Source organism: Melopsittacus undulatus, chromosome 3 (assembly GCF_012275295.1).
Source record: "Melopsittacus undulatus isolate bMelUnd1 chromosome 3, bMelUnd1.mat.Z, whole genome shotgun sequence".
Taxonomy (NCBI): domain Eukaryota; kingdom Metazoa; phylum Chordata; class Aves; order Psittaciformes; family Psittaculidae; genus Melopsittacus; species Melopsittacus undulatus.
In genome coordinates, this window is record NC_047529.1 from 116583707 (window position 1) to 116791370 (window position 207664).

The following is a 207664-nucleotide window of genomic DNA, read 5'->3' on the forward strand; positions in this document are numbered from 1 at the left end:
GGGAAGGTGCAGCCAGGCAAGCAAAAGGTGAAAGGGCTCAAGAAGTGCAACAATGAGAGCTTCCCATTTTCCCTTCTAAACCTGAAGGGTGTTCAAAGCGCTCCAAGCCTCAGTGTGCTCCCGGAGCACACACACACAGAGGGGAAATCCCCTCTCCCCCAGGCAGCAGACCCCGCCTGGCACCACCGGGGTACCTGTGCCATTCCCTGCCGTTCAGAGCGCTCCGAGCCGCTGCAGAGGCGTTCACTGCCCGCTCCTTTGTTCCCTTCTCCGCCTCCCAGACCCCAGCCCCGGCCGCCCCCGAGCCGCGCACCGGGCCTACCTTTCCCCGCAGCACCGGTGCGGGGCCGTGCGAGGAGCGAGGGGCTCCCGGGGCCAGCCCGCACCGGAGCCCGCAGGCACGGGCACGGCTCCGCCGGTAGGAGCGGGGCTGCTCCGGGGCCGCTAACTTCAGGCTCCCCCTTCACCCCGGCTGCGGAGCGGGGACCCCTCCGCTCCCCTCCGCACCTGCACCGGAGCTCGGTGCCCGCGGCCGGGGCGGGGCCGTGCGCGGCGGCAGCGGAGGGAGGGGACGCGGCGGAGGCAGCCGCGGTACGGGGGAAGCGGCGGTTCCGCCCCCCGGCAGCAGCCGCCGCCCGCTCGGGGTCCCCGCAGGGCGCTGCAAGGCTCCCCCCGCTGGAAGTTGTTCTGGTGCCTTCACACCGACGGTACTGAAGCAGCGGACGAGCCCCGGCGGATAACAGCGGCTGAACACACAGCGGTATTACCGGTAACGGAGGTACCGAAGGGGTGTTTGCCAACGCAGCCGTCCTCCAGCCGACAGCACGATGCGGTTGTCACTGCTCGCTGCCCATCGGCTACCGCTGCGCTTTGTCCTGTCTTCCACATTAAACTCCTTCTAGGAAAACCAGGCTGTAAGGAAAACAGCCTGCGCGAAAAGCCCTAAGGCGGATGGAAAAGAAACAACGGAGCTGTGTTACCTGGGATGTCTTAAGTACTAATAGAATGGTCTCAGAAAGATGATGCTTCTGCTAAAATGACTCAGAGCTGCCACCACTAAGGATGTCAGACCATACCCTCCGTTGATCCACGCAGTCCAGCAAAGGTGTAAAGGCTGCTCCCGCAACAGAGAGATTCCAAAACACTCCCTCGTGCAAAGCTTTCAGGAATATCCTGTCTAGCCTGGGTACTACCTGGTCAGGAAGCTCACAAGAGCATCCATCAGGACAGCATTGTTTCCCGACGTAAATATTTATAAGTGTAAGTGAATAGTTTGGAGATGGGATCTGGTTCCCAAGTTGCTGTGCTCATGATCCTCCTGCAGAACATCACAATTCCCCAGGATGGAGCTCTGTGGTGACAGAGCTGCCAAAAGGATCATCACACACTGGGGTGCAGGCATGACCTTTAAAATCACTGTTTTAAGATCCAGGGAGCACTAGAGGAGTCCTGGTTTGCATCCTGACAAAGTCCCATCCCTGGGGCAGCAGCAGGGATCACCATTCCTGAAGCCCCGTGCTCCCTTTTGTGCCAGTCCAAGGGCGAGCTTCCAAGTCAGTAACAACGTGGATTTATTATGGTTATTTCAGTGTACAAACCTATGCTGAGAACACTCTGAAGAGTAACTGGGAATTGCAAAGCAGCAGCCTTCACTAGTGCTGAACATGGAGCACATTACGTGTGTGCTTCAGGATCAATGTTAAGGATGTCACAAAAATGTGCTTATTGAATAGTGAGGATGCTGTTGCCTGTGTCTTGCCTCTCCTCCCTCCCTGACTATAGCTTCTTGATGCCAAATTTGTCAGTAACAGACTGCAAGTGGTGTTACAGAGTTCATATTTGCCTGTGCGTCTCACACACAACTTCCTGTGACCTCAAAGCAGATGCCTATCGCATTGGTGCTTGCTTTCAGCTTGCTGGGGGAAAGGCAGACTCTGAGGTTTAGCTATTTCAACCTCAGGAACAGCTGGAGGTCCGTCACTCATATTAACACTGGCAGGCTGTACTCAGTGCAGCTCCCAGTGCATGGTTCTGCACTGGAGCTGTGACAGAGCTGCCTCCTCTACAGCTTCCTTTGCATTTGGAAGCACAGCTCTGAACCAGCACCTGCAATCTGTTTGTCCTTGCCCTGACACCCTGGCTTTGCTTTGCTCCCTGCTTCTGCCTAGCATCAGATGCAACTTTTAGCCTCCTCCTTTCTGGTGCTAGCAAGAAGCACAGCATAACTGTGGTAACCTTCACCCTCACAGCTGCAGCTCTCTTCTGTTCATACACAAACTCCCATGTCTATAAGCTACTGGCTTGGGTTCTGTTTTCTGTTCAGCTGCCAGAATAATCCCAACCCTATAAAAGATGAACTACGGACAGAGGGAACTGTAATTCCTTTTGCTCACCATCAACAGTAAAACAAACTAAGCTGATTTACTAGGACGGGTGATGTTTTATTAACGCAGAAATACTTGCTTAACTTCATATCCATTCCGAGTTAAAGGGCAACAATTCAACCTGATAGCTCTTGTACATCCATATGGTGCAAGTGTCGCTCCTAGAAGACGTCATTCAGATTATGGCTTGAGTTTGTAAGATCTGGCAGCTGTTTTAGTACCGTTTTGCTTTATTAACTAAAATAAACTGTACAAAAAGCTGTAGAGTTACATTAGCTTTGAACAATGTAGGATACACGTTCTCGGCCAAACTTTAGTGTGCAAACATTGTACATTATTCTTCTTTAAAGTGACAAAATTAAGCCAACCTTGAAGTCGAGAGTTCATGACTACATTACAAACCAGGCGACTGGAGATGGCAAAAGAAATGCCCCACTGAAATCAACACCATTGTATCATTTTATTTCTAATTCTTAAAAAAATAGAAATGAATTTAGAAGAGAATCACAGTATAAGGGCCCTAACATATCAGACCGTTACAAGGTACATAAAAATAGAAGACACAGATTTCTTTGAAACTTTAATCCTTTGATTAAGCAGCAAGCATATCACTCTCCAGGCAAACACTGCTTAAAACAAACCTACCCCCCGAAAACAGGACGTGCAAACTGTATGCACATATCTGCAAAGCACACAATAAAGACATTTTGCTATGTACATACTTACTTGGTACTACAAATGCTAGTTCCCTACTGTGTGCTACAGTGTATGGAAATTAAGAAATACTACCTATCTCTGACCCTCCCTCCCCCCGTCAAATACAGCACCTTTGCCCAGTCATTGAATAAACAAGATTAAACGGAATTACAAGGTACTGAACAGTTCTGGAACTGCTCCTGCAACACCCAACGTTCTGCATACTGAAGGCTATCGACAAGAGACAAGACAAAAATCAGCAAAGGTACAATACACACACCTGGGAGACTCAATGCTAAAAAGAAAGGCAGACAAAAGAAAACCTGAAGATGGATCTTGTCACTCTTAACACTTCAACTGAGATACTAAGGATGTCAAAATGAAGTAGATTGGGTTGGAAGAGCAGCCAGCTTTGTGTAGCTAACACGGGGACACTTGTGACTCCCAGAACACAAGCTGCAGTGACCCCGAATTCCTCAGTGCTTGTACAGTGCTGCTTCTCTTGGCCACCTGATGCTCATGTAGTGGCTTAGCTTCTGCTGTGATGCAAAAGAAAACGTCTAAGGACCTTTTGTACCAGACCTCAGCACAGCAGGGAAAGCTGTTCAGAAAGAAACATCTCTCCAGTTTCATCTGAAAACATTTTCAACTGAAGAACTAGACTATAAGGGTCAACACCTTCACTGCAATTCAGGGACAGCTATCAAACCTTAATACTCCATTTACAAATGAAATAGGATCTGATGCTCTAAGAACTTCCCTTCATACATAAAAAAGACCTCAGCCTGGCTGCTAAACTCATCATTAAACGATCCAATTTATCTGTGAAAAAGCCTAGTGAGAGCAAATTCCATTTTCAAATAAAGCCTCATTTCAGTCAAGGCAAATCTAGTTAATAACCGAATGGATTTCAAAAGGGTTTTCAAACACCATTTCAGCTATAAGCAAAACTCATTTTCCAAGCAGTGTGGCAGTCAACATGAATGTTATTACATACTCCAGAATGAGATGTTTTTCAGTAGCTTGGTTCAGATCAGTTTCCAAACTCAAGATCTGCAGCCTGGTTTACTCAGAGGGCAGAGGCACCTACTTAAAAGAAGAAACAGGCTGAACAAAGAACTGAAAAACCCCATTCCCAAAACACCGCTGGGCATAACTCGAGGGTTTAGACAAGAATGCGGTGGGAAGGAAACCTTTCCATCTCCTGGAATTTGGAAGCAATAATACCCAAATGCAGGTTTTAGTCAATATCATAAAGCAAAGAACCCCACAGTAACTTCAACCTGACTAATCAGCTCTGCCAGAAGCAGCAGAAATCAGAGACAATGATTTAACAGCATGACCGAGCTGGCAGCAGGTCACTGCTGCCCCAATGCTCAGCTACCAGCACCAGCCTCCCTACTTCCCTCATGAATTCTTGGGCAGGCAGCAAGGATCTAGCATACACCAACTACAGGCAGCCATTCTCAGATGAGTTACATTCTACTGTCCTTAAATTAGAAGAATTAGTGGCATAAATTAATGCTTCTTGTTATATGGCTCCTCTCCTGTCACCCCCCTGGGTGGTGGAAGTTGCTGCCTCTCTCTCCACCCCAGCCCACAGGAGATACTGCAGCAGGGAACTGGATTGCTGTTTTCAGTTAACTTCCATGAGTAAAACACATGTGAGATATAGCAAGTTTGGTACAATAGCTCACTGAGGTTTCAGAATACTCTTTCAGAGGAGTGTTTAACAAGACAGTACCTTTTTAAACAAGAAAAAGTGTTCTGGGGAAACACAAAGAGAAGAAACATCTACATTATACAAGTGCGCAAAATGCTTCTACCGTTACCTAAACAGGGCCAAAACTCCTGAACCTAAGGCCATTCTTGTTTTTTTGCACTAAAAGGTAAAAAATGAAACCAAAGAATTCACACACACGCACACACACACACACAAACCAACCCTCCAAAGCTACATTTAAGTCTCCTACGATATTATCTATCCCTAGGTTTGCCAGGCTACTTTCCTGTAGTTAGATGCTCGACTACAAAGACCTGTAATAAAATAAATAGAGTAAAAATCAGTTAAACAAAATCTTGGTGTGTTGAACATTTATTCACTGAAGAAGTCAGCTTCCTTCAACAGGTATTCATAGAGGAGGCTGTATTGGAGGCATTGTTCTGCTGTACAAGTCTGACATAAAAATACTTTGATACAGGTGGTCATTCCCGTGTAGGTATTAGCTTGCTCCTCTGTAGGACTGCTCAGGTAGCTGTGAAGGCTTGCTCTTTTCTCCCCTTCATTGGTTGGAAACAGGAAAATAAAAGGAAACAAAAAGTACACGGATCTGATTTCCCAATGTAGGAGTTAGCATAATCCTGCTCTATTTCTTCAGTGCAGAGTGGACTGAGATTCTGTCTGAATTCCAATGAGCGAGGGTGGCTGCTGGCCGCTGACCGTGGTTAACACGGGCCGGGGGTTGAGACGAGGAGGCATGGAGTTAGCTGGGCGGATGAGCGGCGGAGGAGGCTGGTTTAGGGTCGGCCTGGGCTGGATGAAGCGTGCCTGCTGCTGGAGCGGAGGAGGCTGCCGGTGCAGGGCAGGAGCAGCAGGGAGCGCCGGACGGAGTAACGGGGGAGGCTGATTTAGAGTTGCCATGGGAGCGGTAGGTGCTGGAGCAGATGCCTGTGCTGGAGGTGAAGGGCCTAAACACTGAGTGGCCGGAGTGCTTTGTGCCTGCACAAAGGACAAAGACAAGAGTGCGTGAACTGCTGTCCCAGCCAGAACCGATGCAGTTGGGCTGCCACTGTCCACTACACAGGAAACAGCATTTAAAAGAAACAGAACCAAAGAACTGAGAAGTTACTGAACAGAAATCACCAACCAAAACATTACAGACAGAACTAAACGTTTTTACCAAGCAGGAGTCTTCTTCTAGAACAAGAAGTGTATTTTAACAGTAAAACAGTAACGTGATCGTCACTATGAAAGGTGCAGTCCTGCTCCCAGCTGGTTAACGACACTGGCTGAAGTTCTATGCAAGCTCATCATCATTCTTTAGAATGCGGTTTGCCACTCCACACCAGTTAACCTTACATTATATCACTAAAACAAATGCTGTTCCTCAACCCATGCTTACTTATTTCTGGTACACAAAACACACCTCATCTTCTTCATCAGTGCTCTTTCCTGATGGCACATTAGAAGTATTTTTTGTGTCCTCCCCTAAAGCAGAAGCATCACCATTAGAAGCCAGGGTTCCTTGTTCCGCTTCCCATTCCTGCAATACCTCCTCTAAGTTAAACCGACGCCTGTAGTTTACAAAGAAGTTCTTCACTTGGCCAACAGTCTTGTTGCCAATTACATCTGCAATAGCTTGAAAATCTTTACCATATTTTCGGACACCTGGAAGGCAAAGTAAATAACATAGCTGTGAAGAATCAGTCAGACACAGCTACGTGTGATGTATTCATAGAGAGAACCTATGGGACCTGCAAACCAAGGACTCGCTAATTAGGAGGACTTCTCAGTTAGGAGAAGGCCTCAATTTCCATTAAAACAAAGTCAGTTTTAATTGCACAGCTATCAACATACAAATCAAGAGCTTTATTAAAACATTATTACCCACTCTACTTAAGGATCCTGCCTTACTCACCAAGGCTCCCAACCTGAAACCACAGAGATGTGGCCTCTGACAAACAAAGATATCCTTCAGTATGCTTGCAGTGAGGGCAGAAGCCCAAGACAAGTTCAAGATGGAGAGGGAGGGTGACCGAGCATGTACGTGTTGCTGTGCACAGGGTATAACACTACAAACGTAAAGGGACAAATACCAACAGCTTTTACAGGTTCCCTCAATGCCAGCTGCACACAGATGTTTCTGTGCCCACAGTCTGTGCAGCAGGAGCTACTGGAGCAAGCACAGGGCAGAACAGGGGGCACAGTTCCATATGCCATGATATACTGCTCATTCCCCAACTTGTGATATGCTCTGCTGAGGCTATGAAGAGCAACTGGCCAGAATTCACCTGGCAAAGGCTTTGTAAAGCTTCCATTCACCATCTGAGCTGGGCAGAAGAATCTGGGGTTTTGGGACAACCGCCTTGAGGAATATAAGTGAATATATAAGCTATTGATGTGTATTTATAAGACAGCCCAGCACAAGCCTCCAGGACAAAGATCTTTACATCATTCTTACTTCATGTTGACATCAGTAGGTCACTTTTGTTCACAAGCACTTCACAAGAAAATCCCAACATATAAAGTTCTAAAACTACGTTTGCACATAACACACAAGTACCACATTCCATAGCTTTTAACCTAAAGTTGGAATTGTATCAATGTTTATTGATTTTCTCAGTTCTATTTAGGGTATGTATCTAGGTCCTCCTCTTCCTGCTTAAGAAAAAAGCTCTCCACCATCCCAGAACACAGCTTTTAGTTGCACAAAGTCTAATTTTAATCACGAGCATCCAAAAATTTGAGGACTAATAAAAGAAATCTCAGATTGAGTAAACAGAAGACTCATTTTCTGCTCTCAGCTATGCATGAGTGACAATCTGACTTCTTCTGTGAAAGCTCTTGATAACTAAGCTCATTCATATTACAGCGCTCAGAGGATGGGCACTCTGTCTCATTACAGGAAAAGAAATTCATGCCTAATTTCATGCCTCACTTCAGAAAGTGAAGCACAGGATTCAGAAAGTGAGAGCTGCTTCGAATCGAAAAGCCATGCTCCTTTTCACCTTAATGGTGAAAGTCTGGCCTTCAGCTTGTTCTGCTCTTTGCTACTTTCTTCATTGACGGGCACTTCTGATGTGGTCATGTACACACACTGCAATTTAAGGGAAAAGATCAGCTCCAGGATAGAACTATTTCTGTAGCTGGAGCTGCTGTTTCAGCTGTCAAGAGCACAGCTACATCACTTAAGGTCTTTTCTGGGGCATACAGAAGAATCCAACCATCCTGACTGCAAGAACCTTGGCAAGAAAACAAAGGGACCTAGCAGAGCCATGAGGGAGGGCACGTATCGAGGCAAAGCAGATAGGGATTTGGCTCTGTGCTTCATCAGTTGTACAAGCTATCAGCTATACTCCTCAAAGGCTGTGTGCGCCCACGGAGCACTCCCTCCAGTGTTTGAATATCCTTCATACCATTACCACCCTTACCAACTTACTCATTAAATAGCCAGTGCAACGTATCTAACATCCTATACAATTTACCAAGTGAACAAAGCTCCCAGCAAAATGAAATACAGTTGTTTGAAACCTCCTTCGATTTTAATGTTTTCAGCACCTTATTACTATGCTGTCTATACTTCTTCTTTCCCCCCAAACTGCAAACTGACTGCGCCTGTTTTCAACTAAACTTGTCAAAAACAAGGTCTCAAAGCCTATTTCCAAGCAAACAGCTTGAGAACAGTGTATCTTGCCTTCACTATGAGAAATACCTAAAGAAAACAGTATTTCCTTGGTTTAGCTACACACAGCACTGCTCACTGTGGATTCTTTCCCAAGTGCTATTTAGTACTGCTCTAGCATCACCAGTGACTACATCACCAGTGATGGAGCAAAAGCCTTCTAAGCTGCATCAGGAACAGAGAAAGTTTAATACATGTTTAAGAAAGTTTGATGCATAAGGTGCTGGCATATGTATAAGAGTTGATCCCAACCCACCATCCCTTTCAAATGGGTGCACGTTACTTAAATATCCTGATATAAATTCTGTGCTAAGCACCATGCAAAGGTACTTCTAAGGTGCTTAATCTGCTACCCACAAAGAATAGTTTTATTAGGTTGCTGAATGTGAAGCTCAAAACAAGACAACTGTATAGCATCGCTTCACATGTATGAATATCTTTCTCCCAGCTCATGTGAAAGTAGCCCTAATCATGGGAACCCTTCAAGGCTTCATCCAGTTGCAAAAGGTGTATCTGATCATGTGCATGCTCCCTATTCCAGTGTTTCACCTTGTGTGCCTACCTTGGAGGAACTCATATATCCAACCTGTCTACACTCCTTAATGTTGTGCAGCACAGCAAACACAGAGAGGCACAGAAAACCTCAGCCTGGGCCCAAAGCAATACAATACTACACTGCAACATGGCTTAGGAGAGATGCAGTTTCACTGTGATGGGATTACAGTGCTCCTGGCAACTCCGAGCTAGAATTAGATCCTGGTTGTCCCAACTGTTTTCCACTGCAGTGCTCTTCAGTTTAAATTTTGTTGTTTTCACTGAATCTTAAAGCATTTTTCCAATTGCAATTTTCATATGGCCAAGGTCTTACTTTGAAAAGATTGTACTTACACATTTCTGTATGTGAATTAAGTTTGCAACTGAAGAAACCTCAAGTGATGAACTGGCCTGTTACATTCAATAACTATTGAGGCAAAGTTGAACAGTAACTGATAAATTATACTGCAGGAGATGAGCTCAGAGATCCTAAGTCTGAGCCCACAACCCAACTGCAGGCAGCCACACTGCTTTTAAGCTTAGACACTCAGCTCTATTTTAAGGTGGGTTTTCCCATTCCCTCCTCTTTGGTTACTGCCAATCTCTTGAGATCAGCCCACAGATGACAGGAGTTTTTTCACATTTAGGAAGAACAGCACCAAAACTGTATTACTGCAAATCATGGCTATGATTTCCACGCTTGGATTCAAGTGAACAAATCACAGAAATGCCACCTACCTGCTTAATACTTATGATTTCTTAAACACACATGCCAAAATGTATCAATACTTTGATGAAATGAATCTGGTTTGAATGTACAAACTGAATGTCCCAATGCTCAAGTCAAAACTAACCTAACTTAAGGTTCAGTCATCTGGCTAATAACTAGCAGTTATGGTACACCTGACAACTTTACACTGATATCCTGATCCAACTGAAGGTTTTGTACTAAAATTCAGCCCTTCCACTTGAAAGGTGTAAAATACAGAAAGAAAGGAGATGTTTATAACTGAGCTCATTATATTGTCTTAAAAAGATGATCCATAGGAGTCAATGTGTAGTGCCTTGAAGACAGTGTTAAGCTCTCCATATATCTCCCTTGCACGTTAGGCAGAGCATGTTAAAGCAAGACAAGAGTCAGTTTTCCTTCACATAAATGAAATAACTGCAAGTTAGTGGTTTCAGTAGCCTACAAGGAAACATTTTTTTCTCCAGTATAACTGTTAGCCAAGTATCCATATCCAGCTTTAGACTCTTAAAAGCCCTCCACTGGGTACAGATCTGCTTTTTTATTCCCTCATGAACAGAGAAAATCAGCTGTAAAGCAGTTTTACGTTTGCTTTTTTCTGCCTTAAGAATACAGAGAGATGTCTTAAGTGTTTGCTTCAAGTTCTATTACTTGAACTATTACTTCAGTCTTCCGCTTTAGAGCAATTAATGTGAGGTGATTTAGAAGATGATTGAAGGGATGTTTTTGGTACTACTACAGTTGTTAAACTCAGCTTTGCTTTTCTATTCAAGATTTAATATGGGTAAAAGACTGAAAGTATCGTGTTGCTTGAATGAATGCCCTAAGTATTCTCCCTAGTTTTGCTGTTTCTCCAGTGACCGATGTGTAAGACCAGATAAAGTTCAGCTTTTCATTATAGGGAAATACAAGCATAAGCCCGAGTACCTCTTCAAACCCTTTGCATGAGATTTCAGACTACTACTGCTGTTAACATACCTTGTACTGCAAGAAGCTGCTCTTCTGTGGTCCAACGGGCATTGATTTTCTGATTAGACTATTAAAATCAGAAAAATGGCAGAAAGATCATTAAAACGTATCAACAGCTGCATAATATCTGAGCATCAGAAGGTGTTTTACTCGCACTACACTTGGTAACATAGGTAAAACACTCTTAAGATTACTTAAGAGAAGAACCTGAACTTATAGTTGCCTTTCTCTAAACTATTAGGACTTGGTGTCTGGAGTGTTTTGCATTCATGTTACGTTTCATAGCCAAGCCTTTAAAACAAGCAAAAAGAGAACTTCAGTAGTAATAAGTCATTCACTTCGGATGCCCAAATATATGTACAGTCACACAGAACACAGAATTTACTGCTAGCAATCTACATAATCTACTTTTAATCAGGAAAAAAACCCCAATGCAACCCATACATGAGGGCTCAACTTTAGCTCCCTGTTCTCCTCAACACCCATGGCATCCCATTCTTTTCTGGTTCTCTATTCAGCCAGTTGCATAAGAAAAGCCTACCGCTAATTCCTTGTAAAGAAGCCAGACTCACCCCTGCATGTAACTCAATGGATCCCGTTTAAGCTGCTGCTGAAATGCAAACACTGTGCTGCAGCAAATACACTCCTGCAGCTTCCTACCAATGCAAGTGCAAGGCCACAAGGTCTGGTAGTTATTGTGATTTACCTCAGGAGGTTTGAATTCTTCAATCCCGCCTTCCATTTTCTGTTTAAGTGCACTGTTTACTTGCTTAGCATTTTGAACCTTGGTCAAAAACAACAAAGTTAATCAGCTCCACAAAGAAAGTTGGTCACTTTACACATATATCTTCACTAGGATTGCCACAAGTGTACCTCCTAAGTTAGAAAGAGAAATATTATGGTTTAAGGCTTCACTACTTTTAACTGGTTACAAAAATACACTTCAAAAAACACAGCACAGTTTACTATGGAGAGAAAAATATTTAAGCCAGTCTTTCCAAAGCACCGTTTGTCTGCAGGAGTATCCAAAGTAGGCCATGACAAGCAAGGTTTGATAACTGCGTGTGTGTCCTTGAAGAAGAATGCGGAGTATTCTAGACATAAAATGTGTTTCTTGGGAACCTAAGTGAGATGTCCTGTATACAGGAACTGCCTTCTCCAAAAAACACTGAAGGGAGAGGGGAAAAAAGAGTTCCAAGATGTTTCCAGTTGGCTCCTTCTCACAAGACTGCTTTTTATTGACCCTAGATCAACGTGATTTCCTTTCAGGGTGAAATGAGCCGAAGTATTCACATAACTTGGTCTATAAAAAGGAGAGTGTTTCCAAATCATTCATATATGTATATGATGCGTATAAGGTAACATAGGTAAGGAAAAGAAGTCTGCATACTATGGTGCACAGCTATTACAAGCGTTCTGAAGTACGGACACAAAGCAGACAACTCAGTGGGAGATTCCAAAGGCTGCACCTCTGAGAGCACTGCAAGAAAAAAAGAGAAACAGAACCTCAAGGCTCTAACTCACCTACACTTAGGCTAAAAAGTGAAACCCACCTATGCTAGTGAGCCCCAGAGTCCTGCTGTGACAGAAAGAAGCATGTTTCTCCTGTAAAAGAATACAAGGGAGCAAAAAACCCCATGAAAGCCTTTATTCACTCCATGGTTTTGCAACATGCCAGCTCTTAGCGATCTATAAGGAGGCAGAAGTTCCCGGAGATAAGCCTTGACTTTGTAGCCCCATCACTCCTAGAAAGCAAGCATGCACATGCTGCTGTACCCTGAGAAGCTCAATAGATTCTGTGTTTCAGCTTAAAGTGCCAAAAGTTCATTTCTTCACGCAAAGGACGCAGGCAGTTGTCCTCTTAAAGGTGAGGACTGCAAAGCTGTTCTAAATGTGGTTAAGAGTTAGAAAGCTCAGATTCAAACAAAGAAATAACCAAGTCCATTTCTTCCCTGCTCCCACCCTCTCCATGGTGTGTGGGGAAGGACTTCCAGAGAAACAGCTACAATTTTAAGCATAATAAATATAACTTCTTCTGATACATTGGTCTTATTCTCACTTGTTACACAAATACTTTTAACAAGGTTAAAATAATAATATCAAATGTGACTTCAGTTTTTTCTTGTCCCCAAAACTGTAATATTGTTTTCATGCTGTATTCCCCCCTCTTGTCCCTTCTTTCTAAAAGGAAGTCGTCCTTCTCCATGTTGCTAACATAAAAACAATAACCAAAGAACAGCTAGTCAGGTAGCATCCAGCATTTCTGGTGATAACAAAGGTAGGAAGACTCACATTAAAGAGGTTTCAGAATCTTCACAGATAATCTTCAAAATCATTACAATCAGAACAATCTGAGATGAAAACAAAACAAGACCAATAACCCATGGTACCTGTCGCTTTAATGAGATTAGTTCCATATCCAGCTGTCTAAGAATTGTGTTGGCTGCATTGGGGCTACAGGAAACAGCTATCACATCTTCCTGGGTCAGGTACATGCCTTTTGGTGGACGGCATTTGGAACGCTGAGAATGGTGGCGATGCTGCAAGCTCTGATACTCTCTTCTACCCAGACCTATTTTGCTGGTCTGAACAGGCTGCTCATTATTGCCCTTTAATTTACAAGAAATAAATCATTAAAGAATAACAGCATCTTGTAAGCAACTTTCATAAAGTATCACACAGCATTTTAATGTCGTATTTATGACAAAGATAACCTAAGCTAACATCCTCCTCTGCATGTAGTATTCCAAGCTAAGACTTGCAGATGAGCTGATGGAGCATTTGCTGGATAAGCCTGCATTAAGTCTTAGAAAGGCCAGTTTTCAAAACCTTTTAAACATGGCTGAAAACACAATAAATAGCATAGAAAACACAATAAATAGCATAGAAAACACAGGCTGAATACTGTAGAAGAGGGCAAAAATTGAGAACCTCCTATGTAAGCAAAGATAAAGAATACATAAATATATATTACATGTTCAAACAAAGTAATCAGTGAATTTACACATTTATTTCTAGCAGATATGAAGAGTTCAGGTGAAGATCAAGGGAGAAGACCTGGAGTCAACCAGGAAGGGCACGAATGCAAGATGACACTTTTCCCTGCTGTAAGCACTCTATGGTAAGTGATAGTGCTGTTTGCTTTGGGAGGGGGTTTGAGATTTGGCAGAGAAAGGGTGGATGTACTTTGGCAGTTATTATAAAAATCTATGTAACTTAGCAAACTTAAGTGTTTCTTGTTTGCTTTCTGAAGTGGAAAGGGATAGCAGAGAGGAGATGAAGGCTTTGTAACTGCTGTTTTGACATGTTTGGACACCTAAAACTTTCAGCTTTGTTTTCAGTAGGCCTTGCTGCACAACAGCTAGTCTGCATGTATGTTATTCCCATAGAGCAGCCATTTAAGATTCCCACAAAGCCAGGTCTACAGAAGCAAAAATTACTTTCCCTGCAAGGGTTTTCCAATTCAAAGCAATGCTCAGTACCAGAACAGAGATGGGATTCAGGCCTTTTGCTGCTTCAAGCAGCTCCCTACTACTCCTCCCTGCTGGCATCCATGCAGGTTAAGAGGAGGTGGTTATCTGATCACCATGAAGAGAAGACAAATTGCAGCAGCCACTATTAATGTCCTCTAGTATTAGTACAGATCAGCAAACAGTAGTTTGCTCTACTATGCTTGACCTTCTGCCACATTCTCTTCCCAGCTAATGTAACATCTTAATCCAGTCCAGAGACTTCATAGAGGCCATTTAAGATATTTGCACTTAAGATACTTGCTCTTTGTAAAGTTGACACAGAGCATTACATCTTTGACATCTAAATATCCCAAGGTTAAGTTTACTTCTGGACCATTCATGCCATTTGGGTTTTGGGTCTGCATTGCTCTTTCAGTTCCTGTCTGCTCAATCTGGATTTAAGATGACAATATTCTCTCAAGCTTTTGTCTTACCAAACTAGAGGTTTTGGCTTGTTTTAGTCTTTTCTGGCAACAAAGTTCCCATTGCTCTGCACATTCAAGCAGCCTAACTAGTTCATATATCGCTAAGAAACTGAAAGGACACAAATCCTACCAGAAATATTAGATCACAGAATTATCTTACGTAGATCCAAACAGCACATCAGAAACTGCAAACCTATTTGTTCTGTTCCTAGATATCTATCAAGAAACTACTTTCATTCTGGACTGCATGTAGCAATTCAAACAATAACCAAGGAAAGTAAACTGAACAAAACAGCCCTTATTTAGAAGCGGCTTATGCAGCAACTCAAATCAACAGATTGCAGGCACATTGTTACAACAGCAGAACGAAATGTAAAAAGGTTCATTATTAGATCTTGTGCCATTTCAAAGAAATACCCTGGCATGCTAAAAAACTTAAAAGGCTCTTTTACAGAAAGGAGTAATTGTAATTGTCCTTTCTTGCGGCATTAGATAAAGCAATGCATTGAAAGTTATTGCAAAGCTGAGAACTGAATCTAAACCTCTCAGTCCCTTAGTCAACATCATTTCTGATAGAACTGCAAAGTTTTAGTTATAACCATAGGTACCACTTCATGGGAATGTGGAGGTTTTGCATTACTACTCTCTCCTCACATCCTCAAGAAGCACGAACTGTCCCATTACAGGAAAATCACAAGTTCGTTAAGTTAATAAAGGAATTAAACATTTACACACTTAGCTGTTTCACAGGCTTATTCATGAAGGATATTTAACAAAAGAACCCCACAAAAACCCCAAAACCTGAACACAGCCCAAATGTAGCAGTTAGCTGTAAAGCTAACAGTAAGTGCCCATCAGAGGGGGCAAAAATGGTTGTCTCTACATTTATTGGTAGAAAGCACTTCAGTAAAGGCACATGTTAGTTAAAAAGCACCTCCTCACTGTGGCTTTGAAGGAACAGAAGAAGTGATTCTTGCAAAAACATCATTTAATTTTAAAAATGCAAAAAACCCCATTTAGATTTCCATAATTCCTGGCTAGTAAAACTGTAAGCACATTACAGAGGGAGGGGGAATGTTGTTTCACCAATCTGAAGCTGTCAAGATACTGATCACCTAAAACCCCTGTGGTTTCAGTAGGCTACAAGCTAAACCTCTTCACTACAAGTCATGTTCTTCATGGTATCACATTGACAGAGAACAAACTGACATTCACCGTTAAGCTATCTGTTACCTCCTTTTTGGCTTCTTTTTTGGGATCATAATCACTATCATTTCCATCCATTGGATGTGCTTCTTCTACATCATCATCACTGAGGAGAGATATAAGAAGCTGGTCATTTTATCTGTTTTTTAACCCCATATATAAACATGTATCAGAGTAAGACACAATGCCAAGTATACAGCATCTCAGTTACCTGTAGCTTTCAAAAGAACTGTTACAAACGTATTTCCTCTGTTAAATTCTAATAATTACAATGATAAACAAGCAATCCCAAACTGGAGCTTCAAAATGACTTTTAACAGTGGTGGGTACTGCTCTGCTGAAATATTATGGTGTCACCTTTTCTCAATACAACCACTTGTGTCAGCATGAACGCTTACATGGTCAACTATACCAAGGCTACAAATAACCTTTCATTTGCCACATCAGCCTGTGCAGAGCAAAAGGGGATGACGTAAGATGGGAAAACACAGGACTGCTTGTTACCAAAGTGCTTAAGATCTAGTAACTGGGAATGAAATCTGCTGAATTAAACCAAAAAGGTTGAAAAGATAACAGTTAGTTTAGTCAAGTCCAATCCAGTGATTCACACAGTGTGATTTCTGAATAAATGAATGTAACAACACCACAAAACTGTTCAGTTCTTGAAAAATAGATCCAAAAATGCTGTATCAGAAGCAAATGGGTTTTCTTCTGTAACTGTTCAGCTGCAGGGTCACAAGTAAGCATACTGATTATAGATACAATAATGTAATTAAAGAAGACACTTTTGCTCTAGGTGGGCAGTTTTCTGACAATATAAAATCACACTTTCCAACATGAACTTCATTATGCTACTTATACATTCAACATATTTCTTTAAAAAGAGAGAAGTAAGCTAACACTCCAGTATAGTAAGTGCAGTATAATTTCAATTCCATAGTAACTAGGGGAAATGTCATTTCCTTCTGTTCAAGACAATTTACAACTATTTTGAGCTCTAATTCTCTTTGGTGGCTCTAAGTCTCCTAAAATAAGACTTCATGTAAAGCCTTGTTATAAATCAGTATTTGGGCACTCTAATTGCTACAGCTCTTTATAGTAGCTGATCTTTAACTCTATTCTAGTGCAAAAAGACCACAGAAAACCCCCACCCACAAACCCACTGTACTCCCCACACAAAAATAGAGGATTAGACTTCCCAAATGAAGCATTATTTGTAAACCACATTCCCAGACTTCTTTTAAACCCTTGTTTTTTAGTTATCCATTAAAGCACTTCCGTATGTTACAACAACTGGAGTGATACAGCTCTTAAAGCACAGGTACCAAACCCCTTGCTAAATGATGCTCACACCTAAAAATACGGTTCATACTGAAACATTGTGGATGAATATTACCCTGGCATCCATACTCTAAGAACCTAAAACTTACCTGTCACCTTGATTATTTCTATTAGCCAGTTTCCGAGCCTGTCGATCCATCAAACTTGTCCTAGAGCGAGTTTTTTTCCAAGAATAGTAGTATTTTACAAGGCTTGCAATAGTCTTGTCTGGAAGCTAAAAGAATTCATTGTACATTAATACTTGTTAAAATGAAAACTGCAGCCCAAAACTGCAGCCTCTTTATAACCACCTTTACCCAAATATTTTAAATGCATGGATGAGATGGAAAAGAAGGATGTATTTTGTATATTTTTTAAAAGAAAAGGGAAAAAGTGTCTTTTTTAGAGAGAAAAAAACTACAGGTCCAAGGGACATGATGAAATTAACTTAAATCTTACATTCAAGGCTGTTCCTGAAGCTTTTACATGGAACTCATGAGACTTAACCCAACAGGAGCCTCAGTTCTTAGGGCTTCTGAATGGTTTAATGCTTCTGATTAAAGTATTATTTTACCATTTGCTGGATCCTGTGAAAGCTCTTTCCATGGAAGCTAAATGCTTGTTCAAATAGGACTTTATCTTCAACTGTCCATTCGTCAGGGAAAGGAGTGAAGTTGGGCAGATCCGCAAGGGACTTCTCAATATTGTGTTTATGCCAGAACAACATGCCGAGAGCCTTTGAAAAGAAACAGTCCCTTTTTGGGTTTAGTCAACCTTCTAAAATGGTGAGACAAGTTAAAAAAGGCAATTTATTCATTTAAAGCAAAATCTGACCACCAGAACCCCTTCTCATTGACTATGCACTAGAGGTTACAGAACTCTCTTTGGAGACAATATGAAGAGTGGGCACATCTGTACTTCATTAGAGGTAGGAAAGCTAGGCAATTTAAGGTTGGCATGGCAGCAATGATTCTGGATGAGCATGAACTAGGCTGACAGGCTCAAATCTGACTTGCTTTCTTCCTTTACAAGTAGTTATCACCTACACAGGTCCTTACAGGTCTTCAGGCCTTTATTACCAGCCCATTCAAAAGAGAAAACAAAACTACTTTTCAGCAGCCAGGGGATCATCCAAAATGCAAGTCTGAAAGGTCAAAGTGAGAGTGGGCTTTCTACAACTCTCCAATGCACAAACAGCACGGCCATTTCCATGTCATGTGCACCTAACAAGGAATGGAAACCTAAATACACTCTCTTACATTAATTTCTTTATATTCTTAAAGCTGATTAGACTTTCTGCCAGGGAACCGAGGACAGATTTGAAGCCAGGTTTCACACTGGGACATGTAATCCACTCAAGTTTCAACCACACTTCAGTTTCAACCTGCTCTAGTGGAAGGTGTCCCTGCCCATGCAGGGGGTCAGAACTGATTAAGCTTTAAGGTCCCTTCCAACACAAATCAGTCTATGGTTCTATCTACGATACAGGGCAGACATGATGACCACTTGCTCATCAGCTCTCTGAACCCCTGACTTCACATCTAATAACCTGGATGCAGCAAACCTCTTTTCCTGTGAAAATGGCAAGTAACAAGCAACCTTCTGCAAAGTGTGAACAGTTTAAAACATTTTGTACCACAAGTTACTCTGGACACTGGTCTTTTGCACAGACTTAGTCTGAGATCCCTCAGTTCCCTCTCTCCCCTAATAAAAGCCAGAGCAGAAACAAACATCACCAAACTGGACATCGCAGTATTGGCAGCTTCTCTTTCAGACAGCACTTGGCTAGCGAGTCATTGCTATTACAAGCTTCCATCATCCAAAACTTGACCATACAACTTATTTCTGCTTGTACATCAGATATTTTTTGCAATTTGTAGTATCACTTTTACATAAACTGGTTAATTTAGGAAGAAAACTACACCAGCACTAAGTGCAGAGCAGCAAAGTTTTATCCTGTACTTTTTACAGGATGGTGACTATAAGTTATTAGAAAGAAAACCCAAAGTGAACTTGTTTCTTATTCTCAATCCTTGAATTTCTCTTTTCCTGCCTCTGAAAAACACTCGAAGTTGGTTTGTCTCTGTTTTAAATACACAAGAAACCTTCCCATCGGTGTCCTTACCACAGTTAATGGTTACAAATGGCACCATATTTGAATTCCAATATTAAACCTTAAATTTGTAAGCTGCTTTCCTAAGGGATTCTTTAACTGAATATACACACACAAGTGCATGACATGCCCAGTGTATCAAGAAACATACCAAACCTTTTCAAAAGTGCACATTACAAGCTGAGCATGTCATGAAAACAAAGAGCTCAATCTTTTGCAGAGAATCCAGAGCACAACTGTATGCAGATCCATTTAACTGCAGTGTTTGCTGCCGTGCCTGAAGAGAAACAGCGTTAATTAATGGTAACCAAGGGGGAGAGAGTAAAAAGAAAAGAGTTGTGTTATTCTTTCGTATTAAAAAGAATCCTTTAAATGAGCACTCTGGTTTCATAGCACTTACCTGTTCCACATTGTATCCATGTTTTTCCTTTGCTATTGCTATATATTCATCCACTGTAACAAAGCAATGTCAGAATTATTCTTTAGTACTTTTAGTTCTGCTATAAGGTGACACAGAATTAGCCATCTAGCATGGGAAAATGGTCTTCCCACGCTTTAATACACTATATAGGCCCAGATCCCCCAAAACCTTACATATATTCGTAGCTTTCAAATAATAATAAACCCACTAGTTTTAATTTAATCAACTTTTTACACAGCCAGTTCTCAGTGGAAAAGATATCTTCTTTCACATTTTTATCACAACAAAGCCACAGAGGCTCATCATTGATTTAAATCAGAGACCAGCTAGTTATTGAAAGGCTATGTCTTCCTGGAACCCACTCCAAAGAACACAGACACCTGGGTTAGTCTTAAATTGAACTACTTCTACTGTTTGTATTGCCAAACACGTTAAAATTAATGTAAAGAGATTCTAGAGCAATGATTATGCATAGCCTTGATATTTCATAGATTTCACTGACCAACATTCATTTTAACCACGGGACCAAGTCAGTTTTCAATAGAGAATATAAAGGCTGAATAATCAGGTCATCAAATTCATCAGTAACATTTTTAAGTGATCTCTGGCCATACCAAAGCCAGCTTTGTGCTGGGCTCTTGCCCTCACTTTGCAACCAAGTCCTGCTAGTTTCCATCTTCAACAGGCAACTTGTATCTTTAAAGAAACACTCTTCACCTTCTACAGTTCCCAGTGAAGTGGCAAGTGAATGTGGCTGAAAGGAAGCATGACTGAGAAAGGGAAATAATGATATCCTCAATATTCAAACAGATCACAGATGCCACTATTTCTTTGGCAGTTTAAAGTGTTGAGTAACCAGAGGTGTAGAGCATTTTATCCCTAATTGTTCTACAGTAGAAGGTCTGTTCCTTCAACTACCAGCTACTGGTAACAGACAGAAACTGTCCTTGAGGACCAGGTTCTCATGACTGCATCCTCAAAGTTCATTCCCCTGTATTACATATGGGAAATTCTAGCACAGGAGGCAGGTTTAAACTAGACTAAACAGGTAACTCTTCACATTTAGTCAGATGAGTCCCATCACTTTTGAAGGCAAAAAATGCTCAGTTTTTCCTGATAAGACAGCAATAATCATTCCCCCCTAAATGTAGCCTCAACACATCTTTTCTGGATCTTTCCACTGCAAATTCTTCTATCAATTTAGAGCAGCAAGTTCCACATGTTTAGGTGTTTTATTCTTTTACTAATAGCTAAAGGTTTTACAGACACTGATGATAAATCAACACAGGTTTTGACTTGAAACAAAGACTTAACTATAAAATAAGAGAAGGTCATCTTTCCTTTCCGTGGAGTTCTCTAAATAAAAAACAGAAGAGAAGCTTTGTGTTTAATTTACCATTTGCAGTTTCACTGTGTGTAAGAATACAGAATGAACAGGCACACCAGAAACAATCTGTTAGTTACAAGTAAGCATCCGAATTCCTAAGCAGGGAAGGACTTACACTTGGCATCTGGAATATTATGATATGGAGACCATACAAGCATCCCTCCATTATCTTTATCAGTATATTTTGTGGCACCTGTAAGGAAACACGTAAGTTTCAGTATTTATAAATATGATCTTGAGAACAACTATTCACAGGACAGTAAATAACAGTCAATCACATTAAGAAGTCCAGCCTAGCTACTGCAGGAGGAGAGAGGGCATTAAAAATGCCACATTATTTCCTTAAGACATTGAATTTCGTGAATGGCTGAATCTGAACACTACTCTTACAAGGTTCAGTCATAACTGGATATTAGACAGGATCGTGGTTACCACAACTGGAGCATTAAAGTGCATTGCTAAAGTTGGCTGTGTGCAAAACTTAGAGGTACTTGTGCTGGAATAGCCCTCTAGAAGTTAAGATTTCTATCAGCACATCTGTCACTATCATAGAGTATCAAGATCTACTGTGTTAAGTTAGGCTGCCCTAAAACACATACTCCCCAGCAATGAAAGATAAATGACAACAAGAAGAGGGTAGGAAACAGTCACCATCCCTGACCTTTCAACAGGGGAAGATCCTAACAAGTGTGCACAAAGTAAGTGTTAATCTGTCTCTAGTTTTGATTTTCATAGCTATGCAATTCTGATATTCACAGCCAACTGGGTGGCTGCCTTGTTTTTTTGCTCTTCACCTCCACCTGAATGCAGCAAGCAAAGCAGTCCAAGTTACCTCACCTATCAGAAGACAGCAACACTGATGCAACCTCATGAAAGCTCTGCATCACTGTCTTTGACAGTGTTCTACATCTTCTTGAAAGAGACAGAACAAAACATATCAATGCCTTGGGAAAGAAAACTTAGTGCTTTCTAATTAGGTACTGTGTTTTCTTGTTCTTCCCACTTTAGTTTGGCAGCCTTCTGTATTTGCTATCATCTTTGCCATCTTTAGATCCATTACAACTGTGAACTTGAAAACCAGGTACTTAAACTAAAAGAAGTGCCTTCCAAAATGAGACATGGATGACAAATAGTCTAAATGCACCATAAACTCTGTAATAAGTTCAAAATGTACACAGTCATAAAGCACCAGTTTCAAGGCATAAGCAGTACTGAACTCTGAAAGGGTTTTGGTGGGTAAGAACCAATTCCTTATTATAACATTCTCCTTTAGAACAAAAAAAGCATGCCAACTGTAGTTATCAGAAATGCAATACTTCATGAAGAATAATGCAAACAAGTTACATTCACATTCTCATCCATTCTACTTTGATCAGAAGTAAATGACTGCTCCCCTGTACTCCACTCTAACCAAGAAATGAGCACAAGACCACTACAAAATGCATCAGAATTCCAAGTTGTGAGCAAGAAGCAGCTAAACTTGAGTATACCCTCAGTTATTTCCAAATCCTGGGCAGACACCTGCAAGCAAGCAGATACCATGGATATTATTAGATGAAAACCTTAAGTTTCAGAGCCCTATCATTTGTGCCTGCAGAAGATCACATATGCAGTGACATATGTGACACCTCTACTGAGGTGCCAGCCTCACATGACTAACAAACAGCTCCCACCAGGACACCCCTTTTTGCTGTTTCTCCAGTAGGATCAGACAACTGTTTCCATGCCAGGGGCATCTTCACACTGCCAAAAGGAAAGCAAGAATGACACAAGACAATGGGTTGCATGTAGGGAGCTTGCAGGGGGGTTGGACTAGATGATCTTTTGAGGTCCCTTCCAACCCTTGGGATCCTGTGATCCTGTCAACACTGGATGTCCATAGCTACAGTCCAGGGATCCCTCCATCTCCACATGCAGGACTATGATCTATCTTTACAACAACTGCTTTTGCATCCTTTGTGACCCAAGTATTCAAGTCAGCAGCACTCCCTCCTGCAAAAAGGCTGTGTTTTAGCTCAAGGGCAGCATGCTCTACATCTGCAAATTCCATTCTTATTATGGATAGTGGCTGGAAATACCAAGCAACACGTTAACCAAAGCATGTTAGAGGAGCAGAGTTGTAAGCCAGTAAGGAAGAAAAGGACTGCAAGCTGCATCTCAAACATGACAATTCTCCCTATGCCCAAACCCCACATTCAAACCACTTAGGAAGAAGTTTCTGTACTTGAGTGAACTGTACAGAATAAACTGTAGCAGCAAACTGACACTTAAATTTCAGCTTAACCTTAGGAGTTATGTACACATGGATGCAGCTGTTCTGTACAGGAGAATAAAGTGAAAATCTGGAAGCATACAAGACCATTGGCCATGGTAGCAATTTAATACCTTTGATTTAAGGAAGCCTGTTTTCATAGAGGAAGACTAGAGGGAGAAAAGTTACAAGGATGTACCCAGAAATGGATTCCATAAGAGACCTTAAAAGTTCTAAAGTGTTCTTCTTGACAGCCCCTCCTCACCCCTGAGGGCAGATGGGCAGTAAGTATTTCTGTATTTAGCAAACAGAATTCAACCTAAAGCTTTTGGGAAGTCCATATCTGAGCAGAGTAAAACTTCTCCAGCAGTTATCTCACATGTAGATGACACAACATGATGGTACTTCTGCAGTGATGGCACTCTCCACTGCGCTTCCCAAGAGAACCCAAGCAGCCCATAGCAAAGATACCAGCTTTGTAACATCCTGCTGCACCTGTAGGTGGGTTGGAAAGTACAGGCAGAAACAATTCCATCTCAAGAATATAAAGTACTAGAGGAAAACCAGCAGGGAGGCTAAGCGAGGCCAAAGGATGGGCATTTATTCTACTCATTTTAGTATTCTGTGTGTGTAACACAGGGCTGACTTTGTAACCTGTGTTAAACTCTCTCAAAACAGGCATTAAAGCACCTACAGGAAGAAACAGCATTTAAGTTAGCTGAAGATAGTGCTATATCCATATATGCAAACCTGGGAGTACAATGGAGTGTTCGTTACAACATTTGCTCCCCCTGGAAAAAAGTAATCTAAGTGCAGCTATGATAGGAGAACACCTCTTTTTGCCCAGCATTACTTCCATCTGTAAGATATGACACCTCAGGACTCATTAAAAAGGAAAAAAGGGGAAAGCAGGAGCTCTCAGACAACCATTCTGCTACCATGGTAAATAGGTACAGTACTTCTACCCTTTAGGGACTTAGTCCTTCTCTTTCCATAATACTTGGGTGTTAGAAAAAAAAGGTACCACCTTCTTGCCCCAACAGTCAAAACACACACTAAGAACAACACTACCATACATTATGCCTCTTACACTTGACTTCCTAAAGGAAGATTTCCATCATTAAGTGATAAAGCAGTATGCATTAATCCCAGTTATTAGGGAAAGCAGCATCAGTTGAATTTCACCCCCCAGGACCACTTAGGAGCTCTAAACCATCTGCTTATAAGAGAGTATAAAATTACTTCTGTGGGTACAAATGCAATGATGCTATTGCAGATATGGTTCACAAAATTGAAACCACAGATCCTCAGTTGTCCTAAAAGGGGTGAAGAGTTCTTTTAATCAAAAAACCCCAAAAAACCACTGTGTTTGTCTAATTTAAGCAGCCTGTAGGAAAAACAAGCCTGGGTTACACATCAGAAAGGGTGATTTTTATTTATGCTTATTTTTATGTAGGCAATATAAAGATAAAGGGTGCAAACGGTTAGTCTTATTAACAAAGAGACCTCGGCTACGCGCTCCTTCCTCGGGGAAGAGGCATTCCCTTATGCCAAGATCATGCATCCATTTAATCCCACCCTCCCCCTTTCTTTCCCCCGGCCTTTTCTTTGGCCTGTGGGGACTTGCGCCCATCAAGAGGGGCTCACTCCAGCTTTAGGAGGCACTATGTGAGAAGCTCTGGCCCAATCCTCTTCCGGTAGGAAATCATCTGACACCAATGGAGCCTGTCTGGAGCACAGGAAAGTAGATAGGCTTCATCTACCACTATAGCATAACTATCAACGCTCCTACGGTCTCACTGCTCCTGGTAGTAAAGCAAGGCACCATTCCAGCCATCAACTCGCTTAAACCCAAGGACGAGGCTATGCAAACGTGCCCAGTATTGCTCGGGGCGGGGCTGGGGGGTGAGGAAGGCGGAGGAGAGCGGCTCAGCCTGGGGTTAGCGGGGCTACTACAGCACAGACCAGGGGCAGGAGTTTCCCACCCAGCGCATCTTCCTCCCGCACGCAGCCAGGTCTGCTCCGCTTCCGGCAGGCGCATCACTTCCCACCGCTGCCCGAAAACATCCATCTCCCCACGGCCAATACCCTTAAACCACCTGGTTAATGTAGGATATACCCTATGGCTTAACGAGGGGGGGAATAAAAAGCATCCAACCTTTTTCCGCTTCACCGCCTCCCGCCGGATACACCATAACGCGGCCGATAGCGATGGGAATTCGCCATCAGCCGAGTGGGAATACCCCCTCCGCGGTGCCCCCCCGCCGCCGGCACCGGATCGCCAACACAAAGACCGAGCCGAGCCCCCCCCCAGCACCGACCCCATCCCTCCCGGCTCGGGAAGACATCAGCTTACAGCCCCACAGCCATTACCGGGCTCGAAGTCGGGAATGCGCGCCTGGTACTCGGCTCCGACCCTCATTCCTACATCTGCAACGCAAAGTGGAGGGGGAGAAATTAGTGCCGGTGGCCGTGCCCGGCCGGGCTGGGGACGCGCCGCCCGCTATAAGCCACCTCCCCCCGGCCGCCGCCGCAGACTGAGCCCCGCCGGCCGGCGGGGAGGGGGCCGGAGGCGGAAGGGGGAGTTTGTTTCAGCGGAACAATGGAGACGGCGGCTCCCGGGAGACACTCCCCATCGTTAAGCACCGCGGGGCCGCGCTGCGCGCTCCCGAGCACCCCCCTCTGTCTCCCCCCTCCCCTGCTCTCCCCCGCGGCGGCGGCGGAGGAGGAGGAACGGCGGCGGCAGCGCCGGCACCGGGCAGGGGGAGGCGGCTCGGCTCGGCTTAGCACGGCTCGGTTTAGCACGGCTTGGCTTAGCACGGCTGGGCTCGGCTCAGCACGGCTCAGCGCCCCTCCCGTCACCCCCCTCCTTCCCCCGCTGTCGGGGCGGCCCCAGGCTCGCACCGTGCTCGTCGCCACTGTCACCGGCGGCGCTCTCCGGCTCCGAGTAGTGCCCGTTGGGGGGGCTGCTGCCCTTGGTGCCGCTGGGGGCTGCCCGGCTCCTGCCCCCCAGGAGCTCCGCTCCCCTCTCCATCATGCCCGGCATGGGGGGGGCCGGGGGAGAGCGGCGGCAGTGCGGGCTGCCGAGGGGGGGAAGTTAATACGGAGCCGCCATGTTGCCCCCTCCCGCCCCCCCCTCGGGCCACCGCGGCGCCGGCACCTCCTCCCCCCTCCCTCCCTCCCTCCCTCCCCCCCTCCCTCCCCCGGCGCAGCGCAGCCCCCGGGAATCCCTCCGCGCCGGCCCGGCCGGACCTAGCCGCGGAGGCGGGGATACCGCGGAGGGATTCTGATACCGGCGGAGGGATTCTGATACCGGTATAGGGAATCCCCTCCGCACGGACACCGGGGCCTGGCCTCCGCCTTGCCCGGTTGCCCTGCGGACGGGAGCGGCAGCGGAGGAGGGGGACTATTCTCTGTGTGGCGCAGGGATTCTGTCGGAAGGGGGTGGTGCGGCCCTGGCGGTGCTGGGGCTGCAGTGGTTGTGAGGAGCAGCGGGGAGCGCTCGGCTGTGGGGCCGCGGCCGAGCCGGGCTGGGGCGGCCTGAGGGGAGCGGGCTCCCCCGGTACCGGAGGGCGGGCACGTCGGGGCGATGCAGGCGATCGTGGCTGCCACCTTCTCGCTACGGCTTTGGGAGCGCTTCAGGCCAGGGTCAAGTAAGGCTGAGGGGATTAAGGGGCCCGGCAGGCCGGCACCAGAGGAAGGCAGCCGAGCAGGTAGTTCAGGTGTTGTAAAGTGCGTGTGTGGAGTGAATGGTGCTGGTTTTTCTTTCTAAATATGCAAAGTTTTTTATTTCTTATTCATTTAGTGTAACTCCGGTGTGTTACCAAGTGCTCGGGTGTCATCATCTAGTTCATGTCAATATTCGGGTTTTAAGAGGAAAAGAAAATGCCTGGTGGGTCTGTCTCCAGACTATAGAAACACCCTTGTTATTTAATCTGGAGGTACATTAATCATAGAATCATGGAATGGTTTGGGTTGGAAAGGACCCTAAGATCCTCCAATTGTAACCCCCTGTCATAGGAAGGGACCCCTTCCACTGGAGCAGCTGCTCCAAGCCCCTGTGTCCAACCTGGCCTTGAGCACTGCCAGGGATGGGGCAGCCACAGCTTCTCTGGGCACCCTGTGCCAGCGCCTCAGCACCCTCACAGGGAACAGCTTCTGCCTCAGAGCTCAGCTCAGTCTCCCCTGTTCTGGCAGGTTCAAGCCATTCCCCTTGGCCTGTCCCTACAGGCCCTTGTCCCAAGCCCCTCTCCAGCTTTCCTGCAGCCCCTTAAGGCACTGGAGCTGCTCTCAGGTCTCCCCTTCTCTTGTCCAGGCTGCCCCAGCCCAGCTCTCTCAGCCTGGCTCCAGAGCAGAGCTGCTCCAGCCCTCGCAGCAGCTCCATGGCCTCCTCTGGACTCGTTCCAAGAGCACAGTGGAAGGGGAAAATCCTCTCTGTCGACCTGGTGCTGACAGTCTGGTGGTGCACCCAGCACACACTGAAGCTGGGTCATGGGGAGCTTGTCATCAACCAACACCCTCAGGACCTCTCTCAATAATCTGCCTTGTTTCTGTCCAAGTACATTTAATGTCGTGGCTATACGTTAAATATGTGTTAAAGGTTTGGTTTTAATGATGCAGTGGTAACTTGGCAGTCTCATTTCCTGATGTATGAAAGAAGTATAAACTTAGCCATTAAATTTCCCATTACTATATATTGTGAAGTCTCATGTGCCAATGAAGACTGGCACAATCCATTATACTTCATCACATCTCAGTCGTTATTCCCAACTTTGCCCTGGCAGCTGCCTGCACCAGATTGTTCGGTTGATTGAAGAGGCCTAACTACATTGGTGCAGCTGCTTTCATACAGTGACATTAAGGAAAGGTGACTACTGGTTACTACTAAGTGTCCATAGTGCTTTACAGTAGGATTGTAACATGTTGTAGTTTGCCATGTTTGCAGGGTACTGTTGATTGATACTTGTCTTGAAATCACAGGATGGTTTGGGTTGGAAAGGACCTTAAGATCATCCAGTTACACCCCCTGCCATGGATGTGGTCAAATTCTGTACTGAAAAACCTCTGATTTAGGTGTGCTTCCTACAATGCAGTGGAAAAAGCTTGCCAAGATTCTCCCTGCTCTGGGAATACTGTGGTCTTTGAAGAACTGGTTTGTGTGACAGCTTCTGGCAGCTGTCAGAAATGGGAGAAAACAAGCTCTGGCTCCTGTGGACTTGCTGTTCATTCTGTCCAAGGGCTGGAATGAAAGATGAGTTAGAAGGTAGCAGCTCAAGTGCCTTAGTACCTGAACTAAGTGTCTCAACAATTGAGAGGAAAAAAGCTGTAATAGGATCTCATAGTGTAATGTACACAAAAGAATGCTCACAAATGCCAGAACCACAGGAAAATCTTCAACCAATGTTTGCTCTTAGATGCAAAATCAATACGGTGCGGGAAATTGGGCTACATTATTTTGGTTCCCCTAAAAACTGACTTTTTGAGGCTTTTTATCTTTATTTTCTAAGGATGTTTGGGTATAGGTGCAGCATTATTTCTGTGTATATCTGTCAGTTCTTAAGTGATAAAGCCACTGAACATTTTATAAGCTATTACAGCTTTCAGGAATGCCAGGTTGTTACAAGTGTTGTGACGGTAGTCACCTGAGGGGAAAAAAGACTCCTTGTCAGTATGGTTGGGAGGAAAGTTGTCACAAGAGCTTGTCCTTCTTTGTTTCTGTTATTCACATGGCTACTGTTAAAGCTGCATTTCAGAAATCACATTGAAAAAGCATAGGTTCACTAAGTCAAGCACTTCAGTGCCTGTCATGAGGCTTTTTACCCATGTGATACTGAAGTGGGCTTGCTTTGAACATGCCTTCTCTTGTATGGAAGTCCTCCTTTTTTTGGTTTTAGTTTTTTTCTTCCCTTTTCCCCACTCTCCATAGTCCCATTCAGTACCTGGGTGCTCCTGGGTTAGATGTGGTATGCTAGAGCAGACCTGTTTGTGAGATTGTTTGTTGTGGAAACTACAGATAGGAATTACCTTACACTAATACTACCATATATGTCTTTTTCTTTCTAAACATAAACCATAGAGGACACTAATGTAACCAGTGTGTTTAGAAGTTATGACCTGCCAGCCTGAGGATTCTTTTGATGAGCCTGACAGTTTGTCATTGTTGGACCTTGTACATTTCTTCTTGAAACTTACTTCCCAAAGTCAGTTTCAAGGGGAAAGGTTGTGTTTGGGCAGAAGGGGAGGCACTCCTGGAGGGTAAAGTGAATTGCAACAGAGAGGAAGGGATTTTAAGAGTGGAGAGGTTGCAAACAAGGGATGTGGAGCAGTTGCTTCTTCATTTTAACAGGCTTTACTAGAAATAGAAGCTTTCACTATCCATGACTTAACTGAGCTTCAGACCCACATGGGGGTTATCTGAGGTTGCTCTGTGCAGGTTTGGGGTTCTTGGAATTCATGGCTTAAAATCAGGCTTTTAAACTGGACTCCTGCCATTCATTAGCATTACCTTGCAGTGAGGGATAATGACAGCTTTCCCTGTTGAGTGGTGAGCTGTGGGAAAGCAAACACTGTTTATTCAGAACAAAATAACTTCTTAAAACACTAGATGGTGTCACATGCCTATGTTACTTTAGAATCCTTTCGATTGAAGAAGACATTGAAGATCATTGAGTCTAACCATAAACCTAACACTGCTAAGTCCACCACTAAACCACGTCCCAAAGTGCCACATCTACACATCTTTTCAATACCTCCAGAGATGGTGCCTGCAGCCCTGCCCTGGGCAGCCTGTTCTAATGTCTGACCACCCTCTGGGGCAGGAATTGTCCCTAATCTCCAGTCTAAACCTGCCCTGGTGCAGCTTGAGGCTGCTTCCTCTTGTCCCATCCCTTGTTCCTTGGGAGCAGAGACCAACCCCAGCTCACTCCATCCTCCTGTCAGACACTTGTAGAGAGTGATAAAGTCCCTCTCTGAGCCTTTTCTCCAGACTAACAAACACACACACAAGGCTTATCCAAGAATTACCATGATGGGTTAGCACTAACATCCATCTTGGCCAGCACTTTGATCCTGACGGTTACAATCAACAATGGCTCCATAGGAACTCATTTGGGGCAGGTGCCATAATCTCCATTCTCTCTTGGCAAGAAGCCTGGTTTTGGTCTGCTAAAGATTTATTTGAAACTTTGAAGAGTAAAGCCTGATATCTGTGGAAAACAAAAAATACAATTTCAGTCCCTCTAGATGTGGTATGAAAACCTCTGTTCCACCTTTACATATGTGTAGATTGTTTCAGTGACTTTCTATAACAGTGAGTTCCACTGATGCTGTATGATGATATTTATTTATTTATTTAACAAGAAAAATAACAAATCTTCCAAATATATCCTCTTTTTCTTGACAGGAGAGACAGGTGTTCCTCATCAGCCCTTTCAGTCTCATGATTCCATTTCTCTGGAGTTAACCTAAACGTCTGGTAAGCTGTAACATTTACAGAAGGTAAAGAGGGTTCTGTGTCTGGTTGGTTATGGTGACACACTGGGAAAAGCCTGATTTTAGCTGGTTTATCCTTATGTGACAGAGGCAACTTGGGACAACAGGTCATTTCAGAAAGCCAGTTTACAAACATAGAATCATAAAATCCCAGACTGGCTTGGTTTGGAAAGGACCCTCAGGTCATCCAGTTCTAACCCCCTGCCGTGGGCAGGGACACCTTCAACTAGAGCAGGTTGCCTGGTCTTGAACACTGGCAGGGATGGGGTAGCCACAGCTTCTCTGGGCACCCTGTGCCAGCGCCTCAGCACCCTCACAGGGAACAGCTTCTGCCTTAGATCTAACCTGAACTTGTCCTGTTTTCCATACCTTCTTCAAAGAAAATGCTGGTAACAGCTTTCAGTGTGTGAATCAGAACATGGCATTCAGTATTGTCAGTGGAGATTCTCAGTCTCTGCATGAATGGCTCATGTAGGTGGCTGAAATGGCAGCATCTCTTCATGAACAATTTGGTTTCTGGGCCAGTTGTTTCCCACAGAAAGAAACAAGAAAGGCATTGTAGTTGTTTTGGTAAGTTAGTGTGCTTTGACTTTGTCCTATCTCACTTTCACACTTACCTAAACTACTTCTCACGGGACTGCTCAGTGGAAATTGGATCTCGCCTAATGAATACTTAAAGCTGGTGGACTTCCCTAAGAAATGTATTTTTGCTTCTCCTGCATGGCATCTGGATTTTGTTTTGTGGGTTGGTTTGGTTGTTGTTGGTTTTTTAAATGCAAAGCGAGTGCTTTGATTTCACCCACTTAGTGAAATATGTACTAAACTTGAGCTTCATTCTTTCTCTCAGGTTGTCTGTTGCTGTTGTACCTGAAGAGGTGACCGTTTGTTGTGAGTTAATGATGTTTCTGCTACCTCCTGTTCTTTAACTCCTCCTTTTCCTCCTGTAAAATAACATTACCAAAGGAACATAACTGTGCAGGATTTTCTCCTTGCAGTTAATAATAATACCACTCACCTCCTTGAGAAGAATGTCCTGTAACACGTACCAGAATAATAAAAATAATAAAAACCCCATATACTCTTGTATGTTACTTTGTGGTGTGCTTAATCCTGAAAAAGAGATAACCTTGCCCCAAACAGCTTATTGTTTAATGGGGATTAAGTCAGCATATGTAACCAACTTCAGGGAAAACAAGGGAGAATAAGGGGAAAAGCAGTAATGTGTTAATGTGAACCAACTCCATAGAATTACTGTAACTCTGTACTGCCCATCCATCCATTTAAGACACACTGTCGTTGTAGGAGTAGTCTTGAGGGATTTGAAAGAACCAAATGTATTAGTGTTCAGAACCTCATTTGACACAGAAGCATAAAGAGTGGTGTAGTAACCAGTAGTGGCAGCTTGTTTTGGTGTGTGTCTTGGGCTTTGGACTGTAAGAGCATTTTATGCTACAGCATAGTGGCACCTCCAGCTACAGTTTGTTCTCCATAGCTTATTCTACCTGGCTTCTTGTGGTTTAAGGGCAAGGGGCAGGAGGAAGTGGAAAATAGCGCTGACTGTGTATGACTAAAAGAAGCTTCCTGAGGCACTGAAAAACTTTGTCTTTTTTGTTTTCCATCTGTCAATTTCTATAGAAAAGCATGTAGTGTTTCTTAGAAATCCCAGTGTTGTGGATCTATACTGGATTCTGGAGGTCAGTGTGGCTGGACTGTGTAGATACCAAAATATTATTGCTGTTCAAGTATCATATCTTTTCCTACTGAAACCATTGCTTGGCTGATGTAATGATCCACAGTTGAGGTATGCAGTTTAGGATCAGGAAGAGGTTCCATTCTGAGCATGCCTGCAAGATGATTTTGCAGGCAATAAAAACATAACTGTTAATTAATTCTTCTGAAATGTGTCAGATTTATTTTCCCACATGGAAACTGTTATTGTAATAACCATTTCACTGGATTTTTCTAGGAGTACGAATGGTTCTCAAGTGTATTCTGTTAAAAAAACCCACCCCAACTCAGCAACAAACAAATCAATATGGCTGCGTCTGGCTTTTCAGGTTGTATTTTATAATGCTTTTGGGAATGATGATTCTCTCTTCTCCTGTCTGAGGCAGACAAAACTACATAAACACAAAACTGGATTCCCCAGTCTTGTATTTGAGGGTATGGATGAATGCTTAAAGGGTCAGGCTACACTAGGAGCATTCTCCCTGGGAAGATCTGGCAGTTCACAGCAGTTCTGCCCGAGTGTTTGTTAAACCAAGAGGAGAAATAAAAGGTCATGCTTATACGACTGCAGGGTGAAAATGCTGGATACCATTAGGACCTTGCTATCATTGGGTTTTAGAAAAATACCCACTTCAAATTCACTCTCAGCCAATGTTTTAAATGCATGTACGCTAGAGGCGAGGTTTTTACTTGCTCATATGCAGTTCACTACCTTTGATCTAAATTACATCTCTTTTAATGAAGGTGGCTTTTACCCTTGGTTTAAGGGTCTTCCTAATTAAAACTTGAGATGTGTTACAGCCTGGGAGCCTGTTGTGAGGTCGGTTTGTGTTAGACGTGTTGTTCTAAAAAGCCAAAGAGTTGGCCCAGGTTTCAGAGCTGTGCTCTGAATCCACTGCTGGAGATCCATTCCCTGCAGCTACTGCAGAGCTGCCAAAGGTATCTTTGATAGATGATGCTTCTGCGGGTGCCTCGTGTATAAATGTTCACCTATTGACAAGCATGTCTTCTACCCACAGATTCCCTAACTTCACTTTCTGTTGTGCCATGCACTGTGTTTTGGTTAGGGAGCTGGAGGTAGGTTTGAATATTGCACTGCATCTTTTCTAAGGAATGACCTGATATTTCACTGCATTGTGTCACACAAGAAGTTTTTGTATCAGTTACCTGGTAGCAGTCTTTGCTTCTTAACCATCGATGGAAGCACAGGAAGGAATCCTGCTCTATTTGTTTAAATACTTTGAATTTCATAGAGCATCTGTATTTATGACCGAACATCTATCAAATGTGAGCTCCTTACGAACACTGTACCTGGCAGTGCCTAAGCTGAATATACTGTAAAAAACTTGACCAAAATTAGGAAAGGTATTAAAAAACCCCAAACCACAGCAGGTATCCAGAAAGCAACAGCCCATCAGGCTTTAGGAGAAATATGAGGCCAGTGCTGATAAAGGCCATGGAAAAATACTATAAAGATATGATCAAGCTTAGAAAATTAGGAATTTTTCTAAGTGCATCTGCAGGAGGTAACAGCAAGAGATTAGTTAGAATGGGAGAATTGGGAATCACTACATTTAGATTTGAAACTTAATAAAAATGGTGGTGCTAAGCTAGCTTCAAAGAGGGTTCCTTTTGGTTGGTTGGGTGGTTGGTTGGGTTTCTTTCTTTCCAGACTTGTGCTTCTGAGGTGTTTGGCTACTTCTGTGTACCCCGGCCACTGTCAGGGAGCCCAGCAGAGCTCTGTCTGCATGGAAAGCAAATGTTGCAAGTAAACAAGTCAACAGGAAGATCGGTAAGTGGGAAATAAGTGATCAGGTGAAACTTGATGAAACTGCAATGAAGTGAGAAGAATTTGATTTACATTCTTTTTTTTCCTTTTCTCCTTTTTTCCTTTTCCTGTTGTATGGGTTATTTTGGGAAAGGAGTTGTTTTCTGTCTACAAACCTTCTAAAACTGAAATATTACAAAGAACAGATATGGTCAGTAAAGTTAAGGGGTAAGAGAACCTAATAAAATACATAACTCCAAAACAGGAATTCTGAGCCCTTGTAAGCCAGAAGCTTTGACATACAAGTCCTGTGCAAGAAACTTACTTACTAAGTATTGCTTTACATTAACTACTTTCTGAGGCATGTTTCTTGAAGAGGCTACTGTAAAGGAGGCACTAGCAGTGCCTTTACCCCTGTCAGCCTGACAGGATGCTGCTTTCCAGAGAACAAGCAATGAAGTTTAGAAGATTGCTTTTTAAATTGAACCACAGAGTTTAGGCTATGTATTATAATCTGGGGAGTCTAACTCCTTATTAGTTAGGAATTCTTCTTTATATTATTACTTTCTTGGAAGCTGTTGTGTAGTAGAACACAAGGTTTGCTGAGAAAGCTAATCACATAGTTTAGATCAAGGGCAGTGGTTGCAAAGGGATGTTTTAGGGTCAAAGTAAGGAAAAAGGAGATGGAAGGTAGCTAGCAAAACATGTTATTTTTCTGAAGGGGGCCTAAAATAACAAGGGTTTGGGTTTATTCTTTGTATAGGATGTTATGAGAAAGTAGGATTGAAAGTGGCTTTTTTGTATTGTTAATTTGGGCACTCCTGGACCACAGTTTGAGTGATGAAAATGCAGTCAGTTACAATGCAGTAACACAGCCTGACGTGCTTCTTGCTGCTTAACAGAAAGCTGTCACCCTGAGCAATGGGTTTCCAGTTTTATTGTGGGCAGGGCATGCAAATAAAAACAGTTATTACAATTTCATAGTGGGGCCCCTGAGTTCTGTTAAAGTTCAAGCAAGTTGTGCCTGAGTTGCTTCATTTTGCCTTGGTTTGTACTGACCCAGACAGACAAAATGAAGCCAACCCAAGTAAGAATGTTAACAAAACCCCTGCCAGACCTGGAACCAGACGTTCTTGTCTCAGTAACAGCCCCGTAGTGGGTCACTGCCTCTGCTCCTAGACTGGGAGAGACCAGGAACAGGGCAGGGCTGAGCCAAGAGGCTTACATAGGGGCACCTGCAGTGAGGAGGATGGTGGTAGGAGTTGAAGCCCTAATCACAGTGGGACATGCTGTCCAAAGAGGGAGAGTTTCTCTTTGCCCTTCTGAGCTGCTGTAAGAAGAACCAGTTCTTCCCTGTTAGCTCACACTCCAGATGCTAATGTATAAATAAAAGACTGGCTGTGTACTCTCTTATCAGTTTTATTTTGAGATCTCCCCTCTCCATGTGGAACATAGGATTTTATAGTTATTTTTCCATATTTGTTTACACATCAGAACACTAGAAGTCTGTTGCTTTGGTTGTGAGATTTCAGTTTTGTTGGGGTTTTTGGACTAACTTGTCATGGCAATTCAGGAGCAGTAACATTCCTCAGTCCTTAGGGCTGCAGAGTGCTGTGCAGCTGGGATTTGTGTGAGTTAGGAGGTTCACTCAATGTTAGACTGCAGAAACAATTGGACCTTTAGGGAACCTCAGGCTGAGCTTTGCCAAAGGCTGTGGCACTTTGGTTAGAATGAGGAGTAGGAATAAACTGGACAGTTCCAGTAGGATGTGCAGGTGTTTTCCCAAAGTCTTTCCTTTAGATGGACATGTGTACTTGTTAGTCTCAGATTTAAGGAGTGACTTTTGTTTCTCATTGCTTTCCCCCTAAGATAAAAAATGCTGTTAATAACAAACAACTAAGTATTCATGTGTGTGTGTGTCCTTAGATGGGGGCTTTTGTCTGCAAACTGTGGGGTGTGAGAATTTCTGGAATAGTAACTGCTTTATTGATTTCAATGTAAAAATATAAGATTGTTTCTCATTTTAGTTTGAATTCAGGGTTTCCTTATATTTTGCCTCGTGTCTGTATGGGCAGAGTGACTTGTGCACTACCTTCTGTAATCTGTTCTCCTACCAACTAGTGGGTTTTATTTTCATAGAATCATAGAATAGTCAGGCTGAAAGGCAGCAGAGGAGGCAAGAGGAGCCTTACAGACAACCCTTCCTGCATTTGGGAATCTGTACAAGGGCTGGTGATGTGAGCATCCGCAGAAGAAGGAGGTTTGTATTAGCTGTAAAGACCAGGCAACTTAGGACACTGTTTTAGGAAAAGCTTTCTTGTAATCTCTTCCAGCACCTCACACATCTCACCTGGACACACTGCATGAGGAACAGGAAGTGTTAAAGGACTTTGCAGGAGTATCTTCAGGAGTGAACCTTGTGAGATGAAAGCAAGCAGCTCTGTCCTGTTCCAGCAGTTTTATTGCATGGATACTATGGGGTTCAGTGACATTCCCACAAACTGGTGCCTGGATGGAATGCTTTTACTGATGACAGAGTTTTCAGTGTGTGTGTGTATCAACACTGGGAATTGCAGGCATGTTAGTAAATGGGGTGGTGTAAATATGGGCTGCTGCCAGAAAGGGGGTGTCTCAGCTGCCTGTCCTCACTCACCACCAGCCCTGGGTTTCTTTTCAGGCTGGGTTTCAATTCAAAGGGGGTGGCAAATACAGCTCAGATGAAGGCAAATGTGTCCTTTCTGCAGCAGCACCTGCTGCTCAGAGTGATGGTGGAGCTTAAGGCTCTGCAGCAGGATGGTCACTTACCAGGTGCTGCTACAAGTCCTACCCTCTAAGGCCCTTTTCAGGACAAAACAACAGGCTGAAAGGGCAGCATGTTAAATACAGCTGAGTGGCCTCCAGAGCAAACCATGACCTTTTGTATTGGCTTCAGGTGGAAGTGTTATGTAATAAGTCCTGTCCAATAGCTGGAGAGGGGTAATCATCTAATAATGAAGTAAATGTGTGTGCTTTAAGTGGGGCTTTGCTTCCAGCTTCGTTTCAGCTGTAAAATGTACTAGTAATTGCAAGGAAACCAGTATAAAATTCAGGCTGGTCCCACTGAACCCCTTTTGCAGTGTCTCTATGCAGCAATGAAGACAAGTTCCCATCACCAGCAGGAGCTGTGTTCTGCAGTGCAGACAAAGCCTGGAGGAGGTAGAAGGTAAAGGAGGAATCTTCCTTTTGCTATAAGCCTTAGTTCATTTGTGGTGTTTCAGGTTAGATGTGAACCTGAGCCTAGCTAAAATCTTACTTTTGATGCAGAGCTTGTAGGATGAAGCTTGATGCTGAAAACATACAGGTTTTCTTCCTTGTCCTGTGTCCCTTTGCTCCTGCTTGTGTGTACTTGCTGATTCAGGGTAAAACCTTCTCTAAAGGCTTTAAAGTTCATGTGCTGTGTGCCAGCTGCTCCCGAGTCACAGCTATTCCTGCAGAGCTGGGCAGAAGTGAGGATCTCATGCGTGTATCTTGCTCTCTGGCACAGTGGCTTAGAGGAACAGTCTTCCAGATCCCACATTTATCAGAATCTGGCCCTTATGGTTGTGCAAGTGTGTGTCAAAGGTTCCAGTGTTACTGGGGAAATGGGCAGTGTTTAAGCTCTCCTCAGGTTTGGCCTGTACTGGTGAAGCCAGCAGGAACTACATAACCAGGGCTCTTTGTGCAGCTGCTGGGGGCAGGTTTACATGTGTCAAGATGCAAATAAATGGTTCCATGGGATTTTCCAAAGTCCAACAGCATTTCAGGGGATTTGGTGGCTTTTTTGCAACTTCTGGTGCTTGACTTTTTTCTCCTCCCCTGTCTCTGGTAGCAAATCTGGGTCTGGCTGATATGAAGTTCATGACTGGTTTAAAAGCTGCTTCCATGGCACAGCTGCTTCAGGTGTGCCCTGCAGCAGGGCTGGGCCATGCTGGTACTTTAGGAGTCACAGTATCCCAGCCTGGTCTGGGTTGGAAGGGACCTTAAAGCTCATCCAGCTCCTTAAAGTATCCCTTGAGGTATGGTAAGACTGATGTGCAGTCTCACAGGGCCTGCTGACACTGTGAACAGGCTGGGACTTGGAGGAGGATGGCAGCAGCAAAACGGGAGTTCATGGCATTATGTACATCACGGTGGCAGCCCAGGGTGTGGGGCTGGATCAGGGGGTGCGTGTGGCTGTGCTGAGGCATTGCAGGGGGTGAATGCCAGCACTAGCCAGAGAACCTGCCTGTGTGTCAACAAGATGTGTTTTCCACTCATTGATCAGTAAGGGGAAAAGAACAAAGTTGTTTGATCCTAAATCAAGTATTTCAACGACTTTAAGGCCTGTTAGAGGTTATGTTTAAGTAGTTTATCGCTCCTGTCGCTGTTCATCAGGTGGGCCACATAATCCCGATGTCCTTCCAAAGGGAATCATCAAGGAGGGTGGGAAACACCTGCCGGGGCTGGGAGCGGAGCCTCCGCCCTTCGGCGGCCGGCAGCTGCTGCCGCAGGTCGGAAGGGTTCTGAAGCGCTCCGGTGCCTCAGCCGTTCAGGGCTGGTATCGAGGGCTCCGCCGCCCCGAGGCGCTGCGGCCGGGACCGGTACCGGGGGGGGGGCTGAGCTCGGCCGGGCCCCCTACGCGAGCGCCGCTGTGCGCCGCGGCCGGAGGGTGGCGCTGTGGCACCGGCGGTGCGGCCCGGCGGCGGCCGGCAGGGGGCGGTACAGTGCGGTGCGCGGGAGGCGGCGCGGGGCCGGTGCCGCACAGCCCAGCCGGTCCCGGCGGGGCCATGAGGCGCAGGGGCAGCGGCGCAGCACGGCCCTGAACGGAGCCTCGGCACCGCCGCTATGGCCGGCGGGCGGAGGGGGCTCGTGGCGCCGCAGAACACCTTCCTGGAGAACATCGTGCGCAGGTCCAACGGTGAGCGCCGGGGGCCTCGGGGGTACCGGGGATGGGGGGGGGGGGGTCCGCGCATCCCGGAGCGCCGCACCCGGAGCCGGTGCCCCCGTGGTCCAGCAGCGCCGTCCGGCTGCAGGTGCGCCCGCACCGCGGGGCTGGGGCAGCGCCGGTGCCTGGTCCGGCTCTGGGGGGCTCCGGGCTCGGGGGGGAGGCTGCGGGATCCAAGATGGGCTCTGGGAAGGGAGATCCGGGCCGGGGGACCGGCAGGGTTGGTACTGAGCGAGGGGGGCTTTGCCGTTGGGAGGGCTGCGGGCAGAGCCGCGGCTGGTCGGTTGTTCCTCGCAGCGCAGTCGGGTCTGTCTCGGAGAGCTGGAGTGGAGGATGCCTCGGGTTTCACAATTGATGCACATACGTGTTAATGTTACCCAGATTCTGTCACTTAGGGACTTACCAAAGCTGCGCCTCAGTGAGCGGGTGACTGTGCGAGCAGTGTGGGTTCGTTAAAACCGAACGTGTGCTTTGGTTTTTAAAGCTCCGAGCCCAAGTTCTGTCCTTTCTGGTGCTTCTGTTGACTTCAGGGGGTTACTGGAGGGGTTAAGAACTTGTGGTGCGATTGGGAACGTACAGGATCGAGCTCCGGTTGAACACGAGTTAATTAACTACAACCAGAGTCACTCTATTATGCTAAGGCAAAGAGCTGAGAACTCGAATTATCCAAAGAACGATTTTCAGCTGTGTGCTCTTTGAATTGAAGTATGATTGGAGACATGCCCTATGCTAGGACCGTGCTTTGACACCAAATCATGGGGCTCTTGCATTAAGTTGCTCCTCTCTGCAACTTCCCTGTAGAAGGGAAGGGGTCAGAAGATGCATTCCTGAGCAGATAGTTGCTGTTCCTCCGGTGAATCTTACCCTGTCTTCTACCGAACGACCCCTTACACTTCATCCCCTGCAGGCTGCTGCTCTCATCAGCCCACACCAGTTACCCGAGGCTCTCTGCACAACTGGCTTCACTTTGTAGATTATTTCCTTCATTAAAACCCAGTTTTCTCTTTGGACTTTCAGTGCTCCATGCAATAAATGAGTTGAGGTTTGGGGGGTGTGCTGGGGAATCATGCAGCAGAAGCTGTGCTCTGCCTCTTCCTCTTCCCCCGTTATTAGGAAGGTGTCATAGCAGAGCGTGGTGCTAGACAGCAGAGGTAAGATGACAGCACTCCATTTCCAGTGCTCCCCCAGTCCTGCGGGCTGTGATCAATACAAGTTTTAGATCAAGCCTGCACGGTTCAGATGTGTTAGGAGGAGCTTAGGGAAGTGACTCAGGTCTAGGAGCCCATTGCTTCTGTGATGTGCCTTCTAGTGTCTGCTGGACCCCATCCAGCTTTGCTGTCAATGTGATGCTGTCACAGATGGACGTGGTATGAATCAGTCCTAACGTGGGACAGACACAGCCTCCTCTAACCCCGGTGTCTGTCAGCACACAAGGAGTGTCTCCTTCCTCTGCTGGCAGCATGGACACATGCCGGTTCCTTGTTGCCTGTCTCACCTTGGTGTGCCTCCTTGGCCTTTGGGATGGCCACAGGATGAGTGCTTAAATGGGCCCATAAAGGTTGAGGTTTGGCTCCCCTTTCTTGGTTTCGGTTGACTGGGCAGCACTGGGACCCGCAATGAAACTGTTTAGGCTATTTGGGATTTGCCACATAAACCTCGGGCTTGTTGTCAAGCTGTATTTGCTGGCACCTGCAAGCAAGTTAAGGAGTGCCAACAGGTACTGTGTTGATACAGGTACTGTGTTGATACAGGTACAGGAATGTTCCTAATTTGGGGAGAGTTCCCTTGGAAAGGGGAAGGAGTTTGGTCATTGAACAGAAATAGGTACTGAAGAAGTGCTTCACTTAAAGGTCCCTGTATAGGGCACGCACCCACATTCAGGTGAGCTGAGGTAGACATGATCATATGTTATCATCTGGGGCAGCTGTGTTAACTCAAAGGCTGTATAGTAGCATCATAGTGATTGGCATGCAAGTGCTTTTGGAAGCGCTGCTCTGAGGACAGCAGTAATTATACACCAATATGTTAATGAGGAATTCCTCGGACAGCCCTTCATACTAGGTGTGTGTCTGGGAAGCTGGTGCACGCTCAATGGTTAAAGGTAATAGCAGTGTACACTGGTATGTAAACTCAGGGGCTTTCCCTTAGGGTTAGTGTTCTGCTCAGGTTTCTGTCACACCATCTGCAGTAAGGCTTGCCCCAAACTCTTGGTTTGAATCATGTTATTTAGAGTTACTAGGGAGGAGAGCTGCTTCTTAGCAAACCAACTGGGACAGGTTCTCATGCTGGAGGTGTTCACACTGTGCAGACGAGGCCTCAGTGCCATGGGTTAGTGGTGGCCTTGGCAGGGCTGGGGAACAGTGGGAGCTGATGATCTTAAAGGTCTTTTCCAACCTGGATGGTTCTATGCACTAAATGCCAGCCAGAAGAGCTGTGCCAGGGTTGGAAGCAGTGCAGTATTCCTGTGCCACACTGTGGAGTAAAGAAGGAACTGAGAACTTCTCAGCCCACCCTGGGATGGGGTGAGTTATGATAGCACACACAGGAAAGCATGTATTAGGTGTCATCTGCCTACACCTGTGGACCTCATCTTTTCCCTGTGATATCACAAGAAGACCTTTGGGATGAAGTGTGAACTTAAGGCTCTTTGAAACAAGGGACACAGCAATCCTGCTTGTCGTGTAGTTCATGTTTAAAAGCTGTGTTTCTATACTGGCCATGTAGGGCTGGAAGATTCAGTGTTACACGTAGTGCTTGGTTGACAAAGATTTGTTTGAAGCATTGAAATATTTAAAGCCCAGAACCCCCAGTGGGACAGAAAATGAGCCCTGTGCTGTAAAGCAGTGCAGTGCATAAAGAATCACCAGCCCCTGATGGTTACTGCTAATGTGATGTTAATGTTTTCCTTGGGTAATGTAATACACCCACAGCATACAAGCACTGTCACAGTTACAATCCTGGTTGGTGGCCAAGGCGTCTGGTTCAAATGGTGCAGTGTATTCCAGAGAATATGGATTCTTTGTGCTATTCCAATGCTCTATCAGTACCTGGAGGCCCAAATTACCTGTCAGTGTTTGTAAATGGCAGCTGGATTCTGCAGCCCTTGGTCAGAATCCTCACTGAGGTACATGGAATTGTGCATGTGTAAGGATGGCAAAGGCAAGCCCTGTGTTCATGTGCTGTTGGAATTGCATTGGAAGTTACAGATGCCTCTCTGATTTGTGGTATGAACAAGGAGGTTGGAAGAAGGGGAGGTTAGAGGGCATAAGGCTTGTGTGAATTTAGTTCTGCTCCTGCTAAATGTCCTGGGAACACAGTGAAGAGGCATCAGGTATGAAAGCAAACCTGCACCCTTTGATGGAGAATGGAGCGAGTTCCCTGTAGAGAGTAAGAAAAAGCACCTTTGGACCCAAGTCCTGAGAATAACAGGCATTTCCATGGTTTATTGCATTGCATTGGAGACTATAAAGTCCCAGCGCAATAAACATTCTCCAGCATGGGCACGCTAACCTTGTACCATTGCCTCAGACCTAGAGGAGAAATAAGCTTTATTATAAACAGCTCTGAAGGTGAAAAGCTGCTTTTGTGTTCAGCTAAAGGGAGACACGGAGGGAGCTGACAGTGGCAGTGCTCAAGGCCAGGTTGGACACAGGGGCTTGGAGCAGCTGCTCCAGTGGAAGGAGTCCCTGTCTGTGGCAGGGGTTGGAGCTGGATGAGCTTTAAAGTCTCTTCCATCCCAAACTATTCCATGATTGTACATGGGCAAAGAACGTGTATGAACACGACAAGCTCTCCTTTGAATGTGCTGTGCCAAGGGTGGGCAGGTCCTGAGCATCGCTGGGTTGCCTCATACTACTGCAATACTTTTGGTAGATAGCTTTAGTCATCAACAAAGTGTGTTTTCTACTGGGAACAGGACTGTTGTTGACATTAGCAAGCATGGTTTGGGTGGGATATACTGTTCTGTTTCCTGTTCAAGAAACCACACACATTCTATCAAAGCTCGTAGGTTTCCATCATTTCCAATGAATCTTCATGAGACACTGGGTGACATTCATTATTGGCAGAGGATCAGCTCAGAATCCTTGTGCTGCAGGTAAATCACAGTGTGATCTAGTGAGGTTCTCCTGCATGGGGAAATGCATTTGAGTGACTAGAGAGGACAAAGCTGACTGTGCCCAGGGAAGAGCCATACTGAGGTGTTCCTGATGGGGTGCAGTGTCTGGGTTAAGCTATCCTAGTTCCTCAAGCTCCCAATGGGCTGACTTGGAATGCTGTAGCAGGTCTGCAGGTCTGTTCCATGCTGCCAGTCCCATCCACCCTCTGGACTTCAGTGGGTTAACTCCAGCACAAACCCCCCCAAAGTAATGGAATAGAGGGGGTCTGGGCTGTCGCATGCTTCTCTTCCCCTGCATCAAAGACTCTTTGCCAGAGTCCCAGCTTGTCAAGAGTGCATGGAAAACTGCTGGATCAGTAGTAAGATGGAGCTATAGCATAGAGTGCCTTTAGCTGGAGACAGCTACTTCTCTTGCTGGTACTAGGGCTTGCTCTATGCAAGGCAAAGCAGATGTTATCCTCCACAAATCTGGCATCCATTGGTTGAACCTAAGCCTGTACCCTGGTTCTGTCTGATCAGGCAAAGACCCAGGTTATTAGGTGCTGGTAAAATCACTTTTGGCTGAGTAGATGCATGAGGGTAAGTGTTGGCACTGATTAAAACAAGGCATTTAGCCCTGAAAGCAGCAGAGCTTCAAAGACCACAAGGAGGCAACTTGTAGGTGCTGTGTTAAGGTCATATTCCCAGATTGAGACTGGAACAAAGGAAAGGATTTTGTTTCTTCCCAATCTTCCTTTTCTGAGTTAACTATGGAGATGCCTTTATACAATTGATGAGTACATCAAAGTATCTTCTTGCTGTTAACTCCTTTTTTGGGGTCATTACTGCTGGAGTTGAATAGAAAAGGGTTTTTTGCTGGCTTTTACTAGGCCAGAAGCTTCTCATTTTGTGTGTGCATCTTTATGCATTTCTGAATGTGTGACCTGATTCCCTTAAAATGACTTTCATAGATAGCGAGTAAAATAAAGAGTACAACACAGAGATGATGGATAATGTGCTTGAAAATTAATGTTCTGAAAGCTCAAGCTCTGCTGTGATCATTCATTGTATCAATCCAGTTCTGCATTAAATCCTAGAACAAGACTGTAAAACAAATCTTAATGAAACCCATTCATTGGAGAATTTGTTAATGCATTTTCATATCTCACACGGCTAAAAGTGAATAGGGAGTTAGGTCTTGTCAAGTGCTTTTAAGGCTTTTGATGGCTGTAGCTATCATCAGTAAATCAAATGGCTTCTTGAAACGGGGGGAAGACCCATGTCATCAATGCAAGTAAACCATGCTTTTTAGGATCAGATGGGAGGGGGAAGCTGAGCAGTTACATGGTGAAGCCTCACTGCTCAACAGGGTTTTCATTAAGAACGATGCACTGTGTGACTCTTACAGCTGATGAACAGTCTAATGTCTCTGAATTATCTCATGCTAACGTCACGTTTGCCTGAATTTCCCCTTAAAAAGCAATCTGTCAGCATAGGCAGTGCTTCAGGGGGAGACCAAGAATGACGCTATGCATAAAGTACATGAGACAGCTTCAGTGCGCTTTCAGTTCAGCTCTTCTTGTTCCATTGGGCACTAATTTGTTTTGCCTTGAAGAAAATGCAGCTAATTCTGAAGCTTTTCCAGCTCCTCGTGTTGGAGGGATCAGTTCACACTCCTCTCGTGGCAGGGGCCTGCTGTGAGATGCTTGCTCTAACAATGCAAGTACCAAAGGTTGGGATGGCACCAGTGGTTTCTATCCATACTGCTGCCTGAAATTAACATTCATGTTCTGTAATGATTCAAACTGAGTCACTGCAAGTTGTTGTTGTGGTTGGTGTCTCTTTTGTTATTTGTGGTATGATGAAATACGTATTTGAATAGCTCTTTTCAGCCTGTACTTGCTCTGTGCACTAGAGTACACATGTCAGTGTAAGTCAGGTTCGAGTACAGCAAGAAGTGCCTGCAGTTAGTGGCTTGAGATCGTTCTGGAGCAGCTGAGGAGCTTTGAAACCCAGTTTTGCTTCTGCAAGATGAATAGTTACATAGAACTCTGGTAAAGCATGTCAGCCCAAATGAACCTGTCAATGGGGGTTTGTAACGCATTGTTTCCTGTTAGGGTGAGCCTACAGCTTAATAGTTTGGTCTCTATATTAAGGATGTACAATTTTGAGGCTGTTATATCATTATAGAGAAATCAGATTGTTCAATGGGATATTTAAACATTGGTGCACTAGGAGTGAGTACAAGGAGCTACTCGGTGGATGTGGTATCTGTGTAACACTGACTTTTACAGGAGAATGTGGGTGGAAGAGCAGGATCTTGTCGTATTACTTTTATTCTACCATGCAAATAGACTTTCAGTCCTTTGAGCAGCTCTGTGCTTGCTTTGAATGCAGTTACAGCACTTCTGTTAGGGTGAAAACTTGGTTGCTGCCTTCCCTCCCCTAAGTGTGAGCCTTGAATCCCATATATGCAAAGAAAGGATTGAATGGGTACTTGAAATTCAGTTTGACTTATTGTACTGGTTTAGGGCCATATTTTGATCTCGGGAGCTACATTTGAGCAACGTAATCAGTGTGACTAACTGCTTCTGTTTGTTTCCAAAGCTAAGATTAACCATGAGCAATAATTCATACATACCTGGCCTCTGCAAAGCGCTAAAGGAAAGGCATGACATGAACTATGTGACTGTAGCAATGTTGACAGGCCTACTTAGAAACAACAGGCTATTTCCATGCATTGTGTTCCTTACCAGAAATGAAACCATCTCTTTTCCCCCCTGTATCCAAATGATGCTTGTGATGCAGTTACAAGTTTGTAAATACCAGAACTGGTTATAAACTGATCTGTCCCTTGTACTTAACTGCCTCTTTAATCATATGGCAGTTGCACAAGGTTTTTGCCTACCTCATGTTTCTCATACCCTGTAGTTACTTCATGTTTCTTATACTGCAGAGGTGCTCATAAGGCACCTCTGGTGCTATATGCCCAGCTAAGGAGGCTGTATCCCCCACTCCTAACCCCAGTGACCACAGCTGGGGTAAGAAACCCATTTACTAAGCACTTGTTTCTGCTGTAGTAGTGGTTTGTGCTTTGTAGTGCTAGAGGTCTAGGTTTGCTGCACTGAAGATCCATGGAGGAGCTTGAGACGTGATACAAAGACATGCTGGTGTGAATAACCAGGGTTATGTCCTCACCCAGTGTGATGGAGGCTGTGGTCTGGAATGAGAAGGGCAGTTCCTGTTCTGTTGGAGGCTGGTGGTGAGGAGCAGGTATTTCTACCATGTAAGTCCCAAGGAACATATCTGTAGGGTCTTACAATACATTGTTTTGTATTTGAGTGAGGATACAGCTTATAATAATTCGGTCTCGATCTTAAGGACGTACAGTTTTAATGCTAAGGATGTGCAGATTTATTCTCCTTTCACTAAGAGGGGAATACATTAGGAGCAGATCTTTTGAGTTGTGTGTTTGTGTGATGACTGTGGGGAAAATGTGTATATATTCAGATTACATTTGTGCACTGGGCCAAGCTGAGCACACCTGTGGGAGCTTTGACAGACCCATGTATGTATCTGAAAGCATAGTGGGCACCAGCCTTGGTTAGAAGGTCTGTGCTGCAGCTCAACAAGCAGAGGGTTGCTCTTGGTCACCCCTGTGTGCTTTGTGCAGGTGGTAGTGTGGGGATGTGTCAGGCAGCATGCTGCTCTCTGCCCTTCACCACTGTGTCCTGGAATTGGGGCCAGGGAAGCAGGAGGGGCTGGGATGCTATGGATGTGTATGTGCAGTGGTATGGAGGCAGCCCTTCAGGAGCTTGCTCCATGCCCTTGCAAGGAGGTGATGTCTCCTCAGTCAGCCAGTCCTGATGAGATATGTGTCTGTGAGCTGCTGCTTCTCCTCAGGCATTTTAGGGTTTGAGCTAATGGGCAGTTTTGGTTTAACACTAAATAGTCTATCTAATAACAAGACGCAGTAGACAGGGTAATTTCAGTGCAGGGACGTGCTCTAGAGACTTGCTGTCGCTGTTGTTAAAGGATCCCTGTTGCTCGAAAGGCACTCTGTGATTGTTCTGTGATGGTGTATTCTGTCAGTGGAGGAAAGTATTGGTTTCAGTGACTGAGCAAAATCCATCCTTTCATTTCTGGGAGGTTCTTGTTGCCTTAAAGCAGCTGTGTCTCATTTAAAGTGATAATCCAAAGCGGTTCTGATGTTTGAGTGTGTAAAGGCTGACATGAGGATACACTGCGGTGAGCAGAACTCACTTGTGGAAGGTGCACATATGAAGTGAGGCATTTCATAAAGCCACTGATGCTCATCACAGAAGCCCACCCTACACATGCAAGTGGTTGTGCTGCTCTTGGGGTGCAGCAGTTCTTACTTGGGTTTCTGCAGTGCCATGTGCTCTGTGCTGTGCTTCTGTATGTTTCTGTTCCTCCCAATGGCCTTGCTCAGACTGTGCCAAATGCAGTGCAAGGTCTTTTGTATGAGCCCATCTAGCTCAGTTCTCCTTGGAGCTGATGGGAAGGGCCAGTGATGCTTACAGCTTCTCCTTGGGCAAGGCAATACCACTAACCCAACTGGCACTGTGATAGGGATGGATTTCCTGGTGAGGGAGTCCTTTGAGTCCTTTCAGAGGTGCCTCCAGTTACTGACCAGTTTGAGTACTGCAGTTATCACATGTCTCTGAACTTAACAGTGGCTTTCTTCATGGTCCTCCTCTGACCAGTTCCTTTCCTGGCCTTGCTGACCCAGTTGTGAGTCCCCAAGAGGCTCTTCCCTGTGATGCTCAAGGAGGTCACTAGAGCATCCCTCGTGCTTGTTGTGCAACAAAGCCCCAGCTGTTTGCTGGCCTCTGGGACCCTGTGTCCCTGCAGATGGAGAGGCAGCATTAGCCTCAGTGGATGCTATTTAGTGTTTTCTTATGTTAGGAGCAGTTGTTTAACAGATGATGAGCTGTCTTCAAGCAGCACGCTGTCAGGGACGTCAATGCAATTGAATGTAAATGATAACAATGAGAACAGCCCTTCTACCTCCGGGTTATCTGTCAGAATAAACTAGGCAGGGAGTTGTAAGTGGGAGTCTTTATTTTATGCTGTGTCTTGCCAGTGTTCACACAAGCAAAACACCATTGTTGGAGACATCCTTTATGAAGGAATGCAGGTGTGTTCTCCATGTAGGCACAGAACTACTGTTCTGTCCCTCTTGTCTTTAAAGAGGTCTGGGAAGAGGAGTGAGTAACTGGAGGGACATTCCTATTTGCCTCCTAAGAACTGTTTGTGCAGATGCTGGGGCTCGGACTCCATGGGCTGTTAGGCCATAACAAGCTGAAAAAAACCCAAAATGGGTATAGGAAGTCTGGAAACCATCAGTGCAGATGGTCTCTCCCTGTGCAGCAAGGAACTGCTCATCCTGAGCCTGGGGACCTAATAGGCAAGCTGACAGAGGCTGGTGGGTTGGGAACCTCTTTCCAGGGCACCTTCTTGGCAATGAGGAGCTGGAACAGCAAAGCCCAAAGATGAGTCAGGGTTGTGGTATTGGCTACTGGGAATGGGCCAGGTTGGACATGGGCTTGGAGCAGCTGCTCCAGTGGAAGGGGTCCCTGCCCGTGGCAGGGGTTGGAACTGGAGGAGCTTTAAGGTCCCTTCCATCCCAAAGCGGTCTGGGGTTCTGTGGTTCTATGAGCTCTTCAAGGAGCTCTTGAGGCACTGGAGAGAAGGGAAGGTTCTCGTTTGTGATGGGGAGATGGTGAGAAGGAACGTGTGTGTGAAATAGAGCAATTGAGATGAGGGCAGGCTCTGACCCAGGGTTTGTATGTGCTTGCTTGTCAGGTTCTTGTACTTCCTGATGGAAAGGTAAAAATATCCCAACCAACACAGTACGAGGCAGTGTTTATAACAGCCACTCAAAAAGCACTTGCTTTAGCAGTGACAAATGGCCAGGCTTCCTTATTCACAGGAAGAAGGGGTGAAAGACACATACTGGTTTTGGCACAAAGTGCTTCAACCATGCAAAACCTCAGTATGTCAGAGAGGCTGTGGCAGTCAAAGCAGTGACGCTCCTGGTGTATATCATTCTAAAGAGTGTCTAAAGATACACTTCATCATGCTGATGGGATTGGGCAATGGATTTAGATAGCTACCGGAATGTTTTATTTAAACCCACTTGAAGTTTGCAAGGGGACAAAAGGTTTTGAGTGGAAAAGTTAAAGTAAATGAAACTCCTTGCAATGGACAAGTGAAATGCCTTGTTTGTGTCTTCTGTTTGCAGGAAGCTTTAAGGATGGCTGTGTTTGAGCAGTTAGGGATAGAGCCTAAACAGTAAAGGCTTTCCATGACTTGATCTCATGTGGCTTCCTAGCTTGTCTTTCAAAGCCAATGGGGTCTTGCAGCTGTGAAAGGAGCCACCATCTCGTCCTGCTTGCACTGCTGCCTGGCTTGGCACAGGTCTAGTTAGTTCACAAGAGCCAAAGCAGCAGAGACAAGCGAGGTCTGGTCCCACAGTGGGTATGCTCATGCTGTGAATGAGGCAGCAGTCATCAAAGGATGGCACACACAGAGGTCTGGTGAGAGCCTGAAACCCCTTCTGGCTTGTACAGCAAGCATGAAGCTCTTCCTGCTGGGGTCAGTACTGACCCCGGTTCCCCAGTGTCCAGTCTGAAGCACTGTGCCCTACACAATGTACTGCAGCTTGTGTGGCCAGCAGGGAAGGGGAGACCGAGAGGAGCCCCCATTTGGGGAGGAGGAACACTGACCTGTCCTGGTTTGGCTGCGTGGAAGAGGTTCCCCATTCAAACTGAGGGTCGTGGTGGGTCAGAGGGGAGCAGTTTGGTTTATGTCCTCAGGTGAGGTGAATTGTACCTGCTTAGCAGTCCTCTCATTTGTATAAACCCATCCTCTTGAGCTTTGCAGGAGTAATTAATAGACTTGAACCAGGGAATAATCCTGTTGAGTGCGGTGGGAATAGCATGTGGGAAAACTGCTCAGGGACTGAAGCTATGGGGAATGTGTTCTGAAATGAGTGTTTCCTCTGATGCAACCAGAGCCTTGTCTGATGTCTAACTGATGTGCTCTTTCAAACAGATACTAACTTTGTCCTGGGCAATGCCCAGATAGTGGATTGGCCCATTGTCTACAGCAATGATGGATTTTGCAAGCTCTCAGGATACCACAGAGCAGAAGTTATGCAAAAAAGCAGCACCTGCAGGTATTTGAGAACAGATTTATTTGCTGGGGAATATCTTGTAGTGTTGGGCTTGTTGCTTGAGGAGAAGAGTGATCTGCTGATTCCTGTTCTGTCTTTATGTCCTGGGGCTGCAGCTGTCAAATATGCTTTCCAGGTGAAACAAAATCAAAGTTGGGCTATTTCTAAACAGGTTCTTTTCACACTGTGAAGTGTCTTTGTCCCCTGGATGACTTGAGTTTCCTGCTTCATTTGCAGTTTTATGTATGGAGAGCTGACTGACAAAGATACAATCGACAAGGTCCGGCAAACGTTTGAGAACTATGAGATGAACTCCTTTGAAATCCTGATGTACAAGAAGAACAGTAAGTACTTGATTGTTCGTTAACATCAGTGTGTAAAGTTGTTGTAAACTCGAGTGTAAACTGCGAGGGCAGGTCTGTCAGCCTGGAGGACCCTGCTTTATCTAGGGCTGCACAAGCCCCAGTTGTACCAGTTGATCTGGTAGAGATGAGAGAGATGGGATGAAAGTCACTCAGGGAGGCAGATGAAGCTGTCTGATTTGTTCTGATGTTCAGTGCAGTTTGTGTGAGCTGCTTTAAGGCAGCACTCAAGACTCCATCAGCAGTGTTAATGCATGAGCTTGGTTTCCCTTACAGACAGCACACTTCAGTGTTTTAATGTTTGATATAGCAAAGCTAGTATTTAGATACAGTTTTGGAATGAAAAGAACCCGTCTTTTGTTCTGGGAGCTGAACAACTTGTGATGTTTCAGATGAAACTGTCTCTTATTTTGGACAAAGAATTTCCTTCATTGGATAATTTCCCTGTGCATTTCAGTCTGTAACTGTGTGTGTCAGCAGATGAAAGAGACACTGAGAAACGTCTTCAGCCTGACTGAATGTGAACTTGAAAGTGTGTATTCTGTAGCTTAGTTTGCTCTTAATTTCGCCTTCTAATCATGGACTGGTAGTGTCTGTGTCCAGGGATGGGTATCTTGCAGAAGCATCCAGCTAGCAGCTCCTTCCCATTGCATCTGCCATAACTGATTTGATCAGTTCTACCTTAGTGGGCATGGGGAGCTTTAACCACAGAATGCAGCATAAACTGCTGTGATATAATAAATGATGGTAAACCTCATTGCTGTTCTGTTGCCTATTAGAAAGACCAGTTTTCTGCAGGAAGGTTTTCCAGTCTGTCTGATGTGGGAAGCGTGAGTATATGTGTTGAATGACCAGTGTTACCTGCCTCGAGTGTTTACCTGTTTCTTAAGCTGATTTCTGTTCCTAGCTCAGTTAGTGTCCATAGGGACCATATGCATCTCACATCCACGCATCCAAAGCCAAGTAAATAAGCTGCAGTCAGGAGATGTAGCAGGGTCTGGAATTCTCTCCTAGTTCCCAGTGATTTGGCACCAAGGAGCTATGCAGCTACTCTATCATTGCTGCAGCATATGGGCTGTGGTAAAGCCCAGGGCCTCTCCATCTCATGCAGAATTAAAGGTAACTGGAGTGAGGAATGTGTCCTGCCCTGCTGTGTGTGAGAACAGGGGGGCCAGAACAGAGTCCAGCTGTGCAGGAGCTGTGCTGTGTGACAGCCCAAAAAGCAGAGCTGCAATGGTTCTGTGTGCACAGAGGGTCATGGGCATGGGAAACCAAAGCAAGCTCTGTGCTTCCCAGGTGTAACAAAACACAGTGCTCTTCATGTTTGTTGGATCTGGAGCCTTAGAGGTACATCAGCTACGGTTACAGAGGCTGATAACGCTGGAGTTGTACCAGAGAGGGTTGAATCAGCTTTTTCTCAGGGTCACTGCCTTGTTTATCACTCTGGGATGTGGTCCTGCCTTTGTGATCCCCTTACATCTGCCTGCAGCTATGGCAGTATGGGCAAGGGATGTGATTGATTTTAACCTGCTCTCAGGTTGAAGGTGTTGGAAGACATCTTCTTTCCTGCTCTGTGTTTCTGTTGTCTCTCTTCTTCCCTCACTTTATGTTTCTTCTTCAGACTAGTCAGCATATCAGACGGGAAGCAGGTTTCTGTTGTTCTTTACCTGCCCTCTCCCTGCCTATGAAGTAGCAGCCAATGATAAATAGCAAGTTTTTCACTGTTGTGTTGTTCAGGTTGTGCATTCTCCACAGCCTGCATATTCAGTGTCCTTCTGGCTCTTTAACAGCACTATCTCTGTCCTTTTTGGGGGGGGAAAGGAAAACCAAGCAGGAGTTCCAAGTTAACTATGATTTTGCTGGGGCAGGTCAATCTTCATCTGGTATCTTTATGAGCAGCAGTCATCTCTGTCTCTGAGTGACAAGTATGGCCTGATCTTACCCTGGACATGTCAACAATAGATCAAGACACTCAATAATGCTGCTAGAAGTGTTAGGCTGCTTTATTCTGACACAGCACTGCATGGTGGAGACTCAGTGCTGGGATTTGATTGTTTGGTGGAGCCCAAGTGTGATGGGGAACAGCTGAGGGAGCTGGGGGGTTCAGATGGAGAAGAGAAGGCTCAGGGGGGACCTGATGGCTCCCTGCAAGTGCATGCAGGAGGATGGAGCCAGGAGGGGCTGGGCTCTGCTCCCAGGGAACAAGGGATGGGACAAGAGGAACCGGCCTCAAGCTGCACCAGGGCAGGTTTAGATGGAGCTGAGGAACAATTCCTGCCCCACAGGGTGCTCAGGCATTGGAACAGGCTGCCCAGGGCAGGGCTGCAGGCACCGGCCCTGCAAGTGTTCACACACGAGGCCTCAGTGCTATGGGGCAGTGGTGGCCTTGGCAGGGCTGGGAATGGTTGGACTGGATGAGCTTAAAGGGCTTTTCCAACCCAGTTGAGTCAATGATTCTTTAAGAATACCCCATCCAGATGTTGCCAGGTACCATATATCCATGGGCTTCATTGCAGTTCATAGCATCAGCTCTAGAAACAGCAGAGGCTGCAGTATTCAGACAAGTGGTGCAATTTTCCTGCCTTCATCATGTCTGTGTTCATGGATACTGTCTCTGCCTTGGCTTCCCCTTTCCCTGTCTAGCCCTCCTCCCATCCAGTAGTGACTGTCCTCCCTCTTGTCAGAGCTGGCAGATGTGATAGTGATTTGATAGCCCCTTGATTTCTTAGCAGATAGGTGCTGATCATCATTGCCTGCAAGAATGGCTTCCTAGAGATGCAGAGCTCCTCCGGGATAACTGGAAGTAATTGCAGCAAACAGGTTCACAGTCACCAGGTTGTCACTGTTGCTCTGATGCCATCCCATTGCATTCAGCTGCGGATTCATTGTCATACCTGGAGGAGGGAGACAAAGTGAAAGCTTTCATCTGGACTGCAAAGTGACAGCAGGCAGAGTGACAGTAATTCCATGTGAGAGCTTCAGTTCCATTGTGATTAGATGTGAGTGTCCAGTGATGCTGGAAGTGTTGTTTGTTTTTACATGGGGAAATGAAAAAGCATTGCTAAGTCTCACTGGAATCAGTGGAGTTATGGTGAGTACCAAGGGAGGATATGGCCTAATGCCTTAGAAAGTAGTTTGTATCTAGTCGTAGTCTGAGCTTATCTGACCTGATGCAGCTTAAACATCTGCTTTCTAATGAGACTTCATCAGCCATTTGTTAGGTTTTTGCATGTTATGGTCAGCCTCATGAAGTGAAATGCCTGAGTGGGTTAAACTTGGACTTCCATTGCCTAGTTCTCTATCTACAGCTGAGGTTTGGGTTACAGGCAGTGCTCAAGCTGCTCCTGGATGCACTTGCTTCCATCATTGCTGAAGTAAATTTGGTAGGAGTACATGTCACTTGCTTCTGTCTGCCCATTTGAAATCTATCCCCTTTTCTCTACAGTACTTGATCTGCTTCAGTGCCAGAGTATCTGAAGTGGGATGAACTTGCATGGAGTTACAAAAGAGTCTTCAGGTGTCCCCTGTCTGAGCAAAGACATGCCCATTGCTTACAATCAGCTACAGTGCAGTGACACCTTGTTTTCCTTCCTTTTTCCTTTCCTCAGAGGTTTTGTACAGGCAAGGGCAGTAGGATAGCAGCAGCCAAAGGGTTGGCTGTGGGTAATGGTTTTACACACTGCAAAGTGCTTTGAATAAGGAGCAGCTCTTCTTTGAGTACATGTATTATGGCGAGAGTCCCAAAGGCTTCACTTCTCTGTTTTACTGGGTGCTGTATAAGATGGCTTTTAGATGTAAAAGGATGGCAAATAAGCTCAAGATAGTTATTTGGCAGATCTGCTTATGCTGATCTTTGAGACAAGTGCTTTCTACAGAAATGAAAAGCCGGACAAACAGCCCCATCCTAATTTATAGAGAGGAAAAGTTCCCTTCAGGGCAGTAGACCTATGGTTGCTCACCTCTAGGGACAGTTTATCATAGCTTATTGCTTAAAACCAATTGCAAAGCCAGGTTGGACGGGGCTTTGAGCGACCTGCTCCAGTGGAAGGTGTCCCTGCCTGTGGCAGGGGTTGGGACTGAATGATCCTTAAGGTCCCTTCCAACCCAAAGCATTGTGATTCGATGAAAACCCTTTAAAGTGATTTGTATTTGTGTATGCTGTGCCTCTAATGTCTCCAGATGGGAATCTTTGCTAAACCAAATCATTGTAGGACAGAATGAGGGTGTTGGAATAAGAAGTGGCATGTATCTTCCTGGGCCTCCAGCAGCGTGCTTGCCTGCATCTCCTCTTCTGTGAACTCCATCTGCAGGAGCTCAGCTACCTTCAGCAGGGTCAAATCAAAGTATTTTGGATTCATTAAACTGGTAATGCCCATTGATCTTGTCAACTTCAGATGTGTTGGCAAGGAAGACCTGCTCCCATCTCCTTGAACACACACAGAACAGTCAGACTTCCCGGTAGTAATACATGAGTATTTTATCTGGAGTAAATGCAAACATTCCCTGTGTCCTTCCCTTCTTCATACTTGCTTCCTGTTCTGCAGAGAACTCAGAATCAGGTAAACCATAACAGTGCTACAGTACAAGGGGGTGTGATGAACCTCTTCCTACTGTGTTGTTTTACTGCCATAGGATAACCCCTGTGCATAGCAATTCCACCTTTGGGGACTGGAATTGATTTTCCTCATCTTAGCATGAAAAGATCTGACCTTTAAAAGCATTAGCTGTCAGCATAGCAGCACCAGATGTGGAAGACATGAAGGTAACAGCTTTAAATGTGGTGGAAATGTGTGTTAAGGTTTGTTAATGCTGGCTCAGAGTGGTGAGCTCCATACTGAGGTGGTTCGCTCTCCTTCAGTGCACTCTCTGTACTGGAAGGTAGAGTCTGTAGGAAGATGTGTGCTCTTTGTCTTGCAAGGTCAAATACCACAGGCTCCTCTGTGCCTCTAGGTAAAGTCTGGGTGGGTATAGTGGCTTGCCCAGCTCTTTCTGGTCACACCTCATCCACTGGTTTGCTACAGTCGCACTGAACACACTGTTGGGCCTGTGTGGGTAGGGATGAACAATCCCATAGAGAGTACCTGGCCATAAGCGAAACCCCAAAGCAGGAGACTGTAATAGCCAGGTGTGTAGTTTGTAGAGCTGAAGCCTTGCTCTCTGCATTCCTGCATGTAGGAATTGTGGAGACACAGGACATGGCTGTTATCCTTTTCATTCCCATCCCATTTGACTACGTAGCTTCAGGGCAATACCTGTCTGAAGACCCTTTGGTTGAGTCACTGTCAACTTGTCCCATTCAGTAAAAGGGAAGTAAGAACATTTCAGCTGAGTTATCAAAATAGGGTTTTATCATTGTATTTATAGATGAATTTTGGTTTATGTTGTGGGAAGAGAAGTTGTGTATTGCAGGTTTATTTAAACAGTGTGGGGTTTGTAGCTGTGAAAACCAGCTGACTTCTTTGGTTAAATGGTTCAAGGTATGGAAGAGCATATTCAGAGGGTGAGTTTGATGTTCCTTATAGCTTATTGTTGTCTCACAGGAGGGAGGTCATCAGTATGCTCAGGGGGAGAAGCCAGAATAGGTCTTTAACATCTTGTTCACTGAGTTTCTGAAGTACCTCAGCCAAAGTTAAATAGCAGGTTAAATGCTGGTGTTACTGTAATGCTTTTGAGGTACACAGGGCTGGAGAAGCAGAGAGGGAAGAGGTGTAGTATTGGTGTCCCAGGTGGGAAATCCCAGGGAGACATTGACTATGTGTTAGTCTGGGGAAGACTTGGGACTTGAATCACAGCTCTTAACATTGTCTTTAAGGCAGAATGGTAAGTACTGTGCTCAGGCCAGTGAAGACCATGAAGAGTTGTACCTATTCATTCTCATATTAGCTACATAACACATAACAGGACAGGCTGATCCTACAGCTACTGTCACAAGTTTGTTGTAGATGTTTATTTCTTCCCAGTTCCCACTGTTTCTGCACCAGCTTTGAAGTGACATTCCCATTCCTAGCAGGATTGGTCCCATGCCATTAGACAAACTCTGGATTCTTTCACTGTTGATTCCAATCTAACAGAAGCCAGCGTGGCTCACGAGGGTTCACTTCTTTGTTTGTGCATTGGCATTGTCATTGACTTCACCAGTGAGAGAGCTTGCCAGGACTGAGCACCAAATGTAAATGGGAGTAGATGTATTGTTGGAAACACTGGTAAACAGTTTCCACATGGCTGTACATCAGTGCAGACTGGGGGCATATGGGGATGTTACTCTTGTGCTGTGAGAGCTCTAACACATGCTGTGGTTTCACTGCTTGAATCTGAAAATCACCTTTCTCATTAAAATGGCCTTGTTTGTGCCTCTTGCCAGCAGTGATGGTCTGGTGAGCAGGGACATCCGCTTTGACACCAAGAGGATGAGGCTGCCTGTAGGACGTTGAGATTTCAGCTTCCGACCTGATTTATAAGTGGTTTATACTTTAAGCTTTCCTGTTTAATAGTTAAATAAACTGTTTAATGTTTAAAAAGTAAAATTCTTCTGATAATTAAACCAGTATGCAGGGAAAAACCTGAGTACAGTCACATCTTGCCTAAGCCTTTCGGTGTGTTCCCACACTTCAGATCCCAGTTCTGCTCTGAGCTCCTGGAAGCAGAGCACTGTGGAAAGCCCATGTAACACAGCACTGGGAGTGCTCATCTTGGCATTGTGTTTTTATCATCAAACTGAATTCTGGTTTGGGTTGGAAGGGACCTTAAAGCTCCTCCATCCCCAACCCCTGCCACGGGCAGGGACACCTTCCACTGGAGCAGCTGCTCCAAGCCCCTGTGTCCAACCTGGCCTTGAGCACTGCCAGGGATGGGGCAGCCACAGCTTCTCTGGGCACCCTGTGCCAGCGCCTCAGCACCCTCACAGGGAACAGCTTCTGCCTTAGCTCTAACCTGAACTTGCCCTGGTTCACTCTGAACCCATCACCCCTTGTCCTATGGCTGCAGTCCCTGATGAAGAGTCCCTCTCCAGCATCCTTGTAGCCCCTTCAGACACTGGAAGCTGCTCTGAGGTCTCCCCGCAGCTTCTCTTCTCCAGGCTGAACAGCCCCAATGTTCTCAGCCTGTCTCCATACAGGAGGTGCTGCAGCCCCTGAGCATCCTTGTGGCCTCCTCTGGACTTGCTCTCCAACAGCTCCACGTCCTTATGCTGAGGACACCAGCACTGCACACAGTGCTGCAAGTGGGGTCTCACGAGAGCAGAGCGGAGGGGCAGGATCACCCCCTGTACCTGCTGGTTACACTTAGTATTTTTATATAAATATATATAAAAAAATATATAAATATATATATATAATCTTATATTCACTTGTCTCCTGTTCACAAAAGAGACTGAGAAGATGATGGGGAATACACTGCAGAAGTACTGGGGACAGTGCTGACTGATGCTATGGAGGCAGGTTCATGGCCTGGCAGAATTTTCCATCTACTTCTTTCTGCTGTTGCTGTGTTACTCAGTAGGTCCAGAACTGGAAGATAACTCACACAGGCCACATGTGCCACCTTGGCTTTACCTTCTGCCCTGGAGCACACCCTGCTTGTGGCACTCTGGCAAGCTTAAGGGTACCCAGATAGTGCTACCTGCTGCTAGCTCTCAAGGATATCTATCTCTTTCTCATTGCCTGTGGGCCACATCACTGAGATCTACCCTTGGTTCTAGGTAAAAGTGTTTTGTTTTCCTTCTTCTAGTAAATAATGCAGCACAGGCGTAGGAGTCAAGGGAGTCAGAAAGTAAGAACCCTGCTGATACAATCTCCTTGCCCTGCAACAGCCTTCTATAGGTAATCGGGACAAGTTTTCCTCTTGCTGCATCCAGACCATGTTAGGAAAACCTTGCAAGAACATAATCCTACCCTAATCATAAAGAGAAGATGACAGCATGCATTTGACAAATAGCCGGAATAAGAAGGTGAATTGCATCCTTTCTGTTCCTGTGATGTGCACAGCATCTTCAAAAGCATGCTAGTAAGTTTTTATAGCTGTGAGGATGAAACCGAGTATGTAATTCAGCCTCAGTGCCATGAAGGTTAATACCCTGAGCAGCCCATAGTAGGGTGGCTGTAGATTGAAGTAGCAAAACAATGCAGAGTGGTTTTGGGGAGGGGAAGAAAATCCCTGATGGAAAAAGCACAAATGTGTGTAGATGGAGATCAAAAACAAGGCTGGTGATGAAGATGCAGACTTAGAAACCTGGGGTGCTACTCAAGGGTGTTGAAGCGGGTGAAATAAAAAGCCATTAGTCACCAAGGAGTCTCTGTAAAAGCAAGATGCAGATTTGAGCAGCTCAGAATAGTTCATGTTTGGAGATGGGAGGAGATGGAGAAACAAGCAAGAAGAACTGGAGAAAGGCAGTTTTAGGAACCCCCGAGGAAGGGGGGTGTAAAGGGTGTTACTGTAGTGAACATTCCTGCTGGCTGCTTTGTGGCAGTGTCCTCTAAGGTCATTCACAAGTTAGTGATGGTTTCACTGGCAGGGTTTCTTTGCTGACTCTTGTTGCATTTAGCATGTTGTTTGCTTGTACTTTATTGGTAGGGGCTCTCCAGGATTGTGGACTTGTGAATAAAGAATATATATATTGACTCTGAAATACTTTCTGCCATGCAGGCTTGCTTCAGAAGTGGCCATCGGTGATTCCATCTGCATTTCCCTGCCTTTTTTGAGCAGAGGCCTCCATGCATCATACACCCTGCTGCTTATAGAGGTGGCTGTACATATGGCATGGAATCTGAGCCAGGGCTGGGAACTGCCGGTGCTATGCAGGCACAGCAGGAGCCTTAGGAATTGAGCTTCACTTATGGAAGTTGTCCACAGGTCTTGGAGATGGCCTGGCTTTCTGTGGCCAGGAAAGATTGCTAAGTACAGAGGCTGGGAAGCAGCCAGGTGAGGCACTGGGAACAACAACCTCTGCTGTATTAAGGTAGCTGGGAGGAAAGCTGCCTTTGCTTTGCTGAGCTTGTGAACTGCCTGAGGTTTCCTTGTGACCCTTTCACAGTCAGGAAGAACAAAGGGCCCGTGTTATAAGGAGCCACTGCACTGCTGACATGTAGTGCTTGTGGTAGAATGCTGAGCGGTTCAGGTGAATCTGATCTGTAGGCAAGGGGGATGTCCTGTGAAAGAAAAGAGATGGCTTTCTAAGGTCACCCTCCCTGAAACAGGCTTTCCTGCATGAGTGATGGCAATGACACAAGGTGATGTTGTTCTGGCTTTCCCAGATGGTCAAAATCCTGCTGGTTTTTATGTCTTATGTCGGCCCCTTTATCTGGGATCATCTTCTGTGATGTGCAGGCTCTGCTCTCTCAAGCAGTTAGTGGTTTGCTACAGTAATTGGAAAAGTAGTTTTATGCAGTGTAACTTATGCTTATCCATAACCCCTGGTCTGGTCCTAATGGCTTCTCTTCTCCTGAATGCAGTGGAGTCCTGTTTCACACTGGAGTGATCGTGAGCAGGCTCAGGACAAGGCAGGATGAAAGCATTTACCTTGCATGGATGCATCTACAGAGCCCCCAGAGCTTGGCTCTTGAGGCTGATGTAGTTGTTAGTGCTCCCTGTATGCAGAGGCATTTGAGGCCAAGCTGGTCATGCTCTTGAGTTGAGACTCTGTATTGTGGTCCTGGTCTAGGCACAGCTGACCAGCACAGGAGCAGTAAGGCTCTGTTGTGTGCACCCTTTTCATGTACATGGGGCTTTTCTATTAGGAGATCACAGAGCACTCAGTAAGTTGGAGTATTTGGTTTGTGGATGAAGCCCAGAACTGGGGAGTGATGTCTGAAGAGTCAAAAGCCACTCAGAGGCAGAGCAGAGAACACTCTTGTCAGCTGCTTTCTCATTTCTCCTAATAGGTGTTTGCAATAAAAGCAGCATTAAAGTAACATTTACAGATGGCTGATTCTGAAGTGTGAACACCTAAAGTAGCACATTCACTGTTATACCCTACCACTGACCAACTCTTTGCTGTTTCATTCCAGGAACACCTGTGTGGTTCTTTGTCAAAATCGCTCCAATCCGAAATGAGCAGGATAAAGTGGTTTTATTCCTTTGCACTTTCAATGACATAACGGCTTTCAAGCAGCCCATTGAGGACGATTCATGTAAAGGTTTGTCTTTTTCACAATTATATATTTATGCTGCTTCTGTTTGCTTGCCCTGGTCTTGAAAGAGATGAAGTCCTTTAAGTATCAAATCCAAAGAAGTAGATGTTACAATAGCTTGTAGATATGCCACCGGGTTGCTGGTTTCTTAGGTGAATTGGCTCTGGCCTGCACTGGAGAGGGGTATTGCTAATGAAAGCCCCAAGGCAGCAGAGTTTACTTAGAAAATAGGTACTGCTTTACCTTTTAAATTCATTATTTATCCAAACTGCAGTCTTCAGGGAGTCACGGTGTTGCTGCACAGCATCTTTGTGTCAGAGGGAACTCATGGGTCTTAGGCCCTGTAAAGATTGTGCATGATGCTGTATGGAAACCCAGAGGAATTACCCTTGGCTGGGGCTCTAAAGATCCAAGTCATTTCATTCTGTTTGGCCTGATGTTATTTATCATTATGATGGGATTACTTATATTAAAGTTATGGACTAGTTTCCTTTACTATATAAAGAGATTCCCATCATGTTAGGTTGGATCAGGCTGGAGCTGTGTTTTAGTGTTAACCCGTTGCTGAGCTACACCCTGGAAACCATCAGCTGTGATGGCAGCAGGAACTGGTGCTCAGGTTCAGATCCTGTCAGAAATAGCCCTTTTGTCCCCATATGGAGAGTTACAGAGACTTGTGTCTTCTGGGGTGAAAAAGACGTAAGTTCCTCTGTTGTTTGCATTTCTGTAGTATTTAATAATATTTGTCGCATTAAATTAAACAGGAAGCTCACGGTGAAGGTGAACTGATTTACATTTATGCTCACAATGTTATTCTTTAAGAACATAGTCTCTCAAAGTGGAAACACCTGTTCCCATGAAAAAGGAAGTACAGACTACACAAACAGAGCCTCTCCCAGGCCCTGGGGTGATTATTTTACTCTTTTTAGTGCTATTTAGATGGTTCTTCATTGCTGGAATAAAACTAAAAACCCTATCTTGCCCAGAAGGTTGGGTCAGGAGCAGTTTTTCCCCTTAGTGGTGATCCCTGTACCCTGATGAGCACTGACAGCAAGGACAAATCAGCACTATAGAGTAAAGCTGCCTCCCATCTATTTGCTGGGAGTGAAGGCCATTGCTTCATGTGGTCAGTTGGTCAGCAGGGCTTTGGCAGGGGTGGTAGCTCTGTCTTTCCCTTTGCTTTCACAGAAGATGCTGAATGTGATAGTGATGTGTAGTCTCATGAAAGGAGCTTGCCCTTCACTTACAACACAGGGAAATACTGCAGCTTTTATTATATATGTATATATATTTTTTCCCAAGAGGAATATTTTAAAGGAAGGAAATGCTAACTTAAAAACAAAATTCATTTGGATCTTGAATTTGTCTTGTTCTTACAGTTCTTGTGGTAATTCTGATCAGCTAGAACAGCAGCTAATGTGTCAAGCTAAACCTGCTTAACTGTGGTGTATATTAGTTTTCTATCACCCATTGGCAATTTCAAGTGTGATTGTTCAGCTGCAAATGATGTAGTAACTCCTTGATGAAAAGTGTTGAGCTCTAATGATGGGGCTTGACTTGTCCATAAAACTAAATGGGTATCTTTTACCCAGAGGTGGCTCAGAGAGGTAAAAGTTCCCTGTGCCACTTTTCATACTTAATACTGTTTCTTCTTGCCAATATCAGACACTGGCCTGCCCATGGCAGGGGGGTTGGAACTGGTTGATCTTAAGGTCCTTTCCAACCCTGACTATTCTATGATTCTATGATGGGAAGAGATAAAATCTTTCTAAAGCCTGGTAAAAAGTAGCCTTCTAATTGGAGTCTTTGTGAATTGATTCAGAGAATTTAGAAGATGTTTATTTTAGGACTCCCACAGAGGTTAAGTAAATTTGGGTTTAAATGCAGCAGCTTTAAAAATAGTGTGTTCTAAATAAAGCCACTTAAAAATAGTGTCAGCGATGTTGATAATACAGTGCTTTTAAACAGGCTCTTTCCACTCATCCCTGTATGCTTGCCCCTTTAAAAATGAGGCAAAAGTAGGTTTACTTGAATAGAAGTAGGCAAAATCAAGCTCTAGCAGAGCTAAATTGGGCTCATGAAGTGATAGGTCACCTTTTTAGCTGAATTTTAGAGCGTGTGCTATGTTTGGAATTCGTGCATTTTGTCTGTATATGACTTTGACATACGCCAAGTATGAGATGTTTGAGAACAGTGTATACAGTGGAATGCATCACTTTGGGAAAACAAGAATTAGAACGGACAGGTAGGATTAGTGCCTGCACCCTGTGTAGGTAGCAAGAAGTTTGCCTGAACAGCTTTTGCATGTATGAGTACAGTGTGAATGTACTCGGCCTCACCTCTGCTGTATGAATACAGTGTGAATGTCTCGGCCTCACCTCTGCTGTATGAATACAGTGTGAATGTACTCGGCCTCACCTCTGCTGTATGAATACAGTATGAATGTACTCGGCCTCACCTCTGCTGTATGAATACAGTGTGAATGTACTCGGCCTCACCTCCGCTGTATGAATACAGTGTGAATGTACTCGACCTCACCTCTGCTGCTCTGTCAAAGCTTGGAAAGTTTGCTTTGCCTCCTGATCTTTGCTTTTGAGATGTTGTTTTTATACAAAAAGGTGATCAAATTCAACATCACTGAATCCTGTAGGAGAATGGTTGTTAGGCTCCCAGCCACTGTAACCTCCTGTGTCATAGTTACATCAGTTCCCATCTCCTCTGCACAAAGAGCTTTATTTCATTTCACAGCTAAGCTGTCCTTTGCATCACAAGCAGGGCTCCACAGAAGATAATATTTTGATTGCCTCCTTCACCTTAACTTAGGGAAAACTTCAAGTGTTTCCTTTTCCCCCTTTCTTTCCTCTCTTTTATTTTGTTGCGGTCTCATCTGTTGGTTCTGTTTTTGAGATGTATTTATATGAGCAGAGCCAGTGTTTGAAATGTTTTGATGAAGTTCTACTCTAGTTTCATCTGGATGAAATGTTTCCTTTAAGAAGGAAACAAATGCAAGGGAAGTGGTGAGGATATTAAAAGCCACCCTTTGGTATGCTTTCCCAGAGGGGAAAATAAGACGTTTTTAGTCGTGAAGTTTCAAAGGGAATGAGCCTTAAGACCGCAGGGAGGCACGATGGATGGAAGCAGGGATCTTTGATGTACAAGAAAACAAAGGTGGTTTGAGCGGAGGCTTTACTTGCATTTACACAGCTCTGTGTGAACAGTACACCTACGAACAAAGAGCTGGTTCTCTAGCAGGTGGTGGCTTGTTCTAGCTCTAGGGGTTCTGTAAGTCATGGATCAGCAGTTTGATAACAAGGGTCTGTAACTGCCACTGTTCTGATGTCTGAATTTGAGTTGTCATGATCGAATGGAGGAGAACAGTAGGAAACAAATAGCTACCTATGATTTAGTAACATTGTGTTGTGGACTGAGTTATCAATGGCTTACTTCAGACTACAGAAGACTGCTTTCTTCAACAAGCATTTTTAGATGAAGCTTCATCCCTTTAAGAAGAGGAGTTTTGATGAGTTAAATATCTTATCATTAAGGTACATTTCAGTGCCATATTTCCCCATGCTCACGGAACAGCTTGTCCCCATTGTAGGCATCTTGTCTTCCTGGGTCTTTTCAGGGAGGTTCTATTCAGCCTTTTGCAGTGAAATGGTGGAAAACCAGAAGAGCATCATGGGATGAAGGAGAGCTGAAATCAGTGCTGTTAATCCTGAAGGCTCTTCATCCTCTTGAAGCTGGAGATGTTTTAGTGCCATCTCACTGCTTTGTCTCCCTGCATGATGTTTTCTGCAGAGCTAAAAAAGACCAAACAATGATAAAACTGGGTTAGAATCAAAGGCAGAGGCACAGGCAAACAGCCATGGGGCTGGCATCCAGCTTTATATTTGCTTCCTGAATTCCAGTCTGTCTTGTCTGTTGTGTGAGCTCTTACCTGTATATTAATCACCTAGGGTCATTAGATTTCAGTTTAATTTACGTTTTCTCTATTTATAGAGGAAAAGAGTGGCTGTAGGGATGTATCAGCTGCTTGTGTTGAAAGAGAACTCTGAACCTGTATAATCTCATCCCTGTCTCCTAGAAGGGCTAACATCAGTATATTCTGAAACCTAATTTCTTGTCTTCGAAAGCTCAGTCTTCTTCCTGTAATCAACTCCATGACCCTTAGAATTTAATGTTTATGTTCTGTCTGGTGGTTTAAGTCTATTATTTGACCTATCTTCATTGGATAAACATCTGACTTGCTGTAGGCTGTGTCTGTCTTAGGCTTCTGGAAGAAAGGTAGCAGTGAATTCAACAGGTACTGCTGTATTTTCAAGCAGTATAGGAGAAGTTATCCTTCAATAGGATTAGTACTGGCATGTTCCCTTTTTCATTGTGTTTTCCCTGTGTCGCAATGTGCAGGTCTGCTATAATGACACTTCAGAGTTCCCACATTTTTATCTTTCACCAAAAGGAGGGTTTTCTGTCCTAAAGATGAGATTCGTACATCTGGGACATTTGCACGGTGATTCAGTGCTTTAGGCATATCATCACACAATGGCCTGTGCATCTCTAGGCTGGGCTCTCATGTGCCAATGTATGGAGAGAGTTAGGGTATGCATTCCCAACCTGCCCATTTTCAGGTCAGCACTGGTTCAAAAAGCCAAGCTCAAAAGCCCTGTCTCTTGATGCAGTCTCTTGCTAATGGCAAACAGTTACTTTATTTTTGGATCAGAGTTTGGAATATATGGTGAGAGGTCTAATGTTCTTTCGTGTACCATTTATGCACCCAGAAGCAAGATTTGCTTCATGTGGGGCAGGGAAGGTGCTAACAGGGGATGCTGAGGATGGAGGAATGGGTTAAGCTGTACCTTTCCAAAGGAGATGATACTTGGGGAGAGGACGAGATACCCAGAGATGCTCAGCATTCATAGCCACAAATGATGCCACAGAGATGTCTGATAAGAAAGCTCAGGTGAGGTGTTTGCTTTCCCTGCTCTCCCTCTTTATTGCCTGAATAGCACAATAGCTAGAAAACTCAATGGCCAGAAGAAAACACCACACTGAAAGTTTGTCCTCAGGTTTGGAACCAAACGTTAACTCTTCCCAGAAGACCCCGTTCCCATCAGCCTGTTCTGAGCCGGTAAAAGGGGCTGCTTGTGTTGGCTGGCACTGAACACGATGGGTCTGGTGAGGGAGGCAGATTCCCTGTTCCCATGTCAAGCTCGCACTCTTGCGGACGAGCCCGGTCCGGCTGCAGGCGGCACGGGGCTGCTTCAGCACCATGGCCAGCGCCTGGGAATGCGGCGGCTGCTCCCGGAGAGAGCTGGGCTGGGGCAGCCTGGGCAAGAAGGGGAGACCTCAGAGCAGCTCCAGTGCCTAAAGAGGCTGCAGGGAACCTGGAGAGGGGCTTGGGACAAGGGATGTAGGGACAGGACAAGGGGAATGGCTTGAACCTGCCTGAAGGGAGACTGAGCTGAGCTGTTAGGCAGAAGCTGTTGCCTGGGAGGGTGCTGAGGCGCTGGCACAGGGTGCCCAGAGAAGCTGTGGCTGCCCCATCCCTGGCAGTGCTCAAGGCCAGGTTGGACACAGGGGCTTGGAGCAGCTGCTCCAGTGGAAGGGGTCCCTGCCTGTGGCAGGGGTTGGAGCTGGGTGAGCTTTAAGGTCCCTTCCAACCCAAACCAGGCTGGGATTTGATGACTTATACTGATGAAGATCTGTTAATGCTAGTAGCCTTCTGCCATAGTCCTGTAAAACAGGAAAAAAGTATAAGAGTACAGGCTCTTAAGTTCTGCGAAAGTGAAGTTTGAGGTGTAAATTGCTGTAGCTGTGTTGGCTTTGCAAAGATTAGTTTGTTTTATATCAGCTGTGGATTAGCCATTATGAATGGTTTCTCCCACCTCATCCATTCTTTTAGCTTTTAAAAGCCACTCTGGCTGTACTATGAAGGTAGTAAGGCCTTCAGGCAGTTGGATTTGTTCATGTACAGTAAGGAAAGAATACTCTTTATAAATGTATCTTTAAAAAAGCCCCCATCAAAACCCACAGCCTTCCATGGAGATACAGTGTGAGAAATCAAATGCTTCAGGTCAACTTTAAACCAGACCCAAACTGACCTCACTTGAGGTTCTGTCATGTTGACTTCTTTCTCTAAGGAACAGTCCTTTGCTGTAGCGGCTAATCTTACATGGGTTTATCAGAAAGATCTGTCTTCCTGGGTGGAAATCACTCATTGTCCTTGTTGCTGAGCACTGCCTGAAAGGGTTGGCTGTTTCTACACAACCTGGCTTTTAAATTACCAGTGACAGACTTGCTTTAAAACAGGCTTTAAGGCATATGAAAATACTCAGGTTTCTTCTTGATTTGGCAGAGGCCTGATGAATTTGGCCCTTCCCTTTAATAAATGCACCATGCTGCATGTTCATAAAGGGGAGGATCCTACACTCCTTTTCAGGTTTCTTTCCAGTGCCCTGGAATATCTTGTTCAATACTGGATCTATGTAGTTTATTGTTCTCACCTCTCAAATTACCAAATATGTTCTGCAAAGTCCATCCAAATTTGATGTCAGTCAAGGATACATTTAAAGTACTGGGCAGTATTTTAACCACCCATATTCCTGTAACTACAGATTCTTGCAGGATCAGCTTCAGGCTGCTCTTTAAAACCAGTCACTGCTAATGGGATCGTTTCTTGTGGTGATAAACCCATCATGGGGAGGGAACCAGGTTTGTATTAAGGGCTGGATCTGAGCATCCTCATTGGAGTAGGAGGTGATGCTGCCCAACAGTTCCCAGGTGGTGCTAGCATTTGTCAAAAGTGGGATTAAATGCACTGATACTACCCTTTCAGAGTACCAAAACCACCCAGGTGTATGCTCTGCCTGACCCTGTGTTGTGGCAAAGTACTGCTGCTAAAGGTTATAGCTGTAGCTACCTCTTGTGACTCTCATTCAGGGTCTTCTGTTTTGAGGGGTATTGAAATGACTGTAAAAAATACTCTGACTTAAAATTCAGCATCTGGCTTCTCTGCCAGAAGCTGCTCAATGTTTTATTAGAGCTTGAGGAAATGTATTTGTGTGTTTCTGCCTTTTGTTTAGAGAGGGTAAAATTAATGGGTTTGTTTTGCTTTGTCTGCTCTGCTTTTTATTATCTTATGTATATTCCTCTGCTTGCACTCGATGTGTGGCTGATACAGCTGAGGCCACATTCATTTCTCTTGCAAGCAGCTGTGATTTTCACCATGTGTTTCTAGTCCTACGTCCTGATTAGCCTGGAGTGTCTTGTACAGTGTTAGATCCAAACCTGCCCACTGGATTTAATGGAAGAGAACTGTAAAGTGGACATTTACCCTTATAAAAGATGCAGTTTATGTAACAGCACTCTTGGAGAGCCATTGAATACCAAGGCACTGCAGTCCTGGCTTTTATCACCTTACCACCCCGGTGCCTATTTTGTGCCTTGCTTTTAGCTGGTGCTTGGTTAAATTGCACTCCCTCATGGGCAGCATCAAAGCAGTTACCTCTGGTTTAAGTTTGCCTTTTCTCCTCTTGTTTGAGACACTTTCTGGCACACGCTGCAGCTTCTTCCTGTGGTAACACGTGTGATCTTGCATGTTTCCTCAAGGTTGGGGGAAGTTTGCTCGCCTGACCCGTGCCCTCACCAGCAGCCGGGGTGTGCTGCAGCAGCTGGCTCCCAGCGTGCAGAAAGGAGAGAACGTCCACAAGCATTCACGGCTCGCTGAGGTAACGTTTGCTTTCCCTGAGACCCTCAAGGAATGGGTTAACCCCTGGGCTATGTTGTCTTTGTGTCTCCCTGGGAATCGAGGCTGGTGGCAGGCATAGGAGCTCAGAACATGGCATGTGTGATGTGAAATGTGTCCCATGACAGTGGAATGGAAACAAGTGTCCTAACGACTTCATATAACCTAATTGTGGTGGTGTGTTCTGTACCTCAGCCAAGTATGATAATGCCATTATCACTGAAGTAATACTTTCTTGCTTAGTTTCTAGTCTTCCGAGAACCTTGATGTTAGTAGGATCTTGCACTATTCACTTGTGTAGCACTGAGGGAAGAGAAACAGGCCAGTACTGAAGGGAATTCTGGAGAATCCTCAATGTGGTTGTTCTCTGCATTCACTGATGTCTAGTTCTTCAGTGAGATCCCTGTCTTGCTTTGCAGACTGGTTCAAATGCATGTTTGACTTACTGGCTTTATGGATGGAATGGCTGTAAGAGGCCACAAGCAACACTGCAGCCAGTTGAGGAGAATGAGACCTTGTGATTTAAGTAGGTTCTGAGTAAAGGAGCAGGCAGAGGCTCCAGGAAGTACTTAGGGTTGTAGGGCTTTCACCACGAGGGGGAGAGACTGTCCCAAGTTTCCTGTAGCTGTCTCTTGGGCCAGCAGCAGGGTCCCTCTGATGTCAAAGCAGCTTAGGGACAGTCTTGACACAGTGTTAGTGGCAGCATGGCCACAGAACATGGCACTCTTCTCTCACCTATTGCTGTGAATACCATGGCAGCAGCTGTAACTCATCTTCCTGTGTAGCTGGAGCTGTAAGGCACTGATGGCTTCCATGCTGTGTCCGTGTAAACAGGGCAAAATTAAGAGAGTACTGTTTACATCTTAGTTTCTATGCAAAATAAATAACTCCTGCCCAGGCCTGTGCTGTTATCACATGTGACAGTGAAATTCCCATGGACAGGACCTTACCTATTCAGTATTTAATGAGGAAACACTCAAGAATGGGAAATGGATTTCTGTTGCAAGCACAGAAGTAACAAATCATACTAGCACAGGAGGCAGACCTTCATGTGCACACAGTACTGTAGGAATACCATCTAATTATCACATCTCCAACCTGAGGTTGCTTTAGTGTCCTGGAATTTGGAATAGTCTCCCTCTTAATCCTACTCAAGGCTTAGCATCAAATCATCCTTCCTTCTCTTTAGAGAAGTCTACCCTTGAACTGTAGTTCACGCTAAAGTATAGGCAGTAGAATATAAGGCAGAGTCAGAGGTGGTTCTGTTTGGCTTAGCAAACCTTAGTCTGGACCTAAGTGACTGCACATTACTGAGACTCCTCACAAGCCAATGTGCTCAGCAAGTCTTTGCAAGTACTCTAAGTGGCACAGGCAGTTGATTCATTACAAATAATAAAGGGCAAGTGTATAGTTCACATGTCTGAAATGAGTTTCTTTAATTGCTGACTGAATATTGCAGTCATTAGTTTGAAGAGAACATTAGCCCCAGCTGTGATATTAGATACCTTGTTGTATATCTGCCCTAATTCCACGTAAATCAATAGAACTACACTAGAGGAAAGCAGAGTGCAGATAATCCTACAGACAGGCCCACTTTTCTCCCCTTGGAGGCACGTGGGGTGCCAGGCTTCCTGTTCTGGAAAGATCTCTTGACACTATTGAACACGGGCTCTCTAACTGCTCCTTGTATTTTCAAATCCATCTTTTCCCCATTTCATCTATACAGTAGTTTAGTAAACGTCTGAAGTTCAAGTTAACATCCATCCTCTTTTCCCACTTGCTGTGGCACTTCCCATGCACCTCGTTTGCTTGAGAAGGCTCTTCATTTGCTGGGATATTCTTTGTGTCTGTTTTAGTTCTTTATTGCTTATTTTTGACTGAGGAGCCAGCAGTGTCCTAGAACCTGAGCGGGATAGTGTTGTACAAGTACATATGGAAACTGCTTAAGTGAATGATGCAGTTAATGCAGGGTGTTGGGGAGCTCTGAGAGGACATCTTGCAAGAAGAGTGTGAAGTAATTGATGCATTTCTGTGGCTTTCTCATCAAGGAGCTGACTGGAGGAACCATTCTTCCTGGTCACTGCATAATGTGTGTCTTATCTGCATCTATAGTGTTAGCTGGTGTATGCTGTACATTGGGCAGTTCTGGATAAGGATTGTGCCTTGCTCTAACAAATGCAGTAAAAGCAGCAGGCTGACAGTGGTGCTCAGCAGCACTGCTCAGTAATGGAACCTCTGCCTTTCTTCACTGTGTTTACCAGGGACTTACAAGTACCATTAAAATCTACTTCAAGTTGAGGCTTAGCACCTTGTCCCTGGCCTGGGAGCAGTTTGTGTGGGTGCCTATGAAAACAAAAAGCAAGGGAGAATGAGGGAAAGCAAATATGTGCAGTTGAACACACAAGAGGGAGAGATTAAGCTGAAAATGAGTGATTGTTTGTGTGGTTTGGGGGTTTATTTTTCTTGCCAGTCCTTCAGTGTTAAATCATAACCACTTGTTGATGCACTCTTGTGACTGGTGGTGTGTTCACCATTCCCTAACACATCTAGGATGGCTTCTTTGTTTGGCCATGTTAATAAATGAACACAGCCTTGTGAAACTCCTGATGGAATTTGTCATTTCTGCTCTTGGAATAATGTTCTCTGGCTTTGGAGAGCTATTAAAACATCATGCACTATTACAACTAATAAATGCAGATAATGCAGCTGTGGTGGCGGATGAATCATAAGTAATTGGAATAATACTTTCATTAATAACTCTCTGAAACAAATATTTCTTTCACTCTGGTATAACTGCATAACAGGGAAATATCTTCCAAAGCCAGGGCTGTTTCAGCCATATAGAGAAGAACAGTAATGAAAGATGTGTTCAGTGCACATGGGGGAAGCTCAGCTTATCGGTGTATAGAGCTGTGTATGGTTTATATTCATCTTTCCCGGGGTTTTTTCCTCTCCAGAAGTACCTCTACAAGCAGTTTGAGTTCAGTCAGTTCATGTGGGTGGCTGAGCACACCTGACTGCTTCAGCAACCTCCCTAGAGGTTGGAGTGCAGCAGGAGCAGCTTGGAACAGGGCTTGTCTTTCCATCTAATCTGGTTTTGATATATGGTGCAAGGAGAGTGGGGCTTATAGCTCTTAATCTTCAGGTGACCCAGGGAGAGTGTGTCTGTAGGATGGAATAGACTGTGGCAAAAAGGGGAGGAAGAGCTCTCCCAGCTCCCAGTACAGCAACCTGACAAACCCTGGGTCTTTAGCACAAAGCTCTGTGCACATCCTTCTGTTAGTCCTGTACACCACTGGGTTCTCTTGTTGTGCCTAATGCTAAAAGCAAATGCTTGTTGTCCAAGGTAGTTATCTTGGAGTTATCTTAGGCTTTGTTATAGATGTTTTTGTCTTCCTTCAATGAAGGATCCTGGTGCCTTTGCAAGCTCTTGGCCTGCAGTCCAGGAAGGCTGCAAGGCTTTTGCCAGTATCAAAAGCAAGTTGCCTTTCCCAGAAGCGTGAGCTGTGGCAATGCTCTTCTTCCAGCACCAGGTGGACATGTCATCTGGACAGGGTGCTGGGACATCTAGGCTGGGAAACTGTTTGCCTAGAAAGATTGGACGAGATCATGCTTGAGGTCCCTTCCGACCTGGTGTTCTGTGATTCAGGTTCTGAAATGACAGGTCATATCTCTAGCAGTGCAAGCACAATGGAGAGGTTTTACAATGTGTGCTTTAGTGATGTAATGAGAGGGAGCCAGGGCTGCAACTGGGAGATGCCTCAGGCTTGCTGCAGGTGGCTTTCCCCCACACTGTGAGTGACTGATATCCTTGTGTCATCCCTTGATGCCCATCTCCTGCCCTGTGTCTGCCCCTCTGTTCAGGAAAAGAAGCTGCATGGAGACCTCAGAGCAGCTTCCAGTGTCTGAAGGGGGCTACAAGGATGCTGGAGAGGGACTGTTCATCAGGGACTGCAGCCATAGGACAAGGGGTGATGGGTTCAAAGTGAAACAGGGCAAGTTCAGGTTAGATCTAAGGCAGAAGCTGTTCCCTGTGAGGGTGCTGAGGCGCTGGCACAGGGTGCCCAGAGAAGCTGTGGCTGCCCCATCCCTGGCAGTGCTCAAGGCCAGGTTAGACACAGGGGCTTGGAGCAGCTGCTCCAGTGGAAGGGGTCCCTGCCCGTGGCAGGGGTTGGAGCTGGATGAGCTTTAAGGGCCTTTCCAACCCAAACCAGTCTGTGATTCACACCCACAGTGCTGGTGCACATCCTTCCACTGGAGACCAGCTAAAGCCATGGCCCCTGGTTGCTTTACCCAGCCACTGACAGAGCTTAACCAGAGACTCCAAGGTGGTAATGGAAATTCAGAAGACTTATTAATAAGGTCCCTGTGCATTCAGGTAGTTTAGAGTACATTTGCTTTCTAAATAAAGAAGGATGGAGGCATCAATCTTTTGATTTTCCTGTGCTGTAGCCCTGGGATGTCAGACAAGCTGAGGAGAGAGCTTTGTACTTGGCGATGGCATTTAAAACACTGAAGCAGCAAAGTTGTTTATTTTCTTAATGAGTTGAAACCAGCAGTCTCTTTTCTCTGCTTTCAGTTCACTTTTGCATCCCTGCAGTTCCACTGCCTTCCCTGTAAGTCCTTGTTTTGATTTACAGGAAAATAATGGACACCGTCATTTAGCCCCTTTTTTATTACCCAACACAGATGGTTCTTGCCTTTGTTTCTATTATTTAGGTATATGGGAATACATTAGTACATTCTCCACACTTTAGTTTGGATGATGCAAGTTTGGAGTGCCAGGAGACCAGAACAGAGTGCATGATCCAATTCTCAGTCTAGAACTGATGTGTGTATATGTAAGAATCCATCTGAATAGAACTAAAAGGATTGGTTTTGTTCAGTGTTTCATGGTTGAGGTTCCTGTGCTGACTGGAATGGTTACCAAAATGTTTGGCTTGTTCATGTTGTAGCAGAAATGAAAGATAATAAGCTCTAGGAGACATGTGGTTGCAGAAGTAGCACTTATCAACATCAAGCAATAAGCAGCATCTCAGCATTTGAGCTGAAATCCAGTTAACTGGCTGAAAATGTTGCTACATGATAGAAAGTGCTTGGGTTTGGTGACGAGTTCCTCGAGTCAATGGGTGTTGCAGTGGCAATCCCCAGTTCCAGAACTGGAGACTGTCCCTTCTGTCCTGTGCTGTTTCCAGCTCCTCTCACCGCAAGGCAACTTCTAACAGTGTTACTTTGCTTTCTTTCTCTTCTTGAAGCATGGAGAACCCATGTGAAGCAGGTCAGGAGTGGCAGAGCACTCAATACTGCAGTGGACGTGTCTGAGTCCTTGTCTGGTCTGCAGGGCTGCTGCTTATAGGAGAAGGTTCCTCAGTGAAACCAACATACCAAGTTCCCTTATTGTGTCTTCAAACTGCTGATGCCTCTGCACAGGTCTCTGAGCAGGTCATGCTACACCTCTTCTGCAGAGCATCCTGGGCTTAAAGTCAGCAGGCTTGCAGTTCCCATTGTCACTACATATGTGTGAGGGCTGTGATCTGACAGTGTCTGACCCCCGTTGTGCACAAGAGTAAGCGACTGTGTGAGGTTCAGAGCAGCAGGGAACTTGATCTGAGGCTGCTTTGTCCAAGTAGGACTCTTATAGCTGATGGTTTTCTTTTGTACCCTTTGGCTTAATCTGCTGGGAAAAAAGCCCACCAGTTCCCAGGGAAAGCAAGCAGAAAGCACTCAGAAGAGCCTGCAGATAAAAATCCCTGTCTAAATAATTGACGTTTAAAAAGCTGAGATAAGGAGCATGAAAGGAAGACATCCTCCTATTACAGCCGCCTTGTCTGATCTTCTCCTTGAGAAGGTGGCCATTTAATTTCCTTCTCTGCTCCCAACTGCTCTGAACTGCTTGTAAATAAATGTGACAAAGGAGCCATGCTCTTAAAGAGCTCTCACAGGTTCTATGAGCTTGGCATTTAACAAACACACCTCACTCGAGCAAATCTCTCTCTGCAGTTTTCATCCCTAACTCACCCAGAGTACATTTAATCTTAAAATGGGACTTATTTGCAGACAGGTCCTTCATGTTGGCTTCCCCCTCCTATATATCCACAGCTATAAACAAGCCTATTCTTGTCTGTAGGCATGTAAAGGAACTTTAGTTCCCAAGGATTAAGTACACACTACACACTCTAGGCACTAGTTTGAAGAACAGGGGAGACATTAGACTTAAAATGGGCGGCATTGATCAAGATTGCTGTTATGCAGAACACTTGGAGCTGTGCCCAGGTTCAGGTCCAGGGTTTAAAACACATGCTGACAGATGATCTGCTGCTGATTACAGCTTTATGAATTCAGGCCTAAGTGCGTTGGAACTCGGCTGTGCACCATCAGGTAGTGAAAACACTGATTTTTCTCTCAGTGAGAAGTTTTGACATGGGTTTATTGAGTCTAATGAGTTACTGTGGTGCAGAGAAGAGGAACAATGACCTGTGCATTCATGATAGATTGTAATATAAGACTGTTTCAGACACAGTATAATGAAGAGTTAAATAGACAATGTGGAAAACCAGTGTGGTCCAGTGGTCCCAGTGCTGGACTGGAACTCAGAAGTTGTAGTATTATTCCTGGTTTTGCCATTGATTTCTCTTTGCAGCTGCCTTTCTGCCCATCATTTATCTGTCTCCTGTATTTAGACTGCTGAAGGAGCTGTCTCTGTATGTCTTAGAGACCTAGGCCCTTAGGCTTAGTGTCAAAAAAGTAATTAATGGCGTTAGAAGAAACAACTGTTCTTAGGTTGACGCTGATTTAACAGAACACTTATCCTGACTTGCTTAGCATTTGCTGGCGATAAGGAGAGTTAATGGACCTGTATTTTAATCAACTACTGTACTGAGCATGAGAATCTGCAGCATGAAGAACAGTATTAAACATTAAGCATGTTTCCTTTTTCTCCTGACATCTCTGACTGCAGGTACTGCAGCTGGGCTCGGAAATCCTCCCACAGTACAAGCAAGAGGCACCAAAGACTCCACCGCATATCATTTTGCATTACTGTGTTTTCAAGACTACCTGGGACTGGATCATCTTGATTCTAACCTTCTACACTGCTATTTTGGTCCCTTACAACGTCTCCTTTAAAACCAAACAGAACAATGTGGCATGGCTGGTTGTGGACAGCATTGTGGATGTCATTTTCCTGGTGGACATTGTGCTTAACTTCCATACCACCTTTGTGGGGCCAGCGGGAGAGGTGATCTCTGACCCAAAGCTCATTCGCATGAATTACCTGAAGACCTGGTTTGTGATCGATCTGCTCTCGTGCTTGCCATACGATGTCATCAATGCCTTTGAGAACGTTGATGAGGTCAGTATATGAGTTCCACACATTCATTATTACTTCATGGTTTGGGGGGAGGTGGCGGAGAGAAGAAAGCAGTGGATGCCCATGGCAGGGGGGTTGGAACTGGATGATCTTAAGGTCCTTTCCAACCCTCACTATTCTGTGATTCTATGCTTTGAATTATAGTGAATGGGTGTACATATGTCTCAGCTGCCCTCAGCACATACAGAAGTTTGCTTATGAGTCCTAGCCAGAAGGATCCATCTTTAAGTGCCCTGGGAGAGGCTGAGGTTTTTGGTGGCAGAAATCCATGTTTATTTTCCTTCATTCCCCAGCCTCAGAGTTGAGGACAGGCAGAAGCAGAACCTCTATACAGCACTGAGGGGAGCTGCTTCATCTGACCTGCCATGAATAGCTTGAACTGCTGTATCAGAATAGTTTCTTAGAGCAGGCTTCTCTTGCTTTCACTGCCGATCAAACAGGAGATGTCTGCTAATGGTAATTCTTCACATGAACAACAGGGAAGTGAAATTCCCTTTTCTCAGCTGCTTTCTAATACAGTATAGCAGGTGGCAAAGAGGCAGGCAGTGACTCACTACATCTTCCTAGACCACCACAAAGTGCTGTGTGGGATCCATGCAGCACTGTTTGGCAACAGTTGCTTAAAGAGAAAGGTGAAGTGATTCAAGATGCTATTCTGAGGGTTGTTAGGTAATTCTAGAATCAGACAAAAGGATAAGGAGAAATCTGGAAATCGAACTCCTAAATTCTTGCTCATTTCTTTGGGGACAGGCCACAAGTCAGGAAAAGAACATTTAGACACTTAAAACCACAGTACCTACCCTGTTTTAACTGCCTGTTCTACCCCATCAGCCTGCCAAGCAAATATTCCTAATGTAAATATATTAGGGTTCCATGCCTAAATAGTTCAGAAGGTTAAATGAATTGTTAAGCAAATCTTAAACAGGAGTCCAGCAGCCCAGTTTCTAATTACATACTATACCAACTCAGTATGTATGTCTATGTATCAGTGACACATACTAACCCTGGGACATACATACATATCAGTGTTTACTATGTCAGTTTTAGTCTGTAAAATTCAGTTTTTAGGAGTTCCTTTAAAATGTGCCCATGTTACAAAGGGAAGCATAAACCCACATTACTTCTGTAATAATACACTGCATATGTTTTATATCTATGGTATTTAAAGTGTTTTTCTCAATGAGATAAGGACAAGGAGGCAAACTGTTGAATGCAGTTGAAAACCCATGGTGTTATTTGGTATTTCATTCCCTAGAGAGGTTTTCATTTTATATACAGCTACAGACTGAAATAACACAAATGAGATGAAGCAAAAAGGCCTTGAGACCTGTCCTTAAATGCTTGTTGGTCATGTGTGAATTTCTCAGGTTCTCCATCTCGGTGTTGCCTTGTAACACTGAGAACCTGACTGGTACTTCAGGTTTCCTATGGTTCTTCAACAGCCTCCTCCATCAGTATACAGTGTTTTCGTTGTTCTATCATGCCCAGGGAAAAAGAAACCTTTTTCTTGATGCTATCCTTTCAAGAGTGTTCATCTTTATTTCCCCTAGTGGGTTCTGACATTTAGCTGGTATAAATCATTGTGGAGTCATTAGAGCAGAGTTTCCACTGGTGTAAATTACTGTACTACTGTTTAAGGTCTCGTAGACTGCTTTACACTACTTGAGGGGTTTGGCAGCAATGCCAGCAGAGTAACAGAGTGCACATCAGGGACGGGTTAGGGCAGTATATGCTGATCACTGTTTCATGAGCTGCCTGTCGAGAGAAAGGTAATCTGTTATTAAAGAAGATGAAGGGGGAAAGTGCCACATCCAAGGAGTGTTCAAAGTACCAGATCTGTGCCTTGCATCTTTTCCTCTGTTGCAGAGTATTCCATTGTGGCTCAACTCCCTTCTTTCAGACTTACTGGTTTACATTTACCTGTCTCTAGCCCCAGACTGCATTCCATATTACATCACAGTTGGATTAAATGAGCTGTGAGGCTTTTGCTGCTCAAGTCACAAGTAGCCCAGCTCAGATTGTTACCTGTGTGTCGCTTTGATTTGCTGAAGGGAATTCCCATAGAGCCAGGAGACTGGGATTAGTGGGTGGCTATGGCTGCTGTGGGGCTTTTTGTTGTAGTCCTAATGTGAATAGTCTTCCAAAAAATTGCTGGGTATTAAATGCTCCCAAGTGTCACCATGGTGATAAAATGAGATGAAGGATGTGAATTGCTATTTTCATGTGTTGATGTTTTCCATATAGGGTATTAAACAGGAGGAAATGGAACCCTGGCTCAGTTGCAGCCCCTATAGTGAGGGGGGACTGGGGCAGGTGGAAGCTCACTGTCATCCTCTGTTAAAAGGAACATCCCTGAAGACACTGAGGATGTTATGGAGGAGCTAACTTGACAAGTCAATTTCGTTTTAAGAATAGTGCAATTACTGTGGTGGAGACTAATTGATTTGTGAGGAACATGGGACCTGAAGACGTAAAAAGCTGCGTGTAGAGGGAGCGGATGCTCTTTTGGCTCTGGGTCATTTGGGAGCTGTCACATCACATAGCTCTTGATAGATTAACAGTGAAACCATTTTTGTCATCTTTAAAGTGATCCACCAAGATGAGATTAATTCTAATACCTGAAACTAGAGCTGATCAATAGTATTGACAAGCAGTTCCTCATTTCAGAATGTTCTCATAATGGGGTTTTTATTCTATTTTGAAGTAACTTTTTGTGTTGCAATTTACTTCACTAGAAGATCTAATGGAAAATATTTTCTTGACACAAAATCGAGTGTGACTTGTGTGTTTTTCAGGCAGTTTCATAATTCTTTGGGTTTGTTGCAGCTTGGAACATGAGGATATTTTTGATTAGCATCTTTTAATATAATTGAAATTCCAGTTTCCTCTCTGCATGGTTGAGAATATTTTTGTCCACAAACCTAATTTGAATTCATTAAATATTAATCAATACAACTATTAATAACTACAATGAACGCAAGAGACACTTAAGGATGAATAGCCACATTCTACAGATGGAAGAGGAAAGGAAAAACACTAATGTTTTTATTCAAGGCCACAGGACTAAATATGTGAATGTATGAAGCTTGTGATCTCAAGGGCTGTGCTCAAAGAGAGTAGAGATATTCAGACATGAACAGATTCAGCACAGCTGGAGAGAAATTCCCATTGTTACCTAAATGGAAGGAAGGTTATCAGTGTTTCTCCTGGCTTTTCTGTATGGGAAGCTAATTATACAGGTAAATATGAATTATGTTCTTGACCTGCCATAGAACTTCAGTAAAAGAAAATCTTGCACTGATGGATGGATCAGCTTAGTGCTAGACTTAAACTTTGTACTGCTGAGACAATGCATCCTCCTGTAGTGTAGTTTGAGTAGGAAAAGAAAATATTGGTCCAAAGTTTACACAGTCCTTAAAACATGTGGTATTAATCTCTTCTGAATCTGAATGATTACAATAAGGTTTGTCAGTAAGGGTTTACAGTAATTAGCATTATTCCTCACTTAAGGAAATGCCACCTACTTTGGGGGATAATGTTATCTTTTTGTGTTCAGGCATCAATCAGGAGCTTTAATAAAAACCAGGCTTAAAGAGAATTCCACAGTTTTTTGCCAAGAACAATGCAATTTAAGACTTTGAATTCCAAAGGCAAGTTGAAGCCTGTTTCTGCAGTGTCAGCTTGAGCAATGTTATACTGTGGTTTTCAGCCCTAACAGCAGAAGATATAATTTATATTGGAAAGAATTTGACTTACTACATGTGACACTGTTGTTGTGAAATCTCATGGTAGGAGTGGAATCCAGTCCTGTCACCACTGTATAAATCTCTGGAACAGGGAGTTTGTAGTAGTAATTGCTATCTGTATTTGAACAGAACACCATCATCAATTGTTAGCTGATGCCAAAGTGAGAACCATATGTCACTCTTATTAGTTGTGGTGCAAGGGAAATAAAGGCATAGCAAAAGATCATCAGGAAAGATATATTCAGTATAAATGATGTAGTGTTCACTTAAGTGGATGAATAAAAGAAAAGCTGGAGCATAGGCAAAGAAGATACAGCACTGAAAGGACAACATTTACTATGATAAAAGAATCCCAGAAGTAATAGAAGTAATACAGAAGTAATAGAGGGAAATTAAGCTACTTAGTGCTAAGTGAGCAGAGGGTAGCTGGAAAGTAAACAGGGAGTTGAGAGGGGAAAAAATGAATGTGTTGCTGGTCGGATTGTTGGCAACTCTCTGAGGCAGTACTTTTGCAATGGATTAATTTAAACCTCATTAGTGGAATAATCTCATGCTGATACAAATTAGCTATCTAGGAATTACTGAAGTAGCTATGCTGAAAAGCATGCAACCTCCCTAGGCTTGTTTTATCATTCCCCTGCAATAAGGGGCAAGGGAATAAATGATGATGTTTATAGTTTTATGGAATAAATAGGGGCCTATAAAGAAGGATTTTGGGTTAGGTGAATTTTGCAAACTGGAAAATAGAGTTTTTGACATCTTTTAAGCTGTAAACAGCTGTATGATGTGAAATCTGTTTGAAACAGAGCAGAGTTCAGCACTCTTACTGGGATCTGTCCGGTTAGGCAATGCTGAGTCCGTTGATAAATATGGAAATGAAAGCACATTTTTTCTGTGGCTAATTCAAGTTAAAGCAGATTCTTGGGATACTGTGGAGTGCCAGGCTATGAACCAGGTAGGCAAAGAAGCACTCACCATTCGCAGTCACTTGAGGGTTTGAGTCAGGGTGTCTCTATTCTTTGTCTACTTCCCCACACACCTTTTTTTCCCCCCCAATCAAATACGAGTTTCTCTAACCTTAAAACCCCAACATCCATGCTAACAATGAAGTGCTTCCTTTATGCCAGCCTTTGAAGGGGCAGGCTGCCTTTTCCCCCTAGATCCTCTGCTTTCCGAACTGTGTTGTATATGGGCACTACAGAGCTCTTATTGCCATTTAACCCATCCAGGGTTAAATTCTCTCCTCTGCTGTAAACCTACTTAAGGTGTTTAGTTCATTTAAATTCTGCTTGCTTCACTGCTCTTACCCAAGCTCATATACCTTGGCTCAGACACATCTATGCTGTCTGCTGATGGATAGCCCCTTCCAAAACATTACCAGAGGAGGATGCATTGCTCTGTTCCTGTCCAACACCTACTCTGTAGGTTCTGCTGTTGCTGTTAAGATGCCAACTCCTCTTCTGCACTGCTGCTGTTCAGATTAGTCTTTTTGCTAAGTCACAGATAAGTAAGGGTGTTACTGGGTTTCAGGGGTACTTCTTCAGGCTTTGAAAAGCATGACCTGATTTATCTTATTGAAGAGAGAATAGTAGTCTCCTTAAGCTATTCAATCTGTATAAGGCTAAAAATTAAGATGCTGAATTCCATTTTCAGGGGTGATGTGTGTTGATAGCCTTTGTCCAGGAAGCAGAGCTAATTGAATATGTTAGATTCTGAATTACTTCAGAAGGCTGCTGTTAGACTGATACTTGTGCTGCATATAAAGGGAAGCATGTTTCAGAGGCAGGGATCAGTTACTCTGTTCTTCTTCCCCCTCGTTCAGCATACTTGTATTGATCTGAGGTACAAAGTCAGATGAGACAGCAAAGGGTATTTATTTGAGTAGCTAAATGGTTGCTTTATAGTCTGTTTCATATTAGGGGTGGGATTAGAATAGGAAAGATGCAATGGCATTAGATGCCAGTAGCACTAAATCTTATTTGGGTGTTTGCCTCTTAAAGATAAGTGAAAAGCTTCTTTGAACCAGAAGCATTGGGAAGCAGACTGCTGTCTGTCAGGAGCAAATCTTATAGTGGATACTGTGCAAAGTGGGGTTTCTTTGGATTACTTATGTGTTCTCTGTATCCTTGTTCTTCCTCTCAAAGTTAATAAAAGAAAGACTTTGTTTCCTGGATTCCTGGGGTTTCGGGTGTTCATGTGTGTGTGAGACAAGCATGGGCACCAATTCACCAACAAAAACTGAGTCTTTCCATGTCTTCCCACCCCTTGTGCTCTTACCCATGAATTGTGTCTGTTTCTCCTTTGATTCCAATGAACCTTGGAGATGTCTGACTCAAATAAGCTTTGTGAGTCTAGAGGTCTGCTTGCTTCAGTGCTGAAAAACCACAGCAGCAACCAGAGGGCTTGGGTATTGATTTCTGACCTGCGCGGATAACGTTATCTCATCTGTTGGTTGCTAAATACGGCCATCTGTAGGAAAGGTCATGTTCTCAGGCCTAATGAAGACAATCACAACAGGCAAATAACAGAAAGGAGAAGTCCTAATGATGACCTGACAGGGTGCTATGTCCCTGCGGACAGGCAGAGCCAGGCTTCAGCAGTGCTGGCCATGGCCCTTGCCTGGCTCCTCGTAGTGATACATTTGGGTCGTTGCCTCCCTTTTTGGATAAATAATTAACTTCTTTTGTGTTCTGTTTCATTCTCTTAATGGTTCCCTTTTAGTCTCCTGCATCTGCCTTTAATTGAGATGAAGCCTGAACTTCGGAAGTTCCATATGAGAGGAAAGTGATGGAAAACTTAGGGCGGATTTGTGCTAGTACCGGATATTTCTCTTCTTAAAAATAGACAGGAAGAAGGAAGTAAATGATCCTTCCTTTGAGCAGAGACAATCTTAATGCTTGGGTTAAGTGTGTTTTCTGTCTGTTATGTGTGGAAAGTAAATAAGGGCCTAAAAAGTGAGTATTGTGACGCAGACTGAATTGGTTACTAAAGTGGGAGTGCTGCTGCAGCTGAAGGAGGTGGGGTGGAAGTGGCATTTCATCTTCATCCTACGTCTTGTTTGGAAGGGAAAGTGGATTCTCACTCGTTTTGGAGAACTGTAGTTAATTTGTATTACTCTTCTTGGAACAATTTGTATTTTGCTTTTTCTAGGTGGAATTTTATTATTCAATGAATTGAGTTGAGTTTGATTTTGCCCTTTGGTTTGGAGGGGGCTTGCTACAGACTCTTCCATTTTTATGTATTAGCCATCACTGCAATGAGTAAACCTGGCAGCCTGTTGAGTACTTCTCAACAACTATATGCAGGTATTAGCAGTAGAATCTTTATTTAGTGCCATTCATATAGTTTATGGGAAACCAGGCATTTTTTGCCACGTTTGACTAAGTGCTGCAGATTGAAGTGTTACACACAAGTTCTCTCTGTAACAAAATACAGTTAAAAATGTACTGTTTGTCTACCCTGGCTGTGTAACACATATCTTAGCTTCTGCATACCCTCAGGGGAAGGTTTCTGTTGAATAGAGTGCTAGTATATGGAGCTGTGTCTGAGCAAATCAGGCAAAGGTAGAATTCTGTGGGATATTCCTTAGTCTTCCCCTTTCCCTGACTGCCACACAATCCCAGAATCCCAGCCTGGTTTGTGTTGGAAGGGGCCTTAAAGCTCCTCCAGCTCCAACCCCTGCCACGGGCAGGGACCCCTTCCACTGGAGCAGCTGCTCCAAGCCCCTGTGTCCAACCTGGCCTTGAGCACTGCCAGGGATGGGGCAGCCACAGCTTCTCTGGGCACCCTGTGCCAGCGCCTCAGCACCCTCACAGGGAACAGCTTCTGCCTTAGATCTAACCTGAACTTGCCCTGGTTCACTCTGAACCCATCACCCCTTGTCCTGTGGCAGGGCAGAAGGAGCTCTGGGTGTCTCTTAATCTGTCTCTCAAAGGTAGGAGTAGCAGAGCTAGGAGGGTGGGACACACATCCATAAGAGTAAATTGAGTTCAGGCTTTGATGGATGACATCATGCTGCCATCTGTATGATAAAAGCATGAAGATGATCTGCACTGATAAGAGCATGGAAATGGACAGTAACCTAAAAGTACAGTTCTATTTTGGACAGTGGCAATGTAAAAATGTCAGTTTTGAATCCAGCAGATCTATTCTTGTATTAAAATATTACTTGCTAAATTTAGTGCCAGAGGACTGGTTAAAGTATTGGAGAATGAGCTGAGTTTTCTCTGTTGTATCAGCTTTGAACAGTCTATTAAGTTTCCATTGTTTATATCCATTTGAAATCCTGTCACTTAGTCATTTTGGAGAGTTACATGAATAATTATTTCCCTGGGCCTTTTCTTTCCCTTGATATTGATCTATTTAGAACAGACAAATCCTTTCCTCTGAGTAAATCGAATAGGAAATACTGTTAATGCTGAAAGAAAAATAAAGGTTTGGGGTTTTTGTACAAAGCTTTTTCTGAACTTTTAGCCTCTTTATTGGCAATGCATCAGGTGAAATATTGTGAGTAATCTGCATCTTCAATGCAGCCTTTCAACACAACCAAATCAAGGTTGTATTGCCTTATAAATAGGTTGTATTTCCTTATAAATAAGCAAGTTCTTTCTGTACAAAAGCCCCACTTCTCTCTGCCTCTGGCCTGAATTTGGTAGACTCACTTTCTCCCAAGTGCTGCAGTTTTATCCCATTTTAAATGTTTCTACACAATTTCTTGGTTTAGGAATTTCCCAAGAGAAATGAGGAGAAGCAGTGAAGCAGTTTGAGGTGTTTGAAAGCTGATTTCAAGTGATTTATTTTGCATTCCCATTTTTCATATCCAGGTTCTCCTGTGATTCTTTTTTCCCCCCCACAATTATTTCTAATCCTTCTTTTTTATTTTCAATTGAGAATTAACCAAATTCCAACCTTTTAAATCCTTCCTGAGTTTTCCTGCTTTGAGACTGAAGCTAAAAGCAAGCCTTTACTGGAGACTCCTCAAAAGATAGGACACGATTGTTTTGCTGTTGAAGTTTGCAAAGAGGAAGGTGAGAAATGAGCATTGGTCCTGAGGAGACAGCCAGAAGATGTGTTGTAATGTCAGGAGAGACTATCCATCTTGTCACTTATGGACTTCTAGATCCAGTTCTAAAACATGGTTATCATAGGATAGTTTGGGTTGGAAAGGACCTTAAGATCACCCAATTCCACCCCCCCTGCCGTGGGCAGGGATACCTCCCACCAGAGCTGGCTATGGACTGAATTGGACATGGGAATTCACTCTTTGTGAAGGAAGTTTTGCATCAGTAACATGACATGTTTTGCATTGAAAGAACAGATCACTTGATCTCTTCCAGATCTCTCCAAATCTGTTGATGGTTTAAAGCAAGGCTGCTCATTTTGTTCTTCCTTTTTCACTCCCCTCTCCCAGGTTGTGTTAGATCCTGTCCAAATACTTAATATGAATTGATAGTGTGTTCCCAGGTAACAAATTACATCTGTCTCTGAAAATGAGTCAATGTAATCATGACAGATTAATGAAATAAAGGGGAAATACATTGCTGCAGTCCTGGGGAACATGAGTCAATATGCTTCATGTAATTATTTAATGAAACATCTCTTCTAGTGCACTGAACCAGCCTAAGATACTGAATCAGTCGTATTTACGCAGGAGGAAATAAACTTCCAGTAAAAGCTGGTGACCAGAAGTATGCAATTATGCATTTCCAGAAATACTCATTGAACCAGTCTGCTTAAATTTTAATCAGACCTCTATGTATGAAACAGTCTTGATAAGAGGGAGCAGGAAAAAAGAAGGATTTTCAATCCATCTCATTCTCCAAACGGCTTTGAAGTTTTTTAGCTTATTACGCATGGAATTGCAAATGTAAAAGTTCACAATCCCAAATCCTGTGTGCTGGCTTAATTCTGGTGTCTGAGAGCCATGTTAGTACCAGCCCAGAAATACTACATTGATACCAAAGCTGGCGTAAGAAGAGTATGATGTGGAGATCAGGTAGTCAGGCATTTGAATTAAGGTTTGTATAGTCCATGTGAGAAATGTCAGAGGACTCATTATCAGCATGTGAATTCTTATATATGAAAGTAAAGTCCTAGGAAATGTCCTGTTACACTGAGAAAACATGAGTTGCCAGGTACGTCCAGTGGTTTTTGGCCTTCTTTATTTATCTTCCTGGTGTGTCTAAGTACTGCAAACTGTTTTATATCTGAGACATGGGAGCAAATGTGTTGCCCAGGATCATAAGTAACTAGTTTGTGACTCCAGATGCTGGAGTGAATTCAGTAGGTGCCTGGCTATGTTCCACTCAACATTAGATTTGTGTGGTTTAATGATCAGTGCCTGACACATTTGTTTTTCAGTCAGCCTAAAATAGCATCAGGATCTTCAGGGATCTGGATGTGCAATAAACAGCCTGTCATTTGAAGGCTTTACACATGTATTTGTAGACCCATTCAATCTGAAAGTGGAGTTGAGGAATGTTAGTGGATGAAGATGAGCACATATATCCATCCCTGAGAAGGGCCATTAACCTTTTCATGTGTCAGTCTCTCAGGTGTTACCTGTTTGTTATGGATCCCCTCATGTCTTTGGGATTTGCAGTTATGAATGCTGGTGCTTTAAGTCAGATTCTAATGGTCACTGTGCTTTGTCCTTCTAGGGCATCAGTAGCCTCTTCAGTTCACTTAAAGTGGTCAGGCTGCTTCGGCTGGGTCGTGTGGCTCGGAAGTTGGACCACTACATTGAATACGGAGCAGCAGTCCTGGTCCTGTTGGTGTGTGTGTTTGGTCTCGCAGCACACTGGTTGGCCTGCATTTGGTACAGCATAGGAGACTATGAAGTTATCGATGAGGATACAAACACGATCCGAACTGAGAGCTGGCTCTATCAGCTGGGGATGTCTATAGGAACACCGTACCGCTTTAACACATCGGGCTTTGGGAAATGGGAAGGTGGGCCAAGCAAGGATTCAGTCTACATCTCCTCGTTGTATTTTACAATGACCAGCCTCACCAGTGTTGGATTTGGGAACATCGCTCCGACTACAGATGGGGAGAAGATCTTTGCTGTTGCCATGATGATGATTGGCTGTAAGTATTTGAGGTTCTGTCCCTCACACACAGTGGCAGCTAGCTGTGTGTCTTAAATACTGATATCATAAGAACATCTGGAATCATGTCAAATGTTGTTATGCAGTTTAAAGTATTTTTAGTGGCAATATAGGTATTTGTTGTTGGTTAGTTGTAAAATTGCAGGTCAGAGTATTGCTGTGACTAGCAAAAATCCAGTCATTTTTGAAGCAATATTCTGTCAATAACTTTCCCATATTCTCTTGTAAGTAAACTGTTAAATGTGTAAAGCCTGAAGTGTTAAAAATTAACGGCCCATGGTGGGCACAGATAACCTTTGTGCTGCCATTTGGTAGGTGGCAAAATCTGTGTGTGTCTGAGCTGTATGTGTTGGACAAGTGAATTGGTGAGTGAGAAGAGGTCCAGGAGCACATTGGAAGGCAGAGACAGCAGATGTGCTGTAGAGGTCAGAAACCCCACTGTGGGCTGAGCATGCAGCCAGGTGCTGAGGCATCTGGGGTGGTACTGGCCTCTGGTGCCTCTGGGTTGTATTTCCTTGTCACAAGGGATTCATATTGCCAAGCTGCCCAGCTTTTGTCCATGTTGTCACTTCAGAGGAGTATCTGCACTCAAAGTGCCTTGAGAGCTGCTTGGAATTAAGAGCCATATGGTGGCCAACGTTCATATTTTTCTAGGTAAGATGGAATTTGATCCAGAATAAGGGGAAAGAAGTCTACTTTGTATGTGGAAGAGCATATAATTCTATGGAGGAGGAGGGAAGCTTCTGTATGGCAGTATTACATGCAGAGGTGAACAAAATCAGTCCTTGCAAAGCAGAAAATTAAAACCAAATCTATAATGAAAGTCAATTTAGCAGCACAGTGCCTGTTATGATAGAAATGTGAAGCTCTGATTCTAATGTGTTATTTTACAGTGAAATTGCATACTGAGAGTATATGTGCAGTGTTAAGCAGGCTGAAGGTTAGTGAGAAGTATTAAGCATTCTTGGTCGCTCAGGGATCGGGATATTTCAGCTATGAAAGTTGTTAATTTTGTTGTTCTAGCTTTTTCCATTGCTAAGAGTCCCATCATCCTAATAAAACACCATGTAGCAGAAGGGAAATTCATATAAAACTTGGAGCAAATGCTGTGGTTTTCTCATGAGAAGTGGGGCACAAAACAGGCTTCCAGATGTATTTCCTGATGAAGGTGCCTATTTGATAGGAAATATCCTGACCATTTGCTATCCTGATCATTGGGTTGTGCTGATGGTATTATCTAGACAAGCATAGCTGGTATTATTCAGTATTATGTATACTAAATGAACATAACCTTCATAAAATCAAGAATGTACATGGGGATGTTTTGGAGTTGTAACTGCTCCAGACTCCTTCACAAAGGAAAATGGGGTGGAAAGGAAAGGAGTTTATGTAAGATGAAGGTTGGTAGATACCTGCTCTGGATTCTGAAATGGGCTTTCCTTTCAGCAAGTTGTAAAAAGCAATGTTCTGGCAATTTTAAATCTCATGACTGCAGTTATGTTTGAGGAAGACAATTCTGCTTGTGTTTGGACCTCTGAAACCCTCCATTTGTAACCCTATGGCTGTCTGTGTGTCTGAGCACCTTCATCCTGGGATCAGCTGCTTGGGAACCGTTAGGGTTGTTCACAATACGTGTTTGCTGGAATGAAAACTAAGGAATCCACTATTAGAGGTTACCTCTCTGGATTTTGTAGGGTCTTGATTGCTTTTAACATGCTGAAGCTTTGAGCTGTGGTCATTCCTCAGCATGGGAGGAACAAAACAGATCCATTTCATTTGCAGCTATTTAGGGCTCAATTGTTGATAGACATTCTTCCACCATAAACTTTTATGTTAAACCAGTGCTGTTCTGCCTGTAGAATAAGGTCTCAGACATGGATCTGAGCTTGAACTAGAGCTGTCTTAGAAGAGTTTTGTGGGATCTGTTGGGAACCTGGAAGGTTTTCTGGCTAAAGCTTTTTGTTCTGTGTGTCAGAAAGATCCATATCAGTCCCTGGCCAAGTAACATGTTTGTCATGAGCTGAAGTACTTGCTTATAACACAGTTGGTGGCTGCATGTTCCTGTTCTGATCCTCATTTTGCAGATGCCAGATGATCACATAGATTTGTGCATGGCATTGACAGGGGCTGTGAATTGCCAAAGCACCAGAAATAAGTCATTACAATGTAAGTCTGCTAATGTGTTACTGCCCACTAACAAGTGGGAAGGGTATGTCATTTCTTGTTTATCTTTCACTGTTAACACTGCATTCGTTTTAGTCCCTACCTAGTGATGCATTCTGAAAAGCCACTGCTATTTTTCAGTAGCACAGGGAATGCCTTTTTCTTTCCATGAAGAACATAGTGCCTAAGTTTGACTGCCTAAAACCCCCAACTGAAGATAGGTGGGATTTGCCAAGTCCATCCTCAAACACATCACTCTGTTAACTTCATCCCTGCTAGAGGAGAAGTCTTTAAGAACTGTGTGAATTTATCATGGTTTTGAAGAGGCTAAGTATAGGCTGGACAAAGATAGTCTGTATGCTTAAATATACAGTCATGTGTGTATATTTAAATAGTGCAGTGAAGTAATCCATACATTTTCTGTATAGAATAGAAACAGCACTTGGAGGATGTCACTGAGTTTGTTTACTTGAGTAAAGGCAATATGTTAACAAGATTGGTTTTGAGATGCTAATACTGCTGTGACAGGGACAATGTGTAACAGGCACATTCATATGGCAAAGGGATTTCAGCAGAATTTTACTTGAAATAGGCTGGGAATTTTTCATAGGAGGGTAATTTTTCTCCCCTTTGGGCTAATTTACCTCCTGTGGATAAACAGTAAAACTTCCATTAGCCTGATGGGGATAGATTTAGATGAGCAGAAAGAAAACTGTAACGTTTCCTTCTCTTCCTGTGTTCTAGCTTCTGCTTGCATTGAATAGCACTAGGTGCTGTGTCAAATAACTGGTGGCTTGTTTAAACACCACTGTGGCCAGTGAGGCTCACAGTCCTAATGTGATGAGCAAGGTCAACTTTGAAACATTGATCTTCTCTTTATTTGCAAAAGGAACTGAATAGAATGGATTTGATTGTGCAAAGGTGTATCTCTGGGGAAGGCTGGACATGGTGTGTGGTGCTCCCCTGAGCAGCACTGCCAGGTGGTGCAGGGCTTTCTGGTCCTGGTTTCTAACCAACTTACCATTTAGTTTTATGTTGGTTTCCTTGGTTTACTCACTGAGTATCTTGAGTTGTTTCTCAGGAGGAAAGTCACGAGTAGCAGCAGTGCTTTTTGAGTTTGACCCTGGGGTGTTGTCTGTGGAGCCTGTTTCAGGAGAGGAGTTACTGTGGGAACAAATGGTGTTTAAGGCATTTATTGCTGTCTTCTCCACTGCCAAACTGAAAGGCTTGTGGCACAGTCAGCACAGGACTGTGGTGACATCCAGACAGGATCCTTGTGTCAGAAGGCTCAGAATATTGCAGGTATTTGAAAGCATAAGCAGTTCCTAACTGCTGTCCTTCTATGTGTATTTAATGTGCTTACACGCAGAGAGATGGTGTTCATACTCCGTAATTATGTTCCATCTTCTCTAAGACAAGATGTGGCTTTCTCTGCTGCTCAGCCACTGATAGATCCCCTTCAGCTCCTTGCTTGCTCCCTGCTTACTCCCTATGTAAAGCCGGTCGCATAGCAGAAATACATTCGTGTTACATTACCTCTTTGTAGACCCATTGACCACTAGTAATAGTACTTTGCCATAATGCCAGATAGCTATTTTTAAGAAGTTAAATTAAATATATAAAGTAATAAATCCAGGTAACTTTGAATTACAGATGTAGAGATATGTTAGTGAAGCTGCTCTGGACCAGGAGGAGTTTTGACTGACTGCAAATGTTGGCCTAGTAAGAAGTGGAAGGCATGTGAGCTTGTAGAAGAGGGGGTGGTGGGTATGTGCTGTTAGCTGTGTGTAGACACTGGGAGGGTGTGATGGAGGTGGATATTGGGTGTTCAGCCTGGGGTTGGTTGGTTTTACACTTGGGCAGAGCTTCAGAAAGCATGGCTTGGCCTCGGTGGTCTGTGCTTCTGCAGGGAGGTGTTCCTGTGCTCTCAAATGAAGTTGGCTCCATGTGCTGTCCCATTGACCTCAGTGTGGCTGCAGGTGTCAGGGAGGGAGGAAGTGTTTACTGTTGGCTGTTTTGCCATGGGTAGGTGCAACCCAATGAGATTTGTGAGGAACTGCAATACTTACCTTGTAACTCTAAGGATGTGTGGTCCAGGGGTCAGCTCCAAGGGAACATGGGTTGTTGATAAATGCTTTTGATTCTTGACCTCAAATGATGTACATCTGTCTGGGAGCAATGAATGAGCCAAAAAGAGAGATGAAGCATCCAGGGGCTGCTCATAAGGATTTCTGTTCTGTGGAGGCTTGATGCTATTGCTGAGATACGCAATTCATATTACTGTGTAGCTGTTTTTCCTGAACATATGGTAAATTATAGTTTTGTAAAGCAAACTGTCTTCACATCTGTCAATGAACTGACTTGCATGGTGTTGCCTCCCTTTATTTATTGAGTGTACGTGTATGTAGAGAGATGGATGAGTGCTACTACTGGAAGTAAAGGCAATTAAACCCTCAGCTTCATTTTAAATGAGTCAAAACATATTTGCTTGTCCCTTTTCACAGATGGCCACAAAATTGCTAATTAATAGGGAATATGTCTACAGGAGGATGCTTGAGAGAGGCTGATGTTACAGAAAACCAGGTTTGAAACCGCTGTCTGGGTCTGGAAAGACATAGAGTTTCCATTTTTAATATGGGGGGGAGAAAAAAAAGCCATTTGAGTTTTTAGTTCCTTTCCCTGTGGAGACATGTGCCTGAAAGTAACAGTTCTCATGTATTTTGTTCAGTGAAGCTGTTGTGTTGGGTTGTGTGTTGTTTGGTGTTCCTAAGCAATAGTGGAGGACTTTCATTTGCAGTTTTCCTATCAGGGCACTGTGTCAGCAATCCCCACGTGGTGCAGGTGGAGTAGGGATGAACAGTTCTAAAAATGCTTTGTATTTTCTACTTCTAACTTACCCCAATGCTCATGGACACTTGTCTGGATTTTGAGCAACTGAGCAAATTTTATTGTTTCTGGAGCCTTTGTAGAGAATCACAGAATCAGCTAGGTTGGAAAAGACCTTTAAGATCATGAAGTCCAACTGATCTTTTGTTGGTGTTCTCAGTTACACCAAAAGACCCAAAGCTTTTGGTGTTCATGCTAAATTCCCCTTGTTAGGTAGGAACTTCCTAGAGCTATAGGGTTTGGCTCATCCAAAGTATGAAGTTCGCTGAGGAAGACACACATGTTTGAATGCTAAACTAAATAACAAGTTCCCCTGAATGTTGTAACCGGACCAGGTAGTGATGTGATCATGGAAACAGAACAAAAGTAGGAGTTAAAAGGTCAGGCTCATGGACAAGCATGCTCTCATACTGTAATAGATAGTCAGCCACTGAGTTCATTAATCACAGCAGACCAGAGACCGAAGCCATTCATCTTCACTGATCCTGTGCAACACAAGCATCATGCGGTCCTGCAGCCCTTCAGCTCATCTGTGATTAAGGTAGACACGGACCCAAGGAGTGTGGAACGGCTGTCTCAGCATTGTTCAGCTTTGTGAATAGCTTCTTTCTCATTAGATAGAAAGCCAGGGATGAAAACATAGTGAGGTAATTATACTTACAGTACTCTTGCTGAAAGGAGCAGAATTCTGCCTTAGTCATGTGGACATCCCTCTGAACTGTAGGAGAATCCTGGTGGCTGGTATCCTGATGGACAGGTCACTGTTGCTCCTTCACAGCTCACAGGGAATTAGTGTGCTTTGGTGACCCCCAGCAAGGCAGGAAGTATTTAGAGGCACATGTGGACAAGGAGAGACAGGAACTGATGAACACTAGACTGTTGCTATGAAAAAACCTGAGTAAAATTCAGCTGCTTTGCAGAATTGTGTGATGTTGTTCCTGGGGCAGGATACTCCCCTCATAATGCAGTTCACAATCGTTAGAGCAAGTGGATGTGGCCATGCTATGTATGTACTTATCAGGTATGTATCTTATGATAAAAGAAACATAGAAACATAGAATGGTTTGGGTTGGGAAGGACCTTAAGATCATCCAGCTCCAGCCCTTTGCCATGGGCAGGGACACCTCACACTGGAGCAGCTGCTCCAAGCCCCTGTGTCCAACCTGGCCTTGAGCACTGCCAGGGATGGGGCAGCCACAGCTTCTCTCCTCTTTCACTCTGAACCCATCACCCCTTGTCCTATGGCTGCAGTCCCTGATGAAGAGTCCCTCTCCAGCATCCTTGTAGCCCCCTTCAGACACTGGAAGCTGCTCTGAGGTCTCCACGCAGCTTCTCTGCTCCAGGCTGAACAGCCCCAGTGTTCTCAGCCTGTCTTCATACAGGAGGTGCTGCAGCCCCTGAGCATCCTCATGGCCTCCTCTGGTCTTGAGATATGTACTCCTGGTACCCCTTTTAGGGGATGGGGCCAGGGGCATGTTGCAGTTGGTTTAGGTGGAAGTTGGTGGCCTGAAGCTGAGGGTCAGCCGTGTGCCAGGGTTTGCTGAGGGCATCACTCGGGCTAAGCACAAGGGCCTATGAGACTTCAAACACAAAGCACCTTTTTCTCTATTCATGGTTATTGCAAGTGCAGTGTTGTGATCTGGGGACATGCTGGGAAAGGAAAGAGAAACCTTGCCTTGCTAAAAGTGGTCTCTTGGGTAGCTGTTGTCTGTGACTAACCCTGGCAAGGTGACAATTCTCCTTGTTTAAGTAGGGACAGTCTTGGCAGATCATTCCCTCACAGTCTCTGCTGTGCTTTATTACTCCTCACTGGATGCTAGTCATGGTGTTTGAAGAGCTGGTGTGTTACTGCTATAATTGTTAAGCACCTGTTTGGGGTTCCTTAATGTTACCTTGCTGGGATGCTTTCTGCAGTCGAATGAATCCCACAAGTGTCATGGGTATGTTTTGCAGCTACAGTTTCAGTTTTCCAGTACAGTTTCCAAGTTTCAATGAAGAGATAGCACCAGCAGTTTCCCTGGTGGTTGGAATGAGGCTGTTAGGGCAGGATTTGGTCTGGTTATCTCTAAATGTGAAAATGCATCAGTTTTTCTTGCTAAGAGTAAAGGAAGGTTAAAGACCCACCAGTGAGCCAGAGTCTGACCTGTACTGAGTTCCATCATTGCTATTCAATGCAGACAGGGCATGCTGGAGAGACGTGGTCAGTGCTGACACACATCAGAACACAGCAAGCTCCAAACCCTCAATTTTAGCTCTTCAAGTTGCCTCCTTTGGATAAGGGCATTTAAGGCAAGCAGATTTTTTCAGGATTGCTTCTATTGAAACATAAGACACTGATGTCAAAGCCAGCAGGAGGGCAGACTTTGTGTGATGTGTATGTAAATGGTGAGCTCCATCTCCAGGCTGAGATGGACTGGAAGGTTTTGCTCAGCTTCACGCCATCAGTGCTAATGCTCTCATAAATCTGCCTGAGCTAACAACCACGGCTATATGAGGAGTGGCCCATTCATCTGGGGTTAGTCATTTCCTCACCTCAGCACACTTCAAAGTGATATTTATAGAAGAAAGAACATGGGCTTTGGGAATATATTAATATGGTAGTACATTGTTTCCTGGCCTGGTTTGGGGAAATAGGCAAAAATACATGAACCCTGTGCGAGGTGTTACTTCTTACTATGCAAAAGGCAGGGAAAATTAGTTCTGTTTGATGGGAGAGAAGATGAAAGCTGTGAAGTGTTGATGGTTTGGGTTTTTGGGCATACGGGGGAGAGTTCACACCAAAGTGATGCTCGAGATAATTGCCTTTTTTCTCTTTGTTGCACAGTGTTTCTAAGTGTTTGCCTGGAATGATTTCACACTAGTGAGGGAGGATAAGGAAAATAAAAGGTATCCCAGCTGTGGGTGACTCTCACCTGATGTCTTTCATATCACATGCTTATTAGTGCAGAATTTTGCTGCCTTTAGGCTGTTTCTGATGTTTCTTCTAGAAGTAGGTTTAAAACACTGAAATATTCTGTTTCTTTCAAGCTTTGATCAGCATCTCAACCAGCTTGGTTTGAATTCTGAAGGAACATCATTAACTCCAGTTAACGTTTGAGGGAGAAGTGGCTGATGAATCCAGGACGTGGACTAAGAGGGCAGAGGAGTGTAAAGGGAAGAAAGGATATTTCAGGCAGGAGAACTGGGGATAAAATACACCCTGAGAGGTTATTTACCTATGAAAAGTACTTCAGGCATCTGCCAGAGCCATTGTTTTGCTATGCAGACAGCAAACCCTGCTGGCTCAGTTTATGGTTTTATCCTTAAATCACTGGGTCATACAAGTGTAACCTAGATGATGATTCATCTTATCGGAATGACATCCTGGATTCCCACCTGTGAAACTGGCAGACACCTATAGCACACACACATTTGTCTTTTCACTCCTGTGAGGCCTTTCCTGAAGCAGCAGCTCTGTTGAATGGTGGAAATGCTGGACAAGGATTTTGTTTTATATTAGTCTGTATTTCAAAGTCCATTTCTATCCAAGAAAAATCAAGTTAGATAGGCATGGGGGGAAAACAAAAGCAAAATAGCACATCCACTCATATGACACATCATGTCACTTGTCATCTAGTATGTGCAACATGACAGAAGAGCTGACGGATCTTCCAAGCATCTTTCACTTCTGCATCAGCTTCAAACACTGTATAGTTATTTTAATATCAGTTTGCTGCTGGGCTCAGACAGTTCTGCTGTAGGTTACAAAATGCTGGAGTAGAGACAGCTTGCCTTGCTGTAATATATATGAAGTGGTTTATGGATCATGGTATGTTCTTAACCTCTCAGATGAGCTGTCTCATGACATGTTGAAGATGCATGAGTTGTACTTGCCAGATCAGTGAGGTTTAATGCTTTTGGCTGCTTTTGTATCTTAAAGGAAGATTTCTCAGTTAAGAAGAATTACAAGTAATGTTCTAGAGGATGCAGATGCTGCTGTGGGTCATTGGAGGCAAGTAACTTACTAATAGGTCCTGTTGCTTGGAAGGAAAGGAGGAAATTTGTCCTTCTCACTGAAGGGTTTCAACAGCCAGTAGGGTCTAAAATGCTAACTGCCTTGTGGTAAGGAATGAACTAGCCGAGGTATTAAGGCCTGACTGCTCTTACCCTCAGCATGAATTAGGAATGGGTTTTTCCTCCTTTGTTGAAATCAAAGCAGTAGCTGTACCCAATGGTGTGGAAAGTGATTCTTCTGGTCAGATAACAGGCAAACCTTGCCCTCCCGTGTCACTGTCTCAAAACAGAAATGGGTTGTTTGATAAGTGCTGGTGAGTGGGATGTTTCAGGGTCATGCTTCGGTAGTTCTCCAGTGTTAATGGAAAGATCTTGAGGGATTTCACTGCACAATAAGAAGGAGGTGGAGATTGGTGACATTTTCAAGTGGTCAGAGGCCAAATAAAAGGAGAGAAAATTGGACTTAAGATAAAGAACTGATTTCTGTCTTTGAACTTGAATGAGGGTTTTGTTTTGTGAGTTATTTTACAGTAAGATTGAAGATTTACTACAAAAGTATGGAAAATAACAGCAGGGTTTTTGAATAATCCAGTTCATGAAGACCTTAGACAGTCTCAGAGCTTATAGGCAGTTTGGTTTGGGTTGGAAAGGACCTTAAAGCTCACCCAGTTCCAACACCTTCCACTGAAGCAGCTGCTCCAAGCCCCTGTGTCCAACCTGGCCTTGAGCACTGCTAGGGATGGGGCAGCCACAGCTTCTCTGGGCACCCTGTGCCAGTATCCCACCATCCTCACAGGGAATGGTCAGGTCTGCTTTGGCACTTTGTGTGTGTGGTCCTGGACAGAGAATGTCCTTTTGCATCAAACACACAGGTTTGGCAATGATTTTTCTTGGAAATAGCCCAGTATCCACTAGGATATGCCCGTTCTGATGTGCCCATTCTCCTGTTTCCAGTTCTCTTTCCTATAATGGGCCACCAGTTCCGTCCTCCTACTTTTCCTTCACTTCCTTGCATAAACCCTCATTTCTGGGCCTGTCAGTGCTCTGAGCCTATGCCATCCCACACAAACAGCTTCATCCCTTCATCCTGGTTGAGGGGCTGTTTTGGGAGGTTTTTTGTGTGTTTGCACAGAGAATCTCATAAGAAACAAGGCACTGCAAAAAATACTTGGTTTGCCTTGTTCTGCCCCTTTGCTTTTAGAGAGGGAAGTTCCTGTAGCTGCAATTCCTTCAGCTTCTTACTCTTTAAACATTTGTTGGACTTCAAGCTTCTCCTTGAGTTTGGTGCATTTAAACAGAGAGGTGAGAAGGTGGTTTCCTGCACTGCAGAGATGCACATAGGCTTTGATTTGTGGATTCACTTTTGTTTGGAATATTTTAATTCTATTTATTCTTCCTTAGTAAAAGCATTTCTTCACCTGACTAGGAGAAGAAGACCTAACTGTGTGGCATCTGTGGGCTATTGCACTGTTCTGATCTGCTCATGCAGAGAGAATGTCTAACACTGCTCTGAACCTTCTTCTGTATATAATGGTAAACTTCAGTGACAGGAAGCTGTGAGGAGTTGTGTGGAAGAGGCATTGGGATCCAGTTGCTAGTGGGGCAGCACAGGGGAGCTTGGTCCCACACCCAGCTGAGGTGTTGACTTGTGGTGTTACCTTCCATAACCTATTTTCCCTTCTTTGTCCTTCTCATGCATTAGACTTTGTGCAAGGAGGCAAGGATGGACCCGTCTCTCAAAAGGGCATCAGTCTTACCTTGAGCTTGAAGGCCTGCTCAAATGCAAATAGGTGATACTGCAGATACCCACTGTAATGGTATCTGGTCTACCCACTAATCATGATTCATAAGTTGACTAGCTCCTGAGCCATCCCCAGGCACAGCTCCATGCATCCAGCTGCTTCCTCAAGTAAAGAGCAAGTCCCCTTCTGTGCTCTCTCAGCCTCCTTGAAGAGCCTGTGTCCACCCATTGGAGGGCTCTGGTCTTGTGAACCATCCTGCTTTGTCTCTGTGATTCCAATGTTATCTCCCTGTAACTGTACATAGCCTTTCTAACTCTTCTTGTTTGTTCCCCATGCTGCCTGCATTGGTGTAGGTGTTTCTGAGAGGTGGCTGAGCATGATGAATCCCCAGTACAGGCTGGGAATGGCACTGGGGTATGCTGTCAGACCATGAGGAAGCTTTCTGGAACAACAGGAGATGGCGAGAGGAAGGTGGTCAGAATTTGTTCTTTATTCCTCACTGGTATAAGAGAAGACAGCACATCCTTGGTGAAGACTACAGCAGACAAATCAATCAAAGCTTCTCCACTTGTGTTTAGAAGTATGGGAACAGCAGTACCTGTGAGGCAGAGATCAGTGTGACACTACCAAGCATCTTCTGGGGTATGACTTGAAGCTGCCAAGTGGAAGGATACTTCCATTTCCCAATGGTGGCATCAGAAGGTTGTCCTTTCAGGGCAGTTGACAGTCTGCATTTTGGGCTCCTGCTGGTGTGTTAGTGAATGCTCTGTCAGGTGTGAGATGGAAACATGGAGTTACTGAGCTCTCCTGGCTGCTGGGCTGTGTGGGTGGACAAGAGGGGAACAGGCGCTGAGAGAGGGAAATAGAACCTGAAGCTGAAACTGAGCTTTCTTCCTTTCCCTTTGCAAACTCTTGAACTTCTTTGACTGCTTCCCCAAATAACCTGAATCTTACCCAGTGCTTTTTGAAGATGTTGTTTCCTTGTTATAGTTACAGATCCGTAGTCCAACAGAGGAGCAATTCTGCTCTTCTTCAGTCTTTGTGGCTGAAAAAGCATGGTTTGAAGCATGATGCTTTGAAGCAGATGAAGACTTGAAAAGGGAATTTGAGATATTTATGTGAGGAGTTGTGTATGCTGGGTTATGAGGCAGGTATGGCCAGTTGGTTGTACTGATTTTATCAGGTTTGATTACTATTGTGAACAAAGTGTATGAGATTCTGATCATGATTATGCCAATATAAGGGATATCTCTCTTCATGAGGGTATAGTTCAGATCCAGAACTGAGTTGTCTTATTCATATGCAGGCTTTAATAATACACAAGACTATAAGGAGAAGACTGTTGTTTTATGGGACTATTGTGATCTCTCCTTGGGCAGTCAGACAGAAGAAAATGCTCTGAATCATTACCAGTTTGGGTTGAAATGGAAAGTGTGATGCAGCAAGCAACTACAGCAGAAAGGTATGAATGGTTCAGTACGTGGAGTACTGGTGATTGCAAGGGTTCACAGCACAGTGAAATGGGCACCTCAGTAGTTCAATGGCCAGTGAAATACTGGGGCAGATAAGACATTCAGAAAAGCAGGGAAGATAAGGAGCCTGAGGGCAACCACACTTCTCAAGCTGTTGCCTTCAGTCTGCTGTGAGACTTGTCTTCTTGTGCATTATGGGGGTACCTGTGGTAGAACTGGTCAGGAATGGAACTAACTTCCCAGCCTTGTAAGCTTTTGGTGTTGGGTATTGCCAGGTATGCCATACAATAGGCAAACATAGTGTACTGTCCTGGTAGGGCTTGGGGCCATGGTCTGTAGGCTTTAAGGTAACACTGGAGGTGGCTGAAGAGTGAATAATATTGGGTGAATGGACAGTGTGAAAGAAGCTGCTTCCTAGAAGGAGGCAGTAGGGGCAGAGAAAAAGACCTTGAATATGAGTCTGCTATGTTTGTGCATGTGTGTGTGCCACTACTGTTGCTTTCCTCCTGTGATTGCTGTCTCTGACCCTATGTTGCCAGAGTACTGTTTTATACTTGGAAGAGGAAAGCATCTGGTTTTGTACCTTGCAGTGATGCACACAATGGTTGATATGCAGTAATACTTGCCCAAGGCTGCACAGCCAAGTTTCCCACTGGTTGCTAACAGGAAAGTTTTGCCCTTCAGTAGCTACACAGGAGTACTTCTCTTTTAAACAGCTGTGGAGGACCTTACCACCAGTTGCCACTTGCCTTTAGGACCAAGTACATTCCTGTAAAGCAGGGCTACTTTCTCAGAAGGTCTGCTTTTTGAAACACCCATTAATTACAGGTCATTTTAAATGCAACAGGACACTTCTCATTGTTCAGGAGGCTGTAGATCCACCTGAAGTAAAACAAAGAGCACCTGCTGTAGTTATAACTGAGAGACAGCAAGTTTCCTCCTTGGTCTCCACTGAGCCCATGTTCAGGGTAGGTAGGGAAGGCAAGCTGCTCTTCTGAGCCCCAGTTCTGACTGCTCAGGTCCTCTAGGAGAGATGCAGCATGTAGATGTGCCAGCTGAGGAGACAGTCAATACACAATCCACAAAGCTGTTCACCGGGAGGATCAGGTTTTACTTCCTGGCAGGTTTCTCCTCCACTGGCTCCAACTGTGTTGTTCCTGAAGTGTCCTGGGAGGAGTTTCAAAGGCTTTGACCATGCAGGAGCTGCCAGTGTTCTGAGAGCTTTTGCAGTAAAGGAAGGCAAAGCATCCTTCATCGATGGGTTGGATTCTTCGGAGGCTGGCTCAGAATCTCTGCTTGTAAATGCACTTACTCTTCCCTCATAATGTTATAGGGCAGATTTTCCAATTGGGTTCACTATGACTGTTCAAACAAGACGTTGCCTATTGACAGAGGCTTATTTTGTGTGCTGTAACACCATTTTTCTGTTAACCCTTGGCCAATTATTGACCAGTATTTTCATGGCTGTTTGATAGCTTGTGTTTTAACTTCTGCTTTTCCCCACTTGGTACATGGCAAACCTGACTTTATTGTTGCTAATTGTTGTTAAAGAATTATAACTGTCTATACTGGAACACCTTGACCTTGGACAACAGGAGATGACAGGCATGAGAGGATGTGATTTTTCAAGCTAACAGTGTCAATGGCACCTAAGCAGGATATTTAATAGAGAAAATAGATCATAAAAGTTGAAATGTGAATGACAAACTTGACTAGAGAAGTCTAGTAGCATAGCCTAGTTCTGTCAGCTTAACCCCCTGGTTATTTGTGGAAACAACTGCACTCTCAGTGCTAGTATGAATTCTTCTGGTCCTGTCAGGAAAGAGCTGCAACGTGCAGATATGCAGTCTCTGTAGTGTAAGAGATGGCTGCACCTTCCCAGTATCAGCTGATAAGCTCAGTGCTGGTATCAGTGCAATAACAAACCCATCCTGTTCTTTTGTATCCCTTGTGTGATCTCTCTGCTGTTCCTGTGTTGTGCCTTTGTGTAGTGAATACACCGGGTGTGCTGTAATTCTGACTGCAGACTTCAAAAATCACAATCAGAGCGCAAGGATGATAACAACTACAGCTCATAAATGGTTTGGCAGCAGGACCAGGGCAGGGATTGTGCCCCTATTGTCAGAACTGGTGAGGTCACACCTCGAATCCTGGTGTTCAGCTCTGAGCCCCTTACTACAACAGAGACATTGAGGGGCTGGAGCGGGGCCAGAGAAGGGCAATGGGGCTGGTGCAGGGCCTGGAGCCCAAGTGTGATGGGAACGGCTGAGGGACCTGGGGCATTCAGATGGAGAAGAGAAGGCTCAGGGGGGACCTGATGGCTCCCTCCAAGTGCCTGACAGGAGGATGGAGCCAGGAGGGGCTGGGCTCTGCTTCCAAGGAACAAGGGATGGGACAAGAGGAACCGGCCTCAAGCTGCACCAGGGCAGGTTTAGATGGAGCTGAGGGACAATTCCTTGATTGAAAGGGTTGTGAAGCATTGGAACAGGCTCCCCAGGGCAGTGATTGAGTCACCATCTCTGGAGGTATTGAAAAGACATGTAGATGTGGTGCTTAGGGACATGGTTTAGTGATGGACTTGTCAGTGTTAGGTTTCTGATTGGATTCAATGGTCTTAAAGGTCTTTTTCAACCTAAATGATTCTGTGATCATAAGCCAGCTTGATTGTACCAGTGTCTTCCTATTAGAAAGGGGAAAAAACCTGAATCCCCAAAGAAAGAGCTTTTTTATTGATAGCTTTCTGCCTTCCACAGGCTGATGATGTGTTTTATGTTAGTGCTTGTGTACTGAGTCCTTCCTGCCACTTCCCATTTTACTGCTATTATCTGTCTGCTGCCATCATGATAGTATTAGAAACAAAATGTAGCAACACCTATAATTAGGGTTGTCTACACATTTTCTTTCTATTTCCCATTTGGCTCATATGTCTAACTTTGTAAATCTATTTCCAAGTTGAGATAATCAAGGTCAGCCACTTCTGAGAGCAAGGGTGTTGTTTGTCCATGTAACAAAACGGGATTTTGATCTTCAGAGCACATATATAAGAGCAGCAGGGCTAGAAATTGAAATATGACAGCAAGTGAATACTCACAGAGGAGAATCCTTGACAGAAAACAGAGCCTTCTTTCAAGAAACCTGAGAACAATGTGAGGACCTTTAATAGCAACCCATTGGAAAATGCTGGCCTTGAAAGAGGCACAAAATGATGCAGTTATTGAGCTGGCCATATGCATAGTTTAATGTCAGTTAAAGTGCTGAATAGACATAAAAATTATATGTATTGCCTTCTCTGGATGAATCACGAGAGGATTAATCATGGAAGATAGGGAAACAGGGAGGTCACTGACTTCAGTGCAACTCAGAAGATGGGCATGTTTAGCTTCTGAAAGTCCGGCTCTGAAGACAAGCTAAAGCATGTAAAACCCTTCAGCTGCCAGTGCCTGCAGCCCAGCCTAGCAGGCTGACCACATCCACAAAGTATGAGGAAGCAGCCACTGGGAGAAGCAGCATGTGCTGGGCATCCAGCTGCAGGAGCATCCCCAGACATGGTTCACAGGCAGCTCTGTGCTAGACCTCGCCCAAGCTGTTTTGCTATGCACAGGGATTTGTTAGGTCTGTCAGCCACGTGTGCTTGTTGGTGTGTTTTGGATTGGCTAAAGTTGGAGCTTTTTGCATTATTTTGTTTGCTGAAATCCTTACAAGCATCCTCCTTTGTGTCTTATTCGGGCAGTACATCCTCCTCTGCTGTGCCCCTCTCTAGCCCACTGTGATTCCAGAAAGCATTCCAGTGCTTCATTCCAGGCACTGATTTCTTAGATATGTGGGACAGGCCATTAAGTGAGTTAGTTGGTGATGTCTGTATGTTGCAATTAACCCAATTATGGGTTTGATTACATTAATTAAACTCTTGTCCTAGACATCAGCTCTTTAATCATTTGCCTTCGGGCTCCCCCTTACTTGGAGCCTTTCTGAAACCTGGCTTGGGCTGGCAGAGTTGAGGAGTAAGTGTGTGATACTGACATGTATGTGTCAGCACCAGCACTGCAAACACTTTTTCCCCTTCAACTTAACCTCTTACTAAAACCCTATTGTAAGAATGCCATTGATAACTTCTATACAGCTGTCCTTTGGAAGTGTGACTCTCCTCCAGGGTCATGGGAGTTCACACTGCTTTGCCTTTTTGGTACCTGTGTGTGTTGTGTGTTAGGCTTATGGATGCTGTGCTGGATGTGCAGACACTGAGAGGAGAAGTCTTGCTTGGCTGCTGTAGCATTAATATATGTATATTTCCCCCCCCAGTACAGTTAGCTGGTTTGCATCACTGTTTGTTTTAGAGAGTCATTGACTTGTAAAGGGACAGGGTTTGGGGACTGAGCTATAGTGAGCTACAGCAGAACCACCAGTGGCAAAGCATGGTAGGAAAGTAAGGGTACTGTTTCTGAGCTATATGAGATACTCCTGTCTTTGGTAGCCATACTGACATGAGCAGTGAATTTTGGTGTGTCTGCTGTTTAGAAAGCCTGCAGAGGTCTGGTGCAAAAGGACTAATGCAGAAACTATGTTGTCTGAATGGATTATTGGAATGGGTGACAAACACACACAAAAAAGGAGGAATTCAGCTCTGTGTGTGTGTGTAAAACAAGTATTTCTACTTGCTGAGTACTTCAGTGTGCCCCTGTGTTGGGGTCTGGTCTGGTGGGGCACTCAGCAGCCCCATGTCATTGTTCCCACCGAGGGTGCTCTGCAGCCTGGTGTACCAAGCCTCAGGTTAGAAAGATGCTGTTCAGAGCTGAGAAGCACTTCAGATTGATGGCACTTTCCCAGTGAATGCCTGTCCAGGAGGCTGAACAGCAGCGAGCCTATGGAAGCTGATTCCTTTATCCGCAGCCTTATCCCTTGTGATTGCTGTGACGATTAAATAACTCCAGAGCAGAAGTGTGAGTGGTGTTTGCCTTGAGCACTGTGCAGTGCTTCCTTAATGAGCTTCACACTTCCAGTGTGCAGTAAGGGTCAGTTGGATGGGAGGGAGAGAGGGGCGGCCATGAGGGGGTAGGGGAGAGCAGGGGCCGCCATGAGGGGTAAGGGGAAGTCATGGCGGGAGAGGAGGACGGCCGTGAGGGGAGATCGTGATGGCAGAGAAGAGGTGGCCATGAGGAGAGAGCAGGGGCGGCCATGAGGGGTAGGGGAGAGCAGGGGCTGCCATTAGGGGTAAGGGAAGTCATGGCGGGAGAGGAGGACGGGCATGAGAGGTGAAGGGAGATCACGATGGGAGAGGAGGGGTGGCCATGAAGGGTAAGTGATGATCATGAGGGGGACTGTGAGAGGAAAGGAGGGGTGGCCATGAGAGGTGAGGGGAGAGCAGAGGCAGCCATGATGGGTTAAGGGAGATCATGAGGGGAGAGCAGGGGCCGCCATGAGTGGTAAGGGGAAGTCATGGCGGGAGAGGAGGAGGGCCGTGAGGGGAGATCGTGATGGCGGAGAAGAGATGGCCATGAGGAGAGAGAAGGGGCGGCCATGAGGGGTTAGGGGCAACTGTGAGGGGAGATCGTGAAGGGAGAGGAGGGGAGGCCATGAGAATTGAAGGGGGGTCATAATGGGAGAGGAGAGACAACTATAAAGGGTAGAGGAAGACGATGAGGGGAGATGGTGAGAGGCAAGGAGGGGTGACCATGAGGGGCTAGGGGTGGCCATGATGCATGGGTAGTGAAGCGCAGTTGTGAGGGGAGATCATGAGGGGAGAGCAGGGGTGGCCGTTGGATGTGAAGGATGGGCACGAGGCATGTGGGGTGGCCATGAGGGAAGATCATGAGGGGAGATGAGGGGTGGCCACGAGGGGTAGGGGCAGCAGCTATAGAGTGTGGGCCACTGTGGGTGGAAGATGAGGTGCGGCTGTGAATGGGGGTCATCAAGAGCAGCCATGAGGGGAGATTGGTTTGCCCTCAGTGCCATGGGTCAGTGGTGGGCTTGGCAGTGTTGGGGTAATGGATGGACTTCATGATCTTAAAGGTCTTTTCCAACCCAGTTGGTTCTATGATTCTGGGATTGTAATGTTGATGAAGTGGTTTTGGGGTTTTTTTGTTTGTTTGATACTGGTTGGAGTTTTTGTTTTGTTTTTTAAAGACTTTTATTAACAGTTGTCCTTCCTACGTGGAGTATGGATCAAGGCAAGGAAAGGTTTTATATCAATTACAACTTAATTCTGTTCTAACTTTAGTCTAGCTGGAAATGTAAGCCTATCAGACAGTACAGGGGTACTATACAAGGATAATGTAGGAAGGCAAAAAACCCTGATAAGAGATTCCACTGGATTTTGGGATCTTTACACATATGTGTTTTCTCCCTCCTGCACTCAGCTTCGGATCATGGGAACAGAGTCCTAAGGGTTCTGGTTTGTGAGTCCTGATGGTGATTCCAGTCAAAAATGGTTCACTGAACAATTTCCTGCTTTCCTGTGCCCTTCTCAGACTGCACTAATGTACAGTGTGGAATGGAGCAGTGTTTAGAACTGTTGAAGATTTCACATCTCTACATTGTCAGGGGTAGAAGAATAATGTCAAACAGGAAAGGCTCCCAGTGAAATAGCAGCTGGAGACAGAAATGGTTCAAGATGCTGGCAACATGCTCAGAGTCAGTGTCTCCTCTCCTTCCAGCTGTGGAGGAGTGATCTCTAGGTGCTGTCCCTAGTGGCATAGGGCAAGTGGATGTGCTGTGAAGAGAGCTGTGGTTGTGCAGAAGCTCTTGAAGCTTTCTGCCAGCCTACAGGGTAGCACAAAGGATTTACCCGTCGCTTTCACACCCTGCTTTTGACAACCTGTTTACATAGGCTTTGTATGAAGGATACGGTTAGGACCCAACAGTTTTATTCTCTTCAGTGTCCTCTGCAGTAATCTGTCTGGGTTTGTTGTTTAGTTCCCTTGGCTTGTTCTGAAGTGTTTATTCTTTCGTCTTTCTGGCTTATTGCCTAAGCTTTCAGAATGTAAAAAAATGGAGAAAAGTAAATAACAATCTTAGAGTATTTGCTTTAAGATATAAAAAAATGAGCAATTTATTTTCATTAGCCTCTAGCTAAGACAACATTCTCACCGTGCTATTTGTTATTACAGGCACTGTGTTTCACTGCTCTGACTTGCACACTCTGAAGTGTCTTGCATTGCAGTCACAATGTCGACGCTCTTCAAACAAAGCTTTTAGGGATGTTTGTTAGCCACAGCTCAGCCTACTGCTGGAGCATTTCACTTACAGGTCTTAGTGGATGCTGTCTTAAACAGGTTCTTCATTAAGCAGCAGGGTTTTGGTATGGTTTCTTTTTCCTGGAGAAATGCAGGTTTACTCAGAGACAGTGTTTCTGTGTTCTCCTGGGAGCTGGTTACCAAATGTTCAGAGATTATCAGTGCTTGTTAGCCTTTAGAAGCTGCAGAAGGTTCTGGACACAGGAAATGAATGTTATGGCCTGCAAAGGAAATAAGCTGAGAGGCAAAGGGCAAAGCAAAAGGGGAAAAAAAGCCCCCAACCTCTGCTGCTTATCTCATTGGTGCTAAAAAGTACTGCAGGTACAGTGCAGGAGCCAGTGGGGACTAGAGCACAGGGGACAGGACCTGAGTTGGCACTTCTGGGCTGAGTTCCCAGCACTGTCACACACCGTCCTGTGTGACCTTCTACAGACTGCTCTGTGTCTCTGCTTAGCCTGCCTTGCCCCTCTAACTCTTCTCATCTGACTAGTATGGAATGTCTTTTACTGTGCTCTGTACATACCATACCACTGTCTGGCTATTCCCTACCTCTGCAGTGCTACTGAAGGGTATCTTCTTGACTTGGAGGGTATTGGTATCGGTAAAGGCAAGCCTGTACACAAAACTGGATGTTTAAACTCTCTCTGTATTTTCACCAGTTCAGGTATCATCTGGTGCTCTGGGTTCCGCATTCCCAATCTCACCTATATTCCTTTTCTGCTCCTTCATACCCCCTCTTACTTAGGCTTGCATCCCTGTCTTTCCCTTTTCTCCCTTCCTCCAACCCATGAAGACTCCCTGTTTTCTCAACCATCTAATTTAACTTTGATTCCCTCCTAGTCATTAGGCTTCTCTGTTGAGGCCAAGAAGGTCTGGCAGCCTCTTTGATGGGTCCGCTAAGCTGTTGATTTAAATTTTGCAGGCTCTGTGATGCAGAGAGACTGCTAAATCACTGCTCCCATAACAGGTTTCTGGAAGGCTGGAAGAAGACAGTATTGAAGGGAAAACTGGAAGAGATGGGAGAAAACAGGAGGGCAAAACTTCTGGATGGAAGCATGAAGAATTTTGGGCCAGGTAGATGACAAGAATTTGGCAGTAGGAAAAGGTTCAAAGAAGAGGATGTGTGTGTATGTGTAGATGGAGAAGGCAGATAGACTGTTACCCATCAGAGGAACATGTGTCAGAGGGAGCTGAAACCATGGTGACTGGCTCCTGAATGCTCAACATCAGGAGTGATATTTAGGGACAGCTTCAAGAGATGCTTGTCCAGCAGATCTAGCTGTGTGATTTGCAGGTAGGCTGTCTTACGTAAAAAACAGGCAGGAGAACAAACAAACCAAAACCCTAAAAACAACCCCCAAAACAATGAAACCACCAACGGGGCTGTGTACCATTCAAAGCATGTCAAGTGAGCTTGACAGAAAAACATTTTAATAGCCTGGTGCTCATGTGCTGGTTGATTACAGCAACAGATCAAATATGAGTATTCTGTCAAGAACCATTAATATCTGTCAGCTGGTACTAGCTATGGAATATCCCAAATTTGAGCTGTTGAACAGCATTCTATCCTTGCCTTGCTCCTAAGACCAGTAAATCAATACTCATGGCGGCGCACAGAGCTTACAGTCTTCAGTGCACATGGCTTTTAAAAGAGGAGCATGCAGGTTATTACCACAATTTGTTTAAGTGCTAAAATAAGTTCCTGCATTTTTGCTTCTTTATAATTTGATAACTTGAATGCCTGTAAATGGCATGGAATATATTTACCACAGTTGTTTGCTCAGCTCCTATTGTTAGCCTTGAATTACTGTATGAGCTGCAAGGTCTTCTTGTTGCCCCCATCAGTGGGACAAAGAATTTTATATCCCTGGGATTTCTAAGACTTTGTTCATGCACACACATGAAATCACTTAAACCAGTCTTAGAAATTGCCTGTTTCCTAGGATCTTTGGGAATTGCTAGATGGGATAGTAGGTGTTCTTCACCTGCTGGAGAACCTCTCAAAGGAAAGCTTCCTGGAGCCATGCCTGCCAGGAAATGTGCTACTCTGTGAGAGGTAAGAGCAGAGAGGTCTGTGTTTATGGCCAGAGATATGTCTCTCCTGTTCTAGACAGTTACTTAATGGCTAAAAGGCTCTAAGGATATGGAGATTTTGGCTTCATATCCCTACTGTATTTATGGAGATTGGAACAGGTCTAACTCTTTCCTAACTCAAAACTCTTCTCCTTTCTCTCAAAATACCCAGTCACCTTCCAGTGAAGGAAGTCTACAGGAAAATGGGGGGCTCGAGTTCAGGTCTCTGCTCCTGCACTGGGATTTGAAATGCAGACCTGTTGTATCCCAGACATTGCAGGGGATATAGTTGCAGCCTTCCCTAAATCATTCTTCTGTAAGCAAGGAAAAGCTTTGTGTGCTTAATTACTGCATGAGGTTTGTAGATGCAAATTATTTACAGAGGTATTTCATTACCTTAGAGAGTCCTCTGTACCTTTTACTGGCCAGCTTCAGTTTACAGCATCTGCAAATGCTGTTCTTGTGTGCCTGACTGGTTCAGGCTCTGCACACGCAATAGAGTGCTCTAAAAAGTTCCTGGGGGATATTACTACATCATTACTTCTGACTGTGTAAGTTTGTATATGTGCAAATATGCTTGCATTTTGTGCTGGCTTGATGACAAACTCACCAAAGCACAAAACACAGCTCTCTGTTTTCAGGTGTCAGATGATTTCAGCATAATGAGGTAGCATCTCTTATGCAGTAACATCTACCCCTGAATATAATGATGTATCTCTTTTAGAAGTTAGGTGTGGAACTCCCAGCTGTATGCATGCTTACCTTTACTGCTGCTTTCAGTCCTGCTGGGTTGTAATAAACCAGCAGAGTCAGCCTGGAAGACAAGCATCTTCAAAAGTAGAGCCATAGGAACAGTAATGATTGCTCATTTCTGAGAGTTAGGCTCTAACACTTCACCACTCCAGAGGAAAGCATTCTTCTTACATGCAGTCATCCATGGCTTCTCATTAAAAACCCACACATTTGTTTCAGTAGCTTTGGGGTTTTTTGTTCTGATAAGCCATATGTGTCTTCACTAACCTGTCATTTTACTTGTCAGTGAAGCAGGCCCCCTAGAGAAGCCACTGTGGATGAGCTTTTTCTGTGTCACATTCCTGCACATAGTGTATGCACCTATTGATTTGGGCCTGCAAGTGCATCTGTGATGAGTGTGTGGGAGGAGCATGACTCAGACCTAGTCATTCTGATGGCAATTATTCTTTAACCACCTCAAATTAGTCTTCAGCTGTGAATGTTGTCTTTATATCAGATATAATTAAGAACATCTTAACAACATAATTAAAAAAGTATTCTTATTTGTGTTATAAACATCATTAAATGTTTGTAGCTACTTAATGACACTGGAGAGGGGAAGCTTTTGGACTAGTTTGTCTGAAGGCTTGTTTGAGAAGTGTTTGAAAGCCATGCATGGAATATAGTCACATAACTTGTTTGTACTTGTTGCATGTGCAAGATGAGATAGGCAGGTCACTCAGTGTCAGCTGGAGAGCATCTTGCAGTCTTTCTGTGCTTATTGAAATCACAACACCCCAGGAGCCTGGCTTACCAAGGTGCTGGCATCAGAAGCTTCAGACTGAGCTGCAGAGAAGCAAACAGGCAGGCACAGCACAATCCAGTTAAGGGCAATAGCTTTAGGGGCTTAATTTCACAGTAAAGTTGATCTGAACTGAGAACTAATTGTTGTCCTTAACTCTGGTATCTATTTATCCTGTCAGGTACAGCCATGTTCTTACTCTTGTGGGCTGGCCTGTCAACTGAACAGGCTTGACAGCTCCTTGATGATTAACACAACCTTTGTGTGCAGTCAGTGGAGATCACTGGTTGTTGTGCAGCCTGACTGCTTGGAGCAAAGTCAGCTTGAAGGGTGCTAGTGAGCAGAAGCCAGGTAAGCTACAGAAGACCCAGGCTGCCTTCCAGTTACACTTTTTAGTTTGGGGACAGTGCAGTTGATCCAGAGAAGTTACTTCCCTCTGGAATCTGGGGGACAAGGGATGTGCAGATTTTCTTACCAGCTATCGAGGAGTCTGCCACCCACCTCTGGTTCACTTCACAATGAAACCATGTACCTTCATCCCACTCTGCTTTTCTATGGATCTAATTTATAGACACTAAAATTTTACCTTTTGTTCCCAGAGAAGACAAAGCCTAAAGAAGGACTGTGATGTACGTACTACATAGTCAGCAAAAGCTTTTGTAACTCAGTGGATGAAAGTTGGTGGTCAAAGAGAACTGTTCTGTCTCAGTGTTTTCTCCTAGCTGTGTCCTTAACATTAATCACAGGCATACATGCTCACACCTGTGGAGCAGTGTTTAAAGCCTATGTTTAAGTGCATAGCTGAGTTGAGGTTTTAAGCCTAATGAGAAGTGAGATCACTGCAGCCTGAGGGGAGGCCTTTGGCCTTTTCTCCTTGTAATCTTACTGGGGGATTCAGATATGAACGTACTCAGCAAGAAATGCAGCCAGCTACTGACTTCCCACTTGGGCACTCTGGTGGGAGGGAATCTACCTGAATCCATTTATCATTGGGAACAGAAGATTAAATATCTCACTCAAATGTAAGATAACTTTATTGAGGTCTGGAGTAATGACCAAAAAGAATCACAGTGATTCCTTTTGGTCACTGAGTGCTGCCCAAGAGAGTGATGCTTGGGTGGTTGTCAGCAGGTGACTTTAGGTATCAAACTCTTGTGTTGTATCAATGATGAGGGGAAGTGCAGTGCAGAATTCAGTGTATGTAAGTGCTGGATGGTGGCTTTGCTATGCAAAATTCAGATCCAGTTCTGACCTCTCAGAGACCACAGGTAGGTTACTGCAAAATCAGGCTCCAGTTGCCAACAGGAAAGGGCCTGAGCCAGCATTGCAGGGAAGGGGCCAGAAAGTTTGGATAAAAGATGATCTCTTTGAACCTCTCTAGATTTCCTTCCTGCAAGACTTTGTGGAAAACACCATAAGAATCACAGAGGAACTATGGTAAATAGAGAAACCAGTAAAATGTGTATGTGAGCAGTTTAATGTGAAAATACAGCAACTTTTCCTTCTTATTCACTCCTTTCTCTAATCTTTTCCTGACTGTTGTTTTTATGTGTAGTTCTATTCAGTAATAGATTTTAAAAACATGAGAGTTTGCTTCCAATGGGGGGTAACTATTTCAGGTAAGCTGAGGGGAGGTAAAAACAGGCTTTCAAAGCGAAAGCCTTCATATTGGTGTAATTCAGTAAAAACCTAGAAGCAGTATCTGGAGATTTAAATTTAAGCAAGTACTTGAAAATGGCCATGCATTACCCTGTATAAACTGTAGAAGAAAAATGATATGCACTTAAATGGTTCCGTCGTCATTTAAATGGTGATCTGTTCATTAGTGCTGGGAAATGAAATGGAAATCCATGCCAATTTTCTAGACAATTTACATTTTATTGTCCATAAAATTCTCCAGTAAAATAGTGTCTTTTGTTGCAAATGGCAGAGGATTTAATCGGATTTTGCCATTTGAATAATTCTCACCGTGGTCAAATTGACTAGTGAATACATTGAGCTGAAGTCAGCCCTTGTTGGTAGAAGTGTTCCCACTGGTGAGTCTGGCCTCGTATGTTTGGAATACAGATGGTTTTTGCAGCTGTAATCTGTTTGTACAGTTAGTTTCCTCTTGATAATCAAATTGGCTTAGTCTAAAGCAAGCCTTAGTGTTTGCTGAAGTACACATGCTTAGAACATCAAGATCCTGCTCCACATTTAAAACCTTTTATGACCCTCCTGAAGATGTTCTGACAAATATCTTGTTCTTTGCAGGAATTGTACTTATTTTAACTGCTTGTGAAAATCAGTGCATTGCCTGTCTATTCTGTCTTAACTCATCACAGGGGAAACCCTTTTTGGTATCAAGGGCTGAGGCCCTGATTTCAGTTCATTACTAGGCATTACTGTGCTTGCAGTTACTCATGGCAGTTTTAAGAATTTACCTGTAAGCTGAGGCAGAACAAGTATCTTCATGTATGAAGATGAGTATGTCCCAGCAGGTCAAGGGAGGTGATTCTGCCCCTCTGCTCTGCTCTGGAGTCCTCAGTGCAAGGACATGGACCTGTTAGAAAGGGTCCAGAGAAGGGGCAGAGATGATCAGAGGGATGGAGCACCTCTCCTATAGAACAGGCTAAAACAGTTGGAGTTGTTCAGCCTGGAGAAGACTTTGCAGCCTTTCAGTTCTTTAAAGAAGGGCCTTTGAGAAAGATGTGGAGAGACTTCAGCAGGGCCTGTTGTGACAGGATGAGGGCTGATGGGTTTAAACTAAAAGAGGGAGATTCAGGCTGGATGTGAGGAAATCTTTCCAATTAGGGTGGTGAAACAGTGGCACAGGCTGCCCAGAGAGGTGCTGGATGCTCCATCCCTGGAGACATTGCAGGCCAGGCTGGATGTGGTTCTGGGTAACCTGATGGAGTTGAAGATGTCCCTGCTCATTGCAGGGGGTTGGAGTAGAGGAGTTTTGAAGGTTCCTTCCAACCCAAACTGTTCTACAGTTCATATATCTAGTTTATGATGCACCTTTGGTTGTAAATGGTGTTAGCCCACTGGGACTAACCCAGTCAGTGGAAGTACAGGGCCTTGCAGGAATACTGATACCTTCAATAAGTTGAAATGAGTGGAGCCAGGTGAACTTGTTGGTCTGCAGGTGTTGTTTTTTTCTAGAATAAGAACATGCAGCCCTGTTTTCCTGAATGTGGGAGAAACTTGTGGTAGGGGTTTCAAATGTACCACCTTGAAGTCCTCTCCATATTAGGGTGCTCTTCTCTTTTATTCCCTTCAGTGTCATGCTTGTGGGCTTCCCTTTACAGCACATCTGTAATGTACAACTGGACTCTTATTCCTTAATTTCGCAACCAAGGGCACACCCAAGTCCCCACAGGCCAGTTCTGACTTGTTGTATATCTGATTGTTTTAGTAATCTGCTTTTCTGCAAGCACATTGGGTGCAATGGAGTCTGTGGCTATCATTAAATCCCTCTCTGGATGGCTGTTAATGCCTTTCAGTGTAAATGTCATACTAAACCCTAGCTTTCAAAAGGAATGATGAGTTTTGTGACTCAAGATTCTTGCCATTTTACTTGTTTGGACACATCTTAATTTGCCAAAATCCATACTTTGCAATGTTCATTAGTGGTATTGTGTTAGTTTAGTCAGGTGCTGCTGTAGGGGCCTTGCCCCTGGAGGTAATAGCCATCCTTCCTTTGCACAGATTGCCAGGGGCCCTTCATCCACTCTTTTCATAAGCAGGCTCTTGGATCCAAGCTGCAGCCTTTCAGAGAGTGCAGACCCTTCACTGTGAGTTTAGAGAGAGCTGTTTGTGTTGGGAGTTTGTTCTATTGGCTTTTATTCACTTTGGCTCCGATCACTCCTCTGATCAGTTTTGGTCTGTGTGTTTTCCCATGCTGTTTATCTCAGCCTAAACATGCTGAAGGCAGAAGCAAAACGTGTTAGAGATTTGTGCTGCCCACGATGCCCGGGTTTGTGAATTCTTGTGAGCCAAAACACCTGCAATTGCTGCTACCAGATGGAAGCAAAATAAAACCCCACCAGTTCTGAAACATCCCTGGGGATGCTGGAGGTCAGCATCTGTGGAAGGTTCGGTGTTTTACCAACACTTACTTACCTCCCTTCTTCCATACTAAGCCTTAAACTGGCAAAATGCAAGTTGTTTGAAGTCCCTGAGATAACAGGAGGTTATTTGCCTGAGGGTCTGTGCTGCTGTAGTAGCAGTCTGCTTTTGTTTTGTGGAGTTAGGAAAGGGTGTGAGAGGAGAAGCAGTGGGAGCCATTCTTAACTCTTCCCTTTCTGCCTTTGCACACTGCAGACAGCCTATTTTAAGGTGCGCAGATGTTTCTGCTACTCTAGTCCTTGGTAGTTGCTTAAGTGGCTTCTTAGAGCAGCTGTTCCCTTGTTTATGTCTCTGATTTCATTGCAGTTCTTGGCTTTTTTGGTGATGGGAAGAAGGAAAAAAAGTCATGTCTCTGGTGTTCTGTTGCTTTGCTCTTATCAAATGTGTCCTTAGTGGTGGCCTGTCCTTCTGCAGGGGAGACATTTCCATTGTAGCTGGGGCCCAGTGTGGTCCTTCCATGGCCCATCTGCTGTCAGAAGGGTGATGTCAGCAGGTGTGATGAGGAATGTGAGAGCATTTGTGGTTTAATAAGATTTGCTGGCAGTCTCTCATCTTTCATTCTAGAAGTGGTTCTGCCACATGAGAGCTTGATGCTCACATCCCTCATGGTCTGTTTAGGCTTTCTGCTTTGGTCTTTGTCATTGAGCTGATTTTCAGACTTGCTCAGTTGATAGTAGCGTGCCAGTTCTTTGATCTTTGCCATTATCACTGCTTTGCTTTTGCTCATGGGGGACCTAAGCTGAGGTGCAAATTACAAGCTGGTGGAGTGAAAGAGGAGGGAGATGCAGCTGTGTGTCAGTTCTGTCCAGGACAATAGAGAGCCATAGGAAGAGCAGGATCAAACAGTCGCAGGAACAGCATGAGGGAGAGCTCTTCTGGAATGTAGTTTTACTTCAAAAAAATGTCTTTTTTTTTCCCCCCAAACTGTGAAATTGAGGAATTGATGTATGTGCTAAGGACATAGTAACAATTCTAATTTGTTTTATAACGTGAAGATGTTATGTAAGCATACTGTGAGAATTTATAAAGTGTGTAATATTGGTTTACCTGTTGGATTATGGCTAAGCTGATTCCATTTATTTTCTACTAGCTAAAAGAAATGATAGCTGTATATGTTGTATTAATAAGAGAGAACACCTGAAGGGAGCTACAAGGATTCTGGAGAGGAACTCTTCATCAGGGACTGCAGCCATAGGACAAGGGGTGATGGGTTCAGACTGAAATAGGACAAGTTCAGGTTAGATCTAAGGCAGAAGCTGTTCCCTGTGAGGGTGCTGAGGCGCTGGCACAGGGTGCCCAGAGAAGCTGTGGCTGCCCCATCCCTGGCAGTGCTCAAGGCCAGGTTGGACACAGGGGCTTGGAGCAGCTGCTCCAGTGGAAGGGGTCCCTGCCCGTTGCAGGGGTTGGAACTGGATGATCTTAAGGTCCTTTCCAGCCCAAACCAGCTTGTGAAAAGTCAAATAAAACATTATGAATAAGAAACAGTGCAATATCCTAAGCTTCCTAGAGTAGTAGCAAATTAAGCAGCTCTGCCTCTCTCTCAGTGGAAAATGGGACAAGCTGTTTAAGTTCTCTACTGTTGTAGAACATTCCATAGATATCTGATAATTAAATCTTTCTTTAGATGCTTTGGTTTTAAGTTGCAAGACTACAAATAACAATTCTATCAGAAGCAGTGTTGTGAGCAATCTGTTGAGAGATACCTGTTCGGTTTGGTGTTTGCTTGCAGCCTGTAATGCGCAGTTCAGGATTTAACTGCATACTCTCTCCCCAGATGAGGCATAATTACCACTACTTAAAACCCTTAATCTCAGGCAGTTATAAGCTCTTACATTGTTCTAATTGCAAATTCAAAATCACGTGCTTTTCTCATATAATTATGTTATAATCCAGACAATTATTAATTTCTGCTTTTCTTGTTATCTAATCAGTGTTAATTTTGTGTGACCTCACAATGTGTTACCTGAAAAACACCTCCGAGGCGTGCAGTGTTTGTGCTTAATTTAACCACCAGGTTTCCTATGCAGTGAGAAGAGATCCAGTGCAACAGGTTCGCAAGGCTGTTCTTTCAGCCAGCTGTAATCATTTGCTGTATACTAGGAACTTGTTAGGAAAACAAAAGGACAATTATACATTTAAATCATCTACTATTTGTAAATCCAGGTGCTTGCTCTTTGAATAGTATTTACGTTAGCACAGGCTACTTACAAGAAGTGTTTGTTTGGGGTTTTAATTGGTAAGTGAAGTTACCTGCAGACAGACTTTCCCGATCAGCTTTCCCAAAGTGAATATGAAGGCACTGCAAGTCTTGGGGGCAGGATGTAAGAGGATGTGCACTAGTTGCTGTAGGTCTCACTTGTTGCTGTATTGTTCTTATGCACACATTTTGTATGCAAGGGCTTTGGATGAGTGCATTTTGAACAAGTCATCATCAGTCTGATGATTCATCTCAGGAACTGCATGCAGCACTTACATCTGTAATTGGGGTAATTGCAAAACTCTCATTCTTACAGATAGAAATCCATCCTCTTATAATTCCCAAACCAGATCACAGCTCTTTTACTGTGCTAGCTAAGGCCTATACTGACTCGTATTTATTTCTCTGTTCTTATTTGTTGCACCATTCAAAGTAGCAGATGATTTGGTGACCTTTCCAACCTGTGTCTGACCTTCATGAGTCACTTGTGCGGGTAATTGCCTATTGAAATGACTCTGCTTTTTATCTTTGCCCTTATTTAAAGGCTGCTTTAAACGGGGTGGCACAGACTGCATTGTAAATGCAGTCCCAACCGTTGTTGGTGACATGGTTGGCAGAAAAGAATATTAATGGCAGGGTGGGATCTGTCTTCTGAGGAATCTTGACATTCATGGAGAGGAAGTATTGAAGACTTGGCTGTCATAAGTTGCCTAACTTCTTTCCTGTGTGTGTAGTTAGAACCTCTGTGGGGCTGCAGTGGGTTCATTTCAGTATTCCAAAAGAAGGGAAAGGCACACAGGTAGCTATTTTGATGCAGAAGGGGTTGATGTATAATATCCTAATGGATCTACCCAATATTAGGCTGCAAAAACTCTTGGCTTTAATGTGTCTTTAATAGTAATAATGTGGCTACCTAATTATAAATGAAGTGTTGCAATTTTGGGGATTTTTTTTTTCTTTTTTAGTAAAAAATGAATTTAGGCAAACCAGGACATAGGGAGAGGTAATGCTGTTCAAATACAAAATGTTAGTGGATTAAGGGGCATTTATAGTCAGTGTGGGGGGGTTTAAAGCATTTCTTCTTTCTTCAGACTTCCTGGTATGGTTTAGTTCAGGCCCAAGTTAGGGTTAACCAAAGAATTGATCTCCACATTTCTGGCACTGTATCCCTGTTCATACTCTCCACTTCTTTTAAACTGAGTTCACACATTTCTCCGTATATTCTTATACCTATCTCTGCAGAGGGTTGTTGGTGAAAGGGGGAGCTGGTCTCTGCAGGAACTCCTGGAAAGAAGTCAGGCAGCAGCATGAAGGGATCCTATAGAGAATAAGCAGTGTAAAGGCCTGGAGAAAGTCTTAAGTTAAAACTGCATCTCTCGATGATCAGGGAAAAGACAGTTTAATTTGCACATTGATCTTAAAGCTCTAAAGCATCTTAGTTGGCGTGAAGGTATCTGCTTATAACACTGACCTGAAGAAGCAGCTGCATTCTCAAAAGAATGAATGGGATGAAGGATTTTTTCTTCTTTAAGAGGGGGTGAGGAAGGAAATAAAGAGCAAAAAGGGGTAATTAGATAAGGGAAAATACCATTTTTTTTATAAATATGATTCCTCAAGTATTTATTTTCATCTCAAATGGAGGAGATATGATGCTGCCAATTTAGTGCCTGGTTTTGGGTTATAGGAAATGATAAAGAGGAAGAACTTCCCCAGCAAGCCCTAGCACTCACTGGTGGTTACTGGTGCATCTGCACTCAGACTGTTATGCTACAGCCAGTCTCTTACATATCACTGATCCAGTTCACAACAGAGGAAGGCTCCACTGGACGCTTCCTGTCCTTCTAGGCTGGATTAGCTGGAAGAGCCTAAGTCCCAACTTCTGCAAGCCATCAAAACATGGCCATTGCGGCTGCTGTTCTGTCCTGGGCTTTGGCAGGCGGATCCTCTCGAGTCCTGTGTGTTTCCATCTGCTTCTCTCCACACCTGGAATTACTGCCTTTTTTCCTTTGTCGTGTTTATTGTTAAACCCATCTTGATGAACCAGCTGGCTTCATGACTGTGGAATGAAGTCGGAAGGGCTGTGCAGTGGGCTGCCTTTGAGGGCTCTAGCCTTGCCTTTTTCCTGCCTGAAAAATAGGAAACATAATGTGAGTTTTTATGTATCATTAAGCTTACTTCTATAAATCACTGACCCATGGTAGCTGTTTATTACATATTCCATCTTCTGCTTTGATGCATTGCTGTTGTCACACTGAGGTGGGTAGTGATGACTCGGCTTACTATTGTGGTAATGCACTTAAAGCTTTGAAATCTGTCACTGATGGCATTTCAACACAGGTGCTATAAACCAGAGGTGAAATTTTAAGGTATTTGCTGTCAAGCCATTTGTCTTAAAATCTTTGTGTCACACTAGATATTGTTGTGGTTTCCTAAGGTTTTGGGCACTAGAGAGTTGTTTCACGGACAAAGGGTTGTGTTTCAGGAGCCTTGTGTTGCAGGGCTTGTCATCACAAAGCTGGGTGGTTGGTCCTCAGTTCGTAGTGCTGCAGGTGACCTATATGAGCTTGGGCTTATCAGGCCTCCCTAACAAAGTACTGCTATTGCATGGGCCTGGCATTTCCACTCTTAAAGCACAGTGGAGCACAGACTGATTGTCACAACTTACTATGTATTCTATCCACTGTTTTTTTCTATTTTACAGCCCTTCTGTATGCAACCATTTTTGGTAATGTGACAACCATATTTCAGCAAATGTATGCTAATACCAACAGATACCATGAAATGCTGAACAGCGTCCGGGACTTTCTAAAGCTCTACCAGGTCCCTAAAGGACTGAGTGAACGTGTGATGGATTACATCGTTTCCACCTGGTCAATGTCCAGAGGAATAGATACTGAAAAGGTAAGGAAATCAAACTGCAAGGAAAGAAGTCACATCCTGAAAGTATTTCATTCACATAAACAGGAGGTACTTTCTTAGGAAAGAAGACAAATATTCTTTAAATAGTTCCAAGTAGTAGCTTCCCTTAATGTGAAACTTTCAAATACAGTATTTCAAGTGTTCTGTCATACTGACATATGTTAGTGGTAGAAGTATCTATGTTTTTCTGGTGATGTGGTTGGAATAGTGTGAAAATGATGAAAGAAAGAGTTTGATTTCCAGTAAACAAAGAAGGTTCCAAATTCTAACACAACCTCAGAATTTCTTCAAATGAGATTTGTTAAAAATACTGTTTCTGTTGTGTGAAATTGGGTCTGAATGCAAAGTAAAATCTGTTTTGTGCTTGTAGAATGTGGTATTCTGTGTGCAGGTAAAGATAATGATGAAAGCTGGAAGTCATCACTGTCCCAGTGTATTACATGAAATCTGCCTTATGTGAGGCAAATGTTATCATCCTAATTCATTGAATTTAGAAGTCAATTCCCACTGTGTCTTTTAAAACAGCAAATGGCCCTTTACAACAACAAATGTACAAAAGCAGCTACTTGCTGCTTTCATATTACTTGCCAGCTTTTGTGGAGATAGATACTAGTTTTCTTACTGCTTGTAAAGAGATGCAATTTATGGGGTGCTTCATTCAGGTACCATACCAATGCTCTGGTCACCAGCCTTCTTGTTGGAGGCTGCATTTAGTATTCTGTACTGTAGGTGATGCAGTTAAAGAGCAAACAGTTTCATTTCTGTCTAGTTTTAAAGCATCGTTATGGAAGAGTAGAACAGATGTGGCCTTGCACTTGGGCTCTCTGGAGACCAATGGGTACACGGGATACTGTTTGCTTTCCTAAACGCCTTTTAGATTCTAGACCATAATCCTGGGAAGTACTGTCTGCCATACTAGCTTTCAGAAAGAAACAGTATTTTAGTGTTGGATAGTGCTGATTTGAAGCTTCTCTGCCTGTTTCTCACCAAATACCTGTGTGCAGTGCTTTGGGTTTGAGGTAGGTGCATTTGAGGAATGTTGAGAGGCAATACCTGAGGATACATAGCGTAATGAATGCTTGTGCTTTCATTCACCTCCCAGTACAAGCTCCTCTCATCATTTTAACAAAGCAAAGAGAAAAAATCACTATGTAAAACATGTTTGGTTTAGCTTATCTTCAAAGTTCATTCTTGACTTCTGATAAGGAGAAAAGTGCTTTAAGAATGCCTTTGGAGACAGCAGGATAACCAAACCTAGCACAACTCACTGTAGCCTTCAAGAATTATCTTAATAAACAGGAAAAAAAGTCTCCAATTGTAATGGCATCAAAGAGCTTAATATCATGTTGTTTTCAGTAAGTTGTGTGTTCAGAGCTGAACTGCCAGGAGTGATGACTTGTAAATCCAAGAAATCAACTTTCATCTGCATACAAAAGCTAGCAGATGTAAAAGTGACTAATGGCTGTGCCAATCCAGAAACTCTCAGGTTTGAGCTCTCTTGGTTTGATGCCTCTGTATAACTTCTGGGTTGTCATGCAATGAATAAGTCATGAGTTGCTGCTGGGACAGAACAGTGGTAATTGTGCTGCTGTGTAATGCAGTGCAGCTTTCTACACATGAGGCAGATACTTAAAGGTGCACTTGGCACAGACTCAGTGCCTACACTATTTTGTAGGCCACATTATTCGTCAGTTCACTGTTACCTGCAGGCATGCCAAGGAGTGAATAATCAGCTAAAAGCAAAGTCTGTAAGTCTAGAACATAGCAGTATAACAAAATTGAACCAAAAGCTGCTGAAAGATTTTAAAGCTACTCCATGAAGATGTTTCCTTACCTCCCATAAAAATTATTTTCTACCATTTGTAATTCTCAAATGTGTCTAATCCATTTAAAGTCCAAAGGCAATTTCTTTAAACAGGAATGGAAAATGAGTTAATTTTGCCTTAGAGTGGGAAACTAAGGGGACTTTGTATAAATAGTCTCTTGAATATTCAGATTTTCGTACTACTGTTTCTATTACAACAACCCTTTTTGTGCATGGTATTCAAGTAACTGTGATGTGTGTGTCATTCCAGTAGCACAGTTTGGCAAGCATCTGCAGATACAAAATGGCTCTTTTGCCAGAGTAAATGAGATAATTGCAAAGACAGTTATGGCCACTGCCCGTGTTCCATGTTAAATGCTGCTCTTCCTGCCTCAACCCATTGCTGTGAGCCTGGACAACTGAGAACTGGCAGGTTTGACTGCTGTTCCCAGTGGGGCAGCCAGGAGAGATCATCCATGAGTGCCCTACACTGAAGTGCTGTAGAAATGTATCTCAGCAGTAATATCTGTAATAGCAGGTCTGCTTGTAGGTGAGCCAAAGATGATGATATTGGTGGTAGTAGAGTCATTTGCCTTTGGAGCCAGTGGCATGCACAGAGTTATGAGCTTGGTTCTCTGCTCAGATCTTGCACAGACCCCTACTGCAAGGTGTAGGCATAGCCTAGTGCTTCCTGGTTTTCTTCTTTCTGGGAGTGTTTGCATTGAAGCAGCCATCACTTTCCATCTAGGAAGATGTGTGGGAGTAACTCTGAAGCTCACCCAGAGTCCTCTTTAATTGAATGGAATAGTTATTACTGAGGAAAACAAATAATAAGGCAGACTCGTACCCCTCAGTGTTTTTCTCAAGTAATGCATCCTGAGATGTACTTCATCACAGACTGTCCTCCAAGGGTTTCATCATCCCCAAATCCTGTTCATGTTAATGTGTTTCCAGTGGTTTTGCCAGGAACTTTAAATCTGTAAGTGCAGTAGTAATTCTGTATTCTTTGCACTCGTCTGTCTGGATTAGATTGAATACCTTCAGAAATGGCCCTGACTGATACCCGCTGTGCTAAGCATCAGTTTGTGTACCCTTAGGAGCACATGTCAGGAGTTGCCCTGAGGAACACTGCATTTGGAAGATCAGAAGTTGCCCAACATACCTTCAAGTCCCTTTCTTGTGTGAACAAAGTTACTGCCACTGAGGGGTGAATTTGAATGCCTGCAAATTGCAGTGTTAGGAGTTAATGAAACTTCTTTTTTCTGTGGAAGGAATATGAGATTACAGTTCTCTATACAATATTCTCTCACTTGGAGTGTGTAATTTGTGCAGGCTTTTTATGGTATCTATTAAGAGTGACCTACCCTCTAGAAACAATCCTTCAGGAAGCTTTTCTCTACCACTTTCTGTACTGCTGTGCAATGTTTTATTGTCTTAAAAACCTGAGGCCTTCTCCTAGTAATTCAGTATCCAGCAGAGCATGTTGCTGAGATGAAAACATTGTTTTCCCTTCAGGTATGGAAAGCAGAGCATGTATTGGGGCTTATCTGTATAAATAATATAAAAGTAAATGGACAGATTGAGATCAGAGATTTTATAAGAAGGAGGAAAGTAGTTCTTAAACTCTGTGTAGTAAAATATCAGCCATGCACAGGAAATAATGACTCGATTTCCTTCTCAGGTGTTGCAGATATGCCCTAAGGACATGAGAGCAGATATCTGCGTGCATCTGAACCGCAAAGTGTTCAAGGAGCACCCAGCCTTCAGGCTGGCGAGCGATGGGTGCCTGCGGGCTCTTGCCATGGAGTTCCAGACAGTGCACTGTGCCCCAGGAGACCTGATCTACCACGCGGGCGAGAGCGTCGACAGCCTTTGCTTTGTGGTCTCGGGGTCTTTGGAAGTAATCCAGGATGATGAAGTCGTGGCTATATTGGGTAAGTTTCACATCTGATTATATGCACTGTGCACAAATGTAGATGCATAGAGCATTTTTATAGCCTCTTCTACTCAAGCATCTAACTCAGTCTTTAAAAAGCTTCAGTCAGATTAGCTTTACCACAGCCTGGTGAGGTATATTTTATTGTCCTTCCTGTTCCACATAGGTAAATGCAAATGTCATTTCCAAATTACTTCAAGCCTATTTCTCCTGGTCAGTGGAGACTGTACTTGAGCATTGGAATCCTGGTTATTCTTGGGGTTCTGCTTGTCTCACCACATCTCTTTGCATTAGAAATTCCATTGAGAACTTGAGAAAACTGGGTTTTATTTCCAAGTGCCTGGCTTCCCTGTGTCCCTCCCAGTGATAATCCAATTGGCTGAACATTTTCCAATCAGATTTATTAATATCTCATGCTGAAATAATATCTCTTTTAAAGTCAAAGTAATATTTTAGAGTTGATTTTTCTTAACTTGGAATGACAACTTCAGGGTGGAGGCATTAGAAGAAGCTGGTAGTGGTGTGACCAACATTGAGGCAAAGCTAGGAGTAAAGAGTGTGGTAATGCAATAGGTGTAGATGAATCATGGGGCTGGAGCATTCAGGAGGTGTTACCATTTGATTCTGTCAGACCCTTTTGTGAGAAAGTAAATTCTCACAGTGGCTTAATCCGGTACCTGTCACTCAAAGCAGCGTGGAAAAAGGGACCAAAACAGCTTGGTGATCTTCCTCTTTCTGAGCACGTACAGGTAACTCTCCTAGGAGCAATGCCTACCGGAAAATGAGTTCAGTTTTTCACTACTTGTGTACCAGCTTGAGTATGTAGCATAGGGTAAATTTATTGTCTTGAGGCATCAAGTTCATAGTATTTTGTGCCACACAAGAAACTGAAAAGGTGAAGAGGAGGTAACTGATTCTCTTCTGTTCTGAAATCACCTGTGCTGTTCAGTGCTATATGATACAGTCTCTCAGTTTGTGTCACCTTTTATGCCATAATACCTCTTCCTGTAGCCATCACAAGAAGAAAACCTCAAAACATCTTTCTGCTCCTTTTAATCAGTACATGTAAAAAGCACTGAAATAGATTTTTTTCAGAATGTCCTTTAAAGATCCTAATTTTCTCCTCATCTTTAGCAGTAGCTTCTGTGTTTTATCATAATCCTCACTGTAGGTAAATACTTGGCCCACATTCCTTGAGAAATCAGCATTAAGGAAACTTAAATCCCTAATCTCTGCTGCTGCAGAGTGATAGCTACCGAGAGCTGGAGTTCATCCATTGGTGTCTGAATGAATAGAAATAGTTGTTATCGTTGTTCTTCTGGGGCAGTAACTATTGATCCTCTTCCCTCCACACCTTTAGTGTTTGGGAATTTGGAGTCTTTTCTCTGGTTTTGTGACTACTATAATCAGAGAGGAGAGTCAAATGAAATGGGATCTGTTTGTGATTCCCCAAGATGGAACAGAAGATCCTTCTTTGAGAGATCTGGAGGGGGCAAGAGGTTCTTGGAGAGAGGAAGGAGAAGACCCTTTGGAAGTAGGGTGAGAGGCTGCTGTTCCTAAGTAGCGATGGGGAAACCAGTGTCTTGTCCTTACATTTTTACACTGCTGCAAGATTTGCAGTTTATGACTCCTAGAGGGCCTGGCTGAGCAGCAGAGCTTTACTTCTATGAGTTGTTCAGAGCTGCTGAAGTGGTCTTACTGACCTCTGCAAGGGGCCCGGTGTGTATGGACTGGAAGACTGGAGGGTAGGCTTGCAGATTTGCTTAGAGACTGGGAGCTCTTAAGTCTTTATTTAGCAATTAAAACACAAAGCTTGAGAACCACTGTGATCTTCAAAGCTGGGCCATGGATGAGAGAGATAACATTTACCATTAGGTTTAGTTGCAAAGAAAATACAGCCCCCCCAGAAAACCAGTTTATCCCAAGAGTAACATAATTTATCCCAAGTGTTGCATCCCAGCTGTTCTGCACTTATTATGTTCTTGTTATCCTTACTTGGGCTAAAAACTTTCAAAAGAAACTGTTGGTTTAGCAAAGAGAATGCATCATAGAATTTCCTGTGTTTAGAAGAGACCACAAAGGGCAGGTGAAGTGAATGAGATGGGAAGGGAAATCGAGGCAGTGATTTACTGTGAGGAAGAAATATCATTGGACTCCACAGTTTGCTGTTGCTATTCCTTCTGCTTCTATCAAAGCTGGAGGGAAACAACGGAATGTAGATCTGAGTGTGAAAGTAAAGTATGCAGTGACAGAATGTCAAAGGCAGGAATTTATAGTTTAAGCCTGTCGGGGGAAAGTGGAATATATCACTTCTAGGGGGGATGTTGGTGGTGGGAAGTGTGCAAAGGATACACATAGATATACTTCTAAGATCACATGTGAGCTTAAGGAAGTGAACATTGGATGTGCCTGAAATACAGATCATGTATTCTTGTTGGAGGCTGTGGTTTTAACATGATATTGTAGGGGAGCTTGGTGTGCTGTGTTTTGTTTCAGCAGGATATTAAATGCTCCGTTTGCTTTGTGTGGAGAAATTCCTGCTGGTTTAATTTGATCTAATTGCAATCTTAAAGGAACATTAGAAGAATAATTGTTTGTTTTCTTTACAATTGCTTTAGCTTACTCATTTAGCCATGAGCATTTCATTCAGATGCAGACACAAGAGGTTTGGTTTGGTTTTTGGTGGGACAGATTTGCATCCAGACAGGATAGTGCAAACTGCAAGCACAACTGCACCACAGGGATGGTTTATGTTGAAGGAGGGAAAACAGCAGTGCAGAAGTGTTGTCTGGTGTAGATGTTCACAGTAGAAAAGCATTGCATCTTCCATGCAGTTGTGTGTGAAGATTGCTTCTCGGCAGACTTGAAGATGTTGGGTAAGCTAGGAGCCCAGGCTGCTATCTTTAGGCTGTCCCTTGTACCTGAGCTAGCTCAGGTTTCCCTAAACTAAACTGCTTTGTGTACAACCCCATTTTCATAACTTAATTGTGTGGCTTGGGGCCTTTTATTATTTAATCATAGAATCTGTGATTGCTTTGGGTTGGAAGGGACCTTAAAGCTCACCCAGTCCCAACCCCTGCCATGGACAGGGACCCCTTCCACTGGAGCAGCTGCTCCAAGCCCCTGTGTCCAACCTGGCCTTGAGCACTGCCAGGGATGGGGCAGCCACAGCTTCTCTGGGCACCCTGTGCCGGCGCCTCAGCACCCTCACAGGGAACAGCTTCTGCCTCAGAGCTCAGCTCAGCCTCTCCTGTAGCAGGTTAAAGCCATTCCCCTTGGCCTGTCCCTCTCCAACTTTTTGCTGGGCTCCCTTTAGGTTCTGGAAGCTGCTGTAAGGCCTCCGTGGAGGCTCCTATAAGGTCTCCCCAGAATGCCAAGTCTTTGAAGAGCTTAAACCGTGACACTTACTTATCTTCATGCCTTCATTTCTCACCTGAGTTTGAAATGTAGGTCCTGCTGTGTTCAGAGTGCCAAGCTGCTGTGCTCTCAGGCTTAGGATGTGGTGGCAGGATTATGGATGGCATTAGAGTTTTCTTATTATTTTCAAAGACAGTATTAACGTCACGGCATTGTTTGTGCTATTGAATAAGACTAATGTGACCAGCAGTGCTTTGCAAAAGGAATGATTGAGATTAAAATCCAGCTTTATCTTCAGTAGTTCTATTGTGCTTTTTCTATTTATAGTTTAAAGCTTTTGTTGCTTCAGGTTGCCACATACAGGCAGGTCAGACAAGTTGCATATTTCTATGATTTAGTGATCATCAACTAAAGGAACAGTTTTAAAAGTGTGGTTTCCTCAATGTGTATCCAAAGTATTAGAACTGGAGACCCAGCTAAACCTTTAAAAAGATAGTGGCATGAAGAGGTCTACTTTACTGACAAGTTTTAATTTCATGGTGGATGTAGGAGCAGCGTTAACACTTGAGAAATACAGGTTTGCTCCAAGTGATATTGTTGGGCAAAGACTATTCCTTGTTCCTGTGCTCCAGGTGTCTAGAAAATGTAATAGGGGTTGGCCTCAGGAGTTGCCTGTTTTGAGACTTGAGCCAGACATGCCTTTTTTACATCTGACTTCTGGTAGAGCATTAAAAGCAGGATTCACCAAAGCTCCTGCCCGCTGCTGTGTATAGATGGTCTAAAGGCTGTGCCAGGGGATTGGAGATGTTTAAACTACTTGATTAATGGCTTGCTGAAATAACTGTGGAAAGTGGGTATTCCCTGTGAATAGAGGCCTCAGCAGTGAGCTTCTTGGCACTTCACATTGTTTGGAGTTTTTTCACTATAGTTTAATGTTTTATTGTTGTGAATTTCTGCAACTTTGCATAATGTCATTTAGGATGAGTTCCTTCTCCTTGGGACCAACAACCAAGCTCTTGATACCCTTGTTCTGAGTTAAGGTGAAATGGCACCAATCAATCAGTTTTATGATTTATTAATGCAAAACACAAGGTGTGTGGTTAGATATAATAAACTCAACAATGATTACTTTAACTGGATCAGCAAGTCCTGGTCCATATGTTTTTACTTAGATTTAGTCAATATTCAATGAAAAATAGAGGAGAGAAGGAGAGAAAGGGAGAGAAAGAGAGAGCAAAGAGAACAAGTATCACTACCCCTGTATCCAGCACATCTTGTTGGTCCTATTCACCCAGAGTATTGGTGGTGGTGAGAGCTCCCCATCTGACCTGAGCCCTGCACTTTAATGTTCATGTTCTTTAGGGTGTTATCCACAATCTGCATGTGAAGTGTAGAGAGGCATTACTGTGATAATGATGGGTGTAGTTCAGTGATCACCTGCACAGTTCCAAAGGTGAGGGTCCTCTGGGTGGTTGTTGTCCCTCTTATCCTGGTGTCTGCTGTTTGACTCCATCTTTTAAGTCAGTTTGAGTTAAGCATTCAGCTTTGAACAAAGGGGTCAGAACAATCCCTACCTATGCAGTATCGAGAGCCAAGGTCCTTATTTGCTTCATTTACACTCAAGGCCTCCCATGGTCAGATGCAAATGGTGCCTGAGACAAGCTCAGTTTCCTGTCTCTTGCATGATGCAGTGTAAGCAGTGTTTGAGACAAGCTCAATGTCCAGACTCTCACAGTACTTTAAAGTAGTCTGACAAAACCACACATGGAAGAAGTCCCCTTTGAAAGATCACAGGATCACAGAATGGTAGGAAAGGAGCTTAAGCTCATCCAGTTCTGACTCCATTGCCATGGGCAGGGGCACCTCACACTAGACCATGTCACCCAAGTCTGGCAGGTTACTGGCAGCAGTGATCCATGCCACCCTGGCAGCTGAAGTTAGGACGTGGTGATGAGCAGCTCTGTTCCAGCATGTTCCTTATGCCTCAGGCTGTATTAGGAAGACTTGCCCATCGTGTTGGTGTGCATATTCCAAACAGAGGCATGAAGAAGCAGAAATGATAATTTAGGAAGGCAGTTGAACTGAGTTAATTTCCATTTGTGTTTTGGGCTGCATTTGTTATCTGTCTCAGAAGTTTAGAGGAAGAAAAATTATTTTCTTCACTGAAAAAACAGGTTAAAAATAATCAAAGAGATAAATCTTCACATAACACTTTTTTTCATCAAGTTTCTGAACCAATGTTAAATTCATCCTCAAGGAGTTGCTAGAAATATTAAATCAAATGGAGTATGCTATGGCTATGAACGTTGTGAGGCTTTCACGTTATTTACTTCCTGTATTTCAGAAGGTGAAATCCACTGTTTTAAACTCTTGTGAATCCTTTTGTCTGAAGTAAATGAAAATCAAATATTGAGCCTTTAATGTGAGCTTCAAGCAATAGCCATAACATAAAGCCTGCTTCTAAGTCAGTGGGGAAATAACTGAGGGTATTGCAACTGGGGCCTCTCATAGAAGTTTTTGATCAGCAAGCAAGCACTGCCCATGAAATGACAGCACAGATTGAGCTGTGAGTTCCCTGTTATTTAAGCAATGCAAATAAATTCACATACCATTGTGACTAGTTATTCGAGCTGGAAACTTCCACGTCCTCCGAGTTTGTACAGTCTGACCACATATTCATAATGTTTTTTTACAGTAACCATTAAAAAAGCAAACAGGGATAGATGATTGGGATGCTGGGAAGCCTGCTAGGGCCCAGCTGACATTCTAAAGCTGCTCATCACAGTAAGTCAAGTAGTGAAATATAATCCACGCCTTATTCAGAGAGGCAAATAAATGAGAATAATAATAGGAATCTTAGCTGTAACTAATTCATGTTGCTACTCATCCCTGCTCTAAAATAGATGGTTTTATCTGTAATGTGCTTCAACAGAGAACATGGATGCAGTTGTAAACTAAACTGTCGCAAAATGTTGCCGAGCTGTGGTTTAAGCCATGAACAGCTTGTGCACCAGGCACATCACTAAAGTTCAGTTGCAGTTTATTATCAGTGTTAATGCTCCTTTTGGTTTCTACCCAGCACTGATACTCTGGGTTTCTTTCCCTTAAGGTTTTATTAGAGGATGAGAGTGATTAAAACCTCAGGTTAATGAAAAATAGGATATTCTCTGCATGCAGTTGGTCATTCCCTTCTCATTATGTGTCTCAATTTGCACTTGAGAAATCTTAAAATCCAAAGCAGCTAATCCCTTCCATGCATCATGTCCTGCCAGCTGTACTGCAGTGGAGGACCGAAAGGACCAAACTACAGTTATCTGGTGGCTATTAAGGTGTGCAGTTTATCTGTGGGATGGACACTGGAAACTTTACCTTGATGCCAAATGGTATTCTCCTTTTTCTGGCTGGCGAATGGTGCATTGCTTTAAGGCAACAGCTAAGGAGAAGCAATATTTTTGCTCTGGTGCCTCTACTTGAATCTTCTTTCTCTCTGTAAAATGGGGAAGTCTAAATTGCATACCTTGGATAAGGAGGGGATGAGGGAAGGGAGGATAGGGAAAGGTTTTCAGTTGAAGCCAAACAGATGCGTGGCAATCACAGAGGGAGTTTGAACTGAGTCTCACATCACTGACTTTGAACACGAGGGGTAAATACACTGTGCTTAGTGGAATTACACTTGAATACAACTGGCAGGACCCTGTGACATGAAATAACTTCAGATCTTCATGTTCTTTTCAAATGTGTTCTGGAGGAAAACAAGTAAATCAATAAAAGAAAGGGGAAAAATCAGGCCAAATGTTTTGTTTTTAATTTCAGCAGCCTTTTAACTGAACAGTCACTAGTCACTGACACAGAGAATTTGTGCTTGCCTTTACAGCAGTTGGTGTCTCCCACTGCTGAGAACATGGGGGCTGTTCAGCCTGGAGCAGAGAAGCTGTGTGGAGACCTCAGAGCAGCTTCCAGTGTCTGAAGGGGGCTACAAGGATGCTGGAGAGGGACTCTGCATCAGGGACTGTAGGGGCAGGACAAGGGGTGATGGGTTCAGACTGAAACAGGGCAAGTTCAGGTTAGATCTAAAGCAGAAGCTCTTCCCTGTGAGAGTGCCCAGAGAAGTGGTAAATGCTCTGTCCCTGGCCTGTGTTCAAGACCAGGTTGGACAGAGCCTTGGGTGACATGGTCTGGTGTGAAGTATCCCTCCCTAATGTAAGGGGTTGAATCTAGATGATCTTAAGCTCCTTTCCAACCCAAACCATTCTATGATACTATGCTGATAAAGGCAGATCTCGAAGGGACCTGAGCTAGATTCTGATGTTAGCTACTGTAACAGTTCTTACTACTGATTTGAGAATGACTCAAACATGAATATTTTGTCTGATGTACTGAAAATCCATCACTGGGTTCATGTGAATCCCACCAAAGTCCATACTAACTTGGAAGAGCTACAGCACATGAATCCATAGCCTCATCTTCTCAGCCAGCTGATACCACATCAAAACTGCCCATCAATCCCAGACGTCCAGAATCAAAAACTGAACTAAGTAGGTTATCAGCTAAAATATTTCACAGGTTTTGAGCATAGGGTGGAATATCTTTTATCTGAGAGTTCTTCAGAGGTTCCTGTTTGTACGAGTGAATCAACTAGGGGTTGTTCTGGTTGAGGCACATCAAGGCAATGTGTGAGCATGGTTCTCTCTCAAAGAGAGTCAGCAAAGCACTTGGCTAAGTTGCAGTCATTAGATCTTTATTACTGGTGCTGTTCTCAGGACACAGTGGATGTGGCTTCACCTTTTGTCTGATTTAGGCTGAATTTGCAGTGGGAACAGAGAAATCCTCTTATGAGATGAATAGCAAATTTAATAAGGAGATAACTGGGAAAGAATAATTATGGCAGCAGAAGGTGGTGGTTTTATAAACTAATTCTTCAGTGTTTAAATATGTCAGAGTTTGGGGACTTGTTATAATTAAAGCAAACAAGCAAACATGAAAGGCAGAAAACCATTTGGCTTTCCAGAGCATGCTGAGCTGACGGTGGAAAAGGTCCTCAGCCCACAAATCCAGCAGGGAATATAGATGATTGATGGTAAAAGCTTAGATCATCCACTTGAAATGTGATTGACAGAGAGTGTTCCTGGCAAATGTTTGGAATTCAGCAAGCTGGGAATGAAACTGCAAAGTACTGCCAACCAACTGGCCATCTGCATCTCTCTAGCTTCTTGAGCTGTCTTCAGAGGTAAGGTGAAATGTGGAAAGCCTGGAGTTAAATGTGAAGAGAGGCTTTTGCCTCAGGTTCCCTAATGCTGCCATTATTCTTTGCCAGCCACCTTCTGGCACACTTAGAAGTCTCCCTTTGCTTTTCTTGCCTTCCAGTTGCAGATGCTTCTGATAAAACACCCACTCAATCTGCCCTCTTTCTTTTCTCCTTTTCCTTTTTCCTGAGTGATGATCTCACTTTATGGAGAACATAAAGCAAGATGGTCTGAAGTTCCTTATGTACAAGAGGACAATTGTTCTAATCCAGTACAGATACTCCTGAGTGGAACTGTAATTCCTGCTTGCTATGAAGACTTCCTGCTGCTCCTTCCTCGATCCCCATTTTTCTGTGAATGTCAAACACTATTTGAGAATCTGACAACTGAGATTGCTATTTTGGCATGTATCGTTTAGAAAATGCACCTGACAAACAAGGCAGTGTGGTGCTTGGCCACGTGCCTTGCTTTGCAAACCAAACTGGAACGCAGGATTGATTTTTGACTAGATCACTGGCTCTTAACCCGATGGACTTGAAGGAAGTTGTTGTGATGGAAAACAGCACAACTTCTTGGTTTAGGTTTATTTCTTTGTTAAAAATTGAGCCTTATAGAAGCCTCTAACTTGGGCTTTGGTTCATGGGTTGCTTTTCTCAGCTTGGTTTGGCTCCGTGTACCCCCTTCATGTGCTGCCCTTGCCACTGGTAGGCAGCAGTTCCCTGGGGTAGCAGGAAACTGCAGGGATGGAGGGAGGTGTTGGGGAGTTACAAACAGCAAGGGGGGCAGTGGGGGTGCTGCCACTGGTGAAGCACACTTGAGTTGTGTCTTTCTGTCTTATGTGAAAAGCAGAATTACATTTTAAAGAGGAAGATGTAGCTAATTCCTGCTGTAGGTTGTTTTCCTGTGCAGGCAAAGCAGCTCCATGGGTGTCATGGGGTTTTCTCCTTCTTGTAGCTGTGTTGTGACTTCTGGGCTGGGAACAGTTGCTGATAGTGAGCATGTTTTGGGGGTGTTGTTGTTCAAAGCACGTGTTCTGCCGGGGAGGAGGGAGGGGAGTCCGGGAGGAAGGAGAGCCAGGACACCTGACCCAGGCTAGCCAATGAGGTGTTCCATACCATAGCACGTGATGCCCAGGGTGCATACTGGGAAAGAGAAGGCTGGAGGGGGGAGCTGGAGAGGAAAATGGCGGAGGGAGCACATGGTGCTCGGCCGGGCAGGGTGCAGTGAGTTATGGGTCGGTGGCTGGTGGGGTGTTGTGTTCTTTGCGCTTGTTATTGGCTGTATCATTACTATTGTGTTATGCCTTAGCTATTAATACGTTCTTATCTCAATCCGTGGGGGCTACATTCCTTGCATTCTCCTTCCTAACTCTCCGGGAGTTGGGGGACTTGGTTTAAACCGCGACAATGGGGTTTGTATACTTGCATTGTACTAATTATTGTTCATGTTACTGCAGGGCAGTTAAATAATTATTGTCATTTTAAGGTAGGGAAACTTGTCTGGAGACGTTAGAAATGTGTTCAGAAACAAGCTAGACTTCCTGTGCCTTGAGCTTGGACTACTGGCTCTAACTGTTGCTCATCAGTGAGGGCACATTTGGATGCTTGCTGGATTGCAGAGCAGTAATTAAAAGAGTTGTTTAGCTAATTGCCTGGAAGATTGTGAGTAAAAGCATATTTGTTCCAAAGGCAAACAATCCATTTTTACCCAGTGAAGCATATCAGTTTTTATGGTGCATAGAAATTGTTTCATTTCAATTTTGAATATATTGCGTGTTTGTTTGTCTAAAAGCCTTGTAGATGATGATCTAAGAGCGTCAGGTTTTTTTCTTAGGCCATTTTTAATGTATCTACTGAAAAAGCGTGTTTAAATGGTTGCAAATGTGAAAAGTCCTTGCCTTTAAAGTGATAAGCTGCTCACTGCACCAGGCTGTTGAGCTACCACTGTGCTTAGTGATACACAGCCTTTGGAGTATTCCTGTATGTTGGCACTATGTAAAGACACTAGTGATGGAAGAAAGGATATTATTATGGTGCTTTTGGCTAACTTTGTGGAGAAAAAATGTGCTAATGGATCAGGTTGTTCCCATATACATATGCATTTAAACTGGAGATGCAGTCTGTGCTCCTTCAGTGTTCAGAACTAAACTGGTTGTGATAGTTCTTTACATCTTTACTCAAGATAGTTGTCTTGACTTTCACACATGACTATTTATTTAGGGAATGAAACTTAAAAGGGCCCAGGAGAAGTTGATAAACTAATATGTGTTTTGATGCTTTGGCTTTGAGAACTGCTATGGGCAAAATATTGCTTATAAGACAAGAGACCATCTCTCCTATCCCTACCACAACTTGATAGACATTGTGAATGTATTTCTTCGTTCTTAAAAGTGATGTGCAATGGTGATATAATACAGCCGAGGTTTAAGAGGAATATACCATTCAAAACAGAACAGTGTAGTTTTGTCATTATCAAGGTAACAACTGAGTATTCTTACTTTGTTAGTGTTGTTGGAAAGTTGACATGTTGGAAAACAAACAAACAAGACCATTGCTCTGTAAAGGAGCACCTTTATCCTAAACACTCCTTGTTGTGCCCAGCCTGAGCTGGGGTATAACTGGTGAAATCCTGACTGGGGGCTGCTCCTCAGGCAGCTTTGGACACTTCTTTTCCCTGTGTTGTAGTTTCCAGACTGATGCAGATGACCTCATTGCAGTATTCCTTAGCAGGGATTTCACTGGCTGCCCCAAGCTCATAGAGTGGACACATAGGAAGGTGGCAAAGAAAGGGTCATTTTTTGTTCTTAATTCCACTGTGCAACAGATAAATATCTTTGCCTTGTCTGTATTATCTCAGTGATAGAATCCGAGACTGGCTTGGGTTGGAAAGGACCTTAAAGCTCATCCAGTTCCAACCCCCTGCCACGGACAGGGACACCTTCCACTAGAGCAGTTTACTCCAAAGCCTGCCCAACCTGGCCTTGACCACTGCCAGGAGTGGGGCATAACTAGGTCCTCTTGGGTGACATGGTCTGGTGTGAGGTGTCCCTGCCCATGGCAGGGGGGTTGGAACTGGATGATCTTAAGGTCCTTTCCAACCCTAACTGTTCCATGATTCTATGATGCTTAGTTTGGACTTTGTTGTTACCTTGATCCTCTGCTGCATTGTACATGAACACACATGCACAACTTGTGAAAGACTTTGTTGAGCCTTTTACCACCTGAGGAGCATTAGAGCCATTAGAGTGAGGCCTGCTCTTCTATACTGTTATCAGGACAGATTTTCCTGGCACTGAGGTAGCGAATTAGGGCAAACTTCCTTTCACACTGATGCATTCTGATGTTTCTGTATAGCCTGGACCTGCACTGATGTATTAGACAGGATGGTTTTATTGGCACAATAGCAGGTAATTGTTGGTCACATTAAGAAAACAACAGAGATGTAAGAAACAAATTCTTTACATGCCAGTTAAAAGAAGAAAGGGGAAAATCATTTCCTCTTAATCTCTTTGAAAGGGGTCAGAAGGGAACATGAACCAAGAATGAACTGCTTTTCCTGAGTTAGAAAGGAAGTCCTTTGCTGATATTTAAAGGCGACTTATCACACAAAACACTTTTTGATTGTAGTTTATTCTTACAGAATTTCATGGGGCTGTTGTAACTAATGAAATGAGTGGAAAAGGTTGGCAGTGCAGCCTTGGGTGACATGTAATAGTGTGAGGTGTCCCTGCCCATGGCAGGAGGTTGGAACAGGATGAATTTAAGGTCCCTTCCAACCCAAACCAGTCCAGGATTCTATGATTCTGTGGAATATTTCAAAGACTTTTCTGTATTCCAGACAGAATTTTCTGACCACATAAAGTAGAACCTTTACTGCATAGATGAGATGTATGTTCTTGTATATGCTTGCTGGAAATCACACTGGTGTTGAAAGCAATGCTGCTGCTTTTCTTGTAGGCAAAGGAGATGTTTTTGGGGATGTGTTCTGGAAGGAGTCTACCCTCGCCCAGTCCTGTGCCAATGTAAGGGCTTTGACTTACTGTGATCTTCATGTGATTAAGAGAGATGCCTTGCAGAAGGTGCTGGAGTTCTATACAGCCTTTTCACACTCCTTCTCCAGAAACCTCATCTTGACCTACAACTTGAGAAAAAGGGTAAGTAGCTTTGATTTTAATATATACCTTTTCAGGAGCGTCTGTATGGAAGAAAATGAGTTGCTTGAATTCTGGCATTCTTCTCCGTGGCCTCTCTTGTAAGAAGGTTTTTCAGAGCTTGCCTAAGGCACCGCTAGCATACAGGCAATAAATATTTATCCCAGTTCTAGTGCTATAGGGAGCTGGATTGCATATATGGGAGAGTATTTTACATTTCTCTGAAGTGGACAAATTCCAGCATGTTGGTGAACTGTTACGGACTTGTGATAAAGAGTGTTCCATACTTTCTACAACTTGAGTTAGTAAGAAAGTGGAAGAAATTGTTTGAAATCTAATATAGGGAGCAAAGTCAGCAACAGTAATGGCAATGGAAAAGTAATCTGAACATGACTGATTCTATCAAGAGTTGTTTCTTTTAGTATCTATCACATTTTGGAATTACTTTGCTTATCTGTAATGTTTTCATTTTCTTACCCATGGTTCTTGTCTCTTTCCATTTCTTCCTGTGTGTCAGTTCAAGTTATTTTGTCAAATGTGAATCATCATAACCTAATATCCCATTTGAAATTCTCTCTGTAATCCTAAGCAAAGTGAACCCCCTCTGTAGAAATGGATTAAAACTGTAGTAGGCATAATTCAATTGATCAGATTTTATGATGCAATGTAAAAGACAATATTACATTTGCAAATTAATACACTGGAGCACCTAAGTTGAACAAAGTGAAGTGCAAGGTCCTGCCCTTGGGTCAGGACAATCCCAAGCACAGCTACAGGTTAGGCAGAACAGTGATTAAGAGCAGCCTGAGGAGAAGGACTTGGGGATGTTGGTTGATGAGAAACTGAACATGAGCCACTTTAGTGTCTGAAGGGGGGCTACAAGGATGCTGGAGAGGGACTCTTCATCAGGGACTGCAGCCATAGGACAAGGGGTGATGGGTTCAGAGTGAACCAGGGCAAGTTCAGGTTAGATCTAAGGCAGAAGCTGTTCCCTGTGAGGGTGCTGAGGCGCTGGCACAGGGTGCCCAGAGAAGCTGTGGCTGCCCCATCCCTGGCAGTGTTCAAGGCCAGGTTGGATCAGGTTTGGAGTCACCTGGTCTCCCCAACCCAAACCATTCTGTGACTCCATAGTTGCTTTAAAATATCATGATATAAAGTTCCTTGACATCAGCTAAAGAAATATGTTGGATAGGAGATTTTTTTGTTCCTAAAGACAGTTCTCCATGGTAACTTCCAGGTGTCAAATATGTCCTAGATAATTACACCTGAGAAAACAGAAACCTTTTCATCTTTGAAGTCTTTTGTAAAATAAGACTTCAAGCCTAGAGTATAGATTATTTTTTTGTACCCAGAGTTGGCTACTGGAATTAAATAGTGTGATAATGTTTTCTATCTGCATATATTATCAATATCAAATACTTCTGCTTTTCAGCATTGGGCAAAAAATAATGTGCTCTCCGCACTTCGGTTCAGTAAATCAAAGCTCTGGTAGAAAATGGATATGATTAAAAGCTGGGAAGCAAATTTATACTGGAGGATTTCCTTATAGGACTTTTTTTTCCAACAATACTGGGGTTTGCAAGAGGAGGAGAAAAAGAAGCTACAAGAAAACTGAGAGATGTCCTATTAAAAAGTTCTCAAACCAGCTGCTTACCTAGTATTAATTTATGTAAGAATCACAGAATCCCAAGTGGTTTGGTTTGGAAGGGACCTTAAAGCTCATCCAGTTCCAACCCCTGTCACGGGCAGGGACCCCTTCCACTGGAGCAGCTGCTCCAAGCCCCTGTGTCCAACCTGGCCTTGAGCACTGCCAGGGATGGGGCAGCCACAGCTTCTCTGGGCACCCTGTGCCAGCGCCTCAGCACCCTCACAGGGAAGAACTTCCTCCTTATATCATATGGGAGGTGCTGCAGCCCCTGCTCATCCTTGTGGCCTCTGGCCTTGCTCCAGCAGCTCCATGTTCTTATGCTGAGGACACCAGAAAGAAAAGAAATGCAATAAGTAACAGAGTTTGGTGTTGAGAGCATGTAAAGCATCGGTATCACTGACTGGCATGTTTTAAAATAGCCCTGTGGGTAGTGTGGTAAGATGGTCTAAGAATATATAACTCCTGATTTTTTCTTAACATCAGTAGAAATAACAAGCTGAGGCATAGAAGGACCAGCTCTCTTAAAGCTCACAACCGTGCTGGCAGAGTTGCATCATTTTGGATCTGCTCTGAGCCAGAAGTCCCAAATTTAGAAACGAGTGCTTACTCCAGAACTGACACTCTGTATCTGCACGTTCATTGGCATAGCTTTTCCCAGCCCAGGTTACAAAGCGCTTTCTAACTGCAGTGTGATGATTACTGGGCTGTCAAGTTTCTGTGCAAAATATTCCTATGAAAAAGGCACATTTTTGATAGTGATTTCCATCCAGGTATTCAAATAATTGAATTTTTATTGAGCAGCAGTCAGCAGAAAAGTGGCATTGATTGATAATGGGAGAGTTTGATGCCTCTGGGTTAACAGACTCATTTGTTTAATTGAAAGCAGGCTGATTGCAATGTTAAATCACATAAATAATAGATGCTTTTGGAAATGCATAGAAGGTCTGATACTATAGAGAGTTGAGATAATGCACATTAAAAGGCAACTTTTTAGAGTTTGGGATTTAATCGAGTTTAAATATCTGTGAATCTTCTATAGAAATAGCTCCCCAGCCTGTCGCTTCTAACACTTCTGGTCTATTTCTGCACATGGAATTTTGTAGAATTCAGATGAACTGGTGCCTTCTGTGAGTTCTGGTTGTGATGTATTACATATCCTTTGGACTATAACTACCAGGATTACACTTCTCATTTCAGTAAACAGTTTCATCTCTGGCTCTCAAAGTGCTCAACTAGTTGAAGTGTAGGTACTGCATATTCATCCCAAATATATCCAAGCAGATTCCAAATACATGGGGATTTTTTTTCCTGAAGAATCTCATGGGTGTATTTTTAGACTTGGTTATTCCTCCAAGGTGTCCCCATCTCCAGGGCACTTTGCCTTCACTTGGCTGTGATACTGAGTTTCACTGCATAGTGCAGAATGCTTTCTAGGCAAGTTTAACTCAGCTTAAGTGAGCTTTAGCATTGTTCCTCTCTTTCACCATTTATACTCACATATTTCTTGACTGGTGGGTCTCCTCCAGTGATCCATCCCTTCCTTTGTGATGGGACTCCCTTTCCAAGACCCTTCAGTACCAGTGGTCAGTGCTGAGCTTACAGATGTCCCCCACACTTACTGGTGTCTGGATTCACTGTGACAGATATAAGCAGACATGCAGATATGTTGTAAGGTACCAAAACCAATTGGTGTAGACCTGAACTAACTCTATAGCTGGATTTTGGCAAAGTAAAAACCATCTTCCCTCTGTTCCTTGTACTGCTCTTCTTGCTGGTCCTAAACTGGATGGTTCCTTTGCAAACCAGACCAGTCTGTGATTCTGTGATGCTTCTGCCTGTGCGTTCCCTTTATGTCCTCCCTACAACAGGGCTGCACTTATGAAATGCCACTGCCCGTGACATCTGAGAGCCTTGTGGTGCTGAGAGTTGCTTCCAGTGCTGTGTCCCTGGTTATATCATGGCTGTCCAGGTCTGTGCTTTGAAAACAGTTTCCTTTCATTCGCTTTCTCAACAAAGAGCAGTGAAATACCCTGTGTTCAAAAGCTGTCAGCTCGCTGTCAGGTGCTCCCTGAGCAGCTCCCTCAAGCGACTGAAATCCCTCTTGAAGTTATTAGCTGTCTAGTTACATCTGGCTGGTGTTCAGCCTTAGAAAACTTCCTATTTTTCTTAGAGGGAAAGAGAAAGAAGACCTTAAATTAACTCCTTCTCCTGCCAGTCACTGAAATTGTCCTCTAATTGGAAACAGGGAGAATCAGCTGCTGCATCTCTCTGGGGCATCTTAAGAAACTGGCACTGCAGCCTGTGGCTGCAGGTGACTGTATGTTGGACTCGAGAGCTTTGCAGCTGAAAGGGACCTGACAGGATTTCTCAGAACACTTCCTGCTAACAATGGTGTGAAATCAGAGCAGGTTGACTTGATGTTTCTCTCCACTTTTGGAATCTCAGGGAGGAACCAGAGTGTAGGCACTTGGGGGTATGTGGGATGGTCAAGTGACAAACTCCCCTTTCTGGAAGGTGGGTTAGATGGAAGAGAAATGGAGCTTTGGAAGGCAGCAGGATTCACCAGATGGATGAAGGGCAGGTTTTCCCCAGTAAGTATTTAAACACCCTGAGGCTCCAGCCTGGACTTCATATCTGCAGCTTATCAGAAGCATAAGAAGGGAGAAGCTTGCATGATAGCTACTTGCTGGTGTCTTTTGCTTGGGATGAGGTGCAAGTTTCCTGGCACCTTGTTTACGAATGCGAAAGGCCTTTGGCAGCACTTGCAAGTGTTCTGGTTTTGGCAGTTGCTGATTTCCATGTGTATAAGCTTTGTAACCAATATTAGCTTACACTGGGTTGTACCACAGTGTATTTGCTCAGTTCATTCTGCTGCAGCCATAAATGATGTTATAGCTCTAATGATCGCACGCGCTAGATGAAAGAGAATTCTTATACATAATTTATTAAGCTGAGATTTCTCTAGTAAGCCATTTTAGTTTGGATAGAGATTAAATGACTAATTCTGAATGCTTTGGAGTATTGTGATGGGAAGTGCAAGTAGCTTTTCCAAAAGCTGGTATTTGTGTCCCAGAATAAAAGAAGGAATGCAGTAGAATGTAGATACATTATTTGGAGCTTTGTAAGACTGAAAGAAATGGCAAAGAACATTCTGCATTCTTACAAAGCAAGTGTGATTTAAAGCCAGAGCTCATAGTGGGAACTTATTTCCTGGGGGAGCAGTGATTGCAACAGATAAGTCTGTCTCCTGGTGGTATAAAATTGCTTGCTTTTGTACATGTATTGGTGTGCTTACTCTGATGCCATTCCAACTGTGCCACTGGACAGGGCTCCCACCATCTCTTTCAGAAAGCAATTTTAAAATATAACTGTGCTTTCCTCTTCAGCATTAGCTTCACCTTTCTTTGTTTTGTACTGTGAGGTGTAACTAGAGAGAGAACCCTTCTCAGATGAAACATTTCAGCTAGGAGTGTTTCAAGCCTGATGGTAGATCTCGGGGGGCTTGGCAGCGTGTTGTTTTCAGAGAGGCAATCCGTGGCCTTGTGGTCTGCCTTTCCACATGACAAGTTTTCCAAGTCTGTTTTATGATTTAAGTTCAAAATGATATCCCAGAGTTCTTTCTGATACAGAAGGCTGAGTTGCTGAAGATTTTAACAAAGCTTTCTTAAAACGAGTGAAGGTTTCAATGTTAGAATATTGGCCCATCTGATGATGGATTTCAGAGTGGTCAGACTGACAGTCTGCTGCTTTCTCCTGCCTTTATACTCACCAAAACAATCCCACAAGCCCTGTGGGAAGAGGGGTTTGATGTTTCACTGGTATATGTCTTCCAGGCCTGAAAAGCCAGGACACTGGGCATGACTGAGACATCTGGGTGGGTCTGTGGCTTCGGAGTTAAACCATATTAGCTGGTCAGGAGGCAAAGTTGTCATTTCCCCAAAACCCTTCCAGATGTAAACAGACACTGAAGTACTGTGTTCTTACCCATGCTGCCTTTTGAAAGCTGTTTAGGTAGGTGGATATTCTTGCATTCCCTGTTTCTCCATGCCATCGAAGCAAAATGTACTGTTTTCCTCACTGGTAGATTCTGTGTTGCATTTTTGCATCTTCTCTCTGGGCAATTTGCTTGATGTTTGTGTCTCTAACAGATTATGTTGACCTAGCTCATGGATTTTTGTGCACATTTTCTTTACACCCTGGACTGAAAGTGCTCTGAGACGTGTTGGTGGTGTTAGGTTTGTGTGTCTGCTACGGATAATTGAAGTGATGTGACTCTCAGTGAGGTGAAATCCCATACTCTAAGGAGGATGTGTCCTTGGTCTTCTTCCTTCTCTCCTTTAGCTTGTGAGACCCCTTTGGGTAAACAGACTTGACTTAGGGAAATGATTGTGACTTATGACGAGGTAATCAGAGTAGGATAATAGCAAATAACAGTAAATCTAAAAATCACCTTTCTGCCACCCCTTCCTTTTTCTCAGGCTCAAATGCATTCCCAACTCTTCCGGCTCTTCCCCTGAGCACTGCGGGAGTTAGGGAATAGGGACTGCAGTTACTTCATGTCTGGTTTCTGCCACTTCTTCCTCCTCACCCTCTTCCTGTATTCCAGTGTGGGGTCGCTCTAGGAGGGGACAGTCCTTCACAGATTTCTCCAGTGTGAGTCCTGCTCCAGCCTGGGTCCCTTCTGTAGGGTGCATCCTTGAGGAACAGGCTGCTCCAGCCTGGGTCCTCCATGCTGCTCCTGCATGGGCTTCTCTCAGCGGCTGCAGGTTGGATCTCTGCTCTACCATGGGTCTCCATGAGCTGTCTGGGCACAACCTGCATCTCTGTGGCTTTTACCATGCTCTTCACTGCTTGGAGCACCTCCTCCCACTCCTTTGTCACTTAACCTTGGTGTCTGCAGAGCTGTTACCTCTCATGTTGTCATTTCTCTCAGCTGCTGTTGTGCAGGGTTTTTACCCTTCCTTACATATGTTATAGTCCCAGAGATGCTACTGACATCAGTGACTGGCTGAGCATTGGCCAGTGGCGACTCTGTGCCAGCTTGAACTGGCTCTGTCCAACATAGGGAAACCTTCTGATGCCTTCTCTTGGAAACCACCCCTGCAGCCCCCTGGTGCCAGTTCTTTGGCATCTAAACCCAATACAGATCACAGAACTGTTCCGTTGCTTGTATTAGTACCTTAAGTACATTATACATTTTTGTGTCCATTGTCACTGCAACTTAGATTAATTTATGTGGGTAAGTAGTGAAATGCTTCTTTAAAATGTTCTTAAATGACTAATTCCTTCTAAAGTGATTTGATGAATTCACATCTCTTGTTTGCGATGCTGTCTCCTACTATGAATAATGGGCATTTTTGCATACATTTAGATACTGTAGTCTAATGTCTGTACAATCGTTATAAAGAAATAACTGAGTATAGCATACAAAACAAGATGTGTATTTCCCCAAAGGAATAGTAAGTTGTTGAAATTCTCATAGGTCATTCACTAGTAAATCCCACTGGAAGTAACCTGATGATCAATAGGTATTAATAACCCTCAATAAAATAAATTGGTGGAAGGGTGAATTTTGAATGGAAGAAGATGATTCTTTTGTGAAGCTGATACTAAAACTGTAATTGCCTTAGAGTATCCTAAGTAAGAGAATACTTCCTGTTTTGTGCTGTTGTGCATTTAAAGGTTTTCCCATGTTGGTTGTTAAATGCTTAAGATCATTTGCATTCTGCTCACTGAATTGGAAATAAATCTGCACAGACTAGGATGATAACATCAGAATTTTAGGTCTTTCCCAATGTATTTTCTAAGTATAGCAAACTATTTCAGTGTTATGTCAATGGAAGCCATTCCAATTGCACATCAGTACATGGAAAAAGGATGTGGTAAATGGAGCAGATTCTGGTCATCCTGCAGTTACGGTTAAGCACTTCATTCATACACAAACAGGATCAATATTCTGTTTGTTTTATAACACTTTGAATTGGTTTTGAAAGGGTTATTCTCTTATCACCTATACAATAGTCAGCCTTAAATAGAAAAGAATTGTGACCTTTCAAAATCTGTAGAGTGTTCCATATGTGGCAAAGCTGTTCCAGATACATGAAAAATGCAGTTAACAAGGTGGATGGTGAATTAAAATAAAATCTGTTTTCCAGCTATTTTAATCCTTAAAAAAAGTCACATTTGGCTTTTGTGAAGGTGCTTTCAGATGAGTAATAGAAAGTTAACATTGAAAAAGGGTTTTCTCTCATTTTGAACATGCACAACCACCCACACCAACTTGTTTATCCCAGCAGAAGAAAATGCATTACTTTGATTTTTACCCTCATCCACCTACGTAGACTAAAGCATAGGAATAATGTTAATCTAGATAAAGGTTACTTAGTGTGAGTGAGGATTCCCCAGAATAGCTCCCCAAAGCCTTTTAAAATAGAGCATGAATTTCCTAGGAATGGGGGAAATTCTAAACATTGGCCCACCACCAGAGAGAGGAGCCGATGATCCAAAACACAGTGTAACTGCTCTTACACAGCCTGGGAATCTGGGCTTCACTGGGAAAACAGTGAAATGCTCTCTAGCATTGTCAGTAGGAAGGAGCTTTCCTTAGTTTAAACTCATTATTTTTCCTCTCTTGTGTTATATGGGCACAAAGCAGTACAGTACAGATACACAATGGTGGCTGAACAGCATCATGTGTAGAGTGTTGCTCTTATTTTCAGCTACATGCATGGCCATTGCCATCTGCTCACAGTTAACTGTGCTGAGGTGTCTTAGTCCATTTTTGAGCATGTTGGCAAAGATGAAGGGGATGTTCCATGGGAATTCAAAGAGTTCCTACCCTTATTGTAAAGCATGAAGTCTACCTTCTAGTACTTACCATGACTGGGTGGCCAGAACTTCAAACTATCTTGGTATTTCCAAGGTAAATAATGGAATATATTCTTATTGGCACCAGTCACCCCTGTATGCTCATGTGTGTATGTATGTATGTAATGACCAGCCTGCTGCTGAATCTCTCAAGTAATTCAAATAGTATGCACTTTTTCTAATACGTGAATGCTGTTGCCCAGGTTTTTTGCCTGCATATGCCCTGTTCTATCATGTATTATAACTGCACTAATGTCAATTACTTGGTACCTCTGTGCCCTGGTGACTGTACTTTGTGATACACCCTGGTGCTTCATAAACTGAAGGGTATTACTGACCAAGCAAAAGACAGAACAGTGACCTCCTGTCTTACTTGTTTTCAGCTCTAAAAGCAATCTCTGGTATCTGTGGTGTGGTGAGCAGCTGACTCTTCAACAAACTCTTAGTAAAAGGGTGTGATGTTCTGGCATAACAGCTTTGCTTTTCTCATCTTCTCTAAAGTCAATATTATAGCAGTACAACTCCAAACTCTCAACCCATTCAAGGCACTCCATAAAGGAGAGGGAAGGTAGGTAGTTGTGCAGTATGGAAGCTGGGTTAAGGCTGCGTGGAGGCCTCATAGCAGCTTCCAGTATCTGAAGGGGGCCTACAGGGATGCTGGTGAGGGACTATTCATTAGGGACTGTAGTGACAGGACCAAGGGGTAATGGGTTGAAACTTAAACAGGGGAAGTTTAGATTGGATATAAGGAAGAAGTTCTTTACTGTGAGGGTGCTGAGGCACTGGAATGGGTTGCCCAGAAAGGTTGTGAATGCTCCATCCCAGGCAGTGTTCAAGGCCAGGTTGGATGAAGCCTTGGGTGATACGGTTTAGTGTGAGGTGTCCCTGCCCATGGCAGGGGGGTTGGAACTGGATGATCTTAAGGCCCTTTCCAACCCAAACTATTCTATGATTCTATGATCCTTGAACAATCAGACTTTATAATCTAAGTGATGAGTTGATCCTTTCTCTCCAGGTCTCCAATGAAAGCTGAAACAACTGCCCCCCATAAAAAAAAGGAACAAAATTTGGAGGTTACTGCTAATGTTGTATAGAGACTTTGTGATCCCTGCTCTAGACCAAGCCCTACCTACAGGTCCTCTGGTTTCTTGCTTGAATGTTGAGACCTTTATTGTAACTGTGAGTTCTTGGACAGCGAGACAAAGGAGGTACTTTTCCTCTTTGTGTAGCTGAGCCAGGTCCTCTCAGCTCCTCCAAGGACTCTGATATGCACCATGGTGGGCATAAACCAAGTAGTTCACTTTAAATGTGACAAACTCTGCTAAAATCTTGTGTGAAATAAGGCAGTTTCCCAGCTTGATTTATGAGCGCTGGGAAGTGCCCACAGTATTTGTGTCAAACTAGTCTGCGTGGTTAGACAGCTGGTGTTTTCCCTCTGTCCATCCTTGAGAATCAGCCTTCTAGCTGCCTTTGAACAAGCATCTTGCTGAGGGATACAGCCAGGAGTGTACCACATTCCTTAGGCTCCAGCCTGCTGCAAGAGTCACACAGGTAATGTGGTGTCTGATGTCAACCTGCTTTACAGGCTGCTGCCCATTCCAGTGTGACATTGAAGTGTTTGGCTGCTGAACGTGAAGTGGAGTTAGTACTAGGTGTGGCCTTGTGAAAGGTTTTGAATTTGAAATCCAGTAAGCTTTACCAGCATGGGAATGAACCAATTGCAAACAGAAGTGGACAGGGCAGCATGCCAGTCACCCACTGTGATTGTAGCTCCTGACTGCTGCCACAGCTAGAGTCAAGTGGCAAGGAGGACGTTGTGTTGGGCTATGGCTCAGTCTAAGAACTTACTGAAATACTTTGGGAATAGGATCATAAATCAGCCCTTCTTTATTTGGTATTATTTTTGCAGCAGGCAAGTGGGTTTTCCCTCAAAGCATGTATGATTACTTCCTCAAAAAGAAGTGGATTTTCACTTCAAAAACCTGCTTGGGTTCAGACTGTCAAACAGAAATGTGATACCTGACACTGATGTGAAATATTGAAGCTTTCTGCAAATGAATGTACTAAGTGTTTTTAGAGGAATTTTTCTGAGTTAGTGAGCTATGGAGGGGGCTTACTGAGCTGTACTTGAAAAACCCTTTCAGTGTTCTCCCTCTTGCTACCAATTGCTTTTGTTCCCCTTCATTTTCTACCTGGTATGTTCCAAAATGGGGTGTGAACTGCAGTATCTTTTGTAAGGACCCTTACATACATGCTGTGTTCAGTAATATGTCCCTCAGCTGAAGCAGGAGCATACATACTGTGATAGGCTACTCTGACTATACTCAGTGTCCCAAAATGCTGTCCATACAGGATTTGGGGTGGGAACAGCACTATCCACAAACAACTGAGCAGCTGGACATGAAGTGATCTTAATTAACCAAAATCCCCTGTTTCTCTATGCAGCTGTGAGACTGCATGATGTTTTCACCAGATTTTATCAGGAGCTAAGTCTGCTGAATCCCTTTTTCATTAGTACAACATTACAAATGGGAAAATCTGACACCCAATTAAACACCATATTTGGGACTTAAATACTGTATGCTTTTGTTCCCACGTACTTAGGTGCTTCCTTTTCTTGTCGTCATCTTCTGGGGCCTTTTCCAAATACAGAAAGGAAAATGCTCAACACATGCCTCGTTCCAAGTCTTTGTGGCTTTGGTAAGCCACATCTACACCAGTCCCCCTCATGGGACTCCAGGAACCATGCAGCCGGTCCAGCCTGGCCTTTTCTTGTAATTCATCTTAGGGTATCCTGCTTTCATCTTTAAACTTCAGGAGAGGTACTGCCACCATCCTGATACACTTCATACTTGGTCATTCCTCCCATGCACTCTGTAATGATTGTGCTGTACAACAAAATTGTTTTGTGATTCATTTACGCAGCTGACATCAGAGAATCCAAGAATATTTGTGTCGTAAGAGTTGTATAATACCTTGGATGGTTTACTTTATAAACTGCCATAAACACTGTCTTTGTGTAGAAGTGCAGAATTAGGCTCCCCTTCTTTATTCTTAAAACCCTGCTCCCTAAATCTAAACCTCAAGGCATTACTCTTCTGAAAAAGCTAACAGTATACTCAGGCTGACCAGAATAGATGAATCTGTGCCTCCAGTCTCCAAGGTTGATGCCTGGTTTATGTGCTGAATTTGGCTAAATGATGTAAACTCCACCATTCTATGCTCAGCTGTAGAAGTGAGGCACGTTACAGTCTTCCTCTACGTAAGGGGATGAGCAGTTTGTTGGTTTCCAAGATTTCACTGTTACTTCCCAGTAAGAAGAAAGATGTTGGTTATGACCAGTTATTCTGTTGATGAATGAAAACAAAACTGCTATTTACTTCCATCTCATACTTGAACAGATGGTTCAGGCTAGAGATGATGTATGAAGATGCTGTAACCTTGCTTATGTTAAGATACAAAGCAGTAGCAGAGGAAGAAGCTCTAATATATGTATTTGCTGTGCTATAGGCAGTCTAGAAATGATTTTATTTCACTTGCCTGCATTTTCACACTGCTCAAGGAGCAAGTCTTGTAGGTGTAAAAGTTGTAGTGCGTAGTTCAGTGGTTTACATACTTCCAGTGATGATCCCGTACCCTTTCTGAAAGAGGAGGTTGGCATTTAGTCCAATGACAAATTCATTGGAATAAGTGGAAGAAGTAATAATGAAAAGCTTTTCTTTGGGATGTCATTTGGGAACAGTTCTATCCTTCAACATAAAAGCATTACGATGTTCTTTGTTGGTAACATTCAAAAGTGTAATTTGCTTTTGGCAATCAAGACAGTTCATAAATGACCTTCATCATTTGTACCCAAACCATTCTGTAACACAAATGCAGCCACGAAGGGAGTCTGAGAAACTTGTGGCTTCTGCTTCGTGATATCTTTCAGAAATTGATGACAGTTTGTCTAAATTTGTTACTGCTCTGTTATTTTTATGATATCTAGCATATTTGTTAGTGATATGATGGCAGAAGTTCAGGAATACTGAGGGGGTGTTTCTTATGGGGCTCTCTGAAAATCTGGCATTAAATATTGCACATTGCTTCGTTCATCACATTTTCCAGTCAGGAAGATTTTCCAGAACCCACCGTTGTCACCACGGAGTTGTTCAGAAAGGCAGAACCCTACCAGATTACCTTTAATACTGTTGTAAGGTTCTTACACGTTAGGATGTCCTCACTGAGCATTTTAAGGTATACAAATGGAGCACTTCATCCAAAGAATCCCACTGGGGTTTGATTTCTTTCTTTGTAAGGTATTGAATAATTTCTTACATGAAGGGAAACTCTGATGTAGAGGATTAAGTGACTTGCTAGATCGTTCAGTGTCTCTCAGTGATGGGGAGGAACAGAACTGGGATTTTCAGGCCATATGCTTTACACAGTGTAGAATTCTGCAGGTCTGCAGCATGTAGTGTAGCATGTTGAATTATGCCAAGTGTAGTGGAAGAGCCGACTGATTTTGTGCTGCAGCCTTATAAAAGGCCTTTGTGTTTGCTCTGTCTGAAAGACAACGCACCCTATGAATAATAAGTATTTAGTAGTACATACAAAGTGTGCTAAAGGAAGCGACTGAGCAAAATCACGGACAAGGTTGTCAAGAGAGACTAGAAAAATCGTACTTGGAACACATTGTCCCTTTTCACGTGTGGAATACTGCAAGTACAAAGAGCCTTTCAGTAGATAAGCAAGTTAAACAGAAAGAGGCAGGAGAGACAAGGAATGGAGCATCATGGAGGTGAGTGGAAAACACTGGGTGAATGGAGCAGATGCTGTTTGTGCGAGCTGCAAGGCTAGAGGACAGTGTTAGGTGATTGGGGAGAGAGGCAGCTCATTCTCTTTCATTGCTTTCCTAGACCAGATGGACACAATAAAAGCACCAAAGGGCAACCTCAAATTGTCTTATCAACACTTCCCCCAGCTGGCCACTAAGGAAACCCTTCTGGTTGCTCAATTTGCCAGTCTTCCTGCCACAGAAGTTGCCAACAGCAGCATCTATGCTCATGTGATCCCTGAGGAATATTACTAAAGCAGCCAACAGAAGGAGATGAAGAGGTCACCTTCTAGTGACAGTACTGCACTTGAGGTGTTTTCTCAGCTATCTGGATGACCAGATCCATGCTTGCTCTGATACCCAAGTCTAACCTTACCAACATAGTGTCTTCTAGAAAGTCTGACATGAGATGTCTTACTGCTACCACAGAGCATCCTAGAACCAGGGGTACACGCTTCTCCAGAAGCTGTGTGGCATGGATACAGAGCTGACCTCTTCCACTGGGCAGGTCATGCTGCTGGGTCTGTGCCATGGTGATCATCAAAAAGCATTCTTAATTGGTATTTCCATATGGTAGCCCAAATGGTGCGTGATGCTTCTCCTCCCATGTGACCGTGACTGACAAAGCTGCTGTAAGGACCAGAGGAGATGTAACACTTGCATCCTGCAGCCCTCCCACCTTAGTGAAACAACATGTGATGAAGCTGGAGGCTGCTGCTCCAGGGTTGCTGGATGCATGCCGAATGTGGGTTTGTCAGACTACCCAGGCTCACTTAGCAACGGGTGCGTGCCTGGGATGTGTGGAGCCAGGCTCAGCACACCACACTGCAGGGCATGCCACTGGGCCACCATGTCCCTGTGTGTATGAGCCCCATAGCTTCTGAGCAGCTGTTGATGACATGGACTAGCCGTGTCTGTTCAGACAACTGGTGCATCCCATGCTCTGTCAGCCATGTCATATGGAGGCGGATTAGGAAGGCTGATGTTGCAGAGATCTGGATCTCTTCTGGTTCTGATTTCCTTCCCTATTCCCCTCACCTTGCCTGAGGAGATGCTGGCAGGTGGCAGAGTAGGCAGGACCCCCCTCCCATAGCACTGTGTTGTGTTCTGAGAGCGTGCATGGTGTGGACAACCAGTGCAGCCACTGAAGACCAGCTAGAGCCTGCTGGAATTGGCTTGGGAATGTACTGAAAGGGCATTGTGACACTGATTGTTGTTAATTTTACTGTAGGAGTGTCAGTGTTAATTGAGCCTGGAATAAAGAAGCTTTTCAAAAGGATTACTGTTCTGAGCTATTTGGAGGTTTCAAGCACAAACTGTTCAAAGCATAAACTGTTGCTTTGAAATCCAGCTTGGGTCAGTGCAGGGGATTTTGTGGGGCTGTACAACAAACAAACTAATAGGAATAGCTCTCATGGCTGGGAGCCTCCTAACTTGCATCTGACATCAGTGGAGAATGCTTCTGTTGAAGGACTTCCCCATCCTTCTTTAAGCAGAGGTTTCTAGTTCCTTTATTTCTGTACATGCTCAGTCAACTCTCTGCAGAGTTGGCAGTGAGAGTGAGCAGATAGGAGCAGGGTGGGAAGAAGTCTTTAATGCAGGAATAATAAGCTGAACAAATTATGTTTGTAACGTTAGTTACTATTCGGCTATTTCTGGATCAGTGGCTCTTTTGTTCCCACATGCTTATCTTAGGACATTCTAGTCATCGTTGCCTTAGAAAGCTTCCCATTTGATTTTTTCTTTATGGTATAAATATTGTAACTTGCACTTAATGGAGAGAGAGAGTGATCAAGAAAAGATTTCAGACAGACTTTCTTTAATAGTATAATATTAATTGGCAAAGATTGTTTTGCAATACAAATATTCCTTGTTTACAATGAAAAGAGCTTCATTTGCCTTTAGACATCCTAAATGATTTAGAGAAACAGACAAATGATTTAATTTTGATTTTGTTTTATACTCCAAAGAAACAAACAACAGATTTGGAACAAGCTGCTTGCTAGACCTTGGAAATTAAACTGCTCTTTTTACTGGGCACTGGTAAAGTGTCTGTGCCTTTCCTGATGGCAGACAGCCGTGAAATACATTGACTCATGCTTGTTAGGGTTCCATCCAGCTCCTTTTATTTCTTTGATTATGATTCTAGTGCTGCCACCCAGGCAGGAGCTCCCACTTCCATTGCCCTTGAGATCTGTGCTTTCCAGAGAACATTTCCCCTCCTCCAACCTGGAGCCCAAGTTACAAGGCTATGACGTGGCTCCAGAAGCAGTTTAATGCAGAACACTGGCTTTTTCTTACCTCCTTTCAGCAGGGATTTGTATGTGTGCAGCATGAGGTGAGATTGGAAGGCAACAGTAGTCTAATTTTGACTTATAAAGCTGTTTTGATGACTGAATGTGATACTTCGAAGGACTCTTGTTCATGTCGTTCTTGGTCCTTAGTGAGTTTTCCTAGATCTCAAAGCCAGTAGCTTTCCACATGAGTGTGGGAACTTCAGGTGAGCGAACCACTAACCGCAGTACCTTGAGTAATCACGAGTGCTTCTTATCTGGCTTGCTTAATGCACTCAAAGATAAAACCTTTCAAGACAGACTTCTTGCTTGGTGCCACTTTTCCAGGCTCTAGAAGTGCTATTAATAACATGTTTTCACCTAAACTGCTTTTAGTTCTTGTGCCACTAAAATAGCAACAGCATATTTACCTCTTTCTTTTGTTCTTTTAACTAGTTCTAGCCAGATTTACACTGGCTCCCATTCTGCCTTTATCACCATGTTAACCCAGTGTCTCCTGGTGAGGCAGAAAACAAAAGCCTTATAGAGTTTATTCTTCCTCATCTCTTTTCCTTGTATGTATGTTCACTATAGTGGTTTATTTTGGTAGGGTTTCTTAGTTCATGTTAAAGAAGGTGGAGTCTATGCACTGAGAACAGCAAGTGGTAACAGCTTCTTGAAAGCAAGGTGAAGAAAGCCCCTGTTATTACCCATCATTGGATTTTCTTGCTGAGGTACACCTTGTGGGCAGTATGGTTATTTTCCTAGGAGTGGAATTACTTCTGCTTTTAAAAGACAGACTACGTTTCCTTTCTTGAGGGTTTCAGGAGTGTTCCAAATACAAAGATCAGCAGAGAACACGGTGGCAATGCAGTGTTTTTTCTTGTTTAAAGAAAAACATACAATAAAAGAATCATAAAATCATGGAATGGTTTGGGTTGGAAAGGATCTTAAAGCTCATCCAGCTCCAACCCCTGCCACGGGCAGGGACCCCTTCCACTGGAGCAGCTGCTCCAAGCCCCTGTGTCCAACCTGGCCTTGAGCACTGCCAGGGATGGGGCAGCCACAGCTTCTCTGGGCACCCTGTGCCAGTGCCTCAGCACCCTCACAGGGAACAGCTTCTGCCTTAGGTCTAACCTGAACCTATTCCAGTTTTGGTGTTTCGCAGGACATGTTATTTGAGTTGTCTTTTGATTTTATGAAATCTGCTAAATCTAACTTTAAGATTAATGCTGCTTAAAAAAAAGAAGGTATTTTCTAGCATGAGAAGATTAATTGTTGAATGGTTCTGCAGCTCCTGGCGAGGAGAGAAAACTGTGACTCTTCCAAGGTGACACAGTGTGTGAAGATCTGGTTGTCACAGTTGCTGTGTGTTGCTGATGAGCTGAGCACTACCGAAATCTGTTGGGCTTTTTAACTGATGTGCTCATAACTTCCCTCTTGTTGCTCTGACTCACATCTTGGCTGTGAAGTTGTGTAACCTGCCAGCCGGTTGCCTGCTATGAAAAACGTTGTAGCTACAAGGATTATTGTTAAGTATATCTAATAACTTTAGTATTTTAGCAATCTATTTTGGGCTCATTGTGCAACCCACAACTCAGACGAGGCAGGAAGGGGATAGAGGAGGATTGGATGCTGATGAACCATTTGGTGTGTTCAGCCAAGCGGTGGGGGTCCTCTAGGTGGTCTGGTTCAAGCTGCCTTGCTTTGGAGCAAGTTACCTGGTCTCCCCCAAAATACAAAGCCATTTCCTCCCACTTAAGTCTCTGGGGACTGGGCTTTTACCAGTTGCTGTCTTGTTATCGGCAGGACTCTTGTGGTACCAGATAGACATGCCTCTAAACATACAGCCATATGTATCTATATTTGTGCATGTAGTGGAGAAGGATTCAAGTGCAGTTCAAACCAGGGTCAGTACATGCTGGAAACTGCCTAGTAAATCACCATATGTTCCAGAGGAAATGCCAGGCAAAGTCATGATGGCTTTGTATGTGCACAGCTGACTGGCAAGCACAAAGACAGGCTCATGAAGGGGGATGCCATCATATGCTTTGCTTCTTTTTTCCTATATCAGAGCATGATTAGAGCCCATCTGCTTCCCTTACTGCTGCAGAAGGGTAAGAAACCAGTCAGCCCAAACTTTTGCTGCTGGAGCATAGGCACCAGGGAGAAGGAAGCTACACCCAAGGAGCTCTCTCAGATGTGTTTGGTTTCCATTTCTCTTGAAGTACAGAGTTTTAAAAATGGTTTTCAAATCCTCTTCTTCTGTGTTTCGTTCTTCTCTGGCTTTACATTCATATGGTGGCAGCCTGATGTTTGCTAGCTGGAGTTCACAGACCTGGCAGGGCTGGGACCAAACCTGCATGCCAGGCAGGCTGGTACACAGGGAAGGGGCAGCAAGCATCGCTGTGCTGTTCACCTCTGCCTCCCCGGAGTAGTTAGTGCCTCCCTAAAGCCCTAAGTGCAGAGCAGTGGTATTTGCTGACATGTTTGGCAATCTGTTTGCTTTGTGTTTTTCCCAAGCGCTTTAAGGATACTTGAGATATCTGATAGAAAGTCGTGGAAAAGACTAACGACTTATTTTATTTACCTTTTTTAATTAAACTCTATTTATTTGAACTCCTGTAATTTAGCTTGCTTCCAACCAGATCCCTATTAGATCGAAATTGCTGTGCAACCATAACGTTGACTGCTATGACACCTACTGGTCGAGCTGAGCTGAACAAGGGGAAGCCTGTGGGTACTTGCTCTTTCGTCTTCCTAATGAGAATTCCAGGTAATGAGTTTGGCTCAGCAGGTGTGGTGTCTCTTGGAAGGACTGACACATCTTTCAATACATCTTCCCATGCTTTGTGCATTAAGAAATTTAGATAACCACTTTCCTGTTTGCTTTTAACTTCTGTCCTTTCTCTTCCTAGTAGTTCTTTAATCTTCACCCTCTAATTTCATCTGTCTTATCTTTATTCAAGTTTCTTTTTTATCATCCCTTAATGGTATTGGGAGCTGCAAGGAAATCTCTTTGAAGTCTTCCCTGAATTGCCTTCTTCCCCTAGAACAGTTCTTCTTCATTATCTGTGATCATTTCTTCAGGGCTGGAGACTTATTGCCATTCATATTGCCCTGTTAGGTATTCCACTTTTCTGGGAAAGGTAAGGAGCCATTCATGCAACTCCTTCCACAAGATCTCATACCTAAGGAGGTTTTGTGAGTATTGAGAAAAATTGAGCTTTTCTGTATAGAGAGAAATAAGGATGTTAGTAGTTCACAATACAAAAAACAGCTTTGCATCTCCATTGGAGAATGAGGAATGGAGAGCAGTTCATAACTGTAGGAAAATGCTGTATGCTTTGTCTGAGGGGTAGTTCTGCTGCACTCAGGTAGTGCTGCAGTCTTCCAAAAATGCATTCTCCTGCGTGTGATTCTGGGACATACCATTAGTCCAGAAAGTTACTCAGAGGGCTTCTGAGGTTGTTCTTCCTTTGAGAGAAAGTTTGTATTCTAGAAGCTTGAGTAGCTTTGAGTAACTTAAAATTGCATGAGGTGTGTTGACCTGATCTGTAGTCCTCAGTGGCTGAGAGGGAGGAATTCCTGCTGTCTCCTCTTCCCATTATGACTTCACACTTCCATCACTTGTGTCCAGCCATGAGGATACCGTTCACACCCCATCTGCACACCCATTCAGTTCACTGACCTGGCAGAAAGAGAGAAGATGGGCCATGGGAATTCCAGTCTGTTGAGCACAGCTGGGTATCAGCAAGGGACAAGAGATGGTGGGAAGCAGGGGTGAGAAAGGAGCTGGAGTGGAAAACAGGTTAGTGAGGTCTCCCCCTTTTTGGCAGCTGGTATGTAATACTGTCGCATGTATTTTTCCCTGTAAAAGGCAAAGGTTTGTCATCTCTTGCTGCCTTTTCCCCCTCCCTGGTGTGCCAGCTCTGTGGAGTCGTGCGGTGAGCTGTGGGTCACGCTGCCATTCCTCTGTCCCTTTTGTTTTCTCTCATTCGGGGCAGGTTCTTGCATTATATTTTAGTGTAGTGTCTGCCCACTGCCTAGGGCATGTGGCAGTGTGACCAAGGGGCCTCCTCTTCTCTTCCTTGGGGGAGAGTTGGGGATTACCACTTTTCACTACATATTTACATGTGCTTTTTGCAGGTGGGGCTTTATTTTAGTTAGGTGAAGGCCAGGGAAAGAGCTGTCAACTTGAGACTGAAGGTTAGAAGGTTCTGGGAGGATATGTTTTCCCTTGGTATTTGTGATCCTTCCAAGACCTTTGTGTGCTGCACAGGCAGGCTTTGCCTTTACGGTATGGAGTGATTCTATAGCACTGGACAGAAGATTTTACAAGGGTTTTCCCTTAGAACTTAAATGGTTTTAACATACCGTGGAGGTTATGGAGCTGAGGAGAAAATTGGATACTGAGCATTCCTTAAGATTCATTGAAAAGCTGAGGTTCTATATGCCATTATCACAAGAGACTGTGGTACTGAGGATTCACATCGGTGGTCTATAGTAATTAGAAATCATGCATCATAATCTAGTTGAGGATTAATTGGGATGAGTAAATGAGCTCAGCATTGGAGAGGAAGGAATAGAATATCAGACAGCTGAGATGATCAAAGTGTTGATGAATTGACTTTGCTATGCCAACCGAGAAGCTTATTTTTGCTTTTCCAGTTGACGAGAGCTGGCTCAGAACACAAAATACACCAGTGATGGCTATTTACTTGCTGACATTATTCCAACTGCAGACTGCATTTTAAGAAGTTGGGTTTGGGCAGCAATGGGTGTTCCTGCATCTTGCTGAAGGTGCCTGCTCAGCTGTGCCCCTGCTGAGGGCTGAGGGCAGTGGTGGTGGTATTCCAGCAGTAAAATGCCTTTAGCAAACTGAGACCTCCAGACTTGCCTGTTGCTGCCTGCAAGGAGCACTCAGCATGTCAAAGATACCGGTGCAAAGCAGGTTAAGCCAGAGACTTCACGATTCCTGATGTAGTGATGGGGAATTAATCTCTCTCTGCCTGAAGGGTTGGAAGTTCCAGAGGAGTTCAGTGCATTATGGGATTTCCTAAGCCTGTCAGGGTCCAATCACCCATAAAAGTCGCTTAACCTTATTAATAATTTCACTTTACATCTTTCTTAGTTTGGATCCTTTGACATGAAATGACTCGCTCAGATCCACACGGGAAACAGTGACATACTCTGGAGCTCAACCCAGATGGCCAGATTCCCAGTCCAGATCCTTAGACACTTTCTGTGATGGTTTCTCTGTAAGCTAGATGCTGAAAAAGAACCTGTCAGTCAAGTGGTGCTTCCAACAAGCTGTAATACCTCTTAGACTAGAAACCAACAAAGTAAACCTGTATTTTGTAGCCATTTTTGCACAGCATTACCGTGTCTTCTAGTGACAACATCGCTAAAAACTGTCATTTGAAATCTGAAATTACAGAAATCTGAATCTTATTTTAATCACAATCTTGTGCTTAGCTAGAGAAGCCTATGTAGAGATGACTGACCTTGGTGTAATTGTGTGTATCCACAGTGCCTGATTTGTGGTGATGTCATTTATCTGATGGTAAAGTTTCAGAGGGTGAGGGACTGCAATTTAATTTCACTGTTGCCTTGTGCTGTTGTGGCAGTTTGGCTTTGGCCTTGAGATGCAGGGGGACACTGTTGTTTAGAGGTTTGTCTATGGGCTGGCTGGAACAAGAGCCTCCTGCCAGGTCTGGGAGCAGCTCAGACAGTGAGGCAGAGCTCTGGCATCCTGGAAGAGCTCCAAGCATTCCATTTCTGCTGTCTCCAGTGCAACCACCATATTGAGATACTTCTTATTGCTTTTGAATTCTTGCTGTGAGATTGAAAATTAATTACCTGGAGGTGGGGGGTCCAACCTGTGAACCTCCAAGGACAGTTTGGTTGGTGCTCTGTACCCTGCTATGGTAGTCTTGTGGAGCAGAGCAAAGGCTGGCTGGGTTTTCCCATAGTGAGCTTCCACTCACCCTCTTTCTCTGGGATGCAGAAATCCCTACAGCCTCGTCTGTGATAACAAGCTCAGACAGAGCATAAGAGGAATGTATTAGCATCCCTTGCACCTTGGTGACTCTTAGCTCACTTGCTCACTGAATCAGACTGGGTGGGGGTGAAGGAGACCTCTGAAAGTCTGAGCAGATATGCCTCCTCCTCACAGTGCAAAGGAGGTGAGGACCTTGCTCTCCTCACACCAAGTCTCCTTCATGGGCTTGTCCCTGCAGAGCCCCATGGAGGAGTCTGTCAGCATGCCTGCTGCATGTTTGCAGTCAGTAAATGGTAGTTGTTAGCTTTACACGTGCCCCATGTGCTCAACGTCACAGAGCCCAAAAATAGAAATGTGATTTTCTTTCTAACCTTGTGCGTCAGCCTGAATAGGAAGAGATTCTGTGCCTTTGTGTTGCATTCTTCTCTCACATTACTATAAAGATAGCTGATTGAATACTAAGTATTACTTATTCTATCAAGAATCACAATGGGATGCTCCTGCAATCTTATTGTTACATGGAGCCTCTTTATTTGCAGTACAAATAACAATCACTTGTATGGATTTTGTGCCTGTTGCAGCATCTTTCTGTTTTCCTCTCGTAGCTGTGGGTGATGGCAGTGTGTTGCCTGTAAGCAATGAGGGAAGGAAGGATTTGGATAACGTCTAGAAGATTTCACATAGCTTTTCAGGTCATATGTTTGCTTAGCAAGAATGAATAGATCTGTAAACTGTTAAAACTAAGTATAAACCCCCTTTTTTTCAAGCTTCAGCTTCTGCACAGGAATGGGTTTGGAGTAAGGTCCAAAGAGCTTGCAGGGACATGTGCTGCCTACTTTCAGCTTTTGTCTAGGGTTTATATTGTCGTATTAGAATTGCAGGGTTACAGAACAACATGATAGGAGCCATTTTATATGCCAAGATAAAGTCTGTTAAGTCCAAATCCCTGGCTTTGGGCTCCGTTCTCTTTTCTTTCCTTACTGACACTCTTCGGACTTTTTCATTTATGCTGTTGTGAAACTGCTGGATTCTTGATGTAATAGTTAAGCAAAGTAGATTGTGCCTGAACACGGGAAGTCCAAGTAGTCATTTGCCTTAGAACATTTAAAGGTTCTTGGGCATTGCAATGTTGTAATTCACACTTGGTGGCAAAGACAGCTCCGGGGTTGCTCTCTTCATTCCTGCCTGCAAGCATTAGCATGCATGGCTTTGGTGCAGTTGTGCTCCAGCACTGTGCAGGCAATCATTCAGTTTCTCCTGCTAAATGAGAGTGCTTGAGCTTGCATTTTTACCAGCACAGCTTTTGAGAATGTATTTGAATGCTGTGGTTTCTAAACCACCTTCATCTGGGGAGGGAAATGCAGTTTTGCAGAGCCAGGGAAACTATTTGGTGACAATAGAAGTGGGATCTCTGCTTTTCTATCAGTTTTATGTAAAACAGGAAAGAGAAACCTGTGCATGTTTTGGAGTGTTATACAGTTACGTGGCTCTAGCTGGGTTGGTATCTTACAGCTAGTTACTCAACCTCCTTAAGAGCACAAATGATGGCCTCATAAAGAGACTGCTCCTCTCAGAGGTCCATCTAACCAGGTGCTGGACAGTGTCCAGTGGTACTGCCTAGGGGGACAAGTACAGGATGAAAATGTCTCAGTCCTTTTTGGATAGGTTGCTTGACACCCACCGACTGGGAGGAAGGACTAAAAATGAGGTTTTTGGTATTTAATAACCCCTTCTCTATTGTTCTTCCCTGACTTTGTCATGGTGCTTTCTGAATCTCCTTAAAGCTGAAAACAAGAAGTTCATAATGCCCATGACAAGGAGATCAGAAGTTAGTGCACAGCTGCATGAAAAGCTGCCTTTGTTTGCAACCTGCTACTATCATTTATACCATTTAATTCTCTTATCTGAAGAGAGGGTAAGCAATTCTTCCCTGTCCTCCAGTGACACTAAGGATTTTATAGCTCTCTGTTGTATTTAGCTCTCTGTCATTATAGTTCTCTGTTCTTTCCTTATTCTGCTTCTTTTCTCTCTTCCCCTCCATCAAGGTAGATGTGACACTATTTCTCATTCACAGCTTTGGGCTGAATTTGCCTAATAAAGCGTAATGAGAAAAGCTCAGGATGTAACATTGTGTTCACATTTTCAAAGTCAGGTGTTTTGTTTCCTAGTGGTTAAATTAAACCACAAAGCACATTAAAGCATGACACAAGTAGAAAAAAACCTTGAGAAGAAAATGAAGCATTTGGCTTGATTCAAAGTTCATCTTTTGAGGATGTTTTCAAGAGCTGACTTCCACGATAGGACAGCATTGTTGGGAATTGTACCGTGCAAGGCCCATAACAGGGTTTCTTCTCTTCCTGTGGAGGATTGAATCATCTCTCCCAGTCCTTGCTCTGCCTACCAGCACTGCTGGCCATTGGATCTGTGCCTGTTCCATAGCGGGAGCAAGGTCAAACTAATAGCACCAGCTAGCTTCACACCAGCTGTGGGGACACCATCTTCTTGCCAACATCCAGGATGCATGGGGGCTGTACAGAAACAGCTTTCACTATGAAGGAGTTGGTCTCCCTGCAGTCTTTATGCATGTGTCTACATGAGAGGTTTTGGGTTTGCAGCTTCTGGTTTGGGTTCATACCTTCTGACTGATTTAACAGCTAACTGAGGGCTCAGGCTGATCCTAAGTTAAGCTTTTTTGAGTTTCAGTCTTACTGCTTCTCAGAAGGTTAAAAACAAAGCACAAAGAGCCCCCCTTTTAGGTTGTGGGGTTTTTTAATGCTACTCTACTATCCCAAGCTACAGACAAATATGGACACGAGGCAGTTTTAGTGTCCTTACGTACAAGCTGTCAGCTTCAGAAACCACAAGTGCGTCATCAGGCCCTTCACTTCACTTTAATCTCTTTTTATAGCTAACCTGCAGAATCATCAGAAGGGCTCTGTGGCTCTGTGGTATTAACTAACTCTGATAGATGAGCTTATTGATAAATCTGAAGTTCTCTGCAGCTGAATACATTATTTGACTCCTACCTACTATGGCAATGGTGTCTGTAGAGATTACCTGAACACTTACAGCCAGATCCTTCTCATTTTGAGGTGACCAAATCTTTGGTTGGAGATATTTTTGACCTGGTTATCAGAGAAGCTGGGATGTTTCTGCAGTTCCCAGCATGCTTGTCTCCAGTGAGAGGTCTGAAATGGACTTGGTCAAAACAGGGATCACTTGGGAAATGTTGGCTGACCTTTCTCAGTTCCCAAACAGGTGAAATAGGAAAATGATGCCATCTGTTCCACAGTGCAGTACCTGTTCTGATGCTGAACTATGTTCTAATAGCAATAACAAACATAATGAGGGTAGTGAGAATGTTGGTTTTAGTTAATGACTCTCAACAGACTTCATCCATTTAGAACATTATGAAGGTAGATGGAGGCTGAACGTTTGAGAAAGGTGATGGAGGGATTGATGGTAAGTACTTTGTCATCCTGTTACTGCTCAGTTTCCTTTGTGATGTAGAACAGTGTGAGAAACCTCAGTGAGAGGAGACATACTCCAGGTATGTGTAAGGAAATGGCTGTGCTCTATAGGTACATCAGTGGAAGAAGCAGAATGAAGGCAGACCACGTTATACTTTTCCAGTCTCTTCAGTGATGTGGCACTGTCGTGGTTTAACCCCAGGCAGCAGCTCAGCCCTACATAGCTGCTCAACCGCTGCCCCATTGGGATGGGGAGAGAATCAGAAGGGTAAAAGGGAGAAAACTTGTTGCTGAGTTAAAGGCAGTTTAACAGGTAAAGCAAAAGCCATGCACTAAAGCAAAGCAAGGAATTCCCCCCTTCCCATGGGCAGGTGGGTGTTCAGCCATCCCCAGGACAGCAGGGCTCCATCACATGGAAGTGTAACTTGGGAAGACAAACACCATCACTCTGAACATCCCCTCTTCCTACTCCCCTCTTCCTACTCCCCTCTTTATATGCTGAGCATGACCCCATTTGGTGTGGAATGTCCCTTGGGTCAGTTGGGCTTAGCTGTCCCTGCCATGTCCTTTCCCAGCTCCTTGTGCTCCCCCATCCTCCTTGCTGGTGGGGCGGTGTGAGAGGCAGAAAAGGCCTTCGCTCTGTGTAAGCTGCTCAGCAAGAACTAAAGCATCCCTATGGTATCAACACTGTTTCCAGCACAAATCCAAACCAGCCCCATACCAACTACCATGAAGAAAATGAACTCCATCCCAGCCAAAACCAACACAGGCATATCAAAAAGCTTAAAGTGGCAAGCCAAAGCTCTCCCCTATTTAAAACTAAATAAGTAAATGCAGTCAGCAAACTCTACAGCAGTCAGTGTAACAGAAATCCCTGGAAATGATGCTAAGTGGGAAGACAGGGATAAAAATTGTATGGCTTTTTATATGCAACTTGTGTATGGGCTGAATGTTAGTATTTCTTTTACTTGCTGGCATCTTGTTATTAGAAAGATGTAGGAGGACAAACTGAAGGAAGCTCACTAGAAATTGAGTGTATGAATTGGGTGGAATGTGGCATATGATTAAATACCTTTAAACAGTTTCTTTTAAGAAATACAGTCTTTCAATCCAGTCTACATTAAAAGGCAAGTAGTAAACAGGAGGCAAGAAAGGGAAAAAAGGAAGAGCAAAAGAAGCTGCAGCTTTTAATATTTTCCTGTGGAGAAAGGACAAAGAACAGCATAGAATGGTAGAATCAGCCAGGTTGGAAAAGACCTTCAAGATCATCAAGTCTCCAACCATTACCCCAGGATAACATTTGGTGGTTTATTCTGAGTACCACAAGGTAAAACTGGGGAGATTAGATGAGCCTCTGAAGCAAGGGGGGGGATGTTTTACAGGCAGACAATATGCAGCCAGGTAAATTGGTTAGGGTAAATGGTGCTGCTGGGCTGAGCCAGGCTCTGCCTCTTTACTTGTGCAGAGTAACCCCTTCCTCTGTTGAAGAGGATGGCAATATTTGCAGGGTAAGGTACCACTTAGGAGGCATGGAAAAGGCTGAGGCTAGCCTTGTATTAATATTTATCTAAGAGCACAGTGTGGGGTGAATAGCACAGTAGAGGAGGGAGCTGTTTGTTTTTCACACAGCAGAGGCATGTGGAAAACAAGAGCTGGTGATGCAGAGGAGCAAGCAGCCTGAGCGCTGCCGTGCGTGTGAGGAATTCGGGAAGAGCACACTGCTTCCAGCTCACTGGGTGGGAATTAAAACCAAATCAGCTGGGTGTCAGTGGGATAGCACGGAAGGATTCTGGAGCCTGCTGTTGTTTTCAGATTTGTGGTTTTATTCATTTCCTTCTTGATTTTAAACCCCAAACGTAGCTAGTACAACTGGAGGCCTAATAAGACTCTATAGAGTAGTGCCTAGGATCTTGGAAAGAGTGAAAAGAGGGATATTGTAATCTGGTTTTGGATTATGCTGCCTGACTGACCTCCAGTCATTGTTTTCCTCACACTCAACAGAAGGATGAGGTGTCTGGGAAGGATGTGTGAGTAGGTATGTCAAAGCAGAGACCTTGCTTTATATTTCATAAGGATTTCTTGCAGTCCTTCTTCCCTTCCGGAACATTTGCATTTCTTTTAGAATACTGGAATAGCTTTTCCAGTTAAAATAATGTTCATTATTTCCTTGAAACCTTCAAAATCTGTATCTTTTTCATGACCAGGTTGAGAGTGTGCGGCTGGTTTTGGGAAGCAATGCTGGGACTGTTCATTAGGGACTGTAGTGATAGGACAAGGGGTAATGGGTTCAAACTTAAACAGGGGAAGTTAAGATTGGATCTAAGGAAGAAGTTCTTTACTGTAAGGGTAGTGAGGTACTGGAATGGGTTGCCCAGGGAGATAGTGAATGCTCCATCCCTGGCAGTGTTCAAGGCCAGGTTGGACAAAGCCTTGGGTGCCATGGTTTAGTGTGAGGTGTCCCTGCCCATGGCAGGGGGTTGGAACTGGATGATCTTAAGGTCCTTTCCAACCCTAACCTGTGATTTTATGATGTGTTTGCTATAGCTGAGGAAGGCTGAGAAGCTTTCTGAAGAGCAGCTTTTAACCTTTTCTTCTACTTTTTTCATCATGAGGTGGTTTGCAGACAATCCCCTGGCCATAGGGACAGCAGAGGGTGGGTGTTGCTTCCAGAAATGCAGAGTATTCAGGAAAAGCAATGTGATCATAAAATCATGGGATCAACTGGGTTGGAAAAGCCCTTTAAGCTCACCCAGTCCAACCATTCCCAGCCCTGCCAAGACCACCGCTGCCCCATGGCACTGAGGCCTCGTCTCCACGCTGTGTGGAGCCCTGCCCTGGGCAGCCTGTTCCAATGCCTGAGCACCCTGTGGGGCAGGAATTGTTCCTCAGCTCCATCTAAACCTGCCCTGGTGCAGCTTGAGGCTGGTTCCTCTTGTCCCATCCCTTGTTCCTTGGGAGCAGAGCCCAGCCCCTCCTGGCTCCATCCTCCTGTCAGGCACTTGTAGGGAGCCATCAGGTCCCCCCTGAGCCTTCTCTTCTCCATCTGAACCCCCCAGGTCCCTCAGCCATTCCCATCACACTTGGGCTCCAGGCCCTGCACCAGCCCCATTGCCCTTCTCTGGCCCCGCTCCATCATCTCAGTGTCTCAATATCAAACTAAGCAAGCAGCATTTGATGCACACATTAGATTTTGAAATGCTGCTGCCTTGGAAAAGTCATCTTTCATGTGGTTGTGATTCAGCCCAGGGATGAGTTCCAGGACGAAATGAGAAATAGAAATGCACATACTGGCTGGTAATCGTGTGCATAGCAAGGAGTGGGTGGTTTAGAGGCAGCACATTTCAACTATTGAGTTTCTCCCAGTTTGCTTTTTCACAAGCAGCAATAGCAGCAAGGGCACTTGTGCTTGGTACCTTGTGGGGTCTGACTGACTTCCTAGATGGATAGATCTCCTCTGCATATGCCAGGTGGTAAGAGTCTCTGCATGCCATGTTTCAGTTCAGGTTCAACCAGAAAAAACTTCTCTGATGCAGATTATTTCCTATAGCAAGAAGAATTTCAAGCACTATTTAGGTCATTACTGGTAGAATTAATTAGTTCATTAAGAAGGGCCACAAAAGAAATGTAAATCACGGTGCCCATCTATTCTAGGCAGATCATTGAAGAATATACTGAAAAAAACCCCAAACCAAAACCCCATCAAACAAAACCCATTCCTTGGCTTAGAAATAGAATAGATGGTTGGGTCGTTTTTTCCCTTTTCTATTTTTAACAGTATGATGGCAGGCAGTGTAACTCATTTTGTATCTGCGACAGCTGCACATCGTAGCTCTGTGCCATGCAGAATTGCATTTGCAGAGAATTAAAATCATCCCAAAGATGTGGACTTCAATTTCCATGGCATGGTGATGAATATGTGAGGTGGTCAGTGTGGGGAAAAGATTTGCTTCCTTGCTGCTGTTGAGTATCTTCTCATCCATGGTGAATACCTATAGCTGTGTGTAAAGCTTAGCACTCTCATTTGCTTTTGACCCAAAAGTGTGGTTGATAGTGATCATGCTCAGCACCCCCTGGACTCTGCTTATTGCATATGTAGGAGCTACATGCACTTTTGGTAGTTTAACCATAGTGGTAGCAATGGCAAACCTCATGCTTCCCCAGGTCACGCTACCTGTGTGCTTCTGTCATGTTCCCTGTTAGTGATTTGCATTCAAATTTCTGCCCTTCTCCTCATAAGCTTTAGGGAAGGAGTCTGGGTTGCTTGAGTTTTAGGGCAAAAGGGAGGATAACTGATATATGTAGCACCGTATTGCACTTGAAAGTGCAATACATTAGTATTGAGATTTATTTTTAAGAGTCACTTTTCCATGCTGGCTAGTTCCCTGATTTTACTGACCAAAACCCAACTAGAGCTTCCAAAACAAGGGCCATTCCAGACTTGTTCCCCTTTGTCAGCATTTCTGAGTGGTTGTTTCCTATTACAGAATACTTTGCAAAAGGACATTTTTCAGCTAGAAATAGGTTTTTTCCTTTGAGAACTTCTGAAGTGATAAGGAAGCTTTTTGGTCATTTTCAATATTAAATCTATGAGGAAAAAAGCTAGATTATAGCTGCAGCTACTCTTACGGCTCAGACCACGTCTCATTTCTGCTGTCTGCTGATAAAGCACTAACTTCCCAGAAGAGACCATTGCTTAACATTACAACGTTCATCATCACAGACATTCTCAAAGTGCTGATTAAGCTTCTGGTTGAATGAACAGTTACCTTAGAGTAAAATATGTGTCCATATTTTTAAAAAGTAGGTAATAAATGGAAGATTTGCATTGAAGGAGTAGAAACATCTCAATGCTTCGATTATTGAGCCTGGAGCAGAGAAGCTGTGTGGAGACCTCAGAGCAGCTTCCAGTGTCTGAAGGGGGCTACAAGGATGCTGGAGAGGGACTCTTCATCAGGGACTGCAGCCATAGGACAAGGGGTGATGGGTTCAGACTGAAACAGGGCAAGTTCAGGTTAGATCTAAGGCAGAAGCTGTTCCCTGTGAGGGTGCTGAGGCGCTGGCACAGGGTGCCCAGAGAAGCTGTGGCTGCCCCATCCCTGGCAGTGCTCAAGGCCAGGTTGGACACAGGGGCTTGGAGCAGCTGCTCCAGTGGAAGGGGTCCCTGCCCATGGCAGGGGTTGGAGCTGGAGGAGCTTTAAGGTCCAAGCCAAACCAGGCTGAGATTATGTCTTCTAAATGAAAGAAAATAAAATCCCTACTTCCCCAAATTAATTCTGGGCCAATTAAAGTTTTTAACAGTATTTTTGAAGATATCTGACATGTTTCTGTCCAGTCCTGAAATTGATGTGTCCTGTAACGTGACACAAAATTCACATGATCAGAAAGTGTTTGTGATGGGCAAATTTATTTCCCTTGTTTCTCTTGATTGTATCTGAGTTACACTATTGAGGGGTTCAGAAACAAAAGCCTGAGATTAGATTCTGGCTTGTATTGCTTTGTGCTGGGGAGCTCAGCAAGCTGCACATGCTGTCAGCTTCTTTGAGGTGATGGTTTGAAGCCTGGTACAGAAGCATATTCTTAGGTATAGCGGATTAAGCTGAAGAGCCATGTTCAACCTCAGCTCTTTGAGGGTCAGATACTTGAGATGTGAAAGTACTTGGCTGAAATAAATCCAGAAACTGGTGCAGAGAACAAGGAGCTCGAATACAAGTATGTTGGTATAACCTGATGGTGCATTTTGCAGCTCTTTCAGCATGGGCTGTTTCAAGTGTTCTGGGCTTTCCTATGAAAAGGCAACATCTGCCTGGTTTTCCTCCAGTTTTGAGTGTTTGGGTAACAGTTTTTCTACTTCTGATCCATAAATCCTTTATGTTTCTAGAATGTGAATATCTTATAATCATAGAATCCCATACTGGTTTGGATTGGAATGGACCTTAAGATAGCTCAGTTCTAACACCCTGCCATGGGCAGAGATGCCTCACACTAGACAGTGCTGCCCAAGGCTCTGTCCAACCCATTTTTCCAGGATATAAATACCCTGTGTCTGACCCCAGTGTCTGCAGATAAGCATTTCCAGGCAGAATAAAGCACACTTGTTTCACAGCTATGCATACATTGTCATTACATCACCTATTTCTTGTTGTTCTTACTAGTTTCTGTAACAAGTTGTTTGGAGGTTTTGACTCATTGGGATGTTCTGTGATTCCTCATGAGAACATTCCAGTGAAAGAAAAAAGCAGGGATCATTTTCAGCCTTTTTTGGTCTGTTTAAAATGTAAACACAGTGTCATAGTACAAACATTGAACTGAAATGAAGGGTGATGGCTGGATAGTTATTATGCAGAGTGTGCCTACTAGTTTAATGATAGACTTTGACATGAAAAATGAGCAGAATTTATACCTCATCAGCACTGAAAGAAGAAAAGGCACTTGCTGCGTTTAGTAATTGATTTATTACTTCTAAAAGCATCTAATAATGCCAGAGCAAAATGGTTGTTTATGAAATGAAATCTGTAATGAATTCATTACACTTCCTTGCAATCAGTAGTATTAGAATCAGAGTTATTTTGTCAACAGTACTGAAAAAAAGGCACAAAATGAGCAGTGACCTGGGCCATCTTTTGCTGTTGTTTAATTAGAGCTTTGGTGAGCTGCTGAACACAAGAAGGGAGTGAGCTCAAGTTAATAGTGGAGAATACACTGAGTAAAATAGGTTTTGCAATGCAAAGTGGTCAGGTCCCAGACCCTGCAGGGCTGTGTGGACCTTGCTGTACTACCAGAAGTGATAAGGAGGCTGTTGTAAGGCTTTGGCTGATGAATACTTTAGCATTTCCCCCACAGCATCATTGGAATACATTCTTCATTCAGGTGTCCCAGGCTTCAGATCCTGAGAACGGTGACCACTCTGTTACCCATTGTGACCTGACCTTGCTCCTTCCCTCCTAGTGACAGCAACACCAGCACTGGCTCCCCCCTCTTCCATTCCCAACCCCTTTTCCCTCCCTGCACCTCTGTCTTATAGCTGACATTGTGTATGATGTCCTCTAGATATGTTACAGATACACTAATTAGTCTTGGGGAATGTGGATGAGCCACTTAGCTGAGTAATTCCTGTGGAAGTGAAGTCACTGATGTTAATACAAGTGGCTTTGATTTGATTCCTTTCCAAATGTACCTCACCATGGTATTTAAGATTGTGCAGCAACTTGCTTTTACTCTCTTCCACCCATTGTGCACTTTAGGATCCCAGCATTCGGTTCAGTTTTCAGGTGCTTATTTGACTTAATTTTTCTCCAGTGGAACCTATGATTTTGCTTATGTTGTCATAATTCTCTCTGCCATTATTTTAAAAGCCTCAGTGCTGAGAATCTCCCAAAGTAAAGTAGAGTGAAAATAGTGCAATATAAATAGTTTGCTTTTTAGGATGAGCTCTGCAATTTTAATCTGTAGAAAAGGTAAAGCATACTTAGAATGATAGAGAAGTCTGATCCCAGCTGAGATTTGCCAGATTGGCAGAGACTGGCAGCAGTACGAGGGTTGAAGCTCTTCCTCTTTTACTGCTCTTCCTTTCCCCATGTGCTTCTGTCACCTGCTGCATTTAATCCCCGAGTTACACTGAGATGTGAATGCTGCATGAAACCTTACCCTAATGCAGAAGTGCACTTTACTCTGAATGGTCTTTACATTCAAGGTGTAGTTCCCTTTTCTACACCCACCTGAGGCTGGCTTAGTTGCTTGAATGAGGTGTAATGAATCTGCAGACACACTCCCCAGGGTATTTCCTTTTTTCCCCATTTGGTTGCTTTGAATTCTTCAGGTTCTGAAGCTGTGATAACTCTCAGCAGGTTTTTCCATTTTCTCATGGATTTCCACTGTTAAAAACCCATGTATGCTTTTTTACTTCTGAATTTCCAGCACTGTTTCTGTGCCCAGACTAGATGTTGAATGGCTTGGATTTGACTTTGTATTTGATTGTAGTAAAGGAACTTTACCTTTAGCACACTGTTAGGAAAATGGGAGGTATTAAGAAAGATTTGGAGAAGAAAAAAGTGTGCTTGTCCAATGGTCAGCACCGTGCATCTCTTCACTCTCACCAGAGGCTGCAGATGGGGGCAGAGCTGCCTTCACCAGAGAGAAGAGGCAGAGCAGATGGTGTAAGATGAAGGGTTCAGGATGGGCCAGAAATCTCATTTCACATGATGGTGAAGAATCGTTTAACCTCACATTCAACCTACCATTCTGGAGTGCTGGCCAACCTGCCCTTGTAGACCAGCAGCTAGGTCTGCCTTTTGTATCCTGAAAGCATTTTCATTTGCAGGCACCTTTTGGTTCTGAGAAGCAGGCCATTAAAAAGAACACTTTATAGCTTAAGACTGATAGTAAAATATAAAGTCACGGTGCTTGCCAGCTCCTGTAATTCCATGAGAAGACTTCATTTGGTGCTTTTTCCCCTGATGGCACAATTCCTGGAGACAAGTATCTTCTGCAAGAAACCCAACTCATACCCTTAGGAATCTCACAGTTATAAATCTTTGGAAGCGTGTGGGATACAAAACCTAAAAAGCAGGGTGTTTTTGGGGTTTTACTCTTGTGAATTCAAAGCTGTTCTCTTGGTCTTTTAATGATGGCAAGCAATAATACTGTCAGTAACTTGGTCTTCTGCCTGTTATGGAAAGGAAAGAAGCAGTGAGGTTATTCTGTACCCTTCCAAGCATGACTTTTCAAGGTCTTTTATTGATCCTGACTGTGTTTTATACGTAATCAACATTTTTTAAATCAATAATTTTACTTGTATTTCAATTAGGCTGTAATTTTAAAAACACTAAACCAACATTAACACTTTCCTATTTGTTTGCTCTAACACTTAAAATAATAGTATAAATTGATAACACTAATATTTAGCATTAATAAAATAATAATAAAATAGCTGCCTTGAGATGAAATAAGAGAAAGGGAAAGCAATATAGCCACAAGCCTTAGGGGTTTTATTAAAGATTTTGGCTGTGTTCTAAACATGTAGGCATATACTGTGTAGCAAAACTCCATTTTACTTCACACAGAAGTATAACATTTGACAATAACAATATAGACATTTGACAATATAACAATATAGACATTTATGCACATGCAGTTCACTTGTAGGCGTCTGATTAAAGCACTAACTAGAAGTTCTACTAGACTTAGTGATATATTAATATTTAATACAATGCCATAAAGCTTTGTTTGAATTCCACTACTATATTGATTTGACTGACAAACATACTGTGACAGGGTGTTTTAGGGAATACAGTCCTCCTTTTATAGCTGATCATTATGAAAAGCACAAAAAAGAGCTACCTGGAGATATTGTAAAGAGTTCCCAACAACTTCCAAGCAATATGTAACAGGGTGCTGCTTCTGAACAGGTATGGAGCAACCTGACTGCAGCTGGGAGCCTGCCTTTGCTGCCAGAACTGCCTTTTGAAATGTTTTCCTGGCCACAATGAGTGTTTCATAGGCTGATTGAAGCTCAATATGGCATCCATCAAGAATCCTTGTTTTTCATGTGCTGCTCTGTTCTTCCAGCCCTTTTAGACTTGGTGGTCAAATAGTTCTCTGTCAGTAGGTTTTCTTTAATTTGAAAGCTGAGAATGGCATAGCAATGCTTCTGATATGAAATGATAACAGTGGTGAATTCCTTGAGGAAATAAAATAGGACTTCAGGACCATTACTTACTGTAGAAAGATTAAGGCTTATACCAAATAGATCTGCATTGATCATAGCTAAATTTAGATGGAATTCAAGGTAAGGTTTCTAATTATTGAAAGGATGAGATATTGAAACTGGCTTTTAAACAGGAAAAAAAAGTCAAATTAGTTCTAAGAGCTTGTTAAGCTGATGGAGAGGATGCAGTTGTCTGTGAGAGTACAGGATTGGACTTGGAGGAGTTATCATTGCCCTCTAAGCCTATGTTCCCCTCTCCTGCTGGTAAGAATTGTTGTGTTGCTCAGTTTATTCTACGTTACTGGAGGAATCGCATGGGCCCTTAGGACCATGGCTGAGTAAGGGTGTTTATTCTCGAGGCACAAAATCTGCAACCTGCTGAGTCAGTTCCATATTTCACAGTGTTTCCGAGCCAGAGGCACTGACAGAGCCAAGATGGACCAAAAAGTATGTCTGGCATTTCCCGTCATCACACCCCCTTCCTTTGCCCTCTGCAGCCTTGCTGTTGTTACACAGACAGGGCTGTGTGTACAGATGTTCACACACACGTGTGGAAGAGGCTTTGGCATCTATAAGCTCTCCACTTTTGGTGCTTATTCCAGCATGGCTTCTTTCTGTCTCCATCTAATGACTTGGTTTTGTCAGTCTGGAGACATCAGGTCAAGTAATTTATGCAGCAAATGTCCTTCCAGTGTTTTTGCACCCATCATCCCTGAATTATTACATCAATGCATCTATCGGTGGCTTTATTCTGCTCTTAGTTAAAATTCCTTCCACAAACAGGCAATTTGTGCTGAAGTCACTGCATCAGAAGATGCAGGGTTCTACAATAGTGGGGTGTCTGCAAGCCACTGTAATCTGTGCTAAACCTGCCCCTTGCCAATGGGCTGTCTGGCCTTGGCAATGAAAATACATTGAGCAGGTGACACTGATCTGTATCTACTTCTAATGTGATTCCTTAGCACAAGAAGATTAAGTCAAGGGATTTTCGTTTGGGTTGTTAATTCAAGACAATTAAAAAAGGCAAAATCTTTCTCTTGCAGAGTAGAAAGAGAAATGAATATGTTTTTAGTCTGTGCCAGTCTATGTCAGATTCTGGGCTAGATTGTCATTAGATTATAACTTAATAAATTCTCTAAAGCAGCATTTTAAAATGCAGAAAGAAAAAGAAGTATGTGGTATTTGTGGGTTGCAGACAGTAAAAAGAACAGCTTAGTAAGAATTAACTTTGTTGATAAGGCTGCAGTATTGCAATAACTAACTCCTCTTGAGAGAAAAGAGCCTCGTGACAAGGTTGTGCTGATAGCTAATTTAAACATGGTTTTATTGCAGGGGGGTTCAAATGTGTCTCAGGGAACACAAGTACCCAGCTTTAAGAAAGCTGGCATTTAAAAGGCTAACTGATTCTCTGTCACTTACCTGTGTGTGACTGCAAGAGTCAGTGTGAAAGGAATCTGATTTCTGCCACAACCTTAACAGTGTCTGTATCTCATCGATTTTGCCCTGCTAAAAAGCTATCTTAGCCCAATGTTCATTAAGAATGGCAGGTTTTGTTTGCTGACTTTGAAGTGACTTTGAATGGGTGCTGCAGTGTTTTGGTGACGCAGAAGTATTCCTGACAGATGATAGAAAGGTGTTTTGTGATTTAACTTTCCACTGATTGCAAAATGAATTGATTTGTATTTAGTATATTTAAAGCATGACCCAGCAAAGAAAAGTGATGTTGTGCCTACTCCATTTTTAGAAGTGATCTCATTAGTGCTCCCCTCAGCAGTGCTGTCATGTTACAGACAGAAAGCACAGAAATGTACCTGTATGAACTCTTAGGGATCATCTCTCCCCATTCCCTCCTGTATTCCTGCTCCCCAGGACTGCTCTTTTGATTCCATTCTTTTTACAGAACCTGTGCTTTGCCTTGAGAGTAAACCACTGCAGGAGCTTGCTAGTGCTGGAATAGGTAGGCAACAGAGAGCTGATGTTTAGAATAGCGTTCATGACCAAGGACATGCAACTGGGGACAGTTTAATGTCAGAGGGTAGCTTAAATGTTCCTTAAGTCCAAATGTCATCCCTCCTGTTGCTCCCCATGGTGGGTCGGTGTTGAGGACCATGCACCAGCAGCCCCCAGGTGTGCAGTCCCTGCTCATGGGAGAAGCCATGAGCTTCTCAGAGGGATTTTGGAGGATCTGTGCTGGGTTGTGTTTGAAACGTTCCTTTTCCTGTGAGGAAAGGGGGGAAGCCTGTTTCTGTTCCATGTTCCAACTGGGCCCTGGCAGAGTGAGTGGTGGCTTCAAGGAGTTGTCAGGACAGAAAGGCACATGGCTGACATGACAGGGAGAGGAGAAAAGCTTTCTGAACTCTCCATAAAGCATATAAGGGTGGAGGTAGTGTCAGTGCTTAGCTAACCATAGGAAGAATCTCCTTCCGAATTCCATGCACCTTTTGCACAGGATAGTGAACTGCAGTGCTCTTTCACTTGTGGCTCAGTTTGCCTTTATGTTGAAGTCACATAGGGTTACTTTTGCCTCCTGTTGCCCCATGTCCCACTGGCCTACTGTTGTTATACTGTATAAACCTTCCTGAATAAGTCTGAAGGCTGCAGCACAGACTGATGATAATGCAGATCTGAGTGCTGAGCTGTTAGGGGAAAGTGAGGCCCCATATTTGTAGGGTGTGTTTAGTCAAAATGGGCTTGTAGATCAGAAAAGGTACCTTTATAAAATTACTTGAGAAATCTATTTTTAGGTTTTTACTGATTCTCTGTGTAGTCATAAGGAAAGGTCCAGTTTTATCCTCTGACAGTCTGGTGTAATTCCAGTAGGAGGGAAGAATGCTTGGTTTGTGTCACATAACCAGAGAGGACCAGCACAGACGATGGTGTGGCATTAAGTAAGTCTAAGTCTTGACTGGCTCTAATGCACAGGAGGATGAGCAGGCAGTTGAATACAGAAGAAAAGGAGAAGTTAAGGTCTTGGCTTACAGTAGTGAAAAATGGAATCTCAGAAACTCTAAAGAGACAGATTTTTCTGGCTCCATATGGGACAGAGAAGCAGATAAGGTAAATCCTTAAATCTACATTAACCAGAACATTTCTGTCACCCCATTTCAGGTGTTCCATTCAGGATCTAAGTCATCATGTATAAACTGTAGTACAAGTAGGTATAAAGAATAAAATTCCAGTCCAGTGAATGAACAGTCTGAGCAACTTGAAATCTTGAGAACTTGAACAAATGCAGTGAAGGACAGAATCACACCCTCATCAAGAGTTCATTTGCTAGACGGGTGCTTTAGTTCAGCTAAGCAAAACCAGCTTCTATTGCTGTGTAGAACTGTCAACAGTCAAGCAAAATAGATGGCTTGACTGTGGATGCATTGGGAATAAATATGTTTGGCTGTTAGTGCAGTTGTATCAGCTGTTTGAAGATTATGAATGATAAAAGCATAAATTTGATGATGCTGGGTTCAATAAAGAATAACATTAAGGTAGCTGCAGGCATGCAGCTTTTCAGATGGTGCAGTGTAAAAACCCTCCCTTATGCCTTTATAGCATATGCCTTCAGGAAAACTAGTTAAAAGGCAAATAAGCATTATGAAAGAGCTAAGAGAACAGCTTTTTCTTATAGTAATTGAGAGAAATCTGTTATGAGCTGTTGAATCTGCAGTGTAATTTAAATATACTTACTTGCCTCTCCAATTAGAGCCTAGGAGTTGCTGGCAAATTATCCTTGTTGCGGATTGTGATGCTGCTGCTGGGCTGTGCTTGCACATTCATATATCAGAAGTTTTCTTTCTAGGAGAGAGGTAGTCACAGGGAGAGCCATCATTTCTCTTAGACTTGCTTCTAGAAGGAAGTATTCTGTCTGCTGACTTAGCATAGGTGGGGTCAAACCTTCTCCTGATAAGTGCCCTTCCACCCCAAGCCTGATGTGGACCCCCAGCAGAATGATGCCATTTGTTCCACCCTTTTAATGAACCTTGGACAGTACTTGTGAGTTACACAAAGTTTTGCTCTTCAGCATCACACCTCAGAGCTCACAGCCTCCTCCAGCAGTATTGTTATCCTAACAGCCCCTTCTTCACGTGAAGTGTATATCACAAACCAGGACTGTTAGATGGTTGTCATCTCAGCAAACAGACACTTGGTGGGTTTAATGGATGTAGTTTGTTCACACACAGCTTGAGCAGATAGAAGTATTAACATACCAGTCTTCCAGTCAGCTTTAAAGTCCCACTGTGAGAGCAGTGCCATCACATGAATTGTACCATGAATCATCAAATGCAAAAGGACCAAGTGCTTCTTTACTACATCTTTCACTCATAGCACAGGTAGAGAACAAGATGTTGAGTCATAATGTCCCTATGTAATAACCCTAGAAGGTCGTAATGCCTTTCTGTGTGCTGCTGTAAGGGAATTGTCTGGTCAAACTGGGCAATTACCCTTTTCAAAGACATCTTTATAAATGGAAATCAGTATGGTTGTTAATGATAATAGGGTTCCACCAGGAGTACAGATGTGCCTGGTAATTTCTAGGCAATTGAATGATAGAAACAAGTTCCATTATACTTGATTGCATTTATTTTTTTAGTCCTCTTCATAAAAGTGGCTCTAGGAAACTCTTGTCTGTCTTGGATTAGCCAGCCAGCCTTGTTTCAAGCCTCAGGATAGGAGCTGCAGGTTTATTGTGTGTATAACCTGCTTCTGCCCTTTTCTGTTTGCATATTGGCAAAATGGGTAATTCCAGCTCTGCAGATGTGTATCACTCATTTTGCACCAAGTCATCTTGTCACCAGGAGCAAAGCAAAACCTCAGAGCTCACCAAAGCAAATGGAGAATAGCTGTTGCCAATTAAATGCTGTGAGGTTCTTGCAAGCCTGACTTGACTTCAGAGCACAAAAGGGCCAAACAAAATCAGCTAAGATCTTGAGTTGCAATTTCTGTGTACATGCATTTAGATACATTTCTTTATTTCCAAAATCCCTGTATATAATACATATATGCCTGTATGTATACATGTATATATAATGCATGTTCCTTTTTGATACTCAGCTCAACCTTAACATCATTTACAAAACACTGCCAGTGATGGTGTCACTCTCCAATGATTTTGACCCTGTTGTATTCCATTCATCAGAGCATAGCACCAGTAAATTGCTATGAGATTTTACAGACAATGGCATTTCAAACTGTCCTTGTCTCAGCCAACAGCTATGATTTATTGTCACTCAGTTGGAGCTGCCAAAGCACCAGAAGCAAAGAATTGCTTTGGAACAGGTTTCTGTTGGTGGTGTGCTGGCTTTGCCTCTGCGGCTGCTGTCAGCTCCAGTAAATTCCAGGAAGGAATTTACAGGGAATGATGAGGCCCAGGTAGAAAACCATCATCGGTGAGATGGGGTTTCATTCACATCACTGCAAATTGGTAGACAGATCGCTGGCAATGCTGTTGGTTATGAGCAGTGTCCTGCACTACTGGAGGCTCTCCACTCGCTCTGTACGTCAGATAGTACTTGTTCTTCCTGACCTCCTGTGTAGGGGGAGAGGATGAACTTTCTTTACCTTGGTGTGTTGTGTAGCACTGACATACGTTTTCTCACTGTGAGGAAAAACTTAGGAAAGTCATGCTGTATTTTTCCTGTTTTTCCACAAAACATGGCTTTTTTCACTATGGCACTGTGTTCATCCCAAGTGTTCACTGGTAGTCTTACAGGCAGCCTCATCACTGAATCAGTTGGTTGTGATAGTCAGAGCATTAAGGAAAAGGACCCAGCAAATGGAGTTTCACTGTCACAGTCTTGTATGGTGATTGCTGTAGACATTTTGTAGTGATTTAATCTGTTTACTGAGATAAAGAGTGTGTAGCTGTTGCACACTGTCTGTAATCATTAGTTGATGATAATGAAGTTATGCCTGGATGATTGCAATGCAGGCTTCTGAGAGCATTTTAATGGCAAAATATTAACAGTGCTGAGTTAGATGAAATTGAACTAACTCCGTTGTTATCTATTCTATTTATATTTGATAAGCATCAGCTCTCAGCTAGAAGTTACATACATACAGTTATTTAGGCAATTATTTGAATGAAATCTCAGTGGCAGGTAATGACCCTGTACTTGTGTGTGTGTCAGTGGAGACTTCCTCTAGACCTCTCAGACAGAGGTACCCCAGTACCTCTAACCAGGCTGTTTCTTGTCTTCCTTGAGGGTTGCTCTAAAGGTGGCCAAGGGGATAGCCATAGTTTTCTGTGCAATGGATGTTGCTGTTGTGGAAGGGTAACTCCTGTGGCTTTTTTGCACTAACAGCCTCTTCCCTGATGTTTCCCTTCTGATCCAAGCCTGCTGTGAGCAGCTTTGCCATCCTGGTGCAGTGGTTCTGAAAATGCCACCTGTGAGAAGCAGAAACTGGATTGCATTAGAATTTTCCATTCAATTTTTTAAAGGGAAATAAACTGATCCTCAGTTGTTAAGACCATCTCTGTAGCATATGTTTGGGAAGCCAGCACATGGAGAAGGATGCTAATGGTCCTTTCCGTGGAATGAAGGCAGTGTCTAAAGCCTTTTCATACTCTAACCCCTGCCACTGAGCTGAGTAAAATGCCTGTTGCCTCTTGCATGTCCTATGGGGAGCCTGGAAAGTGTCTCACTGGTGTCAACAGAATAGTTTGCTAGAGAGGAGGGACATGTCCTAGGGTTTTTGTGAGGGGGACACTGAAGGAAGTCAGTTGCCTGATGGTTAGATGCTCACACAGGTGGCTTGTTCATTTGAGTGAGACTTGCCTCTGATTTCCTATAGACATGGATGTTATTTGTCAGTGTCTAATTTAAACATTGCTGTTGCCTTCATCAGAAATAGAGTGAGGCTTTCCTGCTTTCTGCACAAGGAGGAGGAGATGTGCAGCTGGTAGCTGATGGGACACTGCACAGATGTCAGGACAGTGACTGAAGCCACAGTTTCTGAACTCGAAGTTCACTGAGCATCTTTACTGAAATGGTGCTTCATGGAGAAAGGTGCACGTGTGTCATAGTGCTGCATAGCTTGCACACTGCACACCTACACTCCCAAAAGAAGGGCACAACAAATAGAGCAGTACTCAGCTCAGGTCTTTACATATCAGACTGAGCTTCTCCTTTCTTCTGCTTGCCCTTTTCCTGCTGTCCCTTTGAGATTTTCCTAAGTGGTTTGCCAGTCCAGCAGTTGTAGAGGCATCAACTGCTCGGTGGTTTCTCACTGAAAAAGGTACCTGGGCTATTTAGGGCTTTGTCTGACAATGGTGTGGGAGGTTCTCTAATGCAGGAAAGCAGCACATCTTCCAGCAGAGAGCTGACGGCTCCAAGAAAGATGCTATGGGACTGGAAGGAAAAGGATGAGGACCCATCTCTTCGAGCAGTGGCTCATAGGGGAGGCAGTGGTACAGGGCAGGTGAGGGTGGAAGGAACAGGGTGTGCTCCAGGGGCCACAGAGCTCCGACTTAATGCAGCAGATGCTCATCTTTGGTCTCTGCTCCTTCTGCTGCAGCTCCACTCCTCTTGCAGCTGGTGCCAGGGGAAGGGATTTGCATGTCTGACATCTTTCAGCCAGTTTTAAAGCAAAGCCAGGAGTAGCTTCTGGAGAGGGAAGGGGAGCCTGAAGAGTTGCATTTGCCCTTCTCTAAAACTGCTCCTTTCTGATTGTTATTTTTCTTTAATAATTCTTTAATATGGAGAACATAAATGCAAGTGGATCATCATCTAGTGGATCATCATCACTTGTTGCTTACATGTGGTTTATCTACATGGCACTTTTAGTCTTAAAGAGAGATATCATAGCCTTATGCTTGGAACTGCCTCTGGGAGAGCCTTCAAGCCCAGGGTGTGCCATGTAAGAACATTCCCTGTTTTCTTGTAAATGAGGGGTTTAGGAGTAAGATAGTTTTAAGCAAAATGTTAAATAGTGATGACAATGACTACGTCCATCTAGTTTTTCCATTTTTAGTCAGAAAATGCATTCATAATCCTGTTCCTTACAATAAAGAAGCAGCGGATTCCCTGCAATGTTTCAGCAATGTTCAACTGATGTGTCTTCAGTTTCACAGGTCACTACAGAAATAGTAACTGGGTAGCGCAGCCACATATTTAAGGTCAAGGGAAGTCTCTCTCCAGTGTCTTGCCATGTTTCTTTGTGCTAGGTTTGAGAACGGAACGTGATTCCAAAACATTCCAGTGAATTGTCCACTCAGCTAAGCAGTCAACTGCTCTAGATTTTATAGTCTCCTTGGTGTCATTGCTTATTCCTTGGCTGCAGCTGATAAGAAGTGACAAAGGATTTACCTTTGTCTTCTGAAGTAGGTTAAAATGACAGAAAATTAGATTTCCTTTGAAATTGAAGCAGAGGATGTGCCCATTACATTTCTTCATTGCACAAAGTAGGCTTTTCTATTTTATATCTTGCCATGGTGATTAATCTCTGTACACCTTTGTTTTTGTGCAGTAAGAGATATCTGTAGCCGTGGCCAGCTCTTTGTTATTGAATCTGAATCACAGAATGGTTTGGGTTGGAAAGGACCTTAAGATCATCCAGTTCCAACCCCGCTGCCATGGGCAGGGACACCTCACACTAAACCGTATCACCCAAGGCTTCATCCAAGCTGGCCTTGAACACTGCCAGGGATGGAGCATTCACAACTTCCCTGGGCAACCCATTCCAGTGCCTCAGCACCCTAACAGTAAAGAATTTCTTCCTTATAACCAATCTAAACCACCTCTTTTTAAGTTTTAACCGGTTACCCCTTGTCCTGTCACTACAGTCCCTAATAAAGAGTCTCCCATTGTGCGATTCTGACACACAGTTGCCTGTGGAGAATGGTGAAAAGAAGCTGCAGTGGAAGTCCTCAAGGCAGATTTTGTCCCATACTGTGGATCTCAGAGAATGAGCTGTTTGCCTTCTGTTTCTGTAGCATGTGGAGGGGGCAATGTCTTTGCAGCTGGGTCACTGGGTAAATGAGATGTTTGGTGCTCTAAGGCAGACCAAGTTACTGTGTGGGCTCTTGTGAACTAAAGAAGCTTTCCTGTTCCCCAAATCATGTGTTAAGGGTAAATATACACAAAGCTTTTGATATAGGATAGATGTACAGAGTGTGTCCCTTTGTGCTCCTCTCCTGTGCTCCTGGGAGGCTTAGCCAGGGTAGAGTAAGAATAGGCACTCAGCACAGGGAACAGTGAGGAGGAAGCCTCACGCCTGCACACAGCCCATGAACCAGTCTGGTCAGCACTTTTTAGTTGCTTGCTGGGCACAGCAATCACCTTTGCTTTGGCCAGTCTCTGGTGTGTGGCAGCAGCCAAGGAGACAGGGTGGGCTGCTGGTATGATGCTTTGTGCTCAGCATCCCTTGCTGGGCCTTCCCTAGTCCCTCTGGCTCTGCCCTGGTACCTTGGATGGGCTCCTTTGGTGTCACTCATTTGAACCATGTGTCCATCCCCACACCATGACTCATATGACATGAGGCTTCTGTTGATTGAATTGCCTAATTGCCTTGATAACAAATAAAGCACTACAGGGCTCTTGAATCACTCAAGGTATTTTGCTTGTTGGGATGTGTGCGTGTATAACACATGCGAGGATTCAGGGCTTAGTTTTGATCCTACTAAAGTAATGTAAGACATAATCCTGCTCCTACCATGGCAGATTTATCAGAGCAGGACTGTTAATGCTCTAAAGCTGACTGAGAGACAGCTACGTGCAGTGGACAGACAGCAGCCAAGAGTTCACTCCTACAGCTGCTATCTGAGCAGGGGAATAGCCATGAGTAATAAGACCAAAGGGGGAATTTCCAGCAATGTTGCAGCAAGCCAAATGAATGTACATTGGTAATGTGCTCCCTGCATTAATAGTAATTATTTCTCTTACTACAATAAAATGAAAAACCCCATTGTAAACACTCCTTTAAAAGTGTGAAGTCTATATTATTAAGGCACTTACATAATGTATTTGGGACCTGCTGTTCTGGTTTGGATCAGAAATAAGAATCTGAGCACAAAATAAACAAGTGGAAAGGAAAACTAATACTCAGAAGATGAAAGTAACAACAGTTTCTCCTTGTATTCTTCCTTCCTTTTCCTCTTCCCATGCAGCTCTGCTGCTGTATGTTCTGCAGTTCTTATTCTCTGAGAATGTGACTGATTGCAGTAGGTCTCTGGTAGAATTCAGTCCTGCAGAAGAAGTGATTTAGCTTGGGCACTATGGGCTTGGGTCACAGTTCATAATCCTTCTGGAAACTGCAGTATATGTCTGTGCTGCTCCTCACAGCACCTTAGGAAGGGTTTGCCATCCAAGAAGTGATCACTGCCCCTCTTTGTTCTGAGAAAATTGTCGTTTGCAGCCCCTAGAAGTGTGGCATCAGTTCCCTGTCCTGACCTGTGGGGTTTTCCCCTGTGCTAGGTGGCTCTTTTATCAGGGTACAAGGGTGGCATGGCTCCCTTGTGTTTGTTCCTGATCAGAGACAGGTTGATTGCTTACCCATACATGTGCTAAAAGAGGGGAAAAGCAATTTGAGGTTGTCTCTGCAGAGTAGCCATATAATATAGGACAGCCAAGGTGTTTCCTTTTTGCATGCTCGTATAGCACATAGCATGCTTTGGGCTGATACTGAACCAAACAGCAATGACAGCACAGTATTTAGATAATAAAAGAACATTGTAGTTCCATCCCCACCAGCTGTCAAGGATGGATCATGGTTCTTCCTGTCTCCCCTGTTCCTTCTGATAAGTATTCTTAAGTGCTGGGTTGCATCTTAGGTGCATCATAGAATCAGCTAGGTTGGAAAAGACGTTTAAGATAATCAAGTCCAACCTTCATAATCTCATGCCTGCCACCAAGGTGCAGATGTGGTCCCAGTTCCGAGTGTAGGTACAGTCACAGGCAGTTGTCAGTGCTGAGCAGTCATTCTCTGCTGCTGTTCTCAAGCTCTTGTGAGCAAAAGATAGTTGGATAGGTAAAAACCCCAAGGGTCTTTTTGGTCTCCAGAACTGCCAGCTGGACCATGCAGATCTAGGCTAAGGTCTTGTAAGCATGCTGAAGTAATTTTAACTTTTCCATTGCAAAGGAGGTGCAATGGAAAATCAATATAGTTTCTGGTTTCCATGGGAGACAATGGATAGACTGTATACTTTAAGGTCAAACACATGTTTCTTCTTGAAGCTTTTTTTTTAATCCATAAAAACAGTGAGAAAATAGAGAAAGAAGAAAGAGTCAAACAGATTAAGGGTATAGTTTTGCTTTATTGCAGACATTTTCAAACATCACCTAGGAAGAAAAACATTTAGCTTTGCTTTATCTCATAAAGTCCAGTGTTGTTAAAGCCTCCTCTTTGCTTCTTTGTTTTATACAGAAGCAGAAGGAACTTTCTGAGTCACAAGTAAGGAAAAGAAAAAGGATGATTGAATTCTTGTTAATAATTCTCAGAAGATGAGAATGATGAGAATGAGATGAGAATGATGGGAATGAGATGAGAATGAGAAATGGCTGGTGCTTTGGTATTTACTGTCAGGTCTACTTCAACAGCTGGAAAGGCAGATGCCAAAATACTTGGAATAGTTGTGAAAATGAAAAATCCGATACTACTCTTTCAAATCTCTGTGCTGAGAGAAGTGGAGAAAGCAAATTACATGAAAATGGATATGGACAGCATATGGATAGCAATATCAGAGCTGTCACAGAACACCAGCATCATCAGTGCAGGAAGGTCCCTCTGGAGCTCATCCAGTCCAACCCCTGCCAAGGCAGGGCCACCCAGAGCAGGGCACACAGGAACGTGTCCAGGCAGGGAGACTCCACAGCCCCCCATGGCAGCCTGTGCCAGTGCTCTGCCACCCTCACGTAAAGAAGTTCTTCCTCGTGTTGAGGTGATGCTTGTTGTGGTTCTGTTTATGGCCATTGCTCCTTGTCCTGTTGCTGGGCACCACTGGAAAGAGTCTGGCACCGTCCTCCTGGCACCACTTGGGGTTCTTCTTCCCCAGGGGCAGGACCCTACACTTGCCCTTGTTGAACTTCATTAGGTTTCTCTGCCCATCTCTCCAGCCTATTGAGGTCCTGCTGGATGGCAGCACAGCTTCATATCATCAGCAAACTTGCTGAGGGGGATGCTCCAGCCCTTCACATTTTAGGCACATTTAAGTTTCAAGTGCAGCGGTGTATGGGTTTAGAGAATGGATATATGGAGTCAGTGTTCTGATTAAATATCTGTGTTCGCACTGGGGTGATAGAAACTGCATCTTTCCCTCCTGAGCGTTTAGACCAAAGCTCACTATGGAAAACATCAGCTGTTATGTTGTGCTTGTACAAAATCTGGTGTGAAAGAAGCTGCGTGCAAAGCCTGTGCACTCAGCCTTTGAGTCAGGAGCTGCAATATATCTTCACTGCAGCTTGCACAGTCAGTCCCAGGGACCGGCCACTGATGCATGATGTAGGCTAAGGGAATAATGCATCCTTCCTCAGGGTTGTGGGAAAGGCAGCACAGTTTAATACGCTCTGATATGTAAGGTTTACAAAGACTTTATTCTAAGAGCACTCTTGTGTGCCCTCTGCATTTTCAACATCACATAAGAAGCTTTATAACCCTGCATTATTTATAGGGTGGTAAGACAGTATATCTGACCTCTTTATAGCATTGTGCAGAAGGGAATGAAGTATTTTAGCACAAGGGTCATGCATGCAAGGCAGAATCTTGTTTCAGTTGTGACGTCCCATGGCTTTGCTCTCTCCTAGCTATTTGTTTGCAATGGCATTCCTTGGTTCTTAGTGGGAATTGAGGGCAAATCATGCAAACCCCATCTCTTACATTTTGAAGAGAGCTTTCTGTTTCAGCTGTGGTTGATCCAATATAGTGTTACAAACCCAGTTTAGAAGTTGTACCCATTCTGCTCATTCCATAAGGATGAGCTGTAAGGCCTGTATTTACCAGTTTATTCAGGCTGAGCAGTATCTTTTACCTGCTGTCATGCAAAAGCATTGAATTGAAGAAAATTGGCATTGTACTCCCATGAGTCACCAGAACAGTAGTGAAATAAAGTTTTATCGACAGCAGAGGAAATCCAGTGTGTGTCTCTAAAAAGTGGCTTAATATGGTCTTTAGGATTCTGAACCCGCAAGCACATGGTAAGTCCACGTGCCTCTCTTGAGAGCTGGGTTTTGGGGTCAGAGCTGGCTTGCACAGATATTAGTTCGTAAAAATAACCCCAACAAACCAAAACCAATCAAAAATGTCAAGGTCTGTGCTTTGAAAAACTCCCGTATGGGATAGCTCATGCAAGTATGAGGTCTGCTATTTATCGTTGGCATTAATGTATTCAAGTCTTCTCTGGTCAGTAACTGCTTTTGGTTTTTGTATCTCCTGTCTGCCATATAATTGCTGCTTAGTCCCACTTCATGTCAACCAACCTCTTCATTGCATCTTCTTACATAAAAACACATGGTCTGGAAGTGTGCCTGTTCTTCAATGCAGGAGGCACACAGAGCAATATACAGAGAATGCTGGTAGCCCTCCAAAACGCAGATGTTGAACATCTGCATCTAGACTTTGGAGCAGCCCAATCCCAAAGAGCTCCTGTCTGGAATGGGTAATTTTAAGGGCAGGAATGGCCCACAGTGAAATGCAGCAGACCTATTACTCTGTGTTACAGCTACCTCCCAGGCCTGTACCACCTGCAGCAGCATTGTATCCTCCTTCACAGAGAGTTGTCCCCATGATGGTTTTCATAACACAGGTATCTGCAAGTGGCCATGGGGGAAGGCAGCCTGTAGGTTCTGTCCACACCACTGTCACCAGGGGAGATGTTGCTCTGCAGGCACATTTTCATCCTTCTTATCCTTTCCTGCATAATAAGAAAAGTGAAGCCAAGGGAAAATGATCTCAGATTTTCACTGCAAAGGGCGATTGAACCAACGGAGAGTAAGTTATGTTATGGACAGAATAATGAAAAAGGTACGGGATTGATTCCAGTGTAGCTGAAAGCCAAAACAAAGCAATGACATCTCTGAGGGATTAAATAGACTTCTGCAAATGTAATTGTAGTGCACTAGACAGGCAATGAAGTTGCCTTCTCAGTATGCTGAGGATTAGGTATCTTGCTTCAGCCATTTGGTTAGACATTTAATTTCACCCTGAGTTAAGAAGCTTGGCTTCTGCTTGAGGCCCACCTTACAATTTTCTTTTAGCAGTATCACAGTCATGTTGTGGTACCCTACAGAGATATTCCAACTGTGCTTTCCTAAAACAAAGGAGAAAATGAATAGGGGGTTATAAGAAAGAGGGGGACAGACTTTTTAGTAGAGCCTGTAGTGATAGGACAAGGGGGAATGGTTTTAAATTGAAAGAGGGGAGATTTGGTTTAGATCTAAGGCAGAAGCTGTTCCCTGTGAGGGTGCTGAGGCGCTGGCACAGGGTGCCCAGAGAAGCTGTGGCTGCCCCATCCCTGGCAGTGCTCAAGGCCAGGTTGGACACAGGAGCTTGGAGCAGCTGCTCCAGTGGAAGGGGTCCCTGCCTGTGGCAGGGGTTGGAACTGGATGAGCTTTAAGGTCCTTTCCAACCCAAACTGTTCTCTGGTTGCATTATTGTGTGAATGCAACTGGTGGTGAAACAAGTCTGGAAATAGGAAATCCATGTAACATTTTGGGTTCTGTGTGGCCAGTCTCAGTAGTCTGGCCTTTGCGTACTGCCTGAAATGAGTACCTGCAGTTGCTCTGCATGGATATACATAATGGAACTAGCTTTTAACTGGGGTTTGGGTTTCTTTTTCAAGAGCTATCTGTCCAGGATATGCTTCCATTATCCTGTGGTCAGTGGTAGAAGCAGCTCCTCACTGGAGCTCAGTGGTGTCTCGCTGCCTGCTAGCCAAGGCACCCCATCTGCATTGTGCAGAGTTACAGTGGATACGGTTGGAAAGCCCACAGTTCCTTCTTTTCAGTGTGAGGGTGGCTTTGCACAGTATGGGCCTTGCAGGCCATCCTTTGCTTGGTGTAAGCTGTATTAAAATAGAATACAAATGATGTTTTTCAATGTAGGAAGCAGTTCCTTGTTCTGGTGACACAGATTCTTTGCACACACTGTAAATACATTGTACCACATAAATGTGATACGCAGATTTCCATCCACGTATGCTGTATGTGAACAATGCAGCACCCATCATCTCACTATAACTGCAGGGCTTGTGCATTAATTCTGTCCAACCGCTCCCTGGTGTATAGGTTGAAAGAAGTATAATATTCCTCAAGCTGCTTGCTTCTGAATGTCTCTATGTTTCAGAGGTTCTCCAGGCTCTTTTAAGTCAAACCGAAGATGGATCCTGTCCTTTTGCTGACTCATGCCTCTTATGTTTCAGCTCCACTGCATAGAATATTTAGCATTCTTCAATGTAAATGCATCAAATTGCTAAAGCAGAGATTTCAGAAGATACATCTTTATGAGTCACAGCTATTCTGTGCCTTAGTTTTCCTTAGACTTAAGAAGCTTTTCTACTGCCCTGGCTTACATAGGTCACTGGAGAGAGGGGTTTTATTATTCTATTTTCATAGCACGTGTTCTCATTACAAAACAATGCATATAGTTATTTTTAATTCCTTTATTCTCAGGAAACCCTCTGTTTCTCACTGCTGTTTCTTCTTCCTATCTGTCTCTTCCTTGAAGAGCTGCCTAGTTAAAGATGACAAACAGCTATAGTACAGGAACATAGATTACACTGTAACTTGATGGGTTCTCCTAGGAGTATGGGTTGAGGTGTATGCATAAGTGCTGCAGTGCAGTATGCTTTAATCATTTCCACAATGCCACTTAGTCTCTAGCATTCCAGAGAGATGCACTTGCCCTGACACTAGTCAATGACATTGCCCTCCTTTTCTGACTGTTTGAAAGTGTGCAACTTTCCATGCTTCCAACAAAGTCATCCTTCAGGCTCCACAAAATCCATATAGCTGTTCACAGGCTGTCTCAAGCCTTTTTGTATGCATAGAAGTCATAACCTATGTTGATCCTTATTGATTGAATTTGAAGGATGAACTACATGCATTGCTATTAAAGAAACAATCTGGCTTGATTATAAAGCACGAGTTATACTAGAGGCAGTCATGCAATCTTTCTTCTGCAGGTAAATGGGTAGTAATGTCAGGGCATTGCAAAAAGGAACTCATTAATCTTTGGAACTGCAACAAGAAAAGCCCATGAGGAAATGACTGTGTTAGCTGCACAGGGTTTGGCTGCTGTGTATCCTGGTGGTTGATAGACCAGGTCATTCTGTGACAAATAGCACCCGATGAACTCAGCACTGCTCATAACACAGGGGCCCTGGCTTAGAGGGCAGAGCTTTCCTAAGTAATGACCATGGTGTTACAGGAGGCTTGTCAGAGGCAACCAGAGCTTGGGCTTTCTAAACACTTGAGGCTTTGACAGTCTTTATTTATGCAGTATTTTCTACCCGAGACACTTAACTTGGCAATAACAATGTGCATTCCACAGTAGTGCACATTCCTGGGACCTGCAGCCATGGTGGGATGAGGTCAGTTTGTATTTGCCTAAAGTGATGTTTTTTATCTATGCATAAGTCTAGTAGAGCATGGTCAGATGAATACCCTTGGATAAACTAACTTCTCCCATTGCCATTGTAGCGGTAGGAGTTAGAATCACTGCTTTACTCCTATGTCTTCCTTTTTGCCTGAAAGCAACTCATCCCAGAAAACCAGAAGTAGGGACCACTTATTCCTGTTGCATTACACAAGTCACAGTAATTTATTTACAGTACTGGTAATTAAATGCACTGTATATGACTATTCTGCAAGCATGTATGACTCTTTGGGGTGTTTATTCTTACCATGAGCATCCTATATTGCTGGGAAGATAAGGATTGCTTTTCTCTCTACTGCAGGCATCTAGTATAAAGAGTAGGCTGATTATTCACTCTCTTTGTTCTCCATCCAGGCAGCAAAAGCAATAATATTTTGCTTGCCTCATAAGCTGTTGTAAAGTTGAATCTACTTAAGATTCCCAGGTAAAAGGTGATATTGAAGAGGACAGATACTATTTAAGAGACTAAAGCTTCTGTCACAGCCTAGATAGGTAGTTTGACTGTTGTTCATACACTTTGGATCGATCCTGAAGTACTTATTTGTACTGGAACATTTTGCTGATTCTTATGTGTGCAGCCAGGCTGATGTTTTGGCAGCTCTCACTGGTATTCCAGTTGAAAGGAAGGATTTCACAGAGACCTTCCATCCTCCTCCTCAGTGTCATTACACCAGCAGGAGCTTTTGAATGCTTCTGCCTTGGAGGCTCTTGTGAGGAGGAGAGCAGCTCCTGGACTATCTGAAAGCATCTTTAGTGACCTGACAACTATAGCTGGAGCTTTCTATTCTAATCTTAAAAACCTCTTTAGACAGGGGGAGAACACCTAAGAAGTTAAATAAGATGTGCCATAACTGTCTCATGGAGGGGGGTTAAGAATGGTGATTCTTGTTGATACCAAACTACCTGTAAAAACCCAGGGCTTACTTCACTTGAATTATTTGTGCTTTGTTTGGGTTTCTTTTTTTACCTTCTGACTGATATTTTGGTGTTGATTCTGGGTCTATTTCCTATACATGACAAAGTGCAGGAGCATTTTAATTGCCAGCTATTTACAGAGTAGCTAGAAAGTGGTCAGGAAATGAAATGCTGTGGCTGACGCCTGCTTCTTCAGCTGAGACCAGGAGCTGATTTTCTGAGCCTTTTGCCTGTGACACAGACTGCCTGCGTGTTATGGAGCAGAATTTGTTATCTGTTAAAAACTTGTTCGGTTCTGTAATGCTAATACAAACTGGAAATGTGTTTGAGAAAGTCATGATGCTTTTAAGCTATGTCCAGCAATGTGCTAGAGGCCACAGTGACATCTGCTTGTTGCTTGAAACTGCCAGTGCTAAGAGGGTGCCATCAGCTATAGTTAGATGCAGAATTGAAGCCTCAGTCTGGCAGTGAAGTGAGGGAATGAAGTGTGGGAAGGGGGAAGGTGTACATCTGAGTCCAGACCCTACCTCTGGGGTAGGGAGAAAGTAGAACTGCCAGTCTGACCTGCTCAGGCATTTAGGTTTCCCTTTATGAACATCTGACTGGATGGAGCAGCAGCCTCATCGGGGATGATGACTTTTCCCATTGCATCTTCCAGTGCCAGGAATGCGTGACCTTCCCAGCAGCAAGCGCAGCTCAGCCCTGACTCCTGACCCGAGTGCCTTTGCTCAGGCCAGATTAGCAAGCCATAAACCAAACTGAGCTGCTGCCATCAGCCACAGGGGGTCTGAACCATCCCAGTCCTGGTCCCATTATGTGCAAAGCACTTCTCAACACTCTCTATGATGCATTTGCAAATTGGTTGTCCAGATTGTAAGGGGTTGGACTGGATGATCTTTTGAGGTCCCTTCCAACCCTTGGGATTCTGTGATTGTTTGATTGTTCTTTCAGTTAAAGCGAGGACACAGGCCAGTCAGTATTCCCTTTGGGTGTTTGTGAATTGTGGTGTTTGGAGCCACTTTGGTTAGCCATCTGAGTTTAACTTCTGTGTGTGTTGCTGCCTACAAACCCAGCAAGGCATAGTTGGATCATCACATTACTGCATCAGCCTTTTGATGTTATGCAGCACTATGCAGCATTTAGGTCCTGCAGGACCTCTGCAGTGCCTGGTGTTCCTAAGCTGCATAGAAAGCTTCTGATCAGTCCCAAGCCTACAAGACGAAGAGGGACTTCTGTGTAGGGCATTAACCTGTGACTTGGGAGATACTAACCTGCTGCTCTGCTCTGCAGGAAGATCTCTCTGGTGGCCTTTAACAAGTTCCCTGTCTGTAGGATAGATATGGCATCATCATGCTGAACTGCGGCTAGGAGAATTAATGGTCTGTGTGTATAGAAGGAATAATGTGGTGTGTTCAGAGCTCTGATTTCATCTGTTTGGCAGGTGCCACCACAATCAGACTGTTTCCATGCAGTTCAGGAGGCTGATTTGTGTCTCCTGAGGTACACGGGGGGAACTGAGAGCCTTGCCATCGGACTCCTGTCGCAATGGGGTTGAGCTGGAGGCTGCAGAGCAGCCGGGTCACATCTGTGCTGTGTGATTGGTCACTGAGCTGCTGCATGAAGCTGGCAGGAGCATAGCTGTGCTGCTTCCTCACCCTGCTGCCCAGGAGGGGTTGTAAGTTCTGGGTGCAGCAGTATTGGGTGGTAGTGTGAAAACCAGACACAACCACAAACCCCAAAGCAACAACAGTTTTGGAGTGCCCCAGCAAAGAGTGGTGCGTTTCCTTGTCATTCGCTTTGCTTTCAGTAGTTGCTGGATGTAGCTTTGTCCTTGAACAGGTTTTGAATGTGACGAAGTCTCTGAAAACAAGAACAGCATCTTGTATCGAAGCATGTAAACGCCTTGGCAATTCTCAGGCAATTGAGGGTGACTCACTGCTTTAGCACCAGAGCTGGGGCTCTTTTGGTGAGATGCAGTTTCAGTAACCCATACAGGCACTAGGGCCAGGTGCTTGCACACAGTGGAGGCTTCATCCAGCTCAGTGTAGCTGGTTGTGGTGCAGGGATGAGCCCAGCTTCTCCCTGACCCCACAGGTGTGGGCTAGAAGTTTTCTCACATACAGCTCAGTTACCTCGTCTGCCTCATGACCACTTCAGAGCTTTAATGTGGTAGATGTAGCCAGCGAATGATGGATTCAAGAAGGTAATCAAATGCAACATGGAATGCCAAGTATCTAGTAAGACAGAACACTTCTGCTTTCCCCTTAGGAATCCTGTTCTCTTGAGTCAGGTAAAGACGAGGTTTGTGTGCTGATGAGTTTCAGTATGCCCTATGAAGTAACTTGCCTCAGCTAACAGGGAGACACTGCAGCATCCTGCTCCTCTGCTGAGTGCTCTGGGTCTGCATGGTACAGCAGCAGCAACAGCAGTTCATGGCCAGCTCTATACCCTTTAATGGCAAACCTGGGGCTCTTCCAAGGGAGAAGTTCTAATAACAAAATGAACAGGATCTTCTTTTAATCCCCACTGCACCTGAACAGGGTTGTATAAAGATGCAGGTGGTATAAATATATAGAAAAAGGCAAAGAAATGAAAATCAGATGGTGCTGTTGTAACTCATAGTTTCCACAAGCTCAGTTCCAGACAGCATGTGCTGAGGGCAGCTGGCTTGCAGAACAGATGCTGCTACACAGCCATATGTAAGATAAATGCTGAAATATTGTATGGCTTACTAAAGTAACAGCTTCCCAAGTCATAGTATTCCAAGGATGATGATTTTGAGGAGCAGCAGTTTGAATTTAGCTGGTTTAACCCAAACTAATGTTCTAGAAACAACCCTCTGTCTTAATAAACTAGCCCTTTTATTTCCTAAGAAGTCATGTGTAAAATGGCAAATGCTAAGTAAAAGGAATACAAAAGACAAAATCTGTTTAAAATGATGGATCTGGCAACCTTTGCTGATAGAGAAATCTGATAGAGACCAGACTGGGCTTTTCCTAACTGGAGAAGAAATACTATCTGAGGGGAAAACGTGAATTTGGAAACAGAGTTGAAAAGATTCCTGAGCATTGCATCTTCAAAGGGTGTTTTCATTGGGTCCAACATCACAAGTGAAACCTACTTTATAGCTTGGAGATGCTGTGGAAGTTATTGTGTCTGTCTCCACGGAAACAGATGCCTGTTAGCACTGAGCTCATGCCCTGCCGTGCTCTGCAGTCCTGCCTGCAGACCTCCACCACTGCACATCACATCTCCCACTCCTCCCAGTGCCCATCCTTAGCCTGCAGTCACGTTTCTGACAAGCCTTCCCAAGGGCCTTCTGAAAGCTGAGAGGCCAAAGAGGTGATTCCCCCCTTCCCTTAAAGCTCTTCTAGGAGGTTCAGACTCTGGCACTGTGATAGAGATAGATGGACTTGAGGTGAAACTGGTGATGTCCAGCACTGCCTGTGGTCTGTCCATGAGAGAGGGGCCTCACTCCCACCTTTGTGCAGTGGAGAAAGGTTTTAGTCCCTGCCTCTTCTATTGCTGAGGTTGGGGAGCGGAGAGAGCAGAAAGCAATGCAATGGTTTGCATTCTTCACCCCTTTTGCTGCCAGAGCTCGCTTTGGGAGGTGGGGGCAGGCAGTGCATTTGCTGTCCTCAACCACTTTTAGGGGACAGTGAGAGCAATCAGTGCTTCCTCCCCTCCGTGCTGCCCTGCAGTGAGCACCCCCAGCCTGCCCAGTTTAGTCTGGAGAAGGCTGGGGGGACCTTATGCCTTTGTATTGGTTTTAAAATAGGAAATTATGCTCTGTAAATATATACCATAAATGCATGTGGAGAACTAGAGCGTGTGGTACAGTGTGAGGGGGCTTTGCTGAGCTCTCAACCTGAGACATAGCTGCTGCTGGGTGCTGGTACAACTCTGACATTCAGCGTGCCTTGTTTCAGAGGGGATTGCAGGTTAGGAGTTACCCATCCCTGTGTTAGCAATGGAAGAGAGGCACCTTGCTCAAAGGCAAGCTCTTTGTCTTGTCTTTTTCCTCATTTCAGAACAATGGATCAAGGAGAAAAGTGTTTTTCATTCCCCCTTAGGAGGAAGCAAGGAGATGTGACCCCAGGTATTTAAGTTTAGCCCAATGTGACATTAGAACATGGGAGAGGTAGAGATGGCAAAGCAGAATAGTTAAGCGATCAATATTGTATCGATCACTTAAAAGCATGTTGATGTACAGCCTGTGATCTGCCTCATTCAGCTACAGCTGAACCTGCCTCTCAAAATGGGAATTAAATGTTTTGCATTGCCTCAGTGAGGTGGAAAGGCAGAAGAGGAGAAAGCTGAAATGAAAAGCTGCCTGTGGGATGAAATGAAGGGTTAGGGATACAAAGCAGAAGGAGGTGGCTCTGAGATAAAACTGGGGTCATTCTTGTCATTGATTTGAGGAGATGTAGAGAATGGTGAAACTGCTGCTCAGGGCAGGTACTGGATTAGGTGCCATAGTCTCTCCAGCAGAGAGCTAATGGTGAGGGTGTTTGCTAAAGCAGGAGCTAGAACTTAGGGATCCTATCTCCTGATGAGAACGTCTGTCTCTAGGTAGCAGCACCATTCCTGTCACCTACTTGAGGGAAGCTGGGGACACGGGTTCCAATCCCTGCTTTTAAAAGCAGGGGGAATTCCTTCAGCCCTTCCTGTTGGGCTTGTACCACTTGCTTGGAAACACGGCAGGCTGGGTCTGTAGCCTTGAAGATAGAATGCCCTATTGTGTCTGTGTCTGAAGGGAAAGAGCAGCTCTCCCCAGAGTGACCTGAGCCATTCTGGCCTGTGTCTTGCTTGCAGCAAGAAATGAAATGGTGCTTGGAGATGTGTATACCATTGTGAATACATCTCTGTATCTGTATGTGAGAGGTGTGATGCAAACGAGGGTGCTGAGGCGCTGGCACAGGGTGCCCAGAGGAGCTGTGGCTGCCCCATCCCTGGCAGTGCTCAAGGCCAGGTTGGACACAGGGGCTTGGAGCAGCTGCTCCAGTGGAAGGGGTCCCTGCCTGTGGCAGGGGTTGGAACTGGATGAGCTTTAAGGCCTCTTCCAACCCAAACCATTCCATGGCTCTATGAATCAGAGGCAGTTTTGGGCTCACATTCGATGATGGCAGGGAGTCTAGAGCTTGCAGTTCCTGCTGCTCCTGGTAATAGAGGTTGGCATGTAGGTCTTGTCAAGATCTGGTTTTACTTTTGTAATATTTTTAATACACACAATCATAAAGATGTTTGTAATGATTATTTCAGTCTCGTTGTGAGGAAGCAGTGTGCCTGTGCTGAGTTATCCTGGTCTTCCCTTCTAGAGCACTGGTTTTCTTCAGGGTAAATTCGGGAATGTTTAAGTGTGTTGATATCACAACTGCTGTGGCATTGTATTGAGGATCTCTCATCTGGAACATGCGAGGGTGAACCTTTACCAGGCACCACAGAAAGGGGCATCTTGCACAAGTGACTCTGCAAACTGCTCACAACGCTTTGTGTGGCTAGCAGCAGACATTGCAGTATATGCTGGGCATGTGATGCCTTCCTGTGAAACGGCATTTTGCCTCATTGTCTAATGGCATTTTGTACTGTGTGCGTGCATAAGGTGAAAGACTAATACAGCCCTAAGCATGGCTGCTGTGTAAAGAGTGAATAAAATAACAACATTGGTCATATTTGGAGGATTGAGGAATGCTGTAAACCACTTGGAGGTACGTGAATGGAATACACTGAGAAGACAGAACGCATCCACCTGTCAGTATTTGAATCTGTGTTTGCCATGGCTCTGTGCTTTTACACAACAACAATACCTGAAACAGAAAGTACAGCTCTAAAGGATCCTCTTTGAGATGATTTGGAGGGATCTGTCAGTTCTTGGCTATTTTAACTAGCTCTCCCATGCATTTCCTGGGCAGGAGACAGCCATCACTTGTGACACTTGACAGGGAAGGCAGCACCATCACTTACCACCAGCTGCAACTGGGCTGCAGCCGACTGGCAGGAACCTTAGAGATGCTCCTTGTAATGAGAATGGCTGAGACAACTCACTACAGTCAACTGTTTTCTTGCCTTCAAGGTTTTAAGCTGCTGCCTGTTAGGGCTGAAGGGGTTTGACAGCTGCTCTGGGAAACAGCAAACAAGGTACTTTTTATTGCTGGTTCTCACTCAGTTATTAACAGTTGGTTTCCTTCTCACGTGGTGTCATCCAAGAGGGAAAGGACAGACCAGCTGAGTGTCACTGGGCCTTTGGGTGTGCCTGCTGCAGCCATATGGGGTTATGTGTTCTGGTGGAAGATGTATTCCCTTTTTATGCAGAGCTGCAGGTTAGTTTGGTTTCCTTCAGAGCTGAATTTCTAAGCCTGTTAACTTGAAGAGAGACACATAAAGATCAGTTCATGCTATCTTAGGCAATTTATGCAAGGAACTCTCAGCTGCAGAGCATTGTGTTTGTGTGGATTGGTTTGAGTGGGCTTTCAAAGATACCAGGATGACTCTTAAGCTCTTGGGACTGATGGTGCCTGATTGACCTGAATACATTTGAGAATGCATTTGATACCCTCTTGGAAAGTAAAATACCTGTCCATCACTGTAAGCCTAATGACAGAAAGCAGATAAATGAAAGCAGGCAAAAAGGTGCATGAAGGAAAGACAAGAGGAAATGATCTTAGCAGCAAGCTAGTGTCTAGAATGGAATCACTGCAAACAAACTATACAATTTAACTGTTGTGTCAGCACATCATTGCTTTCCTCAGCTCTACAACCTCTGCATCCATTGCAGATCTCAAGTGAAATTGTCTCTGAGTTGGGGTGGGGGAGATATCCGAACTCCTTGACTCACACAGGTTGCCTGAGTTCTTCCAGGAAAGGCTTGGTCAATGGCTGGGAGCCACAGGGAGCTGGGGGAAACAGGCTCTGACTCCTGGCAAGGCGCGGTGTACACATTATAAGACATTTTGTGTAGCTGTAATTCAGGTGACAGAGAGGTAAGGTCCTGCTGTGCCTTGGGCTCTCCTTAAAGCAGGTTTTGAGGCAGCAAGAACGAAGGTGCTGTGTTGATCTGGAGTAAAAGATGAGTCCGTATGAGCTGTTTACTTGTCTGTTGTGTGTACACAGATCCAGAAGCAGCCCCCGTGCTAAAAATGCATAAAAAAGCACAACCCCCCACCCAAACAAACATAAAACCAGTATTTTATAGGTGTTGCTGCTGGAAGCTGCTGAGACTTGGCAGGCAGGGAGCACAAACATCCTTTTTTCCTCATTTACTACAAACAAGAAGCTCCCCCAGAGCATTTCACATTGTGAGAGACAGTAGTTCTCAGGTGGGAGAGCATCCCCCTTTAGATCTGGTCTCATTTCCCCAAAGCCCTTGGCTTCGTGTTAGGTATTTTCTTGTAACAGCTACCTTTCCTCTCAGCAATAATGAACTCCTACTACATCTTTAGCAATATACATTTCAGTGATTTTTCCTATTACTCTCTTGCTCTAGGTTAATGAAGGAGGTTGCTAATGAGCTATAATGTGCTGTAGTTGTGAATGTCCATCCAAATTACTGTCAATGGTGTGTATTTAGTTTGAGTTATGTGGTTGTCCAAGCTTACTAATGGCAAGGTTTTTCAGCCTGTTTTGGAGAAGGCACATCTGATGCCTCAAAACTTGCTAGGGAGCCTGTTGCAGATCAGGTAGTTTTGTCTGTTACTTACAGTAATGGACATGTTACTTCCAGTCTGGATGTATAATTCTCCCTTGCTTTCAGTAGCATTTGGGCAAAATCTATTCCCTTTTCTCTCAGTACTCACACAGCCATGTAAGCATGAATTAGGATGAGGAGGTTGACATAAAGGAGTGGAGCCTTGAGTTGTGCAGAACTTGTAACCAAATCCTAGTGACACGATGAAACGTTAATATTCAAGTCAGTGTTTCTGGAAGTTGTAACCAGGCTACTGCTATGCTGTCACAGAGCTGCAGTGCTTCTAACATGTGTACTTTGAGGATTGTGCTTTGGAACATGAACGGCATCATGGAATCGGCACCCCGCCTGTTGTGAACATGACCCATGTACTTATAGACCTTCTCACACCTCTATAGTCCAGAGGTGCACCTGATACTAGCATTTAACCCAGGGATTGCCTATGGTAATAGATAAGGAAAGTGAAACCCATTGTGAATTTGGGTGTAAGGCTTCATGAACCTGCACTGTTGGTCCTGTGTTTTGTGAGAAGGTAGGACCAGTAATTCCCTTCTTTCTGAGAAAGCCATCCCATGTAATTGCAAAAGACATAGTCTCATTTCTCCACCATTTTCCCTGACACTGCTATAGGGAATCTTCATCATCATAGTCCTTGTTGATCACATGGGGCTTTGGTTCCTTTAACAGCCATGTCAAAAACATCTTTATTGTCAAGCCTTCTGTTTCTTTCCTTCTTGTTTTCTCCTGCTTTCTTCCTAAGAAACAAAAAGGAAGGTTGGCTCCAGCTCTCATTGGACTGTCCTCAGCCTGAAGGTGTTTTCATCACTTCTCGGCAGATCCTAGGTGGGCTGCAGGATAATAAATGCCTTTTTGTGCTTGTTTTCCTCCCACTGAAGTCCATTTTCTGTGAGCACCGTCTCAAGTAATTGAAGCTTTTAATTGTTTATGATATCTGGCACTTCCAGTGCCTGCAAATGTTTCTGTGTCCGTGAAAGGCAATTATTATTAAGCACAAACACTGCCATGCTGCTTGCTGTTAGTGCTCAGAAAGACCTGCCAAATCTTGCAGATTTGTGCATGCTATAGAGGTGGAAGGACAAGAAGCTTGCAGAGCTAATAATAGAAGCAGCCTTGTGACAAGGAGTCTCATCATTGTAACTCCATGATGACAGATTCAAAACGTGTTGAAATCCTCATTTCTTCTGTTCCTGTGGGGTTTGAATCGGTTCTTACAAATGAAAGTTGCAAAGACATTTGGATGCTTTTGCATAAGACCAAAAGATCCTTTCTAGTTCAGATGCAGACAGGTCTTTTTCAGCATCTGACAGGCTAAGGTTTTCAATATCTATTTTGTTTTAAGTCAAGCACCCCCTGATCTTTAAGTCTGTCTCATGCAGTTGTGGCACAATGGTTGCATTTACAGTCAGTTAATAAGACGACAGGACAGTTGCTAATACATTTCTTGCTCTCCCTTCTCTTGGTTACACCTTCCTGGGAGTGTGCAGAGTGTTGAAGAACATGACTTGCTATGATTCAACAGGCAGCATCCTCCTAGTGTTGTTTGTGGACGACTGACAGCTGAGAGACAGTGAAAGCCACCAGCTGCCTGTTCATTACAAGAGTAACTAGAGAGAGTGGACTTCTTCATTCCCCATGTGCACTGCTCTTCCCTGTTGCACCAAATCAGCAGTACTTTTAGTTGTTCCATTGCAACCTGGGCAAGTTCCAAAGTGATGTCAAATCCACATCACATCTCCAGGTACCACACACTAATGGTACATCGGTCCTACCTCTCCCTATGTCCAAGTGAAGGGTGTAGTGCATGTAAAACTTTGTCTGAAAGAGGTGACCAGCCTGCTCAGGTATTTAAGGCTTAGATCTTCAAGCCTGTATTGTCTTCTGATGTTTTTTCCCCCTGGCACTTCTGTCACTTGCATTGGGAATGTTTTCTTAGTAGTGAGTGAGGCAGCAGTTCCAGATTTAGCCTATGTAATTATTTAGGGTTGCCTAGGGATGCTTAAGGAGGCAATAAGAACAAAGCTTTCCTGTGTGAGGTTACTACAGATATGTTTGCAGCCTCCAACTGTTTTTAACTCCTCAGCAGGATCTAGAATATCAGTTTTGTCTGTTTGGTAGCTCTCAATGGCTTTCTTGACCCAGCATTTGCTCGGTCTGTTGAATCTGCAAGGACTTTCTGCATTCAGACCATCCTTCAGTAATGTTATTATCTTTCAAATGTCTAATATGCTCAGAACTTGTCTTTGGTTTTTATGAGACTCCTCCTGCTATCATCTGATGCTGTACTTTTCATATTGGGTAAGACACTGTATAATCAATCCCTGCCTGCCCCTCTTCAGGCCATGTCTGATTTCATACACCCCTGACATACTCTTCATGCTCCCACTCCCATCTCTGTGTAAAGGAAGCAGGCACTTAAATTACTGTGTCTATACTTGCATCTGGTATGATGAGATAGTGCTGTTATAGAGCATGTCAGCCTTTTATCTTGTTGCAAGGCACTCTTCAGCTGTAATGGCCTGCTCTTCCCAAAGATGAGCTGCTCTCTGACCAGTGTTTGTGCAGTGTCTTAGGAGCTGGTTACAAGAAGCCAACCCAGGAGTTGGAGGCTGTGTCCCCTGGCAAATGTGCAAGGGTTTGGTTTGCAATGTATGTGCATATATACCTGTAAAAGAGATGTCAAGCAGGATGGGAGGGCTGAGGATCATGCATGTGCGTTCACACAGGCGGTGGCTGCAGTGATGTATTCACCTTATAGATGGTGTTCATGTGGAAAAAGGAAATTAGGGGTCTCATTAGCATCATAGCAGTTACCCATTGCAAAGGCACGTTCCTGGTTCTGTTCCAATGTGGAGAAGTGGAGGTATGCTCAGGGCCATAAGGCTGACCACCACACAGTGAGAGCTGATGGCAGTTCACAGCTTAGCATCAGCAGGGCTCATCTATGCAATGCAGTGGAAAGCTGCAGGGCAGTAGGGCTAAAAGCACCACTTACAACTTACCTCTCAGTGTCTACCTTTGTACACTGGCTAGTAAATGTGCTTTTTGCTACCTGCGGGATGAAATGCAGTGGCTAGGACAAGTATGGGTTGAGCTAGGCGTAAGTTACTGCTTGAGACTTGTTCCATTGCTCCCTCATCTCTATGGTGCTGTAGCAGGGGCAGCTTCTGCCCAGTAACTTGCCTGTTTGTGCTACAAAAGCCAGTCATTAAACAGGGAGAGGTGCTGCAGTGGGACCGGACTGGTAGCTGAAGTGCTGAGCGGGCTGTGTGGTGCAGGGCTTGGCCTAGACAAGGACCCTGTGAAGCAGCTTAGTCTCTAGCTCTGTCAAGCAGCCGAGTGCCTTCCCTGATGAGCCCTGTACGCCCCTTGTGAGCATGTGAAGAAGACACAGTCTGGATCCATAGCTCAGTGGGAGGTGTCTCTGCTCGTGGCAGAGGTTTGGAACTAGATGAGCCTTAAGGTCCATTCCAACCCAACCCATTCTGTGGTTCTCCCTTCCCAGTAAGTGCTGTTCTTTCATTTCTAAGGATTATGCTGCTTTCCACTGAGCTCACTGCAGGCTGAGTTTCCTGGGGGAATAAGAAAGAGATTGTCAACCACCCTGTTTTCTTAGTTCACATTTAGTTTCCTAATTGTAGCCTGGGAATGAAATATCCTTGCTGCTAATTTTATCCTTTTGTATTTGGGAAATGCTGCCAAGTCTGACAACATCTTCCTTCCAGAGACACAGCGTTAAGATGTTTATTCCCTGCTTCACAATGACAAATCTGTCAAGAAGCATTGGAGTCTGCAGAAACATGTATTTTGTGTGTGCCAGTGAAGCTGTGCTTATTATGTTCAGTTTAATTTAAGTCTGTCTGCAATAGAGGGATGGCTTTATTTACACATCTCCTAATAACTGTTTGAAGCTGAAAGTTGTTTCTGCACTGCAGTGTGAGGACATTGAGTGGGTTTTCCCAAAAGCAGCTGAAGAGATTAAGTATCACTGTTCAGTAGAAGCAGGGGCTACATCTTTTATACTCTATTGAAAACTTCAGGTTAGGGCACCTCCTGTTTTCAAACCAGGCTACTTACTGGTTCTCCTTTAATACCACAGTGGAGTTCTTTGGCTTGGAGGATGCCAACAGCAATGTAAAACACATGCTGAAGGGAAGTAACATTGCCTGGCTGCACTTTGGGTTTGTGTGGGGCACTTATGTTAGTACCATGAGACCCTTGGGCTGCTCCCACAGAGATGGCTTTGCCTACAGGCTCAGGAGGGTATAATTAGGAGGTAGACAGAAAACTGGTGCTTCTTTGTGCAAAAATGCCCCTTTTCCATAGAAATACAGAAATAAATGAAGACACAAAGCTCTTCAAGCTTCTGTAGTAATCAAGTCACAAACAGGTCTCACAGAACCCATTCCTCTATTACGGGATTGACTTGAGCTTTGCCTCCTCCCTACAGCCCAAATTGCTTCTAGAAGAGGGTGTGGGAAGGAAGGAAGGGCAGGAAGCACTTTGTAAACTGGTGTTGGAATCTCTGCTGTACTGGCCTCATTATGGGTTAAAATAATATCAGACCTTTTGCATGGCATGATAAATGGCATCGCTCTGGGATGAGACTGATGTAAGACTCTTTTAGTATGAGAAACTTGGTGCTAAACTATTGTGTCATGAAAACAAATATAAGAAGTCATTTTTAACATGAAATTCCTGGTTTCATTTTATTTCCAATGGCACTGCCTTGCTGACTGCTTACAACGGCAGGAATCTCATTCTTTCTTTTCTCCCTGGTGAGATGAGACAGATGGTGTATGCTCTTAAATAAGGAAAGACACAAGATAAGACACTTGAAACTGTTGCTGTAAATGCAGAGATTGTGCATTTGTCAGTTAAATACTTTCCAATAGCTCTTTCTCTACTCCTGCCCCTCAACAAATGCAGTTAACCACAGAGTCGGTGTCTCCTTCCCCCTGTAGATCGTGTTCCGGAAGATCAGCGACGTCAAGCGTGAGGAGGAGGAGAGAATGAAGAGGAAGAACGAGGCGCCCCTGATCCTGCCCCCAGACCACCCTGTCCGCCGCCTGTTCCAGAGGTTCAGGCAGCAGAAGGAAGCACGGCTGGCAGCAGAGAGGGGCCGGGAGCCGGATGAGCTGGATGTGGAGAAGGGGAACGTCCTAGGGGAGCACTCCTCGGCCCGCTCGGTGGTCAAGGCCAGCGTGGTGACCGTGCGGGAGAGCCCAGCAACCCCAGTGTCCTACCAGTCTGCTTCCACGTCCGGGGCCTCCGACCAGGCCAAGCTGCAGGCGCCGACGTCGGACTACGTGGGATGTAAGGTGTCAGGGGACTACCCGCGACGGAAAGGCTGGGCCAAGTTCAAGGATGCCTGTGGGAAAGGTGAGGACTGGAACAAGGTGTCTAAGGCAGAGTCCATGGAGACCTTACCGGAGAGAACTAAAGCTTCGGGAGAAGCTACCCTGAAGAAGACAGACTCTTGTGACAGTGGCATTACAAAAAGTGACTTGCGCCTGGATAATGTTGGGGAGACGAGAAGCCCGCAGGACCGCAGCCCTGTCCTCACCGAGGTCAAGCACTCCTTTTACCCCATCCCCGAACAGACTCTGCAGGCCACCATGCTAGAGGTGAAACACGAGTTGAAAGAGGACATCAAGGCTTTAAACACAAAAATGACCAATATAGAAAACCAGCTGGCTGAGATCCTTAGGATATTAACCTCAAGAAGGAGCTCCCAGTCGCCACAGGAGCTGTTTGAAATATCGAGGCCCCAGTCTCCAGAATCAGAAAAAGACATGTTTGGAGCTAGCTGAGGTGTTTCTTTCACCTCAAACAGACACCCAACAAAGAAAGAAACAGCCTCCCCCCCTTAACATTTTAAATGTAACCTTTCTTGAGAAGGAGTGAGGGACCAGTTCACTAAAGCATGTTCCCTGTGTCCATAAAGGTGTACGGTACCAGGAATTGCAGCCTCATGTCAAGACGGCAGCTGATCTGAAGCCTTTTTGACAGCAAGGGTACAGTTTCTAACGTTTCTTTTCTCCCTTGGTGCCCATTTCCCTCCCCGAGCCCCTCTTCCCCTTGGGATGTTGGAATAAGGATTCTGACAGCAGCAGTGGTCCCCATGGGCCCCAGGTGACCTCTGAGGGTTTTGGAGCATGCCTTATATTGACAGCTGGGGTTTGCCTGTGTGAATAAGCACTTGCCAGGGTGCTTGTGTTGTCAGCGTCTGGTGGGGTTGTTTCTGCTGCTGCTGTCACTGTCTCAGTCACCTGTATGGTATGGGGTCAGTGTCACAGTATATTTTCATGTGTCTCTGTTAAAGCAAAGAGCAGTAGATGTGTATGATTGCAGTGGAATGAGTGCTACTTGGTACCGAAGTTATTTTGGGTAGCCAAGGAAGGGCCAAAAAGGGGAAAAAATTGTACTTCTCCATTGCAAACTGACCTAGTGCTATGAAGCAATTACATTTAACAGCATTCTCCACAATAGCCACACTAGGTCTGTATATTACTAAATGGGACCTTCCACATTCTCCTTTACTGAGTCAAGGATATGGAGTCTCCCAAACGTGGCTTCTGTCTCAGATGTCTTTGAATGTTTGTTAACCTTTGCTTTGAACTCCTGCTGTTGGGCATGCAGTGAGCACAGCCCACTGCACCACGGGCTGGGAACATCAATAATGGGCCCTGCAGTTGGTCTCTGCATGAAAATGTACTGTGCCATTTCTGTCCTGGTTTTGCTATGATCTGCTCTTTTCATTCTTGTTACATTACTCTGCTTCAGAAGCTCCTGTTTTAGTCATGTTCATTGTAGGCAAAGGCTCTCACAGAACTTCTAAACGTTTTAGATTGTGGCATTTTCCTCCATGTCCAGATGTATTGTTCCTGATCTATTCCAGCTGGTACGCAACCGGATAGTAGAGATACAGTGCTTACTGTACCAAGTGCTATTGTAGCAAGGAAACAAAAAGATCTGCTTCTTAAAGAAGGAGATGTTTCCAAAACTTGTATTTTTGTAACTTTTTTGAGGGGAAGATTGAAGCACTTTACCAAAACTTCCCCTCATTATTCATGAGCTAGGGTAGCATAGCTGGTATCAGGGCTCGGGTTAGCACCTGTGAGGTGTACCCTCACAGTATGTTCTGTCCACTGACCCAGTATGTTCACTACTTACTTAGCAGTAGGGTAGAGCTCAGAAGCAATGCTTTTTGGGGTTTTCTAATGGCAATAGGTCTTACTCCGGTGCGGGAGTAGTGAAGTCTCAGTCTTTCTCCATCGTACTAAGTCGGTCACAAAACCCACATGATTCGGGGGGGGAGGATGTGTGTAGGTTGTTTAGGTGTTCAAGGGTCTTAAACCTTATTTCCATAGGGAAGTGTCCACAGGTTGTAAGCTCTTTCCCAAGGACTTGAAATATTCCCAAGAAAGAGGTATCAGGATGAGCCCTGGAGGATACCTTTTCCCTCCCACAAGAGAAGGTGGGAGGGAGGTTCCTTGCTCTAGAACCAAGGTGCCATTTCCTGTTCCATGGTTAGGGTTTTCCAGTGGTCACTGGTGTCTTTCGCAGTTACACACTGCAGACACACAGTACAGAGGAAGGCTCTGTGGCCAAAATCACACCCAGAGTTTGGTGCTTCAAGCACTGCGAGGGGCAGCAGTTGCCTGTAGTAGCTATGGGATGATTGCCCCAAGAAATCCTTATGTAATGGTTTCAGTTAGACACTGCTGAGTGATTGGTTTTCTTTCTAGTCTCCTCAGGCTGTAAATTGACTGGATAATGAAATTGTGTCCTATTTCATTTGTGTATTGATACTCAGTGATAAATGATGCTCAGAAGTTCCAGCAAGATTCTAGAGATTGGTGTGGAGCCAGTTTCCTAATCCAGACAAATTCCTCATCAGCAATAGGTTCCTGACATTAGGTTTTCCTCATCAATTCTTTGACAGGCTGAAAGCCTTGCTGAACTTAGCAGGCACTTTGTGAAGGTGCCACCCTATTACCTGCAGTTGGATAGATATGGGTATGAGCTTATCTCAGGTGGATGAGTTGCTGGAGTCAGGGCAGGGTTGGCCCTGGAGGCCCCACAGCTAACCACAGCTGTGAATAAAGGTGGATACATCCACATTTGATGAAGGTATGGGTCCTGTAGCCTGACGTTCAGTACAACATGATACCTTGCACACCCGTATGACAGCGGGTGGGTGCAGCAGAGTCCCTTTTAAGGCTTTTATGAAGCTCATGTCATAAAAGCCATTTATAATCAGTTTATAAAGCCTTCAGAGATTGTAATACACTTTGGAACTGCACTTACTTAAAACTTGATGTCTTCAGAGATTGTGGCCAAATGTCATTTAGTTATGGGCATGAACTTCCAGAGAAACTCTGCTCCTTGCAGGGACAGCTTCAGTGTGGCTGCTGCAGGCCAGTGCTGACAGCGGGCCATGTCCTTCAGATCTGCACTGCTGTGGCTGGGATTAGACACACTAAAACTTGTTGTAGGAGCCTGCAGGTAGGAACCTGCCTGAGGTTCTGAGCTCTTTGGTCTTTGGATTCCCTGAGCTATTGAGTGGTTAAATGGGCAAATCCTTGTCTGCTGTGGGACTAGTCACTCCTTTGAACTCATCTGCCCCTGTGCTCTGCCAGTGCAGCCCTTCTCCTTCAGAGAGTGGCTAACAGCACCTGTGTTACAGATTAGAGTGTCTCCACTGAGCCTTACACTGAGATGCCCATGGCTGGCTGGTGTGAATACCCACTCTCATTGCTACTTGTTCTTTATCTGTCAGCTTTTCCTTTTTCTCTTTGTTTCTGTCTCCATGTTGGTCAAGCCCTTTCACTTACATCATTTTCCAGTTGAGAAGGGAATGATCTCTGACCATAAGGCTTCTGCCCCTTAGGAAATGTATGTACTATAAGGAGGAAACACACAGCTTCAGCTTTACCTGCATTCTGTCACAGTGCTTCTGCCATGTAACAACCTCCCAAATACCCTGCAGTACTCAAAAAGAGATGGTGTGCTCCATTTTTGCTATGCAATGGAGTTAGGTTTGAGCAGGCAGGAAGAGCCTGGGTTAGGATTTGGTAAAATGGGAACTTCTAAGAGTTCATGTTGAAACTGTTAGAAAGGAAACTGGTTTATTTTCAGCACAGGATTAAAAAGGCAAATCCTGACCTCCCCCCACCATATTCAGCTCCATTGACTTCCGTGTGCTGGTATGTGCATATTATTTGTTTAAAGGTCATTCTTGCTTTAAATCTCTTTCACAGTGCTGCCCTGAACCCCAGCGAACACCCTGTTTAACAGCTTCGAAGGTGATGTTCTGTTCCTACAGTACTTCACTTTAATGAACTGAACAAGCTATTTACTGGGACTATTTGGTGATAATGCTTTCAATCACTCTTAAACAGTCTGTGAAAGAATTTAATACATAATTTGTCTTTACTATATAAGCAACAACGTGTATGATGACACTTGTGCAGATGCGTGTACATACACATATATATAGTATCTATGTATAGATAAGTCTATGGATTGCGTTTCTGTTAAGTAAAAGCACATCCCTCATTTAATGACTGCAGTACAAGAAGGAAGCTTCTGTCTTCCAAAAGGCATCCACCACATGTCCAAGTGCTAGTAACTTGTCTGTTAACTGTTGGACTTTTCAGGCCATGACTTAGGGTTTTTCCAGTTGGCCTCAGCTTTATTCCTGTTAGCCTGGCAAACAGTGTGACTGAGAGAAGATGTGTTGTGATAGGGAACAGGAGTACCTGTGAAGTTGGAAAAACACTATCATAGCTAGTGGGAATAGGGCTCATGAAGCCACCATTTGTTGCTCACGGTATCTCTGAAGGTAAGCTGCCTTGGTGTAGTGCTTCTTGTGGGTTCTCCTGCAAGAGAGGGCTTGGAATAAGTGGATTTGATTTTCCTGGTACCAGGGGCTGTCTCCACAGTGCTAAGCTAGTCCTTCTTCCTATGGCCAGCAGAACACATGGTTGCTGCACTCTGCTTTCTTGTGTTAGGTGGTGCAAAGCGTCTCCTACTGAATTCTTCATGTCCACGTGGTCTCCTGTGGGTGTGTTGGCAATAACAAAGTCTGTGTTTCAGCTGCACTTGTGATTGTTTCCGACAAACCTTTTAGAGAGAGGCGCATGCAGGGGGAGCTCCAGAAATCTGAGGTGAGGCACAGGAGGATATTGTATTGTCCAACCTGATGTTGTTTAAACCACACTGCTGTGGTGAGCATTGATTCAGTTAAATACAAATAAAGCTTTTTGCAATAAGATATATCTGACATTTAGCCTTAAGACCCTTTCCTAAGTGACATAATTCAGACTGTGATTCCATTCTCCTCCCTTCTTAATGTTCTGTAGTATTTACGGTGTGGCCTAAAGAGGAAGCACTTTGATGAGCTTTCTAAATGTAATGGAAATCACCTGCTGGTAACCATGTTTGTTTCTCCACTTACTGCCTTCTTATTAGGTTAATGAATTACTCCAGTGGCCCCCTGTCCTCATGCCAACAAGGAGACATGAACTATTGTCTGAACACTTGTGCATATCAGGGAGCAAACTTGTCACAGAGCAGAAGGGTTTGTTTCAAAGATCTTTTTTACAGTTGGAGTAAGCTAATGTGAATTTCCCTGCAACTGTCATTTGTTGGCTGTTGAGTGTTATGTAAACCTGTCTGAATAACGTGCAACCCCAGCCCATCTCTGTAACTGGATCTAAATGCCTAATGTTAATAACCAAACTGTTTGGGGTTGTCACTGTGTTCTGAAAGGCTCTTGGGTTTGTTTCCTTCTTCCCACTGGATCTGTGACCACTACCATAGAAAAAGAATCATTGTAGGTATTAGCTGAAAGAAGTTCAATAATCTTGTATCAGGATGAACTGCTATATAAAAAAGTACCAAGTTTTCTAATGAATGTGTTATATTACTGTACTTACATGCAATCAGTATTTGTACATCTGTTGGAGACCTGTCTGTGTTCCAGTATTTAGCCACCACTGCATGGACACTATTGGTAGGCTGTTAATGCAGTTGCTTTGGCAGTTTTTGATGTACTTCACCTGGGTTTATCCTTTCAGAAACCCACCAACTATTCCTCATTCTTTCTCTTTGTATTTGTCACTTTGTTCATTGCAGCATGATGTGAAAAGCAGAATGAGCAGATACTATTTTAGTGGTTGGTGGAGTAGCAGGACACTGTGTGGCTGGATGAATCCATAGGGTCTGGGGACGTTTCAGTGACAGATGCAGCCATCTCCATTACTGAGAGTCTAACTGAGAATTTTTAAAGAAGCACAATTAATATTTGTAAAGAAAAGTAAAATTTTATTTATTAAAGTAATAAAGTATTTTATACATGAGATGTGGTTTCTGAGTCTTGGCTGTTTGAATGGTGGTGGAAAAAACAGGAAGTTCCTGGTTTGGTCAGATTTTGTGCCAGGACATTTTTATAGCTAGCGAGGCAGGAGTGGAGTTGTGAGCAGAGGGAAAAGAAGACAAAAGAAAAGAGAGAGAAAGAGAAAGAAAGATAAAGAAAAAAGAAAGAAGGAAAGGGAAGGGAAGGAAAGGGGAAGGAAGGAAGGAAGGAAAGAAAGGGAAAGAAGGGAGGGAGGAAGGGAAGGGAGGGAGGAAGGAAAGGGAAGGGAGGGAGGAAGGAAGGGTAGGGATGGAGGAAGGGAAGGGAGGAAAGGAATGGATGGATGGAGATGGAGCTGATGGAGCTGGAGCTGACGTAGATGGAGCAGACGGAGCTGATGGAGATTGGAGATGGAGACGGAGCTGATGGAGATGGAGACGGAGCTGATGGAGCTGGGGCTGATG

The 207664-nt window shown here is 44.0% G+C and overlaps 2 protein-coding genes across 5 annotated transcripts; one reads left to right on the forward strand and one right to left on the reverse strand.

Annotated features, from left to right (window-relative positions):
- Positions 1–2825: 2825 nt before the first annotated feature.
- Positions 2826–26470, reverse strand: RCOR3 (REST corepressor 3). Of its 4 annotated transcripts, none has more exons than XM_034060354.1 (12): positions 26273–26470; positions 25742–25798; positions 21233–21310; positions 19710–19762; positions 17771–17932; positions 17307–17431; positions 15886–15982; positions 13124–13342; positions 11440–11517; positions 10743–10800; positions 6227–6468; positions 2826–5799 (listed from the first exon to the last, which is right to left on the reverse strand). In XM_034060354.1, exons 1-12 carry the CDS (start codon positions 26412–26414, stop codon positions 5455–5457), a joined length of 1656 nt encoding a protein of 551 aa, XP_033916245.1. In that variant the 5' UTR covers positions 26415–26470; the 3' UTR covers positions 2826–5454. The 4 variants fall into 4 exon arrangements, with proteins under 4 accessions (XP_033916245.1, XP_033916246.1, XP_033916248.1 ...); XM_034060355.1 differs by having other exon boundaries at positions 15904–15982; positions 26273–26469; XM_034060357.1 differs by lacking the exon at positions 6227–6468 and having other exon boundaries at positions 15904–15982.
- Positions 26471–39197: 12727 nt separating this feature from the next.
- KCNH1 (potassium voltage-gated channel subfamily H member 1) lies at positions 39198–201648 on the forward strand. The gene is made up of 11 exons (XM_034060831.1): positions 39198–39270; positions 50474–50597; positions 50832–50938; positions 60958–61086; positions 68692–68810; positions 75786–76178; positions 86602–87031; positions 119152–119351; positions 122855–123107; positions 135666–135862; positions 200800–201648. The coding sequence occupies exons 1-11, from the start codon at positions 39198–39200 to the stop codon at positions 201646–201648; spliced, it is 2874 nt and encodes a 957-aa protein (XP_033916722.1).
- The last annotated feature ends 6016 nt before the right edge of the window (positions 201649–207664 follow it).

Excerpts from the sequence above, each read along its gene's own strand:
- RCOR3 (XM_034060354.1), bottom strand. The coding sequence starts at position 26,414 with ATGCCGGGCATGATGGAGAGGGGAGCGGAGCTCCTGGGGGGCAGGAGC. Across the intron at positions 21,311-25,741 it reads CATTCCCGACTTCGAGCCCG|GTGCCACAAAATATACTGAT; the intron begins GTAATGGCTGTG and ends GTTTCCTTACAG. Across the intron at positions 17,432-17,770 it reads TTCACAGGATCCAGCAAATG|CTTCCAGACAAGACTATTGC; the intron begins GTAAAATAATAC and ends GAATTCTTTTAG.
- KCNH1 (XM_034060831.1), top strand. The coding sequence starts at position 39,198 with ATGGCCGGCGGGCGGAGGGGGCTCGTGGCGCCGCAGAACACCTTCCTG. Across the intron at positions 50,939-60,957 it reads CCTGATGTACAAGAAGAACA|GAACACCTGTGTGGTTCTTT; the intron begins GTAAGTACTTGA and ends GTTTCATTCCAG. Across the intron at positions 76,179-86,601 it reads CCTTTGAGAACGTTGATGAG|GGCATCAGTAGCCTCTTCAG; the intron begins GTCAGTATATGA and ends TTGTCCTTCTAG.